This window comes from Muntiacus reevesi, chromosome 11 (genome assembly GCF_963930625.1).
Source record: "Muntiacus reevesi chromosome 11, mMunRee1.1, whole genome shotgun sequence".
Taxonomy (NCBI): domain Eukaryota; kingdom Metazoa; phylum Chordata; class Mammalia; order Artiodactyla; family Cervidae; genus Muntiacus; species Muntiacus reevesi.
In genome coordinates, this window is record NC_089259.1 from 18,024,232 (window position 1) to 18,312,589 (window position 288,358).

At 39.8% G+C, this 288,358-nt stretch overlaps 4 protein-coding genes, 1 non-coding gene and 1 pseudogene across 28 annotated transcripts; 2 read left to right on the top strand and 4 right to left on the bottom strand.

The window, feature by feature from the left end:
- Positions 1-15,734: 15,734 nt before the first annotated feature.
- SPRYD7 (SPRY domain containing 7) lies at positions 15,735-43,644 on the bottom strand. 2 transcript variants are annotated; one of them, XR_010658518.1, is made up of 7 exons: positions 43,324-43,644; positions 38,106-38,222; positions 35,495-35,661; positions 31,205-31,307; positions 27,170-27,907; positions 22,765-22,858; positions 15,735-16,134 (listed from the first exon to the last, which is right to left on the bottom strand). XR_010658518.1 is itself a non-coding variant. In XM_065902047.1 (5 exons), the coding sequence occupies exons 1-5, from the start codon at positions 43,427-43,429 to the stop codon at positions 27,810-27,812; spliced, it is 591 nt and encodes a 196-aa protein (XP_065758119.1). In that variant the 5' UTR covers positions 43,430-43,644; the 3' UTR covers positions 25,392-27,809. The 2 variants fall into 2 exon arrangements, 1 of the variants encoding a protein (XP_065758119.1); XM_065902047.1 differs by lacking the exons at positions 15,735-16,134; positions 22,765-22,858 and having other exon boundaries at positions 25,392-27,907.
- A 20,910-nt stretch (positions 43,645-64,554) lies between these two features.
- LOC136144367 (collagen alpha-2(I) chain-like) lies at positions 64,555-189,750 on the bottom strand. Of its 19 annotated transcripts, none has more exons than XR_010658530.1 (9): positions 120,499-123,078; positions 103,627-103,830; positions 101,541-101,607; positions 100,818-101,006; positions 71,410-71,601; positions 66,071-66,206; positions 65,837-65,931; positions 65,254-65,310; positions 64,555-64,747 (listed from the first exon to the last, which is right to left on the bottom strand). XR_010658530.1 is itself a non-coding variant. In XM_065902192.1 (9 exons), the coding sequence occupies exons 8-9, from the start codon at positions 100,868-100,870 to the stop codon at positions 71,103-71,105; spliced, it is 552 nt and encodes a 183-aa protein (XP_065758264.1). In that variant the 5' UTR covers positions 100,871-101,006; positions 101,541-101,607; positions 103,627-103,830; positions 120,499-120,618; positions 134,190-134,256; positions 141,388-141,478; positions 147,798-147,915; positions 189,043-189,531. The 19 variants fall into 19 exon arrangements, 15 of the variants coding, with proteins under 15 accessions (XP_065758271.1, XP_065758264.1, XP_065758261.1 ...); XR_010658529.1 differs by having other exon boundaries at positions 71,355-71,601; XM_065902192.1 differs by lacking the exons at positions 64,555-64,747; positions 65,254-65,310; positions 65,837-65,931; positions 66,071-66,206 and adding exons at positions 134,190-134,256; positions 141,388-141,478; positions 147,798-147,915; positions 189,043-189,531 and having other exon boundaries at positions 71,103-71,601; positions 120,499-120,618.
- Positions 71,201-89,759, top strand: TRIM13 (tripartite motif containing 13). Of its 5 annotated transcripts, none has more exons than XM_065902180.1 (3): positions 71,201-71,335; positions 71,892-72,005; positions 82,029-83,622. In XM_065902180.1, the coding sequence occupies exon 3, from the start codon at positions 82,037-82,039 to the stop codon at positions 83,258-83,260; it is 1,224 nt and encodes a 407-aa protein (XP_065758252.1). In that variant the 5' UTR covers positions 71,201-71,335; positions 71,892-72,005; positions 82,029-82,036; the 3' UTR covers positions 83,261-83,622. The 5 variants fall into 5 exon arrangements, 4 of the variants coding, with proteins under 4 accessions (XP_065758252.1, XP_065758251.1, XP_065758254.1 ...); XR_010658527.1 differs by lacking the exon at positions 82,029-83,622 and adding an exon at positions 89,627-89,759 and having other exon boundaries at positions 71,210-71,346; XM_065902179.1 differs by having other exon boundaries at positions 71,210-71,346.
- On the top strand, positions 83,736-90,471 carry KCNRG (potassium channel regulator). Its single transcript, XM_065902200.1, has 2 exons — positions 83,736-85,498; positions 89,627-90,471. Exons 1-2 carry the CDS (start codon positions 84,936-84,938, stop codon positions 89,850-89,852), a joined length of 789 nt encoding a protein of 262 aa, XP_065758272.1. The 5' UTR covers positions 83,736-84,935; the 3' UTR covers positions 89,853-90,471.
- On the bottom strand, positions 90,522-90,765 carry LOC136144368 (cysteine-rich protein 1 pseudogene; annotated as a pseudogene).
- A 72,285-nt stretch (positions 189,751-262,035) lies between the features above and the next one.
- TRNAG-UCC (transfer RNA glycine (anticodon UCC)) lies at positions 262,036-262,108 on the bottom strand. Its single transcript has one exon. It is a non-coding gene; the product is annotated as a tRNA-Gly (tRNA).
- Positions 262,109-288,358: the final 26,250 nt, after the last annotated feature.

Sequence of the window (288,358 nt, forward strand, 5' to 3'; positions counted from 1 at the left end):
GGCCACATTGGGTCTTAGTTGTGGCTCACGGACTTACTAGTTGTGCTGGTCCATGTGCTGAGTTGCCCACAGCATGTGGGATCTTAGTTTCCTGATAAGGGATTGAACCTGCAATTATAAGACAGATTTTTAACCACTGGACCACCTGGGAAGTCCCTAGAGGCTCTTCCATTTGACTCCTTTGTCCCTTTCACATACCTACACCATCATGCAGTTTGTTTTGTTTTGTTGTGTGTGTGTGTTGTTTTGCTCTCTTTTTAATCTTTTGGCAATGCCACATGGCATGTGGGATCTCAGTTCTCTGGCCAGGGACTGAACATGTGCCCCCTGCATTGCAAGCCCCAAGTCTTAACCACTGGACCACCAGTGAAGTCCCATGTTTATTTTAACACTTTACTTTCCAGCCCTACCAGATGCTCCAGGCTCACCTTGTATAGCTCTTGCCTGAGTCTGAGAATCAGTCATTTCTCTGAGGACTACACACTATAGACCAAGACCTAGGCACTCGATATGCTCGCCATCACTGGAGTGTTGTGGCTCCCAGGCCCCCTCAGCTGACAGCAAGAAACATATGGGAAGATTCTTTTAATCTTACAAAGCACATTAAAAAAAAAACAAACACAAAAAACAGAGCAGTTCAGGCTTCCCCGGCCATTCAGTCTCAGGCCCTTTTGCTGTCTCTCCCCGCCGGCTCCTCTGTGCCAGTTCAGATGGGTCTGCCCTGCCTCCTCTCCCTGCCTACCCCTGCCCTTGTCTGTCGCAGTGAGCTGACCCCTGAAGGCTGCATTTCCGAGGCTCCCAGCTCGGCCGGCTTCTGCCTGCAGCAGGCGGAGGGCAGCCCCTCCGGCAGCCAAGGAGCGTCCTCTGGGGCTCCAGCTCCTGCCGGACAGGCCCGCTGTGACGCTCTGTCTTCTAGACCCTGCTGCTGTCACCTCAGCCCTTTGTCCCTCCTGCCCAGAGGTGTCAGTGGCTTCAGACTACGGTCTCTCTGTCGCCCTCTCCCCGACCCCTGTGGGCATCTCGGTTTCTTCCATCACGCATCCAACCATCTCTCTGAAGAAGTTCTTTCTGTTTAGAAAAACACAGTGCTGGGACTTCTCTGGCAGCCCCGTGGCTAAGACTTCCACTGCGGGGGGCATGGATTCTATCCGTGGTTGGGGAACAAAGATCCCACATGCCCTGTAGTGCCATCCAAATAAATAAATAAATGCATTAGAATAGAATACACAGTGCTTTCTACTTAACCTATTTGGACCCTGAGACAGATACACATGTCATCTTTTTGTAAAGTGGCCCCAAGGAGGGGGCTTCCCTTCCCTGGTGGTCCAGTGGTTAGGAATCTGTCTTGCGATGCAGGGGACACTGGTTCAATCTCTGGTCCAGGAAAATCCCACATGCCATGTGGGCAACTAAGCCCACGCCCCACAAGTACTGAAGCCGGCGTGCCCTCGATCCTGTGCTCCATGGCAAAAGAAGTCATGGCAACGAGAAGCCCAAGCGCCTCATCTAGAGCGTAGCCCCCACCTGCTGCAACTAGAGAAAGCCAGGGCACAGCAACAAAGACCCAGCACAGCCAAAGATGAAAATAAATAAATATAGATATAAATAAACTCTTAAAAAAATAAAGTGGTCCCAAGGAATGAGAGTGGGGTTTGGGAGGGAGTGGCTGTAAAGCCAGTCGCTGCTGTGGACAACTGGGACTTGACCCCCTGGGGACGCCGACTTGCTAGGGAGAATGGACCTCAAAATTGTCAGGCTGCCTCCAGAGGCTCCAAGGTTGCCTACAGATGGGCAACTCCTTGTACCTCCAAGTTTTCACACAGACCTGGTTGACTCAGGGGGTCCCCACAGGCATGCCATGGGTGGTGGCAGTCCTCACCTCCATCCCCATAGAAACCCAAAGATTCATTTGGCAGCTGAGGGGAGGGGCTGTTGGGACCTACATGCCTAACTGTTTGCTGCAGAAATGACTAAAGTTTATAAGAAAGGATGGGCCACGAGGATTCGAGGCAGGCACAGAGGTCTCTAGTGGATTTTTCACAGGTTCTGTTCCTCACGCTCTGCTCAAGGCTTTCTTTTCCTCTCATTCTTCACCCTTCTTGAGCAATCTCACACAAACTATCTACACTGATGTAGATGGATCAGAGTTTGATTTGTGCTTTAACAATAATCTATTAGAACCACTGACTTACTTTACTTTTGCTGCTGCAAAATTCCCTTTGCAGATAAGAAGGATACTCTCAGATACTTTGCCTATCTAATTAAGAAAGCTTTCTGTTGAACTTACACTGGAACTAGATCAGTAAGGACTACTCAGCAGGTATTCATGATGAAATTGGTGAACAAATTCAACCTTCTAGAAAAACCATGGTGGTGATAATTTTAAGTGAAGCACATTCTTTACCACAAACATCTTAACAAATGCAGTAAATGTGCATGGTTTCAAGATTACAAGTCAACAGTCCTTAGAGGAGAATTGTTAAAATTAAGCTCTGACTATGACATGAATACTATATTAAATAATCAGAAATATTAAATAATTACACCATGGTCAGCTACAGAACGAAGAGTCCCCTGGACAGCAAGGAGATCAAACCAGCCAATCCTAAAGGAAATCCATCCTGAATATTCATTGGGAGGACTGATGCTGAAGATGAAGCTCCAATACTTTAGCTACCTGATGCGAAGAACCGACTCATTGGAAAAGACCCTGATGCTGGGAAAGATTGAGAGCAGGAGGGGAGAAGGGGGCGACAGAGGAGGAGATGATTGGATGCCATCACTGACTCAATGGTCATGAGTTTGAACAAACTCTGGGGTTCAGTGAAGGATAGGGAAGCCTGATGTCCTGCAGTTTCATGGGGTGGCAGAGAGTTGGGCATGAGACTGAGCGAATGAACACCACCACCACAAAGTATAAAGGTGTGATTCTGTGACATCAACAACCAACAGGCGGTGGGATGAAGATGGAAAGGAGCAGAGTTTTTTTTAATGTTATCGGAGTTAAGCTGGCATAAATTCAAATTAAAGTGTTATAACTTCAGGACGTCAAATGTAATCTCCATGGCAACTACAAAGCAAATAGCTGAAAAATACACACAAAAAAAATGAGAAAGGAGTTTAAATGTTTCTGTTTAGGAAAAAACTAAATACAAAAGAAAATAGTAATGCAGAAAATGAGGGACATACAAGGCATATAGAAGACAAATAGTGAAGGTAAAGAAGACAGAAGAAAGTCCACCTTTCCACAGCCCTCACCTTATAGCCACCTCACTTGTGTATGCACCTGACCAGTGGGCATTGAGTTTCTCACAAAATGAAATTACAGTGTGTCTAACGGCAGATAGGAAGGTTGGGATGAGCCCTCTGATACAACTCCAGTTCTCAGCATAGAGTCTGACACACAGGTGACTGCAAAATAGTTTGGATCAATGCTTCTTTCTTAACATTTAATTGTAAAACCTGGGAGCCATGATTTCCCTGGTGGTCCAGTGGTTGGGACTTCGCCTTCCAAGGCAGGGGGTGCAGGTTTGATTCCTGGTCTGGGAGCTAAGATCACACAGGGGCCAGAAAACAAAAACAAGAAACAGAAGTAATATTGTAACAAATTCAAGTGAAGTGTTAGTCACTCAGCCCTGTCCAACTCTTTGAGACCTCATGGACTGTAGTCCATCAGGCTCCTCTGTCCATGGAATTCTCCAGGCAAGAATACTGGAGTGGGTTGCCATGCCCTCTCCAGGGGATCTTCCCAACCCAGGGATTGAACCCAGGTCTCCCACACTGCAGGCAGATTCTTTACCATTTGAGCCACCTGGGAAGCCCCAATAAATTCAATAAAGGCTTAAAAAACATGGCAGCCATGCACATTTACAGCACTCATTCAGCCTCTGATGACTTAAGAACCAACAGCCTAAGTTTTCTGCCCCTTCTTTGCACTTTATATTCCTCTTAGCCTGATTTTCTTGGTTCTGATCCTAATTTTTTTTTTAATGAAATCTGACATGAAGTCTTCTAATATTCAACATTAAAGTTTAAGTTTAGGGAACTTCCCTGGCAGTCCAGTGGTTAAGACTCCATGTTCCCAATGCAGGTGAGCCTGAGAATTAAAATAAATAAGTTTAAGTTATAATATACTAGGTAGGTAATTTTCTATTTGGTTTGCAGTATTACAAAATGACTTATTTTTATTTTTATTTTTTATTTTTTTAAAATGACTTATTTTTAAAAAATTTTTATCAGGGACATTTCAAACATATCCAAATATTTTTTAAATTTTAAAGGGAGAGAGAATAAAGAAGTGAATTCCTCTAAACATCTATTATCTAGCTTCAACAATTATTAACTCACAGCCAGTCTTCAACTATACCTTCACCAACTTCTTTCTACCATCTGATTATTTTTAAGTCAATCCAAGATGATATGTCATTTTATCCATAAATATTTCAGCGTGTCTGCTATGGTGCTAGTGGTAAGAACTCGCCTGCCAGAGCAGGAAACCTAAGAGATGTGAGTTCGATCCCTGAGTCAGGAAGATCCCCTGGAGAAGGGCATGGTAACCCACTCCAGTATTCTTGCCTGGAGAATCCCATGGAGGGAGGAATTCCAAGGGCTACAGTCCATAGGGTCACAAAGAGTCAGACAGACTAAAGCAACTTAACACACATATACACATGTTTGCTTGTATCCGTTTATAACAAGCTACCCCCAAACATAGTTGCTTACAACAGATTATTTGCTCTTATTTTCACAATTTAGGCTGAGCTCAGCTGTGTGATTCTTCTAATGTTTCCTCCAAGTGATTCATGCAACCAAGGTCATCAAGTAGCTTGACTGTGGTGGGCAGGTCTAACCTGAGATGCCTCACTGTCAGGGGACTTGGTGCTGTCTGTCAGCTGGGACTCTCTCTCCATGTAACTGCTTACCTTTCAAAAGTCTGGCTTCCTTCTGTGGCATTGGCAGCATTTTAAGAGGGTGTAAGTGGGGATTTCCAGGTGCTGCTACTGGTAAAGAAACTGCCTGCTAATGCCAGAGACTTAAGATTTCCTCAGTCCCTGGGTTGGGGAAGATCCCCAAGAGGAGGGCATGGCAACTCATTCAAGTATTCTTGCCTCGAGAGTCCCATGGACAGGAGCCTGGTGGCTTACAGTCCATGGGGTCACACAGAGTTGGACACGACTGAAGCGACTTAGCGTAGCACTTTTCCCCCCAATTATTATTATTTTATTGAGTTCAGGACCTCGTTTATACAAGGAGAGATAACTTTTAAGGCTCTGGGGGAATGTCATCTTACTCCAGAGAAGACTTGGTGTTTTGGAATTTTTTGGTTTTTGGCCTCACCATGCAGCATGTGGGATCTTATTTACCCAACCAGGGGTCAAACTTGCGCCCCCGGCAGTAGAAGTGCACAGGACCATGGGGGAAGTCCCACCTACCACACTGTCTACAAGACAAAACCTCTAGTTTTGAAACAGAACCACAATTACATGGCCAAATCTTAAAAAAAAAAAAAAGTTAAATGATATAGTATAATTCTTTATTATTGATTTGCAGGGGTTTCCCTGATGGCTCAAGCAGTAAATAGTCCACCTGCAATTCAGGAGATGCAGGTTCGATCCCTGTGTTGGGAAGATCCCCTGGAGGAGGAAATGCAACCCACTCCAGTATTCTTGCCTGGAGAATCCCATGGACAGAGGAGCCTGGCGGGCTACAGTCCACGGGGTCACAAAGAGTCGGACACGACTGACACACACACACTGATTTGTAACTTCAGAATTATGAAACAAAAATGCTATTATTACAAATATAACAGTGTTCCGGGATATAGTTTTTTTTCTTAGTAGATATTATTAATGAGGATTTGGAACTTAAATAGAAAAACAATGATGTAAATCTCTAAGATTTAAATTCTAATATGTCTAGCTGGCTTCTTGAAAAAGCAGCTAAAAAAAAAATTTAAATGTTCCATGATTGAAAGAATAAGGGAGCCTCTTCTGGGAAATTACATATTTAGTTCACTGCAATTTGCTTTCTAATTTGCTGAAAAATCATGCAAGTAGACTATTAAAATGTCTATTCATGTTGTAATTTTTGAGAGTTTAGGGAGACAATGAGAAATGAACTGGGGCGGGATCCCCAGCCTCCTCAACAAAGCTCCTAAACGTGCCTTTGTGAGACGCCACGGCAGCTGTGGGCCACAAGGACTGCTAGTCTGTAAGTGACCCACAAATCCCACGTGCCAGAAAGTTGGCCAGGTGCAGGTTCTGCCCAGCTAACAGGGCCCCTTTCAAGTCACTTTTAACTGTAGAGTCACTCTATTAACAATTGGGGGCATGATTACATAATTGGTTTTATTAACAGCCAAAAGGATTCAAAACTAATTTGCAAAAAAAAAGAGAATTTACCAAAAAAGAAAAAAAAGTCCAAGGTGACAACGAGCTCTTCTCAGAGGGCAAGAATTCAAGGAACTTGAGAGGCAGCATTGAACAGCCCGAGTCATAATGTTTAAGAGCTCTGGCTTCTACAGTCAAGGGCAGCTTGGCTCCCCTGTTACTATATGGCCTTGAATAAGTTACTTAATGTCTCTGAGCTTTAATTTCCTCACATTTTTGCTTTGAGGGTTATAGGAAACAACGTGTATAAAGTACTTAATGGCCAATCTGGCACTTTCAAGCATGAGATACATAATAGCTCCTATTGTGGGGCATGTATCACTCATATTCCCATATCCTATCAAAGTTGCTCAGCACGATGTAGACGGTCAGTTAATGGACTGACTGAATGTGATTGTGCTAAAAAGATGCACATTATTTGCTGATCAGTACCATTTCTTTCTTAGAAGATCTGTTCCTCCCTTAACTCATCTGGTCTTACTGTTGCTATTCGGCCAAAATTGATTCACCCACAGGGGATACCAGCCTCAGGCTTAGCCCATCAGATGATATTGAGCCCTGGAACCATGATGTCCTGAAGACTGGAAGTTGGCAGCCCACGACTCTCCAGTCAAATCCAGCTCACTGCCCCTGATTTTATAAATAAAATTTATCAGCACATGGCCACACCCATTCACTTAGGTATTGCCCATGGCTGCTTGTGTGCTACAGACATGGAGTCAAGTTGAGTAGTTGTAATAGAAGCAACAGGATCTGCAAAGTCTGATTATTTACCACCGGGCCCTTCAGAGTAAAAATTGGCCTATTCGTGGTGTAGACCAACAACTGGCAACTATTTTTTTTTTTTTTTTTTTGCCATTTGTATGTTAAAAGGTAAGCAGGAAGAAGGCTCACCTGCAGAGATGACAGGGAGACTGGTATAGACATTGGGGCATTTGCCCACAGAAGGTGAGACATCAGAGAAGGGAGTGGCACAGACAGAGGCTTGGGCAGGACTGGACGGTTCACTTCCAGGGGCTGCTCTGGACGTTGTTGAGTAGCACCAGCTGTGGACAGGAGGCCTGGGTTCCTCCCCATGTGGATTGACTCTCCACCCCTCACTCCCCGGTAACTCTTGAGTGTTCTCGGGAGATGGCAGCTGGCTTCCCCTGGGGCGAGTTACCGAAAACAGTGTCTTTTATGAACTAACTTCAGAAGCCATACATAGACCGCTGTTTCCACGATCCTGTTCGTTCCTCACACATCAGGCCTGGTTGGTGTTGGAGGACCGCGCACCAGGACAGGAATACAGGGAGGGGAGAATTACTGGGACTACCTGCTGACCTTCCATCAGCTGAGGCCCCCTCTGAACTCTCCCCGGGGACTCAGTGAGACTCCGCTTATCTTATAACAACTGTCTCCCTCCTTTTCACTGGAGATTACAAGTACTTTTGTATATCCTTGCAACAAATCAGTCCTAAGAAAGCAATGAAGAGCAGAAAATGACATATTATTTGCCCCATCTCCTCTTGTCAAATGAAGCGGTCCCTAAGGTCTTGGGCTTCCAGGGCCCTTCTTGGTAGCCTCTGTCTCTTTCTGCTGTGTGACACTCCAGCCTAGCTCCTACTCATTTATGCAATACGAGTGACTGTCAGGCCCTGGGATGCGGCCACAGACAAAATAGAAAAAGACCCCATGCTCTGGAGATGAGATTCCAGTGTGGGGAGACAGACACTAAAAAAAGAGAGGACATACCTTGCGGAGATAAACATTATAAAAATAATTAAAATGTGTGTGAGAGACAGATTTTATAAAGGGTGGCTGAGCAAAGACCTAAGTGAAGAGAGCAAGTGAGCCATGAGAACTCAGCAGGAAAGGGGACCTGGGAGATTTGCTGGGAAGCTAAGAGGTGGGCGGCAGGAGCAGGATGTGGGATCATGGGAGAGTCTTTCAAGACAGGACGAGAACATGTCCAGTAGCCAAGGAGTGGGCTTCCCGGGTGGCACTAGTGGTAAAGAGCCTGCCTGCCAAAGCAGGAGATGTAAGAGATGCAGTTTCAATTCCCGGGTCAGAAAGATCCCCTGGAGGAGGAAATGGCAACCCACTCCAGTATTCTTGCCTGGAGAATCCCATGGACAGAGGAATCTGGCGGGCTACAGTCCACGGGGTTGCAAAGAGTTGAACATGACTGAAGTGACACACACACACACGCATCTCACAATTCAGGGATGCAGGAGTGAAAGGGATGAAATCTGGAGGCCTCGGCCTCCTACAGAACTGGGACCTTACAGATGGAAGCAGGTTGAGGATGTGATGGACAGCTGAATTCATAGGACTGCGTCCAGCATTCTCAGTGGACTGTGAGCTGAGTGACGGGCCACAGGGGCTCAGGAGGTTTGAGGAGAAAGAGAAAGATGATGAATTAATTTCAGAAAGCAAACCACCAGGGCAGTGCTTCTGAACATCTGATGTGGAAATGAATCACCTGTGGACATTGTTAAAGTGCAGATCATCCTGATTCAGGAGGTCTGGGTGGGGCCTGAGCTTCTGCATGTGCAAAAGTGATGTCTGTGCCATTGGTCCAGGAAGGGAAATAGATCGGACTTGTGGGCAGTGTGAAGGGACCTTTACGGTCTGTGGCCAGGAATTAAAGTGAGAACACTCACCCCAGCTAGTGTTCTCTTCTGGCTGCTTGGGTGCAGGGACCGAGCAAGGGATAGCTGAGCGTTAGTGGTATTTACGAGGAAGTGCTCTTAAAAAATATGCCATTTATCCTAAGCTGAGTCAGGAAGGAAGTGAAAAACTAAGCTATGATGGGGGATGAAAAAATGCTAAGGCCAGTGAATCACAGGCCTTAATGATGTCAGAGAATCGCTGGGATGGGAGTACTAGAACCAACAAGCTAGAAGGAGAGGAAGAGGTGCTCAAGAAGGGGGGGCTTCAAATCAAGACTTAGAGGTGACGACAACGTCCACCAGGGTGGAAAGTTATAGATCACTCGAGGCGAGGAGGTCAGGAACATAGAGACTAAAGCATTAGATGGATTGCTCCCTAAATAGTGATGGAAGGGGATGGTGAAAATGAAGATGGTGAGTTCAGTACTCAAGTTCTTAAGGAACAAGGAGGCTGAAGGTGAAGGCAACTGGAGGGCACCAGGGGGTTAGTCTCGTGGCATGGACTCTGAAGGAACTCTATGCTAGCACCCGGCCAGGGACACCAGACAGAATAGTTCCCTCTCCTAAGTGTGATGAGAACCATGAAGGGTTTTAGACCAGTTTGTTGTTGTTTGGTGGCTAACTCGCATTTGATTCTTTGTGACCCCATAGACTGCAGTGTACCAGGCTCTCTGTCCTTCACTGTCTCCCAGAGTTTGCTCAAACTCATGTCCATCGAGTCAGTGATGCCATCCAACTCTCTCATCCTCTGTTGCCCCCTTCTCCTCCTGCCCTCAATCTTTCCCAGCATCAGGGTCTTTTCCAATGAGTCAGCTCTTCACATCAGGTGGCCAAAGTACTAGAGTTTCAAGTGCTATAGACTAAATGTTTGTGTCTCCACCTAGATTCATGTGTGGAAATCCTAACCCTTAATGTGGCAGTATTGGGGGCTTGGGCCTTCAGGAGGTGATGAGGCTCCACCCTCATGAATGGGATTATTGTTGTTGTTCAGTTGCCAAGTTGTGTCTGACTTTTTGTGATCCCATGGACTGTAGCCCGCCAGATTCCTCTGTCCATGAGATTTCCCAGGCAAGAATACTGGAATGGGTTGCCATTCCATTCTCCAGGGGATCTTCCTGACCCAGGTATCGAACCCAAGTTTCCTGCATCGGAAGGCAGGTTCTTTACCACTGAGTCACCTGAAACATCCTGAGTGGGATTGGAGCCCTTATAAAAGAGCTCCCTTGGCCTTTCCACACATGAGAGTAAGAGAAAAGACAGACGGTAAGAGAAAAGAGGGTAAGAGAAAAAGGAGTAGGACTTTACTAGACACAGAATCTGTTGGCAACTTGATCTTGAATTTCTCAGTCTTGAGAACTGTCAGGAATAAATTTTTTGTTTATAAGTGACCCAGCCTATGGTATTTTGTTACTGTGGCCTGATTAGACTAACAGAGCCAAGAAAGTGACATGATCCAAATGAGATTTTGCATAGCTCAGTTTTTAAAGAATCCGCCTGCAATGCAGGAGACCCCAGTTTGATTCCTAGGTCAGGAAGATCCAACGGAGAAGGGATAGGCTACCCATTCCAGTATTCTTGGGTTTCCCTTGTGGCTCAGCTGGTAAAGAATATGCTCACATTGTGGGAGACCTGGGTTCAATCCATGGGTTGTGGGAAGATTCCCTGGAGAACGGAAAGGCTACACACTCCAGTATTCTGGCCTGGAGAATTCCATGGATGGTACAGTCCGTGAGGTCTCAAAGAGTCAGACACGACTGAGTGATTTTCACAGAAAGACCTCTTGAACTGCTATACAGAGAAAGGACGGAGGGAGGTTCACTTTGTCAGAGTGGACTCCAGGAGCTTCAGCTTCACCAAAAACTTGTGAAAATGCACATTCTTGGGCCTCTGAATCAGAAACTCTAGGGTTAGGAGCCCTGCAACCTGAGTTTTAACGAAAACTCTCCCAGGGATTAGACGTAAGTTGAAGTCAGACTAAAGAAAATGGTGATTTGCTTGGGGCAGTGGAAAGAGAGAGAGGATGGAGCTGTATTTTGGTAGAGGAAGGACCAGGACAGAGTATAGGATGTGTGGGTGAGGGGCAGGTTTCTGGGAGAAAGGAAAGCATATAGATGGAGTCTTGTGGAGGAGAAGCCAATTTGCTGGGTAAGACCAAAAGTTCAGTTCTGTCCGTGGTACAGGGCAAATGTGTGCTGGAGAAGTTCTGGTGGGAAGTGAAGCTGTGGGTGGAAACCACAGTAGTCCTCAGCAGGAAGCTGGAGACGCCTTCTCGAAGGACTGCTGCACAGGGCCCCCGGGACAGGAGCCACGTGACGTGTCACCCGTGGCTCTCCAACAATCCAACTGCTAACACTGCGGCTGCTTAGTTGTTTCACTCATGTCCAGCTCTTTGCGACTCCATGCACTGCAACCCACCAGGCTCCTCTGTCCATGGGGGTTCCCCAGGCAAGAATACTGGGGTGGGTTGCCATGCCCTCCTCCAGGGATCCTCCTGACCCAGGGATCAAACTGGGGTCTCCTGCCTTGCAGGCAGATTCTTTACCGCTGAGCCACCAGGGAAGCGCCAACGGTCTGGCTAAGTGTCAGTATTTCACACTTGTAATTGGTGGCCTGGTAGAGAAAGTGCTGCATTTGGAATCCAGAGGAGTTAGGTCCCTGGGTTCTAGTCACTTCTCAGCGAGTAACCTCACCTCTGTGAGCTCCAGCCTGTACCTCCCTTCAATCAACATTTTGGTATCTGTTCTGTCTAAACGGACTCGCTCAGAATCAAATGAGCCAAAGCAAATAAGGATTCACTGATAATTTTAAATCATTTTCTAGATGTAAGAGGGTACTATTGTAAATACTCTCATTATTGTTGTAGGATTCTAGTGTCAGGACAGGTGTCTGCGTCGTAGCTGCCCCCTTGCTGGGATATGATGACAGTGGAAACACGACCAATCCCTTCAAATACATTTTCCTTCCTGGTTACGACCTGCAGGGCACTGTACAAGGTCATTCCTTTGACCGGATTCTGTGCTCTGGCAAAATATACATATCCTGGGGGAAAGAAACACTCTTTACAAAAAAGATTATTCAGGGACTTCCTTGGTGGTCCAGTGGCTAAGACGCTGTGCTCCAAGGCAGGGGGCCCAGATTTGATCCTTGGTCAGGGAACTAGAGCCCACATGTCGCAACTAAAGATCCTGCATGCTGAAACTAAGAATCAACAAAGCCAAATAAATAAAAATAAGTATTAAAAAAGTAAATAAATAACTGGGCCTTCCTTGGTGGCTCAGTGGTAAAGAGTCTGCCTGCCAGTGCCTAGCATCCCACATGCCGCAGAGCAACGAAGCTCGTGCACCACAACGATTGAGCCTGTTCTCTAGATCCTTGCTCCACAACTACTGAAACCTTAGAGCCCGCGCTATGGAAGAGAAGCCACCTCAACGAGAAGCTTGCAGACCGTAAGAGAGTAGCCCCCAATCTCCACAACTAGAGAAAAGCCTGTGCAGCAACAAAGACCTAGTACAACCCCCAAATAAATAAAGTTATACAAAAAAACAATTCACCCCGTAGTGCACGCTGGTGTTCTATACCCATCACTTCATGTGGCCAGTAGGAATGCTGGGCGCAGGACATTGCGGTGGTGGTGGTTTAGTCGCTCAGTCGTGTTCCGGCTCTTGCGACCCCAGGGACTATAGCTCCTCTGCCCAAGGGGTTTCCCAGGCAAGAATACTAGAGTGGGCTGCCATTTCCTTCCCCAGGGGATCTTCCCGACCCAGGGATTGAACCTGGGTCTTTCGCATTGCAGGTGGATTCTTTACCAACTCAGTCACCAGGGAAGCTGCCCTGGACATCACTATCCTCATTTTATAGACAAGGACAATGGGCCTGGACTGGAGACCAGGCAACCCACCCGAATGGTCAGAGCTCTCGAGGGGCAGAGCCAGCCTCTGTCCTGCCTCGTGGACCTCTTTTCCTGCCTCCTGGACGCTGTGCTCCTCCTGCTCCTGCAGCTTTGGCTGGGCGGGTGAGGACACTGGGCACCAGACTGGGGATGGGTGCTCAGTCACATGCGGGGAGAAGGAAAGGGTGCCGATGCGTCAAGATTCCAAGGCACCAGGATTGTTCTGAAGACTTTCTGCTCTTCTGTTATGACCTTCAAACACCTTCTAAGTGTCTTTGCTCTCCATGACACCCAGTCACTTTTACTTAGATATTGATGGTGGCATGTTTGAACAAGAGTCTGGGGAGGGCCTCCGAGGCAGGTCGGCCTCCCTGAGTCCACTAACCTACAGAATAAATGCACAGCAAAGGACGGGGGGCAGGCAGGCTGTCTTGGCCCAGGAGTCTGTTTTCCAGGGGTTCACTGAGATGCAGCTCATCTTGCACACAGATAGCATTAGGCTTGTGAACTCTGCTGTGGGCAGAAGAGATACTAAAGTTGTTTGGAGGCCGAGGCAGTTGATGATGCCAGTTTGTGACATGAAAGTCTGGCAGAGTTAGAAAGGAGCCTGTGTTCCTTGCTTTACAAACGCAAAAAGCCAGGGCTTTGTCCACAAAACCACATTGGGACTGGTGAGTATAACAGAGAGAAACAGAATTCTAGCCTCCCAGCTGCTCCTCTTCACTCCTATACTTTTTTTTTTTTTTTTTTTTTTTTAATATTTGTTGATTTATTTGACTGTATTGGGTCTTAGTTGCATCGCTCGGGATCTTCCTTGCTTCATGCTAGGTCTTTCTTTGCAGTCCACAGACTCTGTAGTTATGGTACAGAGGCTTAGTTGCTCCCGAGGCACGTGGGATCTTAGTTCCACAACCAGGGATTGAACCTGTGTCCCCTGCACTGCAAGGCTGATTCTTAACCACTGAGCTACCGGGGAAGTCCCACTCCTATACTATAAAAAGAATTGATACAAGACCAGACAACAGAAAGTCCAGAAAGAACTGGCATCTTTTGCATGAGCATGGCCTTCATTAAAGAGTGTTTTCTGAATATGGGCTTGGTGTCAGTTCTCCCATGAGCACTGCTCTGCCGGATCACAATTGTCCTGTAGGCAGATACCGTCAAGGTTCAGGCTCCGTGGTGTGCGTTCTATGGACTCCCAACTGTTGGCAGGATGGATGGGTGGGTGGGTGAAGGAACAATTGCCCAAAGGAGCTGGGGAATATCACCTGGACAGACTCGGAGTACAAATTCAGTGTCAAGGAACATCATGTTACACTGGTTATTTTTTCTGGCACAGGAGATTATGTCTCAGAGGAAAAGTCCTGCTGTTGCCCAGCAGTGTAGACATCAGCCATCAATTACATGCAGTCACTACTGTTGTTTTTTAATGTGTCCCGACTCCTTCAGTGGAGGCAATAAACAGTTAAAACATTGGCTCCTACACTGTCCTGAACACTTCTTTGGAATGGCTGTGAAAATCAAACATCTGAGGAGAAAAGAAGGAAAAGGAATTAACCTCCAATGACTTCACTTTCAGAATGAGTCAGGGCAGCTTAAAAAAAAAAAAATCACCACTGGATGCAGAGAGGCAGAGACACAGGGCTGCAGAAGCAACAGCAAGTTCCAAGGAGAAAAGGACAGTATTAATAAAGGCTGTTTTGGTTTTCTTGTTCCTGGGGTCTTTTGGTGGGCCCATGATTAGGTCTGCAAGTCATCTGGCTCCCTTTGGAGAACTGAACACTTGGTGCTTCTTGAACCACAAAGATGTTTTGCTGCTTTTAGAGTCGGGAAGAGATGGATTCTAGTCCGCTAGCTGTGTGACTTCCGGTCAGTTACTTAACATCTCTGAGCCTTAACTAAGTTGTGAGAAAGGTCTGTCCAGAGTAAGTGATATAGCACATCGGGCATCAGTGCGCGCTCATCGAAGGGCTGGAAAGCGTGGGGTTTCCGGTTCCCGGAGTTACTGCGAGCAAACTAAGTGGGGAGGAAGGGGGACAGCTGAGGGTGCGTCCTCCTCGAGGCTTCAGAGCCGCCTTGCCTCCGCTCGAGGGGCGAGTCCAGGCTCGAGTTCTGAAGACAGCGCGCCCCCTAGAGGCAGCCCTCCGGAACAGGGCGGACTAGAAACCTTAGGGGCACCCCTGGCCAAAGGCAGAGGGTGAAGAGGGGCCGCCCAAAGCTGTCAATGCCTTTCCCAGTGTTTTCCCAGGGCTTCGAGCGGATTCTGTCAATGGTACCAGGTGCATCCCCAGGCTGCCGAGATGACCACAGTCGGGTAAACTGAAAGAAATACTTGTTCAAGCAGGAAAGACTCAAGTAATATTTACCGAGCATTCACTCTGTTCCAGTGTGGGAACTGGGTGCTCTTCACTTAACCTTATCTTGTTTAAACTTCTCAGCAGCCCTGCGAGGGAAAGTTTATCCTCTGTTTTTCTGGTGAGGTAATTGAAGCACCCTAAAAGAAGGTATTTGCACAGTTGAAACATGCCAAAGTTGAGATTTGTGTTAATCTGCTTGTTGTTGAGTCGCTCAGTCATGTCCAGCTCTTTGTGAAACCATGGAAAGTAGCCTACCAGGCTTCTCTGTCCATGGAATTCCCCAGAGAAGAATACTGGAGTGGGTTGCCATTTCCTCCTCCAGGGGATCTTCCCAGGGATCAAACGTGTCTCCTGCATTGGCAGCTGGATTCTTTACCACTAAGCCACCAGGGAAGCCCATTTGTTCAGACTCCTATAACAAAAAACTCCAGACTGGGTGGTTTAAACAACATAAATTTATCATCTCACAATTCTGGAGGCTAGAAGTCTGAAATAAGATGGAGTTGGTTCTTCCTGAGAGGGCCCTGAGGGAGGGATCTTTTCCAGGCCTCTTTGGCTTGTAGATGGTTGTCTTTACTCTCAGTATGCATGTCCGCTTTCGTAAAAACACCAGTCATATTGGATTAGTAGTAGTTGTAGTGTTAGTCTATCAATCATGTCTGACTCTTTGGAACCTACCAGGCTCCTCTGTCCATGGAATTCTCCAGTCAAGAATACTAGAGTGGGTTGCCACTTCATTCTCCAGGGGATCTTCCTCACCCAGGGATCGAACCTGGGTCTCTTGCATCTCAGGCAGATTCTTTACCATCTGAGCCACTGGGGAAGCCATATCCAGCAAAACTGTCCTTCAAAAGAGATAAAAGAATATATGGCAATATAAACAAAAACAAGAAAACAAACATAAGAAATCTTAGATGTGAAAAAATATCAATAATAGTTGAAAAGAACACATCAGGTGGATGAATAACAGAATGGATAGGGCTGCAGAACAAATTAGCAACTTGGGAGACCAGGTGAAGGAAATCTTTCAGAAGGAAGGAGGAAACAGATATAAAATACTTTTTATTTTATTTTACAAAGAGATATAAAATATTTTAAATTTTATTTTACAAAGAGATAGAAAATATTTTTTTAAAGCTAGGCTATTTGGAAGATAGAAGTAGAAGTACTGAATACTATCATGTGACTGATAAGAGTCCTAGAAAGAGAGGAAAAATAAAAATGAAGAGGAAGAAGTGTTCGAGGAAAAACTGAGATAATTTTCTGTAACTTATAAATGATGAAAGATTGAAAGAGTTATAGAGGGGAAATAATTAAAAAATTCCACACCAGGATATTTTACAGTAAAATTAAGAATTTCAAAGAAGCCAAGAAAATTCTAAAGTACTGTAGAGGGAAAGAGAAGATCACAAAAAGAGAAGTCAGATGGCATCAAATTTTTCAATAGCAACAACTGATTCAAGAAAATAGTGGAGGGAAGTCCCTGGCAGTCCAGTGGTAAGGACTCTGAGCTTCCATTGCAGAGGGCATGGTTTCAATCCCTGGTCAGGGAAAAATCCCACATGCCAAAAAAAAAAAGAGAGAGAGAGAGAAAAAAAAAATAGTGGAGTAGTATTTTCAAAATATTGAGGGAACAGAAATTAGAACCAGCCTCTTTCCTTCATCCAATCTGCCACCAAAAGCAGCACATGATTAAAAAATATTCTCAGGCATTAAAGTCCCCAGAAAATTTATCACACAAAGACTACACTGGAAACTGTCTTGTACAACGAGCTTAAAATAAGGGGAGAAAATCTAGTAGGTGCTGCAAGAGATACTGGTAAAATTTGTTTGACTTAAAAGAATCAGTTCAGTTCAGTCGCTCAGTCATGTCCGACTCTGCGACCCCATGAATCACGACCCCATGAATCGCCAGGCCTCCCTGTCCATCACCAACTCCCGGAGTTTACTCAAACACATGTCCATTGAGTCAGTGATGCCATCCAGCCATCTCATCCTCTATCGTCCCCTTCTCCTCCTGCTCCCAATCCCTCCCAGCATCAGGGTCTTTTCCAATGAGTCAACTCTTTGCATGAGGTGGCCAAAGAATAGCTATGACTAAAGAAAAAAAGAATATATATTTCCCATAAACTGGCATTAAAGTGTAGGTAATAACACTATGTAGGTTTCCTAGGTGGTGCTAGTGGTAAAGAACCCTTCTGCCAATGTATCAGTGTAACCTGCAGGAGACACAAGTTCGGTCCCTGGGTGGGAAAGATGCCCTGGAGAAGGAAATGGCAACTTACTCCAGTATTCTTGCCTGGGAAATCCCATGGACAGAGGAGCCTGGTGGGCTACAGTTCATGAGGTCACAAAAGAGTCCAACATAACTGAAGCAAATTAGCATGCACACACAGAGAGTAACATAATGTAGGTCTGGGGTTAGACATAAAGAGATATGACTGTATAGTAAAGCCTTGCTTTATATATTATATATTAGGGGTGTTAAAGTGTTAGTCACTCAGTTGTGTCCAACTCTGCAATCCCATGGACTGTAGCCTGCCAGGACCCTCTGTCCATGGGATTCTCTAGGCAAGAATCCTGGAGTGGGTTGCCATACCCTTCTCCAGGGGATCTTCCTGACCCAGAGATGGATCCTGGGTCTCCTGCATGGCAGGCAGATTTTCTACCATCTGAGTCACCAGGGGGAATATATACTTATTAAAGAAAGGGTTAACAGTAAGTACAGAAAAAGTGAGTCAGACTGAAATAAAATACTAAGATCACAGAAACAGGTCCAAATATAAAAATAATTATAGCAAATATACATGAACTAAATTAACCAGTTTAAGAAAAAGACTGACCATTGGATTTTTTAAAAAATCCAAGTATGATATAATGGAAAACAGACAACCTCTTTAACAAGTGGTGCTGGGAAAACTGGTCAACCACTTGTAAAAGAATGAAACTAGAACACTTTCTAACACCATACACAAAAATAAACTCAAAATGGATTAAAGATCTAAATGGAAGACCAGAAACTACAAAACTCCTAGAGGAGAACATAGGCAAAACACTCTCCGACATAAATCATAGCAAGATCCTCTGTGACACACCTCCCAGAATATTGGAAATAAAAGCAAAAATAAACAAATGGGACCTACTTAAACTTACAAGCTTTTGCACAACAAAGGAAACTACAAGCAAGGTGAAAAGACAGCCCTCAGATTAGGAGAAAATAATAGCAAATGAAGAAACAAAGGATTAATCTCAAAAATATATAAGCAACTCCTGCAGCTCAATTTCAGAAAAATAAATGACCCAATCAAAAAATGGGCCAAAGATCTAAACAGACATTTCTCCAAAGAAGACATACAGATGGCTAACAAACACATGAAAAGATGCTCAACATCACTCATTATCAGAGAAATGCAAATCAAAACCTCAATGAGGTACCATTACACGCCAGTCAGAATGGCTGCTATCCAAAAGTCTACAAGCAATAAATGCTGGAGAGGGTGTGGAGAAAGGGGAACCCTCTTACACTGTTGGTGGGAATGCAAACTAGTACAGCCACTATGGAGAACTGCGTGGAGATTCCTTTAAAAACTGGAAATAGAACTGCCATATGACCTAGCAATCCCACTGCTGGGCATACACAGCGAGGAAACCAGAGCTGAAAGAGACACATGCACCCCGATGTTCATCGCAGCACTGTTTATAATAGCCAGGGCATGGAAGCAACCTAGATGTCCATCAGCAGATGAATGGATAAGAAACTGTGGTACAGATACACAATGGAATATTACTCAGTCATTAAAAAGAATACATTTGAATCAGTTCTAATGAGATGGATAAAACTGGAGCCCATTATACAGAGTGAAATAAGCCAGAAAGATAAACACCAATACAGTATACTAACGCATATATATGGAATTTAGAAAGATGGTAACAATAACCCTACATGCAAGACAGAAAAAGAGACAGAGATGTATAGAACAGACTTTTGGACTCTATGGGAAAAGGCGAGGGTGGGATGATCTGAGAGAACAGCATTGAAACATGTATATTATCAAGTGTGAAACAGATCGCTGGTCCAGGTTGGATGCATGAGACAAGTGCTAGGGGCTGGTGCACTGGGATGACCCAGAGGGATGGGATGGGGAGGGAGGTGGGAGGGGGGTTCAGGATGGGGAACACATGTAAATCCATGGCTGATTCATGTCAATGTATGGCAAAAACCACTACAATATTGTAAAGTAATTAGCCTCCAACTAATAAAAATAAACGGAAAAAAAAAATCCACATATGTGCTGTTAACAAGAGATGAACCTAAAGCATAAGGAAAATGCAAAGGTTGTATGTAAATGAATGCAAAATGATATACCAGCAAAATACTAATCAAAATAAAGACAGTTTATCTACAGGAGTGTCTAACTGACTTTGATTTTCATAAAGGTCTGGAAGTTAGAACAGTTTTTCCAAGTTAACTCTATGACCAGTATGCAGGTCTGGCTTGCTGAGGAGTTAGTGTGCCAATTTGGTTGGAAGCTCCACTGATTGAAACAAAGGAATCCAGGGACTGAAGGATCTATGAGTTCAAGGGCAGTCAACTTAAGTCACAGTCATTCAGTGGTGTCCAACTCTTTGCAAGTCCAAGGACTGTAGCCCACCAGGCTCCTCTATGAAATTCTCTAGGCAGGAAAACTGGAGTGGGTGGCTATTTCCTTCTCCAGGGAATCTTTGAGACCAAGGGATCGAACCTGGGTCTCCTGCATTGCAGGCAGGTTCTTTACCATCCGAGCCACTTAGTAGATGAGAAAAGGAAAAAAGGAAGGGCATAAGTTGCTGGGATCCTCTTAGAGATAGCAAGTTGCTTGGGAAGAAGTGACATCCAAAAACCACGAGACCACAACCCTGAGAAAATAAGTATTAATCAGGGGGTACAACAGGGATAAGGCCCAAAATCCAAGTGGAAGAGAACAGGCAAATGGAATCCTCACTGCCCATGGATCAAAACGTAATGTTTCAGGTATGTTCTTCTCGGCAAATATTCCTACCATCTGGTTTTGAAATGACAGAGCTGGTTTAAAAACGATATATGCCAGGCACTTCAAGGACCCCACATTCTGTAGGCAAAAGTGAAGACAGAGTTAACAGAGCACAATTCTGTTTCACCTGACTGCATGAAAGAGTTTGCATTTTTCCTTTGAAGGCCTGGCTGGGATTTCCGTGGTGGTCCAGTGGCTAAGACTGCCAGTGCAGGGTTCCTGGGTTCCATCCCTGGCCAGAGAGCAGTCTGCCAGTCGAGGAACACCAAACTGTCATGGTATGAATTTGCAAAATTCGACAGCTTTAATGATATGGCCTTGATCTTGAAATTCAGTGCACAGTAATTTTATGGTAAAGAAAAGGACATGAGAAAAGAGAGGGCAGTATGTTTTTCAAATTTCTTCCCTCTTCTATGACTGAGCAAATGTTCTTTAGAAAAACCTGACGTATTCTCATGCTTAGAAATTTTGCTATAGGGATAGCCACTGCTACTGTTTACATGAGACATTCCTTTTCTGAAATCTAAACTCTGAAGTATTTACTATGCTTAGATAAATCACATATTTTTCCTTGTGAGTACAGCCTGTTCAGGTTTATACATACCACTGGGTAATTCCCCAAGCACTGTTCCCAGCTTAATGCATGATGTTGGATGCATTTGTGGAAACTGATGTGAAAGTTCTTTGCTCTTCAAAATACTTGCTAAGCAGGCCAGTTAAAAGCATGCCTTTGAATCTGAAACTGAATTGAAACTGAATTTGGCTTTGGTCAGTGGAGGCTCCAGGAAAATTGATAAAACAGAAGAGAAACTGGCTTCTTTTTCTAGAATGAGAATGGGGAGACCCAAGACTGAGGATGGGAAACATGGCATAATGATGGCAGAATCTTAAAAAGACACGGATGAAGGCAGCTGAAGAATCCAGAAAACTTTCTGGTTTCTGGCCCTTCTGAGGCTTTGATTCAAGAAATATCCTAATATCTTTCTGTAATCTTCTGCCATGCTCTAAAAAGTCTACATCTAAACAGCCCATAATTAGGGAAAAGTTATTCAACTGTGAACAGAGCCCAGAAGATGGTGCAAAATATTTCTTCACTGCTCTCATCACATTGCTGTTCAGTCCTGACCCCCAACTCTGCTCCATGACAAGGCCAGAGTGCAACTGCTTCACGAAAGCATTGAGTGAATGCTTTCATGAGTGGAGCCCCTGCCAGCTCTCTCAAAGGAGAACTCTGTGGTTGCTCCCCTTGGTAAGTCAGGCACAAGATACCACCACTGATACGGTCTCTCCAATTCTAATGGGGATACTGGATCTCAGAGTGGCAGAAGTAGTGGAAGCACTTAATCATCCAAGACAAATAGGATGCGTCTACTGTTAGGGGTGGACTTCCCAGGTGGCTCAGTGGTAAAGAACCTGCCTGCCAACGCAGTAGACGCAGGAGACGCAGGTTTGATCTCTGGGTCAGGAAGATCTCCTGGAGCAGGAAATGGCAATCCACTCCAAATTCTTGCCTGGAGAATTCCATGGACATAGGAGAGTGGAAGGTTATAATCCATGGGGGTCACAAAGAGTCGGACACGGCTGACTCAGCAACTGAGGACACAGCAGCCACCGCTTTCCAGAATTAACACGAATTTCAATGTGACGAATTCTTACATAATCCCTGGAGATTCCACATCTCCTATTTCCTTGCTTTCAGTTTAACTTGTCTGGAGACTCAGCAATAGTCTGAGTGAATCGGAATCACAGAGTTTTAGAAAGCATCTAGTTTGGTCTCTAACCCAGGAGGAGCCCTATTTATGAGGTCTCTGGGATAGTCCTCTAGCCTCTGTATTAATTATATTTTCTTATTTCTGTATTCCTGATGCTTTCCTGGAGCCTTACTGTCAGAGGAAGGACTGCTGCACCCAGCGTTAGTTAACCCCTAGAGACAGCAAACAACTCACCCCGGAACCTGCCTTTCATTTGCAAACCAACCAATCCAGAGCCCCCACTTTCTCTATCTGGTTCTTACATTCCATGTCAATTAATATTCCCTTGTCCTACTCACCCCAGGGCCAGGTACCAGACAGCTGGGACAGCCCCTATACTCTAGAGCCTGCTGAAATTCTTCACACTAGCCAATCCCCGATGGCTCAGTGGGTAAAGAATCCACCTGCAATGCAAGAGACACAGGAGATGCAGGTTCGATCCCTGGGTCGGGAAGATTCTCTGGAGAAGGAAATGGCAACCCACTCCAGTATTCTTGCCTGGAGAATCCCATGGACAGAGGAACCTGGAGAGCTACAGTCCATGGGGTCGCAGAGTTGGACATGGCTGAGTGACTGAACACACACAGCACACAATCCTGAGTGTGCTAACCCTGCCTTACCCATGGGAACCACAAGGGCTGATGCCCACACCTTCCCCTGCTGCTTCTGCCTCCTGACCCATTCTGATGCTTACCTGTGGATCCCTGTGTGGCATGGCGTTCCCTCTCCTCTTCGGAACCATAACAAACTATCTTTTTTCAATGGCAGTAGTCCCCTGCTCACCATACCTGAATAGGACAAAACTTACATTTTAAAAAACACCAGTTAAAACAATTCCGGGGACCAGAAGTTCATTTCTTTGCAAGGCAGCAGTTTCAGTAGTGAACTAAATAGGCAAGTTCTTTTCTATCTTAAACGGAAATCTACTTCCCTGTACCTTCTAAAAACTCTGCCTGCAGGACAACAGAAAATAAATCTACCCATTATTTTAAGAGATGAACCATCAGATATCTGAAACACATCTATGATTGTCTTTGCTGAAATACATGTGTGAGAATCACACACGTGAAATCTGTAGATTTTGGGGGGCTTTATTTCTAGTCTCCTTCAAATGACTAGTATTTCACAAGTCATTTGGTTTCAATAGCTCAGTGGATTAAATATAGTCTTCCAACATTCCCAACATCCACAATGACCATTCATTCATGGATGCATGGATTGATTAAGCAGCCACTCAGCAAGCAGTCTGGTGGCCTTCAGTGGCTTATCCCTGTCCTTGATTTCAAGTGCAGTGTCTGCTGGAACTGGTCTACTCCACGTGTGGCTTCCGTCTCACTTATTTCCATGGGCCTGGTGACCCGGTCTATAGTGGTGCCAGGCATGGCATCAACTAAAATTTCTGAATCTTTTAAGATGAATTGTCATGAAACACATTATATCCTGTACTTAAGTTGTGATTTTACTGCAGCCTTTTAGATTTTTTCAGTATGAATGTAAAATCCCCTGTTTTCTAGTGCACAGAGCTTCCTCCAGTTATTTTTATTTTCTCTTAAAATTATTTTCCCCCAAATAGTATGCTAATTGTAAAAAAAAAAAAATTATCAGATAAATTTGCAATGAGAGACTTAGATCCCTCTAATCTTATTCCCATTTTGGTGTACACTATATATTTTTTCCTATGCATAAGCCTTTGGGGTTTTGTTTTTGGCCATGCCACACTTGAGGAATGTATTTTTGTTCCCTGACAGGATTGAACCCCAGGCCCCAGAAGTGAAAGAGTGAGGTCCCACCTACCAGACTGTGGATCATATTATACGTACGATTGTAATTCATTCATAAATATGATACAAGAAATGATTCATTCATAAGTATGGCTCTAAGGGAAAATTTTTGCTAATATATCTTGGGTGTTGTAGAGCCATACTTATGAATGAATTACAATTAGCAGAGTTCCTTGAGGGCACAGAATATTGCGTTTAAGTATTTATGAACCACAACACAATAAATGATTCAATCTTTGAATGACTACATTGTAATGATTCCTATGGACTTACAGATTATGCATTTCAGCCAATACTGGGACAGTTTTTCCTTCAAATTTCTATAGAAGTCTTGGATGGTATGTGATTCATTTATATTGCTAATTGTATCTAACATTGCTGTGTTTATCCTGATTCTGATTATTTCAATAATTTGGTCCTGTTTTAAAAAGAACAATTTGAAGGACATTCATATCCTACTGAATGAGAATTAATTGATTCTATTTCCACTCATTCATGAGAACAGCCCGTTTCGCTCCAAAGTATTTCTCTATCAGATTGCATACATAATGGAAATTAATATAAGTGGTAGTTAATTACATTCCACTTATGAGTACTATGCCTCCCTTAAGGCTCAGCTGGTAAAGAATCTGCCTGCAAAGAAAGAGACCTAGGTTCAGTCCCTGGGTTGGGAAGATCCCCTGGAGAAGGGAAAGGCTACCCACTCCAGTATTCTGGCCTGGAGAATTCCATGGACTGTGTAGTCTGCAGGGTTGCAAAGAGTAGGATACAACTGAGCGACTTTCACTTTCACTATGAGTATAGGGAAGTTTCCACAGTTTTGATTACAAATTTTCTCCTCACAGTATCTAGTGTTTTTACATTATCAAAAGAAATTATTGATTTAATGCAGCTTATCAAGAATAGCCTAAGATTTCACTCACATTTTCAGCTATGCTTTTGCTGGTCAATACCTAGACTTACATTAAGTAAACATGCAGCTAAAAGAAAAAATAAAGGTGTGAGCAACACTATCATACACGTTTCTGTTTTTGTTAATGATTTTTAAAAGCCTTAAATTATATTTTGTATCATTCTTAAATGATAATAGCTTGTAATCCAAGTGAAAAATATATTCAAATAATCTTAATTGGTGAGCTGACAGCAGTTAAAAGCCAGTATCTTTTTCTGGTTTTTAATAATGTAAACTTATTATTTATGATATTTTCATTGTTTCACATATTTGCCATTGCAAGTCCCTTGCAATGTTTAAATCATTGAAAGAATAACATGGATAATAAGTCACTGACTAATTTTCAATGTGAGTATAAAAAGCTATATCAGTGTGAACAAGTGGATTTCTGTGAAAAACAGAATTAAGACAATGGACAGTCTCTTCAGCCAGGAACAAATGCAGGTTTTTGTGTGTTAAAATACAAGAATGTTTTATGTCCCATCTATGTCTATATTTCGCTATCACTGAATACTTATGCTACAAGTATATACCATACTAATGTTCTATTGTCTTCAAGAAAGGCTTTAATTTTCTTCTAGCTGAATGTAGGTTTTTAAAGAGACTTTATTTTTTGGAACAGTTTAGGTTCACAGAAAAATTGAGACAGTAGAACAGAGTTCCCATATGTCCCCTCTTCCAATTTCCCCTGTTAATAACATCTTACATTTTTATGGTTCATCTATTACAAGTAATAAACATATTGATACATTATTAACTAAAGTCCATGATGTATTTAGATTTCCTTAGTTTATACCTAATATCCTTTTCTGTTCCTGGTTCGCACATTACATTGACTTGTTATGTTTCCTTAGGCTCCCTGGGGTGTGAGTATCTCTAATTTTCCTTGTTTTTGATGACTATGACAGTTCAGAGTACTGCTCAAGTATTTTGTAGGATGCCCCTTTATGAATCTGATGTTTTTCTCAAGGTAAGACTGAGGTTATAGGTAATTTTCCTAGGAGAAATTAGATAGCTAGAGATTAAAAGCACATCTAGACTTCATCAAACTGTTGTCATGGACATAACTCATATACCAATTTTAGTACTGTACCTATTCAGTATGATTAGAGGTAGCAAAGACAGTCTTGAGAAAAGAACATGATCATTAAAAAAAAAGGTTAGCTCTAAAAAATAATTTGGAGGTAGGTAACATTATAAAGAACACAAGCAGTAGTTATATTAAATCTCTTTCTGAAATAACCATGTTCTTTACTAATTAAAATTACAAGGTCAGAAAGGCAAACATACATAAATAATAAAGTTAGTTCAATTCTGTGTATCTACAGAGTTAAATTTGGGATTTATGTAAATATGTTACTCAAATACATCTATGTTTTAAAAACAATTGTTATATTTTTATCAAATAAACAATAAATAAATATTGTGCAGGACTCTCCTGTCTGTGTCAACAATAGTCTTAAATCCTTGGAAAATTTATAGTAAGCAATCATTCTCAAAGAATTCTCTCCTCAGCAGTGGTTCTCAATCTTAAGCGTGGATCAGAATTATCTGAAGGGCTTGTTCCAACAGATTCCTGGGTGCGTCCCCAGCAGTTTCTGATTCCATGGGTTTGGGGTGGGGCCTGAATGTCCACGTCTAACAAGTTGTCAGGTAAGGCTGATGCTGCTGGTCTAAGGGCCACACTATGAAAATCACTGAGCGCAGTCAACAAAGACACTGCATTCATTACATGCGGATGATGATGAGGGTGTTTTGCATGTGTAATCTTAAACAGTTACAGAATCTTACCAATAAGGTATGACTATCTCTTTTATAAATGGGGAACCTGCATCCAGAAAAACTGAGGAAATTGCCTGAGGAGATGATGGGATCAGGTGGCAAAACTACAATTCAGATCTCCTTTGATTCTTAAGCCATGTTTTTTCTGGTACAACATACTGCTCCATGTTGATAAATGAGCGAAATGCATGCATCCTTGGCCTGGCCTATCTGGAAAGGAGACTGTCCCAAAGATATGGACAGTGATTTGTTCAGCTTTGTAGGGTAGTATTTAAAGGATAGCAATTCTTCCTGAAAACTAAGCAAAGGCTCAGTCAGGGTCATGGAGAGGATTCACTTATTTCTAACTTCTGAAATAATGAAGGGCAAAGTGAATTTACAGTATAATTAAACAAAACAGGAAGAGCATGTATTTAATATAGTACTGAATAGTCCTTAATTACTATTATTTTATTCCTTACAGAAAAATGCACATTTAAATTAAAATCCTTAAAAGAATAATCTCATTTCCATTTAAACTGAAGGCATCATACTATTCTACATGTCTGCTGTGTACACTATGTCACCAGTCAACCACTACTTACTCAGGTATTGAAGTAACACAGCATGATGGTCTTCAACAAAATGCTCCAACAATTACTACCACATTTATCTCCTTTCACAAAGAAAATTAAAAACAACAGCATACAAACAAAACAAGCAATTAACATTTTTAAAGTGGTACATTTTACAGTAAATAAATTGCCAAAACTGAAGTTGCCAATAATATAAATATAAATTTGTTACTGTTATACTCTATATAAAAAAGACACTGAGGCACAAAATTATTGGACTGCAGACTTAAAACAGTTAATGAGGTCTAAACATCAGAATGACCAAAAACCCACCCGACTCTGTCTCTATTAATACAAATATTTTACATTAAGAAAGACTCCCTTTTAAATATCTATATACATATTTCCATTTAATACTGTTAATTAAACCCACAGTTATATTTATTTAAATAAGAGTTAAATAAACCGCCCCAAATGCTGATTTCATATCACAAAACCTAAGTATTTTAAATCACAACTTCAGGGTGGTATAGTGTATTCACTGGTTCCTTAGACAATACTAACAAGCATATTTTTAAGAATATATTTTCATCTATACGTCAGGTAAAGCTTTATTAAATGGTAAACACTTTCAACAGTGCAGAAATACAAGTTTCAAAACCAAATACATTCAGAAGATCTGCTGTTCAAATAATATCTTTTCAAAACCAGGTGGAGGAGTATGATAAAATTCACTGAACTGGCAATCCAAAATTGCACTGTCATCAACTAGAGACAGAAAAAGAAAGAAAATAAATTAGAAGCAAACACCTTAAATTGAATGAGTACATACTTATAAACTGTTTCCACAATGCCATAAAATTAATTCGCAAGAAGAATAAACAAATCTGCTATCCAGGTTACAAAACATGATCCTATTGGGTAAAAACAGTCACAGTGAAGAATAAAATCTGTCAAGAACACTGAATGGAAATACATCAAAATATTATGATTACTTCTATATGATGTAAATACACATAATTTGAATTTTTCCTTATTTACCTACCTGTATTTTCTCAATTTTATACATTAAGATAAACTACTTCTTAAAAAATATTTTATTAAAAAAGGATAGATTCACAAAGAGTAGCAAAAACAATACAGAAGGTCCTGGGTAATCTTCATCCAGCTTCCCCCAGTGGTAACATCTCACACCACTACAGTACAATGTCCAAACCAGGAAACTAACACTGATACAATACTGTTAATTAGCCTGCAGGCCTTATGCAGCTTCTACATGTTTTTTGTCTTGCTTTTTTTTTTTAAACAGTATTTATCCAAGAGAAATGAATGCATATATCCACACAAAGACTTGCACATCAATGTTCACAGCAGCTTTATTTGTAATGGCCCAAAACTGGAAACAACCTACATATCCAACAACAGGTGAAGGTAAAAATCAATTGTGATATATCCACACAATGAACTATACTACTTGGTAACAAAAATGAATGAATTCCTGATACATGTTACAACATGGGTGAGTTTTAACTACACTGAGTAAAAGAAGCCAGATTAAAAAAATACAAATTGTATGATTCTATTTATACAATACTCTAAAAACCTAAGATAATCTGTAGTGACAGAAAGCAGATAGTGGCTACAAGCGGGGTGGGGTGGGGAGAGGTGAACAGAATGCATGGCAAGGCGGCAGAAGGAAATTTAGGGGTGACAAATATGTTCATTATCTTGACTATAGTGATGATGTGGGTTTCACTTTATAGCTATTTGTTAAGTTGCATATATATATTTAATGCACATTACTGAATAGTTTATATTTCATTATCAATGCAGGAAAAAAGTTAAGCACTGGATGTGACATTCATGAAATCACTAGTGATTTTTTAACAGAGGTGGTTTCAGTGAAGTGGTGGTAAAGGCAGCCACAGTAGTTGAAGATACAATATAAACAGAGACGGAAGCTATTTTACAGGAAATGCAGCCATATAGAGAAGGGTAAACCCAGGCCTGGTGAGGGGTACAAGTTTAAGGGAGGGTATTTTGGAATAAGAATGATTTAGAATGTTTACAGGCATTGAAGAATGAGGTGGATGACATGACATACAGATGAAATAACTGACAATAAAGTCCCAGAATTGGGAAGTTTGAAATCTAGACTGAGTTTTTGGAACATGAAGGGCATCACTTTCTCTAAGATGGGATGGGAAGGAGACAAGATTGGGAGAGAAAACCGTTAGGAGGTGGGGGAGGGAAGCTGGAGTTCACCACGATGGACTGTTTCTCTATCAAGTGGAAGATGGATCTACAGAGAATGAACAGGGAATCAAGATTGATGAGTCTGGAAGGTGTAGAGATGAAAAAAAACACGAGAACTTAGATGAAGCTGGAGGTCCTAACTGTGAACAACACTCTTCTTCACCGTTACTCAGTTTTGTCTCTCCACAGGTTGAATATAAGGACTGACAGTATGAACAACTGGAAAGAGGATTGGGGATAGGATAGAAAAGGCAAAGGGTAAGGGAATTTGAATTTTATTTTTATCTTTGATAGTATCTGGCTATTCAAATATCTGATTTAATTGGACTGATTTATCAATTTCAATTTATAAAATATATTATACATAAACTTCACTGCATTAAAAATACTGCCAAATCAAAGAACAATTTAGAATAAAAATCTCGTTTGCTATCTTCATTTGTGTAACTCAGTCTAAAATTTTACTGATATTTATTTCATTTCTCAGACTAAACTATTTCAAATATTAAGCTATATTTCCATTTATTTAAGTAAACAAAGACATTACTTTTAGGGTTACCAAATACTACAAGCAAACTAACTTGTATCAAGTTTAAAAATACACCTTTCATGCAAAGATATGCAAAGACAAAGAAGGTAGAAGCACTGAAAAGCAGTATTTAGGGGAAAAGAAGATAAATGAAAACTTTAAAGCACAGGCTTTGGTTGTTATATCAAATTATTAAATATTTATATTGGCTACTGTATACTTTTCTGCCACCCTTAACAAAGTCTGTTACTTTTCTGGTAAGTTACTATAAAAAAGTTATCAGTTTTTGCTATGGTTCAAATCCTTAATTATTTAAAGTAATTAAATGAGAAAATGTTTTTCGATCCACTAATACCACAGGCAGAAAAATCATACACTTGTTGATTTAAAGTTGATAACATAAAAAATGAAGACAGTGATAAAGGCACTATACTTATGTATGTTTCCTATAAAGAGAGACACCTTATTTTTTAGGGATACATATAAAATATTTTAGAATAAAATGGTATAATGTCTGGCATTTGCCTCAAAACAATATAAGGAGGGGAGGTGAAGAACAGAGGGCTGTAGTGAGGAGATGAAACCTGTCTGGCTATTAGCTGACAATTGTTTGAAGTTAAGTAATGGGTACATGAGGGTTCATTATTCTATTCTGGTTACTTCTACACATTTGGAATTTTCTGTAATAAAATAAAAGTAACTGAGGGCTACAGAGTCATCTCTAAGTAACCCAGTTCTTGGAGGTATACTTGTACAGAAACTATACTTACACATACATGGCTATCAAAAGCGAAACAATCAATATGAAACCATTCTAAGTCATAATTTTTCTCAGAAGAGTTTTAACATTTAGGTGATTTTGTAAAGGTAACCAATGCTCAATCTACATGGAATTCCCATCCCTACTTTCAAAATACTCTTTACAATTACATTTTCTGTTCATCTAACCCTTTCTAACAACTGGCAGGAATACCTTTTTGTAAATTCTGTAAAGTTTTTAAAACTTTCTGGAATATAAGACTATATGATCTAAAAGGGAATATGACTATTGCATATTTAAGAATAATCACTGTATTTAGCAAGTTTATTTTTTAAATACAAAGGAAATAAAAGCTTTCCTTAGTCCTGCAAAGAGGGATTGTGATAACCTACTGAGTATACTCCATATACAAAGGTCCTTATTAATTTGTCTAGCCTTCTGAATGATAGTCACAAAGTTAATGAAAATGTCAAGCAAAAGTTAACATACATTTAATAATGTTAAAAATATTTTCACTTACCATAAACAACTGGATACACTGTCCCTCGTATACCTGATGCTGGACAATGCATGTTTTTTCCATTCAAATATACATTTAATTCTACATGGTCATATGTAATACCCTAGGAAGCAAAGTAAATATTAAAAAGAGGGAAAATATATATGTTCCATAAAAACCTGAATAGTCAGAAAGCACTAACTGGGGAGCATGGAAACAAAATACTAAGCAAAAGATCATAACAGATTTTTTCTATTTGAATTGAGCTTAAGAAAAAGTAGTGATGATTATGTGGGGGGAGGGGAAAGGTAAAATCCCATGAGTCCACATTTGAGGGGTAAAACTAAATCCTAGTATTCTATTCAGATAATCTGGGTTTTATGTTTTTAATATTAAGATGATATAAGTACTATATACTGTAAACAGAGAGACCTTTTGTACTCACATAGAAAACACTGCTTTATGTAGAATTTGATTACAAAGGGGGAAAACAGTGAAATTTTCACCATTAGGGATTATTACTTATCATTGTTTTCAGTTGTGGTGAACTGTCTTTATACAATTTATTTTCAAAAAGAAATAATATATTTCTCTATCTCTTTACCTTGGCTTCAAATATGTGAAATGTATTACTAATGTAAGGTGGGTATTTACAACTGCATATAACTGGTAATTAGTATCAAGGGGAAAATAGAAAAACAACAGCTCAAAAGACTTTTAAGAAGACAGCAAAATAAAAATATATTACTTTGTATATTATTAGTGGTACAAAATTACAATTATTATTATTGACATTCTGGAAAACAATCTGTATTATGTACCAAACACTAGATACTTCATATTTACTCATTTAATCCTAAGTATTTTTATTATCTCCATTTTACAGATGAGGCAGCTAAAGCAGAGAGGTTAAATAACTTATTATTTAAGGTTGCACAGTTAGGAAGTGGCAGAGCTGGAGCTTAAACTGATGCAGTATGGCTTTGGAAAACGTATTCTTAATTGCTACACAATTCAAAGCTTGTAAGGACTTTTACACTTTTAAAACTCTCTTTAAAACTCTGTACGGGAAAAAAAAAAAAACAAAACTCTGTACGGTATTTACTAGCTGAAGACAGAAAGCTTTCCTTTGAAGAATGACAGCAGAGACCTCTCAAAAGAGAAATCATCATAGATCAAGAAGCAACCACTTGAAGGATTCCTGACTGTGGATAAATTATATAAACCTAAAAGCTTTTATAGGTAGAAAAAGACCTTACAGATGATCTAGTCTTAAATCCTTCACTTTCCAGTTAAGACAGCAAAGGCCCAGATAAGTCAACATGTTAAGTGCTATAAAAGATTCTCCTCAAATCTTAGCAAAGCCACGGTTAGACTAAACACTGAGAAAGATAAACAAAACTCCTTTTGCTTTATTTCAGTTTACGTATTTAAATATAATAATAAAGTGATCGCCAGGATTCGCTTTTTAGTGAAGAAATCTGTTTTCATTTAAAAAGCATGATTACATAAAAAGCAGCATGTAACCCTCTTTACAGGATTACTGGAGACCCAGCAGTTCAGGCTAACAGGCTATGATCTGGGGGCCCTCCCCACCTGGTGGCAGATAACCTACTGCGAGTTCTCAACCCCACCCTCCAGCAGCAACGCCCAGTGAGGGAGTGGGTGAGACTCTCTGCAACCCCATGGACTGTACAGTCCATGGAATTCTCCAGGCCAGAATACTGGAGTGGGTAGCCTTTCCCTTCTCCAGGGGAGAATACCAAATACCCAGTATCAAAGATCCCCTGGAGAAGGAGATCTCAACGTGCCCCAGTATTCTTGCCTGGAAAATCCCATGGACCGAGGAGCCTGGCAGGCTACAGTCCATGGGGTCGCAAAGAGTCAGACACAACTTAGCGACTAGACCACAAAAATACCAAAGAAAGAAGTGAGGAAGGATGTGAAAAACCACACCGCAGCATCTTAGTTCTGTGACCAGGGCTGAACCAGTGCCCTCTGCAGTGGAAGCATGGAGTTCTAACCACTGGACTGCCAGGGAATTCCCTTAATCTGTCCTTTTATCTGTTCTAGATACTAGGTTTGATTCTCATAATGATACCAAAAACCTGATATGTGCTAAGGATTTATCAATAATTATTTGCAGGTTTGGTGAACAGACTCTGAAATTAGACTGTAATCCTGGGGTCACTCTGAATAAGAAATTACTTAACTTCTGGTCTGTAAAATGGTAATAATAGTATGACCTATTTCACCTTCTCTGAAATTAAACTGAGAACTGCAATTTTAAAATGTAATCTGTACTTTTCAAAACTATATACAAAAGGAATAAGCATAAGCTGCCTCAGGTGTGCCTGCTCAGTGCTGCAGTAGGCCCTGCTGATTCTGTATGGTTATTACATAAACATAATCATTTGGTTGGATGTTGAAAGCTTCTTTTTCTTGATTTTTTTCCTCAGAGAATGGTATATGACTGAAATTCTACACATATGAGAATGTTTTTACTGTTTTACTGTCTTATATTGTTTTATATGTTTTACTTATAATGTTTTTACTTATTATGTTTACTTATAATGTTTTAATGTTTTACTGTCTTATAATTCATTCCAGTTTTCCTATGCTATTATCAGCAATTTGGTGAAATTTGTTTGCAAGTGTTTGAAATAGGAAGATACAGCTATTAGTGTGGGATAATGCTTTACTTTTCAGGATTCTGCTCATATTTCATCTTTTTTGAGCTCTTCTTTTATCAGAATGGGCATAAAAACTCAAAGTCTAATTTAGTAATGTTGACAGACTAAAAATGACATTCTTAAATCTGTCAATATGAAGTACCAATCATCTTAAGGAATGAGATAGGAGGGAAAGAATAACACACAGTACAAGTTCAGTACATCAACAAAGAAAAACTTCTGTTACTGATTATCCTTTCTTCTTCTTTTTTTGGTCTCACCATGCGGTACATGGGATCTTAGTTCCCTGACCAAGGATGGAACCCGTCCCCTCTGCAGTGGAAGCACGGAGTCCTAACCACCGGGAAGTTTCCCTGATTATCCTTTATGTTTGAATATCATTTTTTAGTATAAGCAGGCTGACAGCATCAACTTGACTTCAAGATTTTCTTTCATGAAATAACCCCTTGGATAGGGTGTTCCACATTATGGGCATCTGGCAATGATCTATAAACAGAACCAACTGTTTTAAAGGAAGAATGAGGAAAGGCAGATTTTAAAAATGGTTTATGCCTTTGGTTTCCTTGTTTTCTTTAGTTAATTTGGGGAAAAAAAACACTTTCAATAATTTACCTATATAAAAACTGTTCTTCACAATTTTTTTTTTAAACTGAAGAGAAGAAAGATCAGACCATAGTCAAAAGTTTTCATTTCCTCATCATTTTTCACCTTCTCCCAAATAGTGTATACTTCTTTAATTCAGTAACCTGGATTTACCTGGTCTGTTATCTAATTATTAGAAACTCTCATTCTTTAGATTCCTTTCAACTTGGTACAAGAGCCAGGAACCCAAGACTCTGTGTATAAGGACACTCTTGCTAAAGGAGACCCAAGAACTCTGTTCTCAACAGCTAATGGCCTGAATTCAATGTATAAGGTTCTTGGAAAACACTGTGAGAAGAAGTATCTGAAAAAGACAGAAAGGGATCTCTGGATTACATTTTCAATAGGATGACTTTGGCAAAGACTTGAATATATCTAATTGGGAATAAAAACTGAGAAGCCTTCATAATATGTAACTCCTTCTATCCCCTGCTTTCCCCAAAAAAACTTTTCCATAATCAAGCCTTAGGATTTTGAGTCAGTTCTTGACAGAGTTCTGAAAGTGAAGGAAGTTTAACCAGGCTACATTTAAGGAGGACCAACAATCCTGATAAAAATGCTGTAATTCTTTAACAGAAGTTCGTAACAAATTAAGTAATAAATGGGAGATCGCCAGCTGCAAAAATACCTAATCTTTTCTAACGTAAGGGTCAGTGTTCTTTTAAAATTGTGGGCCAAGGTTTCTTTTATGTGAGAGTGGCAGGAGATGTTGACTAGTAGCCAACCAGTCATAAACTCTCCTAAATGGAAATAAGGGCTCATGGTGATTTTCCTGGCCAGTGCAGCTCTAGAAAGAAGGCATTTAGGTAAGACAGAAGCATCAACAAGGGCTCTCTTTGGAAAATGAACGACCTCATCAGATCCAATCCCGGTGCTCTGGAATTTGGACCACAAGCTCCCAGGCAAAACTAGAAATACTAAAAGCAGTTCAAGTTGAATAATTCACAGTGGAAAACAAGTCCACAAGGACACTCACCACCACGTCTCCCTCCTGTGGAAGGCTGTTTGCCGGCAGCCTGTTTTTCTCCTCGTTGTTGTGGTATAGGGCTCCATCATTTCTCATCACCAGACTGTGTACATCTCGGCCAAGGGGGATCTGATTCAAGTTAACTTTCTGAGTTGCAACGCCAATACCCCAGATTCCTAAAAAATATAATAATTTAAATGTTCCCCAAATCTGAAGAATACAAATATGAAAGGAGTTGTTTTAAAAGAGAGTGTAAATTGTTCATAAAGAAAGTGGCATATTATCACTAAATTATTTTTTGTTAATCTTAAAAGAAATTTTTTTTAAGTAGTTTGCAAATGATGTACTACATCTCTGCAGATGTAGTACAGCCTCAGTACACTCTTATCTGAGTGGCCCCTGGATTTGTATTGCCTGGTTTAAATCCTGCTTGTGCTGTCATCTTGGGCAAGTTACATAACCTCTGTTCCTCACCTGTGAACTATGGAGTCTAACAGTATTTGCCTCTTAAAGTTATCAGAAGATACAGCAAGATCATCCAAGTAAAACAACTGGAACACTGTATTTTTTTTTTAATGGATAAGTAAAGCACAGAGGAGGTATTTTTTAAAAGACGCTAGATGTTGTCATTACTATTATTATTATTCCCCGAAAAGATTACTAAAAAGCCACACACTGAATTTAAATAGCCTGGGGTTCTATTTCAAGCACTACCTCTGAGAAGCAGGAAATTACTTCTTTAGTTTTTGCATCTGCAATATGTGACCAATAACGTATGACCTGAGCAAAACTATGGAGAGGAGAAAATTAATGATAAAATGTAAAATCATTATCTTATCTAATACCTTAAGTCCATGAGTTTAAAACCTTTTGGTGTAAGCTGACTTTTAAAGAGACCAGCTCTCTTCTTTATCAGTCTAACAGAATATGTAGAGCTCCTGATAATATCTCAAACTGTTTCCTTCTCAGTTTTTATCAAAATCAGGGGAAATTCTAAAGAATGCTTGAAGACCATGTTGTCAATCAATATTTCCTGGATTTAGTCAGGCCATCAGAAAGCTGCATGTCTGGACTTCACTGTCTTGGCTTCCTAAATAATTTGATTATATAATTTTTCCTCCAAGGTGAGACAATAGTGACAGTAGGGGATGATACTAATTTCATGTGACAACAGTTCTAGACAGGGCTACAGAGTCCCCTTCTCCTAAAGAACTGTGCACTGTGATACCCTTTGGCACACTGCCTGATGCTTTCATTGAAGGATCATTGCTACAAACTCCAACAACACACTTATTCTAGAAATATCTTTGAGGATAGCATCCTTTACAGAAAATCCAGCAAAAAATCTGTATTACATTTAAGACTCAAGGAAATATTCATTTCTCTTGAGAAAAGGTATGTTATACTTGAGAAAATTATAGTAACCAGAGACATTTTGCAGCCAGTGAGTTAACTTACAAAAGAATGGAATAGAGGACAGATTTATATTTATTTTACACACTTAAGAAAAATCAGTATTTAAAACAATTTAAAAAACAAGTCCCAGAGGGATATTTTATGTCTTTCATTTAAGAGCAGAATTAACTTACTCCTCTCTAGTTTCCCTGTTCTGCACCTATATTACTCATGCCATAATTTACTACAAGTTTCTAAGAAAGTCTTAAAAAAACTCCCCTTGTTCAAAACTGCCACAAGTTAACTAATAGTAACTATTATAATACTCATGTAGAACTGCCATACAAGTCAAGAAACTTCATAATTTAAAAAAAATTTTTTAAATTTTAATTGAAGCATAGTTCATTTACAGTATTGTGTTAGTTTCAGGTGTACATATTCAAAAAATTTTAGAGACTTTAGCCTTTACCAAAATTCTAAATCTGCCAATCGCTTCAGAAGACACTGTATCAGGGAATCTTAACAAGAGTTAAGAGAAAAACTCAGGATCATAAGATTAATTTTATCCTAAGATAAAAAAGCAAGAGACTACACCTTACACACGTGACCAAATGAAATGGTTCATCTGCTGCTGCTAAGTCACTTCAGTCATGTCCGACTCTGTGCGACCCCATAGGCGGCAGCCCACCAGGCTCCGCCGTCCCTGGGATTCTCCAGGCAAGAACACTGGAGTGGGTTGCCACTGACTCCTCCAATGCATGAAAGTGAAAGTGAAGTCGCTCAGTCATGTCTGACTCTTCAAGAGATTCCATGGACTGCAGCCTACCAGGCTCCTCCGTCCATGGGATTTTCCAGGCAAGAGTACTGGAGTGGGTTGCCATTTCCTTCTCCGGGTTCATCTGGCTCGGCTAATCATTAACCATATTAGTAACAAGGCTTGTGTGTTTAACGGAACCAGTACATCCTGTTGTTAAAACACTTTCATACATACAGCTCCTGTGAAGCGGGAAGGGTGGCTCCTGTAATCCATTTTATAGATGAGAAAACTGAACTTAACATAACTAAATTAACGAATAAAACCAGGATCTCACAAGAAGATGTGAGTGAAAAAGGTCTTTAAGTAAGAGTTCAGTGTTTTTTTTTAATTACCTCATTAATCTTTTCCATATATTGAAGATTCCTCCTCACATTCAGGGTATTAACAGTCAAGCACCATTATACCAACCTGTGGACTGGATTTTGAATTCGAAGTAGCTTTTGTTTTGATGTAAAGGTGCACTGGCTAAACAACCTCCTGTTCCACATATTCGTCTTCCATTTTTTACAATGACGACGTCAGTTCCTAAACAAAAAATACAGACACTGTGTAAAGTTCTGTGTTCTCTTACCCAACAATCAAGGTTAATTTTTAAAAAATATTTATTGATTTATTGTTTACTTATTTGGCTATGTTGAGTCTTGACTTGGTTGTGGCACAACGGATCTTCACTGCGTCACGTGGGATCTTTCACTGCAGCCACAGACTTAGTTGCTCCAAGGCATATGGGATCTTAGTTCCCTGACCAGGGATGGAACCTGTGTCCCCTGCATTGCCGGGTGGGCTGCGAACCCCTGGACTACTAAGGAAGTCCCTCAAGGTTAATTTCTATTTCACTTTAAACTCTTAGTCTCCAAAAAATAGGGAGACTATATATACTTTGAAATATGAAATAATGACAAATTATTTAAAATATTTAATTCACTTTTTTCTGGGAGAACATTTATATTTAATATTAGTTTGTGGCTAGAAATTTTGTTTAATTAGACAGTTTCAAATAAACAGTAATTTTGAATTAAACTCAATTTTATATTTTAAACACTTTTAAGGTAGAAGGAGACTTTCTTTTTGTTTTTGGCTGTGCTGTGTGGCTTGTGGGATCTTGGTTCCCTGAACCCTGGGTCCACCTCAGTGAAAGCCCACAATCCTAACCACTAGGCCACCAGGAAATTCCCTGAAGTAGACTTTCTTCCATTTTAGCCAGTGAATCAATTTGATGACTTCATAAATCTCGATTTAATAAAAACATAAACACTTAAAAGAAGCTGGGAAATTAGTACAATTTTCAGTTCAATCCAAACAAAACAACCTGGTAAAAGCTGAATGAATGTATGTACAAGGTCTTAGGCAAGTGCATTGGTCAAGTAAGAACTGGAGAGTAATGAACCGTGGAAAGGGACATACATCTATGTTCTTGAAATAGCGGACATGGAAATATGCCAATTTTGGGATCTTAAAGATATCTGTAAGATAGCTGCTGTTAATCACATTGGAAAGATGTAAACAAGGTTTCAACATCATTAAATTCATTTTATTCTCATGGAAAATCTTAGTTTAGTTCAAATAACATTTGATATATGAGAGTGAGAAAAACAATCTCTTGATCATGTGACTCCAATACCAATTCTTTTCCAAACACTGATTTAGGAAAGCATTATCAGAGAACATCAAGAAATTTAACAAAATGCTTATCTGTAAGAAATATCCCATAGCTATCCCGTGACAGACTCCCAAGATTTGTAATCAGTGTAACTTCTCTGCTAATAAGTTTGCAAACCAAGCAGACCTAGCTATGAGAACTGTACAGAACTCCTCTTTCCAGAGGGGGTAAAATAAAATTAGAAAATACTAACAAATGTACTAACAGAAAGGCAGGTCTCTCAACTCACTGTTGAATTCATACTTAAACAAAAAATTATTTGGGACAAATACATATGAGAAATACCAAATTCTCAAGATTTTACCACAATTCTAAATGGGCTGATTAAAGACACTCTTATAGAAGGTAAAACTAAGATCCTTCGTATTGCACTATGTGCGTGCTCAGTCCCAGGGACTGTAGCCCACCAAGCTCCTCTGTCCATGTAATTTTCCAGACAAGAATACAGGAATGCGTGGCTATTTCCTCCTCCAGGGGATCTTCCCAACCCAGGGATTGAACCTGCTTGTCCTGTATTTCCTGCACTGTAATTGGATTCTTTACCCACTGAGCCATCGGGGAAGCCCACAGGATCCTATTATATGATTATTAAAAATTCCTTAGCATTCTTTTTTTTAATTACAAAATGCTAAACTGCAAATTCTGGGAAAGTGTCTTAACACATAATTTACATCTAGCTGCCTCACAGATCTCCAGCAGTTGCTGGAGAGCAACCAGGGCCCAGCTCCTCCTTAATGGCAAAGACCATGGAGAGCTTGGCATCCAGCAGATGCTTGACAAATAACTGATACGGAAATGAATGAATATGCTCTGCTAAGTACTTTGTCGTGGACATGGAGCATCTGTTTTCTCTTTCCCAACAAACTTCTCTCTGGAGATCAAAACAGTTCCAAGGAAGCTGACTCAATCTCTGGCTCCAGGGGTACAGCTTTGACCTGGGGTAAGTCAATCAGTGCATTCCACATTTCTTGGCCACAGCGACCAAGTGAAAAACGGTTATGTGACCTAAGCCACTACCATCAGAGAGAGTCTCAGCACTTTTGCAGCGAGAATGAAGGGATCAAGATTCTCTCGCTCTTGCTGGATTCCATCGAGGAAGCCCATAGTACAGGGAGAGGCTGCAAGTCGTCACGGACGCCAGCCTCCAGGAGTAAGCAACAGCTGATGGGGGACACAGACAAAAGGACCCCAGTCCCTGGCAGCCCCGTCTTTTCTGAAGCTAGTGCTGCGTTTTACTTTTTAAATTTACACAAACCGATGAATTTCCTTCATTCTTCAACAATTTTTGAGTTGTAGGTTTTACTGCTTGTAACTGAAAGCACCCTAAGTGAAAAAACATTTCAAGAATTATGAAAATAAATGGTATTTTCTTAAGCCCAGCAATACTCTATGGTTCTTACATTTAACTCTGAGTTGGAGCCAAAGAACCAAATCTGAATATGCTATTATGATCTTATTTCAAAATAATTTCTTATCTCCAAGGCATTCTGTTAGGTGCTGAGATGTTTTATACAGAAAGATGGATATATTCAGAGAACATTCTAGAGTGTTTGTGAATCATTAAGGAATTATTTCAAGCCTATTCTATTTCTCTTTTTTAAGTATAAGGACATTTGAATGTGTGTGATTTCTAGTTTTATTATCAAGATTGTTTAGAAAGTCAAGGCAAATTTGAGTACAGTCAGAAAATATATAAACATAGCCAAAGAGTATTTTTTAAAAAGCATTAGACAGTTCTAAATGAATAACATCCCTTTCAAGGAAGCTACCTTGGAAGACATTCATTTCTAAAAAGTATTAGTCACTCAGTCGTGTCCAACTCTTTGTAACCCCACAGACTGTAGCCCACAAGGCTCCTCTGTCCATAGGATTCTCCGGGCAAGAATATTGGAGTGGGCTGCCATTTCCTTCTCCAGGAGATCTTCCTGACCCAGGCATCGAACACGGGTCTCCCACACTGCAGGTAGATTCTTTACCACCCGAGCCACCAAGGAAGTTCTATATTTCTAAAAAACCAAATCACAATTAAATATGGAGGTTGTGGTAAAAAAGAAGATATTTATAAAAACTACACAACAGAAAATCCCAAGAGGAACTCCAAATCACCTTAGGTGATGTAGCATTACCAATATAAGTGACAACTTTGAAAGAGGCAATACTCATTTGCATATAAACCGCATAGATTAAAAAAAAAAAGGCAATCATATTAACCTTTAACATATCCAAATACATGCATACTCACTCGGTGGGCTTCTCCTATTTCAACTTAAGAGCAATTCATGCTTGAAACCTATTCCTAACTTGATAAGCCTCTCCTTTTATATTATTTGTTTTCTAAAATCAGACTTTTCCTGTGACTGAAGAATTTGAAGTTTTTGGAAGACAGGTTAAGAAAAAGTTTCCACAAAGCAAGAAAATCAGGGGATGATATTACTCTACTGAAAGATGCGGGGCAGCTTTGGAAAAAGGAGAACATAGTGGAACAAGTACCAGTAACCAGCTCTCCATGGAGAAGAGACCAGAGAAAACAAATAATTTAAAGAGTAGATTGTAGTAATTCAGGAGTTTGGCAGTAGAGATAGAAAGAACTAAAGCTGATCATAACCTCCAGAAACTATGTGTGGTTTTCCTTTACTATGTTCCTAGCATATAAAACAATGCCTGCCATCTGACAGTCACTCAATAAATATCAGCTGAGTGAATGAATACATGAAATGGAAACATTTCCTGAGGGAAATCACAGAATTTGAACATCTGTCTATAAGTGATGACGAATAAGAAATAATTCAAGGAGATATACGTACACTTACATACATATTTATGTATTAGGGTTCTATATTACACTTGGGAGATCTAAGAATGAAAAGTAAAAACCCACATACAAAGTGGTAAACAATTATCACATTTGTTATTTAGTACATGCTATAGAAATGTGAAAAAAAGAAAAATACAATGAGCAGAGTGTTTTCAGAGTATAAAGAATCTGGGCAGGAGAGGGTTTTGCTACAAATATTTAAGAATTCCCTTTGTTATTTCAATGCACTGTCGTTTAGTCAAAAAGAGATATGGGAAAAACTAAAAGTGCAGATGTATATTTAGAAGAGAATAATTTGGCAAAAAGACAGTACTCTGAAATAATTACAGTGGGAAATGTCTCCTAGAACCACACTCCAGAAGCATGCAACTACACGGGACAAGTCTAAGAAGGAAATAATAAGGTGGCGAGAGGCTATAGAGGGGAGGAGGAGAATGTTAGAGAAGCTATAGGCTCATTTGAATAGAAAGGAAAAACCATATATGGGAAGAAGCAACACGCTATTTCTGCAATAGCCTGACCTGCTAGAAGAAGCCAGCCAGGTGAAATTACACCACCTCTAAGCATGACTCAGGAGGAGCCGCACAAGGGGAAGTTTCTGTTGAAATGACATGTCCTGAGCTAAGCTGTGACTTTAGGCTTTTGCAACTTGTCTTCAGTTTAGGAGATGAGAGGAAACAACCGATAATTGACGGGCTAATAGAAAGCTGTCAGGGTAGAGGAAGGAGAGAGGACAGCTAAGTGTTCTCAACATGTGCGTATGTGACTGAGGCTCGACGGCGGGATAGGAGCACCAAATCGCCCCCGCGCCCCTCGCCGGGGACGTCTGACGAGTCTCGGGAGGCGGCGGCCCCGAGGAGATTCCTGTGGGAACGGGAAGGTCCACACGCCTGTATCTCCCCGAGACAGGAGCGGACCGGGCTGCTTGAACACAGAACCAGGCCAAGGTGCGGTCGGCCGGAGTCCGAAGGAGATCCGCGACGCCGACCCGGTCTTTCGCAGCGTCACAGGGCGAGGGGCAGGGGACGACGCCCGGAGCCCGGCGGGGCCCGGCCGCGTGCGGGGCTCCTCGAGACGCCCCCGGCTGCCCCCCGACCCGCCGCGCCCGACCCGGGGTGGGCCGTTGGGTCTGGGGAAGGGAGGGCCCTTACCCATGTGCTGCGTGTCCAGCTGCACGGCCGGCATCTCCTTCAGAGGGATGTGGCCCGTCCCGCCATCTCTGCAGCACCGCAGGCAGCAGAACACCGAGGCGGCCATATCTCGGGGACCTCCAGCGCCGCCGCCCCCGCCACCTGCAGCTCCTGGGCTGAGGCGACACCGCCCCCGACCCCTCCGCTCCGCCTCCCGCCCGCGCCGGAGCGCCGGAGTAGGTGCGGCGAGGGTGTGGAGGGTCTGTACGCAGCGCGGAGGCGGGTACCGCGACGCCCCAGGCCGGGAGGGCGCAGCGCAGGGTGAGGAGAAGCCTGCCTGGGCGGAAGATACGGAAGACTGCGGGGCGGGGCGAGCTGGGGGCGGGGCTATGGCGGTGAGGGCGGGGCCAGAGGCGTGGCGTGGCGGCCGGGGGCGGTGCGCGCCTGCGCGTGGGAGGATTTTTCGTTTGCAAAGCCCTGCTTGTGTGTCTTGATAACTGAGGGATGCGCGAACTTGGCCGGTTTTGCTGTACGCTCAGGGGTCCTGGGGTGCTGTATCTTTAAAATTGTGCCCCCCACCACCACTTCAACATTATCTTTAGAGATGAGCTGACAGAGGCAAATATGGCTGGGGAAAGGGAGCCGATTTAGAAGAGACCCAAGCTTGTCCCCGAGCGCCCAGGACTGAGAAAACTATGCCTCCACCCGAGAGCCTCCGACGCGCCCCACCCCCCACCCCCACCCTCCTTACCGTGACTGGTTTCTGAAGTGTTCTCAAATCCTAGACAGCCGCACAGGGCCCAGGATTAATGGCTGTTAATGATTGCATTGTGAATATATATCCTGCGCTCTGCGTCTTCGATCCTGCTGCATTTTAGGTGCAGAGATGAGCTTTTCGTGGTGACCTTCGGGTGCCGCGCTGTCGCAGGCGCGCTGGAGGCCACACTGGGAGGGACCCCTTGGGCAGGGTGGGAGGGCGATCCTTGACCTGCCTCTTCCAAGCTCATCCTCCTCGTGGGCATGGAGTTCTGATGAGTGAGATGGGAACCTGGAGGTAGCGGGAAGAATGCGGGGCCTCCGAGGGAAGTACTCCATTTCTACCGCTTGTTCTTTCCTGTTTCCACACAGGAATCTCCCTTGGTGATTACCTGTCATCTTCGTGCTTACGTACATCACCCGCTCCGATCTGTTTTCCATCTTCAGATCCCACTTGGTGTCTGGAGATGGTGTGGGACGACTATCTAGAATTAACCTGAAATTAATCTGACTCAAACCTCTGTTCCCAAATAAGGTTTCCTTCCTGGAGGCTTCCCTAGGCTTCGAGTCCTGGAAACCCCGACGCAGAATGCCCTTTTACAATGTAATGGGTTCCTCTACACAACATTTTGGTGACCTGAGTACAAATATACTTTATGGAGAAATTTTTCAGGGGCCTGTGTTTCTGATGTTTATACAAATAGTGTTTTCATTATAATGCTTATGAAGGGCATTGCAACCCATTCCAGTATTCTTGCCTGGAGAATCCCGTGGACAGAGGAGCCTGGAGGGCCAGAGTCCACACAGTCGCAAAGAGTCAGACACGACTGAAGTAACTGAGCACTTTGTACTTTGAGATTTAGTTAGCGTAGGATTAATAATCAAGATGATGATTGAACCCTTCACTGCCTATATTTTCTTGGTAATCATTTTACATGTGAAATTTTCTTTTACTGAAAACAATATTCTGAGAAGTGTTAATGTTCTCGTTTTTTCCATTGGGAAGGAGTGGGGAGTTGAAAAGAATGTTGCAGAGACAAAAAATTTTCTGTCTGCGTGTAAGGTAGGCACTCTTTCACATATATATCTAATTAAATTATTGAAACCTTTGAGAGTGAATATTGCCTCTACTTTCCAGATGAAGCAATAGGCTTGGAGGGATTAAATAATTTGGGTAGACACAGATGACTAGGAAATAAACAAGGTGGGATTCATCAGTCTGACTCCTAACCCTGTATTTGCTCCACCAGATCATGCCACTTCAAATTCTGAAGTTCTGACTCTTGCAATTAAGGCTACAATCCTCTTAAATGTGCTCTCAGTTCAAAAGGCAGATGTGCACTTTATTTTCGTATGTTTCACTAATCTCTGAATTAGCCATAAGCTGCCATAACTCATGTGTTTAGACAATAAAATTAGTTGTTATAAGGTAAAATATTCAGAAATATTATTAAAAGTAGCGCGTGCGTTCACGCCTGCTCAGTCATCTCCAACTCGCTGTGATGCTGTGGACTGTAGTCCGCCAGGCTCCCCTGTCCATGGGATTCTTCAGGCAAGAATACTGGAGTGGGTAGCCATGCCCTCCTCCAGGGGATCTTCCCAGCCCAGGGCATGGAAACCACGCCTCCTGTGTCTCCAGCATTGCAGGCCGATTCTGTACCGCTGAACCACCAGGGAAGCCCTATTAATAGTAGTATATATATTGAATATATAATGAACATTCAGACCATTCAAGGTAGTCAAATCTTCAGTGAAAAGCCAGACTCTTATACAGCTGTGAATCAGCCTTCACTGTAGAGGCAGAATTGCGCTAGTCTTTCCTGGCAAGAAAAGTCATTTGCTGGGGCACTGCCCAGTGTACTTTGCTCCCGTTGCAGCTACTCAAGTGTACTCAGCAGTATGAAGCAAGCAAAACCGGTTAGCTCCCGAGACAGACTTTCCTGTCTTGGCAGATGAATGCCATCCATGAGCTCACAGACCTTATTTCTTCTTATATCTGGGATTCTATTATCCTTTCATTATTACTTTCAAAGAAATTGGCCTTTCTTTTGGAAAAGCACACTGTTAAGAGATATTTTGACAGTTTTTCACAGCTATCACTTTAAATAACCATCACAAATAAAGTCTACAAAAGGTTTCCCAATAGTTAGTTAGAAGGTCGTTTATCTAAGTCAAAAGCAATAACAGAGAATGACTACTTGAAAAAAAAAAAAAACCCAAGCCTGTCTGTTTCAGTGACACATGCCAGGAACTCAAGAAGTGATAGGATGATAATGTAAAGCATGTGTTCCCGAGTTGAGGTCAACATCGTGCTCAGGATTTTCTTTAATGGTTTTCATGTCAGCCAGACATCTCCTGTGAGTCAACTTTACTCCTTATACTGGGTCATACAAAGTGGTTTCTTTCTTAAAAACTCATTTATCAGTGTATTAAGCCACACTTTTTTTTCCCTTGGAGTAATCCAAGCCCCATTGGTGATCTTTTAAAAATCAGAAACACTACAAAAAAAAAAAAAAACCACCTCAGACTTCTAAAAACTAAAAATGTTTCTGGGGCCTTCATCTATTCATTATTATAATTTTGAGTGATAGTAACTGACATTTATGTGGTGTTTACTATTGACAGGCAATGTTCTAAGTACTTTTAATAAACTAAATTAATTATTGTAATAACCCCATGAGGTCAAACTGTCCTCCAACTTTACAGATGAGGAAGCTGAGGCAAAGAAAAGATAAGAAATGTGCCCAGAGTCACATAGTCAATAAGGGAAGTTACATTCAAATCCGGGCAAATCTGGTCTGTGTTCTTAACCACTATGCAAACTGCCTCCCTAGGGTGTCAAATTTAAGAGTCGATACCCCTGTTTTCATTTACTTCCTTCTCTTCCTTACCTCAGAAGTTGATGTTTAAATTTACCTGGCATTAGTTGCACTCATTCAATCCAGGTTTGCTGAATTATAAGGTGTATTACCTACATTTAACAACCAAAAACATGACAAATAACAGGAAGAACCTTTTACTTGCAACACACGGACATTAGTCATCTTGCAGCTTTGCTGTTAGTAGCACCACTGAATATTTTCCCACAGTGTCCTTCATAGGATGTTTCTAAATGGCCCAAAGAAAAGGATATTTAGTACTTTCAATGTCTAAGACACTTAAGCCAGGATGCAGATGGAAAACATAGAGATCTGGCGTAGGAAGGGAAAAGAATATGGGGTAAAATAAAGGTATTTGATAAAAGTGCAGGAAAATAAGAATAATAGAGGATAAAGCAGAACAATTTTTTAATATTAAAAAGGAAGAAAAAGAAGTCAATAGCAGGTGCTCTATAAATAAGATGCCAGGGAATAAAAAAATGTGATTTACCAAAAACTTTCAACCTGGATTCCCTGGTGGCTCAAATGGTAAAGAACCTGCCCGCAATGTAGTAGACAAGGGTTCAATCCCTGGATTGGGAAGATCCCCTGGAGAACAGAAGGGCAACCCACTCCAGTATTCTTGTCTGGAGAATCCCAGGGACAGAGGAGCCTGGCGGGCTACAGTCCATTGGGTCACGAAGGGTTAGACATGACTGAGCAATTAATACTTTCACTTTTTTTTCCAACCTAGAAGATGTGTACCTTAATCTCCTTCTCTTCTGTGGAAGATAAAGCAGGCTGTCTTGAGCACGAAGTGCCTACTCAAGTCTTTGCCTTTTTTAAACAACTGAATTGTTGTTTATTCATTATTGATTTGTAAGGGCTTTTAAATATATTCTGGATAAAAGTCTTCTGTCAGATATAAGATATTATGAATATCTTGAAAGCAAGCAGGACCTTTGTGAGGCCCTCCTGTGCACAAAAGCCTTTCTGTGTCCCCTGTTTTCTTATTTGCAGGAAAAGGGCTTTTGTCTCCTAGACCTTCCTGAATACCAAAGAGCAGATTTAAACAGTTGCTAACCAGGGAAGTAAGGAGATATAGAAACAAAGGAGGAACAATCAGAAAATTATAGTGCGAGACCCTGGTGCCTCCTCAAGAGGTATAGGTAACAATATCTTTGAGTTCTACCCAAACCAAAATCCCCACCCAGTAGAAGTTGGCAACTGTAGGGAGAGTACCAGATTACCAGAGCAAACCCTGTTACCTCATCACCAACCAATCAGAAGAAAGTCTCACACCCAGCAGCCCTCACCCCAAGTTTTGCCTATATAACCTTTTCCCCCCAAACCAGGGGAGTCTGGGGGGTTATAAGCATGAGCCACATATTTTTCTTGCATGGCCCTGCAATAAAACTTTCTCTGCTCCAAACTCTGACATTTTGGGTTTGTCTGGCCTCACTGTGTGCTGGGCACACAAACTTGTGAACTTGCATTCAGTAACATCTTCCAGTCTGTGGCTTTTTTTTCTGCTTTTTTAGTGGTGCCTTTTGCTGAAGTCCTTAATTATAATTAGATCCAATTTATCAATTTTTTCCTTTTTGGTGCGTGCCTTTTGTGTCTGTTCAAGAAATCTCCCAGCACTGACGGCCACATTCATTGATTTATGGACTCTTTCACTAGGATTTTTGGCTAATAAGCTTTGTTGATAAACACTGCAATGAATTACTTGAAGGAGCCAGTGTTACATTTTAGGTTAGCTATAAATCCTGTTTGGATTGCTGATCAAAGTAGCTTAGTATGTTATTTGCTGCACACACAATAACATTGCAAAAGGATATACTTTTTCTATGAAATAATTTTTAAGGGTTCCACCATTTGATATTCCCTATATATCTACTGTCAATAATTTTTAAAATGACATTTCTTTTTCTATATATAGGCAGTAAAACTTCATAATCACATAGGTTACTTTCATATGCTTATAATATAGTGAAGTAAAATGAAGTGTTAGTCAGTCTGTCGTGTCCAACTCTTCGGGACGCCATGGACTGTAGCTCGCCAGGCCCCACTGTCCCTGGGATTCTCCAGGCAAGAATACTGGAGTGGGTTGCCATTTCTTTCTTCAGGGATCTTCCCAACCCAGGGATCAAACCCGGGTCTCCTGCACTGACGGCAGATGCTTTACCATCTGAGCTACTGGAGAAGCCCCTTAAAATAATATATTAATATATTATATAATATAGTCAATATATTATTATGCTAAATATGTAATAATTGTAATTATTATATAATTACATATATAATTATATTATATGATTATATATATAATTGTATTACATGTGTAATATATGTAATAATTATGTAATATATGTATATTACATACATATATACATATTTTATGTATATATTATTATACATACATTATGTAATTATGTACCTATTATCATGTAATGATAATATATTGACTATATTGCTTATAATATATTGACTATAATTCATCACACAGGTGATTTTTGATATCTCTTACTGTCTTAATGGTTTATATCAAAACTGTATCATTGCTTAATGAAATGAGCAATGATAAAGAAATAAATTCTTCTCCAACATTATGTGGCTCAAATAATCACATTTTGTGATTGTGCCATTCTGTAAAGGACAAGACTTTTGTCCTTTTAATTAGAAGATTTATTCTAATTCCAATCAGAGTATGATGGCTTTATAACAACATTCCTTTAAATATTAGAAATATTATATAATTTGCTAACTTTATCAATATTTCTCTGTAAAATGTACATGATGGTTTTTTTGCTTCACTAGAATGGCATATTGGCACAATGGGTATTTTATTTGTGAGCAAAGTTATGAACACAACTTCAAATAATCAACTGAATATTACCATCTCTTTTATATATTGGCCATTTTGAAATAAGAGCCAAATAAGATCTTTCATATATGAATATATTTACTATACATATGCAGATATGGATGTTCATCTAAGAAATTCACATGAAAATAAAAAATGTAAACTATTCTGGCTAATGCAACTGGATGTGAGTTAATACTAATCTCCAAGACACCAATGTTTCTCACATGTTATTAAGCCTCATAACATCACTGTAAAAATTATGATCCGCATTTATAAGATCTGGAAATGGAGGTTCAGAAAGATTAAGTAACTTTAGCAAAAGCATAACTAGTCAGTGCTAGAACCAGGTATTAGGACCATTTGCTTCTAAAGTAGGTGTCTTTCCAGTGTTATCTTTCAGCATTTGAGGGTATATAGAGATTACACGGGGCTTCCTAGCTGGCACTAGTGGTAAAGAACCCACCTGCCAATGCAGGAGATGTAAAGAGACACGGGTTTGATCCCTGAGTCCGGAAGATGCTCTGGAGAAGGAAATGGCGGCCCACTCCAGTATTCTTGCCCGGGAAATCTCATTGACAGAGGAGCCTGGCAGGCTACAGTCCTTAGGGTTGCACAGAGTTGGACACAACTAAAGTGACTTAGCATGCATGTGAACCACATACAGGACTTCCCTGGTGGTCCAGTGGTTAAGGATCTGACTGTGAATGCGGGGGACATAGTTCGATCCCTGGTCTGGGAAGATCCCACATGCCAAGGGGCAACTAGACCGTGCACCATAACTATTAACCCTAAGCCCCAGAGCCCCAGCCCTGCAACAAGGGAAGCCACTGCAGTGAGAAGCCCAAGCACCTCAACTAAAGAGCATGCTCAGCAACTAGGGAAAAGCCTGTGCGCAGCAACGAAGGTCCAGCACAGCCAAAAATACAAATTCACGTCCCTGTTCTGCTGTCTTACTTTGGATGACTGTGAACAGACTGCAATGTATGTCCCTGCTAGGGACCCCAAAGAGCTCACTGCATAGGACCTACTCCAGTTTGGCTTTATATTTTCTGCATTTTTCTTCTGTTTTTGTTCAGAAAAGCTATGGCGTTAAAAACAATGTGTGTGTGTGTGTGTGTGTGTGAGAGAGAGAGAGAGAGAGAGACAGAAACCATTTCAGTTACCATGTGTATTAGTATTTAATATTATTCAAATATATTCATCTAACATTATGATCACTCTAATTGGCATATATTTTTTGTATATACTTGTGGCTGTTCAGTCACCCAGTCATGTCTGACTCTTTGCAACCCCATGGACTGCAGCATGCCAGGCTTTCCTGTCCCTCACCATCTCCCGGAGTTTGCCCAAGTTCATGTTCATTGCATTGGTGATATACATACTTATATACAGCCTAATAGCGTGCAGTTGGAGCTTATTTAGCACCTCTGATTCACATCAGAGGCACTGGGCAATCTTAAATCTCCTGTTCAACAAGTGAAGTGAAAGTGAGTGAAGTCGGTCAGCCGTGTCCAACTCTTCAAGACCCCATGGACTGCAGCCTACCAGGCTCCTCCATCCGTGGGATTTTCCAGGCAAGAGTACTGAAGGATTATTATTAAAATAACAACTAGAACTCATTTATAACTGTATAAAGGAGACTCTGTTTCTGATAAATATCTATTATTCATGATTTATTACATAAATGGTATTATTATTTCTTTAATAAGTAATATGTTAATCATTCTTCAGGAGTAACTATTTTATGTTAACACTATATGAGAAAATGCTATCTTAAACTCTCTATGGGATGTGTGCAATTCTAACATACCTGTGGAAATTTAGCATTTTCATTTATCACCAGGCATTAAGACATTACTCCACCATCTCCTCCTCTCCCGCCTCATCTTCATTCCCACTGTCACCTCCTGTAAATTAGGACAGAGGACAGAGATATAAATACGACATAACTGGACAGGTTTCACTACCACACACCACCTGACCCAGGTCCTGAGAGTGACATTTGTATATTTGTCATACATACTTTCACTCAGTTTAAGTACATAACAAAGCTTAATGCTCTCTGTTCAAATTTGCTACAGGTACATTCTTAACATTTCAGGCATGCATAAAAGTAGAGGTGTTGAGTTTGTTTGGGTTTTTTTCTGATTAAATCAAATAGGGAGGTGGCTGTTGTTTTTGGCCACACTTCTCACATTTGCTGAGAATTAGGTGAGGATTTTTAGGGGTGGGGGAAGCCTGTGTAAGGGCTTCCAGTGAAGCCATTAGCTGAAAACCTTCGGTTTAAACCACAGTGTCCAGGGCTGGCCTCTGTCTTCTGTCTCAGGGCTGCCTGGCCTCCTGCCTGTCCCAGCCCCTTGCACCTCTGCTCCAACATTAATAGCTGTTTGTTGGTGGGGGAGAGACTTTCACTTCTACATTATGTGCTTCTGCATTATCTGCATTTTCACATATTTACTCTATGTGTATGAGAACACTGAAGTTCTTCTTTCCTTGCCTGCTTTTTTTTACAAAGCCATGCATTACTTACATTAAATTATAAATGTGAGATGTTCACACTGATGCAGCCTGCCTGTAGCTACCCACACTCACCCCTTCCCTCTGCTTCCCACCTCATTCTCTCTTCTCACCTTTTTCTTCTTCTCTGCTCTCAAGAGGTTCCAGTGTTGCCTTTCTTCGTTTGCACAGATTTTTTTTCTCCACTGTACCCTTTGTGGGAACCATCTTAGAGATTCCTCCCAGATCCTCATTTGTAATTACATTCTCCTTTGGTTGCCATGATGGCTGACCTATAGGCCATAGCTCAGAAACACTTCTCCAGAGTGACTTCTGCATGGAGTGGCATATTTCTCCACTTCTTTTACTTTTTATCCTCATATGTTTTGAGAACAATTATTAAAAATGTGTTCTTCCTCTTCCTTCAAGTCCTTTTCCCTCTTGGCTAGTATAGCAGGTTTTGTTACTGGCAGAACTTTCTCTAAAGTGAAAGGCCACAGAGAGTTAACTAAAAGACACAGTGAGCTCCTGGGTGTGTCCAGAGTCTGATTTGGTTTGAGAAGAGGAACAGAAAGAATTTTTGTATTTTAGAAATGGAGGAGGCCTCTTGGCCTAGTTTGAAAAACACAAACAGATAAAATTCTGTTTTTAAAAAATCCAACAAAGTCTAGTTGGGAAGCTAAGCTAGCATCTTGTTACTAATGCATCAGAGGTCTTGGTCACATATTTTTAATGCACTTGTTACTTATTAATTTAATATCTGAATGCATAGAGCTCCTCCTGGCCCCTGTTAACCTTAATCGTGAGTTTTCTGTGCAGTCCCTCTGGAGCCCACCCTGGAGAGCTCACTGTTGGGACAGCTTTCAGGTAACCTGGGTTTTCAGCGAAGCACCAACCGATTGGTCTCGTCGCTCCTGTGTAGGCCGTGGTTTCTGCGCACACAGAAAATGATGGGGTGAGTCATAGTTCTCCTTTCCAACAAAAGGGCATTGTACTATGCTGTTTGGTTCAGGCTCTGGCGTGCCACTTGTGGTTGCAAACGTATGGGACAGGAGGCTGGCTGCAGCTGCAGTCTAATGCGCTGCTTTGGGTGTGCCCCGATAGACCGTGAGATACTTTAAGGCTGCGAGGCTTTGATTTACCTTCGATCCTCAGCGCTAAGTGCACTTGTGCTTAGCTTGGGGCAGCGCTAAGCCAGCTTGGCTTGGTTGGAAAGCTGCAAAAGAGGGGAAGGGCTAAAGTTTGCGATGTGCTGGGGGGAGCGGGAGAGGCCCTCTGATCAGGCCGGCTTGCCGGCCCAGGGCCGGCAGGGGGCGCAGTTGCACCAGTAGCTAGAACGCCCCACTTGTTTACTTGAGCGTTACATTTTGGTGAATCCGGAGGCGTGAGACCTTAGAAATTTAAACTTAAACCTGCACATAAGTATTAGAATATGAACTATTGAACAGAACAAAATCGCATTATATTTAGTCCAAAAGGCACAAGAATAGTCCGGAGTTAGCTTACCGAAGTCAGGACACCTCCCAGAGTCAGATCTAAAGAGGAAAATTACCTGGACAGTCTTCCAGGAAATTTGAATAATTTTGCATTTGGACGCTTCTTACACTCACTTGACGGACTAGTTCTTCTGATTTAGCCACCTCATTTGTCAGAGGAGAAGCCGACGTTTATGAAACCAGTCCCCTAGTCTCCTGAAGAGGATGTAGCTACAGAAAAATTATATAGAACTTTTCTGGGTTTTAGCCATGCTTTGAAAACACCCAAAAAGAGGGCCATTTGGAAAACTGCACTTACAATCCTGCTCTCATACACACACACACACACACACACACACACACATATGTACCTGTATAAAATATAACATTTATACACAAAAATATATGCATATAGTATATATTTTATGGGGCTTCCCAGGTGGTTCAGTCGTAAAGAATCTGCCTGCCAATGCAGGAGATGCAGGAGATGTGGGTTCGATCTCTGGGTCAGGAAGATCCCCTGGAGTAGGAGACGGCAACCCATTCCATTGGAAACTTCCATGAACAGAGGAGCCTGGCGGGTTACAGTCCATGGGTTTGCAAAGAGTCGGACACGACTGAGCTACCGAGCACACAGTATATATTTTATATATGATAAATATATATTAAAAATCTATCTATCTCTGCCTGCAATGCAGGAGACCTGGGTTCGATCCCCTGGAGGAGGACATGGTAACCCACTCCAGTGTTCTTGCCTGGGACATCCCCTGGACGGAGGAGCCAGGCAGGCTACAGTTTATGGGGTCACAAAGATCAGACGTGATTGAGTGACTCAGCACAGCACATCCATCTATCTGCCTGTTTTTCAGGCCCTTTATAGAGGCAGCATAGCCTAGTGACCTCAGCATACAGGGTCACTGGGTTTGAATTCTTGGTTCTGTCACTTATTAGCTGTGTGACCTTGTGCAAATTACTTAACTTCTCTGTGACTTAATTTTCTCACCTATAAATGAGGTTAATAATAGTAAATGTTTCATTAGCTTAAGGATTAAATAGGTTAATTTTATAAAGCTCTTAGGATCATCCTTGGTACATAAAAAAGTACTATAATAATTGTTAGATAAAATTCATAAAATTTTGAAAACACTATCTTAATCATGAATGTAGATCACATTTCATAGGTACTTTTTAAAAGGTTTGAAGTTGGCCTTTAATAATATCTTTTTTAGGGAAAATCTGTCATGTAATAAATGATAAAGGTGTGAGAAAGAATGTGTGAGTGGTGAACCTGTCCACCAGATCGAGTCTGAAGCTTTACATTATGATTCCAGGTGAGGCTCTGGTTTCCAGGGTGAAGAAAAGTCATCTGACAACCTTTTTTTTCTCATTTTGGAAAACTAAAAAACAACCCCAGGAATTCCCTGGTGGTTCAGTGGTTAGGACTTCGAGCTTCCACTGTCAGGGGTGCAGGTTCCATCCCTGGTCAGGGAAACTAAGATTCCACATGCTGTGTGCCGTGGCTAAAAAAGCAAACAAACAACAAAAAACCCCAAAACAGAAACCCCAAATTCAAATGCCCAAATCTTCGGAGAATCATGTGCTTGGAGCACTTTAAATGTAACTGCCCCCTTGTAGTCTGCTGTTTCGGAGGAACCACAACTTTCTTTCTGAAGCTGATTTCTTCATCAGCTTTCTCCCCTGTTCCTGAGTGTCTCCATCTGAGCCCGCCACTGTTGTATTCGGCTTGTCTGTGGGGGCTACAGGGAGTGGCTGGCAGGAAAGATGATCAAGGATAGTCTGTCCAGGCCATGTGGGACATCTGGACTCCAGGGTCAGTCACTAGAAGTAGGGTGGTCCCTGTCCCGTGAGAGGCCACTAGGATCCAGCTGAAGATCAAGTTGGGGCAGTCAGGCCCAGCTCTCAGGGGCTGTCACTAGACAGATCAAAGCAGCTCTAAGAGTGCAGAAGAGGCAGCTCCCCCTACTTGAGGAGAAGGATAGCAAGAAAACAGTTCAGTTCAGTTGCTCAGTCATGTCTGACTCTTTGCGATCCCATGGACAGCAGCATGCCAGGCTTCCCTGTCCATCACCAACTCCCCGAACTTGCTCAAACTCGAGCATCGAGTCGGTGATGACATCCAGCCATCTCATCTTCTGTCCTCCGCTTCTCCTCCTGCCTTTAATCTTCCCCAACATCACGGTCTTTTCCAATGAGTCAGTTTTTCGCTTCAGGTGGTCAAAGTATTGGAGTTCCAGCTTCAGCATCAGTCCTTCCAATGAACACCCAGGACTAATCTCCTTTAGGATGGACTGGTTGGATCTCCTTGCAGTCCAAGAGACTCTCAAGAGTCTTCTCCAGCACCACAGTTCAAAAGCATCAATTTTTCAGCACTCAGCTTTCTTTATAGTCCAACTCTCACTTCCATACACGACTACTGGAAAAACCATAGCTTGGACTAGAAGGACCTTTGTTGGCAAAGTAATGTCTCTGTTTTTTAATATGCTATTAAGAATGGTCATAACTTTCCTTCCAAGGAGCAAGCATCTTTTAATTTCATGGCTGCAGACACCATCTGCAGTGATTTTGGAATCCCAAAAATAAAGTCTGTCACTGTTTCCATTGTTTCCCCATCTATTTGCTAGGAAGTGATAGGACTGGATGTCATGATCTTAGTTTTCTGAATGCTGAGTTTTAAGCCAGCTTTTTCACTCTCCTCTTTCACCTTCAACAAGAGGCTCTTTAATTCCTCTTTGCTTTCTGCCATAAGGGTATCTGTGTATCTGAGGTTATTGGTATTTCTTTCCACAAACTTGATTGCAGCTTGTGCTTCATCCAGCCCGGCATTTCGCATGATGTACTCTGCATATAAGTTAAATAAGTAGGGTGACAATATACAGCCTTGACGTACTCCTTTCCAGATTTGGAACCAGTTTGTTGTTCCATGTCCAGTTCTAACTGTTGCTTCTTGACCTGCATACAGGTTTCAGAGGAGGCAGATAAGGTGGTCTGGTATTTCCATGTCTTTAAAAATTTGCCACAGTTCGTTGTGATTCACATGGTGAAAGGCTTTGGCGTAGTCAGTAAAGCAGGAAAACAGCCCTGGAAGAAATGTCCCAGGGTCTCACCTAAGGAGAGGACTAAGCCGAGGTCTTCAGGAAGAGAAAAGGGTCCCTAAAAGGCCTTGGCTGTGAGGGGGCAGGGCTGAGAGGCTGTCTGCGAAGAAGAAAAGCTGGCCTCTAGTTGGGTGGAGGGCTCAGATAACCAATAATCAGGGAGATCTGCTGAGGCAGAAGACGATACTAGCAGGAAAGCCCCTGAAGAGCATGAAGGAACCCCTCAGTTCCCCACAGACAGCTCTTCACGTGCTACCTGGAGGCCACCGTCGGGAGGCTCTGAAAGAAGAGACGGGGTTACCCCGCACAAGCACTTGCCAAGCCAGGTGACCCACTGAGAGAAGCTGCTAATTGTAATAGAGGCAAAATGTTATCTGTGCTAAGTTTAAAACAGTTTTCCAGGGGGAAGTAAGGACAGGCCAAGGCAGCCAAAAAGTTGGCTTTGCAGAGAGTTACAACTGACAAAGAGGTGTCCTGTGCTGAACCAGACAGTGTGGTGTTTTAGTTTCTGGTGTATTAAAATACAGCGAAAACTTGTTTTTTTTTTTTTTTTTTTTTTAATCACTATTATTTCAGATTTACTTTTTCTTACATTTCGATTGATTTTCTAATCAGCAGAGGTTTGTAATTTCACCTTTTATTTACTCCTTCTGCTAAATATTAAATGGACAGCACTACTTAAAGGAGAATTATGAGCCATTTGAGATATCTAGGTATCTGTGTGCAAGTAAACTGTTCCAACACTAATGCTAAGTATTCTGTTAAATAAATATCTATCCCTTGGGAGGGGAGGGTACACTCTACAAAACAATTTTTTTTCCCCTCAGTCTCTGTGGGGTGGATATTTTTGCAATCCTAGGAAACACTTATCTTTAGGGTAGTAGAAGAGCTAACATTTACTGAGCGTTTACCATGTGATGTGTGAGCCATCAAGGTCCTCTGCTCTTTCTCACAATAGTCCCAACAGAGAGATGCTCTAATTATCCTCATATTACAGAAGCAGAAACAGGCTCAGGAAGATTAAGTATTGAGACCAAAAACCTAGATGTTATCCTCAATTCCTCTCCCCCCACCCCCAGACCCTCATTATTAACAAGTTCTGCCATCTGTAACACCAAAATATATCTAAAAATCTGACCTTTTTTTCACCCTAACTCAAGTCCTCATTGTCTTTCTTGCTTGGATGTTGCATTAGCCTCTAACTGCCCCCAGGCCACTCTTACCCCTGATATAATCTTCCTTCCACACTACAGCCAGCGTGGTGTTTTTAATTAATTTATTTTATTTTTATTTTTTGGCCACACCCCATGGCATTCGGGATCTTAGTTCCCCAGCTCCCCAACCAGGGATCTAACCCAAGCCCCCTGCACTGGAAGCTCGAAGTCTTAACCACTGGACCGCCAGGGAAGTCCTAGTGTAATTCTTTTAAACTGTAAGTCAAAAAAATAAAAAATCAACTGTAAGTCAGACCACATACTCTCCAATGACTTTCCTTCACATTTAAGATAAAGTGGAGGATTTACAAGGCCCTACATGATCTGGTTCCTGGTTGCCGTGTGCAAAGTCTTCATTCACTTAACGAAGAATTATTGAGGGCTTCCTTGGTTGTTCAACAGTAAGGAATCAGCCTGCAATGCAGGAGCCACAGGAGACTTGGGTTCGATCCCTGGGTCAGGAAGATCCCCTGCAGAGGGGCATAGCAAACCACTCCAGTATTCTTGCCTGGAGAATCCCTTGGACAGAGGAGTCTAGCGGGTTACAGTCCATAGGGTTGCAAAGAGTCAGACATGACTGAAGCAACTTAGCACACACTATGTACATGCCAGGCACTATTCTAAATGCTGGGCGAATTGTTCCGGTCCAGAGCTTACAATAATCAAGGAAATATATAGGATGCTACGAATTATATTGTAATAACATGTAATGAAGCATAATCTGCAAAAATACCGAAACACTAGGCTGTACACCTGAAGCTAACACAATATTGTAACTCAACCAACCTTCAATTAAAAAAAAAGAAATACGTAGGCTAGCAGATAGTGGATAGAAAATAGAAGGACAAAAGCAGACCAGTAACAATGTACAATGTACAGGTCTGAAATTGGGATATTGATCGAAGTCTGTCTGTCTGTTTTTTTCCAAAGAAAATGCACCAAGTCAGTGCTTTTGCTGGGACTTCCCTGGTGGCTCAGTGGCTAAGGCTCGGGGCTCCCCATGCAGGGGGCCGGGGTTTGATCCTTGGTCTAGGAACAAGATCCCACATGTCACAGCTAAAGATCCTAGGTCCCACAACTATGACCTGGTGCAGCCACATAAATAAATATATATGTGTATATTTTAAAAGGCAGTGCTTTGGAATTAAAAATGAAAAAGAATGCCCATTTTTTTAAAAGGAAAAAAGAAAGGGAAACTGCAGACAATCTGGTAGTGAAAGCAAAGGGTGCAACTTTAAGTTGTCTTTACTGGGACAGCAACTGGGTTTAGAAGATTAAACTATGCATATGTAAAGCAAAGATTCTGAACCATTTTCTGGGTTACACTTACATCTTTAGTTTCAGGAAGGATGACTTGAAGCAGCCACATTTGTGATGTAAAGCTTATTCTTCAGTGTTATTTTCCATTTGCAAATTGGTTGGATCCACTTGAGTCAAACTGTGCTTTTGTAGATGTCATTGCTGCTTTTGGACGTGTTCTCTCAAATTAGGTTACAGAAACAAGAGCTGAATTATACACACAGCTGCAGAAATAGATTTCTACTTGCAAATGTAAGATGAAAAATAGGAAACCTGAGAGAGCTCCTTTAGTGTTGAAACCAACCGACCAGCTTTCTGGGTAAAGTGCTGTTTCTTAACACATTCAGAAATTGGTGGGTGCATGTCCCCATGGCCTGAGGAGGCAGGCAGTCCCCTTTTAGAGCATAAACTGGGGTCACACAGATGGATGTTTGAATCCAGTTCTGCTCTTCCTAGTTGGATGACCCTGGTCAAGTCATTTAACCATTACTTTCCTCATCTGCAGAAACCCCTGTGCCCAGAGCTCCCTCATGGGGTGGCTGTGAAAATTAATTGAAATGACTGAGTGCAGAGTGATTTGCTTGATAAATGGAAGTCATTGTAAACTGTTAGCAGACTCCTTCTGGCTTCCAGGCACTTGTGTTTTTGTTCTTGCTCTGTTCACAGGCAGCATGAACATGGAATTTATCATCCACACTAGGGCCCTTTTGAATATAAAAGTGGACACCAAACCTGAGAGAACTCTGGGCTCTTAGGAGTAGGTTGGGACTCTCCCAGGGAAACAAAGATGTAGGGTCACCCTCCCGGAGACTGAGAAGCCTGTAGGAGGGATGGCTGCCACCACCAGTGCCTGCTGGAGGGACAGAGAAGAAGGGGAGGAGGTAGGCAATGTTAGATGTTAGTTGCCCAGTCATGTCCAACTCTTTATGACCCCATGTCCTGTAGCCTTCTGGGCTCCTCTGTCCAAGGTATTCTCCAGGCAAGAATACCGGAGTGGGTTGCCATTCCCTTCTCCAGGGGATCTTCCCAACCCAGGGATCAAACCTGGGTCTCCTGCACTGCAGGCAGATTCTTTACCTGCTGAGCAACCAGGGAAGCCCAAGGGAGGCAAGGACGGGCCTTGTCTGGATTGGTGTGCTGGTTAGGAACTAAAAGTCACTCCCAAACAGATTAAGAAGAGAAGAAGCCCCGTTTCCCTCCTCTCCTGCCACTTTATAATTTTGGCAACGGACCTCCCTCTGTTGTGCCCAGATTGGGCTGGAGATTAAGCCAGCATGTGCCAAGATAGCATCAGACCGCAGAGGCAGGGTGAGGATCCCCAGCCTGGTTATGAGTAAGCCTTTTCTTGTGAGCCGAACCATGGGGATTTATGCTACTGTGTTTATTTCTCTTTGTTACTTGCCAGTACAGTGATATCCCAAACCGCCAGAATTTAAGGATAACTGACTTTACTTTCAGATACCCGCTCCCATCCTCTACCAACATAGACCTGAATCCAAATCTATTGACCTTCTGTATATTTAAATGAGGGTCTGGGACAGTTTCTGTGACCGGTGAGGTCAGGAAACATCGCTCTTGCCTTGAGAAAAGCCACTGAAACCTTCTGGCTTTGACTTGGTTGTGCCACGAGATGTTAAGAAATGCCTTTTGCCATCTCGCGTTTGGGCCTCAGCTGTCAAAGGAGGGATGGATCCAAGGAGGCTCTGATGGAGCAAAGACAATCAGGGTGAGATTTCCAATACAGACAAATCTCCAGGACAGGGTTTAGGGTTCTGTGGTCTGTCTGCGTCTGGCCCTGCTCTCACTGGGATCTTTTTCAATGCGACTTAGGAGGAACTGAGCCCTATGCATGCTGTGTGTGCTATGTCACTTCAGTCGTCTCCGATTCTGTGTGACCCCATGGACTGTAGCCTGCCAGGCTCCTCCATCCATGGAATTTTCCAGGCAAGAATACTGAAATAGGTTGCCATGCCCTCCTCCAAGGGATCTTCCTGACCCAGGGATCAAACCCATGTCTCTCATATCTCCTGACTTGGCAGGCAGGTTCTTTACCACTAGCACCACCTGGGAAGCCCTAGTGAGCCCTATATTTATTATTAAAAAGCAGTGATTCTGTGTCCCTATACTCTATTTAGTTATTGCTCTTTCTCTTCTTTCCCCATCCTACTTCCAGAAAGACTCGTTCATACCTCCTCTCTCCACTTCCTTAATTCTCGTTCACTCCCGACTACGGCAGAGTGAAGCCTGGCCTGGGCGATCCGCCCTGAGTGGCCCTGAGCAGGCCAGTGAACCACTCCAGCCTCAGTTTCTCCACTGTGCCTTCTACACGAGGTAAGGCACTTTACTCTCTTCCTACCCACCTCTGCCCCTCGTCCAGAGATGAACCTTCTTTTCCTGAAAGTGTTAGAAACCTAATTGTAAGATTTGATGGTTATTTTTCAGAGCTCAACTTACTTTTCTTGTCAAGAGTTATAACTATACTCAGTTGTTGAGATTCTTTTTTTTTTTTTTTTCTTCCATCTATGTTCCTTTTCCTGGTTTTTGCCTCCTGGTTCTTTTTCCTTTGATAAACTCAACAGTTAGGTGTATTAATGGAATTATGCAGCCATCAGAAGGTATCTCTAAAACTGTGGAAAGATGACAAGATGATTACCTGAATATCTTAAGTATCAATAGAAAGAGTGCAATGCAAAATACTACAAGTTAAAAATAGGTAAGGTGGGACTTCCCTGGTGAACCAGTGGTTAAGTGCACCTGTCAATGCAGGGGACATGGGTTTGATCCCTGGTCTGGGAAGATCCCATATGCCTTGGGGCAACTAAATTTGTCTGAGCCCGCACTCTAGAGCCATGCTCTTCAAGAAGAGAAGCCACTGCAATGAGAAGCCCATACACCACAACTAGAGAATAGCCCCCACTTGCCACAACTAGCAAAAGTCTTCGAGCAGCAGTGAAGACCTAGCACAGCTAAAAATAAAAGTAAATAATAAAGAAAAAAAATAGGTAAGGTGCTGATGCTCTTAAGAAGGCATTATAGTCACATGACCAAAGAAAACAGTATATTACCCTAGACTGTAGCCACACCCACACTCACACCCAAGATATCCCAGGGACAAAGGGAACCTCACAAATGAGAAACTGGCATTTGCTATGAGCACCCTGGTAAGCTGGGTCTGAGCCCTGCTTTGGGTTTCAGATCTGAAGACTTCTTCTATCTTCCAGGCATAAATAAACTCTTACCTTTGCAGGAACCCATCAGATAGGTATGTCTAGTCCTCTGCCTGAGATAGATCAGATCCTAGTTTCAGCAGTGAACAAAGAGGCAGCAGAAAAGATAAGAAATTCTCTTTGGGGTGTGTTGAAGCAGGCTCATGGGACTTGAGAGCTGATTCTGATAACTCTCCCGAACTCTTCTGATAACTCTTCCCAATTCTGATAGCTCTTCTCAATGTGAGTTCACTGAACTCACGTTGATAGCTTGAAATCAGCCATGGTGGGAGAATTTACAACATGGAAAATGGCAAACAGTACAAAGTATGACTCTCCACTCCCCACCCTTGCCCAAAGCTGTTGTTAACTGTTCATTGGCACACAACTGGGAGAGGGCAGAAAACCCGTCAGCCTCCCCTGCTCTGAGCTGGCCCTGGTTATATGTAACACTTTCATTATAGGAAGAGACAGAGATGTCTAGATTCATATCTGCAATAATAAAGATGACAACAATGATGTAGACACTAACTGAACACATCTGGCACTGCGCTTCACCGTGCTAGCCAAGTGCTTCCCAGGCATGGCCTTAATTTACACTTGAATGACTTTATGAAATAGGGACTGTGATTACCTCTGTTTTACATATGAGGAAACTGAAGACTAGAATAAGTAATTTGTTAAATGTGCCACTGCTGATGAATAGAAGATTCTGGATTCCAGGCCAGGCAAGGCCTCTCGAGCAACTCAGCTCTCACCCCTCATCATAACCCCTTCCAGGGGAAAGGAGGAAGACAGATTGGAGAGTTTCATCCCCAACTAGCAGTTGACAGCATGTATTTCTATGATTGAAATGTTACATTTAAAATATTCATCCTTGTATATTGTGATACAACTTAAAAAAAATTTTGTTTTTAAAAATTTTAACTATACCGGGTCTTCGTTCCTGCGAGGGCTTTTCTCTAGTTGTGGTGAGCAAGAGCTCCTCTAGTTGTGCTCAGGTTCTCATCGCAGTGGCTTTTCTTGTGGAGAAACCCCACTCTGCAATGGAGAGTAACCCATGCTCACCGCAACTAAGAGAAAGCCCATGCGCACCAATGAAGACCCTGTGCAACCAAAAATAAGTAAATTTGATTTTAAAAAAAGAGGGATCTGACATTGGCCTGGAAAATCTTGGAAAGCGAACCTGGGATGTGTCAGTTTTGCTGTGCTTGAAGGATGAGAACAAGGAGGAGGAATGTGGGGCCCAGCGAGGGGCGTTTGTTAGGGAGACAAGGAACTGTGGGAGCAGGAGCTGTGAATCTGGAAGAATAGGAGGAACCTTCAGCAACACAAGGGCTAACTCAAACGCTTGCAGAGAGGAAGGACTGTGGGAGAGGAAAAAGGGCCATGCCTCCCTAAAGTGTATATAAATTTAAAAAGGATGTGACTGCGGGTTATTGGTTTGTGATCTCTGCTTGGCGGGGAATGTGAGAGTCATTAGATGATAGCTCAAGTCTGGAGAGTGTCCTGAACCTGAATGTTCAAAGGATTCTAGGACTTACATTCTGGATACAAAAGGACAACCCAGCAGGAGTCCCTGAGCGGGAAAAAGAAAAACTGGTGTGAACGTGATGTTACTAAAGGCCAGGGAAAGAGGGCTTTTTAAGGAAGAGTCATGAGAACTGCCAAGAGAGCAAAACAAATGAGAACTGAAAAAACTGTCCGTTGAATTTCACAACCCAGAAGTCAGTGACCTTCCCTGAATGCCCACCCTGGGCTCATACTGTTTGACAAGTCTCATGCATCTTCTGGATTGTCTGTGTCTTTTGTCGTGACTGGGGCGAGTGTGGCTGCTTTAGATCCAACGCAAGCTCCCAGAGACCTGGCCACATTCTAGCCACAACCAGAATAGTGTTGTAAACAAGACCATTATAAGATAAATATATATATTTACAATAATTGTATTTATTTATTTTTGGCCGTGTTGGGTCTTCCTTGTTGCGTGGGGCTTCTCACTACGGTGGCTTCTCTTGTTGCAGAGCACGGGCTCTGGGCGCGCGGGCTTCTGTAGTTGCGGTTCTGGGCTCTGGAGCACCGGCCCAGTAGTTGTGGTGCACGGGCTTGGCTGTTCCACGGCGTGTGGGATCTTCCCTGATCAGGGCTCGAGCCCCTGCCTCCTGCATTGACAGGTGGATTCTTTACCACTGAGCCACTAGGGAAACTCCAATAAGATAAATACATTTTTGACAAGGCATCTATTACCACATGCTTTGACATCAGAGAGACTCAATTGGACTCATTAAAAAACAGAAGCATGTATTTCTCATGCTGTGCTGTATAGGTAGGTATCTGGTAAGTTTAGATCTTCAGAGCCAAAGTTCTATGAGATGTACTACTGCCTTTACTTGAGATAAAGAAAGTGTTTTGGAAGTATAGAAATCCATCAGTTATTTAAAACTATAATATAAAACTATTGTACCCTTATTTGTGGAAGAAATATTCTAAAAATGTCTCATAGAACAGAGTGAGAGTAGTTTCCTAAATTGAAATTATAAAATTTCCTATTATAACTGACATTTTCAAGAGAAAACTAGAGCACATGATGATTAATGAACTCAACACAAATATTCCAAACTGAACAGTTTCTACAAATCAAGTTCTCTTAAAAACTGCAAATATTTACCTGAATGAATCATTTCTTAAGGCCGCCATAAAATGACTCTTTATCAAGAAAAAAATTCTACATGTATGGGAATTAAATTTAGAAAAAATTAACATAATTGAATGTAATCATCGTTAAAATATCAAAACAGAGCATTACACTTCCAAGTAATGATTTTTAAAGCTCTAGTGTGGAACACTCTAAAGTGTAATTAATATTTAAGCAATATACTAACATTAGTCATACAATATAGTTAAGGTCATTATAGTAAGATAAATTATATAGAATTGATATATAAATAGATATATATACACATATAATTTCCCCTCAGAGGACTTTAGGAGGATATTTGTCATGGTTAATTCTTTTTCCATTTTATTTACAAATTGCAAACTTTAATATGCAATATATTTGAAATTAAATGGTTCAATGGGATTTAACCTAGACTCACATGTTGTACTTTCCTTTTTTTTTAAACATACGTTGTACTTTTATATACATTGTTGTTGTTGTTTAGTCACTCAGTTGTACCCGACTGCACTTTAAAAACATCTATAATTTTCAATAACCTCAAAAGTATTAAAATAAAGGAAACTTCTTCTACCTTAGGTCTTGGCTCCTGTTATCAGATGGGTCTTGCTACAATTCTGCTTTCATCTTGTTAGTGCCATATACTATTATCCAGTGGCTTCCCATTTCCTACAGAATGAAGTTCAACTCATAACATCAAAACATTCCACAATTTGGCCTCAGAATTTTTTTTTCCCCAAACTAAGCCATGCCCCTCACTGACTTAGTATCAGTGAAGTGCATTCTCACCCTGAACTGTGCTCCTTACCTCTAATGCTCTTCCTCTTTCTCATCTTCAAATCCTGTGATCTTTAAAGGTTCTGTTGGACTCCCACCTCCCCTGTGAAATCTTTATGATGCTTCCAGGCCTTCCTCTGATCTTGCCTTCACCACTTATATTGGCTCTTGAAAGAAAGTGAAGGTGAAGTCACTCAGTCGTGTCCGACTCTTTGGGACCCCATGGACTGTAGCCTACCAGGCTCCTCCATCCGTGGGATTCTCTAGGCAAGAATACTGGAGTGGGTTGCCATTTCCTTCTCCAGGAGATCTTCCCAACCCAGGGATCGAACCCGGGTCTCCCACATTGCAGGCAGACGCTTTACCATCTAAGCCACCAGGAAGTCTTGGCTGTTACGCAGCCACTATTACTATACATTGGCTCTTAAGCAGCCACTACACTATTTCATGCTTTTAAGAGTAGTGTCTTCAACCAATGGGAAATTCCTCATTTACTGTCTTTGGTGCCCAGCACAGTCCTGAGTATAAAATTATAAAGTGAAAGTTGCTGACTTTCTGACTCCTTGCAACCCCATGGACTATATAGTCCATGGAATTCTCCAGGCCAGAATACTGGAGTGGGTAGTCTTTCCCTTCTCCAGCGTCTTCCCAGCCAGGATCGAACCCAGGTCTCCTGCATTGCAGGCAGGTTTTTTACTAGCTGAGCCACCAGGAAAGCCCAAGAATAATGGAGTGGGTAGCCTATCACCTCTCCAGTGAATCTTCCCGACCCAGGAATCAAACTGGGGTCTCCTGCATTGCAGGCGGATTCTTTACCAACTGAGCTACCAGGGAAGCCCATAAATGTTAATATCATCTTAATTACTTCTGACATTTTCCTTTATTCTTATAAATTATCTTTCCATCTAAAGAAATGGCACACCTAAAGGCTAAGTTTACTGTTGCTTAAGTGTTACTCGTTCTCTCCCAAAGCTAACTGGTCTTGCTGTTTGCTCCATTTAATGCACGATCTTCACTGTGCAATTGAAATACATGGAGCCTGGAATTCTCTTCCAACCAAGGACTAATTCCTTTAATTTCACCCAAGTCTTGGGTAAGTTTCTGTCTTTGGTGATAAATGTATGTTTACAGGTAGATTTTTTTTTTTTCCTTTTAATGAAATGTTTTGAATGTTCCAACAATTTCACTGAAATTGTAAAGTTTTAAAAAACACTGCAGTCTTCCTTTCATTAAGTGAGATGTTTTTTTCTTTTTCTTCTCCTTCCCCTAAGCACAAGGAAGAAGATATAGCAGTGGAAGGATCTGTGACTTTAAAAGGCCATCCTGGACTGGGTGTTAAAAAGCAGAAATTATGGTGCCAGCTTCCTCAAAGAGTCGAACACAACTGAGCAACTAATGCTTTACTTTCCTCTACTGTACAGGCAGTTTACCTCTGATTAAGATTGTTGTGCTTGATGCTCACAAATCCAAAGTAACTGTTATTCAAAACTGGCATGGTTTTCTTCTTCCATACGGCAGTAGCAACTATTTATTAAGCACTTCTATGTCAGATACCATGCTGGTTGCTTTGTACATTATCTAATTTTCCCAATCAAGTGAAACGTGACCCCCATTTTACAGAAGAGAAAACTGAGGCTTAGGGATGCTTAGTAATTTGAACAACTTGTATATGCAGAGCTCGAGTTTGGAGGCAGAACTGATTCCAAAGTCACTGCTCTTTTTGCTACACCTTGCCATGTCAGTGCCTTGTATTGCCAGGAATTCTTGCTGGGGAATGTTGGGGCTTGCATTCATGACTTTGGCGGCTGTTGGGAAGTGAAGGATAGAATAGTAATGAAATGTTCCAGTATATCCAAGGAGGCTCACCAGTGCCCCTCTCCTGCACATAACTGCTCCAGTCTTAATTATTAGATGTTCCCAGCTCTTGACAGTTTACACTTCGATGTACACCAAAGTTGGTGCTGTCCCTTTTGTTATCTAACATCTGATCACGTGTCTTGATAGGTATAAGGAATGCTGGTGAATTTTAACTTTGCCAAGGCTCAGGACAAAAGCAACAGCATGAAATAAATCACAAACAATAAGAATATATATATATATATTTCAAATATATAACATTAGAAACTCTAGGGACTTCTCTGGTGGTCCAGTGGTTAAGAATCTATGTGCCAATGCAGGGGACATGGGTTTGAGCCCTGGTCCAGGAAGACCTCATGTGCTGCAGGGCACTTAGCCCCCTGTACCACAACTACTGAACCCGTGTGCCTACAGCCCCAGCTCCACAACAAGAGAAGCCACCGCAGGCCTGCACACTGCCCCCAGAGAGTAGCTCCCACTCAACTGCAACAAGAGAAAGCCCATGCAGCAACGAAGACCGAAGACAGCCAAAAGTAAATAATAAACAAAAATACTAGAAAAAAGAAAAAAAAAGCAAAAAGGAATTCTACCTGTAAAAATACTTTTTTTTTTCATGAAAGATGAACCTACATAAGACTCTATCTCACTTGCTATGCTAACATAAGAATTCCAATCTTAAGCTTAGTCTATTTATTTGAAGGACAGTCAATAGAAGGAAATTCCAGGGTGACAAACATTTTGACAATCCCTTAGTGCTATCTCCAATGAGATCTAGTTACATTGTGCTCTTCCAGGAAGGACGGAGCTTTGAATGTAGGTTTTAATCCAACAGTAATTCTCTTTTTCTAGTAGTACTATATGTGGTGATTCCCTGATTGTCTATTTACAAAATTAGGGCCATGGGAAGGAAAATAGGTTATTCTTCCTTCCCTATTTTTCTACACTTGAGAGTTTATTACACAACATTTTCATAGTAGTTAATTTTTAAAACTAGGCATTTCTATGCGGATTTAACCAATGTGTTCATTTAGTTGACCAGAAGTTTATTTATTAATATCTACCACCAACCAGAGGGATTACCTCACAGCTCAGTTGGTAAAGAATCTGCCTGTAATGCAGGAAACCCAGGTTCAATTCCTGGGTGGGAAGATCCCCTAGAGAAGGAAATGGCAATCCACTCCAATATCCTTGCCTGGAGAATCCCAAGGACAGAGGAGCTTGGCGGGCTACAGCCCATGGGGTCGCAAGAATCCGAGATTACTTAGCGACTAAATCACCACCATCACCACCACCAATCAGATACACATAAGTATCACATAATTACATAAGGCTAATTTCTGATTTATGAATTGATAACCTTTCACTCCTGTATCATTTTAATATTAGGGTAATTCAAAATGTTTATACAAACAGGTGTTTTTTAAATAACACTTATTTAGTAGGAGACTGGGATGCAGTTTTCATACTGACAGTTACCTTGCTATAGAAAGACTGTGTACCTGGAATCTGACTTCAGAGTCTGTTCTGCCTGTTTTTTGTCTTGGAAATATCACTTCATCCGTTTCCTCATCTATAGGTTGCAGATCACAATAGCCATTCCAGTGTTCTTATGCAGACAAAATGCCATAAATATAGGGACTATTTTGAGAAATGGAGTATTTCCTGCCATATCAATAAACAAGGATGTCACAGTCATCAGTGATTCCAGCCATTCAGGGCAACCAGGAAGGAAAATAATACCTGCTGCAGGGCAGCCATTAGGCTGCAGCTGTTCCCTATGGTGAGCACTGAGAAAAAAACAGGATATGGCCCCAGATAGCTGAGACGCATATGAAAAGAATGATTTCAGTGAGCCCAGACGCTTGCATCTTCTGGTACATAGAAAACACTACATTCCTTGAGGTATATCTGGTTTTCTTTAATTCACAAAAATTCTTTTGATGTTCAGACTACCTGCCCTTTGTTGCACGCTTCTATATAACTTGACCTCCCTACCCATCCCCACCCCCAGCAGCTCTCTCAGGGTCACTTGAGATGCTGTCTCCCAGGCTTGAAGTCCTAAAAATTCCCACTGAATAAATCATATTTCTCAACTTTCAGATTGTGACTATATTTGACGGCAACATATTCTTCAAAGGCAAAATTGGGTTTAACAGAGATACACACAAAACTGGGTTTTATGGGACCCAAGCACGGTCAGGAACTGGATATCTTAGAAGGGAGTGGGAAGGAGCTTTTTACAGCGATTGTGCTAAGCATTATTAGTGACTGGACCCAAGTACCAATCCTTTTCCCCAGGAATTCTACTTCCAAAGCACAGACTTCCTCAAATGGGGGTGAACTCAACCCCAGGGCATATTCTGTGATTTTTGTCCTTGGTTCACATCCCTCAAGGCTGCAAGTTTGGGAGAAACCATTCTTTCACCTTTGTAATCTTGTAATTGCTCGTTTGTAAGTGCTTAACGCCTTTGCTATTAGAGAAGGTCCCTATATAGGGGGCTGGACGTCAGAATACTGAGTCAGGCTAGCGGCTAATTGTATTTAAGTTCTTTCTCTCCAAAGGAAAGGGCAGTGGTGTTTTTCCTAAAAAGAAACCTTGAATTGGGTCCCTCGTGTTCAACCTAAAGCCTGCAAAGAAATAGATGGTGAGGGCGGGGGCGGCAATAGTTAACTATTTTGACTGTGCTCTGGCTGGAGCCCTTGGCTACAGCCCTGGCGTTGGTCCCTGCGCCAAGTGCCCATCCCACGCACCCCGGGTTGTGGGGTGCAGGCGGACAGCCGTCTCCGTCTCCCCCAAGCCGCTGAGGCCGAGCTGCTGGTCGTGAGAGATGCAGATGAAGCGGTGTGAAGGGTTGGGCTTTTTTTTTTGTTCCTAAAAATGCAACGAACAAAAAAAAAAGTACAACAATCCAAACCCAACCATCTCGTTGTGCGCCGGCTTCCTTCCCAGGCGGCTCCACCGGGGACCACGCCGCCTCCCGTCGCCCGCGCTCTGCCCGGGCCCAGCCCGCGGACCCGCGCGATCCGCGTCCCCGGCCCGGCGCCCCGGGCACGGAGCCCCGCGGGCGCGCGCAGCCCTCACGAAGCGAGCGGAGCGCGCTGCCGGGAGCCCGCGCCGCCGGGAGCCCGCCCCTCGGCCCCGCGCGCCGCGCGCGGTGGCGGTTGCAGGCGGCGGTTGGAGATACCGGAAGGACTCCCGCCTCCCCTCACCCGCGGCCTCCCTCCCCCGGGGAAAGGCGAGCCCCGGGAGGCGGAACAAAGGCGCGGCTCGGCCGGGAAGGCGGGCCGAGGTGCCGGGGGAAGGAGGGCGTCGGGGCGGGGCCCGTCGGCGCCGCGAGTCCATTTTGCAGCCGTTCCCGCCTCGTAAACGCGCGGTACCCACGGCCGGAGGACTGGCCGCTGCGCGGCTCCCGGCGACTCCCCGCCACCGGCCCCGGAGGTCCGAGATAAGTACGCGCCGGCCGGCTTCTCCTGGGGAAGCGGGGTGGGGACTTGCCCTGGCTGGGCGGGCACCTGCGTGCGTGGGGGCTGGCGGAGAGCTCGGTCTGGCTCGGGTCCCCGCGGAGAGCAGCCGGGCCCGGGAAGCGGAGGTGGGGGGAACGGCGTGCGGGTGGGCGGCCGGGGGCCGGGCCAGCGCGGCAGGGCTCCAGGAAATCTGCTCCGCTACCCTGCTCTCCTGGCTTCATCGCCGCTCCTCGGGATCGCCTACAAAAGAAGAGGCGACCGTGAACCAGAGTCTGAGCGCGCGACCACCACCCTCTGGTACTGAACGTGGGGAGGTGCCTGGTGCCGGGGGAGGGCCCCCTCGCCGTGAAGCTCCTTAGCACAAAAGATCGCCAGGCTCTCCCAGGCTCCCGGCTTTTTCACCAGGTCCTTGCCGGCTGGCCTTCTTTGGGGGCGGGGGGAGATGATTGAAAAAAACGTTGAGGGTCAAGACTAAGGATCCTGTGCAGATAAATGTATAACACTCTTCTTTCTTTGTTCTTTATTTGCAGTAACCTCGTTTTGATTACCAGTCACGACCTGAAGAAAAAAGAAACCAAAACCTGATTGCTTTGCCTTGGGAAACAGTAACCCCGACCAGTACTCCTGGCTTGTAAGTGACAGAGGTAAACTACAATACTTTTCCCTACATTAAGCAAAAAAGCACCCAATTTCTTCAGGCCCAGAACCTTTCAAAATTGAACTCTGTCGAGTGTGTGTTCCCATCCTCATAAATGGTCTTTGTTCTTTTCATATTTTGTCAAAACCCAGAAAAATAGATTCAGTACTTAGACATTCTTTATATAACAGTTATTTGAAACATAATCCAAAGATTTGTATTGCAAAGGAAAAGAGGCTACAACAACTTTTGCTTTTAAATAGGGTTTGTCTTTTTTTTTTTTTTCAATTTCCTGTGTCACTGCTGCTTGGGTTTGTACAATAGGGCTTGAGTTTTCTGACCCTAGAGATCTGTATATAATAGGTATAATAGGTATTTTAAAAGCAGAATTTCTTTTATATAGCCAGTGCCTCTGGTAGAACTTGATGGAGTTGTTGATTAACTGCTTATACGTCTGTCTTGCACAGTAAGAAGATATATTTCTTCATACTCTCCTGTCTTTCCCTAAAAATACTGTTGTCTTTTTTTTTTTTTGCACCAGCTGACATACTAGGCCTCTCTGGCAAGTCTTTCTGTAACACCAGGTTATTTTTATTCTCTGCATGTATTGGTTACCTGGCCCTACTTCTGCCACAGCTGTTCAGCTATGCCCATCTCCACCAACCGTGCTTTGCACCTGCTATGCTATGTAACACTTACTTTGCCCTCCCTTGAAATGATAGTTCAACAGAGTCCAACTGTCTTAGGACTTCTCTTGGTTAACACACTCATGCTCTAACATAACACTGTAAATGTGTAGTTACAGTTCAGTTCAGTCGCTCAGTCGTATCCGACTCTGCGACCCCATGAACTGCAGCACACCAGGCCTTCCAGTCCATCAGCAACTTCTGGAGTCCACCCAAACCCATGTCCATCGAGTCGGTGATGCCATCCAACCATACCGTATCTATACACACACATGTTAATTAAATCACCTTACACTGATATAGGTCAATAGTTTACAAGGTTGTCACACATTACTTAATCTTTCCAAGAACATTATGAGGTGGGCATTGTAAAAATCTGATTCCATGAAGGGTAGAACTGGTGCTTGGAAAGCTAGGTAGTTAGATGCAGTTTCAGTGCTCTTTACCCTTCTTCACTGGAGAAGCTGTTACAACCTACTTTGTAAAAATGATAGCATTTTAGAAGGGGTTTAGAGAACTTATGATTAAATGTCTCCATTTAATGAGCGAGGATCCTGAATTCTTGACCCACTTTTCGGACAGTGCTGAGGTCCCATAACTGGGCGGCTCAGACCTTATGCCTTGCCTGCTGTGAACAGTGCAGGGTGGGGCTCAGTGTTTTCACTGGTAAAGTTAGGTGTTTAGCTAAATGACCTCTAAGGTGTTAAACCCAGTATTTGTTTTATTCTTATCCCATAACTTTTAGCACCATATACTATATATTGGTAATATGCAGACACATACTAATATTAACTGCCTTAAACTGTTTTATACTTTAAACTTAGGTAGGTATGGTAAAGTATGCTTTTTTCTTTTACTAAGTTCTATAAAAGTATGGTTCTGTTGTAAGGTCAGGAACTACTTGGAGAGGTGGAGCACCATCGTGTATCATTGGTCAGAGTTCAGAAAGTGGTATACTCTTTTCTAGAGGGAAAGTTGGTGGTCTTTTCAAGAGCCTTGAGAATGTTTCTACTCTTTTTTTTTTTTTTTTTTAATATTTATTTATTTGGCTGTACCAGGTCCTAGCTGCAGCATGCGGGATCTTTAGTGTGAAGTCTTAGTTGTGGCACATGGGATCTGGTTCCCTGAGCAGGGATCGAACCCAGAGCCCCTGCATCGGGAGCTCGGAGTCCCAGCCACTGGGCCACCAGGGAAGTCCCTGTTTCTACTCTTTGACAATACACTTAAAGGAACCCTCTAAGGAAATAGAGTGTTGGACTAAGACTTTGCTACATTCTTCATTAAAATGTTATAACCCCCCCAAAATAAAAAGTAGGAAATAGCATATCCATAAGATAGATGATCATGTTTTGAAAAAATAGGGGAACAACAGGGGAAATGCAAGTAATAAAACAAGTGGAAAAAGTGGACAGAGTTGTGTTATGCTACCAGTCCTATTAAAATATGTGTATGCACACACACACGATTGGAAGAAATATGCCAAAATAATGTTAGAAGAAATACACCAAAGTAATAATGTTATTTCTTGGCAATGTGACCATGGGTAATTTTTTTCTCTATATTTCCTGAGTTTTCTGTAATCACAAATTATAATTGTAGAAAAACAAAATCCACTTATATGGATAACCTCTCCAACGTTAATCTGGTGTCAGCTTTCTATGTCCTTTTGTAAGGCATTTATTACACCTTGTATGATAATACCTCTGTAAATGTGCTGTATTTTGGAATTTAGGGCAGGAATTGATTTTTGACTTAGTATTTCATCTTTTAAAACAGCGTTAATTAGATCGTTGGATTATCCATCTTTGTTTTCATGAAAGACATCGCTACTGCCGTTACCTTGCCTTGAAACTCTTAGGTACTAGAGGAATGGTACCCCTAACAGTTAAGCAAAAAATAGGTGTCCTTTGACATATAGAATAGTTACACTCCAGTTAAGCCCTTAAGGGAACCCAAGCAAATTCCCTTAATGTGGATTGCTTTCTAATTCATTTGCATTATAGATGTAGATACATTTCTAAGGAAAAGTTGAACTGAAAATTTTTGCTGATAGTTTAAATCATTGTCTTTCCTGTGGAATAAGCACAAGTGTATCCTATTTGGCAATAGCCTGGCCACCCCTTTAAAATTCCCAGAGGAGCTCTTTCTTTGTTCTCCTGAATATGTGCAGATACTGAATAGGAGGGAGGACTGTCAACAGAGTGGATAGAATATAGCCAACCTGAAAATTGCTTAAAGTTTAGCATGATTAGCTTTCTGTTTGAAATATCTTCTAGATGAGTTTTACTTAGAATAAAATGTGTATGTAATTCTACACTGAACAAAGGGAACTTGGTTCAGACCAATTTTATTGGTAGGTAGTACTGATCAGTTAGCCACAAAATAACCTTTTTCTCTTGGCACAGTATTACACACTAAGTAATTTCACTTCCCAGATAGATTTAGCTTGCTGTGTACTGAATTGACAGTACTTTTCTGAAAGCTGGCATTAACCTCAAATGCAGGGCTCGATGATGAAAACGTTTAATAGATACCAATCTGTTGGGGATAATAATTTAGGCTAATGATTGCCAAGTTTATTGTTGTGAAAGAAGATTTGTTCTAGGGGTAAAATTTTGTCACCTTCATTTAAACCTGTTTACATTTATTTGGGAGAAAAGAAACCAGACATGTCTGGTTCATAAAACCTTTGTCGGTAGTTCCCATTAAAGTTAATTTTAACTCTTAACAGGTAAAGATAAATAATCTGAGTCTGGTTGGTACCAGACTAGGAGAATAATTTAGGCCATATGTTATGTTTCCTTGAAATTCAGACCCTCATTTTATTCTAATTGATTTCATCTGGGTGGGAGAGAATGGGATTCCATGCCATTAGATGTCCTCATAGATTTCTAAATAATTGTTCATAAATAGGATAGTGATACCTGATCTAGCTCATAATTCTAGAACTATTGATTTAATGCTACTGATTAACAGGATTACAGAATAATATCTTGGGTGACTATCAGGTGAGAGAGAGAAGGTGTTAGATAAGAGGAAATCAAAAAGATTATATTCCTTGAAGTAGAATGGGGAAGATGAGTTAAAAGAAGAATAAACAAAAGAGTCAAGGAAAAAGAGTGGCATAGAGAAGAGAATGAAGGAAAGGAAAAAACTAATTTTTTCCAAGTTTGTCTGGACTATGAAGGTAATGACATAGTTTTTGGTTTTTGAGATGTCATCTTAGTCCAAAAACTTGTGAAGTTTCTGACTAGGGAGGGCTTCCAAGCTGCTAGACCTTCTATACTAGGTTTATTTTGTCCTAATCAGGAATCCTATTAGAAATACTGTAGGGGAAGTTTTACTTATTATTACTGCTACTTATTCTAGGACAATGCCAGAAAAGGTAGGTTACTTATGTCTTATATGGACACAAAGGTAAATTATATAGTGTTTGCAAGGGCCATGTAACAATTAGATAAGCTATTTTAGATACTATACATGGTATAGTTTCCTATTCCTTTTTTAAGTTATTAGAAATTTTGTTTTTTTCTTAATCTCTCATTATCCTGTTTGAATCATGTTTTGGCACAGTCTCTAAAATCTAAAAGCCAGAATGAAGTGTTAGTAACACACTGATAAAGAGTACTTTAAAAAAAAACAACTTGGTAAATAGTTTTCATATATTATTATTAGATAACTTTCAAAAGTTTTTCAATGAGGAGAAAAACTAACATGTGTAAGTGGTTTGTCCAAGGTCATAGGTTGAGAGCAAAATGAGTATGTCAGTCTACTCATAGGCCTGGATTCAGAGATTTCCAATAAGATACTTTTTATTTTATAAAAGATTAAAAAATATTATAGCAGATTAAGCTCTTTATGAAGCCTTATCATAATCAGCTAGTGTTTCTGAAGTTTTACCTTTTTAGCTCAATATGATTTTCTTACAACTGGTCTCACTGTTTTTTTTCCAACTTTTGTGAAAATTTTCAAATATACTGAAAATTAAAAGTACACTACAGTAGATATCCTTACATCCTCTACTTAGATTCAATCATTGTTAATACATCTTTAGTAAGTTTCAAGAAACCATTTAGTGGATCTCATACTAAATTATCAGTATACTACTTGGAAATAAGATTAACTAGTTGGATGAGAGGACATAGTTTTTTAAAAGGTGAGCTCTTTTATTCTATACTTTGTTCCAAAATAAGGTTGATTGATGACGGGCTGATTAGTAGAGTTCACATAATTTAGTTTTGTCTGTGAAGTGAGTTTCAGTATCTAGTTACTTGTTTTCTATCTAGTTACTTGTTAGGTATTTACATACTGCTTTGAAATTTCTGAATTCAAAGATGCCTCAAATCAGGATGGAAATTAGGTTTAAATTTCTAAGATACAAGGTATAATCTTTTTATTCTCTAATGGGACTTGGGAAAAAAATCATGAATATTATTTTGAACTTTATATTGTTGTCAACTAATGAAGTGCAAAGACTTTATAGGAAAGGTTCTTTTAATGAAAAGGTTTTATTAAAATTACCTTTTAAGAGTGAATAAAATGAACACATCTTCATTTATAATCATTTTGAGTTGATCATATAAAAACAAAAAGGCTTCCAAGAGGGAGAAGTCAACTTTTACTTCTGTTTTATGACTCCTTTCCTTTGGGTTGTGTTAGTCCTCAGTCGTGTCCGACTCTTTGTGACACCATGGACTGTAGCCTGCCAGGCTCCTGTGTCCGTGGAATTCTCCAGGCAAGAGTACTGGAGTGGATAGCCATTGCCTTCTCCAGGGGATCTTCCTGACCCAGGGATCGAACCTGGGTTTCCTACATTGCAGGCAAATTCTTTACTGTCTGAGCCATCAGGGAAGCCCGTAACTGTTAGCTTTTCTATCTTTTAAAATATTCCAGTTGTTGTATTAAAGACTCTTGTTGCTAGTAATATATACGCACTCAAGGTAGTATTGATCAGTTTTTGTAGTCTTCCTTGAGTGGATATTTTGAAAGTTTGCTTAAAAATAAATCTGTGGTGGTGTTATACAACTGCATTTGTCAAAATTCATAGAATTATGTACCAAAAGGAGTTTTATTCTCCATAAATTAAAAAATATATATATATATATTTTAAAATATATTTTAAAGTATAAATGAGTAGACAAATGAAGTTGAAAACCAGAGGAGGTGGTAGGTAACTAGTTATATATTCAACTACTTTCTTTGTTGGTATAGAACTTGGGAGGTTTTTAGGGATTCCTTGGCAGTGTGATGGTTAGGACTCTGTGATTTCCTTACTGTAGGCCCAGGTTCAGTATCTGTTCAGGGAACTAAGATCCCACAAGCTGTGTGGAGCAGCCAAAATAAACGGAACTTGGGAAGTTTTTAATTCAAAAGAAGAAATGAATCTTGGAAAACTTGTTTGCCTTTATATACTTAATTTGAGATTGGTTAAATTGAAATTTTATGACTGGTGAACAGAAATTTTGTTCACATAATAAAGTTTCTTGACATCTATATTTGTACCCACACAAAGGGGGTATATATTTTAGTTTCATCAAAGACGTAAGCTCAGGTGATTTATTTAGATTTTTATGTTAGCACACTTTTTTAAAAAAAGAATCTGTAAGTTCCTTTACTGTGAAGCATACCCTTCTCTAATGCTAAAAACCTTATTGTTTTCCTTTAAAACTTCTAAGGCAGCAAACTTCCCATGGTTTCTTGGGTTGTTAGGCTAATATATCTCAGTTTTCTCTAAAAGTCAGCTAGGGACGTGGTCACAGAGTTTTGACATAAAGGTTTTGAGTATAAAGCTAAGAAAAGAAAATTTTTTTAATGTGGATTAAAATGAAAATCTTTAAATTATGAACTAAAATTTATAAGTTGTATCACTAAAAGTGGAACAACAGGATCTACTATGGTTTTGATGCAATTTTTTTAGAAAAGGGACTTTCCAAATAGTAACGTTTTTCTCTGGTTCATTTTAAGAGCTGTAAATTGATTATGGCTTTGGGATGACTGTTATTTCTAAATTTTCCTGTGTGTGACATTTTCCTTTTTTTTTAATCATACTTGATTGCCTTAAAATTCTTCTTGGCCGCTATTGCAGTATCCTCAGTTTTCTTCAAAGTTTCTTTGTCTTGGGTGCCTTTTTCTCCTTCTCATGACAAAACTTAGTATCCTTTGTTCTTCCTTTTAGTTATTTAACATGCTTAGATAGGATTCTTGGGAAATATTAACCTGGCAAGGAAGAGTAAATTAGGTTTACTTTATTGAATGCTGCCGCCACTACTTTCCTGTTTCTACTGCTTACTCCAAAATATAATTCTAGGTGAAACATGTTAGAGAGCAGGGGAGGTGATAGAACCAGGACTAGTGGTGGAGGATCATGAAAAGTTTTCTTTCTTTGCTCTAAAGAGTCAGAATGTTTTATAACTGCTTGATAACCTTTCAGCACACTAACCTCAGTCTCTGAAGCCATTCTCTTTCCAGTGTTTTTCAAAGATTGATTTGTCATGTCACAAAAGATTTTTCAGAAAAATAAGCTCATCACCATTTTTGCCATATGACACTAAATTTTGACAGAATACTCTACTTTAGTTCTACATTATTTTTGTTTAGTTGCTAAGTCGTGTCTGACTCTTTGCAACCCCATGGACTGTAGCCCACCAGGCACCTCTATCCATTGGATTTCCCAGGCAAGAATACTGCAGTCGGTTGCCATTTCCTTCTCCAGGGGATCTTTCTGACCCAGAGATCAAACCACTGAGCCACCAGGGAAGCCCCAGTTCCACGTATATATGTATTATATATTTATTATACATATATCTCTCACAACCTAAGGCCATAAACTAATTGGTCCTGCAAGTTCAGCTTATCTTTTAAGTCTTCTACATTGTAGCTCCAATTGTGATTCTTAAAATTACCGTCAAAAGTGTTTACTTACTTTTGGTTTTAAGATGACATAGAGATTAGTAGACCCTATTTTATTTATTTATTATTTATAAATTTTATTTATTACTTTGGTGGTAATGTGATAAATTATGAAGGATATGTTTATCTTAGTAAACTGAATGGCGACATATTTAATGCTCTTTTTGTTTCTAAAACTTTAGGGATAAGAGTTTTAAAATATACATTTTAAAAGAATAAACTTTAATTGAGAATTAGTATTCTCTAGTTCTCTAGAATTAGTATTCTATTTAAGGTCTCAAATATTTTGGTCTCAGGACCCCTTTAGACTTGAAAGCTGAGGCTCCCAAGAGCTTTTATTTACATGTGTATTTGAAATTATAACTGAGAAAAAAATTTAAGGTAATTCATTTAAAATGACAACGCTAAACTTATCACATGTTAACATAAATAATTTGTGAAAAATAACTTTTCAGAACAGTTGTGAGAAGGGTGGCCTTGTTTTACATATTTAGAGATCTCTCTCGAGGATCGCCATTTAGTAGACAACAACAGGAGTCTTTTATGTATCTCTGCATTACATCTGTTACAATCAGTTATTTTGGTTGAAATATACAAAGAAAATCCAATTTGGCTTGGCACAGATTCGTAGTTGGTGAAAGGAGGAATATTTTAATGGCCTTTTCGGAAAACTATCACTCTTCTTTGATACCATACCAAAACTCAACAAGTGGTAGTTTCTTAAAAGTTAGTTGAAGTATGAAATCTGAAATCATATTTTTTTTAACATATTGGTCTTTTGATCTTTTACCCAGGCATGACCTGTAACATGCATTGATGATTTGAACCAGTGAATTCGCTGTGTAATGTAGATCTCCAATGCACGCACGCACACTAAGTCTCTTTAGTCGTGTCCGACTCTGTGTGACCCTGTGGACAGCAGCCCACCAGGGTCCTCCGTGCACAGGATTCTCTAGGCAAGAATACTGGAGTGGGTTGCCATTTCCTTCTCCAGTAGATCTCCAGTGACATATTTCATTATATAAAGATCTCTGTCGTAAAACAATATGCATGTTAATATTACCACTTGTTTTATTAGAAAAGTCTTTAATTAATGGTAAGCTATCAAGTTCTTAAGTGGCAACTATGTTTGCCAAAATCCAGTTTTCACTTAAAAATTCAACTTTTTATCATTGGCAAGAAACACTGTCATTTGTTTCCCTTGAAGTGATGGGCTCATTTTGTTTGTTTTCAGAAAACTGTCTGCCAGATACCTAAGTCTCCACACCCATAGTTTGTCATTCATTGTTTCAATTATAAAAATGATGTTCACTGAAAAAAGCAGCTGATTAGCGTGTGGCTAAATTGCCTAATTGCTTTTCCTCCAGACAGTATCTGCTGGTATGCAATAGAAATACTTTGTGGTTGCTTCATATTTTGTTATATGAAGGATTTAAAAAGACACGTACACAAGGATTAAGATTTAGTAAAATGAATAATTTTTACTGTTTCACTAAGAACATTCTAAAATGAACCTGGCTGCCCTCACCTTTGCCCCAACTGTGAGTATGTGGTGTTGAAGAATACATTAGGAATCCAGTTTGGGACTACCTGTGGTCTTGTTTGGTTCCTGCTAAGGCCCCAGCCGTATCTGCTTAACTATTGCTTTCTTAACAGTGCAGTGTCAACACTGTGCCAAAGGTAAATAGCATCTCCGTATTATATGAAAATAGTATTGCCCTCACAGGTGCCCTAGAAGAGCCTTAGGGACGCCCAGGTTTCTCCCGACTGCATCTTGAGAACTGATTGCTCCAGACAGTGCAAACAGCTTTGATTACTGTCCCAGTGGTTTTAAAAAATATCCATTTAATTCTCTAGGGAAGAATGAATTGCAGCTCTCTCATTTTATGTTTTTACCCCTGATTTTAATAATTGTAATCTTGCCTTTGAAATAGGAAAATGTGCCAGTTTTTAATAAAAGTCTCCGTGAGAGAACATGCTTGGATTTATATCTCTGCTTTTTTCTTTAAATAGCATACCATTTTATAATTGTGGGCCCAGACTAAAGAGCTCATTCTGTTCAGACACTGAGTGGCTTTGTTTCTGACAGCTAGTAGTCAGCTCGGTTTTAAAACAAGCATTTGGGCCCTGCTGGCTCAACTTGCAGTTGTCCTCGTCCTCGCCCTGTCTCAGCCAATGACTGTGTTGGAAAGCCCACACAAAGGCCTTGTGTACCGGGAGCCCCACTGATAAGGAGTGTGTTCTAGTCCCAGCAGATGAAATCTGCTTCGGTGTGCATTCCCGTCCCAAATTTCTCTTATTTTCTTTGTTTGACTGGTTATTTCTGTGACAAGAGCATTTTTTAATGACTGTGAAGTTAGTTTCTTCTAATTATTTCATAGCCCAAATTGAGGGGATTCCTGGCATAGAATAAAATGTTTCTCTCTCTCTGGTAGGAGATGTGATGGAGCTGCTTGAAGAAGACCTCACGTGCCCAATCTGTTGCAGTCTGTTTGATGATCCCCGGGTTTTGCCTTGCTCGCACAACTTTTGCAAAAAGTGCTTAGAAGGGATCTTAGAGGGGAATGTGCGGAATTCCTTGTGGAGATCCTCCCCATTTAAGTGCCCCACGTGCCGGAAGGAAACTTCAGCAACCGGAGTCAACAGCCTGCAGGTTAATTACTCCCTGAAGGGTATTGTGGAAAAGTATAACAAGATTAAGATCTCTCCCAAAATGCCAGTGTGCAAAGGACACTTGGGACAGCCTCTCAACATTTTCTGCCTGACTGACATGCAGCTGATCTGTGGCATCTGTGCGACTCGGGGTGAGCACACCAAGCACGTCTTCTGTTCTATCGAAGACGCCTATGCTCAGGAAAGGGACGCCTTTGAGTCCCTCTTCCAGAGCTTTGAGACCTGGCGTCGGGGAGATGCCCTTTCTCGCTTGGATACCTTGGAAACTAGCAAAAGGAAGTCTCTGCAGTTGCTGACTAAAGATTCAGATAAAGTGAAGGAGTTTTTTGAGAAGCTACAACACACGTTAGATCAGAAGAAGAATGAAATCCTGTCTGACTTTGAGACCATGAAACTTGCAGTGATGCAGGCCTATGACCCAGAGATCAACAAACTCAACACCATCCTGCAGGAGCAGCGCATGGCCTTTAACATTGCTGAGGCTTTCAAAGATGTGTCGGAACCCATCATATTTTTGCAACAGATGCAGGAGTTCAGGGAGAAAATAAAAGTCATCAAGGAAACTCCTTTGCCTCCCTCAAATTTGCCCTCAAGCCCTCTGATGAAGAACTTTGATACCAGTCAGTGGGAAGACATAAAACTAGTGGATGTGGATAAACTGTCTTTGCCTCAAGACACTGGCTCGTTCATTAGCAAGATTCCCTGGAGACTTTATCCGTTATTTGTGGTGGTCATTCTGCTTGGCCTTCTCGTTTTCTTCAGTCCCGCCATATTCCTAGAATGGTCCGTATTTGATGAAATTGCAACTTGGAAAGATAATCTTTCAAACTTTAGTTTGTACCTGACTAGATCAGCTGATTTTGTAGAACAATCAGTTTTTTACTGGGAACAGTTGACAGATGGGCTTTTCATTTTCAGTGAAAGATTGAAGAGTTTTACTTTGGTGGTGCTGAACAATGTGGCAGAATTTGTGTGCAAATATAAACTCTTATAAAATCTGTTTCAAGTACATAGTTCTGTGTCTTTTGTTAGAAATTTGTTAGAATAGAGTGGTAGTTCAGATTTGGTTAAGATTCCAGTCAGATATTGCCCTCTAAAAGTATTCGTTTCAAAAATAATGTCTTATACATGTTGAAATTAGGTAGCATAAAGATAAAAGTGAAATTTAATAGTCTAGTCTCCAGTCCGCCTTCCTTTTTAAGGTGCTTTTGAAATTAGCATCCTATCCCCAGTACCGGTTGTGTTTGTGCTGTGAAAGGAGAGGGTAAGAGAATACATGATTTAATATTGTACTGATGAGGTAGTGTAATAATGATTGTTTTTAAGCATGTAATAAAGACTACTCTTGTAAAGCAACTGTTTTTTTGTTTTTTGAGAGTGAACATTCTTTAAAAAAGGAATAAGATGGATTGAATTTGCAGCTTTTTCTGCAGAGGGTTGATTTCCTTTTTCAATACAATGTAAATCTCATGTAAACAAAAACTGGCATTTTCTTATGCTAAGTTGACAGGTGGGTGGAGATTTATTTCAGCTTGCCTTTTATCTGCTTTTAAGTTTTGTAATTATCACCAAAGGAATTTGGCGGTAAACTGCAGAAGTGTTGGTGAATGTGCAAGCCAAGGCATGGGTTAAAAAGAACACATGGCAAAAGCAGGAAATGGGAAGGCCTCCTTTTTACTGGCAACTAAGTGTTGTTCCAAAATACAAGGGCAGTTGTACAACCAACCAATCCATTTGTTTAAAGAACTTGAGTGAGACTCATTTGACAGCAGATGAAGCAGTCTATCAGCTATTACAAAGTACAAAGTAATCAGTTAAACACGAGTGCTATCCTGTCTGCTCGCATGAGATAAAGATGCCCTATCTCCCACAGAACAAAAACACTTAATTTTTTTTCACCTTGTTTAGGCTTCAGATGAAAACAGGAAGTGACTTAGAACCTCTTTCAGTCATACTTATTTCTGTCATGGGGCAAGACATTCCTTGACAGTCCAGAGGGTGTTTACCCCAGTACATTAATTTGGTTAAGAGGAGGTAATACAAGCAGGGATGGGCAAAAAAGGTGGCAACTAAATTTCAAGTACAGAGGAACCTTTGCAGTTACGAGAAGAGTAGTCAACTTAAGCTGCTGTTTGAGGTAATGACTGCCTCATCCCCAACTGTCAATCTAGGATTTAGCCACTAAATTTCTAGAGGGGTTGTAAGAAATTAAGATGTTTCTCTAGAAATAGTGTCTCTGTCATGAGGACTCAAGAGTAGATACGAGGTGTGGAGAGGCTGAATGGTTTTCTGTTTCCAGAATATATTTTAATACATATTTACAAGAGGTTTTCATGAAGGATTTTTTTTTTTAAATGGGATACTGTAACTGTTTGCTCCCTGTTCTCAGACCTGTTGGCAGTTTCCTTAAACTATCCAGTTTCTCATCTGTTGCTTTTTCATTTTGTATACTGCACGTTCCCAAGTAACTCTCAAATTTGTAAACACAGCTATGGACACACTATTTGCTTTAACAGTAGTTACCTGGAAATCTAGGTCTCTGTTTTTGTTATTTTCCCCTCCCCTAGATTTCTTAATCATATATAACTAACATTGTGGTTAAGGTTGATTTACAGGTTCCTAAGGCTGTGTCTGATGGTTTGTGGCCTTCAGTTGGAAGCAAGAGAAGAATGAGTGGTCAGGAACTGGTCACTTTGAACGTGGGAGGGAAGGTATTCACCACAAGGTCTTCCACCTTAAAGCAGTTTCCTGGCTCTCGGTTGACGAGAATGCTAGATGGCAGAGACCAAGAATTCAAGATGGTTGGTGGCCAGATTTTTGTGGACAGAGATGGTGTTTTATTTAGTTTCATCTTAGATTTTTTGAGAACCCACCAACTTCTACTACCCACTGACTTTTCAGACCATCTTAGACTTCAGAGGGAGGCTCTGTTCTATGAACTCAATCCTCTGGTGGATCTCTTAAACCAAGAACACATGTTACAGCCAAGATCTGCTCTTGTGGAGGTACATTTCCTAAGCCGAAATACTCAGGCTTTCTTCAGGGTGTTTGGCTCTTGCAGCAAAACAATTGAGATGCTAACTGGGAGGATTGCGGTGTTTATAGAACAACCTTCTGCACCAGCCTCTCCTCAGATGACGTTACTTCCATTGCCTCCACAAAGACCATCTTACCATGACCTGGTTTTCCAATGCGGCTCTGACAGCGATACTGATAACCAAACAGGAATCAGGTATTTTGTACTTTGAAGCCTCTATTCTATTATACCAGTTCCTAATCCTTCCCCTCAAAACTGAAATTTTCTCATGCCTGAATTTTCTTAGAAAAAATGATGACTGAAAATAATTTTTTTTTGGAGTGGGGGAGGTAATCAGTAGAGTTGGGTGGAATGACCAGATAATTATTGTCCAGATTGGGGTACTTTTCAGAGTGAAAGAAAGAATTGTTATTACATGGGAAAATAGGAATAAATCAAAATAGTCCAGGGAAAACTGGGTCTATGGCCATTCAAGTTGTAGGAGGAAATAATTTCATAGATTATGTTCCACTCCTATGGAATGAGATGCCTTTTTCTACCCCAAGGGTTTCTTTTGGTTGCTGGCATATAGTAAAGGCTCAACAGTTTGTCCTGATTTCCTTACACTCTATGTATATTTGTTCTTCCAGCCCTTCTGATTTGGCTACTAATTTTTCTCCATTCCACTTTATTTCTTAAACATCATTAAGGCAGATATATCCCATGGCAAATCTGGTCTCCTGTTACATTGTTGGCACTCTTGCACAACTCAAAATATTGGGATAGGCTGTCAGTATATTAAGGATAGTTGCTTCTGAGTCAGTTATTCACTTTCTCCCCGTTATTCTTGGCTGGACCCTGAGGCTGATTTTCACTCTACTGTCACGGACACTTCTTTTCCCCCTTAAAAATGTCTTAATATGGTCCCACTATTATTTTACTAACTGTGAAAGCTGGCTTTAATTTTCAGGAGGGAAAAAAAGTCTGTATATGTTCTTTACTGATAGTATTTAAATAAAATATACTTTTTTGGGGGTAAAGGTAGACATATTTTGGGATATTAACTTTTACAGTAGACACCAGGAATGAACAGTGTTTACCTCTCCCACAACATACCCCGTGGTCCTGCATACCAGCTTAAAAACCCTGGGCAGTATGACAATTCTTAAGTATTCACAGTTTATAATCTGTCTTTCATGAAATGTCATTTTGGGGAAAGGGATCCAGTTAAATTAACATGCTGATTGTTAATGTTTTAAGATACCTCAAAATGTTTTAAGATACCTCTGTGCACAATTGGTAGGACACTAAAATAAAGAGAAGGGGAATTACCAGTTTTTATTTAAAAATCTGCATGATTAAGATCTTCAGGGATCCCTTTATAAAAAGTTAAAAACATAAGGAAAAATGGTATAATTGATTTCAAGAACAAACATGCAAGGTAAAAAGATATCCTGGAAATACTAAGTGATCTTTAAAAACTACACATTTGGAGAAAATGTAATTTTGAAAAACAGAAACTCAAGTTGGGATATTTGTGTGTATACAATGACAGTAGTTTCCCCCTTCTCGTTTACTGTTTGTGTTTTACAAATCAGATTTTTTTCATCTTAATAAGAGAATGGCATTATGATTAAATTCCAAAATAGATAACTTTAAAACTAGAAGCTATTTTTAAGATGAGATTTTTTTCCTGCATCACCAAATAGTATTCTTTTCAGTGTTTGAAGTTTATAATTTTTTCAGCGGATAAGTAGTTTGTGACCTTTTTTTTTTTCTTCTGTAATTCCAATTTCCGAGTAGAGGGAGATAACCCAAGATTGAAGGCAGGAGGAGGAGGGGACAACAGGATGAGATGGTTAAATGGCATCACTGACTCGGACGTGAGTTTGAGCAAGCTCCAGGTGGCTGGTGATGGACGGGGATGCCTGGCTGAGTGCTTTAGTCCATGGGGTCGCAAAGAGTTGGACACAACTAATTGAACTGAACTGAACTGAACCGAGATAACCCAAATCCGGTGACATTATTGGGAGTTTAGGTCATCGGATGAAAACTCTTGGTCTTAAGAGGCCCACCTTAGGTATATCCTACTTAGCTGGCAATGATTTTTATTTCCTGCTCACTCCTTGGTCTGAATCTGTCCATTCAGATTTTTTTTTTGAAGGTGAAAAGTGGAGAAGTAAGCCTGAATGACTCCTCAGAGCCTGATATATCATCCAGCTGTTCAGTTATGTTCTACTAATGTGATTTATCACTTTGAGGTCTTGGTAACCTAGCAAGTTGCTCAGTTATTATCTCTTTAAGTTCATAGTACTAAAAATATTTGGCATGCATCTTGCAGAGGGCCATTCATATGATACCACATTATCAAGCTCAAGTTATGGTCACCGGATTCTAGAGTCTTTGGTAGCATATTCTGTCTTTTCCTTTTTAAGCTAGCTCAAATGGAGACGTGTAGTTGCCTTTTAAGTTTTTAAAAAAGTTTTGATTTTCCATTTCCCATTGGTTTCTTTTCTCTTTTCCTTGTGCCTTGAAATCTTCCACTTCTCAATTTGGCATCTTAGGGAATCTGATATTTAGGCCCAGTGATTTCTTGCAAGTACATTCCACTTGGCTCAGTGATAAACCCGCCTGCCAATTCAGGGGACGTGAGTTCGATCCCTGTGTCAGGAAGATCCCCTGGAGAAGGAAATGGCAGCCCACTCCAGTCTTCTTGTCTGGGAAATCCCACGGACAGAGGAGCCTGGAAGGTTACAGTCCCTGGGGTTGCAAAGAGTTGGGCACAACTTAGAAACTGAACAACAACAATACTATTTGCATCTTAATTTTGTCAGATGTTCTGTAACATTTTTTCTTTGACAAATGTTTCTAGGCTCTACAATCAAGATCTGGGGCTTGTGGGTAGATGAAATCATTTACCAATGTTAAAAATTTGCTGTATTAAACATAATAAACATTTTTTGGGTATGTACTTTGTAGTTTCATAATTCTTACATTTTATTATTGAATTCTTTTCTTTGTCTAGAATGAGTTTCTAAATGTGAGCTACAATAACCAGCCTATCAATCATAATTAAAAGGAGGCTAGGGGTGTCCCCAAGGCTCTCTTTATCCCATAAAACCACAGACAGTTTAGGTGGCAGCCTGGAACTAATTTAAGTTAGCCTTTTATTTTTTCACATTTCATAAACAAATGGTGGGAGGACAGTTCAGTCGCTCAGTTGTGTCCTACTCTTTGTGACCCCATAGACTGCAGCATGCCAGGCTTCCCTGTCCATCACCAACTCCCGGAGCTTGCTCAAACTCATGTCATGCGGGAGGACACAAAGACATAAAAAATATCCTGGATGGTCGATAAAGAAGGGGCGATATAGCTGTATCTTTGTGGATATGTTATGTTGACATTATTAAAGCAATGTATTATTATGTTGACATTATTAAAGCAATCTTTCCTGGTGGCTTAGATGGTATAGAATCCGCCTGCAGTGCATGAGAGCCGGTTTGATTCCTGGGTTGGGAAGATCCCCTGGAGGAGGGCATGGCAACCCACTCCAGAATTCTTGCCTGGAGAATCCCCATGGACAGAGGAGCCTGGTGGGCTAAGTCCATGGGGTCGCAATGAGTCAGACATGACTGAGCGGCTAAGCACAGCACAGCACAATCTGAAAAGTTAAGGTGTATATTTTTTCTTGATTTATGTGTATCAATTCTATTGAGTTTTCTAGAAAATAGGAAGTTTTGTCATTTTGACTCTAGAGTCCTTTTAGATGCTATGTTTTACTCTTCAACTATGGATAGTTATTGAGTAAAATTGACAATAAAATCTTGACATTTAATATCTGCAAAACCTCACCTGAAAAAATGCTTTCGATAACAGAAAGTCATAGGAGAAAACTTTTAATGTCAGTGCTAATAATGAGTAAAATTAGATCTAGGGGAAACTGTAAAAGTATCAAATGTTTATCAAAATGATTGAATCAATTAGTTAAAACAATATTTAGTAAGTCAAAAAGAAAAATTGGACATAGTTAAAAATTATATAACAATCAAGCTAATTTAATTGTTTGATGAAATTGTTTGCTCCAGAAAATATTTGCTTAGTGAGACTTCATCAGTGTTAACTATATTACTAAATGTAGAATTAAAATGACTTTGGAGATTATAGTAGGGTCTCTATTTTCAGTAGCCTGAAATTATTGGCTTAGATTTATAAATGAAATCTTTAAAAAAAACTTGAGAAAAGTGGTATTATGCCTTTATTTGAAATTATAAATCAAATTTATATATTTAGTTTTGCTAGTTATTAAAGGGATGTTTTGTAATTGAACTTTTTTGTGTGTCCTAGGTATGTCTCCATAAAACCTGATAACCGAAAACTGGCCAACGGAACTAATGTTCTCGGCTTACTGATTGACACTTTACTGATGGAAGGCTTCCATCTGGTTGGCACCAGAACAGTATCCTCTGAAGACAGAACTGAATGCTATAGTTTCGAAAGGATAAAAAAGCCTGACACGCTTGCCATGAACAAAACACTGAAATCAGGGACTACCCTCGTGCCAGAGCAATAGCCATCTTCCTGTTTGGAAATTCCATATATAGGGAATATATGTTAGTCAAATATGTTACTCAGTCTATCTTTCTGGCCTTCCACCATGCCATCTTTGGGCAACCGTACCTTAATGCTCAAGCCACACCGACTACTTGCTGCTCTCTAAACAACATCGTGCAGTTGGTGCTTTGGTGTGTGTTCCTTCTACCTTCAATGCCTCTTTCCCTTTCTCTTCTTCATGAACACATACAGCATTCAAGAAGGGGCTATTGAGGGACTTCCCTGGTGGTCCAGTGGTTAAGAATTCGCCTGCCAATGAAGGGGACATGGGTTTGGTCCCTGGTTCTGGAAGATCCCATATGTCATAGAGCAACTAAGCCCACCCAGCACAACTACTGAGCCTGTATTCTGCAATGGGAAGCCTGTACACCGCAAGTAGAGAGTAGCCCTCACTCACTGCAGCTAGAGAAAGCCCATGTGCAGCAATGAAGACCCAACGTAGCAAAAAAAAAAAAAACAAAAATGGGGCTATGGAATCTGATTGCTTGATGTCTTTCTTTTCTCCCCAAGTATCTGGGTTTATTGAGGGGATGGGGGTCTGCAGGGGAGCCCCGGGTGCCTATGGGGAAGGCCTGCCATCAGCATGGAGGGCAGCAGCCCAGTGGGCAGTTGAAGATGGGATCTTCAAAACCTGGGTCTACTTGAAAGAGTGGCTCTCAGCTCCACTGTGCGTGAAGCCTTTGGGTCCAAACATGGCTGTGTAGCAGGGGTGGTTGCAAGAGGGCTTGCCTTCATGCTCTGCATGACCCCCCCCGAAGTCAGTGTCTTTCCACATTCTCACACTTCAGGCAAGGCTGATGCCAGTCCTTCCCCAGGGAGGTCACCCACTCAGCAAAGTATACCTTCATGTCACACTTGGAGCACATGGGCATGGAGGCGCTGGGTCTGGGGCAGGTGGCTGGGTGGGAACAGACTAGAGCACTGGACTAGACTGCTTGATTTCTAGTCCCAACTAAGTCACTTACTAGCTACATGGCTTGGGCAGGTCACTCTGTGCCTCAGCTTTTTTAATCTATCAAATGAGGATAATAAATAAATATCCTTTATAGGATAATAAATATATCTCCCTTATAGGATATGTGAAAATTAAAGGAGATAATGTAAAATACTCAGCACATTGCCTGGCACATGGAAGTCACTCCATAACTATCATTGATGATAATGATGGAAGATGGGTGACCCACTTTCAATTGCACCTCTTCTTGGAGGCCTGTTTTCCTCTTTTCCTAGGCATAGTAAGGAGCCCTTTCCTCTGTATAGACTTACATGCCATCATAAAAACAGATTTTTCTCACTTGAATGTGAGCTTGATCCACTCAATAGTTTTAATTCTACTATGTGTAAAAGCATTGTGCTAAACACTTGGTAAGAAATACCTTTGCTAACAATTAGCACCCACTCTGGTGAAAAGCTTTCGAATATAATTTCTATTAATACTAACATTCAATGTTCATATAGTACTTTGATTTAATGAGTCCTCTTGTAGCAATGCTCATATATATATGTCATTTAAAATATTAGGATAAACATCTAGAAAGGAAATCAGTAAATCAAAGAGCACAGAATAAAGAGGGGATTGGTTCAAGATGGCAGAGTAGAAGAACGTGCACTTATCTCCTCCTATGAGAGCACTAAAATTGTAACTAGCTGTTGAACAACCATCAACAGGAGGACACTGGAACCCACCAAAAATCATAGCCCCCATCCAAAGACAAAGGAGAAGCCACAATGAGATAGGAGGAGGGATGCAATCACAATAAAATCAAATCCCATAATCCTCTGAGTGGGCAACTCACAAACTGGGTAACAATAATACCAAATAAGCTCTCCCAATGTTGTGAAGGTTCTGAACCCTACATCAGGCTTCCCAACCTGGGGATCCACTGAAAGGCCTAGGAATCCCCAAGGAATCTGACTTTGCAGGCCAGCAGGATTTGGTCACACGATTTCCACAGGACTGTGGAAACAGACACTCCACTCTTGGAGGACACAAACAAAATCTTGCATGCACCGGGGCCCACCAGGAAAGGAGCAGTGGCCCCGCAGGAGCCTGAGCAGACCTACCTGCTAGTGTTGGAGGGTCTCCTGTGGAGGTGTGGGTTGGTAGTGGGTCACCACGGGGACGGGGGCACTGACAGCAGCAGTCCTTGGAAGTGCTGCCCCTGGCCTGAGCCCTCTTGGAGGTCACCATTAACTCTACAATAGAGCCTGTAGACTCCAGGGTTGGGTCTCCTCAGACTAAACAACAAATAGGGAGGGAGCACAGACCCTGAGACAATCAGATTACAGTTTTACTGAGCATACCCTGCCCACCAGAGCAAGACCCAGTTTTTCCCACTGCTAGTCCCTCCCATCACGAAGCTTACACAAGCCTGTTAGCCTAATCCTCTGGAGGTCAGACAAAAAAAGTAAGAACTATAATCGTGCAGTTCGCCAGAACAAAAACCATACCACAGAGGGTTAATCAAAATGAAAAGGCAGAGGGTTATGTCTCAGATGAAGAGACAAGATAAAACCCCAGAAAAACAACTAAATGAAGTAGAGACAGGCAACCTTCCAGAAAAAGAATTCAGAATAATGATGGTGAAGATGATCCAGGATCTCAGAACGGGGAAGATGCAAGAAATGTTTACCAAAGACCTAGAGGAACTTTTTTAGTTCCAAGGAACTAAAAAACAAACAAACAGAGATGAACAATATACTAGAAGGAATCAATAGCAGAATAACTTAGGCAGCAGAACAGGTAAGTGACCTGGAAGACAGAATGATGGAAATCACTGCTGCAAAATAGAATATAGAAAAAAGAATGAAAAAAAACTGAAGACAGTCTAGTAGTCCTCTGGAACCACATAAAACGTACCAACATTCACACTGTAAGAGTCCTAGAAATAGAAGATAGAGAGAAAGGACCTAAAAAAATATTTGTGAAAACGTCCCTGACACAGGAAAGGAAATAGTCAACCAAGTCCAGGAGGCACAGAGAGTCCTAGGCAGGATAAACCCAAAGAGAAACACACCGAGACACATAATAATCAAACTGACAAAAGTTAAAGACAGATAAAATATTAAAAGCAACAAGGGAAAAATGACAACATACAAGGGAAGTCCCATAAGGTTATAAGCTGATTTTTTGAAAGAAATTCTACAAGACAGAAGGAAATGGCATGATATATTTAAAGTGATGAAAGGGAAGAACCTACAACCAAGAATACTCTACCTGTCAAGATTCTTGTTCAATTTGATGGAGAAATCAAAAGCTTTCCAGATAAGCAAAAGTTAAGAAAATCCAGCACCACTGAACCAGCTTTACAACAAATGCTAAAGGGACTTCTGTAGACAGGAAACACAAAAGAAGGAAAAGACCTACAAAAAATAAACAGGACAATTAAGAAAATGGTAATAAGATCATCCATATATATAATTACCTTAATGTAAATGGAATAAATGTACCAACCGAAAGACATAGACAGGCCTAGTGGATGAAAACATGTGCATGTGTGCAGTTTCAGTTATCACATCACTCTACTTAACTCCCTAAACTGTATGTAATTATTTTATATTGTTAGGTTAATCATGCTTCCATTATGGCTCCCAGTTGTAATTATCTTTCATTTTTTGTCTGGCTATTGATTGTGAAAACTGATAAACATCTTTTACTATTGTGATTATGTAACTATTATTCATCTTAATACCACTGTATCATGATTGGTCAACAGAAAGTAGAGAATTCTATATCACTAAAACTACCATTTAATAGAAAAAGCTGTAATTATTTTTTAAAATCCAGATGCACATTAGAATTATCTCGTAATTAAAAAAAAAATACAAATGCCCAGGTATTGTTTTTTTCCCCCCAAAGCGCTAGATGTGATTCTAATGAGCAGCCACGTTTAAAAACAACTAGACTATATGATCTTTTACTTTTATCTTGTTTGTTTCACGTTTTCTATTTCAGTGCTCCCATATAATTTAGTTTATGTTTTCCAACTTCTCCATCTCTTGTTGTTGTTCTTTCTCAAGGTTTTATCAAGTATAGTATAAAAGCTCTTTTGTATATATATAAAATATTATGTACATTATGTAATATATATAATATACATATTTTAGAAAACTTATGAATTTTTGCCTGGCTAAAAAGTTTATGACTTTTGGTTCCAACTGTTTGAATAAGGATGAATAGAATGCTAGATTTCTAATTTATATTCACTCAATGGTTGGATAGTTCCATTTATTCTGGTGTCTAGTACTACTGTTAAAAGTCTAGAAAGCTTACTAATTTAGTGATTTAAAATTTTTTTTTGAATGAGGCTTGAAACTTCTAATTCAATTCTGAGCATATAAAGAAATACTATGTTGTATAAAACATCCAGGAAATTAACATATGATACAGTATTATTAACTAAAGTACAGATTTTGTTTAAATTTCACAAAATTTTATGCTAATGTTCATTATTTGTTTTCATTCTTTATTCAAGATTCCATATTGTATTTAGTTGCATTGAGCAGCTTCAGTTGCATGCAACAAATTCTCTTTTCATTTTTATTGTTACACATTTTTTCTAATGTTCCTTGTTATGACTTCTTAGATACACTCATCCTTTAAAAGTGGACATTTATTTTCCAAACACATAGAGTTATCAAAGTATCTTTGATATTAATTACTCATTTTGCTATTAATTTCTCATTTAAATGCTTTCTTCTCTGCAATCAACTAACTGTGTTTTTTCCGTCTTTTAACTTTATTGAGGCTCTCAATGGCTAAGTCAAAGATGTCTCTTGGTAAATGTTACATTACAGTTGAAAATATGTGGGTTATTTTCAAATATCTTTTGATATAGATTTCTAACATAATTCCGCAGTGGTAAGAGAACAGACTAGATGATTTCAATACTTTTAGACCATTAAATTTTTGCACCTTGTCTTATATCCCTGAATATGTTCCAGTGTCTCCTGGTTTATAGTCTATGGGAACTTGAATAGAACTTGTATCCTGCTGTTGTGTGAAAATTGTATAAATCTTAATTATGTTGACTTGGTTCATAGTATTTCTCAGGTCTACTATGTCCTTCTACTTTTCTGTCAGCTCATTCTATTAATTTTTGAGAGTTTTACACTGAAGCTCCAACTAAAAATTTTAATTATCTATTTAAAAGAATAATTATAACATATAGTGGAACTATATCTAACTTTGGAAGATTCTTAAAGAGATGGGAATACCTTACCACTCTACCTGCCTCCTGAGAAATCTTCATGCAGGTCAAGAAGCAACAGTTAGAACTGGACATGGAACAACAGACCAGTTCCAAATCGGAAAAGGGGTACGTCAAGGCTGTATATTGTCACCCTGCTTATTTAACTTATATGCAGAGTACATCATGTGAAATGCCAGGCTGGATGAAGCACAAGCTGGAATCAAGACTGCTGGGAGAAATATCAATAACCTCAGATATGCAGATGACACCACCCTTATGGCAGAAAGCAAAGAAGAACTAAAGAACCTCTTGATGAAAGTGAAAGAGGAGAGTGAAAAAGCTGGCTTAAAACTCAACATTCAAAAAACTGAAATCATGGCAACTGGTCCCATCACTTCATGGGAAATAGATGGGGAAACAATGGAAACAGTGACAGACTTTACTTTTTTGGGCTCCAAAATCACTCAGATAGTGACTGTAGCCATGAAATTAAAAGATGCTTGTTCCTTGGAAGAAAAGTTATGAGCAACCTAGACAGCATATTAAAAAGCAGAGACATTACTTTGCCAACAAAGGTCCATCTAGTCCAAGCTATGGTTTTTCCAGTAGTCATGTATGGATGTGAGAGTTGGACTATAAAGAAAGCTGAGCACTGAAGAACTGATGCTTTTGAACTGTGGTGTTGGAGAAGACTCTTTTTTTTTTTTGGAGAAGACTCTTGAGAGTCCCTTGGACAGCAAGGAGATCCAACCAGTCCATGCTCAAGGAATTCAGTCCTGAATATTCATTGGAATGACTGATGCTGAAGCTGAAACTCCAGTGCTTTGGCCACCCGATGCGAAGAACTAACTCATTGGAAAAGACCCTGATGCTGGGAAAGATTGAAGGCAGGAGGAGAAGGGGATGACAGAGGGTGAGATGGTTGGATGGCATCACCGACTCAATGGACATGAGCTTGAGCAAGCTCCAGGAGTTGGTGAAGGACAGGGAAGCCTGGCGTGCTGAAGTTCATGGGGTCGCAGAGAGTTGGACATGACTGAGCAACTGAACTGAACTGATATGTAACTTTGTTCTTTTTACAAGTCTCCTGTAGATGTGTCATACTTTCATAGTTTAAACACTGAAAAACAAAAACCAGAAAATAGAGCACCAAGTACTTTGCACATAAAAGGGTTAAAAAATGTTGAGTGGAAGCAGTTGAGTATCATTTTAAAAAGTACAAACTCTTTCATTCATTCAAAAACATCTGTTAAACATTTGCTGGACACTAAGTTTTCAGATTTAAAACAAAGGTAAAACAAAAATCCTTATTCTTAATGAACTTACATTCAAGTGAGAAACTGTATCATCATAACAGCAAAAGTTAGAAATAAATTCAAAGTTCACCAATAGAGAATGGGTCACAGTGAAATACTGTGCAGCCTTTAAAACGAATGAGACAGCAATTTATAAACTAAGAAGGAAGGACTGTCAAACATTTATAAGTTGAAAAAAAACAAAGTGTAAGACAATGTATAAAGTGAAAAAAAATATTTTTACTTTATGTGCAGTATGTAGTTTCCATTTGTAGAAAAATATATCTTATATATATATATATTCAGCAATTTTCAGCAAAGATATGGGTCACCTGTGGAGAAGGAACTAAGTGAATGCAGTTTAAATGTGGGAGGAAGACTTACATTTCACCAGACCAGGTAGGTATTTTGTAAAAAGGGAAAAGCCATGCCTGAAAGATTATGTGTGTATGTGCCAGGGTTAGGGGACTGCTTTGGCATAGGATGGCCTATTATCTCAAACTGTTCCAAATTTTACCATACCATCTTTCCTGTGAAATCCTTACGCTTAGTAAAGGAATTACATTCCAGAAATTTCTAGTAATTATTTATAGATTTGTATACTAAGCTATAGGGAAGAAAGATCCTTTCAAAAGTCTCCTAGTAGTACCTCAAGAGGTTATGTATAATGGAAAAGCGCAAAATACTTTAAGATTAGTAATGTTAAAGTTAGCAACTGAAAAATAATGACCCAAATAAGAAAAAAAAGCCCTATGAATGAGTGTTTTGTTTTTGGTAGCATTCTTCTTCTCTTTACTGCAGAAAAGTCCACTTAGTTGTTTTAGTCTGCCATCTTAGTTCTGGGGAAGCGTGTGGTCTGGTTTTCTCATCATCATATTCTAGGGTACAATATTTCCATTCTGCTAAGTTTTGGGCAGTGTGTGATTTAACTAGCTAGGTAAAGTTGGCATGGTTTTATATGTAACACTGTTTAATTCTCTATAGTGCTTTGCTGATAAGATTATTAAAGACTGATAACTGGTTAAAAGAATAGTGAAGCAAAAATACTGTAACTACAGATTGGCAAGGAATAAGACAGGGAATGTTTAAACTGCTATTGATGTGTTCTTAGTCATTCACACTTGTAGAAACTAGCTTGAGATGAGAAATGAAATGTTCTTTTAAATATGTAATAGAAACATTACCCATGGAAACATGTAATATACATACATTTAATTAATTCAGTCAGAGAATATTTATTGCTATTGTGTGCCAAATACTCTTCTAGACACTGAGGATACTGCAAGGAGCAAAATATGGTCTTCCCTTCTAGAGCTTACTACAAATAGAATTCATAACATTGACAATGGGTTTTAATTAACTTAGGCCTTTAATTAAATAGTTCCTCAAAAGACATGGGTTCACAATCCAGAGGTTTTTAGAATAAGATAAATTATCAAAATTTAAAAATTATATATTATTGACTAGGAAAAGTGTACTTTCAGAGTGGATTGTGTTTTTTTATTTTAGTAAATATTTTAATTTTAATTTTTTTTTAATTTTTTTTTCCAGTGGGTTTTGTCATACATTGATATGAATCAGTCATAGAGTTACATGTATTCCCCATCCCGATCCCCCCTCCCACCTCCCTCTCCACCCGACTCCTCTGGGTCTTCCCAGTGCACCAGGCCCGAGCACTTGACTCATGCATCCCACCTGGGCTGGTGATCTGTTTCACCATAGATAATATACATGCTGTTCTTTCGAAACATCCCACCCTCACCTTCTCCCACAGAGTTCAAAAGTCTGTTCTGTACTTCTGTGTCTCTTTTTCTGTTTTGCATATAGGGTTATCGTTACCCTCTTTTTAAATTCCATATATATGTGTTAGTATACTGTAATGTTCTTTATCTTTCTGGCTTACTTCACTCTGTATAATGGGCTCCAGTTTCATCCATCTTATTTTAGTAAATATATTAAAGGTGATATCTGGAGACACATCTGTCAAGATCATCTCAGTAAGTCTCTTGTCTTCACTCCAACAAAAAGTGGGGCATGATGAGTGAGACATCACCATGTACAAAAAACTGGGTCTTGTTTTAGAAAGGGTGGCAGGCATATGGCTGGAAGCAAACAGGGATGTGTTACATGCACCATAGACAAATTTAAACTCTTGCCTGATTTAGGGAAAATAGAAGACTTTAACATATTCATATGGGTATCACTTAACTTCTTGACTGAATTGATCATAAGAAAATCATAAGAAATTATAAGAAAATAATGGCAGAAGTTTGTGTTGGTCAACCAAACTGAAAACTCTTGTGATCAAATCACAGACTCAGTGCATCTCAGTGCATCTCAGATACATATGGAGGAATCATCACCAAGCATGGTTTGTCCATCTAGTTGGACTTCCCTTATTCTCCCACTTATATTTGTTTCAGCCTCTTTCTATCACCAAAAATTTCATTTCTGATAAGGCACTAAGGATTTTAGCTTATTCTTTTTTTTTTTTTTTTTTTTCTTTTTTTTTTTTTCTTTTTTTTTTTTTATTTTATTTTTTTTTTTTTTAATATTATTTTATTAGTTGGAGGCCAATCACTTTACAACATTTCAGTGGGTTTTGTCATACATTGACATGAATCAGCCATATAGTTACATGTATTCCCCATCCCGATCCCCCCTCCCACCTCCCTCCCCACCCGACTCCTCAGGGTCCTCCCAGTGCACCAGGCCCGAGCACCTGACTCATGTATCCCACCTGGGCTGGTGGTCCGTTTCACCATAGATAATATACATGCTGTTCTTTCAAAACATCCCACCCTCACGTTCTCCCCCAGAGTTCAAAAGTCTGTTCTGTATTTCTGTGTCTCTTTTTCTGTTTTGCATATAGGGTTATCGCCACCATCTATCTAAATTCCGTATATATGTGTTAGTATACTGTAATAGCTTATTCTTGAATCTCAACAACGTAACATTTTAAGTGGCTGGAAGTTCTTCCTAAAAAGATTTTCTGAAAAAGAGCTCTAGTGTTGAATTTTATCCTTGCATTTAACATACAAGTGATAATTGCAAAGGATTCTGAATTATGTTAAAGTTAAACTTAAGTTGAGCTGCTTCTCCAATAGCCCAGTTGGTAAAGAATTCCCCTGCAATACAGGAGACCCTGGTTAGATTCCTGGGTTGGGAAGATCCACTGGAGAAGGGTAAGCTACCCACTCCAGTATTCTTGGGCTTCCTTGTGGCTCAGCTGGTAAAGAATCGGCCTGCAATGCGGGAGACCTGGGTTCAATCCCTGAGTTGGGAAGATCCCCTGGAGAAGGGAAAGGCTACCCACTCCAATATTCTGGCCTGGAGAATTCCATGGACTGTAAAGTCCATGGCGTCGCAAAGAGTCAGACACGACTGAGTGATTTTCACTTCAAAATATATCTGAAATCAGGAGTCTGAAGTCATATAAATGACAAGGGAAAGCAGTTTGAGAAATATATGACTTAGGGAATTGTAAGCTGTTTCTAATTTGTCTTGTATGCTGTTTACATCTAACAAATGTCAGCTTAGTTATATACGTCTTTGTATTGGTTCTCTATCAAGAACAACAGAAAAGGTCACATTACCAGAGACCTTGCTGAAATAATAAAGGACTTGCTAAGAATTTTAAATATCCCATATTCTACTGTTATTTTTCTTCTGTGTTGGGGAAGTTGACTCTGTAACAGCACATTAAGCAATGTAGAAGCCACTCAGAGGAAATTTTTAAAAGGAAATCTGGGAAATTTTATTACCTTCCTGGAGCTAATGAACCCATAGAAAACACCAATGTAACATCAAACTTAGTGTTTTAAGCAAAAGTTTAAGAAGTAAAGAGATGAGATGAAAATATATTACTAAAAATACTTAATTTATGGAATATCAACATCATCATAAAAATATAATTGCTCACCAGCTTTGTCCCAGAACTATACTTCATGAATTGTTAGGCCTTCTATTGGATCTATTAGAGATGAAATGTTTTGTACAAATTTCACCAAGAGGCTCATCATCTCAAAATTATTAAGCTCAGAAAATGCGTTAATATTTATCTAAGCAATGAGGTCAATCCAACCCTCCAAATATTTTAATAGATAAAAAGCTAACCCCTTATATGGTGAATGGGAAATGAGTATTAAGCATGGGACACAAAAAATAAGCAACAAAATACAGCAGAATAAATAGGACTTTACTCCCCAAACTGAAATGTGCCTAAGACTTAATCATACAGAGTTTTCTGCACCTTCAGATTTCACACCAACACCTTAAATCCAGAAATCATTGTTTTAAAGTGGCTTTTTTTCACTCTGCCAGTTGAGTAAAACACACAAACTACCAATTGTTTCTATTTCATGTTACTTTTCTCATTTCACACTCTAGTAAGAATTTGAATATCATTGGAAGCCAAATAGGAGAGGTTTATCTTACCCTTCTTGTAAAAACGCCCCAAGAAAGTCTGGTTGCAATGTCTGTGGTTCCATGAGTTCTTTTAAGATGAGGACTGGGATTGTGCTTCATACTGGTCTTTATATTCCCCCACAGTGCCAAACAGTGGAGGTGAATATACAGTGGAGGTGATGAATAGATTCACGGGATTAGATCCAGTGAACAGAGTCCCTGAAGAACGATGGACAGAGGTTTGTAATATTGTATAGGAGGCAGCTAACAAAAGTCCATGGGGTTGCAAAGAGTTGTACACGACTTGGCAACTGAACAGCACTGGTAGACATCTAACAGTCTTACTGAACTGAAGTGAAAAATTTGGAACACTATAGTGTCAGTAAACATCCACTTGGAAAAACAAGAATTACAGTAGATTTAAAGACAAATGAGGATATTTTACATGAAGAGTCAGAATGAGTTGATTCAAGTTAAAGACTACAGAAAGAAATCCATGGTATTTGTCTATGAGAAGTTTATATGGGTAACCACACAAAAATCAAGATGAAAGCATAGATGTATAAAGAAATACTAACTAGTTGAAAGCTATGCAAAATTATACATTTAAAATAGCCAAGCCAAACTAGAATATACCATATGCTAATGAAAGTGTATTGCTACAAGAATGCTTAGTAATTAAATAAATATTAAAGGAATACAAATTCAGAATGAATGTTACATGACTACAGTCAATATTAAATCTTGACTTACCTCCATAATATAGAAGTCATGAAAAGACAGTAGAAGTCATCAGACCTGGCACGCAAGTCAGATGTAACTAGGATGGAAACACAGAAACAAATGTTTCCAGTTCTGGATAACCTGACTTGAAGACATAGGTTCACTGAATCTGGACTAATCAAATGGTTCAAAGATTTAGGTAAAAGTGTATAAAAGATTCTAGTATATTCAGAAGACATATTACTGAGTTTTTAAAAGGCTATTTTGGAAGCATAGATTAATACTTTAGGTTTCTTTACATATCATTAAAGTAGAATATATTAGAAATTCAAATGTAGAGTAATATGATATTTCTGTCTCATGATGTGCATGTAATTACTAGGTAGACCAATCAAGATACTTTGACTTTCTAAATAGGAATCCTATAAAGCAAGGTCTAACTCCTAGAAAACCAGAATGTTACTTTCAATTAATTAAGAAAATACTTTTGCTTGGTCACTTTTTAAACTTCTGGGTACAATTTAAGCAGTACTGAATCTCTATTTGATTTTTTTGGCTAACACTTTTCTTCAGAAGCAAACCCAATTTAGGGTGAAAGGAGAAAATGTTTTCGACCTCTTAGACAGCTTAATTTCCTCTTAACTGTTTTTCTCCATCAAAAACAAGTATTTAAATAAGGAATCTCAATTATCTAAACTTATTTTTGACCATCTTCTGGAATTTCTTGCTATATCTCTTTTGAAATGCCACAGTTGCTCTCTTGGAAAACTTGTCTTCCTGGTTTTCAAATTTCTGTTTATTATTACAATTCTTCAGCCAGAATGCCAGGCCTTTGTGCTGTACTGTTTCTTGAAATTGGAGACCAGCACATTTCCCACAATTTAATTACATGCTTTTCCATTTGAGAAATTAAAGTTATGTCAATTTTACAGTTTTAACTGACTGAATTGTTTGGACTTTAAGTTCTCAATTTCATTCCTTCAGTGTAACAGAGGGAAAGATTTTGTTTAGTGAATAGAAGCACAGGGAAGGTTCAAGAATATTAACACATTTTAGTTATTGACTTTCATAACTGATACAAGTGTAGGAATTTTCCTAAATGCAGAAGCTTGAGATATGACACTCTAAGAAAAAAAAAGGTTTTAGTTCCATTTTGGCAATGTTTATTTAAGACTATATACCCAAATAATTTTTTTTACATAAATGGAGGTGTTTATGTACTTCTTTCTAAAAGAAAGGGATATACTGTCTTTAATAAAGATCTTTAGTTAGCTTGTTTACCTGTATCAGCTTTGAATGGGTAACTGACACTGCCTCTCCAGCCAGACTTTTACATAGAATTCCAGTTCTGTATATGCAGTGACTTTTAATCAAAGAAATTCCAAAAGAATGCCTGGATATCATTTTAAATTCAATATTACAAAAATGGGACTCAACATCTTTCCTTCTCAAATTAGTTTCTCTTAACTCTCTTCTTTCAGTGATACTATCATTGTCTTTCAGGATAGAAAATGTTATTTCTGACACCCACTTTTATTCAACTCATTATGATGTACAATTTTTTTCTTTTGAAATATCTTAAATTTATTCTCTTATCTCCATTTTCATTGTCACTATTCTGTTCAGGTTTTCTTCACTCCTAGATCACCACAGTAGTCACATGCCCAGTTTTGTTGCCAACAGACTTTCTTAGAATCCTTCTGTACACAGTATAGCTGCATTTAATTGCCAAAAATTCCATTATTTTATGTTTTTATTATTTTGGTTTCAAGAGGCCATAATATCTCCCTATTCTCTGCTCTATCAAGACTAAAGTCCCCTAATTTGCCTAATATCTAGGCAAAGGCCCAATGACTTAGTTCTAACCTAGTTATCTAAATTCACGTGACCTTTGCCTCGGGTCTTAAGGCAAAGGTCCTAAGTTACTTTTGGGGGAATACTGCATTCTGTTTTGGCTTAGGATCTTACCCACAAACCAGAAAAGTTCAGTAGATGACAACTCAAATCATCTTAATTTACAAGCTTACAGGCCACAAATTACAAAATGAAGACATTTTTTTACTGAGTCAGCAGAGACATCTGTCTAATGCCCCTGCAATTCCCTAAAGTTACTTACAGTTTTGAACCGAGGAGATTATCCCATGTGGCGTTTATTGCCTTTCACTAGAACGAGCTGTTGTCTGGCACTTTGCTCTGTACGGTCAGGGTCTGTTTTCTGCCTCTGGTCCCAGTCCTTTCTCCACATGGTCTAGGTACACAAGATACGATTTTTTTTTTTTTTTTTTTTTGATGGGGGCAGTGGTGATGTCAAAATAAGTGCCTAGAAAACAGGTCATAAAGCACATCAGTATAGAGGGGAAACTGCTTCGCCATGGGAATAATTATTTAATTGCTGGTTGAATTCCTGACTTCTGGCTAAATATGTCTGGCAAATATGCCAACCTCCCTCAAAGCCAAATCAAACCCAACAGCAACATTAGACTTTTCAAAAAATGTAATTTATATATAGGTTCCGGAAATCAGACAAAAATGTCCTATAGATTTTATATAAAAGCTCTAAGGGTACATAAAAATAAATCCTTATCACATTATAAATAAAACTTAAATGTCCTAGCAGAAAACAGAAGTTCCATATTTGATCCACAATTTTTTCTTTTCTTTCTGAAAGTTTTTTTCAAGTGACTTGGATAGTCTTTTATAAAATTGTCCATGAAAGTTTATAAGAACACCCATTGCAGTCAATAAGGTAGCTCTAGTAAGCAAAGGGATTCAGAAGCAGACCATTAATTCTAGTCACTTTAAGGCATTGTAGCAGATGTTCAGTACAGTTATTTTTGTGATTATAGTAATGATGGCTTTTGGAAATTTTTTTTCTGAAAAGTATTTTTTAATGTAAGGACTGTTCATTCTACTTGCATCTCCCATCTCCCCAGTGTGTGCATGTGTGCTTAGCTGCTCAGGTTTGTGTCTTACTCTTTTAAGGCCCCATGGACTGTAGCCCGCCAGGCTCCTCTCTCCATGGGATTTCCCAGGCAGGTATACTGGAGTGGGTTGCCATTTCCTTCTCCAGGGGGTCTTCCTGACCCAGGGATAGAACTTGCGTCTCAGGCATTACAGGAGGATTCTTTACGGCTGAGCCACTGGGAGAGCCTCATCTCCTCAGTGAAGTGAAAGCTGCTCAGTCATGTCTGACTCTGCAACACCATGGACTAGTCCATGGAACTCTCCAGGTCAGAATACTGGAGTGGGTAGCTGTTCCCTTCTCCAGGGGATCTTCCCAACCCAGGGATGGAACCCAGGTCTCCTGCATTGCAGGCGGATTCTTTACCAGCTGAGCCACCAGGGAAGTCCATTTCCTCAGAGAGACAACAAATAAAAGCCAATAGGATATAGCTAAATTATACTTTTTTGGAAAGTTTTAGATGATCAGTTAGATCACTAATAGCCTCAAAATTTCATAGGCTTTCCAACTATTCATTCCCCTATGCACAGGTTTCTAGCTTTGATTAAAATTTTAAAAAGAAATTTCTTCAAGGTAGTTAATTAAGGCTTGAATGTTAATAGGCAGCATAGAACAGAGGTGCTCTGATAAGTGAAACAATTAAAGACGGAGAACTTCTAAATTACCAGGTAAGAGCCTGAGCATTTTCATACTTATGTAGCTGGTATTCAGCCTTTCCGGAACATATTAATTTGTCTCCAAATTACTACTGATTTTCAGCAATCAATTACCATTTATCAAGCATCTTGCAGAGTATATAATGAAAAATAAAATAGATGGACCTTCCCATGATCAGATTTCATTAGAATCACTTCTTAGGCATTTTAACTGGGTTAAGATGTTACCTGGGAGAGGTGTCAAATAAACTAATCTGTGTTAATGTGTTAAAAAAAAAAAAGCCTCTGCCCATAAAGAAGGATGTATTAATTGTTCTAGGGCAGGTATAGGAACACAAAAGAGAGAAACAATATTTCTAGATGAGGAGGAAAAGTGAACTGGGAAAATTTCATGTAGTGGCTAGAGAGCCTAAAAATATTTAGATAGCTAAAGATGAGAGAAAGCACATCCTAAGAGTAAATAATTTGAGCTAATAAGGAAGGGTGGATGAAAATTAGAGGTTTGGAAAAGGAGTAATGTTTTTACTTGGCTTAACAACAGTACTACAGTATTAATTCATAATCATTTCTGTAGTGGTAAGGTCAATCTCAACTGGGCAAAAAGTATCCCTGATAGTAGGCTTTTGGCCATGCAACTCCTTCCTCTCAAGATTTCTCATTTGATTTGCTGAGTTAAAGGCCTAGACTGCCCAAAGTCTAACTTAAGCCTAGGCTTCCTTCTACTATTTTTTACAACTCATGTTTTATTTTCCTTCAGATCATCACACTTTGATTTTTCAAAGGACTGTGGACAATCTGAATATACTCTCATTTTCTTCAATTAGAAATTAAGGCACATTATACAGAGGAAGGAAAACAATCTCAAACATGTATACTTATTTCCCTACCATCTCCCCAAGACCAATCTGTTTTAAACCTGTAACTACTCTTCCTTACCTGATCATGACTTTCTTCATGTTTTCTGCACTAAGTCTCCAGTTCTTTCATTTCACTGAATTAATCCTATCTATTTTTCAATAGATAGGAGCTTATTTTCCACCTACTCTAAGAAGTATTCTCCATTGTCTAGATCCACATTATCTTTGAGATTCTACTGCACTTCAGGTCCATAAGACAGACTTTACACTCCACTCTAGTTGTTTCTTGTAAGTCAGTATATTACCAGCTAGGCTAAAGGTTCTTTGCTGACAGTGACCATCTTTTTTAGACTATTGTGAAGTACTGGGCATAGAATAGGTCTTTAATAATAAAAGATCATCTCACTTGAAAAATGTAAACAGAAAACTTTTAAGGCATTTTAAGAATTGTTTTAATAAGCTTTTTGATGAGATGAAATTATATTAACTCTCATGTATAGACCTCAAATTATCACCATGACAGATTTTTACACTATTCAAAAATAGATTTGCATATGAATAAAACTGTCCTGCTCTGCTTTGGTAAGGCATATAACATACATAAATACGTTATGTACATAACCATGATCAAAACCAGTCGCCATTCTTGGGATTTCCCTGGTGGTCCAGTGCTTTTGACTCCGTGCTTCCACTGCAGGCGGCACGGGTTTGAGCCATGGGTTCCCTGATTGGGGAAATAAGATCCTTCACGCCACACAGCCCAGAACAAAACAAAACACCAGTAGCCATTGTTGATAATCCAATCCCTTCTGATACAACTTCTGGCAATAGGAGAGATTTACAAGTATTCATACTTGGTTGTGGCCTTGCTTGCAGCCAATAAATTATAATTGAAAGGTTTGAAATTTGAATCCTTTAGACTGTACACCTTTCAAGTGTGTTATCAAACTACGAATACAACATAATTTTGTTCAGTTTGAAATAAAGTGAAATTTTGCTTAAAGGAAACTGGAATTCTTCTAATTGAATCCACCTGAATTTGTCTCTTGCACTCTACTTCAAGAAAAAAGAAGTCAACTTTAAGAAAAATTATAATCAAACACCCTTTGGATTTTATGGCTTAAAACATGCTAAATACTACTCTTGAAGCTTCTATACCTATTATAATATTTTATATGACTTGATCCTTACATAAAATTTAATATTCAGCATACTGTTTAAGACAAGAAAATATACTGAAGTTTTTATTACTGCTTTACAAAATATTCAAACAAGGTTTAAGGTCATTGTAAACTCCAGTTGACTAAATATCCAGTACTTCATATTGTCCCATTAATTCAATTAAATGCTTTATCTGATAAAACATTTTTTTCTTATTTTTCAAAAATGAGTGCATGCCTCTCCTCCAAGTTTCCATGGAGATGTTTTTCTTTCTGTTGGCTATGTTTCATATAGTCAAGGTTACAATCTGACAAAAGGGTGGGAAAAAAAAATCTAAAATTTTTTCTAGAATGGAAAAGGTAAATATATAATATCCAAAATTCTAAGGTGATAACTGAGGTTTCCACCTAAGTCTGCAAGATTATGTAACTTTTTCTTTAATGAGTAACATGTCAGTGTACAATTTATAAAATAAATACATTGTAGACTGACTCTGTCCTAGGATTATAAAAATTTAGGACAAGACAGACCTTTTACTTACAACTTACATAATTTACACTGAGACTTGAAAAGAGTAATTTACTTAAGGTCACACAGCTTTAAGCCAAGCCAATTTTTAAGTATTTGAATATGACCACATTTAACTTCTCTAGGATAGGAACAGTTTAAGATTCTATTTACATTGTCATTCCCCTGGCAAAATAACCAAGCAGTACTAAACACTTCTTTAGGACAATATTCCCAAATATGAACTTTATTATACTAAATTATAACTTTTTGTTCTGCTTCATTTCATGATCTTCTAAACTAGTGGGAAAACTTATGTTTCTCCTACATGCTTAATTGTCATCTAAACCAAATGCATTTTGATGAGACTGAAGAGACTAGTACCAGAGGCAAATGTCTCTGAACAAAATAACTTGTTGAATGAATAAACAGGTGTACATACATTACTGAATGAGATTCAAGTGATGGAAGTTTCATTGTTTGAGACTTTAAAAATGAGGACAAAATCAGAGAAAATAACTTACAGATTCTCATGTCTAGAATCATCAAATTAATCTAATGGACATTTTCACCTCTAATTTATTTCTTGATTTTCTACATTATTTTTAATTCTTGCAGGAATCATAACCCTGAATTATTTCTTTTTGGAAAGACCTAGATTATTGCAATTTCTTTTCCTTAGGAGCCAGTAACAGAACCAAACACATAGTCTAAAAAGATTTAATCTAGAAAAATTTTGTTTCTAGAAGTTTCATACTTTCAACTATGAGAAATTAAATACAAAACTACTGGATATTAAAAGTAAACATTTTGAAAACAGAGGCTGTAAAGTTGTAAGACTGTTGATAACAGAATTCTAAAAATTCTGACTTACCACAATGTTAAATAAATCAGATTGATTCATTCAGTATTAATTTAAATGTTTATAGGAAATCTACTCCATGTCAGGTATGTTTTCAGTTCAATTTTAAAGTTCTTATATGCATAAGGAAATTGTTACTTGAAATACATCAGATATCACAAATCATAAAATTACACATTTCTACACATGAACAAATGAAAACTACAAAAATTTAAATAGCAGTTTCATATAAAAAGCTTATCATACTAAGACAGGAAACGAAACAAGATGAAAAGTAAACTTTGCCAAAATACAGAATTTCCATACAATTTTAGACCTCTCTGTGGCAAGTAACTATGCAGTCCTAGATTGAAGACAAGGTTATAGCCTGATTTCATCATTCCCATGCTTCCTTTTGCAGGTCTCTGGATAAACTCCATTGAGCAATTATCTATTTAAAGGTAACTAACTGTTGACATGTGTTGTATTTAGAATCTTGATTTCAAAATCCTAAACTAATGCAACAGTATCTTAGGCTTTTTCCTTATTTAAAAAAGAGGGTATTACTGGCAGTGAGCAATTAATTTTAGAAATCTTAAAAATAAAAACAATCTCAGAGTGTAGACCTATCAGGAATATTATCAATGAACAGGTCTGTAATTATAAAACACCCAAATATTTGGTAGGCTATGCCTGGTTTGGAAGGCATTTTAACTATGAAGAGCAAGAGAGATCATCATGTGAAATCAATCTGAGAGCAAGCAGAGTATTGTAAGGCTAGAACTTCAGTTAATTTGGGAATATATTTGGGTCCTCCAAATGAAAGTAGAGTCCAGAAGTCAGATGGTTTCCCACTTCAGGGTCAAGCAGCTGAATGCCATGAAGTTAGGCAGGCAGCATTTAGAGGCTGGGTACTGTGAGTTCAGGAAGCTGATTAAAGTTAAAAAGTCTGGGAGATCAGCAAGAAAAGAACGCAAAGACAGTGCTAGGAAAAAAGGTCACACCCTATGACCTCAGTGCCAAAGATGAAAGTTAAAACTATTTCTTGATGAGGTAGAAACAGTCATAAATAGTTGTTCTGGCTGAATTCTTAGTTCAGTTCAATCGCTCAGTAGTGTCCGACTCTTTGCAACCCCATGAAGCACAGCACGCTAGGCCTCCCTGTCCATCACCAACTCCAGGAGTTTACTCAAACTCACGCCCATCGAGTCAGTGATGCCATCCAGCCATCTCATCCTCTGTCATCCCCTTCTCCTGCCCCCAACCACTCCCAGCATCAGGGTCTTTTCCAATGAGTCAACTCTTCGCATGAGGTGGCCAAAGTTTTGGTTTCAACTTCAGCATCAGTCCTTCCAATGAACACCCAGGACTGATCTCCTTTAGGATGGACTGGTTGGATCTCCTTGCAGTCCAAGGGACTCTCAAGAGTCTTCTCCAACACCATAGTTCAAAAGCATCAATTTTTCGGCACTCAGCTTTCTTCACAGTCCAACTCTCACATCCATACATGACCACTGGAAAAACCATAGCCTTGACCAGATGGACCTTTGTTGGCAAAATAAAGTCTCTGCTTTTTAATATGCTGTCTAGGTTGGTCATAACGTTCCTTCCAAGGAGTAAGCGTCTTTTAATTTCATGGCTACAGTCACCATCTGCAGTGATTTTGGAGCCCCAAAAAATAAAGTCTGACACTGTTTCCACTGTCTCCCCATCTATTTCCCATGAAGTGATGGGACCAGATGCCATGATCTTAGTTTTCTGAATGTTAAGCTTTAGGCCAACTTTTTCACTCTCCTCTTTCACTTTCATCAAGAGGCTTTTTAGTTCCTCTTCACTCTCTGCCATAAGGGTGGTGTCATCTTCACATCTGAGGTTATTGATATTTCTCCCGGCAATCTTGATTCCAGCTTGTGCTTCTTCCAGCCCAGCGTTTCTCATGATGTACTCTGCATATAAGTTAAATAAGCAGGGTGACAATATACAGCCTTGATGTACTCCTTTTCCTATTTGGAACCAGTCTGTTGTTCCATGTCCAGTTCTAACTGTTGCTTCCTGACCTGCATATAGGTTTCTCAAGAGGCAGGTCAGGTGGTCTGGTATTCCCATCTCTTTCAGAATTTTCCACAGTTTATTGTGATCCACACACTGGAAGGCTTTGGCGTAGTCAATAAAGCAGAAATAGATGTTTTTCTGGAACATACAAACTAATATAACTTCATTGGTCTAAGCAAGGCTGATTTGGATTTGGCTGTCTTAAGCAATGGAGTGTAGGGTCAGTCAGGAGAATGATAAAGTGGGGAAAATAGCCATCAAATAATTTTAATACTTTTAAAATGACTTAATATTTTATAAAACCCCAAATCTCGAGATGGAAACAGAGCTAACTGGAATTCCTGACCTCCATAATGTTTTCTTGTAACATTTCAGGAAGAACATCTTGGAAACCACTTCAATCTACCACACACAGTTTTCGTAAGACTTACATCAGATACACTGTCAAAATTTGTCTGTTACCTAGAAGATAAAACATGCTCTGTGAAATTCTTTATGCCTTAACTAATGCATCATCTCAGTTAAGAGATAAAGAGCCTTCACAGACTTACTTTATGTATAAAATATAAAACTTGCTATTAGCTGGGAAGAACTATTTCATGTTTCTCATTTCTCTTTCCTTGTGATTCTTCAATAAAACTGTGATACTGGTGATCTGGAAATAGATTTGATCTAATCCATTTTAGCAGAATTCTACGGAAAGGCTATAACTTCTGGCTATCTAACAAACCAGCTGTTTTGAGTAGTCATCCTAATATTGGTATCAATGCATTATTGGTATCAATGCATTCAACAATAATGCAGGGAATTAACATGATATTGAGTGCTGTATGAGATTATGGGCTCACCAAACGGGCTAAGATACAGTCTGGGCTTAAGCCTATTAGGCTTACAGGATAATCATAAAGAAATAAGGAAAATAATCATAATATGATGTAACATAAGCAATAACGAAACAACTATAGGGATGACAACAGAAAAGGGAGTTGTTAACTTTTTATGTGAAGAGGCTGGGAGGAGGTTGCCCTTCTGAGATAATGCCCAAGAACATTTCTGAAGGCTCAATGAGCACCTGCTATACTGCCTAGAATTGCTCTGTAGGACAGAAGGAAGTTAATGATGATTAAGCTGGCCAGAAGCCCTTTAAATTGACATGAAATACAAAGAAAATGGTATGTTTCACAGCTTAGGGTAATCTGCAAAATAAGTTTACAATGTAAATGTATAATTTGTCTGCAGCCTTCTAGTTACAAAAGCTCTATTTTCTCTTAGATTTTGATTAGCTTCTAAAGAGACACGGAAGTGAGATAGCAATGCTGTTTGATGCTAGGATGCCTTAAAAGAAGTACAACCAAATATGACCTATTGATTTGTAGACTTACTCTGGACAGTTAGGTGGGGCAGTTTTCTCAGGGGCGGACACTGCTACTAAGAGCTGACACACAAACACACCCAAGTCCAGTGTTACCAAAACACCATTCTCAGAGTATGTCTCCTTGCAGTGATAGCACCATCATGGAATACTTCAGGAGTTAATTTGTGCTTAGTATAGTATGTGCACATACATACAAATCTACCTTAACGTTCTTCGGAAAGTGTAACTATCCTTTTGAGCATTTTAGGGCTTAATTTCAACTTTGTCTCCTCTGTCTCGTGTTCACTATAGGTCAGAGGTTGTAGCTCAGTAAGTATGAGCTCTGCAATCAAACTGAGCTTCAATTCTGACTCCCCCTTTTACTAGTTATGTGACAGTAGGCAATCTATTTCCCTGTGACTCAGTTTCCTTACAACATGGGAGTAACAATGTACCTCCTCCATTAGGTGGTTTATGAGAATTGAAAGGATTTTTAAATGTAAAGGTTTCTGGCAAAGGATAAAAACAATGTGTCAGGGGTAATTTCTGTCATTAGTAGCACCTAAAGCTTGAGTGGTTTCCATGTGCAGTTAAAAGGAAATCACATCCACAACCCAAGGGGTAGATATTTCAATGTTTTGATTTGATTGATTTCGATTACTTTTACTAAAACTACCACTCAAAATAAAAATTTACTGGCCTATTCCCAGAGGGACAAGTAAACAATAACAAGTGCGCAAGGGCTGATGTTCCTTATTGTATTAACAACTCTCTCCTATCAAGAATCTCTTTATAAATTTGGGAGAGAACCATAGTAGTCTGAAAACTAATTGAATTCTAAAAACTAAGAAGCCAACATTAAAAGATGTCATAAAAATCATCTCAGCCAATTCACAGCACTATTTACTCAAGCCTCAACTATGATGTGGGCTCAAAAGACTAGCAAATATATTACAGAATTGTTTCCTGTATATTTAATGACAGATGACAACTCAATCCAGTGCCAATTTCAGAGTGAGACTGATCTTCCTAGGAACACTTCACTTAATAACTGAGCACCTGCTGTTGTGTCTGGTAAGGTAGTAAAATCTCCAGTTGAAGCTGAATCTCCCTGTATTTAACTACATAAACAGAATTTCAAAAGCATAGATTCTAAGACCAAGTTATGGCCCTTGAAGTCTTATGAAAAATCCAAGCACCCTAGAATATAAAAATAAAAGAATGTCCCATTGACACTATCACTTAACTGCCCTCTCAAAACTCTGATTAAGAATTTCTCTAGAATTGGCCCCTTCTTGCTTATCCAACGTCTTCAACTTTATTCTCCTTTGAAGTTTTAAAAGGAAAATGCAAACTTAATGATCCAGTTCTATACTGGATTTATTCAACAGCCTTGATAAAGTAATTCTTCTTGAAAACAAATGCCAACTTATAAGTTTTTAGTATTTAAAATTTACGTTTCAACTTTAGTAGCTCATTAACATTTTCATAGTTTTAAGACAAGTGACACATATTTCTCTAAACCTTGATCTTCAATTTTTCTTATATACTCAGTTCTGTTAATAATGGTTTTCAGTAAAAACTGTCTTAAAAAGAATCCAGAAATTTCCCTAGTGTCTTTTAGTCAAAGATAGTTAGCACATGTGCTCTTAAAGGCAAGTTTGTTCAAGCTGATGTACTGATTTTCTTCTCAAATGTTATGTTTAAATCTTACTCCTCCCTCCAATTTCATCCCTCTTGGGGTCTCTGGCAAAGCAGTCCATTTCCATAATATACACTTCCACAGTTGGTAGAAATCCCTTACTTAAAGAGTTTATATTTGCACCCCCTGAAAATCTATCTCTTCAGTTCTGCCCTTCTGTATTTCGCAATACAGAAAAAAAAGGTCTCAACATTGCTTTTTCAAGCAAGCTTCTCAATACCTTCAAGAACCCCATAGGACATTTGCCATCTCTTACTTTTTCAGCTCTCTGAATGCCCTCTAATTGGTTCACATCCATAATCTGCATGTGGCCTACACAAGCCACTACACCAAGATTTTCAATCAACAGTGGTTTGGGGGAAACACATGTTTATTAGCATACATCAATAAATTATAAACCTAAGTAAATGAAAAATTTTCATGCTGGTTTTGAAACTTGTTGGACCTTTACCTAAATTTCAAATCACCTAATTTGGTTACCCAAAAAACATCTGCAATTCCCTTTATTACTGTCTTACAGGAATTTTATATATCAAGAGAAGGAAACTCATCATGAATTTTTTCTGAAGAGTATAACTATGTGGAAATTTAGTCATTAATTTTTAAAGATCCAAATTCCTTGAGTTTTATAAGTAAATACACCTCGAGTTATAATTTCAAAAAATGGTCTGAGGGCTTATGATAAACTTGAACCTTTACTTTTGGGTGCTTTCCCTATTTTTTTTTTCCCAAGGATACAATGCCAACTAAAACGGTGACAAAACTAGTGTAACAGAGGGCCTAACTTGACACCTGTACCCCCTCCTCTCAGAGTCAGATTTTTAAACTCCCAAGTTTCTTTAACCGATTAGCTAAATTGTCATATTCTAAATCTAAACTACTTTTAAGAGTTTTAAATTATAAAATACTGAAATGTGAGAAAAACAATTTTTGCTCTCTAAATGGGCTGCTGTAACAGGTCACACATTATGAATATATCATGTGTCATGTTTACGTTCTGATAACCAGTCGTTTCAATCCAAATTTCTTAGTAAATGTTTTTTGAATATTGAATGTGAATTCCATAATTTTAGAACCCTGGCTCAGCTTTTTGATAAATTTGCTGTGATTATTGGGGTACAAACAGAGCACAGGGTTTAATTACTATACTGGTCTTAGACTTTCTTCAGCAGATCTTGAACAGTACATTTTCAGTAATTATTTCTCTCTCCCAATTAAAACCCTTCAATGACCTCCCCTGCCTCAGAAAGGCTCTCAAACAATGGAAAGGTACTGGGGATAACAGGCAGGTGTGGAAGAGGAAGCCAGATATCAAACAAGATGCATTTTCTCCTGTGCTTGTTTACTCAAATATCTTGAGGGAAGTTCAAAAACTTAAACTTTTTACAGTAAAATATTACGGGACAGATGATAAAATTAGTGGTTTTTACCTATATAGTTGACTCCTGATCAACAAGGGGGTTAGGGAAACTGATCCACCTTGTAGCTGAAAATCCATGTAACTTTATGTGCTCGTGTGCTAAGCTGCTTGTCGTGTCTGACTCTTTGCGACCTCATGGACTGTAGCCCACCAAGCTCCTCTCTGTACACGAGATTTTCCAGGTAAGAATACTGGAGTGTTGCCATGCCCTTCTCCAGGAGATCTTTCTGACCCAGGGATCAAACCCACACCTCTTACGTCTCCTGCACTGGCAGGCGGTTCTTTACCACTACTGCCACCCGCGTAACTTTAGTCGGCCTCTATGCCCACAGTCCTGCATCCTCAGATTCAAACAACTGTAGATTGTGTGATACTGTAGCATGCATTTATTGAGAAAAATAAAGACTCCCACAGTTCAAACCCACATTGTTTGGGGGGTCACCTGTATTTTAGATAAACGTCAAGAAAATCTTTCTGAGCCAGCAGCATATTTCGTCTCTTCTAGAGGGTGATGTTCTTTCCAGCTCCTGGCATAGTTACAAATTAGGAAATAAATTTGCTAATTCAACTATACATTTAGAAGAAAATAACATACTGTTAATAATAGTAATTCTCACTGGATGAAAAAAATATAATTTTTAAACAGAATTTTTTGCCTTTTTCGAGGTTTCTGTGCCTATACATTATTTTTATGGTGGGAAAAAATTAAAAACTTTTTAAAAGACAAAATCCTTTTAAGATCAGAAAGTCAGTTTTGCTGTGCTATTAAATCTCTATAAACCAGATTTGTTCTTCTTTAGTTTATTAATATAGTTCTAAAATTAAAATAGATAGCCACTCCTTTTCTTATACTTACCTCTTTAGGTTTTGGGGGCTGGAAGACGGGAGAAATGACAACACTTTGCAACAAAGAATTCAAGTGACTCGAATTCCTTCTCAACCCTCCTTTAGGAAACAGACTAGACTGCTCCCCTGAGGCGGATTTTAGTTATTTGATTTTTGAAATTACCTGTTTAGTTCTTCCCAAAACAGTTAATTCTTCATTATCACTTCTAAAGTTCCTGAACCCAAAAGATCTTAGGTTTTCCATTTATGGACTTCCAAAAAGGAGGTGATTAAGTGGTGGTAACGCTGCTTCAAGTATTTTTAAAAAAAATTTTTCAAGGATCTTTTCCCAACACCATCTCCCAAATCATGTTTATTTCTAATATAAAAAATAAGATTTACCTCACACCATAGTACACCAGTAATAACATTTTAGCATATGTATTCTTCTAATGATTCATACTATGTGGTAACGTTTTCACATAACCAGGAAGTTTCTAGCTCATTAAATACTCATTATGTTAAATAGCTGCACAGTATTCCACTCAGCATGTTAATCAGTTTATTACTGGACATTTTAAAAACTCTTCAAATCCTCTAATATTATAAACAATACTATAATAAACACATAGATTACTTCTTAAATGGCTCTATTTATCAACACTTATTATCATATTAGAAAAGTGAAATAGAGAATTCATATTCTTTTAAGACTTAATTCTAGTGTTCTAAAATCCTTAAAATGACTAGTCCACACTGCATGTGGTATATATATTTTCATATAACTGAGAAAACAATCAGCTGTATCATTTGTCAGCATAAAATTAATATTAGAACTTTGGGTGTTTTGAAATTCTGGATGTCTTAGTCTACCTGCTTTTTGTTTCTTAAGTTTAAATTTTTTTCTTCATTTTGTTTCTTAAGTTTAAATTTTTTCTTTATATTGTCAATACATTTATAAAAGGTAAATATACATGAATAAATGAGGTAAAATTAATGACAAAAATGCTCTATTTCTTCGTTAAGTGAGAGAAAAAGGTTAAGAGCTACAGGGATAAATTTTTTGTAACATGGGAAGGAGGGTTAATGCCAAACTATTAAACTCATGGAACATTCAGCATAGTGCATTTAAAAACTGTACAGGAATAAATTGGGGAAGAACTGCGGTGGTGAAAGGGCATAAATAAGGGCACTGAAATTAGATAGAAAAGCAGATGGAGCAGGACTAGTTTGCTTGAAAAAAAAAAAAGGAAAAACTTCAAGAAGGTTGGGGCAAGATCATGAGGTACAAAAAGTCTGAATTTTATCCTATATGCCAAAGCAGTGCATTAGGAAGATTAAATTAGTGGGACATACCATAGGGGATGAACACTTTCAGGTAAATCAGTCTTTAGCTAAAATGCTAACAGAGTTGGAATAAGTGAGAAAAATGGCAGCAATTACTAGAATGGAGGAATCAGACAATTCTGGTTCATTTGAGTAAATTACAAATGTGTCATTTACTCATTTAGCTGGGTTTGACTAGGCTAAACTGAGCAAGTAAACAGTTCAGAGCCATCAAAACACAATTCATAAAAACCTGATCATCCCACATATACCTATTAACAAACCATTTAAACATTTTATGTTCTAAATGGTCTCAGATGGAGGTTCTAACTTAAGTCAGATCTAAAAAAAAAATACTCTTATCTACATAGGTCAAATAGGCTGAGGCTCACACAACCATCAAAGTAGTTTTAAAGAAGGAAAATTAAATTTGTATGTTAAGCTAAGAGCTTAAACAGCCGTAAAATCTGGCTCCTAGAAACTTTAATTTCTGAGCTATTATTCTCTCTTGCATATTTGATCATAGACATTCAAACTTTCTTGCTGCTCTTTTTGGTAAACGTCAAAAATGTTTCAGCCTCAAGGTCTCTGTAGGTGTTATTTCACTTCCTGAAAGGCTCTTCTCCCAGAAACCTAGTGGTTTGCTCCTTTAGTTTTTAGGTGTTTGTTCAAATGTTATCTTTGTGAGGCATTTTTTGACCACACTATTGAAAAACACATCTGCCTGCCTGCATTCCAAACCCGTTTAACCCATTCCTCCCACTTCCCTTGCTTTATTTTTCTTCATAGAACTTACCACCACCTGACATACCACATTATTAGCACCTATCAGTTTTTGGTGTATTCTATTATCCATGCCTCACTCCCAAATTTTAAGCTCTATGAGGGCTGGAGTTTATCTGCTTTGTTCAGTGCTGATCCTCAGTGCCTATGATAAAATTTGTAGTCCTCTCTATATAAATGCTTCCAATCTATTTAATGCTCTTTGTTAAACATAAGCCAGGAAACACATTTATGTAAATACAATATAAAAATCTACATAGCTATGTGAAAATGTACAAATTATCTTAAGAAATGATGTACCTACACTTTCTCCACTTCTAACTAGGGGGCAACGCTTTGTTGTTTCATGCTAAATTGGTATTTATTTTTAAGTGATCACATGAAAACTTAAAAAAATTATTCTATAGTTTACTAGCATATGTATTAAAGTCCAAAGAGAAAAAAAGTTTTAGTGGTGCTGTAAGAATTAATACCCCTGAAAATGTTACTTTCATAAATATAAGCATTTCTAAAGATTATAAAATAATGAGATGTGGAAATAAGAAAACCTTTGGAGTGATTTTAAAATTCCTACTACTTCCTAAAGATTAATTAATGTTAAGTGGTTAAATTATGAAATGATATACAGAATAACTTTAATAACAAGTTAATTAAATTCAAGAACATTTAGTGTAAAGGTGGCTTAAATTTTTTCTCAGAATAATTTCTCAAAATCTAACCCTACAGCATAAATATAAACAAGATTCTCTAGGCAGTTTACATTTTTGCAAAACATGAATGTTCAATCATAAGAATATAGTAAGTACCAGATTACTGAAGTTAAACAGAATTAAGGGGAACCTGTACTCATCAATATGTTAATATAAATGTATATTCATATATTATTATATGAATCCCATGTATTAATAATCAAGAAACAGACCCATATAGAAGTTATAAATGTTGAATTTAGTTTCAATATAATACAAACAGAAACTCATCAACTAATTTTTCACATTGCACAGTAATTTTAACATAGCGAGTTTAAACTTATTTATTTTGCCAACATTTTTTTCACTACAAATAGCCTAAAAAAAAAAAGATATCAGAAATCTCTGGGATACATTTTATAAATAAGCAAGGTAAGAACATAAATTCTTAAATTCTACTGGAGAAATTAATTCTCCATTAAAGGGGCTCAAACAAAAATAAGGAATCCCTGATAAGAGGTAAGAAAATAAAAAAATTTTAGCTGGAAATGTACTGATGACGGTCTCCCAGACATGCAAGTGTTTGGGTTGGCCAAAAAAGTTCCTTCTGTTTTAAAGTAAAAAGACACATCTTTCACTTCTCCAAGAACTTTACTGAACAATGTATTCCTCATTTTGTTCCACTACCTTCTGCCATTTTTCGGGCAACTTCATAATTTCATCTTCCCCAATTTATCTTTTCAGCAAAGATCTGTTCCAGGTGCCTTTCATAGTCTTTCAGGGAACTGACATTTTATTAAGAGAATTTTGTAAAAACTTTAAATGGAAAACAAAAAGGTGCAATGTCTGGTGAATAGAGCAGATAAATCAAAACCTTCCAGCCAAATTGCAACAGTTTTTGCCTGGTCATCAAAGAAACATGCAGCCTTGCAGTATCCTAATGAAAAATTATGCATTTGCTGTTGACTAATTCTGGACATTTTTTGTTGTGTGCTGCTTTCAGTTGGTTTAACTACCAACAGTACTTGGAATTAATTGTTTGGCTTTCTGGAAGGAGCTCATAATAGAGGATTCCCATCCAATCCCACCATATACACATAACCTCTGGATGAAGACTGGCCTTTGGTGTGGTTGGTGATGGTTCATTTCGCTTGTCCCACGATCTCTTACATTACACATTATTGTACAGTGTTTTAAATCCACTTTTTAATCACTCATCACAATTTGTTTTAAAAACAAAAAGTTTTCATTATGTTTCAGTAGAGAATTACGTATGTAGAAATACGGTGAGGTAGATTTTTCTCTCAACTTATGTGGAACTCAAATATCAAAACGATTATCACAACCAAGCTGGTGCTAATGATTTTCAACGCTCGATTTGGATATTTTCAGGATGTTGGCTATCTCCTGCATGGTATAACACTGATTGTTCTCAATTTGATCACTATCAACTTCAACTGGTCCACCTGAATGTGGAGCATCATCCAGCGAGAAAATCTACAGTGTGACACTTCACAAACTTTTGACAAATTCAATCAGTCACAGCACTTTCTCCACACACTGCACAAATCTTTGTGTTTCAGTTGCATTTTTACCTTTTTTGAAATAATAAGCATAATATGCTGAAAATGTTGCTTTTTTCTTCCATCTTCAATATTAAAATAGCTACACAAAAATTTGCCAATATAAGTTTCTTTTCAAATGCACTCTGATATGACAACTGTATACATTACAATCTAGGGAAGTTGTTTCATATGAAGTTTAAAGACAGCTAAGTGCTACTAGAGGCAGCTTATGGAAAAAACAGAATGAACTTTCTGGCCAACCCAATAATTGGTCTAAATATTACTTACTAGAGCCAAATCTAATCTCAAAAGATTAGGACATTAATTTTTCTCCTTTTTGCTAATACTCAATGAGAAACAACACTTAGCATAAAACTTTTTCCATGAATAAGGGCTAGTAATATCCACCTGCAAAAGGAAAAAAAAAAATGATTTAGAATGTCAACTTCTAAATAAATACATTCACTTACAGGTCAAAGTTTATTAAAGTATAATCCTGCTAATCCAGTTATGACTAATCAAGTATACCACTAATGATACTTGGTGGTTTAAAAACACTTCTAATTCTCTAACAATTAAAAGGACACATGACTAATTGAAGAAAATCTTTGCTGTTAAATATGATAGTCTATGACCAAATTTTCAATTCTACATTTACATATATGTGATCTTAAGATACCTGAATTTGAAAACAGTACGTGAAATGAATTGTTCACCTACTAAAATATCCCTCTGGCTATATCCTGAATACTTGCCTGTAGTCCTCTGAGTCAGCGCCAAACTCAATCCATACTCCAAGTAACTGATTTAAGATGCTCAACACTGCAATTATTTGCCATCAACTTAAACTTGAATGAAAAAGATTAGAATTCTTTTCCAAAGAAGACAGAAAAAAAGACATCTTAATATACACCCATACATAACTATTTCTTCTCTGCAAAATAAATGTCCATATTAAGACTAACATGAAAGGGTATAACTTTTATTTTACCATTTGCTCTTTGTATTTCAAAATTACACAAAGATGGAAGTATATTAACCCTTATAAATAAGATTTTAAGTCCTGTTGAGTTACCTAAATGAGTGTTTCATTAGGTATTGACAGGCTATTTCCTGTTCTCTGTTAAGAGACTGGAAAGAAGCTGCATACTGTTATAATAAATTTCAATGCAACAGCTTTTCTATACTTTCTTACTCTCCCAATATTTCAATTTTTTCTTTAATCCATTCTCATGATTCAAGTTTTTATTTAGCCCCAAGTGATCCTTTTTCACATTTTGAGCACCTAAATATAAAGGTTTACTTAGTAAAAGTAAAATGCATTTAGGAGGCAGATTAGACAAAATATAATTTTCTAAAATCTGACTTCAAATACATTAAGGAAAACAAAATCAAAATAGAAATTTAATTCCGGGGTTGTTCTGTAAAATACTGGAGAAACTCTACAACTCATTCAATAAATATTTCTAAGCATCTACATATTAGTCCCTGAAATATTTTTAATGAAACCAAAAATTGTCATATATTTGTAACAGTCTTTCATGAAATGGCTGAGATGAAATAAAGGAAACAGGTTAAAAGCTTGATGAATGATTTTTAAAAGTCGTAAGGCAGTATTACTTCCATGTAAAAGCTGGCATTTGATTCTAGCCAATATAGTGTATTACCTCTTTATTCTGGGGAAAAATTTTGCTGAAAAAAAGTGAGAGTCTTCTTAAAAATGAGAACTCTCTTATAATAAGTAATTTTCTTTACCTTGAAATTAAACAGAAAATGCTCAAACGCAACTCCTTAAGTTACATCTGAAATACTTTAAGGGTTTCCAAAATAGACAATTAAAATAGAAATGATTTTCTAAGAACTGCTTGTATTTTATAGATTTTCTGCTGGATTACAATTTAAAGGAGTGAGATATTTCTTGCAGAAAGTAAGACCAGGATTATGGTACACTACACAAACACACTCTTCTTATCCTGAACATCAACTTTTAATTTAATGACTCATTAAACATCAACAAGTAAGGAACAGAAGGTAAAGAAAACATTTTCCTTCAAATTTTAATTAAAATTTTGATTGTTTGCATCTGTAAAATTAGTAACTATCGTAATAATTTTTGTAGGTCTTATGCTAAAGTTAAATACTAGATATTAGAAAGACTAAACAAGGTGTTCATGTTTTTTATTTTACTTACACACAAGAGTTTGTGGCTAAGTATAATTTTTTTTTTAGTAAAAACAAGAAAAAAACCAGTATGACAGTATAAAGTCAGAAGACACAGGGTTAATATCTTAATCTGCAAGTGTAGCAAATTACTTGAGTTTCCATTTCTTGAGCTATCTAACAAATATACTGGTCATTTGTAAGGTCTTTCCTACCTTTAAAGTTATGATTAAGTGCATCTTTGAAATATAGGATTTCAGGAATTTAATTCACATATATTGATACTTTCCCCTTTCCCTTATAACAGAATATTTAGAAATATCACTAAAAATTATCCTCTAAGTTCTGTTCAAAATGTATTTTTTACAATATATATTTATCTGTGAGATAAGCAAATGTCTTAATTTCACTTAAGTAGAGAAAGGGAAAAGTAGTATTTCTGTTCTGAAGTAAAAATTGAATATTTAAACTGAATATAAATATACATTAAAATAAATTTATTTGATGCTGTATGAGCTTTCAATAAACTCTTGATCACATTCAACACAATTATTAAATTACAATACACTATTTTAATACACATCTAAAAGTACTAACTTATTTTTATTCAATCATATGAAATATAACAAGACTATAAATAATACTGAAAATTATCAATAAAGCTGAAAATACATTGGAAATATTAATATATGCTGAAATATGACTGCAGAGTATGGCCAACCTTACTTCAGCAGCACAGTTAATACTGGAGATAATTTTAGAATCTTAACGCCAATATTTACGTGCTGCTAAGGCACTGTTGACATTGCTATCATAAAAGCTATGAATAAAAAGAAATATATGTTCTTCAGAAGATCAGATCCTTGTATTTTTGAGGCAGCACAATATGGCCTGCACCTTTTCAAAATCCACAAACCATTATGTGCTGCTACTTTACTCCAAGGTTTTGTTTTTTTTAAACACATGAGCACCTAAAGACACGAAAAAATTTTTCTTTCAGAAAAAGAGGAATAAATACATTAAAAAAAGCCATGTTTAAAGATTCTAACATTAACGTAGCAGATATAAATAGTTATTTCTTGGACACTTTTGAGCAGCGTAATAAAACTTATTCCTACAGTGAATATTTAAGGAAAGCCTAACATGTGTGAAGCACACTGCTGTTAAGTTAGGAACACAAAGACATATAATACGAGAAATAGAAAATCATTTTTTTCCCCTGTGTCAACTTGCTAAGTAAATACAGTTAAATAGTCAAATTTTTGAATGTATTAAAATATATGAAGTTTTATTTTTCTTTTATAAACAAAAAGCGAATTCATAAAATTTGGTCTTTACCTTTGTAAAAGCATTATTTACAAACAGCATTTAACTCCTTGCAGTACACCTCTCAAATGACATCTTCATCAAGTAGGTAAGACTTCATGTCAAAGGAAAAATAAGAAATGACACACAAAAGCTAAGCTTCAATAAACTTAAGCTACTGAAATGCAAATATACTTTTAAAGAGAAAAAAGGAGATCATGTGAAATATTTTAATAATACAGTAAAAATATACAGAAGGCCTAAAACTAACTTTCTCTTAATTTGTTTGAAAAACCCCAATATTATTTTACCTTCAACAATTATCTATTAGTTATTCTGTTAGAGTTGGATAACACTTTATATAGGAAATAACTCTAATAAATGAAGTCTTTGAAAAACGAGTTCATTTTGTATCCAGAGATGAGAAATAAAACAGGAAACCTGTGGCTGTTGATTTTCCTATTCTCTGGTTCTCACTCTTCACCAGATAAGGAAGTATACTTCTAAACAGTTTCCACATACATATGAAATTACTCCTCTCAAAAAGATGCCAGAAAACTACCACCATTCTAGCTCAAATCTGGCAGCTTCTTTTACTCCAGTTTTCTGATCACTAATATGTCTATGCTAAAGCCATATACTACATCTATTCTGGAGAGGTGATATGCACTTGAAATGTGCCCATCCCTAATAATATCTAATTGTACATGCACAGCATAACCGTCACGTATTTCACTTTTTTGTGAATCTTTTCCCATTAAAAGTATATGTAGCTAATTTCTTCTTTCTGGCCTGCACATGGCTTATGGGATCTTAGTTCAGGGAGTGAACCCGGGGCCTCAGTAGTGAGAGCACAGAGTCCTAACCCCTAGACTGCCAGGGAATTCCTCTAAAACTACGTATTTGAAACTAAGCCAGGTGTGCCAAACTTGAAAAAAGTTAAGTGTGAATACTGCAAAATGTAAACAGCTTTACAAACCTTTTAAAAAACTTCAGTTAGAATGTCTTCACTTACTATTTTTAAATATAAATTCTACCATTTTACTTTTGTGGCATTAAGTACATTCACTTTGTTGTGCAACCATCACACCATCCATCTCCAGAACCTTTCCATCCAGAACCAACTGCAACTGTACCCACTAAACACTGCTCATTTCTCTATTACCTCAGCCCCTGGAAACCACCACTCTGCTTTTTGTCTCTCTGAATTTGCCTATTCTAGGTACTCTGTATAAAAGGAATCATACAGTATTTGTCCTTCAGTGGCTGACTTAACAAGGTTCATCCATATTGCATATATTAGACTTTATGTCCTTCTTAGGCTGAGTAGATTCAATTGGGTATATGCTACAGTTTATTTATCCACTAATCTATGGATATTTGCTTTGTCTGATTTTCTGGTTATGATAATAAATGTTGCTATGAGCATGGTATATAAATATCTATTTGAAATCTGATTTCAATTCTGTTGGGTATATACGCCATTATTTATTACTGGATCATATGGCAATTCTTATTTTTTAAGGACCTGCCATATTGTCTTCCATAGCGCTGTACCATTTTACACTTCCATCAGCACTGTACAAAAGTTCCAATTTCTCTACATCCCTGCCAACACATATCATGTCTCTTCAAGTCTTTTGCTCAATTTTTTAACTGAGGTTTTTGTTTTTCTTTTTGTTTGCAGAAGTTCTTGATATATTCTGGATATTTAACCCTTATCAGACACATGACTTGCAAATATTTTCTATTTTGTCAGTTGCCTTTTCACTCTACAGATAGTATCTTTTAACACACAGAAGTTCTAAATTTTGATGGAAGTCCACTTTAGCTTTTGCACCAGGCCTGTGTTTTTGGTGTCACATCCAAGAAATACAAGTCCAATGTCATGAAGCTTTCCCCCTATTTTCGTCTAAGAGTTTTATTGTTTTAGTTCTAACATTTAGTCTTTGATCCATGTTAATTTTTGTATATGGTGTGAGGTATCTAATTTTTCTTTTGGATATCCAGTTTTGTCAAAACCATTTGTTGCAAAGACTGCTCTTTTCCCATTTAGAGATCTCAGCACATTTGCTGCAAATCACTTAAACATATTATGTGCAAGGGGTCTGGGGCCCCTAGTTTATTTTCAGGGGTTTCTCTAGTTTACTCCAATTGGTCTATATGTCTGACTTTACAGCAGTACCATACTGCTTGGTTACCACAGCTTTAGATTAAGTTTTGAAATCAGGAACTCCGAGAGCTTCAACACTGTTCTTTTTTTCCAAGATTCTTTTGGCTATTTGGTGTCCCTTGAGATTCCGTATGAATTTTAGGATGTATTTTTCCCCTTCTGCAAAGAATGTCATTGAGATTTTGATATACATGGCACTGAATCTGTAGACCACTTTGGGTAGTATTTCATCTTAACAAAATTAGGACTCCCAATATATGAACATGGGATATCTTTTCATTTATTTGTATCTTTTAAATTTCTTTTAGCAATGTTATATAGTTCGCAGTACACAAGTCTTTCACCATTGGGGTTAATTTTATTCCTAAGCATTTTATTCTTTTTGATGTTACTGTAAATGGAACTGTTTTCTTAATTTCCTTTCTGGATTATTCATTGTTAGTGCATAGTAATGCAACTGATTTCTGAATGCTGATTTTGCTTATTACAACAGGTTTGTGTGTGTGTGTGTGTTATGATCAAGGTTTTTCTACATGTATCATGTCATCTGTGAACAGAAATAATTTTACTTTCTAAATCCTTTATACCCAAAATTGGTTCACAGCTATCTGGTAATCTTGGTCCCTTCATTCTTCTAGAAAAACATCAGACAGGTGTCTCTTCTCTCCCTTCAAACTTCCAACATCTCCCTTTCATCCTCACATTCACTCAGAAAACAGGAACTATCAGAAGAGAATTATTGCCAATTTCCACTACAGCAATACACATATATGTGCCTGTGCCCATGTAACTCTTTCTTCTTTGTATTATGGATGAATAATCATTGTTCACAGGACCAAATCTGCCCCTTTCATAGATTTTATCCTCTCTTGATAACTTAAAGATATTCCTGTAGCACTCTCCCTTACAACTTTAATTTTTTTCTCTATTGGATCATTCCTATCAGCAAACCAACTTTGCAATTTTCTCTCATCTTAATTTCACCCCTTAAAGATTACTACTTTTCTGTGAAAATACTGCAATTTTATCACTGAAGCTTTAATAAACACAAAGATCTTTTCCTATCTATTTTTAATTCTGAAATAATTAAAAACCACAGTTTTCTATTTGAAAGCTTGAAAAACTTAAAATACTAGAAAACAACTCTTTCCACATGCCAGAAAAATATGGAAATACTTTATTTAAACATATTAATAAAGTGAAAGAGTTCAGTGAAGCAATTCCAGCAAAGGGAGGTACATCTCTCTTTACTTGTGTTCAACAGCAACAATAATCTCCTAGGCTGATAAGCTCTGATTTTTTCCTTTCCATTTATAATCATTGCCTACTTTTGGGTGCCAAAGTAAGTTTTTTATTATGCCTTCAAGAAAGGGTTAAATTCAAAATTTCTTTGACTGTATAGACAGTTTCTATTGTCACATGTTAGAGACATTCAGATGCTAATATGTGTCATGGAAATATTTATACTACTTTGCTGTTTATATATATCCTTTATGTGTCACTAAAATACTTCAGATTTTTCAAATAGTTTTACTTTTAATCTGGCATTAACACAATTTATAACAGTAATTACTCTAAGTATGCTTCAAATTATGCATATAAACCTCTAAGAAGCTGGTGATACATAGCCCCTGGGGCACAGACTGACTCTCCTCCTAAGGACAGTGGAATACTACACAGGTGGTATGAAATATAGACATTATACCTGGAGAAAATAAAATTCACAGACAACAGATTAAAATTTGCTTTTCTTGTTTTGTTGGATACAAATGCTTAAAAAAAAGATTTTAGTAACTAGATAAGATACATTTAAAATTCAGTGTTGAGAACAGGTTTGAAATGAAGCAATATTTAGATATAATCCAGAAAGCCTGTTTTATAATCCAAAGAAAACTCAGTTTAAGTGAATATAAAGTTGTATTGTTGCCTTTTTTTCTGATGAAGAAATTAATAATTACCTAGAAACTGTGCATGAAATGGATTTCAATGTAAATAATTTATTCCAAAAAAGTCAGGAGATATATGTATTTATACAAGTACTATATATATATATAAGTATACATATATACACATAGTGCATGTACGCTAAGTTGCTTCGGTCATGTCCGACTCTTTGCAACCCCATGGACTGTAGCCCTGCAGGCTCCTCTGTCCATGGAATTCTCCAGACAAGAATACTGGGGTGGGTTGCCATACTCGCCTCCAGATCTTCCTGACCCAGGGACTGAACTTATGTCTCCTGCATCAGCAGGCAGGCTCTTTACCACTAGCGCTACCTAGGAAGCCCTATATATATAGTATTCTCAAAATGTTATCATTTTATCCTTATCCTAACAATAGTATCCTTATATACAAAATTAAATCACTTAGTTTTTAAAATAGTTTTTAATTTTTGATTGACTTCTCTCTACTCCCTAGATATGAATTATAAATATACCATGTCAGCCAAAAAATGCAATATAAAAAGTTTGATGAGAACACAAATAAATATGCTGTTTATCTTAACTTTCTTTCATTACTCTTTTACATTCAAATTATGAATACTTACCCATTACTATTTTTTTTTTTATCCTCTGTCAATCTATTCAGTTGGTCAATAAAACCAATTGGCTTTCTTTGAGATTATAGTTCATCAATTTCTTTGCCATTCATAATTTCATACCTTAAAATCAGGTCTAGGTACAAGGTATCTACAACTGCATTTCAGCCTGACTTCCTGTCTTTAGTTATCTAACCCAACTTCTTAAAACTCATACATTCAAGAATATATCTCTGGTTTCCCAAGTGGAGTGTGTACTTTTCTGCCTAGTATCAATGTATAACCAGGCCCTCTCCAGTGTTTCCTATTTTTCGCCAATGAAAACACTCCACAATTCAAGTTAAAACATCTCTCTTAAGAGCTGTGACAGCCAAATGCCTTATGTGGATCTTTTTTAAATAATCAGAAATTTTAACAGGAGCTAGGTATCATTATAGTAAGAGGTTATTAATAATTTTGTTAGTGTGTTCAAAGTATGGTGCTTATACACTTAGGGGAAAGGGGTCCCTATAAACAGAGAAGCATACGAACTATTTGAGTAGACCAAAGACCGATCAAGCCTGATGCTACTGTGGTCACCAGGTGAGTAGAAAGTGGAAAAAACACAATTACTCATCATTTGAGTAGTGACTATCTTCTGCCACTACGTGAAGGCTCTTGGAAGAACTGATGCTTGTAATAAATTATTTTCCAGTTCTTTTCCCCACTAAGAATATTCCTACCTGATCTTTGAATCTTCACCAAACCTACTACTGGAGGCTAAAATACTTATTAAGCCCCTTTCCATTTATCCCTACTTTTAAGGACAACTTAAGTCTATCTTCTCTAGTGGATTCTTACTTCAGCCTCTCTGAAGAATTGAACTATCCATTCACAATAAGTTTTGAATCCAGACAATTATTCCCAGGATTGAATACTGTGCTGAGCAGACAATTGGTTTCATTATTTCATACTTATCTTCCTTGCAAAAATTAAGACTAGCTACGTGACAATGCTTGCTGGTACAAACCATGCCGTTCCTCCACTCATATGTCCCAGTCCACTGGAAACATCATGGTGCCTACATCTTCACCAAGCAGTTATGAAAGGAACTCTGATGACTAGACTTAGAACCAAAAAAAATCTCCTAAAAAATTGAGGAAATACAACCATTCAGTTCTTGTCCTTTAATCTTTACACAATAGTTCTCAGTTCCAAGTCTGGTTGTTTGTATTTTGGCCTGCAGGCTCTTAAATATCTCTGTTGGCTTCTGAGGTATCAACTTTTCATTCTTACAATCATCTAAGAAAAAAAGTCATTTTGAAAGGTGAGGTAAAATAAATGTCTCGCTTAAGTCAATCTGAAAATGAATCTGAGTAAATGGGAATATTTACATAACTTAGATTAGCTTTCTTTTAATATCAGATAACAGACAAGAATTTCAAAAGAACAAAAATTATGCATTTTAACATAAGTTAATGATTTTTTTCCCCTCACCTCTTTGTAAGTGATATGCAACTCTAATTTTGTTTTCATTAATATTTTTGCTTAGGTACATTTACTTTCTATCTGACACTGCTCTAAATTCAATTCATATAGTTTACATAAAGCATTACTGTAATTAACAAAGATATTAAAAAGTTCTAAACATATCTCCAAAACTTTGAATCATCCTGCAGTAGAAGTCACTGGTCAGTTTCTGCATTTCTAACTTTATCAATGAAATGAGCAGTAGAAGTAATTTACTGAGGCAGCAACCACACAGAATGGTGAATTTGGAGCCAGAAGACCCAAGATGGAATTCTGGCTCTGTCCCTTATGAGTCAAGATCTTGGATAAAATATTTCAGTACACAAAGCCTCAGTTTCCTCTCTGTAAAACGGACCTATTAATGGCTACTTCATGAACCTGGTGTTAAGACTGTAAAATCTTAAACTTTTATGAGCACATCGAGAAGTGAACAAGTATTCAACAAAAACCTGCTGAATCCAAATTTACAGTAGGATTTGAAACACACTTCTGGCAGACTTAGGGATTCAGTGGTCTATGATTCAACATGAACCAACAGTACTGATGACAAAGAGAAAGTGGAAATCAGGATACATTACTGTAAGTATATTATTCATAAGACACATACTGTATTTTGTACCTCAAACCACACTGAGTATACTGGGTTCAGTTTTACATACATTATTTTAAAAGATATACTGTCAAAATGTGGCAGAGCCAAAGTGAAATATTCAGGATACTAATGGTCTAGAATTCATATTGTGAGAACCAGTGTAAGGACGTGGGAATGTTTAGCTCAAAATACAATAACTATTTTTAGAAGACAAATCTAGGGCCCAAAATTAAGTTATATGCTAAACTGAAACCTCCTCCTTTATAAGAATTTTATTTTCTATTATTACAGAGTTATTACAGATATAAATACAATTTATAACACTAAGGAAGAAGTTTATTTAATATGGTTCTAATTCTAATATTCTGAGGGCTAAAATAAGATGAATACAGATCAATTTAAAAACTGACTTATTAAAAAAATTCACTGCATTTTACTAACCTGTTTTATTAAGGATTTGGAAGACAAACTGTCAATTTTAAGTTCTGACTATAGGGCACCAAATTCCAGAGGCATAAGAAACAGCTTGCAGAACCAAATTAAGGAAAATAAAACTGAAAGCAATTTTAATAAACTTATCAGAAATAACAGGAAGAGTACAACTGACAGCCTAGGCAAAAAGTCAGGTGTGATTGCAGACAACTGGATATATGATTATGTCAATCTGTATTCAATTTATTCCTATTTTTACAGAGGGGTAATTTTGTAGACTCAAATTTCAGACAAACAGGCAAATGGCAAAACTGCAGAGAACAGTTTGGGATACTACCTACTATATTTATTGCTTAGAACTTAAAATCCCTATTATACTAATATTTTAGCTAGTATACTAATAGAGTTCATTAGATTTGTATACTTATTTCCTACTTAAATCAAGGCTTGTGCTATTCAATTCTGCCTTGCCTTCATTTCCTAAGAAAATATCCAAAGTAAGTTCATAAATAGTAAGTTTTCTATTATTCTTTGAGTCATCCATCTTGAGCTGAGAAGTTGTCCAGGGTGAGAGAACAATGAATTTACTCCCTTTCTATAGTTTTGGTGTTAAAATTCAAATTTTAGCTATAATTTTAGTGAGATAAAAAACACAGCATTGCCTTAATCATTAAAGCTCAAATTTAATCCATTCTCTTAAACATATATATGTCAAATAAACAAAATTTGAGGACAGGAACACCTGGTGTTTGGTTAAGCACCGTCTGCTTCTCAAAAAGTTATCTGAACAATGACTGGAAAATGGCTGTTAACATATTGTGAACTATCTCTGTTCACAAATTATAAAACAATATATATAGCTTTAAAAGCTTAGATTTGAAGTTTACTGAATATCAGTTGATGATATTAAGTTTGCACATCTTTGTTCACCACCAAATGCTGACAGTACCTAGCACCCTTATAACATTTTCTGCTTCAGATTATAATATCCTTTACTAATCTAAGTGCCAAAAGAGCAATTTGTTTTTTTCCTCTTTTGGCACACATCTCTCAGAAATAGTCACATTGCAAAAGTATTCAAGATAATTAAAATTTCCTCATGAGTGCTATTTGTTGTTGTTGTTTAGTTGCTAAGTTGTGTTCGACTCTTCTGTGACCCCATGGACTGTAGTCTGCCAGGCTACTCTGTCCATGGGATTTCTTCAGGCAAGATTACTGAAGTGGGTTGCCATTTCCTACTCCAGGATATCTTCCTAATTTACGAAGTCAAGGTCAAAATTTTTTGTGGCAGATTTGAGAGACAGAAGCAATAATATTAACTGCTGACAATGAACCTAAAGATGCTATTTTATTTTGCACCAAATGATATACTAAGTTATTTTAAATTCACAAAACAGAAATATCTAAAAATAAAAAACATAGCTCAAGAAAGGAAAAAAGTAGGAAGAAGTGTGACTATTTCTGAAAATTTTGTTAAACAACAAAAGTTTAAGAGTTTAAAATTGAAAACCAAACTTGAATATTTCATCTCTACTTAACTTGTAGAAATGAATCCAAAACACTATCATTTTTTACAGTATCAAACATATGAAACAATAATATTCCATAACTTCTGGAACATCTATGTTCCACAAGTAAATAGTTAAAAAAATATCTTAAAGAAACAATGGCATTAAAATAAACATGAGCGAGAATGAATACACACACAACCATGAAGAATCAATGACCGCTGTCACTACAGGCCTATTTTTCTGGGTATAGTTTAATTGGAAACATCACTATTTTAGTATCTAAGACTAAAAGGAACTCCAGGCATATTACCTAAAAGAGACAAGAGAAAGCATTCCAACTATGAAATACAGCAAATGACCTATGTTTTAAAAGAGAATGGAGAGTATCCAAGAAAGGCTGCTTGCTTAGACATTTATAAAACAGATGAAATGAGCCTAAGAATGTGACATCATCAGTACTTACAAATCTACTGGAAATTAAATGCTATCTATTTTGTTTTGAAAAGTGTACTGCCCTCCAGTCTACAGTAAGAGTGCAAAACCAATTGAAAAGATTTCTTTTTCTAAGAGTTAAGTTGAAGAAAAAGCTGAGCTGGCTTCCAAGGGACCAATTATGAAACCCAAGCCTGGATTATATAGGATTCTTTGGGGATTTGCAAAGGTTTCCATTCTAGTTTTCCAGAGACAAAAATATAAAAGAAAAAAATGTGAAAAATAAGTGATCTATGGTATTTGGCTACTCCTCTTCAACCTGGTTTATTATTATATTTTCAATATTTAATTGATTCCCACCCTAAAAACTACTTACTGAGTTCAATGGCTGATCTATGATAATAAAGTCACTCCTTGACACATACACATTATTTATTGGGTCACTAATGCAATGGTATGAGGTAATGTAAGAGAAGCATCTGAAGCACTACTTTTCATTTAAATAGGGCCATCCCTCAATATCAAGAACAAAAACAGGAGCACTTGAGTTTTTTGTTTACAAATGTAAAATTAACTGAAGGAATACATGATAACTAACCTTTCTGGTAACTGATTTCAGTGTTTCAAATTTAAGGAAATAAGTACATTGGGCATTTATCATAACCTTGTTTTCGACAGTTTTTCTAGGGATATGATATTAATTTTAGCTAATCTATTAGAATTATTCCCTTAGCATTTATAAATTTCTCAAAAGTAAAATGAATCAAGGTAAAAATGTTTCTTATTCTAAGAAGGAGGTACGCATGTGTATATATAAAAGGAAGGAAAAGGGATTGCCTTCCTGTTTTTCTCACCTCTTGAAGTTTAACAGCTAAATTTTAAGCACGTCACAAGAAGTCAGAAGTATAATCTAGTGAAATGTAAAAACAGATAAATGAAAAAACTATCAGGTGGAGAGGACATTCCAATTTCTAAAACCATAAAATAACTGTTAGCAAACCTGACTGATGATAATAAAAGAGACTACTACTTATTTGTAAGTTCCTTTGAAGGAAAAGGGTTTAAAATTATGATTCTCAGATATAGAGATGAGAGGGCCGAGTTGTAAAATCCTTTCCAAGACCGAAAACTTACCCAAGGCAATGGCATTATTTGTGCTCTAAAATGGAGTAAGTTAATATCAAACTTCAACATGCTGGGGGCCAGAAAAAGTTAGAAAGTTGTCATTCTAGGATAGTAGGAAAAAATTCAGAAATAAACCAAAGCATAATGCCAAAGAGTAACTTTTTTAAAGCAAAGGTAAGGGGACTGTCAGTTAATACTTACAAGGTAAGAACTGCAGGGCTAAGCAGGGGGCTTGTTATACTATGGTCTTCATTCTATTGTTAATAACCTAGGGAAAAAAAACAAGAAAGCCTCAAAAAATTTTGATCACATTATATAAGTTAGAAAATTTTCAACAAGTTGAAAATCGTTTTTCAGTCCTTATGCAGCACAGGACAAACACAGATCAGAAACACCTAACAGCATTTATATATTAATATTTCATTTCAGAGTACTATCACTAATTTTTAAAATCCATTTATCTATTACTACTACCCTCTTGAAGTTTAGAAGTTGAATCTGTAAGTGTAACTAAAACTTGTACTTCAATGTCTAGCTTGGAAGACACTGAGGCTTCTGGAGGACATCATATAATTGCAGATATTTTAAGATAAATTCAGTACCATACTTCCACACTTAACAATCTCTTTTTCTCACACACATACACATGAAAAATACAAATCCACATATTACCCAATTCTAAGAATTCTACTGTAATACACTATAAATACTAAGCTTAAGTTGGAGCTCAAGATGCATGAAGAAATTTCTGAAAACAGTATGCTATGATCTATGGTCAAAACCAAAGAAAACACAGTCATGAAACTGCTTGAATTAAACAGTAAATGAAAGAGTAGTGATAAAAAAAGAGAAACTGTTTCCATGGTTGTCCTTTACTTATAAGAGTAGGAAGATTAAATGCCAGCAGGCAAAGAAAGGAAACAGTAGAGCTCATCTTTAAAAATAAAAGAATTTTAAAATATCCCAGCAGCTTAAGTTGGTTAGAATGTTTGATTTCTGTGGGCCATGGTTGTAAGTTGTAGTTTATACACCAACTAACTGTTAAACACTTACAAGACACAGAATACAATAAACCCAAATCCATGTTCTTAATGGAGTATTCCAACTGTACATCTTACTATAGAGTATCTTCATCTAAAATGACAGTACATTTTTAAAACTTATTTGAAAAATAAATACTTCAAATCCACAGAAAAGTCAGCAGAATAGTAAAATGAATCCCCATATCCCACCGTTGGCCTTCCAATGAAGCTGTATTGAATTCTAATATTTGGTCACACTTACTTTATTTTCTTTAATAAAAGACTATATATATAGCTGAGTCCCTTCTGTACCATACCTTGGATCCCATTCCCTCTCAAAGACATAATCATAATCCTGAGTTTGGTATTTAATTCCTATGCATCCTTTTTACACTATTATTACCAATTCAAGTATTAGAAGACATTCATCTGTGATGATCCACATGGCTCTCATTTTAATAGCTGGATAACAAACATTTTTCATCACATGACTATGTCACAATTTGCCACTCTCTGTTGCTTAACATTTATATTGCTTTCAATTTTTTTCTATTAAAAGTAAAAATAAATAAGCCTTTACTACAAATGTCTGAGTTTATATAAAACATCTAGGAATGGAAGTGTTGAGCTAAAGCCTATGTATATTTTCATCCTTTAGCAGGGTGTTGCCAAATGCTCCTACAAGCAGCATATGAAAGGTTCCCTTTCTGAATTTTCTCCAAAACATATTTAGAAGTACATTTAAGATAAATAGCTACTACCTAAATGGAAATTTAAAAAATTCAAGTGATCAATTCCTTCTGTTTTCATCAAGTACAGGTTAAACAGAAGAAGTATACTAAATATGCCAACAAACTTAAAATTTGGCCCAAGGAACTTGAACAAAAACATAGTTTTCATGATATAAAAGAAAAAATCTAACAATGGAAGAAAATACCAAGACTTAATTTAGAGCCACCGTGTAAGAAATGATAACATTCATAATTAGTTTTTGAGCTCATAGGGAAAAATAAAAAGCAGATAATGTAAATGGCTTATTGGTGTGAAGAATCCTCCCCTAAATAATTTTGGGCAGTGTTCTCACATGTGATACTTCTGGAAAACAAAACAAAACAAAAAACCCCAACAAAACATCTCACTTAGCACTTGTAAAAAACACAGATTCCTAAGTCCAGTTCCACAGATTCTGGTTCAACATATCTGGAAAAATGCTATATTCTAGGTTATTCTGGTATAGGTGGTCCACAGACACTTTACACAGTAATTAGTAGTACTAACAAGATGTTTCCAATATAAAGCATTATGTAACTCACTGTTTTGGTTAAGGGTAGGTAACAGTAATTAATATGTTGTCTGTTAAATTACATCAGCATATTAATGAAAACACTGTAGTGTTAGGGGGAGAAAAAACCAAAAATCAACCAACCAAACAAAAAGATACTCCATGATTATCTTTCCAAAAGAAAGAATGCTATATCAATGTTGGACTTTGTAAGAACTGGGGCACTAGGCTTAAATGCTAAAAACTTCATTTATAAGTTTTCCAAGAATGTTACAAGTGAAATCTTGTAACTTTATAATAGAAATCCAATATTCACTTCCCTTTAGCTACAACCTACTGGAATTTGGAAACAAGAAGAGAAAAATATATAGACAGTATTTAGATTATGCACATTGTAAATTCAAATAATTAAAAGTAAAAACCACTCTTCTATACTACTTGAAATTACAGTCTTATTTCCAAAAGATTGAGAATAATCTGAACTTTCCAAATATTAATTTCAGATATAAGACATTATTTTACTAATACAAAAAAGTAAAGATTTATGGGCTTCCACCTGTAGCCCACTTTGTCTTTATACACAAAGCCCAAGCAGTACAGGGTGTTGTTCTTTTTAGTTACAGTGAAATAAAAAAAATTTGGCCTGGTTTAGACTGGGCTATAAAATATAGGCATGATGGGCTTAGAATATGGTCCCAAAGTGAAATAAACACTCCTATGCCACTACAGTCAACTTTTCTTTCCTCAGTGTATTACCTAACTTGGGTTATCAACAACCATTAATAATTTATTCTAGCCTACCAGCTTAAAAGTGAAAAGCATGAAACACACCATAAATACTTCAGAATCAAGACAGTTTTCCATTCAAACAGATGTAATTAACTGAATAAAAATAAAATAAAACCAGAGTAAATAGTAAAATACAATGTCTTAAGAACTATAAGCCTCTAATTGTTCTTTTTTTAGCTGTTTTGGGAAGAAAATACCTTTTTGTCCAAAAACGTACTCATTATACTATATATGGGTTACACTGATAGCTGGGCCCTTCCCACTTGGTCTGTAAAAGCTGGTGGGTGCAGGCTCCGTTGGTCACCATTATTACATATTGATGTTACTCTGTACAACAGCTGACAAGCAGCAGCAATCTCCCAGTCACTGCTCCAAACTGTAAAGAGCAAGAACAAGGGCTCTTGGTAATACTTGCTGATTCACTGTTGCTGCTACTGAAGCAGCAAGCTGAGAAAAGCACATGCAACTTAGCACACAGAGGGAAAAACTGGTTCAGCTCAACCTATCTAGCAGGTCTGCTTATATCACTACATGATAATATCAGCTAAGAAGGAAATTTTTCTTCAAAAAGTGGGATGGAGAGAGAATTAAAGACAAAATTGGTGCTTTGATTAGAAAGGAAACCTGTAAGGTATCTACATATATCATTAACTTTTTTCCTTAATGACACTTCAGTTCCTAGTTTATATTTAACTGCTCAATTAAAATTCTCAGAAGAGTTTGAACAAGGTTCAGGGTGAATTCATAAAGAATATCTTCCCTAGTCATTTTTCTAGAATATAAGAAAGTATCTAAACTTTAATCAGGAGATGAAATTACATTATGTTTATAAAAAGCTCCAGTCTCCCAGGTTCCACATATCTAATCAACAGCATATGTTTGACATCATATACTATTAGCAAGTAAGATTTTTACCCCAAAAGTTTTTACAAAAACTCCAATTATTATAAAAACTTTCCACATGTAATTAACCTCCTTTGAATGTGTAATACCAAGCCTAAAACTTAGTAAGTACATAATATCAATTGATGACAGAAATATTTGTTCTGTCAAATTATCTTTAAACTTAAAAGTGATTCTAATTTATGGACTCTTAATTTTAAATTTAAAAGAAATTTTTATTCTTTAACATCTTAAGTATTCTTGATTCTGAAAAATAAGTCAGAAAAATTAAGACATCTGTAAATTATTTTTTAAATGCAAGAATTGGCTGGTAAGTTTAAATAGCTAGTCAAGAAGGTTAGGTATGAGATTAAAATAAAAGCATAAGAAACAGTGATAGTTACAATTTGGATATTTTGTTAAAAACCTCAATCTTAATTTTTATCAAAGTTGAAAAAGTAATTTTTCTGCTTAGCAGCAGCTCAATAACAACATTAATAAAATTTTTTTTAAAATGCTGAGGATCACAGATAAAATTATTAAATGTATTTGTTTAGTATGAAAGTTTTCAATAAAAAAGAGTAACAGCAAATATTAATGATTTTTAAAAATTAAGACATTTAGAAACAGTAATAAAAAAACTATTACCCAATCAGTCTTAGTAACTACATTTGAATCAGGTGGCATTTTTCTCTTCCAAGTGACTTTAACCATGAAAGTAGGAAAGTAAAACTAAGCCAAATCACATATGTTAATGAAATATAAAAAGTGGTTTGTGGTGCTGAGAACTGAAATTTTACTTCAAAATGCTATTAAAAAAAAAAATTAAGTCCAGACATTAATACTGCTTTTTGAAAATACTCATCAGAAAATACAATTCTGATGCATTAGGTCTATATGAAGAAAACAGATTAAGTATCTATTTGCTAGTCAAAAAAGAAAACATAAAGATACACACACATACAAAGCTACTTCAAATAAACATTACAAATTTTTTCATTAAGCAATTTTATCTACTCTTTAAGAATCCTTGGCAACGTGGTAGACCTCAAAGAAAATGGTTACAGCTGACAAACTGCTTAAAATATAAGTTGTCCTTATATACCAACATTATATATCAGTAACAAATAATGAATAATTTCAAGTCCCTTCATATATAGATACATTAAATTGCTTCTAGTTTATCCAAATATTCTATTCCCCCAAGGATAACTCTTTCAATAAAACTAGAATACTGACAGTGTAACTGTATTTTATGAAAAGCTAAGAATTTTCCTGAAAATAAACGTTATTTAATTCTGAAAATGCATTTAACCAAAAATATAAATATTTCACAAATAAGACAAATCTATCACTGAAAAAATATAACATGATAAATCCTTTTCATCATATCTTGTTATAAAGAACTACATGTTAAGGCTTAGTTAGATAACCAGGTTTGTAAATTTAAAACAGCCAAAATTCTTGCAAAATGTCCTTTTAGGGGTAAAGGATAGTCAACCACATACAGCAGTAAAAGCCCTTATTAACCTGTCTCCTAAAATAACACACACTACTAATTATGTTAAAGTTTCTAACTCTAAAGAACTGACCAAATAAAACGGTTAATATCTGCACAATTCTTTTAGATATTCTTAATTAAGCAAAAATTTGGAAGTTTATAAGCTACATAGATGGGACAGTTTTCTAATTCTAAATACTTGTATCCAAACAGTAAGCTTTGACAATTTCAGAGATCACAAAACATAAACTCTCTAAATTAGGAATAACTGTGTGGATTTACATCTTTTTCACAATATAAACTCAAAAGCTGTCTCTCTTCCCCCATTTAAGGCTGTATATAAAGATATCTGGATTGAAAGTGATAAGCTGAACTTGGATTTTTTTTTCCCCTTAGATAATTATATTTTTCACTCTTCCCCAGAAATTATATTGTTTACTTTTCATTTTAATATTCTCTCACCTAGAATACACTGGTTAAGTTAAAGGGGAAAAAATTATAGCCATTTTCATTCTATCCAAAATAAGCTGCTTTTTTAAAAACAACATTCTCAAATTAAAGTTACAAAGACTTTCTGCATCTTGTATTTATCTCAAACAACCACTTTACAATACAATGACGGTAATATCTGAATTTCACTTTTATATCAAACTGATTTCTATCAAATTTTAACATTTTACTTAACGATAACTGTTAACAGATTCACATTCCTGGATTATCAAATGAAACAGAAATATCTGATTTTTTATTTTGATATGTATCTCAATGTTCAAACATTTTAAAACACACATCTGATAATATACTTAAAACTTTTTAAAAAAAACACTTCTTAAAGATAAAAACAGTTCTAGGACCACATGATAAACACACTTCACTCTTAAGACTAAATTACACTTTTCTTATGAAAACAAACCTTTGTAATTTCCTGTATCTTAAACACATAAAGTAAGCATTTTTTTAGGTGAAAAAATTTAAAGAAAAAATTAGTGTTATTTTTTTTTTAGTAAACCTCACTTTATTTAGCAAATAGAATTTTAAAAAACACTATGGTTAATGATTTTTCATGTAATACTACTCAAAAATTAACCAAAGAATACACTGTAATACTGTTCAATGAGTTCTCATTACACCAGATTACAATTCAGAAGACAGCCAAAATTTTATTAGCTAAGTATCTGAAAATTTCAAAATAAAACTATAAAATAAATCTTCTTTCAAAGCAAATAAACATGGTAGTAAAGTATAAATCATTTTATCTGTGATAAAGTATTTTGGAGGTAAAGACAACAAGCCAGTGTAAATTTTGGAATCCTACAGTGTATTTTTAAACAGTTTGCAACTTTTGATATGAACAATTTAAGTATTTTACTCAGAGTCCTATGAGTAAGAGGCTAGTTTCTGCTTAGGAAAGTGGGTTTTTCAGTTTCAACCAAATTGCCACTTTTGGTTAGGACAGTACTTGGAATATTTCAAATCTCTTAAAATATTCTCATTAATTTTATCTGATTTTGCAGGCTCCATCTACTACTATACCTGTCAAAGAGCAAAGCAAAGCACCAAATTCCATTTGATTTAAATCTACTATTTTATAATATGAAAAATCCACTATTTAAGTCTTTTACATATAACAATGTAATAATAACCTTAAGAAGAAAGATTATATATACATTCATTTTCAGAGTAAGTAAATTCACTTGGAGTTGGACCAAAGACCAAATGGTAAGAACATTAATTATATATATTAAAAAAAAATGAAGTTTTAATAAATCAAGAGAACTCAACTGTGGCCACTTCACTGGATGATTTCTATTAATAAATCTTTATTGATTTTAGCTTACCAAAAAGTTCTAGCTTTACAAACTGTCTAGCTCAATTATATTGCAAGGATATAAAATTGTATGCTTTTAAAATTCATTAGTATACCTTAATCTCCTATCATGTTCCAATGCATTACATGTTCAATCAAAGAAGTTAGCTTGTTCTCCAGAACTGGCTCTCTCCTAAAGGTCAAAACCTGCAATAAAAATGTCATGTATTATAGCATGAAGACACTCAACAGATTTCCGCCTCCTGCAGTTTCACAGTTGATCCCTGAACACAGAGGTAAGATCTTCAAAACAACCCCAATCTTGCCTATGTTCAAAGAAACCCTAACTTGAAAATAATGTTTTAAAAATAGAAATATCTTGATTAGAAACACCTGTGATATGCTTTATCATCCGAAGCCTCTTCAAACAAATCAGATTAATATGTTTCTGCTTTCATTTCTCTTTAGGGCATTCATTTTGAAAGCAGTGTAGATGAATGTGTGTTTATGTAGGTAGTTGTTAGAAGACTGGTCAAGAGGACTCCATAAGGAAAATAGAAATACAGTTTGTCTATGATTCTTAAACTCATAAAATCTACACAGTTTAAGAAGTTTTCAAGGGATAGAGACAAATTTTTAACTACTTTTCTTCCAAATTATGTTTTAATGACAGAAATTACCACTATTTTTAACTTTGGTCTTTTGTCAAGCCTGAGTGAATAATAACACTGCTATTTCCAAATGTTTTAAGATGTTACAATCTAACAGAAGAAAATTTAGAATTTACTTTTAAAACAAATTAAAATATTTCTAAGTAATAAATGGATGAATGCTGAGCTACTGTTTTATTTAATGTGTCCAAGTAGAGGTGGTGTAACTAAATGTATGTAAGGGTGTTTTCATTTGTTTTACCTGAATCTTAATAACTTAGTGATGATCAACTGTATAAAAATATTAAATAGTTAATTACCAAAGGCTTATAATACATATATGTGAACCACAATGCCCTGAGCTTTCCATTTTTATTTAAAATAAAACAATCCTTTATTCCTCTGCAAATATGATTGTTTAACGACAAAAAACACACATATATAACTCAAAAACACTAATCCTGAAACCATGACATTTAAAAATATTAGAATGATTTCTACATAGTCTTCCTCAAAAGATAGTTTTCTATATGTCAGTATATAGAAAATGAAGCGATCTTAATTTTAAAAAATCACAGAATAGAAGAAACCAATATGTATTACATGCCAAATGTTAAGATCTTAAATAGTAGGGAAAGAAAAAAATACTAAATAATAAAGTACAAAGAGGTTCAGACAGAAGACAAATATTAAACCAAATGTTTATTGATAAAAAATGTTAAAAAATCTTGAAATACTAAAATTCAAGTCTATTACAAAACATAGCTTTTTACACTTTGAACCTACAACAAGTCTTTCCAGTACAAAGAATCTTTAGTGAAATGAAACAGAATTAAACAAAAGTGTATTTAATGTCTCAGAATTTGATAAAAAATATTAAGACTAAAATTCATATATCTATTTAATACCAATTCTAATACTTTAAACTTGTCCTTCTAAAAGATGCTTTGAAGTATCTTTAATACAGGCAAAGAAAAAAAAAAAGGCAAGAGAAAATCATTTCCCTACCAGAATGCAGTATTCTTAGGTTCTAGTCATTTGTTCATGCAAATAATAAGAAAAATCCATAAACACATATTAGTAATGTGATACTCTACAACTGATTTACTTCTGTTAATATTAATAATGATTTTAAAGTTCTAGTACTGTCACTTGTAAAAAATGCAAAAGTAGCTTAATCTCATTTTTGACACTTATTTGTAAGAAAAGTGGTAGTTTATTACTGATTTCCTTTGGTCTGAAGGGATTTGGGGCTACCAAATCTCAGAAAGTCATAGTCTGAATTCTAATTACATGCCAAAATTGTTGCCTGGCACATAGTGTTTCTAAGTTTGCTGAATTAAAACAAGGTAAAACTACATGTAAGTAATACTCTGACAATTCTAAGATGGTGTTTTCTAGTTATAATCAGACCAATAATCTGTTTCTTCTAAAAAAGGGTTAAAGAGAAATCAGTGAGGATTACTCAAGCTTCATTTAACAAAAGGAAAAAAAAAGGACAGTCAATTTTAGGCCAGTACTTTAAAATAAGGCAAATTTTTCATAGAATAAAAATTCAAAATCATGTGTTAAGTTTATACTGTTTTTAACTGGAGAAAGCTTATGTATTATGTAGAAGAAATATCTAATATAGTCACTGGGCATTCTTTTTGTAAACCAAATCAACTGACTAATATTTCTGATTGAACTTATTTTGTGACATTCTGAACAGTTACTACATATTTCTTTAAAGAGATAAAAATATGTATGTCTCCACAAAACTAAAAACAAACAAAAATGCAGTACACAAAGCATGATGAAAGAAGGGCTCCAGAATATGAAAGCTATTTCGAAATTTTCATCCTTAGCTCTAGATGAACATTAAAAATTATTAATTTGATTTGGAAAAAAGCTGTGCTACACACAAACACCTGAGGCTACATTTTGTAAATGTACAACTAAGACAACTTATCAGCATTAACACAAAGTGTAAAACTGGACTTTTATAAAACAGAATGAAGGGCAAACAAATGAAGATCAATGCTACCAGGAAGACTGATACCTTGCCTTCTCTAGTTCCCTCTGCCCCACAACATGCAAACATAGCTTTAAAAAGAGCTGAGTTACAACACCTTTCCCCACCATTGTTTCCCTGTGGTAATATAAGACTTTTCTAGTTGTTACAATAAATAATAAATTAGAACTGTCCATTTTTGCAGAGAAATATAGTTAATATACTTAATATATATCTGTTGGAATTCATATCTACATGCCCACAAGCCTAAAACCAAAATCTTCCTCTTGCTAGCACCACGTAAATGGGAAAATATTGTGAATGCTGTGGATTTTATTTAGGTGCTAGTGTGTTCTCAAGCTTCAGTGCATTATTTACAATAAAGGAATCTCTTCACTTCAAGATGGCTTATTAAACCTAACAATCCCACACCTATCACCTCCTAAAACAAACAAAAACCCCATAAACCAGAACATTAAAAGAGTATGGTTAAATTTAACCAGCCTGGTGGAATTTATAAAGTCTCTCCCCACCCCACCCTCAAAATTCTACAAGTCACATAATAATTTGAATGAAAATTAAAGCTCAAAACCTAAAACAGCAAAACCTACTGACTCTGGTATTTTAGGTAAAATTACATTAAAAATAGAAATAGTTTCATACAATTTCATTAAAGCAAATTTTAGAGAGGATAATTAGCATCTCATGAAATTTTCAACAGATGATTCAAAATAAACAGCTCTGAAAAAAAGTAATGAACACAGGTTGTGTCGTTCTAATTCCTGTTTTGAAGGTAATATAAAATAGTATGATTTATAAACTCAGCTATTCCACTTATTAACATAAATTATATTTATAGATTTACAAAGATTTACAAAAAATTCCTAGGATCTTTTCATCTGAATATTTTCTAACAATGTATATTTGACCTAATGTGAGAATACAAACTCTTAAGTTTCAAAATTTCAATTACTGTTCATAAAAAGTATAAATTTCTATTAAAAAATCTTTCAAAACCCATCTATGGCTATCTTGTTTATCAGTGAGTTTACCGATTTTCTTTGTAAACCACACCCGCCTTTTATCAAGATACAATAAAACGGAATGACAAGCTTTGTAATAAACAGAAATACATAGACGGTTGTCTCAAGCAACATCAAACAAAAGCCAACTGAAAATCAACCAAATAAAACACAACACATCCAGTGTTGTATGCTATACATTTCTTCATAATGAATTTATGAATGAAATCATACACACTGCACCTGTGCTACTTACCTGTTGTGTTGTCTAAATTAAGCAACATATATTTCTTGTAAATAAGGTTTCAGGTCCATTGCAATGGCTAAATTAGAAAAACCTATATATTTTAAATTATCTGTGAAACGTTTAAAAAATATATTTCAATTTCTGTGGGAAATGTGGAAAAGCTCATTCTTAACATTAAGAAAATTGAAGTTTCTTTTCATGGAAATAAAAGAAACAATTCTTCCGTAATCTGCATCTGACAAATACATGTGGCTTAAGATGAAAATTTTCTGTCAGAGGAACAAAAAAAAAAAAAAAAAACCCACCCAAATTCAGTTTTTAACCAATAGAGAACAGGGGCAAATATATAAAAGTCTTGTAATCTCAGCCAGCAGAATTACAATTTTGCGAAAATTGTCTTCTCTAGGTTTTACTTTTAAAATACATTTCAAAATCACTCGAAAATCCTTTATGGACGAAAAAAATACTACACATCAGCTTTTAAACTCCTCGTCTTAACGTTTCATTACGTGGTTTTCTAAAAGTGTAATTTTTGGGAAAGTCAAGAATTATAATCTAGTGTTCAACATTCAAACCCCCCAGTCCCGCTTCCTTCCAGCCAATCAGGGGGTAACAAGTTCGGTATTTTGGGAGCTCCGTTAGACACCATTTGAAAAACATCACATTGCGCTCTCTTATTCTCTTCGGGGAAAGATTCTAAGTGAGGGCGGGTCCCCCAATCTTTACAGAAATAAGAACTCAATTAATCGTTACATCAATTCCAGGGGCGGGATAGCGGGGGTAGGTAAACTTTAGGCAGGCAGTCCTAAGAAGTGTGTGACTGAAAGCGTTATTCCTCTTTTTCGAACAACTGAATAGCTGCTGCAAAAATCAACTCCAGTATATTCGCAACCGAGAGTCGCGCGCCCCATACGCAATACATCACACCAGGAAAGGGTTAATCTAGGGTGCCTTCAGCGCAGAAAAGGATTTAAGATCCAGTACATTTTTAATGAGGAATTTTACAAAGGCCATTATCTACCTATAAAGTATTAAAGTTAAAGCCGTCACTGGCTCAAATCATTCAAGTGCAGTCGAGCAAAAATTGGTAGAAACTACGAGGAGGAAAAAAAAAATCACTAAAGGGAAAGGCAAATAACAGCCCTTTCCCCTCCGCCTCGAAGTCAAGAGCGCTCCCAAGAAAAGGTAGAGATTGCAAAATTACCGTTAAGTTCTCCGGGGAAAGACTTTTCGAGAGGAAAACATCAACACAGTTTCAAAGATTGCCTTTTTTTCCTTGCGACATGTTTCAAAGGCTGGAGAAGGAAAAAGTCTTCTAAGAAAAGTGCGACTCGGAGAACGAAATCGCAAGGTCGAAGCCCCATCTTTCATCTCACCCAAGAACACTCCCCCCGCCCCCCCACCCCACCAAGAAAGGACGACACCGTGAGAGCAAACGACCAAAATCCTGAGCAAAAAGCGAAAGTCCAAGTTATCTTTCCTAGGAGCCCGCTAAAACCTCAAAAGGCTGCCCCCGCCCCATCTTGCCCAAATTGGAAAAGCCAGACGCGGGTCAGTGCTACTCCTGCCGGGACCCAGGGGCGCGGAGCCGGAGGGCGGCGTGGACAGACTCACATCGCGAGGGCATCTCCCGCTTTGGCGTCAGAGACGACAATACACACGGCTGGGTCCCGCGGGGAGGACTGTCCGCGTGTCGGACCGGAGGCACCCGCTACGCCGGGTCCTCAATTTTCCGCCGACCTCAAGTTTCTTGTCACGGGAAGACGGCCGCCGCGGACCGGGGAAACTGCGATAAAACACGGCTCGGTTCGCCCACGGCGGGGGAGGGGGCGCCCGTCCCCCGCCGCCTGTCAAGGAGCGGCGGCCGGCCGAGCCCCAGCGCGCCCCGGCCCCGGCCCCGGGCGGGGGGTCCCGCTGACAGATCCGCTGGGCGGCGGCCGCTGAGCCGCAGCGCGTCCGCGTCCCGCTCAAACTGCAGCTCCCCTCCCCCCACGCCCGCGACTCTCCGCGCTCCCGCCACATCCCGCCCGCCACCGCCCACTCAGACAACCCAATTACCCCCCAACCCTATCTCCTTGCACTTTTTTTTTTTTTGCGATTAAAATGAAGGCGGACCCACTGCCCCACTCCCTGCACCCCCCACCGCCTGCCGGTCCCACCACTGCCACCTCCCGAGTCCCGCTCTGCTACTTCTTCAGGCTCTTACCCGCTGCGCCAACCCTGACGAGGCTCCGCCAAGTGCCCTTTGCTCTAAATAAATTTTTGGGATTTTTTTAGTGATTTTTCGGCCGAGTCCTAGAGGCGCTATAGTCTCGGACAGGTTACCCCGTCTCTCCCGCTAGATTGATGAGATCAGGCATCACTCGAAAATGGCGCCGAAAGCGCTGAGGCTCCTCATTCAAATTCGTTAGAGCCAACCCCGCCGCCCCGGGGCATGCCGGGAACGCGGGCTGCCTCCACAGCTGTCAATACCGCCTCCTAACCCCCACTACGCTAGCTTTCCCTACACTTCTGCGCATGCGCAAACTCCTACTCCAACCCCTCGCCTGAACATGCGCAGAATGCTCGCGTGGTCGCCGCTCTCCCTTCGCTTACTCAGCCGCGGTACTCCTACCTCTTTTCCTGCGCGTGCGTGCAGCTCCCGTTCTCAGCCGCGGGGCTAGAGGGGCCGTGGGGAACTCTGGGCCCGAGGGTCCATAGGTGACATTATCAGTCGATAGGCATTTATTCTACTGTTTGAGGAAAACAAACAGGGGTGCAGCTTAGGTGAAAAGAGAAACAGGTTATTGCCAGTGTCTAAACTAACAACGGAATGTGTCTGGGAGCGTGTGTATGAATACACGTGTACTTCAGAGCAGCCCCGCCTGTGTGCAGAGCTCTTGCTCTTAAGTCAACGCTTCACGGGAGCTATCGCACTTAAGCCTCAAAACAACTTTATGAGGTAGGTACTGCTATTATTCTCCGTTTGCAGACCAGGAAACCAAGGCCCAAAGAGTTTAAGTAATTTCCCTAAGGTAGCACAGGTAGCAAGCACATGAACGAGTCCGCATCTGTCAGATTCTGGAGGCCGGGTCATTCTCTACCTTGCTGTGCAACGTTTGATTGAATCTAGTCTCTCACTGTCTTCTCGTTCTTAAACATTCTGCCGGGGTTTGGAGAGGTGAATGGGTTATGGGCAGTTTTGGAGATCACTTAGGGGGATTAAAAAAAATGATTGGTAAGGGAGCTTAATCTAGCAAAGATGGGTTTCTATTGTGCCACGTATTGGTAAAGTAATAACAACTAGATACATTGTATTGACTGTACTCTGGGCTGCCATGGTGCTAACTAAACGCTTTACGGAATGATGTTTATTGCCCACAACAGCTCTGTGAAGTAGGCGTTATCTTTATTTTACACAAGAGGATACCTGAGACTCAGATTAAGAAACTCGCCCCAAAGTCTCAAAACTACTAAATAGAAGCACAAGACCTAGGCAGACCTATTCAGTGTCAAAAAAACCTGGGCACTGTGATAGGACGGTAAATGATGATAAGCTATCAATATTGAATGCCTTCTTTAAAAACCTTTTAAAACTATTCATTTGCTTGAGAGAATTATTTCACCTGTTGCCAGGCTAGTTAAGATTAAAAAAAACAAAGACTGCCTTTGATCTTAAATGATTACATTTTAAGATTATTTTAAAACTGGTTGCTTTTTTCCTGATCCCAAGTTATTATGAATTCTCTAAAGAATCCAACAGTTAAATATCTGGGGGCATTGTTACACTTTTTTTCTAGTTTTTATTGTAAAACAACTTGTGATGAATCATAACTGTTGGAGTATACAGACAGACATCATTGCGAGAGTTAAATGAGACGAGTGGAAAATGCCTCAAGTCCTAAGAAGGAAGGAAATGGGAGAAGGTAGCGTGGTTTGCGTTGCTTCTGCTGCTAAGTCGCTTCAGTCGTGTCCGACTCTGTACGACCCCATAGACGGCAGCCCACCAGGTCCCCTGTCCCTGGGATTCTCCAGGCAAGAACACTGCAGTGGGTTGCCATTTCCTTCTCCAGTGGTTTGTGTTACTGAGGTACAATTAGAAGAGAAATGGATTTTAATCATTTGATAATTTGATATCATCAAGTAGTATCAGCAAGTAAGTATGTGACTTACATCTCTATGGTACTTTTTGTGCACTGGTTAAGTGAATGAACTCTGGAACCAAACTGCTTGGGTTGGAGCTCATCTGTTATTCACTAGCTTTGTGACCCTACAAGAGTTACTTTTTTCTCAGTTTGATCTTTTGTAACAGGATTAATGTTAGTACTTCATCCAGTTGTTTTAAGGATGTGAATGAGCTAATAAAGATATTTGAACAGTGCATGGTATATTAGTAAATGTTAGCTATTGTTGTGGGTCAGTCATTAACACTAATCTTTGAAGATGGTTTCTTTAGAGGTTTTTTAAAGACCAGATTACAGTTAGGGCCATTAAGAATTAGCATTTGTGTTCAAGAGCCTCTTAAAATGATAAATCACAGGCAAATTATTTTTGCCAAATGGAGTGATAATTTCTGTCAGATGAATAAAGATGTTAATTTTGTTTGCCATTTCATAAGAGTAACCTATGAAAATGGGTAGTTTTACTGCTCTAATTATTAAAGGGAGAAAAGGGGAAAACTCAGGCCACTCTAAAGTATAAAAACCATCCAAATTTCTATCATCTAGAGATGAACACATATTGTTTGTAATTTAACAATATACCTGTGGAGAGAATCAGTCTGGATAAGTGGTATATTTGGGGGAACTTATTTGCAGGACTGTACTAGAATATCATGAATTAGTAAAATTTTTATCCAGTCCATCCACTTTTAAGATTTATTCTGTCAGAATTCCAAAGTGCTGATATTAATAAATAATAACATTTATTGAGTACATATTAGGTACTGTATGTCAGCTAAGCATGTATATCCATTTTCTCCTTGAATCTTCATAATAACTCATGAGGTAGGTGTAATTACTGTCTCCATTTTGCATAGACTAAAGTTTATATAGAGGTCACTTTTAGAATTAAGTCTTGTTTGTTTCAGATTCTATTTAACAAAAAAGGATTTAAAAATCCTTCATTAAAGTTTCTTGATTCACTAACATGGGAGAAAACAAAGTCAAGTTACCGGGTTCTTATGCCTGAACAAAAAAACCCAACTGGAAAAAAAAATGGTTTTGAAAATGAAGAATTTTATATTTGACCACAAGGGGGTGCAAATTCCTGAACTGAACTTGAAAGCAAAGAAAAAGCACTTTTACTTCAGATCTTCAGATTCACAGGTAAAAAAAAACTAGTAAGAACACCTTCCTTGAACTTTAATACTTCACAGAGTGATACACTTGATGAGAAGAAACAACTCAATTATTTAGGGACTCAATTGGGGCAGAAGTTTTCAGCTTTCTTTCATCTTCAATACAGTGAAGAGTTAGTCACCCTACTCCCACCCCTTTCACCCACCTAAGTTTGTTTCTCTGCATACTCTTTTTGACTTGTCATAAGAGTAAAACTGAAGTCATAATTTAAAATTTGAGGTTTTACTTTGGAAACTGCCATGCAGTCACCAACAAATGAATGGTAAATATGGATAGTGTGGAGAGCAGAGGTCTTGTAATTTCGATCCTTTTTTTTCCCCTCCTGCTGTTTCTTAAGAGTAAGCTGCAACTAATGTAATGTTGGCTTCAACATATTAGCTTTAGATAAACTGTGAAAGTTACAGGTCTGTTCATCTTTTAAGGAAGAATGAAGCCTCTTGAGAAAACACTGTGAACAGTAACCTGAAAACTCAGTATACACTGGTGAATGTTTTAAAAACAGTTTGCATAGATGCAAATTGCACAGATGTAAAAGCTACATAAATAGCTTTTATTTTCCTGTTGGTCTTGTTTTTCTGAGGTGGACTTAATTTTTTTTTAAAAAACTTTTTTTACTTGGAAATAATTTCAAATTTACAAGAAGTTGCAAAAATAGAAATAGTTCAGAGAACACTCGTATCATTTACTTGCTCTTTTGCAAATTCTCTCTCCAAATACATATGTTTCTTTATATGCAATTTTTTTCTGAACCATTTGAGGTTAAGTTACATACATCTTGGCCCTTGATCCCTAAATACTTGTGTGTATTTCCTATCAACTTCATAAATTTACATTGAAAAGATACTTCAATCTACCATTGATATAGGCGTTTTGTAGGTTGGTCCTTGTAGCACTTCCCTCTTCAGTATAGGAGCCAGTCTGGGGTCAGGTACTACATTTAGTGGGTCTTGATTCTAGCTTCTTTTACTGGAACACTTTCACAGCCTTTCTTTATCTTTTATGACTTTGACATTCTTAAAGAATATAGTTTCTCCCTCCACCCTCCTTTTAGAACATTCCTTATTTTGTTTTTGTCTGATGCATCCTCATTAAGTTAAATTGAGGTTTTGCATTCTTAACCTGACTATGGCACAGGCGTCCTTCTGAGTACCACTTCTGGAAGCATGTGATAGCCATATGTCTCTCACTGATGATGTTCATTTTGATTATCTGGTCTTTATGTGGCCAGAATTTTCCAATGTATGGTTAACTGGGTTTGTTGTTGTTGTTTTTTTTCATCCTGGCAAATAAGCAATCTGTGGGGAAATACCTAAAGATACATCCTACTCATCAAAGTTCCCATTTAAATTTAGGATATGTTACTGCCAATACAGTTTTACAATGATGGTTGTAACATGATTCAACAAATCTATTAAGTCCTTTGATATTGACCAGTCAGTTCACAGCATTCTACTGCAAACAGAGGGCCCTTTCTTCTCTGTTTATTTATCTGAAATTAACTTATGAATTCCTGTGTTTTTCCACTTCTGTATTTTGTTTACTTGTGTTCTATCTATATTTGTATGTGTATATTTTGTATATTTTTTCTGAACCATTTCAAGGTAAGTTACACACATCATGACCTTTCACCTCTATTTTAAAGTCTGTATTTGATTAGTTTTGGTGTTTGAATTGTCCTAGATTCAGCTAGTGGGAGCACCTTTAATCTGGGTCCTATGCCTTTGTGATGTGCCTACATCATTTTCTGGGAATACTTACTTGCTTTCTGGTATAGTAAGATGTTTCAAGTCTAGCTCCTGCCCTAGCCCTGGAGTTAGCTTTTTCTTTAAAGAACACTGTTTCCTCTTAATGCAAATCGTATTAGAGACCAAGGTTAGGTTCATTGCTGTTTCTTGGACCTTTTAGGAGACAGAGTTAGGAGATTATATATGTGTATATGCACATTAAAATATGCATATACTAATATATGTATCTGTTAATAACATGGGTTTAATTTTAAATTATCTTTGTTATAACTATAATTGAGAAGATATAGCAATTTATAAGTTCTGAATAAAGTCAAATCACAATTCACATTAACAACTCATGCAGTTTTCATGTTCCCTTAATAAACGTCTGTACAAATAATTTTATAAGGTCACAATGTGAACTAGTTTTGTCTTTTTCCACTTAACATTTAAGAAGCATCTGAGTTACTATGCTAGTTTTACAATCTCATTCTGAATTTCTCTGCTACATTATCATTTAGTAGATTCTACCATTCCTCTGTTGATGGATATGTAGGTTGTCTCTAATTTTTAGTTATTATAAATAATCTTGAAGTGAATATTTTTATGCTTTTCTAATTGACTTTCTTTTTTATTTATTAGATGATTTCTCAGAAGGGAGGATACTGGTTCTCAAAAGGTAGCTATGTTTTGATGAGTTTGATATGTAGTGGCACACAGATTAGTCAAACGTGTGAACAGGATATATAGAGATGAAAAATATGTAATCGCTGTCAGCAAGGAGCTGAAAATCCAATAGAGGAAAGATAAATTCTCTAAAATTATAATTTGAAGTATATAGGAAGAATATTTCATCCAGGTTAGGAATAGGTGACTCAGAAAAGCTTTCTAAGAGGTGGTGGTTGAGCTGTGTCTTGAAGGATATCTCCTTGGTGAAGACTTAAAGGATTGGAATTGTCCCGGTGTAAAAGAGAGAGCAGAAATAGGCCTTTCAAAGCATTTTGAGCAGAATCATTGGAATGTTAAGGAAACAATGTTAAGGAAACAATGTTAAGAAACATTGGAATGTCAGAAGGAACCTGGCAAGGTCAAGAAGATTCAGGTAGTTTGTGTGATTTGTGGTCTAGATGCCTTTGGAGGAGTTGGGAAATTAGCCTGATCAAGTGGATAGAGGTTTAACCATGAAGGGCCTTACATGTCACTTTTATATTGATGCAATTGAAAAATCTAAAACCAATGAGTAATATCAGATTTATATTTTAGAAATTCACTTTAACAAGGGTACTGGAGAACAGATTAGAAAGTACAAGAGCAGTGATAGAAAGTCCTGCAGAGGCTGTGGTATCAATAGTATCCAGGCAAGAGATAAAAAATACTTGAAGTGCAGATTAGAAATGATGGTGAAATGAAGTATAAACAAAATTGAATTTACTTCTTCAGTTTTAATGTGTAACTATTTACAGGTAACTGTTTGGCATCTACTCTGTGTTATGTGGAGAAGGAAACGGCAACCCACTCCAGTGTTCCTGCCTGGAGAATCCCGGGGACGGCGGAGCCTGGTTGGTGGGCTGCCGTCTACGGGGTCGCCCAGAGTCGGACACGACTGAGCGACTTAACACTGTTATGTCTTGTTTAAGGTCCTGAGCATCTAGGGGTGAGAAAAACAGCCACAGTTCCTCTCTCTGTGGTGTAGTCTACTAAGAGAAATGAGGATTAAGTTAATAATCATACAAATTGCCATTGTGATAAGTACAGGAGGCCATGAAAGCATACACAATGGGGACTCACCACTGGAGATTTAAATAAGGCCTTTCTAAGGGCGGGGGGGGGGGGGGGGGGGGTGTTCCCTGGTGGCTCAGATGGTTAAGAATCTGCCTCCAGTGCAGGAGACTGGGGTTCGATCCCTGGGTCAGGAAGATCCCCTGGAGAAGGGAATGGCAACCCACTCCAGTATTCTTGCCTGGAGAATTCCATGGACAGAGAAGCCTGGTGGGCTACAGTCCATGGGGTTGCAAAGAGTCAGACACAACTGAGCAACTAACACTTTCCAAGGAGGGACAGTTAAACTGAGACTTAGGAATTAGGTAGGCCAAAAAGACAGAAGGCCACTCTAGGCAAGAGAGGAGCATATGTTCATGTCCTGTGCCAAAAGGACCAGTAAATTCAGTGCCCATATGGTTAAAGCAGAGTAAGCTAGGATGGAGAAAGTTGAAGCTAAGATTAAAGAGGCTTAGGAGCCTTTGTATATGTAGAAGAGAGAGAAGGAAGCATGTAGTAGGACTCCTTGGTTTCTGGTGTACCATTTCCTGAGATAGGGAAACAGAACAGGTTTGATGGATTTTGATGTGAAATGTTGATTTTTATATGCCTTTGGGTTAAGTACAATCCTCCCATCCTCTGGAGAGATAACTGGATATTAGGATTGGTGCTTTGATTTGGAAGTCTGGAACTTTAGGGGAAATTCTGGTGTGTGCTGTATCTATAGATTTACTAGAATTTTATCTATTTACTACAACTTGACTAATTGTAGTTGTAGACGGTAGTTTAAACTGTGAGATTGAATGAGATCACTGCAGGAGGTATGTAGAATGATTAAGGTTCAACACAGAATCTTGGAGAACATTGTTAGCTACACAAAAAATGTATATACACAGGATAAATTTTGCTATAAATGGTAAAGAAACATGACAAATCAAAAAATATTTTTTAACATATAAAGCAGATAACGGGTTAATAAGAGGTCTATAAGAGAAACAGAAGTTAACAAATATACAGTGAAAGAAGAAAAACAAATACAGGGTTTTCTTGTTTTTCTTTTTAAAATAAGTTCTTGGAGAGGTTTTGTTTATTAATCCAACTTTAAGTACTTAAGGAAAGCAGAAGTTATAGAAGTTATAAAATTCTAAAAGCTAAATATTTAAGAGACCTTTAAAAGCCTCCTTGAAAGTGATTTCTGGTAAAATTTACAAAGACTAACCAGAGGTTCAAGATGAATTTAAAAGTCAAGGAAGAACTAAGTTTTTTAGTTCATGACTTTGATAAGAATTTAAATGACCTCTGAATATTCTTTTCAGTGCACAAAAGCCATTTAAAAAAACCCCTCACATTGATGGTATGAATGAGGAAAGGCTGGTGGGAATGTAACTTAAAGCAGGCCTTTTGAAAAGTAATTTAGCAATAATAAAAAGGGTGATAGAAATATTCATCTTTTCTGCCAGAAATTCCAATATCAGGAATCTAGTCTAGATGAAATAAATCTGAACCATGGGAAAAGATCTATATAGGAAGATGCCCAGAATATTAATTACAGTACTAAGTAGCAGAAAGGGAGGATTGGGTTGGAATGTCCAATAGTAGTAAGATTATTAAGTAAATTGTGGAAAAATCACTGGATTTACTATTAGCAGCATCACAAAATGATGCATACCAACTGGAAAGCTATTTATAATTGCAAGATGTAGAGGTATAATTAGGATGATTAGGACTACTTTTAAAAAATACATAGAGGGGAAATACAAGAAAAAACTTTCAACCCATATCAAGGTTTTTTGATCAAAGCTAAAAATATACACATTAAAAAGCCAGTCTAAAATTTGGCATTGTTGATAACTATCAAAAAATCCTTCTGTGGAACATGGATATTCTATGAGCTAGTCTAGTGATTCTTAAAACGTTCAGAATTTGTTGATAATTGCCGGCCCCCCGTCTCTGGAATTGTGTGCACATGTGAACTGTTTGCATGTAATTTTATTAGAGTTAGATGATGGTCGATGGAGTTCCTGAAGAAAAGCAAAGGAAAATGGTTCATTTATATGGTTGGCAGGATAGTGGTTCTCCAAAAGAAGTCCACATCGTAATCCCTAGAACCTGTGAACATGTTATTATGTGGCAAGGGGTATTCAAGTTGCAGACAGAATTAAGGTTGCTACTCACATGACCTAAAAATAGATTATCCTGAATTTTCCGAGTAGACCCAATATAATTTCACAGTTTTTCTAGATGTGGAAGAGGGAAGCAGTATAGTCAGTGTCAGAGTGTTGAGATGGGAGAAAGACTCAACCAGCCATTGTTGGCTTTGAAGATAGAAGCAGGCCTCAAGCCAAGAGATGAAGGCAACTTTTAGAAGCTGGAAAAGCCAAGAAAACAGATTCTTCCTTAGAGGCTCCAGAAAGGCTCCAAATTCTTCCTTAGAGGCTCTGTCTACACCTTGATTTTAGCCCATTGAGACCTGTTTGGGACTTCTGACTTCTGGTACTGTAAAATAATACATTTCTGTTGTTTTAGCTACTAAATTTATGGTAATTGTTAAGGTGGAAGTAGGAAAATACTGAATAATCTATGTAAACAGTGACTTTATGTGTGTGTTGATGTGTGGATGTGGTAGTGAATATGCATACAGAGAGATGTAATTCCTGGTTTTGAGAATTTCGTAACAGCCTAGACTCTGTCCTTGCTCTGTGTCTTCAGCACAGTTCTGCTTACTCACTCAGTTGTGTCCAACTCTTTGCAAACCCATGGACTGTAGCCCGCAAGGTTCCTCTGTCCATGGATTTTTTCATGCAGGAATACTGGAGTGGGTTGCTATTTCCAACTCCAGGGGATCTTCCTGACCCAGGGATCGAACCCAGGTCTCTTGTATCTCCTAATAAAGATTTAATGGGAATGACTGGTACTTAGTACCAGTTATTCTGCCACCTGAACAAATTTGAGAATTACCTTTTTTTTTTAAAACTGTCTTATTATGTTCTGTGTGTTCTTATAATCTGTAAATTAAAATGGTAAGAATATAAAATGTTAAATGTTTGTTCTACATTGATTATAAAAGCTGTTTTTTTAAAATCTATTTTTTAACCTTTCATTTTGTATTGGGGTATAGCCAATTAACAGTGCTGTGATATTTCAGGTGAACAGCCTGAAACATACACGAGCCATCCTTCCCCAAACTCCCCTCCCATCCAGGCTGCCATAAACATAGCAGAGTTGAGCAGAGTTCCCTGTGCCATACAGTGGGTCATCGCTGGTTATCCATTTGAAATACAGTAGTGTGCACATGTCCATCCTGAAGGCTGTTTTCTAATTGAAATAAATTGATGTTTTTTGAGTATCTCTTATGGAAAAAGTGTTCTTTTTAATACTGTTTTGTACTTGATTATCATATATTTAAAACATTGTGCTAAAAATAGCTATGCTTAGGATTTTTCCCCTAAAAAAATGTTAGGAATATTATAACTAGTAAACTGGAAGAATTATAATAAGGCAAAAAGAATTCAGGTTTATTGTATAGCAGGTAGAACTCGGCTCAATGTTATGTGGCAGCCTGGATGGGGGGCAGTGGGGGAGAATGGATACATGCCTCTGTAGGGCTGAGTCCCTTCACTGTTCACTTGAAACTGTCACAGTGTTGTTAACTGGCTGTACTTCAATACAAAATAAAAAGTTCATAAAGAAAGAAAAAAGAATAACACTTGAGAATAATGGCTGCTTTGAAGGTGTTTCTTATCTGTGTCATATATCTATCCATGGCTATTTAGTTTCTACTATGAGCTTTTAATTTTTCAAGTTTAATATTTACCTGGAAATTTTAAATTAAGCCTTTAGTCAGATGAGTGTATATATATTTGTATATATACATATATTGATAAAAATATTGTATATGTTGGTAAAAATATCAAATCTAGGTAATGTTTTGTACTTTTTGTTTAACAAATTCATTAAAAGTACTGTTTGTCTTATTTTAGGTCTGTGAAGTGTCAGACCTCAAGATGGACAACAGCTGTTTCATTAGATACAGCATCTAGTTCTCCAGTCAAAAACCTGTACAACATTCACTGAAATTTGTTGGTAATGTGATGAGTTCTTCCCACATATTCACCCATTTACATTCCCTTTTTAAAGTACAAGTGTGTCTTTTCTTTCAGATATTGATAATATCTTTGTTCTGTGAAGTAACTTTGATAGTCTTTCCTCATAACTAAATTGATAAAACAATGATACAGTCCTCCTCAGAAGGAACTTAAATGGTTCATAAGTATATGCTTTAGTTAATTAGGTATCAGTTTATAAGTAGTACTTTATTATACATAAATATTTTGGGAGGACCCTTTAAAAGTCATCAAAGGCAAAAAAAAAAAAGAAACTACTTTTAGAGTAGTTTGTTTTTATGGTATATCCATGTTAGTTATATGGGAGAAAATTTACACGTGGATCAGGAGATATACTTCTGTTTGGGGAAATTTGCTTTGCATGGTTTTGAGCCCTAGTTTCTGAAAGTGGCTTAGGACAGATGCATACATATTTTCAACTCTGATTCTGTTAGGATTTTTCTCTACATGAGAAATTGTTTTGCTTCTGTATTCTTGGCCACAGATTGTAGGATTGAATTAAAATTCATTTACAGTTATTAATGGTAATATTTACTAACGAAGTATGAATTACCCTGCTCCAATAAGGATACTTGGAAAGGCATAAACCCATTTGTTTCAGTTATCTACCTTCTAAATAATTAGTGTGAAAGTGTTGACCTTAGATGATATATTAAATATAGTGTTCTGAAATATTGTTTTAAAATAATTTAAATTTTCTTAGTAAAGGAAAGTTAGCCTATTCATGTTTGGAATCATAGACTTTATTAGTTAAAGCACACCTATTTGTAATTGCCCCCTGGAGCTGCTGAGAACAAATTCATTCCCATCTATATGTGATAGCCCTTTAAGTATGACCATTAGTATTTTCAACCATGAGGACAACTGAACTTCTACTCTCCAAATATTCATAGTTTCTTTAGTGGCTTATGATTTTAAACACTTCATACTCTTGGTTCCCTTTTCTGGTTATTCTCCAGTTTAACAGAGCCCATCTCAAAAAATGACACCCCAAATGGTAGATCATGTACCATATATGGCCTGAAATACACAGGTGTCGGTTAACTTTTTGTCTAGCCATTAAAATGTGTGTATTTAAGGAACAATTTAAATAATATAAAAGACTGGTAAATAATAAAAATGGGTATATTCTTGACTCTGTGTCAAAGGAAAATTGAAGGGATTTCATAATAAACAAACTTCCCATTGAGTGAAGTGGTAAAGAAACTCCAGGAGACACGGGAGATATGGGTTCGATCCCTGGGTCAGGAAGATCCCCTGGAGGAGGAAACAGCAACCCACCCCAGTATTCTTGTCTGGAGAGCCCCATGGACAGAGGGACCTGGTGGGCTACAGTCCACGGGGCTGCAAAGCGTCAGACACGACTGAGTAGGCACACACGATAAACAAACTTTACGACGAGTAAAAAACATTTAATGGCTTTCTCAGAGGCTTTCTTGACTTGGAAAGAACCTTTTCCTAGAAGTTGAGGAGGACAAGAATCTATTGACATTCATTTCTTACTCATTTCTAGTAAACAGAAGTCAAATTGGAACTCTCTGGGCTCTAGGAGATATGACTTGAGGCCATGTGACCAGTTCGGCTTCATGCTACATTTCTATCATTAATATGTAAAAAATTATTTCTTATAGAAGAAATAAATAGGGAAATGAGAATAAAATACCTCACGTTCTCTTTTGGCAAAGAAATGCTTACGTGTTTTAAACAAATTAACTTTTTAAGGCAGCTCTGAAGAAGTAATTTATTTTAAATAGGTGAACAGTTTATAGCTCTTATGGGAACACTTTTCCCTTACTTTTCTTCATCGTAGGATTAGGCCCTATGTTTTTAATTTAAGTCCTTTAATTTTTGCTGTTAACATTTAATTTACTTGATGACCCCATACTGTTAACTTTTGACCCAGTGAACTTAGATGGTATATGCAGACCACATAGCTAATTTTAAAGAAACCCTTAAAGAAAAATTATGTTTGAAGTGAAACAGAAGATTAAATTCACTTCAATGTTCATGTAGAGAAGTAGCACACATATACTTAACCAGAGAACTTTTTCCCCCTTTTGGAGAATGTACTTTTATAAACACAGGGTTTTTACAATTAGATGTTTATGCTGTTGGCAAAACAACCCAAAACTGGTGTGACTTAACTGCAGTACTTCTAATAAACTGCAAAGCCACTGATAGAGTATAGTAGATAGGAAGCTTTTCCTGACAAGAAATTCTTATACCATGTAGCTAAATCTAATGGTCCTTACACTATCTCTACTTACACTCAGTTTCCTTTCCTATTATATAAAATTGAGATTCCCAAAGTTTAATCCTCAGATGTGAAAAATGTTAGCACATATCAGTTTCAGTTCAGTCACTCAAGTTGTGTCTGACTCCTTGTGACCCCATGAACTGCAGCACACCAGGCCTCCCTGTCCATCACCAATTCCCGGAGCTTGCTCAAACTCATGTCCATCGAGTCGGTGATCCCATCCAACCATCTCACCCTCTGTTGTCCCCTTCTCCTCCTGCCTTCAATCTTTCCCAGCATCAGGGTCTTTTCCAATGAGCCAGTTCTTCACATCAGGTGGCCAAAGAATTGGAGCTTTAGCTTCAGCATCAGTCCTTCCAGTGAATATTCAGGACTGATTGCTTTTAGGATGGACTGGTTGGATCTCCTTGCAGTCCAAGGGACTCTCAAGAGTCTTCTCCAACACCACAGTTCAAAAGCGTCAATTCTTTGGCGCTCAGCTTTCTTTATAGTCCAACTCTCACATCCATACATGACTACTGGAAAAACCATAGCTTTGATTGGATGGACCTTTGTCGGCAAAGTAATGTGTCTCCTTTTCAATATGCTGTCTAGATTGGTCATAGCTTTACTTCCAAGGAGCAAGTGTCTTTTAATTTCATGGCTGCAGTTGCCATCTGCAGTGATTTTGGAGCCCAAAAAAATAAAGTCTCTCACTGTTTCCATTATTTCCCCATCTGTTTGCCATGAAGTGATGGGACTGGATGCCATGATCTTAGTTTTCTGAATGTTGAGTTTTAAGCCTGCTTTTTCACTCTCCTCTTTCACTTTCATCAAGAGGCTCTTTAGTTCTTCTTTGCTTTAGTTGTTAATTATAATAAAGTTCAAGGCTTCTTCTAAATTACTTGATGTAAAGATACTTTATGTATAGCTTTTATTTGCCCTTAAAAGTGGATCTGCAAACTTACTTTTGAACATTTCCTCCCTAATTATAAAATAGCATATGAGTCCTGTCATTTATTGAACTGTGTAAAATGCAGCTTAATCATTACTAGAGATAATTTCAAATATGTCACATTTATTTTATTCAAAAATGAACAGAGAGTTAAGCAATAACTGCTGTGTGCTAACCATCATTAGGTATAGGGGTATTAACAAGGCTTCTAGTATCTGGAAGTAGTGCAAGCTATATATGTTTCTATATAAACATTCATAGGGCTTCCCTGATGGGTCAGTGGTAAAGAATCTGCCTGCCAATGTAGGAGACCTGGATTTGATTCTTGGGTTGGGAAGATCCCCTGGAGAAGGAAATGGCAACCTACTCCAGTATTCTTGCCTGGGAAATCCCACGGACAGAGGAGCCTGGCGGGCTACAGTCTATGGGGTCGTAAAGAGTTGGATACGGCTTAGTGACTAAATAACAACATAAAACCTTCATGGTTTGCTAGTAAGAACATGATTGTTGTTTCACAGTGTAAATACTAGAGGGAGTGTTCGAAAATGTGCTTTTATTTTATTTTTTAAATAAATGGAAGTATTTTTGTGTAGGTTTATAGCCATGGAGGGAAATAATGAGATTTTGCCCTGGGATGTTACGCCTGAAATAGAGATAAGAGTCTTGAATGACTCCCTAGTCCCCAGTTTGGCAGTATAGTACAGTTTTACTGGAATAGAGACAAATGGAGGAGGAATGGGGCGTCTATGTATGTATGTGTAAAAGTGTGAAATGGAAAACTAGGAAGTGGGGGAATGAGAAATTTAGTGAAGCCATACTGCATATGGAAGATTAAGTGCCAGTGGGGTGTCCATGTGGAGAAGTTCACGAGGGAGCTCAGCATCTGCGTGTCTGAGGTTGAGGAGAAATGCCTGGGCTGAAGGCAGATATCATTAAATAGGTGTTAGTTAAAATCAGGGGATGCCATTGCTCATAGAGATGGAATATATGGAGAAGAAATGAGAACCAGCATTAGTAAATGGGCAAATTAGGAGGAGGAAGATAAAGAACCGATAAGAAATAACGGAGGAAGGGAAGGAGCACCAACTGAGCTGTGAGCAGCCGATGGGAGAGAAGATTCAGAACGAAAGAAGTCAGGAGGGTCAGACAGTAAACACAAGTGGAATCAATAGAAAAACATGATAGCAATTTTGTTATTAGTATTGTTTGCCAGAATGTTTGCAGTGCATGTTCAGTGTACTGATGGTAGCAGAATTCTGTTTGTGTTGAGTTGAAAAGTATATTGAAATTGAGAGAGGTTATATTAAATTTATATTATTCCAAGTCTCCTCAGCTCTCTCTCTCCTTTTTTTTTTTTGTCACGCCATGCAGCTTGAGGAATCTTAGCTTCCTGAGCAGCGATCAAACCCAGGGACCCAGCAGTGAAAGTGCTGAGTCCTAACCACTGGACTGCCACGGAATTTCCAAAACTTTTCATCTCTTATTCAAAATAGAATTGAAGAATGGTAGTTGTAGGGAGGAAGTTAAAAGATAGAGGAGGAGATTCTACAGTGAAAAGAGTTTAACATAAAATGTGGGGGAGAGACAGCAGAAAGGGGAGATTAAAAAGAGAAGGGATTTAAAAAAAAAGGAGGGATAAAGGTAAAGCAAGACCTGAAGAGATGAAGAAATATTCAATACTGATACAGGATCAACGGTGTAAGTAGAGGAACTGAGCTGGAAAAGAAAAGGAAGGACACTTCTTCCTATGAGATTAGAAAGGAGTACATGTATAACTTAAATTATGGGACTGAAATGGAGATTCATGGCTGATACTTTTGATTTTTTTTTTCTGATAAAGGAAACATAAAAGATAAATGCATAGGTGAGTTTAAGTAAAAGTATAATACATGCTATAAGGAATGGGAGAGGGAGCAAGGTCATAAGCAGGAGAGATTGATGAGCCTGGGAATCTAGGCTGGATAGGAAATGACATGAAAGTATGTGAAAGATTGTGGTTTGAAGGAAAATGGAATAGTTGAGAACTGAGGTTAAAATAAGGTAAGAAAGCAGGTGTTAAGAGAGTAAATGGAGTGAGTAAATTTCCACGCCTGTTTGTTGCTCATATGTATTTCTGAGCAAAAGGTATTCAACTATAATATACTTTAATGACTGAATAAGTTTTCTACTGTAGAATATTAGGTTGTGAAATAAACAGTTTCTTATTTGGGAGTCTTTTTATTGATTCCTGCCAATTTTTCTCTACTGGTAAAAGGAACAATAAAATAATTAAATTTTTGACTTATTTCCTTAGGGTGCAATCTTAGAACTGGATTTTCTGGTAGGTCTTCATAATGAGCCTTTTTATTTTTGGACTTCCCTGGTGGCTCAGATGGTAAAGAATCTGCCTGCAATACAGGAGACTGGGGTTCAATCCCTGAATTGGGAAGATCCCCTGGAGATGGGAATGACTATCCACTACAGTATCCTTGCCTGGAGAATTTCATGGACTGAGGAGCCTGGTGGGCTACAGTCCATGGGGTCGCAAAGAGTCAGGCGTGACTGAGCAACTAACACTTTTTCTATCTTTATTTTAGGCCTATTTCTAACAGGCTTGTTTATGTGCATTCTTACTCTATCCTGGACTGGAATCAGAAAATTGGACAATGTTGCAGGTTCTGATTGATGCAGGCACACGGACCAGCCAAAGTGAGAACTGGTAAGTAAAAGTCCTTCATGGGAATAGTGATGGGTGTTTTAAAAACCTGGAATCAAGTACATTTTTTATGAGTACAATAAGAAATGATTCATGAGCTGAATAACAGGATATAGTGGTCAATTTAGAAATACATATTCAAATTAAATAAAAATCTCTATGGATAACCTACATTTGTTGACAGCATCCAATTTTATGAAAGGTTTTAAAAAATCATGAATAATCATCAAAGCCACTGCTCCTCAGACTTTTCCACAAAAGTTTGGTTAATAGCAGAGAAGAGTGAATAACTGCCCCAAAATCTGGGTCCCAAGATAGAATTTTCTTTAGTTTTGCGTTTTGTCTTTAATTTAAAATGAAAGTGCATTATATACCATAATAGTCCTATGGTTAATATAAATATAATGCTTACAATTTTTTTCAAAATCTCTGAGTAAAATCGATATTTTAGAAGATGATCCAAGTTTATTCAGCTTTTAACACCTTGAAATACTGAAAGTTCCCATTGCCTAAAGCTGGACTTGTACAGGCAAGGTTCTAGGCTATTTCATGGTTGTACAATACATTCCTTTTCAGTTCTTTCTCCTACAGTGTAGCCAAGGCTATTTATAGTGGTATATGGCAGGGAATTGATTAATTAATGCTTACCCACATTGAAACTGAGAGTGCTACAGAAACTGAAAATTCACAGAGTGAAATTTCAACAGACTACACTACAAGAAAAGTTAAAGAAGTCCTTCAGACAGAAGGGAAATGATACCAGATGGAAATACAGATTTACACACAGGGATGATGAGCGCTGGAAAAGGTAACTATGTAAGATTTGTTTCTATTTACTTCCCTTTTAAGATAATCAACTGTTTAAAAATAATATCAATATATTATGGGGGGTTACAACATGCACAAGTAAAATATATGAAAACAATAGCATAAAGTCCAGGAAGGGAAAAATAAAAGTATGATATTTGCTGTACATATAGTAGTGTAATATCACTTGGAAGTAGACTGATAAGTTATATATACAGACTATAAACCCTAAAACAACCAGTAGAATAAAAAAAAACAATATTAGATAGTAAGCCAACAAATGAGAAAAAAATGGATCCATAAAAAATTCAATCTGAAAAAAGGCAGAAAAAGGAAAAAAGGAACAATAAACAAAGGGAACATAGGATAAGAAGAGCAAACAGAAAACAGCAAGATGATAGACAAATCTAATCATATCAATAATCACATTAAATGTAAATGATCTAAAAATCCTCATTAAAAGGCAGAGATTATCAGATTGGATAAAAGCAAAACACTTTATATACAAAACCACAACAATGTTAAGAATGAAAGGATGGAAAATTCCATGCTGATGCTGACATTAGTCAAAAGAAAACTGGTATGGCTAGATTAACATAGTGAAAAAAGTAAGATTTCAAAGTGAAAAATATTATGAGATAATGAAAGTCATTTCATGATAATAAATGGGCCAGTTAATCAGGAATACATAACAATCCTAAATGTTTATGTCCCACATAAGAGTAGGTTCACAATATATGAAGCAAAAACTGACTGAACTGTAAGGAGAAAAAGAAAAATCTATGATTATAGTCAGAGATTTCAGTACGCCTCTTTTAATAACTGCTTGAAAAAGTTGAAGCCTAGCAAGGATGTAATAAACTTAAATTATCCAGCAATATTACCTAATTGACTTCCTAGAACATTTCACTTAAAATAAGAGAATACACATTTCCTTTCAAGTATACATGAAACGTTTACCCAGAGTGAGCATATTCTAGGCCAGGGGTCAACAAACTATTGCCCTACTGCCAAATCTAGCCTGGTTTTATATTGCCCTGTGAACTAAGAATGGTTTTCATATTTTGAAAGGTTTCTTGGAAAAACAGAAAAAATTTTTGACAGGCTTTTTGTCCTGCAAAGGTTAGAATATTTACTTCCTGACCCTTTACAGAAAAAGTTTTCTGATATCTGTTTTAGGTCATAAAATATGTCCCAGTATATTTTAAAGGATCCCAATCATGCAAAGTATGTTATGGCTACAAAGGAATTAAATAAGAAATCAGTAACAGAAAGCTAACTGGAAAATCCCTAATATTTTGAAACAAATATAGTCCATTGATTAAAGGACTCAAAAGTGAAATCAGTAAGAGTTTTGAACTGAAGGAGAATAAAAACACAACATTATCGAATTCTGAATAAATGAAATGCCTGTATTAGAATATACCAAAGAAAAAACCCTCAAAGCAATGACCTCAACTTAAGAAGAGCAAATTAAACACAAAGAAGCAAAAAAAAAAAAAAAAAAAAAATCAAATAATTTAGATTGAAATGGAAAACAAAAATCAATTGAGAATATCTGTGGGATGAAAGCTTGGTTCATTAAGGTCAGTAAAACTGATAAACCTTTAGCCAGACTGGTGGCCTGGGGGGATGGGGCGGGGAGATAAGACATGTATCAGGAAGATTGGTAATCAGAAATAAGAAAGGTGACATCATTACAAATTCCACAGGTACTTAAAGGATGATAAGGGGATATTATGAACAACTTTAGGCAAACAACAATAGCGATTTAGATGAAATGGCCAAAGTCCTTGAAAGATATAAATTACCAAGCTTACTCAAGAAGAAATAGATACAATAGAAGAAATAGATAACCTGAATCGTCATTTTTCTGTTGAATTATTAGTTTAAAATACTCCTACAGGAACTTCCCTGGTGGTCCAGTGGTTAAGAATCTACCTTGCAATGCAGGGGACAGAGGTCCAGTCCCTCTTTGGGGAAGTAAGATCCCACATGCCTCAGAGCAGCTAAGCCCACACCAAAACTACGGAGCCTGACGCAGCCAAATAAATAAATACATTATATATGTATATATTGCTACAAAGAAAACGTCTGGTCCATAGGGCTTCACTGACAAATCCTTCCAAAACATTTAGGAAAAGAAAAAATATCAGTTACACATAAACTCTTACAGAAAAGTGAAGAGGAGAGAATACTTCCACACTTGTTCTTGGAGGCCAGCATTACCCTGATACCCAAACACTACAAAGACATAACAAGAAAACTCAGGCCAGTCTTCCTCATAAACATAAATGTAAAAATCCTAAACAAAATTTTATCAAATAAAATTCAACCATATATAAGAAGGATAGTATTATTATTGGGTTTATCTCAAGAATATAAGATTGGTTTTAACATTCAAAAATCAGTGAGTATAATTCACCATTTTAAACTAAAAAAGAAAAAATGATCATCTTAATAGATGCAGAAAAAACGTGTGACAAAACCCAGTATTCATTCCTGATTTTTAAAAAGCTCAGCAAACTTGGAATGCAAGGATATTTCTTCAGTCAGAAAAGGTATCTACACAAAACCTAAAATAACCTTGTATCTACTGATGAAAGATGGCATGCTTTCTCCCTGAGATCAGGAACAATATAAGGACTTCTGCTCTTACCACTTCTATTCAGTATTGGAAGTTCTGATCAGTACAATCAGGAAAGGAAAAAAAAAAAAAACTCAGATTGGAAAAGAGGAAACAAAACTGATATAATCATCCATCTAGGAGGATTCCCAGGTGGCTCAGTGGTAAAGAATCTGCCTGCAATTCAGGAGATGCAGGTTTGATCCTTGAGTTGGGAAGATCTGGAGAAGGGAATGGCAACCCACTCCAGTGTTCTTGCCTGGGAAATCCCGTGGAGAGACGAGCCTGACAGGCTACAGTCCATGGGGTCACAAAGAGTTGGACTGAGCAACTAAACAACAATAAATCATGCGTCTCTTCTACTTGGTGGAACTGATGAAGAGCTACTAGGATAACTTGAGTTTAGCAAGACAGTGGGATATAAAATCAATATATAATAATCATTTATATTTCCACATTCTAGCACCAAACAATTGAAAATGGAAATGTAAAAAATATAGAGCATTTACAGTAGCATAAAAAATAAGCAGTCCTTATGAATAAATCGGAAAAAAGGCATGACAATCCTGAGAACTGAAAACAGCAAATAGCGCTAAGAAGAATTAAAGATGACTTAAGTAACTGGAGAGATTTACCTGACTCATGGGTTTATATTAATATGTCTGTTCTCCCCAAATTGATCTAAAGGTTCAATACAATTCAAATAAAAATTCTAGTAGGCTTAAAAAAAAGTTAAGAAGCTGATTCTACAATTAATTCATATAGAAATGTAAAAGATCTAGGATAGCCAAACAATTTTTATTTATTTGTTTATGTTTTGTTTTTAGGTAACTTTTGGAGGCAAAGTAGATTATTAGTTAAGAAAAGTAGCATTGGAATCAAACAGATCTGGACTTAATCCTAGCTCTGCCTACTTACTATCTACAGATAATCCAGGGAAACAAAGTCTTTTAATTTTATTCATTAAGTTTCTTATTCTCACTCACTAAGGGGTCTGCTAAAAGGGAGAGAATGTTTAGTAAAGAGCATCATTTACCTGAAGGAAAGAGTTCCAAAGCCAGATTACTTCTTTTGAAAGTGCTACCTCATCATACACAGTCATTTGATGTTGTTTATTGCATTCCCTTTTTAGCCCATAGGGTTTCAATCTGTTTTCTATATAATAATGACTTTGACATGTATATCAACAGGCCCAATAGGTTATCAAGAAAGCTTGAATCCTCTGTCTTCTAGTGATATCCTGCTTAGATCTGATATTAGTTTCATTTTTTTCCTTCAAGCTATTTTTTCCAAATTTCTTGGCTGTTGTGGTGACAACACAAATTTTGGAACCTTCAAACTTGGAATCTTAGGTTATGTCTTTCTTTCTTTACTTCCCATAGGTAAACAGTTGCTAAACTTGTTTGTTCTTCTAGTACTTCTCTATATTGGTACTTAATACGTTCCTTTAAATTTTGAAAATTGCCCATTTAATCCAAGCTCTTGTCATTTATATTGCAGCCTCTTGGTAGTCTCCCTAGCCCCCTATCCCATCTTATCCTCTTCCCCACTAGCTTACACAAAACACGGAATACTTTCCATCAAACAGTCTGTAGAGAAGTATTGCTGGATGAATAAAGAAAACCTGATTAAGTATCAGTAGCAAAAAGGAATTTACATGGAGTCTCCTTTCAGCGATTCTACCTGAAAGGAGAGCAGAACCTTCAGGAACTGAATCACAACTCAGACAAAAACCAAGTGAGAGATGTTTCTGGCAAGAGATGGATAATATATGATAGTAACCACTGGAAAGATAAAAGGAGCCATAAAATTGAACTTCCCACTAGCCATTCTTTCCCTTTTTGCTCTCTGCACACTTCAGCTAGGAATCTTTATGCATGTAGTGTTTATTTGACTTGTGTTAGTTTGGTCATAATAAAGTTATATGTAAGAGGCTAAGAGAGCTGACCAACTGAGAAGGGAAAGCAGTTTGTTCTGACCATAATGACAAGAGGAGTTCAAGGCACACCAAACATCTTTTTCCCGTTTAGAAACATCCTGGTATTTAAGCACATAAATACTTGGGCTTCCCAGGTGGCTCAGATGGTGAAGTGTGTGCCAGCAATGCGGGAGACCCGGGTTCGATCCCTGGGTCGGGAAGACCCCCTGGAGAAGAAAATGGCGACCTACTTCAGTACTCTTGCCTGGAAAATTCCATGGACGGAGGAGCCTGGTAGGCTACAGTCCATGAGGTCACAAAGAGTCGGACATGACTGAGCGACTTCACTTTCTTTAAGCACATAGGTGGCTCAGATGGTTAAGAATCTGCCTGCAATGCCAGAGACCTGAGTTTGATCCCTGGCTTGAGGAGGACCCCTGGAGAAGGGCATGGCAACCCATTCCAGTATTCTTACCTGGAAAATTTCATGGACAGAGGAGCCTGGCCAGCCATAATCCATGGAGTTGCAAAGAGTCAGACATGACTGAGTGACTAACACTTTTTTTTACTTTAGTATTTTTTACTTTAGTGTTTAAGACCTAGTATTTAATTTCTCTCTCCTCTCATATTTGTGTTCTCTATTCCCATTATGTCTGTGAGATGACCTGCCTGGTCCTGCTCTGTAGCAGTTTTGTATAGCGTTGCATCTCTAGTGCCTGGAACAGTGCCTAACATATAACATACAGGAAGCATTTAGTAAATATGGTATTTGATGAATAAATGAATGGTTATTTTTTTCTCTCTGGGAATCCAAACCCATCAGCACTTTCAAAACATCTATGTAAAATTTTCTGATTCCACTAAACTTCTGTCCATTATCCATCTAGTTTTAAGTTACTTCATTTTCCACATCCCCATAGCAATTATTTGTAGCTTGTACTTGATTAGTGTATTCTTATTATGTTACTTTTCACATATTCCTGTGTTTACTCTACGTATGTTGTATTTTCAACTAGAAGATAATGCCTCGGGTGTTAAACACCATATATGCAGTTCAGCAGTGACTCATGCGCTGCAGAAAGGTAGACCCTCAAATAGACAGGCGGGCTACCTCCTTCTGAAACATATTCTCTGTGTCTGTGTGATCTGCCTTGAAAGGGAGTTTAGATACATAGGTTCTGGGTTTTTTTTGTTTTTTCCCCCTCATATATTGTGTGACTTTGAGTAAATTCATTCCTTCAGTGTTTTTAAGAACAAAGTCAGGAACAGTTTCCTAAAGAGAAACGTTTTAGACTTATAGCAGCATTTATATGTTGGTAACATTTCTCCAGAAATATTTAAGGTAATACACAAACTGGACTGGTCAATTTTAATCTTTTTCTTGGAATTTCCATAGAAAAGTCGAGGTAGCAGAAACACTGGAATAGTGTTAAATAGAAAATACTAACTATAGAAAGAACCATAGTTTCTTCATAGGGAAGTCAGAGATAATATCCTGAATTTTTGCACTACTTAAACAACTCCTTAGTTGTCTCACAACAGAATTAATGTAGGGAAACACATTCAAGGAGTTACTGAAGATCGGAATAAGATGGTGCAAACTGTAAAAATGCTTTCTGTAATGGGTTTTTCAAGCATTTAAAGAGTCATTCACTCTCTGGCCTCTTTCTCCATCTACACTGTCTTCTGGCAACAATAAAGTTGTGCAACCTATGCATGAAAGCAGTCTCTAACAATGCAAAATCAACAGCATTTTCTCGGTCATCTCCATTCCCTCCTCCATGAAAATGAACAACAATTAGGTTATTCCATGTATTTTTTCCATGCCCCCCAAAACTGTTAGGTTGCCAAAGAAACCCGATCAGGTAATGAATTACTGTTTGCCTTCATGTAATTGGTCTAAGTACAATACACATAAAACCAGACGTTAATGTGGTAATATAAGAGGAAGAAAAACATCAAACCATAGGATTGAAATTTAGTTTTTCTGACATTTATATATCATACTTCCTGTTGATGATTTCAGAAGTGCAGCCAGGCAGTACTTCTCTGAAAAACTAAGTAATTGGGAACAGTTTTGAGGATTAAAATGGCAACTTACTAAAAAAAAAACCCCACACTAAATTTACTATTTATAGAATTACTATCTGTGTTGTGTAAAAAGCTGAATATTCTTCAGACACCATTTATTTGTAATTAAAAGGGAACTTGATGGCCTTGTGCCTTTAAAATAAACAGCCCAGTTGTAAGTCTTAGTCCTGAATTTGAGTAGGTGATGGGATAACGAAACCAAGCCAACCTCCTTCTGATCTATATCTCATACATATATGTCTTTATACATATAGATGTATAAAAAAGGTAATTCTTGCAAACATTTGCTTTTTTCCCTCATTTTGAGATTTCAGTTGACTGTTGTTATGCATTAATTAACAATTAGTTCTACCTGAAGGAGGGACCTGCCTCTTGAGAAATGTGTATGCAGGTCAGGAAGCAACAGTTAGAACTGGACATGGAACAACAGACTGGTTCCAAATAGGAAAAGGAGTACATCAAGGTTGTATATTGTCACCCTGCTTATTTAACTTATATGCAGAGTACATCATGAGAAACGCTGGGCTGGATGAAGCACAAGCTGGAATCAAGATTGCCAGGAGAAATATCAATAACCTCAGATATGCAGATGACACCACCCTTATGGCAGAAAGTGAAGAAGAACTAAAGAGCCTCTTGAGGAGAGTGAAAGAGGAAAGTGAAAAAGTTGGCTTAATACTCATTATTCAGAAAACTAAGATCATGGCATCTGGTCCCATCACTTCAGGGCAAACAGATGGGGAAACAGTGGCTGACTTTATTTTTCTGGGTTCCCAAATCACTGCAGATGGTGACTGCAGCCATGAAATTAAAAGATGCTTGCTCCTTGGAAGTTATGACCAACCCAGATAACATATTAAAAAGCAAAGACATTACTTTGCTGACAAAGGTCCATCTAGTCAAGGCTATGGTTTTTCCAGTGGTCATGTGTGGATGTGAGAGATGGACTATAAAGAAAGCTGAGTGCCAAAGAATTGATGCTTTTGAACTGTGATGTTGGAAAAGACTCTTGAGGGTCCCTTGGACTGCAAGGAGATTCAACCAGTCCATCTTAAAGGAAATCAGTCCTGAATATTCTTTGGAAGGACTGATGTTGAAGCTGAAACTCCAATACTCTGGCCACCTAATGGGAAGTACTGACTCACTGGATAAGACCCTGATGCTGGGAAAGATTGAAGGCCAGAGGAGAAGGGGACGACAGAGGATGAGATGGTTGGATGGCATCACCGACTCAATAGACATGAGTTGTCCATTGACAACTCCTGGAGCTGGTGGTGTTGGTGATGGACAGGGAGGCCTGGCCTGTTGCAGTCTATGGGGTCGCCACCAGTTGGACAGGACTGAGTGACTGAACTGAACTGAAGGAGGGAAAGGGTAGAGATGAATCTAATTCTTAAGTAAAAGGCCTTTTCTGCCACTACTAACTTATTCTATTTGAAGCATAATTATATGAATTAATTTTGGTGATGACTTTAGAATTTGTATGTGTATGTATATATGTGGAGAGAGTGAGCACCCAAGTGGGCAGTGATGTTAACTAGGCATCAAAATCCATGCTCTCACTTCTGGGCCATACACATAAGTCTGTTTCCAGCCTCCTTTGCAGTTAGCTATGGACATGTGACCAAGTCACAGCCAGTAGAATGAGAATGGAAGTTAACATGTGCTACTTGGAGTGTGTGTGTGTGCATGTGTGTGCATGTGTGTATGCATGTGCGTGTGTGTGTGCATGTCTGTGTGTGCATGCGTGCGTGCATGTGCACTTGGTTGGGGTCCAACTCTTTGCGACCCCGTGTACTGTAGCCTTCCAGGCTCCTTGTCCATGGAATTTTCCAGGGAAGAATACTAGAGTGGGTTGCCACCTCCTACTCCAGGGGATCTTCCCGAACCAGGGATTGAACCCACGTCTCCTGTTATCTCCTGCACTGGCAGGCAGATTCTTTACCACTGGTGTCACCTGGGAAGACTCTCCCCTAAAAAACTCACTTTCCTACTGAAAAGGCTGAAAGAGAAAAGACCCTTTGGGTGATCTTAGAACTCTGGTTCTGAAGGTGGCGGTACAGAAAGACCTTGAAAACTATTTACTGCAGTGCATGTTTGTTTTAGCAAGAAATGTCCTTGAGCCGTGATATATTTTGGTGTTGATCTGTTTTGGCAATTAGCCTTCTTTAATTAATTCAGTATACAAAACTTGTATTTGCAGTGTCCATGTGTGATGTACAACTCCTGCTGGCAACTTTTATACCCATAGTGTATGTCAGTGCCATTTCCTGAAGCACAATTAAGAGGCTACAGTATGTATACATATGGACATGTATAAACGTCCTCCCCAGACACTGTGCAACACTGTAGCTCTGCCAGTCTAACTCCAGCTTCTCTCTTGGGTTTTATTTTGTAGGCGCATTAATTTGTGTGAAGACACTTCCCTTTTGTGTTTGTGGTAATAAATTAAGGTGGAATGGATCATCCAGTAAGAATCTTAAAGGGAAAATGTGTATTTAGGAACCAAAGCAGGTCTTCTTCTTACAGTTGTTCAACTGTAGCTAAATACAGACTCTTCTTACAACCTGTTACCCTCTGGCATGCATTAGGCCAAAAGAGTGTGTTAAGAGCCTTCTTCCCCTCTGCTTGCCAAGTTTACTGTTATGAGTTATAAAAACTTTTCTGGGCTTCATTTGCCTTATCTGTAAGATGACAGTTGGATTATATGACCCCAAAGATCCCTTCACCAAAATTCTACTGTCTGTAACTACAATGTCCATAGCTATTGGTAGGAATTATTGTTAATGTGAGTATTCTTTCAGATTCCAAATTGATACTATACAGGTGCTTAAAAGTAACTTGAAGTTATAAAAAAGATGTTTAACTTGCGGCAATTCACAATCCAAGAGGTACAACAGAGGTTCTACTCTTCTCCCAAACAAAAACTATTAAACTGGAAAGATTTTTAACTCACTCAGGATATTTTTTAGAGTAATTATAAAGCACTTTGTCACCTCTCTGATTCCTTTCCTCTGTGGGTGAAGTATCAAAGCAGTGCAGAATTTGACATTTATTGAAATAACACATACCATATTACCAAAAAAAAAACAAAAAAAAACCCAACCCTGAATAGCAGATTGTGCAGTTGTTTGCTGAATTTAGCAGTTAAAAATTTGAGTTTTACTTCTGATTGTATACTTACGTTCTAATGTTTCAACATAATAACAATTAATTCTTTAACAAGTTCAGGGTCATGGTAAAATCACAGTTAACTTTTGCCAGAGTTAACTAAGTCATATGTGACTTAGTGCTAAATGACATTTTTGTTATAGCTCACAAATATGAATCTTTACCTATTTGTCTGCTGGTAGGGATTTTAATCTCATGGATCTCAGCTTTGGTTAAAACTAAAAATATACATTATCCAGACTTGATGCAGGCACAGAATTGGCTTTAATTCACATTCTTTTGCTTTGGGAGAGCTGCAGAAATACGGACTTCACTCAGGGGTGATGCTGTTTTAGAAAGGAGAAAGGACAGGCTGTAGATCGTAGGTTTTTATGTTAAGAGAAAGCCATGTATAGGCTGGAGCAGATGAGAAGGAATCACAGTACTTTTTTTTCTGCAAAAGGAACAAGACAGAGTGAGAGCCTGCCATAGTCTTTTGAGTACCAGTAAAGTATGGATTTTAAATATCTTTAGATAATTGCAGAAATTAGGAAAACAATTTTTAAAACGAAGGCATACGTAAATAAATTTTGGTATATCCATATGTTGGAATGCCATGCAAATGTTAAAAACATGTTTTCAAAAAATTAAATTACATGGGGAAATGATCATTATAAACTATAGATTCTTTATTGCTATCAAGCAGGAATCAGTCTTATTCTTTCTAACCTCTGTATTCCTCATGCCATTTCCTCCCCACCCCCAGTATAAACAGGAGCATAAGGAAGAAAGGTTTTAAGACAGATGCATAGACAATGAATTTTAAAGCCAAAAGGGATTTTAGCCATCATTTAGTCAAAATTCATCATTTTGCAAAGGAAACTGACACCAGAAAATTAAACATCTTACCAAAGATCTCAGTATCAGCATTGCTACTTGCTAAAACCTGGGTTTCCTTGCTCCCCAAATTTGGCACATTTTAAAGGTGGCTCAGTGGTAAAGAATCCACCTGCCAATGCAGGAGACATGGGTTCGATCCCTGAGTTGGGAAGATCCCCTGGAGAAGGAAATGGCAGCCCACTCTAGTATTCTTGTCTAGAAAATTCCATGGACAGAGGAACCTTGCAGGCTACAGTCCATGGGGACACAACTGAGTGACTGAGCACATACACACACCTTCTACTGTAATATGGTACAACTGAGGTAGGGTCAGACCAGATACTTTTGGCAAGGGAATGAGTCATAAAATAACTAAAATATTTTAAATAAGATGAGTCATAAATAAGAGTCAAAATATCTGTAGAGATCCATTTCTTAATAATTCTAAATCTTCAATTTTTTTCTTAGTGCTGCTTTAAAATTTTTTTGGGGTAGTACTCAGATCATTTCTTTGTCTCACAGGAATAATACTGGGTAACAGAAGCGACTAGATTACAACTTATGACCTTTACTTATTCATTTGCTTTTGCCTATCTCTTCCACTAGGATATATCTTCCAGGAAGGCAGGCCTGTTATCTTTTTGCTCCCTCCTAGTAAGTGTTTGACATATAAAAGATGTTCAGTAAGTATTGAACATCTTTAATTAGTCGAGTGAATTAATAAATGGTAGTACTAAAAAGCAGTACTCCTTATTTACTTTGATTTCTTCTGGAGGTTTTTCCAAATTCTGTGATTCCTTCACCACTGTAAATTAATTTTAGAATTGGGTGAATGTGCCCCATTCATAGCTCTGCATTTCAGTCTAGTACCTTTGAACTGTTTTATAATATTAATTTTGGTACTCTTAAACTCTTGTGCCAAATTTGCTATATTTGAGAATGACCAATATCTGTAATTTTATTTAGGTTTTTATCCTCAGATGCATGTGTACACTTATACCATGAATTAGTGGTGTACATGTGAGATTAACCCGATGAGTCTGGAGGCAGCACTGTTGGGAGAGCATATTTGGAAATTAGGAAAAAAGGAAATGCTAATACTGTGAAAAATAGAAGCATTAGGCTGAAAGAAGTAAACATTTAAACTCCTATCTCAAATTATGTATAAATTTTAAATCTGATAAAAAGAAGTAAATAATTTTTTGAAGAGTGGATTTTTCCTTAAAGGTAAGATATTAAAAACAAAGCAAAACAAAAACACTGAGCCTAAATTTAAATATTAATCTCTGTTTTAAAAGGTAGGCCTCATACATTTTTCACTCAGGCTTATTTTCAATATACATGTATGTAGAGAATTAAGAGTTTTTTTTTTTTTAACAGCAAAATTTTTACAGATGAAGAAGCCTAAAAATGTTAGCCATGTAGTCTGTTTCTAAGAATTGATCCTAATTTAAGATATAATCTGAAATGCTAAAATGTACTTATGCATAAAAAGTTCACAGCAGCATTATTTATAAGTAAGGAAAATAGGGTAAGTGACCGCAGCAAGAAACCCTGCTCCACACAAGGATCTTTATGCAGCCACTGAAAATGTTTTTAAAGAGTCTTAAATGACTTGAGGAAGCATTTCTGATAAATTGTTATGAAAAAAGTCAGTGACTGAGGAAAACAGTTTAAACTTCATATGCTTAAAAAACTTCATGGAAATATGTCAACTATAAGTCAGTTACCTTTAAATAAAGGAATTATTGGTTATTTTATCTATATTTTCCTAAAATAAAAAGTATTTTTTCTTTAAACATAATTTCAAATTTTTATTTACTTGTACTACTTTTATAATCAGAAAAAGAAACCTATTACTTGGCATAGATATGTGTTTATGTCTCAGTGATATGTTTTCAGTATCATCACATGAGTATAAATATTGTTGCCAGAAGAAAAGTTTGATATTACTTAAATCCAAATAATGGAGTTTCCAAAACAAACACGGATACATATCCTATAACTTGTAAAATTATAGTGGTTTAGTATAATTTACTAGTTATTTCAACATAGCAGGCTCTCAGTATGTTTGCTGATGATATGGTTAGAGAAGGGACACCTCAATTAATTTATCAAGTTCCTTGAATCTGTTAGTTAGCAACTCTCCCACCAAGAGATTAATGATACAGTCTGGTGTCAAAAAGCTGTCCATAAAATCTCCTTTAGTTTGTGTGGTGCACTTTTGCAAAGTATTATTTTGTACTTCAAAAAGAACAGCCTCTTAAGTGCTAATTTTTACAGACACAAAGGGAGAAAAATTGGTTCTTACTTTGTTTATATTGGCTAGCTATAAGTTTCAAGTAAGATTCTGTGATCTGACAGCACCAGTAAAAAAGGTTTCTTGTGGAAATAACTGGCGACAATACCTACCTCGTAGGGTTGTTATGGTTTAGAAATCATGTATGTAAATGCCCAGTATAGTACACGGCACACAGACATTCAGTAAACAGTGGCTGTTATAATAAGACAATATGTAATATTACTATGATTTCTTATGTCATATTACTATATATAGGGTGAATTGAAAAAACATGAAGTGCAGTCTACTTAAAAACATTACAGACTTGCAGATAAAGATGGGGGAGTGAAGGCAGATCACAAAATACTCCTCCCCAAATACTTGACAAAACAGTTTGTGCAAAAGAAAGAACAATAAAAACTCCTTTAAAAGCATTACCAGAAGCAGCAAGAAAAAGAAAATGTCTGCTACCTAAGCCAGTGAAGGACGAAGTAATACTATCATTTCAAAATAAATAAATTTGGGACTGCAAGAAATGAAGTAAGCATGGTTGAAAATCAGAATCACCAAAACCAGACTGGCAGCTGCAGCACATCCCCTAGTCAGTTCATCAAGATGATGATGCCTCGTCTCCTCTCTCCTCCACCTCCCACATTTCCCTGCTCCTCACTTCACACTCTGATTTTATTGATAAATAGACGCTCTCACAAGAGAAACTCATCTTTCCCACACTCTATCAACCTGCCTTCATCTGTACTCATATAAACTCTCTCTTCTTTTGTAAAGGGTTAGCTAGCCCTGCTCTTAACTAAGGCAAGCCCCTCCACTCGTGTCCTGAAGCCCACCCGTTCTTACATAGTCAAGGACTGTGTTCTGTGATTATCCCCTCCATCTCCTGCATCCTCAGTTTCTCTCTCTTTATTGGATTCTTCCAATCAGTACTTCCCTGGTGGCTCTGTGGTAGAGAATCCACCTGCAATGCAGGAGACACAGGTTCGATCCTTGTCAGGAAGATGCCCTGGAGAAGGAAATGGCAACGCACTCCAGTGTTCCTGCCTGGGAAATCCCATGGACAGAGGAGCCTGGCGGGTCCAAGAGTCACAAGAGTCGGACATAATTTAGTGACTAAACCACCACCACTTCCAAACATACTATACTACTTCCCCTTCTAAAAATACTATCACCCTAGATCTCATATCCCCCTCTGCTTTCATGGTGAGTAGGAGCCCATTTCTTCAGCTCTGCTTTATAGTAGACTTTTAAAGGTTGTCTGTACTTGCAGTTTCCACTTCCTCACTGTATACATCTCTTCAATCCATTCAAATTAGATTATTATGTCCACAGCTCCACCTAAACTGTTCTTGTTGAGATCACCAATTACCTTCTTGCCAGATCACTTTCTTCTTCCCAAATGTTTGGGACTCCGAGGCATGCATATTCCTCATCCCCCTTTTTTTCTTCTCTATCAGTATTCATTCCCTGTCCCTCCCTGAGTCATCTTATTCAGTTTTTCTGGTTTTAAAATGTTGTCTGTCTGTGTTTTCAGGACTCCTGAAATTTGTATTCTATCCTTAATACCTTTGTTGAGCTCCAAACTTATATCCAACTGCCTTCCCATGAACTCCACTCATATATCTAATAAGGACCTCAAAATTAATTCATTCAAAACAGACATGTTAGAGGTAGAGAATGGGCTTGTGGACACGGTGGGGAAGGAGAGGGTGGGATGAATTGAGAGAGTAGCCTTGACATATATACATTACCATGTGTAAAATAGGTAGCTTGTGGGAAATATCAGCTTGGTGCTCTCTGATGACAGGGGTGCATGGGGGTGGAGGGTATGGAGGTGGGGGTGAGAGGGAGGCTCAAGAGGGCGGGGATATATGTATAATTACAGCTGAGTCATGTTATACAGCAGAAACCAACATAACACTGTAAAGCAATTATCCTCCAATCAAAAACTGAAGAAATTAAAAAACAAAAGCAAAGGAATACAAAGATTAACAAATAAGAGATCTGAGTAGTCTAGTCTGGCTAAAGGAAATAGACTTGGGAAAAAATGATAAATCTTGCATTTGTTTGTTATTTAAATAGTAAATTGGCAATAACATACCCAAACATACCGATTTTCTTCTCCCTCTCAATTTACTTCTCCCTGAGTTTTCCCCATGTCAATAAATGGCATTATTTTCATCCAATTGCTCAAGACAGAAACCTAGAGGTCATCCTGAATTCCTCTTTGTTGCAGTTATTAGACTGTTAACTTTTAGCAATAAACCCTTCCCTACTGCGCTTTGTGCTGCTGTGGCTGGGACTCTGCAAGCTACATTTTTACTTTTTTCAGCTGAATTCTTGCTACAGTCTGTAAGAGGCATTAGATAAAAGACTAAAAGAAAGAAGACAGAAAAAGAACTTGCTCCTCCTCGTTGACTTTCCATACCTGCCAGCATTGCCCATTGTATACCTTCACCCTGACAGCAGCAGTTAGCCCCAAATTTCAACGATCTTCCACTCTCCTGGAAGCAGCCTAGACGTACCTCAGAGCTGACAGCAAGTGGGCAACACCTCCTACCGCAGGCCAGGGTTCCAGCTCGAGTCCCTGCTCCTGGTTCCTGTGCATTCGTGCTCGAGCTAAGTTGCTTTAGTCATGGCTGACTCTGTGCGACCCCATGGACTGTTCCCCCTCCAGGCTCCTCTGTCCATGGGGATTCTCCAGGCAAGAATACTGGATTGAGTTGCCATGTCCTCCAGGGGCTCTTCCTGACCTAGGGATCAAATCTGCATCTCTAAAGTCTCTTGTGTTGACAGGTGGGTTCTTTACCCTAGCGCCAATTGGGAAGCTGGGTTCTAGTAACTTCAGGCCTTCCTCGGTTAATCCAGGACTAGATGACTTCCTGAAGTTATTACTCTCTTATCTTAGTGCTCCCCCTTTCCTTTTTCCGTTAGACAACACTTGATCAATTTTTTATGCTCAATTTACTGTTGTTGAAATACTTAGCAAAAGCCAGAGTGCCTCCTCTAAAGCAGTGGTCCCCAACCTTTTTGGCATCAGGGACCAGTTTTGTGGAAGAGGATTTTTCCACAGACTGGAGGTGAGGGGCGGTTTGGGGATGATTCAAACTCATTACATTTATTGTGCACTTTATTTCTATTATTACTATATCAACTCCACCTCAGGCATTAGATCCCAGAGGTTGGGGACCCCTGTCTAAAGCACATATGGTCCCCCTCTCCTTGTCACAGAACAAAATTCAGCCTCAGGCCTCCAGCCCCTTTTGTGACCTGGCCTGTCTGATTCTCTGATCTCATCTCTCACCAGTTTCTGATTTCTCATCTGGCTCTTATCATTCTGTCTTGAACACACTGCATTTCCACCATGGGGCCTTTGCACTTGCTTGTCTCTGCCTCTGCATTGCCCAGATCGTTGCCTAGCTCACTGCCTGGCTTCATTCACGTTTAGTCTGAAGTGTCATCTCAGAGAGACCTGCTCTCACTGCATTATCTAAAATGCATGATTCCTGCCCACAACTCTCCCTTTCCTTACCTGGGTTTCCTATTATGATCGTTACCTGACTTTGTTATATTTATTTCTCCCTTCCGTATTTTCAAGTAAAAGCTCCTTTGCTTCATATTAAGGAAGGGATGTGATCTCATTTACCACTGATGCTGGCACTCAATACATTCCAGTCGTCAAATGAATTTAATAGTGAATTGCAGTGAAAATGCGGAAGAAAAGTGGACCAAAGTAATTGCAAAGAAGATAGTATGCAACTGAGACAAAGACAGCACAGTATAGCTGGATCCCACTCCCTGAGTACATAATGCAACAAATGAATCAGAAAAACCACTTAAAGATTAACAGAAGGGAAAAAAAAGATTAACAGAAGAGAATTTCCACAAAATTATGAAAGAACTGAATATGCAGAATAAAATATTCAAAGAAAAAGGGACAAATATTCACTATCAAGGTATATACTGGTTAAGCTATTAACAATGAAGAATGAAGGAAGAACTCACTTCAGACCTCTAGGCTGAAAACTAAGTAACATATAAGAGGGAGGAAACCATGCTGGCCTTAGACTTCCTCTAAGCAATAGTCAAAGCAAGAATGTTTGTAGTTTTAAGGCAAAGCCAGCAAGACCCCAAACTATGATATCTACGTAAGTGTCACTCAGAAATTGACCGAGAAAGGCAAACAGCATCCGTGAATCCCTGGTAGGAAAACAAGAACAAAACTACTTAATGAAGAGCAGATAAGTGAGGAATCAAAATTAGTAAGTGGAATTAAGAATTGAGGTGTGTTGTGACCACTGGATTTTAAAATAGAGGTCATGACCAAATGACCAAAGGAAGTTAAGGTTACAAAACAGAAACATTAAAACCTTCACTTAAAATAATGACAAAAAAAATACATTTTTTTCACAGCAAATTGTGTTTCAAAATTGGAAACATACAGATAAAAAAAATCTCCAAACTCTTAATTTTTTAAACTGGATATTTTTAGGAAATAAGATCTTTTGTTGCAAAGAAACATATGTTCTGGAAGTTCAGCAATTCCTTCAGCTTATCATAGTACTACCATATTCAAATAATTTTAAATTTAATATTTAAAAAATTTAAAAATAGTGTACACATTCTCATCTTAAATAAGATTATTTGTATAAGTGCATAGAAATATGCCTGCCATGATGATCACTTAATACTGATGGTAAAATCTGGGATCTGAAGAGATTTAAAAATCTTCCTGTAACTTTCTATATTGTTTGAATTATTTATAAATGAACATGTGTTGTTTTTATGAAACCAACAGAAACACTATCCTTAAAATACTATTATATATAATACTGCACATATACTTAATACTACTGAACTGTACATTTTAAAATTGTTAAGATTGAAAATCTTACATTATGTTTTTTTAACTATTTTTTTTTTACAATTGAAAATAAAAAATATTGTTATAAAAGTTATGATATAAAATTGGTCCAGCCATTATGGCTTCCCAGATGGATTTTGACTATCCAAAGTTCTCCCCAAATCAACTTTTCCACCAAACATTACTCCTCAAGTTATACCCTTCACATAATACTCTGTATTTGCTTGTATCTTATCTGATTTAGTTTTATAAACAGAGATCATTCACTGGCAGATGTTGTTATAAATATGCAAAAAAAAGATACATGTAAAAAGTAACTATTGTATAATCTATTAAATATCTTAGTGTTATAAGAATGTAACTGTGTCATTTGATTTATATATTTGGGAAGAAATCTTTTAATGATTTTTTCTGATGGTTAAAATATATGCTCATTTTAGAAAATGCAAAAAAAAAAAAGGTAAAAATTACCATAATTACATAATATACTTTGGTATATTTTTCCCCCAGCCCTTGAGGAGAAATAGTTTTATAACCTAAAAGATTTATCTGTACATTAAACATTAGCATTTCTCTGTGGTATTCAGTATTTTTAGTGGTTACAAAAATTCCATTTGATTGATGTACCTCGGTTTATTTTATCACTCCTTTACTAGTGAATATTCAGATGGTCTCCTATCTATAGATACTGTCATAAACATATATAAATCTTTGATTTCATATCTGATTTTTTTTTTCAGGATTGGTTCCTGTAAGTGAAACTACTGTTATCAAAGATTTGGACATTTTTGACTCCAGAAAGGTAATATAGTAATAGATGGGTATGTAAATTACATTCTTAGTAACACTTAGTTATTAGCACTTATTTTCAGTCTCTGCCAATCTGATGGAAAGACCCTTTCTGTAATTTAGATAAAGTTGCATTTTGTTCATACACTCATATTAATAACTTTGCCATTTTGGGGACTTACAGTTCTTTACAGAGCCTTGCCAAGATATTGAAGAAAATATATTTTGTTATTGGCTTTGGCAGCATTTAAGATAAATTGTATTTTGAACACATAGAAAGGTGAGGAAAAAGTAACATAAAAAAGGATCCAAATTATTTTACTTAATAAAAAGTAAGATTGTATTTAATTTCCTGTTTTTTTTTAGAAACAGGAAAGTTTTATTATGATCCTTTAAGAAGCTTAATAGATATATAAATTGATTTTCCATTATAGAAATGGAGAATACTGCTTCTTTTTACATTTCCATTAAATATATATGCAATCAATTATTTCTTGGGCACAAAGGAAGTGCAACACAGTACAAGAAAGGAAAAATTGTACAGGCCATATTCTGACCACAAAACAATGCTCTGTGATGACCTAGATGGCTGGGATTGGAGGTAGGGGTGGCGTGGAGGGAGGTTCAAGAGGGAAGAGACACATGTAGTCTTCAATTCTTAATGCAGTAGTAGAGCATTATTACTATCAACCAGCAACATCGTATTTATGGAAATCATATTGAATTTATTGCTTAAGGTGCCATTTTTACTATAGAACTTTTCAGAATGCTTTGAAATACTTAGTCTATAAGGTTAAGAAAAACATTCACTGGATAACTACTTTGAAATAATTTCCACAACCCTGCCTTCATTCAAGAGGTCTAGAAACAGACTGGCTCACTTCCAACTTCCTTACTTGTTATCTTTGCTATGAAGTCATTCTATAGATAGATTAATAAGCATTCTGGCATATAGCAAAATTACATCTGTAAAACTATATGGCATAGTTTGGCTGGGGTTGTTCCTCCTTTGGAACTGCATTACGTAATTTTAAAGTGTTTACTTAAGCTCCTTTGGGCTGCCTCCATGGTAGCTATGAAGTCACTGAGAATTAGCAACAGTTTGGGGCCTGATAACAAAGTCTATTAGTTTAATGTGAACACTGTCAATTTTTTTTTTATCATTGCTGTATAAGGACGTTTAAAAACAAAGATATTGATTCATTTTATTTTTTAAAAGAGCTTGCTACTTCAAAATTATGAAATATAACACAAAGCAATCATAAATGTACATTTGCTCATTACCTAAATGTGCTTATTTTAAAACCTGTACATCATGAATTCACAGTGTGATTTTGACCCAATAGAACTATAAATAATTATGCAAAATTACCAAAATGTATATAGAGCACAGCCTTTAGGAGAGTCTGAATTACTAAAACAGCCTAAGCACTATTCCTTCTCTAAGCCATAAAGGAAGTTTTCTATGAGAACATCAAAGGTATATAAACTGTAATAATATCAGCTTTGGGAGAATTTAAAAAGATACCAGGTTATAAGAAAAGACTATTTTATCTTGATCGAGCAGAGAAAGGTATTTTCAGTTCCTTAGAGAACTCTTAAGCTCCTTTACCAACTGAATAATAATATGTCATGCAGTTCAGGCAGTAGACATTGTAAAAGTGAAAGAAGAGCTATTCAAATCTTGTATGGTAATAATCAAGTTTTATATCACTTCAAGGAAACATGCAGATTCTTATACCCAAAATCTCAACCATCACTTTAGAAGTACACTGAGTTTTATGAATCAACAACCCCAAGTAAAAAAGATCCTGATATCTAAAAACATATAACCCTTTTTAAGAACTGTCATTCTGTCTTAATTATGTAACATGAATTTATTATAAAATTACTTAATGGAATAATCTCCATAGCCTTTGTCTTTTAAACTTTGAGAAGTCACTGAGAATCTTGCCAATGATCTAGTAAAGTCCAAAGTCAGGGACAGTTTAAGGAAGCAGTGGAAAAACTTTTAGGACCTGATCATCTCTTTGAAAAGTGCAGCCACTGGGAGTGTCCTACCTAGCTTTGGAGAGACAGGAGTCTGTATATGGAGGCCTGACCTGGAGGGGAGGGAATGGTCATGAAGGAGAAAAAGGGGGGAAGATTATGAGATTGCCCACTTAGACTGGCTCAGTTAGCTTTGCTGTAATGATGAAATACTTGGGTTATTATATTCCATTCTAATATCAAAAAAGGATATTTATTTGATTTATGTTTAAACAGTTTTTATATACAACGTATTGTTTAAATCTGTTTATCTGAAGTTAAAATGTGTGGTGATTTTAAACACATGGCAAATTCTTTGACGCTCTTCCCAGTAAAAGGCAGAGTCTGATTCTCCTTCTAGAATCTGTATGGCTTAAGTGATACGCCTCAGATGAACAGAATGTGATGGACAGGACTTGTAGGATTGGGTTCTACAGCTTCACTTGGCTCTCAGTCTTGGGACCCTGGGAACCCAGAGCCATGCTGTCAGGAAGCCCAGACCACAAGGAGTGGCCATGTGCAGGTGTTCTGGCTGAAAGCCCTATATAAGATCCTAGCCATCTGTGAGCAGGGATTGCTAGATGGGGAAGTGAACACGCCTTCAGATGATGCAAGCCTTTAGCCTATGAGCTGCTCCAGCTGACTCCCTGTGGACTAGAAAGCAAGCAATCTTGCAGAGCCCTACCCATACTGCATATTCATGAGCAAGTGTTGTTTTTAAACCATTAGTTCTGGGGGTGGTTTGTTTTGTATCTGAGTCCCTGCTTCCATTAAATCTCTAGCTCAGGTTAGCTGTGACAACTGGGAAACCTTTCCCTTAACTTTTTGTTGTTTCCCTAGCCAGACTGAGATCTTAAGCACTTCTGGGTACTAATTGTATATGATTAAGTGTGGTTTTTGAAGGGCCATAAGAAACAAATACCACCCTTATGGGAATTCATTCTAGCCAGCGTCCCTTTCCTTGAAGATTTACTGGTTGAGCAGGGCAAAAGCAAAGCTTGATTCCATCTATCTCTCCTTTTCTTCTTCTCTAGCTATTCATAGTTTTTTAAAAAAGAGAGGAAAGCAAGATTTAATCCTCTCCTACCCTCATCTCCCTTCTGAATTCACATCTTTCGGTAGGTGCTTTTTTCTTCTCTGGAAGGGTACACAGCCTTTTCAGTGGATTTTCAGCCACAGCTTTTCATTCCTTTTCAAGGAAGCAAAACAGAGTTCCTCCTCCTGAACCAGAGGCCCATTTCTCCTCCCAGTCCACAGCCCAGACCAGAATGGGGATCCCTTGATCTGGCCCATCAGCCACTTTCCCATTCCACCACCTCTTTCAAATTAGCTTTCTTGAACCCCTCTCCTGTCCCCACTGCCACTAGGTATACAGCAGTGGTCCAAGTCGATTCTTAGATCACAGGCTATTTTATTTTCCATCTTCCTGTCTCCAGGACCCCAACTGGTGTAATCTTTTCAAGGACCTGTATGTATCCTTTTCATACCTGACCATGCATTTCCATTAAAAAACTGAAATCCTTTTATAGTTTTCCCTTTTCTGTAGGTTTAAATCCTGAGGCCCAACAATCACTTACACACAGAGTAAACACTTGAGATTGTATGCTGAATTGTAGTATAGGTTTTTTACTCTGGAGAGAGACCAGATTGCTTTCTCTAGGTTCTCAAAAGGGTATGCGTACCCCAGAAGCTAAAAACTTGTAGGTCTCAGGCTACATTCCAAACTCCCCAGCATGGACTACAAAGTCCTGTGTGACCTGGCCTTTCATCCAGCCTCCCTTCTCTCCCTTTTCACAGCCCACCCATTCTTACTTGGCTGTAGTTGTTCACTACAGGCCTTTGTACCTGCTACTTTGCTTGTTCAGCTTGGGAAAACTCCTTAGCTGGTCTAACTTCTGCCCATCCAGGAAACCGTCTTCTTTCTTTTAAGAAGCACCTCAGGTCAGCTACCTACAGAAAGCTGTTCAGGCTGAGCAAGCTGGGTGTGAATTCCTGCCTTCCTGAAGTCAGGCTAGCAACTGCTCTTTCTCTTAGCGTCTACCTCTTGGATTTCCAAACTGCGGTGGAGGTGGGAAGAACATAAAACCGTGAAGTAAAACCTGTAAAACAAGCAGTGACTAATAAATTGTGCAGCGCTCACACTGAAGAATCATCCCAGGCTGTAGTATACACTTTGGTAGTGCTTTCTTAGGAGGGAGAGATTGGGTAGCAAACGTGTCATTTATATTTGCCCCAGAGTTTTGATGATAAATACAAGAGACACCTTCCTGTTAAGAGAATTTCATACAGGAATTTTCAACATCATCCCATTTTCCTTTATCTTATGCTTAGCCACCAAATGGTGTTATGTATTTAACAAATACTGAAATTAATAAACATAGTTCTGATATTCTGCCATGTACTAGGATTGCTGGGTCATTTGTCTGAATTGTTTCTCCTTGGTTCATGCAACATCACCGCCCCAAAAAGGGTTTAACACATCGTGATGTGTCCTTAAAATTCTCCATCTACCTAGGAAGACGCTCCTACTTTTTGAGATAAACTGTGTACTTCTGAGATCTGCTTTGTTTCACAGCACAGGCTTTTAACTCAATCCTTTTACTCCTTCAGAAAAAGTTAAGCCTTAATTGCTGCCTCGAAACAGAGCTCTTTTCCCTTCTTGGGCGGACAGATCTGAGCGAAGTGTATTTCCCTGCTACTAACGCACCAACTTATAAATAGCGCTTACCGCGCTGAGTCACCAAAACCCGGAGTTTCCCCAAATAGCTTTATAACGACTGCTGGAATCGAGTCCTCCGGAACGGTGACAAACGCCTGTCACACACCCGCGAGGCTGGACGCTAGGCTTGCGCCGCCGAGCGGGGTCCCCAGTCACCCGGCTCCCGGATAACGCGGGCACGGCAGCCTATATCCCAGCCTGGAGTTGAGAGTCGGACCTCAAGAGCACACACAGCGCTCTCGGGACGCGGCCGAGACTTGGCCTTGACCGTCCGGGGCCGTCCCCGCCCCCTCCGGAGCTGGGAGCCGCAGGGGGCCGGCACCAGCCTCTGCGCGGTGCCGCCCGCCCGCTCACACAATGGGGCGCGTCGGGGGAGGGCGACCTCGGCCACCGCTCTGGGCCTGGGCCCGGGCCCGGGCCCGGGGCTCCGGGCAGCTGGGGACGCAGCCAGGAGCTGGGGCGGCAAAGAACACCCCCTACGCCCGTCTCCCGCCCGCCCACTCCCACACTTCGAAATGGCTGCAGCCGCCGCTTCGGGGGCTGGAGGTGGGGGGGGGAGGGAACGGAAGTGCCACCCCCTGTAGTCAGGGGATGGTGACGTCACCTCTGTCAGCCTGTAGCGGGGGCGTCTGCCCATCACGTGACGCCCCCCTCCCGCTCCCAGCCGAATCCCGCGCGCGCGCGCGCGCTCCCTCCCCCACCCGCTTCTCCCCAGCTCTCGCCCTCCCCGCTCCAGCGCGGCTGTCAACAGCGCCAGCTCCGCCCCCTCCCCCGCGCCCAGTGTAACCGCCACGGCGGCGCGGCGGGCGCTCGCGCTCGGGTCCAGGCGCCCCGGAGGAAAGCGTTGCCTTCTGTCCTCACCTCGCCCCCCACCAATCGCCGGCGCGCCGGGTCGCGTGGGCACCGAAGCCAGGGATGTGCGGTGGCGTGCGGCGACAGCGCTTCTCCGCTCAGCCCTCCCACGGTAGCTGCGCGGGACGAGGTGGGGACGCTAGGTCCGAGCTCCGAGGGGGCGAGCTGGGCTCAGCAGCCCCCTGGTCCTGGCGCGTCGCCCCTGGGGGGTCGGTACCCCAGGCGGGAGCTGCAGCAGGGAGCCCGCCGTCGACCGCTCCCTCGCTCGCTCGTCCGCGCCTCCGCGGCGCTCCCGCCTCCACTCCCCTCGCCGCCTGGGCGGCGCAAGCTAGTCCTTGCTTCGTCTCCGACCACGGCGCGGCCACCGGCTGTACGACGAGGGGGGCCAGGCGCTGACCATCTCCAGAGCCCCTCGGCCACCCCGCCGTGCACTGCTGGGCTTCCAGATTGGGTGGCTATCACTGCTGCGCCTCGCTCTATTTTTTCCCCCCTTTATTCCCTTCTAAAAGTAGAGGCTTGGGGGAGGGAAGAGAAAACCCAGTGTAGAGAGGGGCGGTGCGGACTGACCTGTCAACGGCGGAGGAGGAAGACCCCCCGATCCGGGCGAGCTCTCGAGCCCGCGCAGGGACCGGAGCCCTGGGTTCGCGCGGAGAGGCGCGGCGGCGGCAATGCCTCAGCCAGGTGTCCCCCCTCGGCGGGGCCCGCGCGGCCGCGCCCGCCCCCTCCCCCGGGCGCCGCGCTCCCCGCCCCATCGCCAGGGACCAGGGAACCCCCCAGCTCGATTTTTTTGTGCAGTTTCAGCAAAGCTCCGAGGAAGTTGGTCCTTTTGTTCCACTATTTATAGATTGCGTCAACATTGCGAAAAGGAGAAGGCGGAGCGGTGGCCCCTCCCCCCTCCCCTCCTCCAGCCGGCTCCTGGGAGAGAAAAGCCCCAGCACACGACCTAAGTACACAGCGCGCCAGCCGCCCGCCCGCCCCCGGCCTCCCGCTCGCCGCCTCCCCCTCCTCCCTGCCCGGGCCAGAGCGCTGCCAACCCCGTCACGTGCCCGCCCGGGAAAACCAGCTCCCCGGGGCTCCGCGCCGCCCGCCAGGCTCCGTGGCGGCGGCCGCCTCGCTCAGCTGTGCGCCGGGATCGTGGGCTCCAGCCAGTGGCCCAGGCGTCGCGCACAGCGTGGGCACCCGCACCCTAGTCACCCGGGGCTCGCGACTCTCGAGAGTGCTCGCCAGCCATCCGCGCTTCCGCCCTCCTCAAACCTCCCCCCACCACCACCACCCCGCCGGATCTCGGGAGCGCCACAGCCCTGGTCGCCGAGTGTGCGCGCGTTCGGGCCTCGCTGCGAGCCGGGGGCCGGACTGGGCCCTCGCGCGGCCACTTCCCCAGGCGAGGGGATGCCAGTCTCCCTCCCACCCCCCACCCCGCACGAACGGCTGTGGGCGGGGGACCGAGCGACGCAGGGGTGGCTGGCGGCCGCCCGAAGGCTGGCGGGCGGAGCGCGGGAAGTACGGTGCGGCCGTTCCGAGACGCGCGGAGACGCCCAGCCTCCTCCGCAGGTGCAGCCGGGCGTCGCGCGAGCTCACTTACTGCCTCCCGGACATCTGCGGACCGAGGAGTTTTGCAGACCTGAGCCGCCGTGGGGGTACTGGAGTTTCTGAGGAGTTACTGGAAATTAAATCTGTGACAAAAAACATTCGAACTTTTTTCTCAAACCTGATGACGAAGTGATAGGCCCCGCCATACGCCCCGAAATGAAACTGAGCTCCCATGCTGGCCTAAAGCTTCTGTTCCTGAGCTCGATGTAAACAAGGAGGGCGGTCAATACTAGAGGAAGGCCTTATTAAAAACACACACACACACACACCCAAGTGCAAGTAGCTGGTTTGAGTGTAATTTACCTTCGCAGCTTCCGGTCATTTACCATAGTGATTTATTTAGATCTTAATTTAACTTTCCAGAGTCGGAATAAAAATAATTTAGCCCTTCAGATCACGGGTGGAGTAAAGTTCGAACTGAGCTGGGACGAGTGCAGGAAACGCGTCGGACCTTTCCGGGCAGTTGGACAGTGTGGTAAACAGTCTGCAAGAGTTATTTTCTAAGGAGTTTGGAGACTGTTCCCTTGCACTCACCCTCGTGCGGGCTCAAGTGCAGGCCGCCGGGGGAGGAGGGCGGGACTCTGCCCCGGCCCTTGCCGGGGAGCGGCGTTTCCTGGCCCTGCGCTGGGCGCGTGCAAACCTAGGAGAGCTTTCGCACGGGCCACTCGGGGCAGCGACCAGTTTGCCTCTATTTGAGTAAACCTTTCCAGGTTTGGCTTTTTTTTTTTTTTTTTTTTTTAAAGGGGGAGACCTTAGGCCATGAGTTCATCAGTTTAGGATACATGTGCTTTGCTCACCATAAAGAGAGAGGCGAGATAAAGTGAAGCGAGCCTGTGCAGTGGTTGCTGGGTTTTTCCCAAGCGCAGAGCTCAGTGGACGAGCAGCAAATGGGACTGGGCGTTGGTCCCCCTCACACCTGATGGTACTCAGAGCCTGGGGTGGGAGCCGGATCCCAGCTCTCGAACCTTTTTTCTCAGTTTCCTTCCAACTTAGTGAAAGGCTCCGGCCGCCCCTCTTCCGGCCTTTCTACTCTGCCTGTTCGTCTGTATCTGCAAGACACAGCCCTCCTAAGCAGGCGAATTCGTTTCCGCGCCAACTTTGTTGCTTCAGTATCTACAAGTCACGTTTCTTTACACGAAGAAAACAAGCCAGGGCCTCCTGGCCCTTTTCGCCCATGCAAGGGACAGGGGTACCCAGGCCTCAGCCTGAGCCTCCCCCTCTCCCCGCCCAGCTTGGGACCGAACCGCGGTGCCCCCATCACTTTTGTCAGGACACGCGTTTTCCACCCCCATTTTGTTCTTCCGCAGTCGTCCCAGCTGCGGAGAGAAGGGAGCGAAAGCAAAACGAAAGCACCCGGGGCGCATCAGTCGCGGCGGCTTCCCTGAGCATGGCCGTGGGAGGTCAAGGTCTGGGGTCGGGAGGCAAGGGTGGGCGCGGGGGCTGCGTGAAAACCGGGTGGCGGGTGGTCCTCGTAGGGCCCCCGGGAGCTGTCCGGAGCGCCATCGCTCCTCCTCCCCTGGGAAAGGCGTCCGCGTGTGAGAATATACCAGCCCCAAAGGGAAAGTTTGGCCTGGGTCTTGAGTTGAAATTCGAGACTGATTGGGACGGTGCGGAGGGGACCCAGGGGCCCAGGAATGTGGCGCGGGGGCGAGCGTTGGCCCCCGGCGACTGATCCGGGGGAGAGGCCGGGGCGGGCGAAGGCGCGCGGAGGCCGCCGGGGGCCTCCGGCCCACGGAATTGTCACTCCATTCAGATTGGATAGGCAGCCTGCTTACCCGCAAAACCTAGAGTTCTTCGCCGTATAAAGACTTCAGGAAATTTTGGTGACGACCTCCGCGCCCGCCCCCCTCCCTCTCGGTAGTCTCTGCGGGGACAAAGGCGGCCTGAGCAGATTTGGACAAGGCGCGGCCTCTGTGGGCGGCCTTCGCGGCCTCAGACTTCTTCAGTTAAGAGGAGGATGAGTATCTTTACGAAGTAAAGTTAACCACCCCCCACTACCACCCCTCAAAGGTGACAGCCAGAGTCTGATCTGCTAAAAGGCGTCCTGTCCCCCCCACCTTCCCTTGCAATGAACCAACACAGGGAGACTGGCCTGCAAGATGCTCGCCCTGTCACTCGGATACATTTGTCCTTGTCACTTGGGTACACTTATGTAGCCAAAAGCGCGAAAAGCCCCACCTTGCCCTAATAAACAACTAACTTCATTCTTGCTTGCCACCTTTCTTGTCGCAATAGCTGTGGGCTTTGGCAAGTGTTAAAAATACCATTTGATCCTAAATGAGTCAAACGTGGAAAGAGTTTTCTGTGCGAGTAGTTTGGGTCTGTGCTTTCTCTCACTGGCACCTAATACTCGGCGCAGCCCACAGCCGCGACACCTCAACCCGTGCAGGGGCGCTTTGGCGCCGCACCTTTTCACTCCGTAAATAAGTAGACTTGGAATTGTGTGCTTGTGTGCATTGTTTAGGTACTGCATCGCTGGTTATTCATTTCACCAAAAGGACCCCAAAGCGGCTATAATTTTAAAAGATGAAAAAATTGAATTCTTACAAGTGAACCTCGGGAAGGCAGTCTTGATTTCCTGCTGATGTTATGCCGGTAACAGGGGGTAGTCAATCCCAGACTAATTCTGTTCGTTTTTATTCCTTCCCTGTTCACAACTGCAAATACCAGGAAGTTCTGTGAAAAACATGGCCCACTCCACCCAAATTTCTTTATGCAATAATGAGGGGAAAGCTGCAGGTGAAATAGACCCGTAGGCTATTACTTTGGGAAGGAGTCTTCTATTTCTTTAAAAAAAAAAAAAAAAAAAAGCAACCTCAGCAAAAGATACTTTTTTGACTCAACAGAGTGATTAGAATGCCTGCTTTCACCATGCTCGCCCTTTGGTTTCATATGTGGCCACTGTTCTCACTTTCTTGCAAGTCCCCCCCCCCCCCCTTTTAACTTATTTCTGTGAAACAGAGATTCCATCAGGTTATCTTGCTAAACTGGGCGTCTATAGATGAAATTGATCTTTTCTCCTCCACCTCACTTAAAAAGTACACACACAGCTTTGAAAGCCCGTAGTTGTCTTTACTTCGCAACCCCCCCCCCCCCTTTTTTAAATTAAATCTCCGCATTCGCAAATAATGCTTTGCCTGGGCTAGATTCAGACTATAGTATCTAAAACGTTACCCTCCCGGGCAGTCCCTTGAGGCATCGAAACCGCAACCTTGCGCAGGCCACTGGAACCCGCACCAGAAACCTCGATTTGGAGTCCAGTTTGGAAACAACTCTGTGCTTTTCGCGGTGAAATGGGAACTTGCCCAAGCGATGTATCTGGCTTTAGATTTTATGGGGAATATGATCTGGAAAAGGGAACGCCTGTTTCAGGCGCGGCAACGTGCCCCGCGCAGATCCCCCGGGGCTCCCTCCTGCTCAAGAGCGCGCGGGGCCTCGACCCGCAGGGCCTCAACCAACCTCTGGGCGCCCGGGTTTGGGTGAGCCCCACACTCTGGCTTTCTCCCTTTCCGGCTTCGCCTGGGGTCGCTCTCCGCGGCTGATGAAGCTGTTAGACCCGAGGAGAAAGTTAAGAGACTGAAGATCAGATGTCCTTAAAGGGGCTGGGGAAAGGGAGAGCTCCTTGCCGTTAGTGCCGAGAAACTCGGATACTCCGCGCTCGCCGCGAGGCGAAGAAAACTGTCCTGGGGGAGCACCAGTGTTCCCGAGATTTTGCCAAAGTTTGGAGAGCCCGGAGGTAGCGTGTCCCCCACCCCCGCCCGCCACCGGGTTGTTTCACAATCCCCTCCGGGCTGCCTTAGGCTAGGGCCCGCGCGGGTGGGGCGGGGGAGGGGTGAGGTGGGGAGGATGGGTCTCCTCCGTTTCCTCCCCCTCCGCAGCGGAAACGTCGAAGGGGTTAAAATGGCGCGGCGGAATGCGCGCGAGGAGAGGTGCCAGTGTTCGGCCCCGACGAGCGGGAGAAGTGGGGTGAGGGTGTGGGATCCCCGGAAAGGGCCGGGAAAGCGGGGACCAAGGGGAGGTGTGAGGCCAGAGTGTCTGCCATTGGGGGTGGGTTTCAAGGCAGTTGCCGGTCGTAGTGGGGACCCGAGCGGCAGTAGGGAAGCCAAGCAATGGTTAGTGCCCGACTTGGCCCGCCCTGGGGCCGGGTTATGTCAGGAAAGCGTCCTGGCACCGAGCTCCGGCCCGAGGAGACGATACTCCCCCTCGCGCTCACTCTGCGAGCGGGGCCGGGCGGGCGCGAAGGGGCGGGCGGTGCGCCGAGCGAGCCCAGGGCGCTGAGGTCGGCAAGTCGCCTTCGGAGCGGGCGGCGGCGCGTCTCCAGTCTACGTGGAAAAAAAAAATAAAACTAAAGAAGCACCCCTCCTCGGCAAGCGGCCCTTTAGCCCTAGAAACGAAGAAAGAAAGGGACTCAGGGAACCGGAGAAACTCAGTATAGTACTTCCCAGAGTTTCCAGGTTTGTCCAGCGACTGGGAATCCTGAGATCTCTCCAAGAGCTGAGCCCATTTCCCCTTCCAGAACAAAACTAGAGGAGTGTTACTCCGGAGGAAGGCTTCAGTTTAGGCCCCGCGGGGAAGCCGAGCAGCCCCCGCCGACTGACTTCGGGCTCGCTTCTTCCCAGGGCAGCGGGGAGCGTCCTTTCTGAACCGCCCCGGGCGGCAGGCGCGCAGCTCGGGGCGCGCTCGGCGCTGGGCCCCGCTGCGGGCTCGGACGTAACGGCAGGAAACGCCTTGTCCAGTTTTCAGTCTCCCAGTCAAAACATTTGGCTGAATCTCGAAATAACTTTTTTTGATAGTCCGGAAAAGAAGCACGACAAATAGACTCACCATCGAGCCTTGCGTCAGCGAACCGTTTCCCCTGGACTACAGTGAGATTGGTTTTTTCATTAGTTGCAGGAACTGAATTTTTGATGATTTACCTGCCTGTTCAGGCCCCTGGGTGTATTCTCCTCCCCTTCTTTCCCACTTCATCTGGTTGTCAACTCGATTCTCCCTCTCTTTTTTTTTTAAAGCTCGGGATCGTATCCTTTGTAACACACGAAGCCTCTAGTCTAACTCAGCCTCTGTCAGTGGTCAGTATAAGCCACAGTGTTTGCGTAGTCCTTACAAAAGAGTCATGTTTTCGGTTCCTTTGATCCACAGAGACGGAAAAGTGTTGGTTTGCATGTTTCCCTCCCCACTCCCCCCACCCCCCATTGCTTTCAGTGACAGCGTTCTCTTCCTAGTTACAAGTTCCCTCTCTTGCCAAACATAATAAAGATTTCTTTATTTTTACACGGACCTAAAGAGTTAGGAGAAATTCGGCGAGTGCTGACTCACCTATGCTGCCCCCGCCCCCACCACAGGATTAGCACTAAACGATGTAATCAGTTAAACCAACAGACTTTAATATCATTAAACATGGATCTCTCCATTAATCTTGGCAATAATGTCACTTCGAAGAAGGAAGTAATAAAAACGAAATTCTTGCGAATAAAATAAAATTATGGAAGCTGTTCACTTGAGGTCTTGGATGCAGAAGAAAGGGTTTGGTCTTTTTAAAAAGAGCACCTATTGACCAACAATTTTTACTATGAAATAAAATTTGTAAAGCCAGCCCTACCAGGATGTTTGCGCATAGTAGGTACTCAATGAGTATTTCGTCTTCTTTTCTTCTCCACATGCTTGGAAATTTTGGCAGGAGATACAGACTTCCCAGTGGCTAAGGAAATTATGCTCAAACTTCGCTTCTGGTTCATGTAATCTCCACTCACTCAAAAGAAGAAAAAAAACCCTCACAAAATTTATCCAGGGAACTTTAACAGCTTATTAAAACTTAATGGAAATAGCTAGACAAAATAAAAAGTATAGTGATTACATACATATAAATCCGAAACATTAAAATATTTCAAACTTTCTCAGTGGCCGTAATAGGCAAACCATTACCATTCGATTTCGTTTACCGATTTCTACAGTAAAAACGAAAATTGTGGGCTCCTGCTCATTTCTCGCGTTTCTGCTAGAGCAGCCTTCACCCACACACTGATCTATCTCGACCTCATATTTTTCATAGCGCAAATTTTACCGGACGCTACTCGGCTATCCACTTTTAAGACTTGTGCTCTCTCTCTCTTTTCAATTTAAAAAAATAAAATGAGAAAAATAGAGAAGGAGGCTGTAGCACTCACGGGCGGAGGAAACCCACCTGCCCACACGCCTCTCCCGGGTGTCGGACTCTCGGGAGGAGAGTCGCCGGGAGCGGCTGGCGTTGGGGATCTCGCCCGGTCGTCTGATCCGGGCACATTTTCTCTGGGGCCCATTCGCTCGGAGTAAACAGTCACGTCGTAGTGAGTTTCCTAGCAAGTTTGCACTACTCTTTAAACAACAGAGAATTCCCGCATGTTCGTCTCCGCTTTCAGGCTCCTCTTTCAAATTGTTAAGTATTTTTAAAAGTGTCCCGAGCAACCCTTTGGCCCTTTCTCCTACATGACGACGAGGCGGGTCACGACGGGTGACCTCGGTGTCTCCGGCAGGTCTCAGCCTCCTGGAGCCGGGCTGCCGCGTCGGCGGAGCGGGAGAACCCGGGCGCCGAATTGGTCCGTGGCTCGCGCCGAGGTGAGCGCGTGGGCATAGCGTGCGCTTCTCCAGCGCGGCGCCCAAGTTCAACGCGTCGCGCGGGAGGAAAACTTGGGGCACCAGTCTCCTCTTCAGACAAGCGCTCGGGGAGATCTGTGGAGAGACCCAGGGGCGTGGTCGTGCTTCGGGACCAGGTCTTTACTTTTGAGATCTATATATCTCGTTCTAGAAAAATACCCCGTACGGAAACCCACCATACAAATACCTCCCCGACTTGCCCTCCAGTGGTCTGCAAGCCCCTCCCCTGCACCGAGGTTCCCGCTCGTGCAGAGCCCAAGGTGGGCCGCCGAGGTCACGTTAAGTTCAGAGCCACGGATCCAGGTCAGATCGGATAAGATATAAATTTGTAGTCCGGCCCGGAGCTGCTGTCTGGGGCTCAGCCCCGCTCCCACTCAAAATCCTTCCCAGAGAGTAGCAGTTGGTGGTTACTGGACTTCGCGCAAACTGGACGCCGCGCCTGAAGGGCCGGCGGGGTCACTGGCGGGCCTTCGCTGGGGTGGACGGGTCCTTACTGTTGCAAATCGAGACGTGAATGGAGTCCCCATGCTCCACCACCCCCGCGGCCCGGAGTAACTCCAGGGCTCACTGGTTTGGAGGGTCAAGGGTCGGGCGGGCCAGGGCTCCCAGGGCCCACGGGGTCCCGGCCGGGCCTCGCACTGAGGGGCGCGGGGCAGCGGGGTCGGCGTCGCGCGCGGAGCCGGGGCCACAGAGCAGCTGCGGCCGAAGGCAGCCCACGCGGGCTCCGGCGCCGCGGCGAAGTCAGAGGCGCTTCCCAGCTCGGCCTGGAGTGAGAGGCGCGCAGGGGGAACCGCTTCTCGAGCTTTGAGGCGCAGGCCAGTCGAGGGGAGGGGAAAAAGGGGCGGGGAGGCGCTCTCTGTTCCCGCGGGTTCGGAGGGTCAGCGGAGGCGCTCGGGGTGAGGGTCGCAGGAGCCTCAGAGCTTGCAGCGGCCACGCCGGGCCTGGCCCGAGTGACCCCGAGGCGCTCCCGGCCAGGGCGACGCGGCGGCCTCCGCTTTCGGGGTGCGGGCCGCAGTCTGGCCGCAGGTCGTCCAGTCGCGGCCGACCTGGCCCTCAGGGAGGCCCCTGCAGATGGCCGGACAGCAGGGAACCCCCAGGCCCCGGCCTAGACACGGAGACTTCACAGGGGTATTTCCAGGCCCCAGCGGCCTCTGGGCAGGGGTTAGTTCAGAGTCAGGTTTCTGCTTCCACCAAAAACGAATGACCCAAGTTTCCCAGAGCTGCGGTGAGCTCCAGACCGACTGCTTTCTTAGGATCCTCTAGGTATTTTTGCCTGTAGAAGTGAATTTGAGCCGTTCCTCTTTAACCTCACGTGAGCTGGCCACCGGCCCGTTCACGCTTCGCCCCCTGTTAGGTCTGTCCTCCTCCTCGGGGCCTTGGGTCCCACACGCTGCTGGGCCTGCGGGGCAGGTCCCGCGCTGGCACTGTGCGGGGAGGTGGGCTTCCCTGCCACACTGGCCTGATGCGAGTGGGAGGCCCACCTGGAGGACATGAGGGAGGCCTGGCAAGGAGCGGGAGGGCCTGAGTTGTGTGTGGAGGGCTGGGGGTGGTAAGGGCAGCCTCCTCCCTGAGAAAAAGAGGCCTGTGGAGCCTTGCTGCTTGGACTAGGAAGACAAGGTGGACATGCCCAGTCTAAAGGTGGGTGAGGCAAGACCCCAGCTCCCAGAGACCAAACCAGGATGGCAAATCTCTGTTTTCCTGGTTGTTTCTTTTATTTTAATCCCTTCCCATTTGTTTTCTGTTTACTCTTTAGTCAAGTGTTTCTGAAAATCTTGGCAAAAGGATGTCATTCCTTTAAACAGATAGTTATTGAGAGCCTACTATTTGCCTGGAGCAAGAACGGGATAATGAATAGGACAATTCTTGTCCTCACAGGGCTTACCATCCAATTTTCTCTATATAGAGAAAAAGACAGGCAATTAAAATATGCTGTGAAAAGGGACATGTGGACGCATATATGATAAAGGGAGCAGGATGGTTTAGGGCTGTTTGTAAGAAATTCAGGAAAAGGAAATGGCAACCCACTCCAGTATTCTTGCCTGGAAAATCCCATGGACAGAGGAGCCTGACAGGCTTCACTGTCCATTGGGTCACAAAAGAGTCTTACTACAACTGAGGGACTGAACAACAGCAACAAGAAATTCAACATTTCTGGAACATAGAGAGGAGAGGACTGTGTGGGTGATTAGCCTGGACCCAAGAGAGGAGTTTAAAGGGAGAGCAGTGCACCATGGGGTCGTCCTGGTAGTGGCACAGGAAATGATGCTGAGGAGGCCTTGGTGCTGCTTTAGATCAGATACCCTCTAGATTTCCCTTCTGGTGTTAAGATTTGAAGGATTCACTTTTATTTTAATAAGGGGCCTGGTATTCTGTGCTACCATCTGCTGAGTCAAGTGAAAGTGCAGCTGTAAATTGCTGGGTCGCAGCCAACTCTTTGTGGTCCCATGGGCCGCGTAGCCTGCCAGGCTCCTCAGTCCATGGGATTCTACAGGCAAGATTGCTGGAGTGTGTTGCCATTTCCTCCTCCGGGGGATCTTCCTCACCCAGGAATTGAACCTGGGTCTCTTGCATTGCAGGCAGATTCTTTGCCATCTGAGCCACCAGGGAAGGCCAATATAGGTGCATGTATAGATCAATAAAACATATCTATGCCTACTCTACCTACATGGTAATATTTCAGACCTTGAAAAGAAAAAGCCCCTAAAAATAATTTAAAATTTTTTAAAAATTAATTTTGATCATGCCTTGAGGCTTGTGAGATCTTAGTTACCCGACCAAAGATCGAACCTGGACCTTTGAGTCTTAACCACTGGACTGCCAGGGAATTTCCCTTAAAAACTGATTTTAAGAGAACTCATCTAGAAGGAAATTTTGTGACAATATTGAAGTTAGAAAATTGATATTTGAGGTGAACCCTAATATAGTGAGGAAGACACTGTTCTAACCACATGAATTTGCAATACAATGGAAGATACAGAGAAATAAATACAAGCTGTTCTGCATCTCTGATATATAAAGGGCAGGAGACAGGGCAGGCTTTAAACTCTCAGAAACCAGGTCATGGAGTGGGGCAGTTAGCTCATAATAGTTCAGAGAAGTCCCATGGAGAAATTTGGAGCATATTCAGAGGAAAGAGAAAGCTTTCGTGGATTGACACAGTCCTTATCCTCTCAGAAAATATTGGAGCCTTCCTGACATTTGGGAGTCTCAGGACTGCTTTAAGCTAGTAACTCTGCTCTAGAGGGACAAAGGAAAAGTCTTGCAACTAACTAGATTTTAAGAAATGTTACATTAATGTCCCAGTGCTTAATTATGAAAATACCTAGATGTTGTACCTTTAATTGGAGCTACTGAATCCTTTCATAGCATTTTGTCAGGAGCAGGTTCAGTTCAGTTCAGTTCAGTTCAGTTGCTCTGTCGTGTCCGACTGTTTGTGACCCCCTGAACTGCAGCACGCCAGGCCTCCCTGTCTATCACCAACACGGGAGTTTACGCAAACTCATGTCCATTGAGTTGGTGATGCCATCCAACCATCTCACCCCCTGTCGTCCCCTTCTCCTCCTGCCCCCAATCCCTCCCAGCATCAGGGTCTTTTTGAGTGCCTGCTGTGTTTCACAGGCACGTCACATACATTGCCTTTTCTAACCCACATAACAACTCCCTGAAGTAGGTGTCTATATTTCCATTATATAGATTAGGAAACTGAGGCCTAGTGGATTTATTATGCAAGGTCCCTTGACAAATAAGTGGCAGAGCTATCTGACTTCAACTCTGTTTTCTGTTTACTCTTCTCATGAGGTCTTTTCCCAACCCAGAGGGTGATGAGCCTTGAAACGAAAATCATATTAAGAGAATTCACATCTGAGGGTTTTCAATCCCTGTGGAAAAAAATAGGGTTGGGTGAACTTATAGTGTCTATTAATTATTACAGGGTTGCTAATATAAAAATTAAGGAGCTCACAATACGTAGGAATGTTTTATACAGATTAAATTCACACATGTGATTAATTTATCTTTACCAGCTTTGCTTGCTAGAAAAATTTCAGAATAAAGAGATGCTGAGGTATTAGTTTTGTTTTATTATACAGAGAAACACACATGTATAGTGTTCTATCTTATATTTAAATGGAAACCCCCTTTTTGTTTCCCAGTTTGTAGTCTCTAGGTCACTCTCCCTGGGTTGATGTGCCCAGCATCATCCTCCTAGACACATTTACTCCTTCAGACAAGCCTGCTGTTTGTCCCTGTGCATAGTGTACCTGCACAAAAACATAGAGGCTCAGAAAAATTTAAATAATTTGTTCAAGATTACACAGCTAGTGAATGGCAGAGCTCCTGTTCAAGCACAGCAATAAAGAGTATGTATTTTCACTAAAACACACTGCATTCTTGACCATGCAAAGACTAAAAATTGTGTGTACTTGCTAGTCATTTTATCCCTCCTTGGCCTGTGTCCTCAACTAAAACAGCTGGATAACTATTCTTATCCTGTTTACTTCATGGAGCACTCTTAAAACTCAAAAGCACTGTAAGAATTTTTTTTTTCTTAAAGCTAATCCTAATTGTTTAGCTTAATTGACTCTCACAAGAGAAAAATCATATAAACTCTAATAGCAGGTTTATTACTAATAATCTATTGATGGAGGAAAAAAACCTTCTAACCCAATAGGATCAGAATCTGATGAATTATTGCTGTTCTTTGTTTTATTAATTACTGTAATGCCAAACATTTATTGGACATAGACAATTGCCTTGAGCCTGTAGACACAAACTGGCAAGTTACTTTTCAGAAAGGGTCTTCAAATCTAGTGGGTGAAAGAGAATATATAACCAGTAGATTATGAAAATGTGCTAAGAGAGAGGCCCAAGGTCTCCTTGAGATCTAGCAGTATTCTGCACCTCCCTCACCAAGGCTAGAACCTTTGTCTCCCCAACGTGTTTGTCAGTCTAGAAGACACCTGGGCTGCTCATTGAGAAGTGAAAATGAAAGTGTTTAATCGCTCAATCATGTTTAATCGCTCAATCGCTCTGTGACCCCATGGACTGTAGCCGACCAGGCTCCTTTGTTCATGGAATTCTCCAGACAAGAATACTGAAATGGCTCATTACAAACATAAAATTCCACTCACTTTTGTAGAATCAGATTTTCTGGAAGTGGGGCCTGACTCTTCATTTTAAACAAATTCTCCAATAGCTCTTATTCTAGTTCTAGACCAGAATTTGGAGAAAATAACTAGACCACTTGATTACAGTCAAAGTTGCCTAAAGGAAAACAGTCCCCCAGTGTCTAACTGGGATGTGGTTATACCCTACCATCAAAAGTTAAGAATTCAAACTCACTTAGGGAATTCAGTGTGCTAAAGTGTAGGAAAGTTCGACAGGAAATTTTCAAAACAGATAATAATGATGGCATACAATTATAACACATTATATTGGGGAACATTTTGGCTGATAGTTTGACCCGTGAGTTCATTTAAAATTTGTGAGTGGATGCCACTCAACTCCATCTAATTGATTAAATAAGAGTAGAGTAGAGAGTTCCAAATGCACCTTTATTTTTTTTAGGTCAAGGAATCTTTTATTCCAATGAAACTTTAATGGAAGGCTGACGTATAAAGAACTGCTGTGGTTGAAGAAAAGGATGGATGAGGAAGAGGTGGGTTCTCTGAAAACCACAAGTGCAGCTGTGAATTCAGGAGCTTGTAAGGGACATAATCCAAGGACTGGGCTTGTGTTCCAAGCCCTGGCCCTGTGTGGGCACGTAAGTGCACAGTGTTTGATGATTCCTGTGGACTGAATGTATCCTATCATATTCCTATGTTGAAACCTAATCCCACACCAATGTGTGGGTATTTTGGAGATGGGGTCTTTAGGAGAGGATAGATTATGAGGGTGGAGCCCTTGTGAGTGGGATTAGTGCCCTTGTAAAAGAGACCCCAGAGAGTTTCCTTGCTTCTTCCACCAGGCAAAGCTACAGTGAAAAGACTTCTGTCCATGAGCCGAAAAGCTGACCTACACCAGACACTGACTCTGCTGGCACCAAGACCTTGGACTTCCCAGTCTCCAAAACAGTGAGAAATACATTTCTTGTGTTTATAATTGCCCAGTATTTGGTATTCTGTTATATCAGTCCCAAACGGACTAAGACAATGACTGAGTGAATAAATGAGTAAAATGTCATCATTTCTGTTTCAAATGTAATTGAGAAATGCAAAACTTGTATTTTTTTTTTTAAATCAGTAAAGACTAAAGTAAATAATACATTTAGTGGCTCATTTTCATCTGCAAATTCTTTTGGCCATGTAATGGTCCTACTTGCCTTCTTTGAACATGAATTTATGAAGCATTTGGTTTTTACAGTCTAATTTCCTCTAGGACTGTTTCCACTTGACTCAGTCATGAAAAGAACCCAGGTGAAGTCAGGAAAACTGGCAAAATGCAGGCTGATTTGTATGTGAGGGGGGTAGTAGGATAGGACAGAAATGAAGAAAGGAAACCATTTCTCTGTAAGAATGTCACATGATTAATTTTAAAAATAAAATTTGTTTTTCACTTGATGATGAAAATAATATATTTTCACTATAGAAAGTTTGGAAAATACAGTAAAGTGCAAAGAAGGAAATAAAAATTGCTTTTTCCTGTCATTACCCAGAGATAATGCTATTATCATTCCAATCATATCTTTATACAGTAGTCTTTTAAACATTAAAAAAAGATTAATTTATTTATTGTTGGCCATGCTGGATCTTTGTTGCTGGGTGGGCTTTTCTCTAGTTGTGGTGCACAGTCTTCTCATTGCAGTGGCTTCTCTTGTTGCTGAGCAGGGGCTCTAGGGTGCCTGGGCTGCAGTAGTTGGGGCCCATGGGCTCAGTAGTTGGGGCTCACGGGCTCTAGAGAGCAGGTTTAGTAGTTGTGATGTATGGGCTTGACTGCTCCACGGCATGTGGGGTCTTCTTGGACCAGGATTCAAACCCGTGTCTCCTCCATTGGCAGCTGGACCCTTTACCACTGAGCCACCAGGGAAGCCCTATACAGTAGTCTTTTTTTTCTTAAATTAGGATCACATCCTAATGTGTCTTAAGCTTGCTTTTATATTAACTAATATACATGAATATTTCCTATGTCATTAAGTATTCTTCTAAAACATCATTTTAAAATTTCTGCATTATAATCTATGAAAGAAAGTACCATGTTTTGTCAAACTAATTTCTTATTGTTGAACATTTGGATTGTTTTCCATTTTTCCACTAGTCTGAAGAGCGTGACACTGAGTATCCTTTAATCTTTGTGTGTCTGTGTCTCAGTATTTAAGGAATGCATATTTTTTAAGGCTTTTGACCCCCCGGAATGGTTGGACTCCTGCTGACAATGGATGTAAGTTCTTGCTACTCACCCTGTAATGACAGTCTGGCTATTTATGGTCTGTACTGGTTATTTGATAGTGAACACACCACTTTCTTAGCTTTGGGAAGAAAGGGAGGGTATTAAAGCCCTGGATGTAGTATAGATATTTTTCAGATATTTACAGTTAAAAATCTATCTCAATATTTTGCTCTTTTCTTAAAATGCAGCATTGTCTGAGGAAGGCTGGTTAGCTGGCTCTGTGGCTGCTGCCTCATGCCTGCAGGGTGTTCTGAGTGTTTTCGTCTTGGTTTCAGAGCTTCATGCTTGGGCCTAAATGAGAAGAACCCCAGAAGAACTTCTTCCACCATGACCACCACCACTTCTGAACTGAGTCTGTCTTTGGCTGTGAATTTGCTTTGGGGACTTCTCTAGAAGTTAAATTTGTTTGTTTGGAGGTTGAAACTAGTCACTTGACCACATGTGTGATATGAGTCATGGTAGAATAAAGATCTAGGAGGGTGGTAAATTGTTCTGCCTAAATTGCATCAATAATGGCAATGGATATTATCACTTACAGCTTACAAACAATATCTTTCCCAGTCCTCTCAGTTCAGTCTGGGTTTGACTTTTTTTTTTTTTAATGATCTGTACACAAAAGTGGTGTGTGTGTGTGTGTGTGTGTGTGTGTGTGTGTGTGTGTGTGTTATTTTGGAAATTTTGAACAAGATTTCCATATGTCATTGTGGTATACTGCTGTAACCAAGTGTTAACTCAATATACACACATTACCCATTTAGGGAAAGTACACTGACTTTCTTTTTTTTTGCTTGCAAAACTGAAAAATTGGCAGAACCTTTAACTTGTAACTTGGCAGTATTGCAATTTACAGGCAAGAAAGGCAAGCTCAATTGGGTGAAAATTGTTTGAGAAAAAAATTTTTGAATCTTAGACAGTGAACATCATGTAGCTGAGTGTGCATATTTGGGCGTTTTCTGCTTAATTTTTAACCACATCCATTGGCACTGCAAGAGGTAGTTAAAGCTTCCCAGTGGAGGCATATGAGGTGCAGGGGAAGGTGTGAGGATTTATGACTGTCTTATCCATGCAGGTAATGTTAAAAGTACTGTTGGTTTACTTGTTTTGAAGTATCAATTGGGAAATATGAAATGTGACTTTATCTGAGCTTCATAAATTCACCTTAATCATGAATTATATAAACGCAGACTTGGGGATTGGTAGGTCAAAATCAGACATTTTTCAGACCTGAACTTTCTCTGTGGATTCTTCTTGGAACCTTGGTGGTGCCCGAGAGGCAGCAGGAGCTTGACAGCTCTGAGAACAGACTTTCTCTGCTGAATGCTGGGGGCTTTGAAATCATCTTCAAAATGAGAGGAGTCATGAAGTCATGAAAAGCTCTTTCCTTTTTAAAATGTTCAGACAGCAGCACAAACATCTGGGAATTTATTTAAATACTCTGGTTCCCTGAATTACCCATTTCCTTAACATATACTTTACTTATTTTTGCAAGGGGGATAAATTTCCACTTTGTGTTTTTCCCAGTTCCACCGTGTTAGACTCTTCATTTTAACATTTAGTTTCCTTCATACTTAAGAGTACAAAGGAGGTTCTATCACTTGAGCTGTGATTTGGGGGGTGAGAGGGGGTGGGATGTTGTCAGGTGTGTGAAGTAAAGTGATTTTTGTGTGGTCAAGTTTCATTACATTACAGTTTCATTTCTTATAAATCAAATAAAGAGATGGCCATAAAGAGTGTATTTTTCCCCCCATTTTTAAACACCAGCAAATTACTAATCGATACCAGACAAAAGTGAAACAAAATAGGTAAATACAAAATAGAATTAATTATAAATCTTAGAAATGAAAAATACTGTCATTGTAATAAAAAAGTAATTACTTCAGTTATCTGTTACACTGGAGTGTATCTTTTGAAAAATAATTAAACAACAGTATTTTACTCAATCCTTGAATTAAGCAAAACTGCCACTCTCTTTCTCCTTTTCAGAACTTAATTCCTCTTTCCAGTTTCAGAAGTCATGAGGCTTCTTTCTTTCTCTTTCCCTCATCCTGCAATGTCTCAAGTGGTGAAAATGTATGAGTAGTTGAGGGAGGTGGGGAGTAGTGGTCAGAATTCTCAAGAAGCTAGAATAAAAGAAACCAGCTTGATTTCTGCACTTGGAAAATAGTTTATGTCTGTTTACGGATGTGAGATCTGGACGGATGTAAAAGTCGGGACATACTTAAATATTTCAGCATGTAATATTAGATGATGAGACAGTGCAGTGAATATAGCTTCCTGGTTTGTCAGTGTGGTTTGGTCTCTTTTTCTGTTTTACTTGTCATATTCGTAGTAGGTTAAGTCAGTGTGGTTTTAAATGTTCGGGACGGGGCTATTTTAAACTAATAGGACTTTGTTATCGTATGTGGCTTGCCAGTTTATGATCAATTAAAATCTGAGAAAAAATATGAGATCTCTCGATCAGTATGACGATACTAGTAGAATTTAATCTAGTTGGTTTATTTAGTAGCCATTTTGGGACATCACAGTTATTACTGTGAACTTCAATGGGTTATAAGCAGCAGTTGCTACCGTGCAGCATCAGACATGGAAATGTGGGGACTGGGCTTGATATATACAAATTTAGTTGGTATAACCTGGCAGTTGCCTATTTTAATATCCTGTCGCCAGTTCAAATACTGTTCATTTGCCCTCATCTCATAAAAGGAGGTTGAAGGGCATATTTTTAAAAATTTTAGCTACATGTACTGGTTAGTTTATTTTTAAAAAGTTAAATAATAATTAATTGTGATTTGTGGGTCATTTCTTTTCCCCCATTGTTTTAATATCTGTTTGCTTAAATAAATGAAGGAATATTTTGGATATTTCCTCCTCTACACTAAATTTAGGAGTATTGTGAAGTGAGATTATGACTGACTATGGAAAGGTATATATTTGTACTCTATTATCTGGGTTTTCTTCTCAGTGTCTCTGGTTCAGATGGAATTATCAATTTTATATCTAGGTCTGGTGAAATAGAAACTGAGGGAGAGGGCCCTACTAGGCCCCCATTTTCTGAAATGTCATGTTGCCTGATGTGAATGAATACACAGTCATATTCTTGTACCCTGTGACTGTCAGTGAATATAGGCACAGATCCCAACTAGGAGATAAAGATAGGCCTGAAGCCCTCGAAGGATGAGGATGTGTTGCAACAAGTCCCAGAAGCAGTAGTTTATCACTGAGATCTAGAATTACTCACTTTGTGTTGTGATACACAGAACCAACGCAAGGTTTTCGCTCCCCTGGGTGAAAGTGCCCAAACCTATCTGCTTAATGAGACGGCTGATAGTTTTGGATGTTTTTGTTTGCTTTGGTGTGTGTGTATGTGTGTTTGGTGAGAGCCAGGCAGTGTGAGAACAGTTCTGCGGGTCTGATCCCTTTGGGAACAACCCCAAGTTTCTCATCTGAACCTGGTAATCTTTGACTCTCATTTAGCACAGTACTCAGCTCTTAACGAGTGGCTGTTTCCTCGCTGTGGTATAAACTGATCCCTCTGCCACGCGGTTGCCTCTTCCCTGTCTCCACCCCCTGCCCCCAAATTTGGCCTTTTCTCTTGAGATTTGGGTCACAACCTTTGTGGAAGAGTGGAAAAAAGCAGAATTGGCAGTTATCCCAGTGATCTGGATTCTAATTAATTAAAGTCTACTTTTATTCTACTTTGTTTTTGGTGGGGGGGAAATAGTGCCTGTAGGCATTTTGTGGAAAGGATGCATTTCTTAATGACTAACTCTACCTCTAACTTTTTTGGACCCAAGGGGGGATATAAAAAATAATTAGCTACAAGGGGCACAACTGAAAGTATGAGATTTACACTCAAGCCAAGAACTTTATTTGCATATCAAATAAACGACAGAGTCATGCTTGATGTCTCAGAATCTCTAGCTATCATAATCAGTAAAGAAAGTGAAACCAGATGTTTTCATTTAGGTTTTGAATTGTGTTACTATTAAAATAAAAATCAAGTTTTCTTTAAGTATTCTTCTAGGTTCGATCTAATCATTTTTTTTTTCTAGATAGAATTTTCAGAAAAGCCAATGACATTTTGAGAGTGGAACCTGGAGTTTTGCTGTATTTAACAATTCTCCATGAAGCTACGTACAAATTTTGTTCATTTGCCCTTTTGCTGTATATTTCTTAAAGTGCTATTTCTGTTGTGGTTTCAGTGATTCTCATCCAAAAACATAGCAGTCTCATGTCATGGAAAAACACTGGACTGGGAGAATCAATTCTCGTTTCAGTCCTTCCATTAAACGAAAAAATTTGAGCTTTTGGAAAACCACTTTAACTCTTTGGACCTCAGCTACGCTAGCTACATGTCGGTCTGCCACGTAAGGTCACTTTTTATGTCTAATATTTTATGTCTTTATTAGAACAAGCACATTACAGCGAGCTACAAGGATGCTTGTCTGTAGAAATTTGACATCTCAAGCTTCAGAATAGCACTGCTTAGCTTTTAAAGTGAGTGTCAGTGTTGGCAGAGTGTATACATCTTAGCATTAGAAAAGCAAATACCATTAACTTATTGAACTGACAGTTTGAAAAAAATTTAAATGTATTAAGAATAACATTTACTTTTTTCTGTTATGCAGAACATTTATGAAATTCAGAAAAATTAAAAAAAAAGAATCTTAATATCACCACTCAGAACTAACCAGTGATATTTTGATATATTTTCATTCCTTTTGGCTCTTTATATTTCTGTTACATTCTATGCCATATATGATTTATTTTTACAAAGTTTGTAAAGTATTTTTACATTGTTCATGCTGTTTTGTATTTTTTTCACTTGAGAAAACATTGTGAGTTGCTTCCCATGTCCTTATTTGAAACATAATTTTTGAAATCTGTTTATTTTCATGTTTGAACTATAAAACAGATATTTGCCAGATATAAAGATTTAAGCTATAACTAGTTTCATAAAGCAGAAAATTAAACTCTCTTTTCACATACTGCCAACTCGCTTTGTCTCAGTCATATTCCCTGGAGGTAACTTCATTTAAAGCTTGGAGTATATTCTTATATAAGGTCACTAAAAAATGTAAGTATATAAATGTATGTGTATGTGAGTTTTTTCTAAATAAGGTCATTTCACTCAAGCCACTTTACACTTTATGGGGTTTCAGGCAACATCACGGGTGCATGATTTCTTTGTTTTTTTCTTCCAGTTTTATTGAGGTATAATTGATACATAGCACTATATAAGTTTAAGGTATACAGCATAATGATTTGACTTACATGCACTGTGAAATGATCATCATAGTAAGTTTAGTGAATATCTACCATCTCATATAGATGCAAAAGTAAAGGAATAGGAAAGACTTCCTTGTGATATGAGAACTCTTAGGATTTACTCTATTAATCACTTTTGTATGTAACATAAGCAGTGTTGATTATCATGTTGTATACTACATCCCTAGTGTATATTTATGACTAGAGATTGTATGCTTGGACCACTTTCATCCAGTCTCTCCTCCCCTTATGCTCACCTCTGGTAACCACAAATCTGGTCTCTTTTTTTCTGTGAGTTTGTTTGTTTTTGGAATATTATTGGTCTCCAACACTATGCTAATTCCTATATGCAACGTAGTGATTTGATATTTCTGTACTTTTCAAAATGATCAACGGGGTGGAGATTTTCTAGAGTATGTATAGCCAGAATTACCCTACCACAGTGACTTCACAGTGATTCCATCCAGGGGGTTGACCAATTTTATTTAATCAGTCTCCTATTGAGGGACATTGTGGTTGATTTAAAATTATTTTATTTTGCTTTTAGAAGTGTTGTATAAATATCTTATACCCAAATTTTGGGGTCATCTTTGAATATTTCCCTAGAATGAATTCCTAGATGTAAAATGACTGGGTCAAATGTGAATTTTGGTACTTATTGACAGTTTTCCTGCAGAAAGGTCATTTTCATTTGTGTTAGTTACTCAGTGTATCCGACTCTTTGCCACACCATGGACTGTAGCTTGCCAGGCTCCTCTAATCATGGGATTCTTCAGGCAAGAGTACTGGAGTGGATTCCATTCCCTTCTCCAGGGAATCTTCCCAACCCACGGACTGAACCTGGGTCTCCCACATTGCAGGCACATTCTTTAATGTCTGAGCCACCAGGAAGGCCCTGTGATTTTTGGTACTTATTGACAGTTTTCCTACAGAAAGATCATTTTGGTTTATATTCCTGAAAATCATATATAAGAAGCTTTGTCCATTTCCAATTCAGAGCTTGTCAAAATTTAAAGCAAAGTTTTCATCATCACTGTACCAATTTTTACCTCAATTCTTTTCAAAGTATAGGGAAAAAAGGGACTTCCCTGGTGGTCCAGTGGTTGAGACTCTGCTTCCAATGCAGGGGGTGCTGGTTCGATCCCTGGTCGGGGGACTAAGATCCCACATGCCTTGTGGTGCAGCCAAATAAAATAAATAAAAAATGTCAGTTAACAAAAGGTATAGGAAAAAAAAAATTCAAAATCTCTGGTGTCTTGATCATGTTTGATTCTTCTGTTGAGACTTTGTAAAAGATGCTTGGGAATTTTAAGTTTTACTATGCTATATTTCTATTTTTATTTACTATGAAGGACTCATAGATTAATTTATATATTTCTTCTTTTAAATTTTGAAATTGGCTGGCTTAGGTTTCCTTTTCTATTAAAATATAAAATCCTTTGGGGATGAAACCTGTTAAAGGGCATTGTCATTCATATTCTAGTAACTAGATTCTGGTTTGATTGAGCTTCTAAAAATCTTTGTCAGTAGAAGGGAAAGAGAGTCCAAGATGGGAGGACAGGGCACTTTATCCTAGAGGAAGGGTCATTTATTGGAGGGCCAGGGGACCAATGGAGAGCCGGTGTAATGAATAGCAATTTAAATACACTGGAGTTAAAAATTACCAAGATCCAAAGCTTTTTAAAAGTATTAACAGTAAAGGTAACCATATTTTATTTGCATTGAACAACACACGTTAGCACGTCGGTTTTAGCAGGCTGTAACCATTAGTTGCAAACCACAGTTTCATTCAGTCTTTAAAGAAATGTATTATATTTTAGTTGAATATTTTCCTGGTCTTTAGGTTTTGTGGCTGGAGATACCCTGGAGTTACTGCTATGCCTTTTTCCTAGAAGAGAGAGCTCCCAAATGGGCAACGTTTTGAAACACAGCCTACAACATTTTAATATAGCACTCTTCCGTGGGGGTTCTGTTTATGACAATGGAATGCAGTAACTAGTCAGGAAGGAATTGAGGTCGTGGTGTAATGGGGAGCAGGTCCAGCCCTAAGCCAGGATACTCGTGTTTGATTCCTGGCCCTGGAGGAATTAAATAACCTGCACAGCTCTGGACGGGTAACGTGGTCACGACAGGATGCGCTGCGTTGCGCTGTGCTTGGGTGCCCAGTTGTGTAAAACTGTTTTTCACCCAGCGCACTGTACCTGCCAGGCACCTCTGTCCATGGGGATTCTTCAGTCAAGAATACTGGTGTGGGTAGCCTTTCTCTTCTCCAGGGGATCTTCCCAACCCAGGGATCGAATCCAGGTCTCCCGCATTGCAGGCGGATTCTTTACCGTCTGAGCCACCAGGGAAGCCCAAGAATACTGGAGTGGGTAGCCTATCCCTTCTCCAGGGGATCTTCCCAACCCACGAATTGAACCGGGGTCTCCTGCACTGCAGGCGGATTCTTAATCAGCTGAGCTAACAGGGAAGCCCCCGTAACAGGATAGGCAAACTAATAAGTAACAGTGTGAATGACCAATTCAGTTTAGGGCCCTAACACTCCATGGTATCTTCACTAATTTTGGTGGTCAAAATACATGTGGGAAGAAAGAACACCTAACCACCAAGTTCAGTTTCGGCCGTACAGACAGGCCTTTTCTTCTTCTTTGCCTGAGTTTCTCCGCTATAGTAAAATATATACCAGTGAGATATAACCTAGAATCTGTGACTTTATTTCTTCATTCATTTATTCACCAAAGGTTTCTTGACTCTGACTGTGTCAGGTCCTGTGCTATCCCCTTAAATTCACAGTGATAGGAGCCAGGGGAATCTGACCAGAAGGCGCGCGTTTGGGTTCTGCATGCCTTGCAGATGCTCGGCCTCTCTAGAACTTCACCGCTGGCTTCCCAGTGGGAGGTATGCACTCATCTTTGCAGTTATTGCTGTTTGATCCCTCTTCAGTATGCCGAGATTGGAAGCGGGGAGGGGGAGAAAAGCCAGATTTGAATATTATAAGTATCTCTGCCTCAAAGATTTTGAATTCCTGAATTTCATTGTTGAACTAATATCTTTAGTCACTTATTTTACAGGTGGCAACAATTTGTTTTTGATGAGTAGCTCAATACCTTCTCAACCAGTGACCAACCAACGTGTCCACATAACAGGACGGTAAATTAAAGACACATTCCAAAAACACTTTCATATACACAATTCACCGATGGATGCAGGAACGAGCATACAACTCTTAAAGTTCCCTGCCTTACTGGTTCTTGAGAACAGAATTGGACCTACAGTTGGGAAATACAAATGGAACCACGTTTATTTTGGGAAAAATTATACCTTAAGAAAAAACAGTTCTGAGGCAGAAATGTGGTATTTGAGAAACAAGAACTTGTAAAACACCACACTTTGTCAAAACTGGCATAATAGAAGCAGCACCTTGACAAAGTGTACATAATCTGTATTTCACTTTATTTTTTTAAATAATTTTATTTATTTTTATTTCTGGCTGTTCTGGGTCTTTGTTGCGGAGAGTGGGGGCTACTCTCTAGCTGCAGTGCATGAGCTTCTCATTGCAGTGGGTTTTCTTATTGCTGAGGATGGGGCTCTAGGCACACAGGCTCCAGTAGCTGCAGTGTATGGGCTCCATAGTTGCAGCTTCCGGGCTCTAGAACACAGGCTCAATAGTTGGGGTGCACAGATTTAGTTGCTCCACGGCATGTGGGATCTTCCCGGACCAGGGCTTGAACCCGTGTCCCCTGCATTGGCAGGCAAACTGTACCACTGAGCCATCAGGGAAGCTCCTGATTTCACTTTATTGAGGCCACAAAGTAAGTCAGGTTTCATCTTCAATTTTCCAAAAACTGCTTTTCTTTTTTTTAAAGTATCCTGTCATAATCAAGAATAAAAAGGTTAACTTCATATACTTGAATGCATTTATTGGATTCCTATTTAATAAAAATTGAGAAAAAGACTTGTAAAGAGAACTCTTAGGGTATTAAGTATGGCATGTTCTCTGAGGCACATCCAGGGTGCTCTAAGAAACGGTTTCACATTTTCTGCCATCTGGGATTTAGATCAAAACTGCAAGGCACATCGAACCACCTTAAGACAAGGAATGGTCGTGTCAGGCATTGATCATGCTGTCTCTCTCTTGATGAAAGATTGGGATAGCGTCAAACCATGCATTTCAGTGTGTGGTTTAACATTTGCATTCAGCATTTACTAGCTGATGAGTTACTGGAGATTGGCATTCTTTTGGACAGCTGATATTATCTAGCTGTTTAACTGCAGTCTAGCGTGGTATGGAAGGGTGCCTCAGACAGCATGTTTTCCAAGTGTTGGGCAAAACTGACATTCACAAAACTTGCAACATGAATGAAAAGTTATCCAATGCTAGTCTTGAAAATGCAGTGACTCTATAAGCAATTGTGGAACATTTATATGTTTATTTTAAAAATACTGGTGGAAAATTTAGAATGACTAAGACATTTCTAAGACTGTCTTGCTTTAGGAATTACATTTCAGTATTTTTCTCCAGTTTTCTGTCTGTCACCCCTTCTGACCATCCCCACACCTTTGTTTTACAATCCTCCAACTCACTTCTCAGTCCACTTTAATGGACTCAACATTTCAGATTTCATTTTTATTTCTTATTTACTTTTTAATTAATTTTTTATTGGAGTACTGTTTATCTGCAATGTTGTGTTGGTTTCTGCTGGGCAGCAAAGTGAATCAGCTATACATACATACATGTATATATATATATCCATTCTTTTTTAGATTCTTTTCCCATATAGATCATTATAGATAGAGCACTGAATAGAATTCCTTGGGTTATGCAGTAGGTTCTTATTAATTAACTTTTATATATTTGTTGCTGTTCAGTCATTCAGTCGTGTCTGACTGTTTGTGACCACATGGACTGTGGCACACCAGGCTTCCCTGTCCTTTATTATCTCCTGGAATTTGCTGAAACTCATGTCCATTGAGTCGATGATGCCATCCAACCATCTCATCCTCTGTCGCCTCCTTCTCCTTCTGTCCTCACTCTTTTATATGTAGTAACGTGTGACTCAGCTGGTAAAAAAGCCAACTGTAATGCAGGAGACCCCAGTTTGATTCCTGGGTCAGGAAGATCCCCTGGAAGAGGACATGGCAACCCACTTCAGTACTCTTGCCTGGAGAATCCCCATGGGCAGAGGAGCCGGTGGGCTACAGTCCATGGGGTTGCAAAGAGTCGGACACGACTGAGCGACTACGCGCAGCACACACAGTGTGTATATGTTGTCAGATTTCACTTTCTGTTTTCTAGGAATTTATTATATAAATTATAGCAGGAAGAAAATACAGATGAAAGAAAAAATTAATCAAAAGTTTGACAAAAGAGGACTATATGAGGGTTAAAGGAGCCAGGATTATTTTTGCTTAGAAGAGAGAAACTTGTGGGTAGCTTTATAAAACTTTTCGGGTATATGAAGGGTTATTGTATGGAAACTGGTGACCAGCTGTTCTCCTTGTTGCTAAGAGGAGAACAAAAGGAAATGGTCTCTAACTTCAGCAGAGGGGAGCTAGGTTGAATTCAGGGAAGCATTTCCCCAAAATGAGGTTTGCTAAGCGTTGGAATGGATTACCATGAAATCTCTTTCTGGAGATGTTTGCAAATAAGTCAGAAACTGACGTGGGAGGAATGGTTTGAAGAGGTGGAGTCTTGCCTAAGGCCCTGGAGAATCAACCAGATGATTTGCCCCTTGCTGGTCCCTACGCCAAGCCAGCTGGACCTCAGTCTGACAAGGTATGGAGGAGTGCCAGGTTAGTTCTTGCCTTCAACTGTTTTAGCTGATGCTGAGCCAGGGTTCACACTGCTTGATTTTCTTGATATCTAATTATTACTTGGTGGGAAGTAGTGATTGGGCCAGGAGTGGAAGGAGGTAAGGAATGCTGCCTCGTCACAGGCGAAAATATACATAAGCCCTCTTCAAAGAATTCTGAGTGAATAAGGGAAAAGTCTATGAAGTGTGAGGAACCCTTGTAACTTCTTTCTTTCTTTCTTTCCTTCCTTTCTTCTTTCTTTCTTTGCCTCAAATAATATTTTTTCCTCAGCAGTATAATTTCTGTGTGTTCATTAAAACTGCTTCTTCCTTAAAATTTTTGAGATACGGAAATATGTGTATGTCTCCAAAGAAGCATTGCACTTAGTTCTTGTTAATAAACTTATTAGAATTTTAGATTTTTAGGCTTGCTTGAAATCTTGGAGTGGCTCTCATTTAAAACTGCGGAAGAGTTTTTCTAAACTTATTAATACTTCCTAAATTGCATTGCCATGACAGTAGTAAATACTACACATATTACCACAAGAATTTAAGTAAAATCACATTAGCCAAAATAACTCAGTGTGCTATTTTTTAAATTCAAATTGCTAGTATAATACTTTTACTGAATTGAATTTACTGAATTTTCTACTTTTAAAAATTTAGTTTATCATTTAGACACAACTTAAGAGATTTGACAATATTTACTCAGTTTTAAGTACTAAAATTTTGCATACTGGCTAATAAAATATTCTTGGTTGCTTCAAACATAGTTATTGCTATAGAATTACAATAAGAGATTGAATCAATACTAATAACTGATTATCACCACATACACATGCACACACACACACACACAATCAAATGTAAACTGAACAGTTAAAGATACTACTGCATTTTTAGTCTAGAGATTTCTCTCTTTCAACTCTCTTTTCAACATGTTTTAAGAAGTTTTGAGATTAAAACTGTGTTTTAAACTTTCCTTCTGACATCATTTTACAAAAATGTCTTTAAAGAAAACGACAGTAATGTTTTACCGTGTAGCATCAGACTAATGAACATGGACTATTCTTTCTCTTTTAGTCATTGCCTTTAATGCCCCATTCACAAAGATTCATAAAGAAGCAACTTCAGTGAGGACGTGCTTTGGCAGGCACGGATGGATTTCTGCTCAATTTCCCATCCCACTGCCTAGCTTTGAACTATTAATATAAAATCCAGACACCTGAACTCTTACCTTTCTCTTCCCCAGTAGGGGTAACCAGACCTATTCATATTAACATGGTCAACATCCAAAAAAATTAATGGGTCAGTCTAATAGTCTTAGGGCTTGCTGAATTTTCTTTGTTTTTGCAAGATATTTAGGTCTATAAAACCTGATTTATTCGGAACACCAGCAGGATGCTTAAAGTTGGATTTTTTCATCTAAAGAATATAACAAACGAGGAAGTAAGGGCAAGAAGTCAGAGAAGGCTTGATGCTTCTGGCCCAGGTAACTTAGTCAAGTCAGCAAGTCTTTCAGCTTTGCTAACAGCGACAGCCAGAAGCCTGGGTTTGGTCAGTAGTCCCTATGTGCCCTCTCTCTAGTTGGAAAGGTCATACATTACAACGTATTTTTTCAGTTCTTCAAAACTTGCTGGCGGGTTATCCTGATTTCTTGAAGCAGTTTTTGAGCAGAGCTAGACTGTTAGATACATCTTCTGGGTTCATGGGAACATTTGACACATGTGCACACGTACACTTAAGACTTAAGACTTAAGGGCCTAAGAATGTGGTCAAGAGAGCTTGCTGTTCATAAAGCTGGCCCAGGACACCAAGCTATAGTACTTGCTTTGTTTGTTCTGTTTGAACTAAACGTCTTCAAGTTTCATTTTCAATTTTTATCATAAAAACTGTGAAGGCGGCCCCGGACGCATGCTGCTGGACAGTACACTCCTGGGGCCTCAAAAAAAAAAAAAAAAAAAAACTGTGAAGGCAAGGTATTTGCTTACTGTTGGGACTTGATCCCGTCTTAAAGACCTGGAGCAGAAGTTTTATACAGATTTCAGAAAGCTGGTGTTTTATGATGCATGTGTAGTACAAGGTATAAAAATGCAAAGTAACTCAGCAAGTGTAAAAAGCAACATGACAACAAAAAAATCCCAAGTTGAATACTTGGAACACCTCCCACAAGAGAAGCCCGGACTTTTAAGTAATTGCAATATGAATATAACATGAGATATCTGTGAATGTTGGTCCTTAGCAGTTAATAGATCTGATGGGCTCAAATGTTCCTGTCCTTTTATTCATGTTGGCCTGCTATTCATATATTCAGATGCAGCAGATCCATGGGAGAATTTCTAGCAGGAGTTCTGGTATATTATTCTGTGTTATGGTTTCTCTATCTATTTTTATGATGTATATCCTGTTGATTCAGCTCATGAAGGTAGAAAGGAATTATTTTGGAATATGGCTGCATTGTTGATATGCATCTGATACTTTGTCTAAGATACTGAAAAGGCAGGTAGGTAAAGGCAAGAATATTTTAGCTTTTTAATTAAGATATACATTTCCTACTTGCCCAGCCTAAACGCTGTTTTGGAGGATTAAAGGGAAAGGGAGCGTTCATGAGAGATCACTTTTAAAGGAAAAAAGAATGATGTATCAAGTTAAAAAACAATATTATAAACTGCTAAAGGACCATCGTTTCAACACGAATAACATGCAAGTTATATAAAAGCCCTGTGTATGATATGTTTATTGTTATTAGTTTTTAGGCTTTATAGTCTTTGGGGACTTTGCTGGCCTGGATTTCTAGTTTAGTGGAGTACATTCAGCTGCATTGTGCATTTGAGTTCTATGGACCCCTTGTGCTTCATCCCTGTTTACCTCATCCTTGTGGGCAAGCATCTGCTTTTTCATCTTACTTCTTAGGACTGCAGCTGGATTCTGGAATTCTGTGGCTGTCTGGTATTTTTTTTCTGCATATTAATATGATTAAATTGTACCAATGATTCTCTTTTGATCCCTTCAAAATGAATATACTCCTAATATTTTTAGATTATAAAAATAAGGTAGCTTTGTTAGAAGATATTCAAACAGTATAAGAATGTATGGAGGTTAACAACAAAAAAGACCCTGAGATAATGCTGGTAGTATGGTAACGCATTTGTGATCATTCTTACAGATGTTTCTCAATATGCTTATGTTCACATATAAATAGGTACTTTTACATAAATGAAATAATATCAAAAAACTGCTTTGTAATCTTTTCCTATACTAATAACTACAGATCTAATCATTATTTTACTGGATGTCTTATGTATATAATGTGTATAGAATGCTGCCTGGCATTCAGTAGGCCCTTAACCAATAGTTGTTGAATGGATGAGCAATAATTTATTTAACCTGTCTCTCGTTTTTAAAATTTTATTATTATTATTATTATTTTGGTCATGCCGCTCAGCACATGAAATCTTAGTTTTCCCCAACTAGGGACTGAACCCATGCCCCCTGCATTGGAAGCATGGAGTCTTAACCACTGGATCACCAGAGCAGTCCTAATCAATCTCCTATTAATGGACATGGTTTATTTCCAATTTTTCAGTATAGTAAATTACACTGCAATGAATATCCTTTTGTATCGTCTTTATTCCCATGCACAATGATCTGTTTAAAGAAACTTCTTAGAAGCGGGTCAAATTGCTTAGAATTGCTGGGTCAAAAGATGGAAATATTTTACAGTTTGATAGTGATAAATTGCTGAGTCACTAAATTTATGCTGAAGTTCTTCAAATTTATACCATCATCAACAGTATACAGAGGTATCTGTTTTCACACATTCTCCCCTATGCTCTGATTGCCAGTCTTTTAAAATTTGCTATCTTGATAGGAAAATTGCCCAACTGGGTTTATTTGCATTGCTTACATCACAAGCAAAACTGAATATGTCTTTGCATAATTATTGGCCATTATTCATTGTGTGTTCTTTGTCCAGTGGTTTTTCTTGAAAGAGAGAGGCCTGCTTTATTCTGCTGAAGTCATCTAGTTTTACAATCCTAAGCTATATCCCAAACAGGTGACAAAATACTTCCTTTAGCTGGGTATACTACTGGTAAGTGAACATGTGAACCCATAGTCCTCATTTGTCAGAGATAGCAAAGAAGAGAATTTGGAGATTTTACCTCTTGATGTAGTATCTTTTTGTCTGAGGACCACAGCTGAAGTTTTAAGAATTTATTAAAGAGACAGTAGTCATCTGGAGCAAAGATTATGTTGTTTAATATCTGGGTTCCAAAAAAGTGGGGAAAAATCAGTTTCTTATTTATGTGTATTAAAATAACACTTTATTTCCAACTGCTGAATAAATGTTTACCTTTCTTCTGTTTTTTTTTTTTTTTTCAGCTTTATCATCAGGGTTCTGTAATTGTGTGTGTGTGTGTGTGTATTTAATTAGAGAGAAACTCCCTCCTAACTTCATATATGGTGTTGAGACCATCACTTTTTGAGTGAGGCTATTTTTTTTTTTTTTCAGACTGAAGTTGCTGCTGAATTCCCAATATGGATAAATCACAAGTGTTTTAGTACCCTTCCACAGAGTGATAACAAAATGCTTGTTTTTAAAAACAGTAGGTAGGTTATGTCCAGTGGGGTTAGTTTAAATTCTTAATTTTCCAGACCAACATGCCAGAAAATGAAGCTCGGTTTCTTGGTAATGATAAAGTGAACTCACTTCCAGCAGAGAACTTTTTGCGGCCTGGGACATGCCCCTGTGCTTCCCCCTTTTTCAGCTCCCTTTTCCGCTTGGCACACCTTGCTCAGCCCTCTTGCCTTGCTTGCAAAAACATCCTCATCAGTGAGTACTTGTGGGTTTAGGGTGATAAGGATTAAAGGAAAGAGTGCTTTGTTTCAATTCAAATAACTGCATTAGTCACAGGGATACTTAATCCATTATACATAGTAAAATCCTCCAGCAAACTTCTTTTGTTCATCAGAATATTTTGCACTGAGTTAAGGGGGAAAAATGAACAAGTGAATGCAAACTATGGAGGAACTGTCCAGTTAACAGAGTTCCAATTTTCCTGATTCTAAACTGTATAAGCGTTTGTTGTTGTTCAGTTGCTAAGTGGTGTTCCAACTCTTTGAGACCCCATGAATTGCAGCATGCCAGGCTTCCCTGTCCTTCACTATCTTCCACAGTTTGCTCAAAATCGTGTCCATTGAGTCAGTTTTAATTTTTAATATATTTAAAAATTGTCATTAAAATATAAATAACATACAGTTTACTATTTTAACTATTTTAAGTGCGTAAGTCAGTGACATTAAATACATTGTTGTGTGGTCACCACCATCCATCTCCAGAACTCTTATCATCTTGTGAAATTGAAACCCTGTACCCATTAAACAAAAACTGCCCATTCTCCCTTTCCCCTGTCCCCTGGCAACCACCATTCTATTTCATGGAGACTTTTTTGAGGGATATTATATCTCTTTCTTTTAAAAAGAGGGTAGAAATCTATCTTTTCAGGAATGGTTTTAGGTGCATTCCTTCCTAGGCACACAGTTGGACAGTCTTATACTTTATACATCTTCCTGAAATGCATTTGGGTCATTTCTACACAAGACTTTTTAAAAAGAATACTTCATCTTGCATCTCTTATCCCACTAACTTTTTGAAGCCATAAGAATATCTTATTAAGGATTATGCAAAATAACCTCCTACAAATCCTGATATTATTACACTGCCCAAAAAACTTCAAAGCATCAGGAAAGTTTCTTTCTTTTTATTTTTTTTTAACTAAACCAGATTCAGCTGGCTACCCCACTTGGCTACAGAGTACTAAAGAAGAGACTGAACTTGATCCTGCAGCCCTTGCATACACAACACTCCCATTGACTCTAGAGAAGACTTAAGTGCATGAAAGGATTCCAGGATCAAAAGGTTAGCTCTACGGGGAGCTGTGTCTGCCTCCAGCAATCCATTTTTTTTTTCCCCTATTGACAGTCAAAACGTTTTATAGTACTTTTTCAAAGTTTTTCAAACTTTTACAAAAACAGGCTGCTTGTGAAAAAGTGAAAAGGCATCTAATTGAACTATATTCAGAGGAGATCATGGCTGAGACCAACAGGGAGGAAAACATTGCTAAATCATAGTGATATTGGCCAAATCATTTGTATTTGAAAAGTTAAGTGCTGGAGGCACTGGCTGTGGGGAGTTTTCATTATGAGACCTGGTTGGGCTATGAAGCAGACTATGAGATAAGCTAAAACACAAAACTTGTAAGTTTTTATCCTTGTCTGCTAATGACTTAACACTGGCAGGGTTATATACCTCTACATTTTAGGAAATCTGTGAAATAGGGAAAAAGTACATGCTATGCCTGAATAGTATAGATGAACAGATGCTTAACTAATATTAAATTCATTTCTGGGAAGATAAATGCCTTAAAACACTTCAAAAAGAGAAACTTTCTTAAGGAGAGTAGTTAACAAGGAAGAGTAGTAATAACATTTTTGAGGAAAGTGAGATATGGTTCCACTTGCAAATTTTCTATATCTGTTGGAACTCCTTAGAATGTGTAAAAGTCATTCATTTATCAAATATTTTTCGGTGCATTTACTCTGTGCCAAATGTTAATCTAATAGTTTTCCAAAATTTCAATTGAACAAGTATACAAAGAAATGGATTTACATTTAATAAAACAGTATGGATAGCTGGGGATACACGTGTGTGTCTCAAATATTTTGCATTCTCAAATCACTCTTCATTAGTGAATTTACCTCAAGAATTTTCTCCAGCTTCACCTGGAATGTTCCAATCTTGATTGGAAAGTGGCTTCTGTGATCTTCCTCCTAGGAGTAGCTATTAGAATGTTTATCCTAATACATGTACCAGGACAGAGAATGCTACATTGAACTGACTTGAAAAGCATGTTTTATATTCAGAAAACTGATGTAACATCATTAAAGTTTTGATCTTAAGCATCCTCCATTGTATGAGCAATGGCAAGGCTTGGTGAGGAGCTTGTCTGAACAGTTCTCTGGAGTTTTCACATAATTGGGCTTGACAGTTTTCTGCCATTGCACAGGATAACTGCAGTTGATGGTGTTCATGTTTTTACTTAAGGGCCATTGAATTGTATTAGAAACTTTATACTACTCTCTTGTAATCCTGTAAGTCAGTTTTGAGTCGCATGATTGAAAGTGAAGAATAATATACCACAAAACAAAAATTACTCATGCAGTTAAAGCTTTCTCTGTGTAGTTTTAGAAACAACCAGTCCACAGAGAATAAGGCTTATGAAGGAAATGAAAATACATGCTCATCCTTACCCACTCCTTGTGGTCTAGGCCTGTTCAGATCTGGTGAAAACATTAAGCCACTTACTCTAAGTGGTATTGGATAGCTAATTTATTCAGCTTCTGGAAGGTTGATGCTTATAGAGACAGGATTTAAAATTTGAGAGGGTGGGGGAAGGTGATAGCAAACCCTTCTAGGTAGCACATGCCCAAAGACCCATAGAAATCAAGTGCTTTTTAAAATTTCCCCAATCACTTTAAGTTTTCTTAGGAATTTTTGCATGTTTCCTGGGTTATGTTCTTAAAAATTTGTTTTTTATTGGAGTATAGTTAATTTACAGTGTTACATTAGTTCCTACTGTATAGCAAAGTGAATCAGTTATACATCAAACCACTCTTTTTAGATTCTTTTCCCATATATGTCTTTACTGAGGATAGACTATAGAGTTACCTGTAAGAACTGGGACTTCCCAGGTGGCACTAGTGGTGAAGAATCGGCCTGCAGTGCAGGAGACATAAGAGACTCGGGTTTGATCCTTGGATGGGGGAGATCCATCCCCCACCCCCCATCTCCCCTCCAGGGGAGATCCCCTGCAGGAGGGCATGGCAACCCACGCCAGTATTCTTGCCCGGAGAATCACATGGACAGAGGAGCCAAGCAGACTATAGTTCTTAGGGGCGCAAAGAGTCGGACATGACTGCTGCGATTTAGCATACACATATGTACCTGTAAGAATCATCACTTCTGCTCAGACCTCCCTGACATACTACCCTCCCTGTATCAGTTCCTCCTCTGTGCCAAAATTTTAACTAGTTAGAACATGGATCATAATCAATACTGTTTCATGGTATTTTCTTTTCATGAGTGATTGCCTCCTTGAAGGAGAGCAGTGTATTGTATCCACTTTTTTATTCCTATAATCTCACATGATAGCTGGCACATTAGTAATTTAACAAATATTTACTGTTTAAACAAATTCAGTGCTATAGCCTGCTTTTTTAATAGCTACCTAGTATTATATATCCTATCATGGTCTATGTTCTTATGCAGTGGTGAAGTTGACTTACTGAAATAGATCTAGAAAAGACGGAGGGCGGTGACTGATTGACAAACAGTTCTTGAGTGCGCTCAGAAAACCAAAGAGGAATGACAGGGAGCAGGCTCCCAAATTTCTCTTCCAGCCAGTTAACACTAAGCTCTAAAACTTGCCCCATTAGTGTCATCCCAGGGCATTATTTCCAAGAAGAACCATGCTAAAATTTGAAGATGTCCCTTAGTATTAGCACACTGATTGATGGGATTTTGTCTGACTCACTAAGCAGTTATCTGGAACTAAGAAAGGAAGGTCCGGGAGGAGTAGGATGATAGATACCCAGGTGTTAATAGAGGAGAAGTTGGAGGAAGAAAGGTCCTGAGAATATAATAACGCTTGTGGAAGGAAGGCCAGAGGTAAGCAAAGCACGGAAATTTGGCAGCTTGACTTAGCATACACGTCCTAGATGTGGGGGCTTTGTTGGGGTGGAGGATGATAGAAACAATGGAGTAAATCTGATAAGGAGGTTAAAGGTCCCTGACAACAAATGCAACCTATTTTACAACGTGAATTGGAGTTTGGTCTTTTTGTTTGTTTTTTTAATTTGTCCAGAAAAGAAAATCTTTTTTTCTAATTGAGGTTGCTTCACAATGTGTTAGTTTCTTGCTGTACAATGAAGTGAATCAGCTATGTGTATAGATATGCATCCTCTTTTTTGGATTTTCTTCCCATTTAGGTCATCACAGAACATTCTGTAGAGGTCCCTGTGCTATACAGTAGGTTCTCAATAGTTATCTACTTTGTAGATAATTGGGCTTCCCTGATAGCTCAGTTGGTAAAGTATTTTCTGGCAATGCAGGGGACCCTGGTTTGATTCCTGGGTCCGTCAGGAAGTTCTGCTGGAAAAGGGATAGGCTACCCACTCCAGTATACTTGGGCTTCCTTTGTGGCTCAGCTGGTAAAGAATCTGCCTGCAATGTGGGAGACCTGGGTTCGATCCCTGGGTTGGGAAGATCCCCTGGAGAAGGGAAAGGTTATCCACTGCAGTATTCTGGTCTGGAGAATTCCATCGAGTGTACAGTCCGTGGGGTTGCAGAGTCAGACACAACTGAGTGACTTTCACTTATTTACTTATAGATGTGGCTTAAAGCTCAACATTCAGAAAACTAAGATCATGGCATCTGGTCCCATCACTTCATGGCAAATAGATGGGGAAACAGTGGAAACAATGAGAGACTTTATTTTTTGGGGCTCCAAAATCACTGCAGATGGTGATTGCAGCCATGAAATTAAAAGACACTTACTCCTTGGAAGGAAAGTTTTGACCAACCTAGACAGCATATTAAAAAGCAGAGACATTATTTTGCCAACAAAGGTCTGTCTAGTCAAGGCTATGGTTTTTCCAGTAGTCATGTATGGATGTGAGAGTTGAACTATAAAGAAAGCTGAGCACCAAAGAATTGATGCTTTTGAACTGTGGTGTTGGAGAAGACTCTTGAGAGTCCCTTGGACTGCAAGGAGATCCAACCAGTCCATCCTAGGTCTTTATTAAACATTTCTTGCATCTTTTCAATCTTTGTCTCCAGGCTATTTATCTGTAACTCCATTTTGTTTTCAAGATTCTAAATCATTTTTATTATCATTATTCTAAATTCTTTTTCAGATAGATTCCCTATCTCCTCCTCTTTTGTTTGACTTGGTGGGCACTTGTCATGTTCCTTTACCTGTTGGGTAAAGGAACCTCTGCCTTTTCATCTTGTTTAGACTGCTGTGTCTGGAATGGGCTTTCTGTATTCTGGAGGTCTGTGGTTCCTTTTTATCGTGGAGTTTTTACCCGGTGGGTGGGGTTGGACGGTTGGCTTGTCAAGGTTTCCTGGTTAGGGAAGCTTGTGTCAGTGTTCTGGAGCATGGAACTTGATTTCCTCTCTTTGAAGAGCAATGGAGTGCCCAGTAATGAGTCTTAAGATGGGTCCATGTGTTAGGTGTGACTTTGGGCAGTCTGTATGTTGACTTTCAGGGCTATGTTCCTGCGTTGCTGGGGAATTTGCGTGATATGTCTTGCTCTAAAACTTGTTGGCTCTTGGGTGGTGGTTGGTTTCAGTGTAGGTATGGAGGCTTTTGGACGGTCTCTTATTACTTAAAGTTCCATGTAGTCAGGAGTTTTCTGGTGTTCTCAGGTTTTGGGCTTAAATCTCCTGCCTCTGGATTTCAGTTTTATTCTTCCTGTAGTCTCAGGACTTCTCCAACTATACAGCACTGATAATAAAACTTCTAGGTTAATCAACCAGTCCATCCTAAAGGAGATCAGTCCTGGGTGTTCACTGGAAGGTCTGATGTTGAAGCTGAAACTCCAGTACTTTGGCCACCTGCTGCGAAGAGTTGACTCATTGGAAAAGACCCTGATGCTGGGAAAGATTGAGGGCAGGAGGAGAAGGGGACAACAGAGGATGAGATGGTTGGATGGCATCCCCTACTCAATGGACATGAGTTTGGGTAGGTTCCGGGAGTTGGTGTTGGACAGGGAGGCCTGGCATGCTGCGGTTCTTGGGGTCGTGAAGAATCAGACACGACTGAGTGACTGAACTGAACTGAATAGTGTATATATGTCAACCCCAATATCCCCATTCATCCTATCCCCACTTGGCAGGGATTGGCTGTGATTCACTGTAGGGGCAAGGACATTGATAGTTGAAGCATCAGGAAAACATTATTAATGTTATTACTATTATTTTTTGTTACTTTTTGTTCTGTTGCTCTTTTTTCTATTATTCTTTCAATGTTTTAAGTTTGTTTTTTATGCTTTTATTTTCATTTTTCTTTGTTTTTTTAAAATCTCTTTTAAAACTATATTTTCATTTTTACTCTACTTTTTTGGAATTTGGTCTTTACAGTAGCTCTTCATGGGAGATTAGAAGGCCTTAGCCTGTGTGTAGGAAAAGTCTTCATCTCAAGTCTTTACTCTGCTTGATTGAAGTTGCTTGGGTTGGGGTGCTGGCTCAAGGAGAAGTTCTGAAGCCAAGTCCAGACTCAGGGGAAGGCATTCCATCATTTAATGATTTCTGCCACAGGTCCAAGGGGAACAAGCAGTCAGTCATTGCAGCCATAGATTCTGCTGCGTTTTTGAGAATTAAGTAGATCAGCAATGACAGTGACAACCCAGTCCAGTCCTGACAAGATTGAGAAGAGCTTGGGAGGTCTCGTTAATGAATCTACAAGAGTGAATGAATCTACAGGAGCATTGAATGCCCTAAGTCAGTATCCTCCTTGCATATTTGTAAAAACCTGGAAAATTGCTTCTTGAAGAGAAAAGGAAGTGATATTTTTAGACTTGGATCAGCATTTCCAGCACATCTATTGATGGGCTAGCTCTTCAGTGTTTACATGGCAACGGGATGAGTTATTATTAGTACTGCTCGCATCATGGGTATCAGAATGTATTATGTTGTTGTAGACCAGCCATACAGATTGTTTCTTGATTTTTTTTTCCTGGAAAAGTTGAGTGCATTGATTTATTGGAATTACTGTTGACATTTTAGCTGTGATTCTTAGTTTTTTCTCAAATGTCAGACTGTAAATTCTCATGTTCTTGAGAGAAGATTTTTGAAGACAACAGAACACTAAATGACATTTTAGTGCAATGATTTTTTTCTTGAATGTTTGCTATGTTTCTGACACTGTGTGCTGAGTGCTGTGGTGGATACTACAGAAATGAAGAGAATACCTCAAGGAACTTATAATTTATTGAGAGACAAGGCATTTTTTTTTGTAATGTGTGTATTCAAAGTTTTTCTCACTTTTTCAAAAGATGGGTTGTTTTATTTTTATTATTTAAAAACATTGAGGTATAATTGACAAACAACATTATATTAGTTTCAGGTGTACAACATAATGATTGTATATTTGTATTTATTTTGTCTTCATTGCAAATGATCATCACAGTAATTCTCATCAACATCTGTCACCATCGTGCTCAGTCACTTTTCAGTCATGTCCGACTCTTTACAACCCCATGGATGGTAGCCCATCAGGCTCCTCTGTCCATGAGATTTTTCCCAGTAGGAGTACTGGAGGGAGTTTCCATGCTCTCTTCTGGGGATCTTCCAGACCCAGGGATAAAACCTACATCTCCTGCATTGCAGGCAAATTCTTTATTGCTTAACCATCAAGGAAGCCCCTCTGTCACCATATGTAGTTACAAAATTGTTTTCTCTTATATTGAAAACTTTTATGCTCTTTGCAACTTTCAGATATGTGACACAGTGTTATTAATTATAGTCTCAATGCTATTTGTTATATTCTAATGACATTTATTTTATAACTGCAAGTTTATATTTTTTATCCTCCTTATCTATTTCATTCACCCCACCATCCTCCACCTCTGGCAACCACTAATTTGTTCTCTAAATCTGTAAGCTTGTTTTGTTTGCTTTTTTCTGTTTTCCTTAGATTCCATATTTGGGTAAGATCATTTGGTGTTAGAGACAAGGCATCCTTAAATCAGTGAAATAATAAGATAGTATATGATACATATGGGGAAACCCAGGTTTGTTCAATGGTAAAGAATCTGCCTGCAAATGCAGAAGATGCAGATTTGATCCTTGGGTTAGAAAGATCCCCTGGAGAAGGAAATAGCAACCTACTCCAGTATTCTTGCCTGGGAAATCCCCTGGACAGAGGAGCGCGGCAGCTTACAGTCCATGGAGTGGCAAAAGAGTTGGACATGACTGAGTGACTAAACAACAACATATAATACCTATATTCATAATGATTGAGTAGTTTAGAGAAAGGAAGAAACAGTGGGATTGTTTAAATAGCTAGTGTACCCATAGTCTGTTCCTCTCATCTAGTGACTCTGGAGCCCTGTGAGAGAGGGGATGAGGAGAAGGGAAGAAGGCTTACTCATCTCTTCCTTTCTTGCTCATGCAGTGTTGCTCTTGTGAAGTCAGTGTCTATGGAAATTTGGAGAGTGACAGGAAAATCATTTTCAGAAATGCACATGAAGGTAGTAGTGATGGTAGACTGTTAACCAACGGTAGCTCTTGCTCTCTGTCCACCTGCCCAGAGAACCGAGTACACATATATGCTCTTCTCGGTACTGCAGATCATTCCTGGATGGTCATAGGTCTGTCTGAGGTCACAGAGACTTACTTTAATTTCTGATTTTTCCAGTTAAGCAGCTGTTTCAGGTAGGGAGAGACAAGAGCCATATATAGCTTCCCCCTTACTTCCTCCCTTCTCTCACCTCCCTGCCCCATTCTTTATTATTTCACTGATTTCTTTTTCTCTCTTCGTCCTAGTGGTTATATCTAATTTTCCCTAGATTTCTAGTTTCTCTTTCACAGCTTTTCATGGCTCTCTACATGCCATTTTCTCTGTCTAACCTGGAAGCAACATTTAGAATCGGACATGGAACAATGGATTGGTTCCAAATTGGGAAAGGAGTAATGTCAAGGCAGTATATTGTCACCCTGCTTATTTAACTTATGTTCAGAGTACATCATGCGAAATGCTGGGCTAGATGAAGCACAAGCTGGAATCAAGATTTCCGGGAGAAATATCAGTAACCTCAGATATGCAAATGATAAACCACCCTTATGGCAGAAAGCGAAGAGGAACTAAAGAGCCTCTTGATGAAAGTGAAAGAGGAGAGTGAAAAAACTGGCTTAAAACTCAACATTCAAAAAACTAAAATCATGATATCCTGTCTCATCACTTCATGGCACATAGATGGGAAAACAATGAAAACAGTGACAGACTTTATTTTCTTGGGCTCCAAAATTACTGCAGATGGTGGCTGCAGCCATGAAATTAAAAGATACTTGCTCCTTGGAAGAAAAGCTATGACCAACCTAGGCAACATATTAAAAACCAGAGGCAACCATATTAAAAACATTACTTTGTTAACAAAGGTCCATTTAGTCAAAGCTATGGCTTTTCCAATAGTCATGTATGAATGTGAGAGTTGGACTATAAAGAAAGCTGAGTGCAGAAGAATTGATGCTTTTGAACTGTGTTGGAGAAGACTCTTGAGAGTCCCTTGGACTGCAAGGAGATCCAACCATTCCATCCTAAAGGAAATCTGTCCGGAATATTCATTGGAATGACTGATGCTGAAGCTGAAACTCCAATACTTTGGCCACCTGATGTGAAGAACTAACTCACTGGAAAAGACCCTGATGCTGGAAAAGATTGAAGGGCAGGAGGAGAAGGGGACGACAGAGGATGAGATGGTTGGATGGCATCACTGACTTAATGGCCATGAGTTTGAGCAAGCTCCAGGAGTTGGTGATGGACAGGGAAGCCTGGCATGCTGCAGTCCATGGGGTCTCAAGAAATTGGACATGACTGAGCGACTGAACTGAACCCTGAAGAAGGGAGAAGAGAATGAAATAAGTGTTGCCAAACAAGACCTTTCCCTTCTCTCCATGTTTGGACAACTACCTCCTGGAAAATTATCTCTTAAAGTGTAGGAATTGAATTATTTTTGTTGTTCTGTATATATCCCAGTGTGTTTACATCATTCCATAAAGTTTAATTGAGAGCAATGAAGTCACCTCTCATATACAAGACATTCTGAGCTTCATCCTGGATAGATGGTGCATTGCTGTATCTTATACATTCATTCATTCACTGAATAAAGAGATAAGCAGAAGTCAGATCTCATTAGGCCTTACAGGTCATAATGAAGGATTTAGTTTTCTATCATTTCTTTTTAGATTCCACATATAAGGGATGTCATTCAATATTTCTCCTTCTCTGTCTGACTTACATCACTCAGTATGACAATCTCTAGGTTCATCCATGTTGCTACAAATGACATTGTTTCATTCTTTTTAATGGCAGAGTAATATTCCATTGCATATATGTACTTCATCTTCTTTATCCACGCCTCTGTTGATGGACACTTAGGTTGCTTCCTTATCTTGGCTATTGTCAATAGGGCTGCAGTGAACATTGGGGTGCATGTATCTTTTTGGATCATGTTTTGTTTTTTTCCCTGGATATATGCCCAGAGTGTCATTACAGGGTCATATGGTAGCTTTATTTTTAGTTTTTAAAGGAACCTCCATACTGTTCTCCATAGTGACAAAGGGTTTAGTTTTGATTCTAAGAACTGTGGGAGACTTGGAGACTGACAGAGTCTGATTTGGTATTTAAAAGTTATGGCTGCAGTATGAGAATCGATGAAAGGGCAGGATGAGGAGAAGCTCCTCTGAGAAGCTACTACAGAATTCCAGGCTAGAGATAATGATAGCTTAGACTAGGGTGTTTGGAGTAGAAATGGGGAGAAGTGGACCAATTCTTGCCAAAATGTGTCTTTGCAGGCCCAATCCTATTTCTCACACTGGTGTAGCCTTTATTTATGGCTAGAGGCTCGCTTAAGCATTCATGTTCTTAGGTTACTGTCTGAGCAGCTAGCTGATTCAAAACCATAAAAGCCGGGCGGCACTGGATTTTATGTAATTCTGACTTACTAGCCATTCATGCCTATTATAGGGGCCTGATGCTGCTCAGAATGTTTGACAACTTGATTATTACATTCCTCTGGCTTAAAATATATTTTTTAATGAAAAAGAGATGCTGGGAACTTCCCTAGTAGTTCAGTGATTAACACTCAGCGTTTCCACTGCAGGGGGCTCAGGTTCATCTCTGCTGCGTTGTGGTGGCCGAAAAAGTAAAAAAACAAGTAAATTTTTTAAAAAAGTGAAAAAAGATTTTGGAACTGATAGTTTAATAAATTGCAAAATGCTTCTCTCATCCATTTCATACTTTATTTGCATTGTCGTGTGAGGTGTTTCATCCAATCAGTCTATTAAAAGGAGAGTTTTAATATTTGGAGCATAGGGATACCAGTGTGGCCTTGGAAAACACCAAAAAGCACTAGACATGACAGGAGTCATTTTCACACATAATTACTAAGGGCTGGGTGCCTGCAAGATAAGAAAAAAGGTGTTGCCTCTGCTTCCAAGAAAGTTGAGGAGAGAAAGTAGCAAAGTTGCTGGATATCTTTTAAGTTCTGGCTTTTTCCAGCCTCCACCATTCAACCTGGGTGGGTGCTATTCTTACCCCTATTTTATGACAAGCAAAGAGGCACCATCTCTGTCTCAGGTCACACTGCTGTCCTGTGCAGAGCCATGAGCTAAGCCCAGAGCCCGGGGTCTCCCCATGCTGTGGGTACCACTTCACAAGATGTCAGATGCTGGACTTCCCTAGTGGTCCAGTGGTTGAGAATCTGCCTGCTGATGCAGGAGACACAGGTTTGATCCCTGGTCTGGGAGCAACTAAGCTCGTGTGCCACAACTACTAAAGCCCACACCCTGCAATGAAGAGTAGCCCCCATTTGCCACAACTAGAGAAAGACTGTGGGCAGTGTCAAAGACCCAGTGCAGCCAAAAATCAATATATAAAAAAATCAAGAATCCCAGAAAAAAAAAAATCAAGAAAAAAAGATGTCAGATATCTTTTGTTTGAATACTGCCCCAGCTGCTTCACAGCTATAAGATCTTGGAGAGAATGTTCTAATCTCTCTGAGCCTCAGTTTCCTTATCTAAAAAGTACGGATAATAATATTTCCTCAGAAGGGTATGCATGAAGCGTGTGTGTGTGTGTGTGTGTGTGTGTGTGTGTGTGTGTGTGTGTGTGTTTCTGGTTGACAGTAGCCAGGAACTAAATTTTGTGTTCCCTTTCTTTTGTGAACCAGCATTATGGCAAGGAAGTGTGATGTGATTCTGTTGTAGAGTCCTAAGCAAGCATGGCAAGTTGTTTTTTTTTTTCCATTTCACAACTGTCAGAAAAGCTTGCATTAGGCGTTTGGGTATGGGGGTTAGGAGAAGTCTGCAAGACTGTGGGATTTGCGTGCAGAATATCTGTGTCTGGGAAGAGAGGCATTCCCAAGTTCCGTAGGCCATCGCACCAAATTCAGGTAGCAACAGGAGGGGAGGGAGGTACTGTTTATATAAGACATATAAATGAAGCCCTCAAGTCCTGTGGGGTCAGTTTTGTGTGTCATTGGGAGCTGAAATTAATGGATATTTCCCTTTGAAGGATCAGCTTTTCGGACAATATCAAATGGAATAAAGGAACCTGACACTTTTTGTGAGGGATCATGTTTGTTTTTTCAGTCTGATGGAAACCAATTTGCCTCTCCTGAAACTAGACATGTAAGCTTTGATAAGCTGACAAGAGGGGAAAAAAGACAACAACCACAAACTTTCAGTCTGTAGCAGACTCTCTGTCTCTCTCTCTCTATATATATATTTATACAAATATATGTATATATATACACACTTGTAAACAATTTAATTAATTGTTTATTTTTGGCTGCACTCGGTCTTCATTGCTGCGCGCGGGCTTTCTCTAGCTGCAAGCAGGGGCTGCTCTTCACTGGGGTGTACCAGTGCATGGGCTTCTCATTTTGGTGGATTCTCTTGTTGTGGCTGCCAGGCTCTAGAGCAGGGGCTCAGTAGTTGTGGCACATAGGCTTAGTTGTTCCATGGCATGTGGAATCTTCCCAGACTAGGGATCGAACCCATGTTTCCTGCGTTGGCAGGTGGATTATTAACCTCTGGACCACCAGGGAAGTCCTCTAGCAAACTCTTAAAAATAATGTGTGAGACAATAGTCTGCTAAGCTTTCTACAAAGTGCTCCTTACATGCATATGAGGAAGATAAGAAACTACCACTCTGGGAGAGAAAAAGGCCAAAAAGGTAATCTTAATTATTGAACTGTACCATATTGGTCTGAAGTTTTTTAAAGTGGAGTGTGGAGGCAACATTTAGGGAGGATTCTCAATCTCACTGGCTGACTATGCTTCCATTATTGACCAGAGATGTATCAGTAGGTTTTTAGAGAGTGATACAATGAATACCACCATGAGAAGTTGTTAGAGCTTAAAATTGGTCAAGAGTTCATTATACAACTTGTGATTGTCATTATCATACACATTTGGCTCTGTTAGGTTTTTGTTCCAACTCTGTGTATATTATAAACATAAAAGGTTTCAAAGATGACACATTGCAAAATTTTGAGTGAAGAATTTGGTGAATTTTATGCAAATACTTTCTCTGATTGTCAAGTGACATGTGTCAGAATGTCTCAGAAGATGATAGTTCTTCAGAATATTGTTCTGATTCAGATGATGTGAATATTAGACCAACAAAAAGATAAAAAACGCCGGTGATGAATTCTGATACAGAAGGTGAAAGTGAAATTCATGGTGCTGGAGAATGCTTCCTTGCTTCTACAGAAGAGTGGATTGAAGATGACATTTCAGAAAACTTAGAAGACTTTAGAGGTGTGTCAGGTGAAGAAAGTACTATTGAATGGAATAACCCACAAAGTGTTAGAGAAATAACATAATTAATTTTTGACTGACCAAAATAAAAATTGCCAACCACAGGTGTTACTTTTTGCAAACATTTCTCTGGTCAATGGTGAGTTAAAATCATTGAAGCATGCACGTTTGCTGGACCTTTTCTCTTCTTTCCTTACTTGTCATCTGCTTTGAACCAAGTCTTCCAGGTATACAGAGACACCCACAGGCTTTGTTAGACTCATCAATGTCCTATCTTTGGATTGCTTCTCTTCCAACTCCGTTGTCCTACAATACGGTCTATTTCACGCCAGCGGCCAGGCTCCAGCATTCAAATAATGAAAGCTCTGTAAAACGTGCTACCAGTGTGTCCACAGGATTATGTGTGTTTCTAAGTTTTGCAAAAGCAAGATTAAAAAAAATTTATTTGTTTATTTTTGGCTGTGCTGGGTCTTCGTTGCTGCTTGGGCTACTCTCTGGTTGTGGTGTGTGGGCTTCTTGTTCCAGTGGCATCTCCTGTTGCAGAGAATGGGCTCTAAGGCATAAGAGCTTCAGTATTTGTGACATGTCAATTCAATATGTCAGCTCCCAGGCTCTAGAGTATAGGCTCAGTAGCTGTGATGCATGGGCTTAGTTGCTCTGTGGCGTGTGGCATCTTCCCAGACCAGGGATTGAGCCCATGTCTCCTGCCTGTATTGACAGGTAGATTCTCTACCACTGAGCCACCAGGGAAGCCTGCAAAGCAAGGTGTTTTAAATGCAGCTACTCAATAAGATCGCCTTCTTTTTCCACTCTGACTTCCTCTCTGTCACCATTTGTCAGCTGCCATCTGAGTGATGGGTATATTTTGGATCTGGCTAAGAGGAAGTTGAATTGGGGATCCAAGTATTGATAGTTTAGTGGGATAGTTTTATGTAGTTTGCAGTCCCTTTTATAACCATCTAGGTGAGGAACTAGATGGGACTTCCCTGGTAGCTCAGGGAAAGCATCTGCCTACAATGCAGGAGACCTGGGTTCGATGCCTGGGTTGGGAAGATCCCCTGGAGAAGGAAGTGTCAACCCACTCCTGTACTCTTGCCTGGAAAATCCCAGGGTGGAGGAGCCTGGTGGGCTACAGTTCATGGGGGTCGCAAAGAGTTGGACACGACTGAGCGACCTCACTTTACTTTACTTTAGGTGAGGAATGGCTTCTATGAATACTCCTACCGCCTTGGATGCTCACCAGCATGGATGGGAAGCCAAGGTGAGTGCCAGAGGTCCTAAGGCTATGCGCCAGTCCTCTGGTAGTCATCACAGGAAGTACAGAGGGACGTGGAAGGAAAAGAAGGTTGGAAGCAAGGTTTGAGCTCAGCCGCGGAAAATTCTTGCCTTCAGCAGACATAAAGTTGTGAGAGAAGATTGATGCTCTGTTGTCTGGAAGATAGTTGATTATGTTGAGTATCCAATTATAAACTCACTGTGTGTATGAATAGTGTGGAATACATTTTGTTGGAACACTTGTGTTTGTAGGGCACAAGCTGTAGGCAGTATAGCAAGAGTGTCTGTGGGAGAAGATGCATGTTTCCAGCATCCTATTCTGGGTCTCATCTTCTTGTATCTGTTGCATCTTGTCCCAACAAAACTTGGTGGTTTCTGTGGGGAAAGATGCACAGAATTGCCACCAAAGCAAGAGAAACGCTCTGAGAAACTAGTGTTCCGGTGACAAAACTCTCACACACATTCATCACACACATCTCACACACAAGCCACAGTACGTGGCATAAGAGGAATTCAATTGTTCTGTTACATAACTCGATGCAATGTAGAAACGTTAGAATTGTTCTTGTGTCTGTCTTAATTTCAGATTAGTTTTGTATTTTTTGCCAGTATTATTGTTCATACAAAAATTCAGATGTGACCAGAAAGTTGTATGTGTCTTGAAAGCCAAAAGTGAAAATTGAAAGAAATTATTTGTGGTACTTGTCATCTTTTAAAAAAAATTGTAGGGACTTCCCTGGTGGGATGACTGGTGGTTGGCACTTTGCCTTCCAGCACCGGGGGTGTGGGTTGGATCCCTGGTTGGGGAGTTAAGATTCCATTTGCTTTGTGGCCAAAAAAATAAAACATAAAAAAGAGAAGCAATATTGTAACAAATTCAATACAGACTTTAAAAATGGTCCATGTGGTAAAAAAAAGCTTAAAAAATTATAACTTGTGTAATTACTCATTCTCCGTAATTCATTTTTGTATTGAATCTTGTGTTTTATTTTCCTTAAAGAGGGTGTCAACTTAAAAAATGCACAATGTGAGAGTTAAGTTTTATTTGAGGCAAAAGAAGGACTACAGCCTAGGAGACAGCACCTCAGATAGCTCTGAGAAACTGTTCCAAAGAGGCAGGGGAGATGGTCAGTATATATGTGATTTTGGTGAAGGGGGAGCCCATGAAATCAGGCATATTGTTTGTTTTTTTTTTTTTCAGAAGGTTTCTGCTAGTCATGAGGGAGCAGTCATCACCAAGAAGGATTTTAGTGCTTTTCTAGGAGGAGATACAAGAATTGGGCTCATAAAATCAGCTCCTGAAAATATCTAACTATCTGAAGACTTGTCCTGCCAGTCCCTCCTCCCCCTTCCCTGAGGACCGAATGCCTCATTTCTTCTCTCCACCCTGAACTCCTTTCAGGAGGTGTTGAGGATCTACAGCTGCAGCAACACATGGTTTAATCCTTGTTGAGGTAGATGGCAAGTGCCAATGTGTAGTTGACAGGGGCCACAACATTTGTGTAAACTTTAGGCCTTTTGAGCCTGGATCCGCTCTGCTCCATACCTTCACTCTCGTGTGTATGTGTTCAGTAGGGTCTGGGAGTACATGTGTGTGTGTATGGGGGGTGGGGGGCTGCATGCTGAAATAGAAGGAGAAACCTTGATTCTACCACCTATAAGCTCTGTGGCTTCAGCAAGGTTCTTAGCCTCTCTGAACTTCAGTTTCCTCAGCTGTAATGTTTGGATGATCCTTCTGCACAAGATTGTTGTAAGACTTCAAAGAATACTTAACATAGTGTGGGGCATGTGATCAGCACTCAATAAATATTATTTCCTCTTTTTCCCTCTCTCTCTCTGGAATGGTTCATGGGTTTATCTGAGGTCAGGGACTCAGGGGAGGAAATATTTTGTCTTTTCAAAATGAATTTTGATATAAGGATATTAAAAAGAGTGCTGGGGTTTCCCCTGTGATTCCTGTCTTTAACAAACTTGAGACAAAATGAATCACAATATTTTCTCTGAGTATAAGCAAAGAATGAAGTTCTTTCATCAGTTGTGAAGAGTATTGGGCTGAAAGTTCCAATTCAGTATGTCTGCACACACACGTATACACCATATACACACACACCCCCACACACGTATACACCACATAAACACACCACACACACTCTTTCTCTCATATTTGTTTGATATGGCTCAAGGATTAGATGATTCTGAATCACTGAAGTTTTTCTTAAAAACTTCATCTGTCAATCAAAAAATACTAATAAGCAAAGCCCCAAGCCATGTGTTAGGTTCTCATGAGATATAGGAATCTGGGAACTTGGATTTGCAGTCTGTGGGGTGTCCTTATGGGCAAATAGCTTTTGTTCTGGGGTGTGCCCTGGAACAGACAGCACAACCTTTCTGATAGGTTTGCTTCAGTCACATACGTGCAGACATAGTCTCTGGGTGGTGGGAGTGGGAAGTAGAAACACAAAGTTTGCTGAATCCTGACTTGCTGTCAGGGTACCAGTCAGGCTGCAGAGCAGACTGACTAATGTCTGTGCTGTTGGACCATGAACTCTTTTCTTCAAGGGCAAGATCCAAAAATACCCTTTTTTTTTTTTTTTTTGCAGTTCCTACCAGGGCTAACGTAGTAGGCGTTCGTAGTATCTATCGAATTGATTTATAGTCTATCTATATACAGTAGAATTAGAAAGAGGGACTTTTAAAGTGCCCAAAGGGTTTCCTTTTTGAAAAAAAAACTGCAGCTTTTGATTAATAAGCATGAATATTATGTCTCTTGCCATGATATTTTTGAAGACGGGGAATATTTTTCAAATGGAAAATCAAAATTGGTCTACTTCACACATTTTGCTGATAAGCTCTTCCTTCTTGGTGTGAAAGAAACCATCTTTTCTTATGTAAGCAAGTCCAGGGTCATCTGAGAAATTAGCATACTTGTAAAGACCAAAAAATTACAAGTAGACTCTCAGCTGAGTGAAGACCAGTGTGGACTCTGGTCTGATTTTCTCACTGCTGGCAGTGAGAAAGAAAACTTGTTTTCTGAGATTACCTCTGTCCCCCTGTAACTGTCACACATGACTGATTTCTAATGAAGAGGAATTGTTGGTCAAATAAGAGTCTATGTAATATATGTCCTAATGGATTATTCATTTACCCTCTGCATATTAAAGAAAACTGGGTGCGTATAGCTTATCCAAATTTGTTTGAGACTATCGTTAATTTTCCTGTTTTCTGAACTGCTGAGTGAAATAAACTCACTCAGGTGTTGTCAAAGTGAACCCACTTAATCTGGTTGACATCATAGTGTCTGGGTGAGATCTACTGGGATCTAGTCTATTTGGCTGCTAAACACACACAGACAGACACACACGCTTGTTTAAAAATATTTATCCATGCACACCTTGTGGCAAGGGTGTGCTGAGGACTGCGGGCGTGAGCAGGCATGACCCTGTCCCTGATCAGGAGAGGACCGTGCAGCCATATCTATTTTTTGGGTTTTGTAGGAGACATGGGGCTAATGCTAAGCTTCCAGCAGTGTGTCCAGAGGTGGCTGGGTTTGCTTTCTCAACGGACAAGACATGCAGGTTACCACTGAGACAAATGCCCCATTCGTTGTCTTCTGGGCCACTTAAACTTTGATCTATTAATTACTCACATAAAGCAACAGAAAAGTTTAAAAGAATGATTGTCTCAGACAACCATATTTCAAATTTAGACTATGAAACAGAAGGTAATTGATAATTTTAAGGCCCTTCATAATAACTACTCTTGATTGCAGCAGTTTTGCTTTGAGCTGAGGTTATTGGGATAACTTTTAATTCTGATTGGAAAAGAGCATGGAAATAGTACTTACCTTATATTGTCAAATTTTTAGCGCTTGAGTATTTGGAGTCACTGAGCTGTACTCTTTGTATATTCAGGAATGTTAGTTATTTCAGACTGCAGCATGACTGGCTACAGCTAGTTGAATAAAATTCCTGCAGTTCATCCGTTCTTCTGCTACCAGCAGGTGTCATTATGGAAATATGAAAATACTGTAAATTCCAAAGTTGTAGGAAATGGCTATGAGAGAGAAAAGGAGCACTTTGGATATTAAAAAACAACAAAGAGAAATCATCTGGTACTAACCAAGGGTGGCATGTTTAATTACTAATTTGGCAGTGTTCTACAATATAATGACACAGGATTTCAAGGCACATACATAATTTATTTTAATTAGATTAAGCAAGCATTTATTAAAACCTACTCTAGGCTCATAGGAGTCTGAAAAGGAAAGTAAGACATAATTCTTATCCTTAAGGAGCTGGCATGGTATCTGGGGAAAAAAGGATATAGTTATAAAATAATAGTGAGCAGAATGAGTCGGTCCTTTTTAACATGCCAATTGAAATGAATAGAAATAAAAGTTGTAACAATTCCTGCTGGAGCTGCTGTGTAGTATTGCTGATTCTTGGTTCTTCAAAGAATACTGTTTACATATTTGAGTAGAGTGGAGCTTCAAAATTATTTGGTAACTCAGTGGCTCATTTTTTCCTTTCTTGCTAACTGCTATCACCCATCTTTCACCATGCATTGAAAGTAGTAATTATAATTATTACATATGCATTGGTTAACCAAGGATATAGTAATTGGTTGCAATAGTTTGCTATTATCAACTAATAATATGACCAAATTTTTCTAAAAGCTAAAGTAGACTCTACAAGTGGACTTTTTTATCAGGAGATTTATACCAGGAGCCTTGGTAAGAGTATTAGTGTCTGGATCAGGAGCAATGCTTCATCTCTTCTATTTTTCCCCTCTAGACTCTGGGTTCTTCCAAGGCATGGGATATGTGGCATTCCTCTTTGCATTCCAACTACTGTAATTCTGTATCAGTACCGTTTGTTGAATGGCTAGATGAATAAAAATAATGCCAAAAAATAAGATATTGACAATCCTTCATACATTATGATGCTAGAATGTATGTTGTTATTAGACTAAGAAATCTCAGATGAGTAATTCAGAAAACTGGATTGAAAAGTTGAGAGTATAGATTCTAAAGTTTTATCCTTTGGTTCCATTAGTCCACCCAAGGAAATTTGTCTCAAAAATTATTTCTCAAACACCTTCTCACTTTTTTGACACCCATTTTCCCCAAACCTCCCAAAACAATCACAAGAAGAACCAAATAAACATCAAGTCTGAACCTCTCCTTGACCCAGAGGATGCCAAGTTCATGTTCCACTACCCAAAGTTTTTTCAGCATTGGCACATTCAAACTCAGACCCTCATCTTCCTTATTCTAGAAGATGTATAGACAATGGGGATGTTTCATTAAAATAACTATGAATTGTTTAAATAGTATGTGCTACCTATTTTATCCACAGTATCCCCAACCCTGACAGGACAGCCAGATGAGAACCTGAGTTTGGGTGGGGTGATAGGGGGTAGTCATTTACTTTAGCTTCTCACTGACAGTACATGGCAGAGATGCTGAACCCAGGTCAGTCTGAATACAAGGATTTCTCTCTTTCTGCTATGCCAGAAGCTTAATGCAAAGATTCCCTGCCAAAATTGATAGAGAAAGGAAACTAAATAAAATAGCTATTTCCTTCAAAGAGTTGGACACGACTTGCACAGCACAGCAATTCCTTCAAAAAATTATTTCAGCATATTACAATCTAAATAGAACGTGCTTGATTTTAGACCAGAGGATGCATGCATTGTTGTTTTTTCATCACCTTTTCAATAGCTTGTTTCTGTGGTAGTGATCAGTCTTTGGCAAAGCAGGCAGTATGTCTGCTGTACCCGTATAGGTCTTTTACTTGAAGGTCATTATTAATTCACCAGCCACTACATGGTGAGGATGATGTCCCCAGCATCCTTGGGTAGACTGAACTAGCTATCTTTTTTTGTATTACTTACTTAAATCTCTTACTGACATCTCTAACTATTTACTGGACTTCCCCATCTTGCTTTTGTTCTCTTCTCACCTCCAACTTTGCGTGTTAAGAGGGAAATAATTTTAACTTGTAAACCACTTCCTTCTGTTGGTCCTATCTTTTCTCTTAATGGTACCATCATTTTTCCAGTCCCAGGCTAAAAACTTTGACGTTTTCTTTTTGTTAAACCCTTTGTTTATAAATCAACGAGTCATTTATACTTCCTTTGTGTTGCTTTGTTAACAGTTCTTTCCTTCCTTTCTGTTTCCAATACCAGGACTGGTGCTTTAGACCATGCATTGATGAAACAGCCTCCTGGATCATCTTGTCATCAGTTTCCCCTCTTTTCTTTTTTTTAGTTTTTTTTTTTTCTCCCCTTTTTTTTTAACTCCATGAATGACTGTGAACATTTTAGTTAGACTCATTCAAACACTAGTGCCAAGACCAAACTCTTTATCAGAGTTGCCGTGTCTCCTCATCATATTCTATCTGATAACCACTCTAATTTTGTACATGTCATATGTTTTGCTCCAGTCATGTGGAAAAATGCAAGCTCCTAGTATACCCATTCTCCTTTTGTGCCTGGCTTGTTTGACTTAGTATAATGTTTTCAAGGTTCATCTATGTTGTATCATGTGTCAGAATTTCCTTCTTTATAAAGGTTTAGTAATATTCCATTGTATGTATATTGGAGAAAGAAATGGCAACCCACTCCAGGATTCTTGCCTGGAAAATTCCATGGACAGAAAAGCCTGGCGGACTATAGTCCTGGGTGGCAAAGAGTTGGACACGACTGAGCACATGTGCACGTATTTTATGTATATAACTACATTTTGTTTATCCATTCATCTATCAATGGACAGGACATTTAGATTGTTTTAACATATCCTACTAATTGCAAACAGGTTAATCTTCCTACTCCTTACTTCAGTCATGTTACTCAACTGCTCAGATGTCTTCAATGAATTCCTTCTTACAGACAGAATCAGGTGCAGTTTTCACAGCCTATATCCACTGCTCTCCCCTACCTGGGTCCTGACCTATAGATAGAATATTGGATGTAGAATATTCATCTTCAACACTTATTTATGAAGCAAATATTTTTTGAATGTTTGGTATATGTTGGTCCCTGAGATAAATGCTATCAATGCAACAGTAAACAAAATAGACCTGGTGTCTCTCCTCATGGAACTGACTTCAGAGAATGTTGCAGACACATCTTTTAAAATAAAATACATCCCTATACATTCAATTAGCCAACCTTTTAGTATAAGTTCAAGGCATTTTCTTTGAAAATGGGCCTGCTAATTATTCATATCTTCTCTCTTACATAAATCATACTGAAAATGAATTACTTATGATTTCTGGTTTCAGTTTCTTTAAATAGGATCAAGAACTTGAAGATACTTGTGATATGATGAGTGCAGAGTCCTTGTGTATTTTTATGTTCCTTCTCTGTCATTGATAGTTGTATCACTCACAGCCAATTTAAGAGTAGATTTTCTTAGAAACTCATCTTTACTGATTATTTAAAATAACTTGATTTGCTTTTTCACATGTAACTCTCTTCTCATATTTCACCAGCTCACACAATATTTAAATGAATTATGTCATTATAATAAGTACAAATGGCACAACTTTACTACCAACTGATACTTGGAAAGCCCACCATGCAATTGGTAGGAGAAGAAACCTGCAGGCTTGTGAGAACTAAAGATGCTGTGGTGTCAGCCTGTATGTTTTCCTGAGGACATAGGGAGCTCTATGTCTTTTGTATGTATAGGACTTTCATGCCTGTTAAATATATAGTCTTTAGTGCAGGTTGGCTAGAAGGACTTTTATTGTGTTTATTATGGTTTTTTTTTTTTTTTAAAGTGACCCATTTTTAACATTTTCATTGAATTTGTTACACTACTGTTTCTGCTTTATATTTTGGCTCTCTGACCTGGAGGCATGTGGGGTCTTAGCTCCCTGCCCAGGGATCGAACCTGTACCCCCTACATTGGAAGGAGAGGTCATAACCACTGGACTGCCAGGGAAGTCCCTATTTATTCTTATGGACAATGGTGTGGAGAAGGGAATGGCAATCCACTCCAGTATTCTTGCCTGGAGAATTCCATGGGCAGAGCCTGGCAGGCCATAGTCCATGGGGTTGCAAAGAGTCGGACACGACTGAGCAACTAACACACACATAGACAGTGGTGTGTGCATGCTTACTAGCGTATAATAAAGTAAGAGTTGAGGAGGGATCTGTCAGCAACTGGTAGAATTTCTGTACAGTAGAACTGCACAGAACTGGTGAATTTCCTTCCGGTTCAGACGCACAAATCCTTCCTATTCAATTATGAGGAACAGGAAACCTTTGTTGGATGTAAATGTACACAGAGACCCAGCATCCAAGGGTGGAGGGTGACGAGGAGGCAGGGTCTAAGGCTGTCACAACTGGCCACGTTATCTCTGGGCAGAGGAAATGTTTTCACCCTGACTATGTCTGCCAGGACCTCCACGCCTCCACCAAGTGCCCCGGCCCCCTCTGAGGCAGACTCGATTCATGTGTCTGCCCACCTTCTGGCTGCCCTGGCCCTCCTCAAAGGATGTGCTCATGGCATTCTGCCAGGGTCTCCTCTGCTTACTTCTGGATGTGTGTGTGGAAGTTGTGTGCTGGGGTGGGAGTCAGGGTGCAGACCTTGCCCCTTGGTCGTGTGTCCCTCAGAAATTCCTCAGCAGTTCTCACAGTGGACGCTTCGTCCCTACTTCCCAGTCCTTCCCAGTCCGATGCCGGCTGCTCTGTTTTTATATTCCCTCTGTCTTTTCCATGGAAATCCATATTTAAGGGGTTGGATTCCTCTCATCTTTTATCCCCAAACACCTTTTCTCTTTACCTCAAACTCTCTTTTTAGGCTTTTGGATTGGACTTACGATGTCTTTTTCCTCTGCTGTGATCGGATGATAAATAAACTATAGGTTCGAGTTAGATAGCTGGCAGTTCTTTGTTTCTCAGTGTTAGGACCGTTAAGTTATTCTTCCTCTTCAGATTCAAGGCCATGGAATAATAATACTGATAAGTTATTTTATGCTGTGCTTGATGGTTTTACTGTGGCTTATTGCTTCATTTAATGAGATAAATTACCAGACTAATTGAGAGGGATGGTTCTGGAACAAAACATTTACTGAGGTAAGAAGGAGTTGGATTCTGCTTTCTATTCTCTCTTTCTTTGTATAGGAAGTCCTTGTCTAGGAACTTTTAACTCATTGCTGACTGGGGGATTTTTGCAGACACTAATGCCTGTGGCCAGTGATTTTTATTTTGGCTGGCTAAAAATTAATTCTACTGTTTCAGTAACACTTTGTGAGTTGTGTGCGTGTGTACTAAGTTGCTTCAGTTGTGTCCAACTCTTTGCGACCCTATGAATTGTAGCCCCTCCAGGCTCCTCTGTTCTCCTCTCCAGGCAAGAATACTGGAGTGGGTTGCCATGCCCTCCCCCAGGGGATCTTCCTGATCCAGGGATCAAACCCATGTCTCTTACATCACCTGCATTGACAGGCAGGTTCTATACTACTAGCGCCACCTGGAAGCCCAACACTTTGAGCGTTGTCACATACAATAGTGGGTTTCCCTTATGGCTCAGATGGTAAAGAATCTGCCTGCAGTGCGGGAGACCTAGATTCAATCCCTGGGTTGGGAAGATCCCCTGGAGAAGGGAAAGGCTACCCACTCCAGTACTCTGGCCTAGAGAATTCCATGGACTGTATATTCCATGGAATCTCAAGGAGTCGGACATGATTGAGTGAATAGCAAGGAGAGATAAGAAAGCCTTCCTCAGCGATCAATGCAAAGAAATAGAGGAAAACAACAGAATGGGAAAGACTAGAGATCTCTTCAAGAAAATTAGAGATACCAAGGGAACATTTCGTGCAAAGATGGGTTCAATAAAGGACAGAAATGGTATAGACCTAACAGAAGCAGAAGATAATTAAGAAGAGGTGGCAAGAATACGCAAGGAACTGTACAAAAAAGATCTTCACGACCCATATAATCACAATGGTGTGATCACTCACCTAGAGCCAGACATCCTGGAATGTGAAGTCAAGTGGGCCTTAGAAAGCATCACTACGAACAAAGCTAGTGGATGGGTTGGAATTCCAGTTGAGCTATTTCAAATCCTGAAAGATGATGCTGTGAAAGTGCTGCATGCAATATGCCAGCAAATTTGGAAAACTCAGCCGTGGCCACAGGACTGGAAAAGGTCAGCTTTCATTCCAATCCGAAAGAAAGGCAATGCCAAAGAATGCTCAAACTACTGCACCATTGCACTCATCTCACACGCTAGTAAAGTAATGCTCAAAATTCTTCAAGCCAGGCTTCAGCAATACATGAACTGTGAACTTCCAGATGTTCAAGCTGGTTTTAGAAAAGGGAGAGGAACCAGAGATCAAATTGCCAACATCCGCTGGATCATCAAAAAAGCAAGAGAGTTCCAGAAAAACATCTATTTCTGCTTTATTGACTATGCCAAAGCCTTTGACTGTGTGGATCACAATACACTGTGGAAAATTCTGAAAGAGATGGGAATACCAGACCACCTGACCTGCCTCTTGAGAAACCTATATGCAGGTCAGGAAGCAACAGTTAGAACTGGACATGGAACAACAGACTGGTTCCAAATAGGAAAAGAAGTACATCAAGGCTGTATATGTCACCCTGCTTATTTAACTTAAATGCAGAGTATATCATGAGAAATGCTGGGCTGGAAAAAGCACAAGCTGGAATCAAGATTTCTGGAAGAAATATCAATAACCTCATATATGCAAATGACACTATCCTTGTGGCAGAAAGTGAAGAGGAACTAAAAAGCCTCTTGATGAAAGTGGAAGAGGAGAGTGGAAAAGTTGGCTTAAAGCTTAACATTCAGAAAACTAAGATCATGGCATCTGGTCCCATCACTTCATGGCAAATAGATGGGGAAACAGTGGAAGCAGTGTCAGACTTTATTTTTTTGGGCTCCAAAATCACTGCAGATGGTGACTGCAGGCATGAAATTAAAAGACACTTACTCCTTGGAAGGAAAGTGATGACCAACCTAGATAGCATATTAAAGAGCAGAGACATTACTTTGCCAACAAAGGTCCGTCTAGTCAAGGCTCTGGTTTTTCCAGTGGTCATGTATGGATGTGAGAGTTGGACTGTAAAGAAAGCTGAGCACCGAAAAATTGATGCTTTTGAACTGTGGTGTTGGAGAAGACTCTGGAGAGCCCCTTGGACTGCAAGGAGATCCAACCAGTCCATCCTAAAGGAGATCAGTCCTGGGTGTTCATTGGAAGGACTGATGCTGAAGCTGAAACTCCAATACTTTGGCCACCTCATGTGAAGAGTTGACTCATTGGAAAAGACCCTGATGCTGGGAGGGATTGGGGGCAGGAGGAGAAGGGGATGACAGAGGATGAGATGGCTGGATGGCATCACTGACTTGATGTACATGAGTTTGTGTAAACTCCGGGAGTTGGTGATGGACAGGGAGGCCTGGCGTGCTGCGATTCATGGGGTCGCAAAGAGTCGGACACGACTGAGCAACTGAACTGAACTGAACTGGACATACAATAGTTACACCTGACATACCTGTAAAGTTTTCTATTTTTGTGAAATATTGTCTTCAATCCACTCTTCTATAGAAGCAAGGAGCATTCTCCAACACTGTGATTTTCATTTTCACTTTGTGTATCAGAATCAGTCGCTAAGGTTTTTTATCTGTTTGTTGGCCTAGTATTCATATTGCCTGAATCAGAACTATATTCTGAAGAACTATTGTCTTCTGAGACACTAGTATATATGTTAGTCAGAGAAAGTATCTGCATAAAATTCACTGAAAAATTCTTCTTTACTCAAAATTTTGTGGTGCATCATTTTAAAAAATTTTACATTTATAATATATGCAAGGTTGGAATAAAAACCTAATGGAGCAAAATCTAAATGATAATGACAATTATAAATTGCATAATGAATCTTTGATCAATTTTAAACTCTAACAACTGCTTACGGTGATGTTAATTATATCACTCTCTAAAAGCGTATTGATGTATCTCTGGTCAGCAAAGAGAGAAAGAAAGATAGTGATACCTATATTCAGGTAGCAAAGAGAGAAAGAAAGAAAGATAGTGAAGTCACTCAGTCGTGGTCCGACTCTTTGCGACCACATGGACACCAGGCTTCTCCGTCCATGCTATATTCTAGGCAAGTGTACTGGATTGGGTTGCCATTTCAAAAGACATATTAATTCATCTCTAGTCAATCATGTATTTTAAATTATCTACTCTCAGTTTTGTCTCATGCAGGTACAAGTACATCAGGAAAATAGCTTATCAATGCTCACTGTTACTTTATTTTTCTTTTAATAAGTATAGTTTTTAGCAGAAAAGAAAGAAAGTTCAATAAACAATGTCAAGGAGAGCAAAGACCATGGTCTCAGTCTTGAGGAGAGTTTTCAAAAGACAGTGACTGGGATTTCCTTGCCTTTAATCTTGTTTTCTAATTGCCCAAAAGTGCATTGTCACAGATGGGCACATTTTTGCTAGATCAAGGAAAAGATGAATTCTGTGGCTTTGGAACAACAGTTTCTTCAATTCCTGAACTGCAGGCAGGATACGGTCTTTTTGAGAAATGGCAACTGGATTGCAGGCATCTTTCGTCCCTCAGAAGATGAAGTGGATCCTCTGTCAGCCTCACCACATACAACCCTTGCTTTATGTTAACTTGTGTTGCAATCTTATAGACTCCATCCTTGATCTCTGAACTTGAAAATCTCTTGTAATACTGTAAATTACCCTCATTGGCTTCCCTTTTTGAGCTCTAGTGAATAATCCAAGTGTTCTCAAATTTCTGTGCTAAATATGTTCCTCCAGGGATCTGCAGTGAAAATGAAGCGTTGTTTTACCACTGAACACTGCGTGAACCCAGTTCCTGCTTTGATTTCGAAGCTCCGACCATATTTGAGGCAATTCCCCTTGGCTTTTACAGCTGTGTCTGGCTTCTTTTCATTGCCTCTGGGGTCAGGAGCCTGACTGCATAAAGGTGGAGTGAGAACTGTGACCTGCTATATGGAAAGGAAAAGTCATTGCTTACTTACCCAGTAAACTGGGGACGTCAATAAAAAAGACCCTGAAAACAATCCCCTCTTACGACAGTCAAACATAAGAAATGCACATCAGGGAACTATGCACATGATAGATGCTCAATCAGTGTTTGTTGAATGAATGGATTGGGGCAGCTGAGGGCAGCAGTCGTGCTACTGCTGGCTCAGCCTCTCTGGTGGCAGCCTCCATTTCTGTTTATCTTCTCAGGCCCTAAGTCTTCATCCCTTGCGCCCTCATCACTGCTGTCCCATTGTTGCCCTGCCTTCTCTTCTCCAACCCAAGGGGAAAAGACAAGGACTGGTTTGGGAATCGAATTCTTAGGCTGGACTGGGCTGATGGCAATTAGGGGACATAAAATGAGGATACTTCAAAAACAGATCCCCTAGGATCGAACCCGGGCCTTTGGCAGTGAAAACACAAGTCCTAACCACTGGACAACTAGGAAATTCCTTTATCTTTCTCAATTAGTGTTTTTGTTTCTTAGGGTAAATACCCAGAGGTGGAGTTGCTGGATGATGTGGTAGTTCTACTGCAATCTCATTTTGAAAAGTGAAAATAAACTGGCAAAATTATTTTTAAGAATACATTTTATTTAATCTTAAAGATTCAAAATAATATCATTTCAACACATAATCAATATAAAATATTATTTATAAGGTATTTTGCTTTCTGTTTTCTATACTAAGTCTCCAACCTCAGATGTGTATTTTAAACTTACAGAACATTTAATTTGGACTAGACACTGTGTTAAGTGCTCAATAGCCACATATAGCTGGTGGCTATTGTATTGGACAGCAGAGTTCTAGATGAATCATAGTTAATGTGTTAACCACAGTTCTATTTGATTGACTCAGTCTACTGCATACTGGGCTTTGTGCTGGACACTGGGAATAAAGAGCTAATCAGTGGTAATTGTAATAATGATGATGATGATGATTAAGTTATTAATATAACTTAAAAAAGAATCAGATCCCTGTGCAGCTTCTCTCAAATGCAGACATAGACCCCTGCCTCTATCTTGGCCTTTCCTGCCCGGATGCTTGGGTAGGTGGGGTGGTCCTTGGTGGTCACAGGGCTCTTGTGGAAGAATGTCCGAGATGGGCTTCTCGTGCTTTGTAACACACGGGGTTTAACGTCAGCTGTGTTCACAGGACATCTGTTCCAGCACCTTTGGATGAATCACACGCCGGTGACTCTGGGACTGGGCAGTGCTCTTCTCCTGCCTCTCAGCTCTTTAGAACATGCTTTGTGTCTGTCTTGTTGTGTCACTTCTGGTTTTCATGGGGCCACAGCTCTCTGTTAAGTTAGTGGAAAACAGAGTGTGACTTCTCCTAAAGTCTTCTGGGCCTGTGTCTACTGTGGAGGTGGTTTCTCTTTTCTCCACCTTCAGGATAATTCTGAGAATTCAAAGAAACTTTGGTATCTTTTGGATTTCAAAAGAGTGTGTTTGCCGGGGAGACTAAACATTCATGCAACCTTAGTGTGAGTGACATGAGTCTTCAGTTGTAGGGTCAAATTCATTGCTTTAATTAGGGTCAAGTTCACTTTGATGTGTCTTCTTTCTCACTATGTTTTCCCTTCTGAATAGATTGGAATCACATCAACTGTATGTTCAGCTTAAACAAATACAATTATCCTTAGAAAATTTTGCTCCCCACTCCATGCAGTGCGTGCTTGCCTTGGGACGTGCAGGAGATGATAGAAAACAGCCTGCCCTGCCCTTGGGTGTCTTCATTCCCCGTGTGCTGCTGGTGCTGTGAGCTTTTCCTCCTGTTGAGTGGAGTTTTGATATTGATTGATATGGCATATTGTTGTTACAATGTAGTCTCTAAACAGAAGCCAGGTCTCTGATTTTAACCAAAACCATGGTCATCTGTTTTACCTTTGGGGGAAAATCCAGACGTGCTGGCCTGAACTGAGGGACTGTGTGTTTCCTACATGGTGCCCTCCTTAGGGATTTTCTGGGGTCACTTTGATCCCATGTAATTTTAACCCCAAGTGCTGATTTTAGAATCTGCCCCCTAAGATATTACACTATAGTAATGTCTGGTTTCTCTTTCTGGTGCCTTTTGTGACATGACTCAGACTGGTGACATGCTGTATTCCTTTTTTTTTTTTTTTTAATTATCTTTATTTATTTGTTTTTTGGCTGTGCACCGGCTTTTCTGGAGTTGTGGTGAGCAGGGGCTGCTCTCTAGTTGTGGCGAATGGGCTTCTCACTGCGGTGGCTTCGCTTGTTTGAGGGGCACGACCTCTAGGGCTGCAAGCTTCCTAGAGGGTCCTCGTACCGTGTCGTTGTGGCACAAATGCTCGGTAGCTGTGGCTCCTGGGCTCCAGCGTGCAGGTTAGTAGTCGTGGTGCTTGGTCCTAGTTGCTCTATGGCACGTGGGACCTTCCCAAATCAGGGATCAAACCTGTGTCTCCTGCATTGGCAGGTAGATTCTTTACTGCTGAGCTATCAGGGAAGCCCCTGCGTTCCCTTTGTAATGTGAAATGTTTTCTAGTCTTCCTAGGTGATGAGAATATAGTTGGAGCTGGTATTTGTTGCCTTCTCTACGTGTGCTGTATACAGCGTGTGAGCCTATAGAACCTTACTGTTGATCTGGGACATCATGGAGGAAACTCAGAGCCATGCCCGGAGTAAAATTATTGGACGAGCTCCAGGTTGCTTTTTTAGAGTTCATTGATGAATGCTTATGCCACAAGATACTAAAAGTCATAAAAATAAGCTAAGATTTCACCAGAGTTCCATCTTTCCATGTTCTTTTTATCATGGATTATCAGTTGTTATAATAAAAGGAAAGGTCTTCCCTGACAGGGGCTTGGGAAATAACGTTGAAATCTGAAGATGGACTTTGTCTAAATGAAACTCACATAAAGCCAGGCTTCCTTGTATAGCTCTAATCTCTTGTAAGTACAACTTTCAACAAAAGGTAACTTAAGAAACCTTGAACAATGATGTAAATATTTACCTTAAGGTTTATTTTAAAAATATCTCGGTATAGCATTTTCACATAATGAAATCATACAGAAAGCTTCCTAAAAATTCTTTTTGCACCCTTTTCCTTCCCACCAGCTTCTCACTCAGGACAACGGTGAAAATCTCTCTTGTTCCATGTGGAGTGCACTTTTGGGTGTGCTCTCCCACACCACACACTCATTTCCTCTAGAATGTGTACTCTAGCTCTGGTGGGTTTCCTTGTGAACATAAGCTACCTTTGCCCCAGAAAACTGGTGAATGAAAATTTCCATATCATTTTGAATGTTTTGCTCTTTTTTACTCTTCAATCTTGGCTTGAGACACATTGCTTATTCTTAAATTGATACAGTGTGTTCAGTCAAGTCTTCTAAGACCCTGCAAACCAGATCAAACTACCTTCACTCTTTCCTTAAATCAGCGGGGCCACTACAAGGGGAGGTGTACAGTTATAGTTACAGTATATGCCAGACAGTGGGCCCAAAGCAGCACTCCTCACTTCCTCTTTTGTTCTCTCTTTAGAAATTATGTTGTTTAAAACAGCCTGCCTCCCAAAGGTCATACGAAGTGGTAGCGTGCATGCATGCTCAGTCGCTTCAGCATGTCTGACTCTGCGACCCCATGGACTGTAGCCCTTCAGGCTCGTCTGTCCATGGGATTCTCCAGGCATGAATACTGGAGTGGGTTGCCATGCCCTCCTCCAGGGGATGTTCCTGACTCAGAGACTGAACCTGCGTCACACGTGTCTCCTGCATTGCAGGAGGGTTCTTTACCACTGTGCCACCAGGGAAGCCCATGAAGAAGGTTTAGATGTAAGTGGGTCTGACTGAATGTGGCAGCTCTAAATACGGTGGTGCTGGGGGGGCAGTGGCTAGTGCCTTTTAGGTCTGGGTGTGACTTGTACTCTCAATGATTCTTTGAGTTACTGCCAGAGCAGAATATATGGCTATGGGTCCAGGGGAGAGGAAAACGGCTAAGGCTACTTAATATATCTTTATTTTTTATTAAGTTTGCTATAAAATTTATAGAAGCACCTGTATTAGGGTTCTCCAAAGAAACAGGATGTGTGTGTGTTGGCTCAGCTGACTGTAGAGGCTTACAGATTCCAAGATCTGCAGGATGGGTGTGCAAACTGAAGACCCAGGAGAGCTGATAATGTAGTTTTAGTCTGAAGGCTGGCAGGCTTGAGATGATGTTTCAGTTCAAGTCTGGGGAGAGGAGAAAATTGATATCTCAGCTTGTAGGCTGTCAGGCAGAAGAAATTCTCTCCTATTCATCCCTTTTGTTCTATTCTGGCCTTCAACTGATTGGATGGGGCCCACCCATAGTAGTGAGTGCAATCTGCTTTACTCAGGCTATCTGTTCAAAGATTAATCTCATCCACAAACACCTTTACAGACACACTCAGAATAATGTTTGTTCAAATATCTGGGTACTTTGGAGCCGAGTCAAGTTGACACATAAATTTATCCATAATAGTATTTACAAGATTGTAGGAATATATAATTTACAATTCAATTTCCATTCATGTACATGGATGGGGGTCAGATGGTAAAGAATATGCCTACAATGCAGAGACCCAGTTTTGGTCCCTGGGTCATGAAGATCCCCTGGAGAAGAGCATGACAACACGATCCAGTATTCTTGCCTGGAGAATCCCATGCAACAGAGGAGCCTGGCAGGCTGCAGTCCATGGGATTGCAAAGAGCTGGGCAACGATTAAGCAACTTTCACACTTTCATGTATGGGTATCCCTTGATGGATATGATCGTGTTTTTAGAGTTCAGTAAAAGGAAAGGCATGGGAAAGTTGTAACAGAATTATTTATCTCACATGTTTTTCTCAAAGGGTTATGTTGATCCAGAGATATCTTTTCTTCCACTCAATTTAACAATTTAGCATATATAATTTATATTGCTGACCTTGACATCAGGAAATAAGATAGTTCTTTCCCTGTTCTGTGAAAAGATGATGTTCTTTATCACCATAGAAGGTGCTATATCCACTCCATAAAGTCTCTAAATGGTTTACCCACCTCAAAAGGAATAGTTAGACAAGAGTTTCTGCCTGAATGATAGCTTAAAGGAAGCCTGTGTGTTTTTTCCCCATTTGATTCATCTAACTTGTGTTGTCTCAGAGAAGCCTGCTTAAGCTGACTCACCTCAGTATGATGCCTTTTGGGTTTTGTATTGTCAGCTTTCTTCATCTGAGAATTTGACTGAGAGACAAGTCTGTCAACAGACTGGTGGAGTTATTTGGGCCACAGTGCAGAGAAATACCTTTTGGGTGGGACAGGCTTTCTGGGTGTGTGGCTCTTTCTTACCGAGGTGGCTTTAAAAGAAGGGTGGAAATATAGCTCCTAACTTTCTTAATCCAATTAACTGGGAGGCAAAATATGCTGTAATGTTATTTTCGTGGTAAATGTCAGAGATCCTTGGACCAGTAACTGGCCAGTGGGCTTTCCTGGTGGCTCAGCTGGTAAAGAATCCACCTGCAATGTGGGAGAGAGACCTGGGTTGGATCCCTGGGTTGGGAAGATCCTCTGGAGAAGGGAATGGCCACTTGCTCCAGTATTCTGGCCTGGAGAATTTCATGGACTGTATAGTCCATGGGATCATAGAGTTGACCTGGCTGAGCGACTTTCAGTTTCAACTGGCCCAAAAGAAAGACTCACGAGAAACGCTGGCTTTACTAGAAGTCTGTGTTCATTCTTACTGCTGCCCTTTGCACCTTCCAGCCAGACTGCCTGGTCACAGCCAGTCCCTTCCTCACCCGCGTGCCTCCCTCCGTGTGGCTTGTGGCTGCTGCAGGTGCGCCTCATTGCCCCAGATCCTCTCCTGGGCTGTCTCTGTACTCATCCAGAGTCACAAACTTGACCGTTGTCTTTTACTTCTAGCTCTGTGCTTGCCCCTTTCGGTTGATGAGATTTTCATCTTCTTTCTCTTCTTGACTCTTCTCTAATTCTCTTCATTTCTAAATCCTTGAAATGAACACCTCTTCCAGCTGCACTCTGGACTCTGGGGCCTCACCCTGTGCTTCCTTACCTCGGCCATGGCGGGAGGGTAAAGAAGGAGACAGCCAAGAAATAGCCGATGATGTCCAATTTTCAAAAAATCCCGTGCCTAACTCCATAGCTAACTTTAGAAGTAACTTTAGAAGCAGAATCGTTTTATAGTGATTCGGATTGACAGTGTTAGTCGCTCAGTGGTGTCCAACTCTTTGTGACCCCGTGGGCTGTATACCGCCAGGCTCCTCTGCCCATGGAGTTCTCCAGGCAAGAATATGGGAGTGGGGGCCTTGTATTCACTTTGTATTTACGTCTTGTCAAAATAAACTCTACAAATTAATTTGTTTTTAAAGTGCTTTTTTGTTTCTAAGGAGCTTCCCAGGTGGCGTGTGGAAGAATCCACCTGCCAATGCAGCAGAAACAGGTTCAATCCCTGGGTCAGGAAGATCCCCTGGAGAAGAAGATGGCAACCCACTCCAGTGTGCTTGCCTGGAAAATTCCATGGGCAGAGGAGCCTAGTGGAATACAGTACGTGGGACTGCAAAGAGTTGCACTGGACTACGTGTGCATGCACGTGCATACACACACACACATACAGAGATTTGGATTAAATTTATATATAAAACAATTATTGTATATAAAATAAATTAATTATATTTTATTATTAATTATATAAAATTATATATTTTAAATATATATAAATATATAAATTTTATATATGTAAATAACTATATAAAATTTATATAATTATATAAAATTATATTTAAAATATATAATTAATTAATTATATAAAATAAAATAATTATATATAAAATAAAATATAATTATTTCATTCCTAGATTATTTTCTTTTCCAGACTTGTGCTTGCTCAGGTCATAATTTTATTCTTCTAGAATATTAATAGTAAATCACTAAGGGAAATGTAAAATCTGCCACTAATAAGCAGCCCTTAACATGGATGGGGTAGAAGGCGAAGCCAAAGGGAGAAAATTAGGAAATTTGAGAAATATTTATTTTGGAATGGATAATTTTTAGATTATATATCTATCTAGTAAGTTCCCAGCATTTTAAGGAGCAACAGGAGTTTGATGACAAAAGAATTAGGTGACTACAACATACAGGAAACCAATCCTAGTAATTAGCCTTATTTAGGTATCACAGTGTTACTTTGCTCAGGTACTCAAGCAAAAAAGTCTGTCTTCCAAAGTTTTCTAAATAATGAAACATTGTTATAGTTGAATAAAATTTTTCTACTGCAAGAAAAGTCTTTGTCAGAAGGAATTAAGAATTAATTATGCTCATATAATTGGACTTGGTTTTGCTCATTCACAGTAAAAAATGGTGGTGGCTTGCATTGTTTTCACCCTGGGGCTTGCTGGTCATAAAGCACTCTAAAAACAAGTCAATCCGTAGAGTTTATTTTGACAAGAAGTAAATACAAAGGTAAAGCATAGTTTGTGTAGTACTATTATCATGGCACTCTTGGGCATAATTTATATATAAAGAAAATAAAAGAGCAAACATAACTTTCAAGCTGATTGCCTGTAAAGAACTTAATTGAAAACAGTTTTCTCCTTTAAAAAGTGATTTATTTTAAATGTGCTTTTAAAAACAAAGGTCTTATTGATAACGATTTTAAGTAGATTATCTCAATGTGGGGTTTAAGTAAAAGGTCAAATCTTGTCGAAGTATTTTTGGTATGACTCAGTTCTGATCACAGACACAGTTTATCAAGAAAATGAAATTAGTTAACATTTTCAGGTCTGAATATTTGTTTAAAGAGGCAGCAGCTTCTTTTTTTTTTACTTTCCTGAAATACAAATTTCAGGGAGAGAACTTTGATTGAGAAACACTGAAAATTCAAAATTCAAAATGCTGTTGTATATGTGTTCTTTTTTTTTTTTTTTTTTGTATATGTGTTCTTTAAACAAGTTAATACTATATGAGGGGGAAAGTACTGGCTATGCTACACTAGAAGAGGAACTTAATTCACATATGTAATTTTTGCAGTGTGGCTATATGAACTCAGATCTTTTTTGCTTGAAATTGGTTGCATTTTATCAGTTTGTTCAATTAAAGAGCCTACATTTTGTATCAGAAAATGTGGAACTTTTAATTTAACATAGGAGTTAATCTTTCACCTACACTAGACCCTGTCCTGAACATCTGTGACTTGCTTTTTCCCTGGATCTAGTATGATTCCTACAATTGACCAATGATGGTCATGCAGCCAGTCATGGTAGGGCAGGCTCCATTTGCTGATAGGCTGTGTGATTCAGCACCCACAGATGTTTAGTCATTTAGCTCCTTTCCCAAGGAATAAGCCCCAATCATTTGAGCAATTAACCTTTGTGAGTCTAGAGGTTTATCAGAAGAAGGGAAGAAAGGATCTTTTCACTTTCCTTCTCAGTCCTGCTGCTCTCCCCGGCTTTGTGAGTGACACCTGAAGTCCATACTCAGCAGAGAACAAGTGGGACTCAGGTCCGTAGAAGGCACTGCTTGGTAAAATCTCTGAGCATCCTAAACTATTAAGCAACAAGAGTCTATTATTCCTACTTCTCCCTGATGGGGAAGCGTCTTTAACATTGAACTTCATTGTCTTTACCCCATTTCCTGCTAAAAGGAAGTGGTTTTCCCCTAGGAATCTGAGGGGGACCAGTGCTTGGGTGGCTAAGCCCTCCAAGCCTCCCTTCTATTTGCACCGCTAATAACCTCTGATTCCCTGGTGGTTCAGATAGTAACGAATCTGCCTGTAATGCAGGAGACCCAGGTTTGATCCCTGGGTCGGGAAGATGCCCTGGAGAAGGAAATGGCAACCCACTCCAGTGTTCTTGCCTGGAGAATCCCATGGACAGAGGAGCCTGGGTCACAAAGAGTTGGACACAGCTGAGCAATTATTACTTTCACGTTTCACAGTCTCTGATTAGATGTGAGAGATACTGCCAGGCTCTTCCTGCATTTCCATCTTAAACCCTGGGGAAAAAATGCCAAATATTGGCTCCTTCCCCTTTAAAATCATTCTTCCACTTTGCGTGTGTATTGGGGTTAGAAATACTGACTAATGTTATGCCCCACTTGCTTTCAACTTGCCTGTTCTCCCTTACCCCCTTTTTCCTTACTAACAGAACCCTGATTTTTTTCCTTATTGACAGCAGCATGCCCAACCCCGGGCAGTGGATGTTGACTGGTCTAGGCTAATTAAGATATCTTTTCCAGCCTCTTTTGCAGATAGAGGTGGTTGAGTAACCTAGTTCAGAACAGCAAGACTTAAGTAACAGAAGTCCACTGAGAGGAAGTGAGTGGGGAGGGGCAAGAGAAGGCAGATTCCAGGGAAAATTTCTGTGCTCCTGATAAAAGGTACAGAAATTGCTGGGCTTTTTTGCCCCTTTATCTTGACTCGACTGGAAGTGTATTGCTTAGAGCTGGTGCAGCTATTTCTGTGACCATGAAGTACAAGCAGGCCTGACTCTATTATGTGAGAATGATCAACCTACACCCACATAAGCTACTGTCATTGCCTTCTATTACTGGGTACAAAATTTTTTAAAATTAATGATTTTAATTGGAGACTAATTACTTTACAATATTGTAGTGGTTTTTGCCATACATTGGCATGAATCAGTCATGGGTGTATATCTGTTCCCCATCCTGAACCCCTCCTCACCTCCTTCCCCATCCAATCCCTCTGGGTCATCCCAGTGCACCAGCCCTGAGCGCCCTGTCTCATGCATCAAACCTGGACTGGCGATACTTTTCACATGTGATAATATACATGTTTCAATGCCATTCTCACAAATCATCCCACTCTCGCCCTCTCCTACAGAGTCCAAAAGACTGTTCTATACATCTGTGTCTCTTTTGCTGTCTTGCATGTGGGGTTATCGTTACCACCTTTCTAAATTCCATATATATGCATTAGTTTATTGACTGTGCCAAAGCATTTGACTGTGTGGATCACAATAAACTGTGGAAAATTCGGAAAGAGATGGGAATACCAGACCACCTGACCCACCTCTTGAGAAACCTGTATGCAGGTCAGGAAGCAACAGTTAGAACTGGACATGGAACAACAGACTGGTTCCAAATAGGAAAAGGAGTACATCAAGGCTGTATATTGTCACCCTTCTTATTTAACTTCTATGCAGAGTACATCATGAGAAACGCTGGACTGGAAGAAGCACAAGCTGGAATCAAGATTGCCAGGAGAAATATCAATAACCTCAGATATGCAGATGACACCACCCTTATGGCAGACAGTGAAGAGGAACTAAAAAGCCTCTTGATGAAAGTGGAAGAGGAGAGTGGAAAAGTTGGCTTAAAGCTCAACATTCAGAAAACTAAGATCATGGCATCTGGTCCCATCACTTTATGGGAAATAGATGGGGAAACAGTGGAAGCAGTGTCAGACTTTATTTTTTTGGGCTCCAAAATCACTGCAGATGGTGACTGCAGGCATGAAATAAAAAGACACTTACTCCTTGGAAGGAAAGTTATGACCAACCTAGATAGCATATTAAAAAACAGAGACATTACTTTGCCAACAAAGGTCTGTCTAGTCAAGGCTCTGGTTTTACCAGTGGTCATGTATGGATGTGAGAGTTGGACTATGAAGAAAGCTGAGTGGTGAAAAATTGATGCTTTTGAACTGGAGAAGTTCAAAAGCTTTTGAAGTTGGAGAAGACTCTTGAGAGTCCCTTGGACTGCAAGGAGATCCAACCAGTTCATCCTAAAGGAGATCAGTCCTAGGTGTTCATTGGAAGGACTGATGCTGAAGCTGAAACTCCAATACTTTGGTCACCTCATGTGAAGAGTTGACTCATTGGAAAAGACCCTGATGCTGGGAGGGATTGGGGGCAGGAGGAGAAGGGGACGACAGAGGGTGAGATGGCTGGATGGCATCACTGACTCGATGGACATGAGTTAGAGTAAACTCCGGGAGTTAGTGATGGACAGGGAGGCCTGGCGTGCTGTGATTCATGGGGTCGCAAAGAGTGGGACATGACTGAGCGACTGAACTGAACTGAACTGATACTGTATTGGTGTTTTTCTTTCTGTCTTACTTCACTCTGTATAATGGGCTCCAGTTTCATCCACCTCATTAGAACTGATTCAAACGAATTCTTTTTAATGGCTGAGTAATATTCCATTGTGTATATGTACCACAGCTTCCTTATCCATTCATCTGCTCATGATGGGCATCTAGGTTGCTTCCATGTCCTGGCTATTATAAACAGTGCTGTGATGAACATTGGAGTACACGTGTCTCTTTCAATTCTGATTTCCTTGGTGTGTTTGCCCAGCAGTGGGATTGCTGGGTCATATGGAAGTTCTATTTCTAGTTTTTTAAGGAATCTCCACACTGTTCTCCATAGTGGCTGTACTAGTTTGGATTCCCACCAACAGTGTAAGAGGGTTCCCTTTTCTCCACACCCTCTCCAGCATTTATTGCTTGTTGACTTTTGGATAGCAGCCACCCTGACTGGCGTGTAACGGTACCTCATTGTGGTTTTGATTTGCATTTCTCTGATAATGAGTGATGTTGAACATCTTTTCATTGGGTACAAAATTTTTAATTGACACACACTTAAATGGAGATATGAGAAGAAAATAGTTTATTTAATTTTTTATAACTGATTTCATCTTCTTCCCCAGCTTTCATGTTGGAAATGATGGTGGTGGAGGTGATAGTTGGTACAGACACATTAATTAATGATAATTTAATTTATTGGGGTAGATGACCCAGTGGTTTGGTTTTTCTTCCTCTACCCGTATGTCTCTCCATTCTGGAAAAAATGGGTAGGATTTTTTAAGCAGTGGCATGCTCTAGCTGGCTTACATCAGCTTACCAGAAGTGATTATTTAATTTGGGGAATTTTGCAAGTCAGTTTTTAAATACAATATTCAATAACAAGTAAGTTGCACAAATTTACAGTGAAAGAAATAATACTGACAAGAAAAGTAATACTCAGAATTCACCACTTCCTAATTTTTTACTATATTTTGCTGTTATCTGTGCTATTGAAGTTTCATCAATTTATCTGTAAGTGGAAATACTATAGAACTGTATGCTTCTATGAACCTCATCTCCTCCCAGCTCTGTGTCCGATGGTGCAAAGACGAAATCTTCCTTGGTGGCAGTCTTTACACCAAGGATATCTCTAAATACCACAAACCAGGGCTTTTCCTCTCTGGAGAGCCTGCTGTTAAATATTTAATTTGTCAGAGCATCACTGATACTAAGTGACCTCAGGGTCTGTGCAGAGGCTCAGGCCTCTGTGCTGCCTCATTCCGTACATCAGTGTCACCTCTGCAGGTCGCTGACCACCTGCTGATAGCAGCTTCTGATGAGCCTGGGCCTCTCCCTCTGTCTGTTCGGGCCTTCGTGGCTGTTCTTTAGATGACCTGACTCACCTCATCTCTTGCTGACACCACACATGCTCCTGGGATCTGTTGGGATTCTTATTCATTCCCAGACTGGGTGGTTTGTTCTGCGGTCCTTGGTCACAGGACCTTTCCACTGCTCCCCTGGCAGCCTCCGTGGAAATTCATCAGGAAGCCCTCCATGGGGAACGTGGGAATTTCTGGATCCTTTCTGTTCATAAGGGAGCTGAGGAAGGTTTTGAGGTGCTCCCTCAGACCTTTGTCTTCTTTTTCTCCTTCTATTTTTTGGCCATGCCATGTGGCATGTGGGAGCTGAGCCCCCAGCCAGGGATCGAACCTGAGCCCCCTGCAGTGGGAGTGCAGAGTCCTCACCAGGGACTGCCAGCGAATTCCCACAGATCCCTTTCTAATCATGCCATTTCCCCTCCCCCCCCACCCATGAGACTCCTCTGTACTGATGAGGAAATTACTCTGGGATGAGGTTTCCTCTTGGAGCCCCAACAGGAAGTGGGGGCAGGAACCCCTCAACTTTGGACTTTTCTCTCAGTTTTTACCTGATGACCTCTTACTTTGAGATGTAGGCCCAAGGCAAAGGAACCAGGCCACACTCTGCTTATGTCTCTTATTTTGAAGTCACCATTTACTGGAAAGTTTAATTTCTCCTGTTAACTGGGAGGAAATATTCCTAAATCATTCCCTCCTTTCTGCGGAGTTGCTTTTTCCCCTTCTCTGAGGGCATAATGGTGGAAAGGCTGCAGAAAATCTGATTTATAGGAGAGAATGAAGTAAGAGTACAGCTTATACAAAAAATGATCCCCATCATGCTTATTCTTAGGAGTTGTCTTGCCCAAAACTTCGCTCTTCAGAACTCCATTAACTGCTCCAAGGTAATCACAAATCTGAGAATAAGGACTGAGGTGAGGAATAACTGACAGGCATTTGTCACTGAAAAAGCACCAAAAAATGTTGACTAGCTATATTACTCTTTATGTATCAGTACTTAAAAAGAGATTTTTTTTTTTGGCTGTATTGCACAGCCTGTGAGGTCTTCGTTCCCTGACCAGGAATTGAACCCTGGGCCCCTGCACTGGACATGCAGAGTCCTAACCACTGGACCACCAGGGAATTCCCAGAGATCTTTTGTAGTTAATAAAATTGTTGAATATTTTGGGTTATTATAAATAAAAGTGGGTGTAAAAAAAATAAAATGGGCTTTAAGAGGTTACAATATACTGTTGCAGGGACAAATTACGCTCTAGGCAAAGACTTGCCAATGCTTCCCAGTTGCAACAATTCTTTCAGTGCCCTGGCATCTCTGTGACTTCAACTGAGTCCCAGTCATGTGTCAATCAGTCACTTCCTTTGCTAATTTGGTTTAAGATGTCACAACCTCCTTAATTGCATTTAAAAACTTAAATGTGCCCTTGTTCATATTGGTTATAAATGACAATTCATGTTCCTTTTAAAGAATTTATTTATTTGCCTGTACTAGGTCTTAGTTTCAGCATGCAGAATATTCAATCTTTGTTGAAGCATGTGGGATCTTTTAGCTGCAGCATGCAGGATCTTTATGGAGAAGGGAAATGGCAACCCGCGCCAGTATTCTTGCCTGGAGAATCCCCTTTGACAGAAGAGTCTGGCAGACTGCAGTTTATGGGGTGCCAAAGAGTCAGACGTGGCTGGGCAACAAAGCACATGCAGGAGCTTTAGTTGTGGCACGTGGGATCTAGTTCCCTGAGCAGGGATCTAACCCTGCATTGGGAGCACAGAGTCTTAGCCACTGTGTCACCAGAGTAGTCCCTCCTGCTCATTTTACAAAATACAGATAAGCATAATAAAAGTCAGTTGCAACCACTGTCTAGAGACAACCACCACTAATACCTTGGTGTGCGTGCGAGCTAAGTCGTTTCAGTCATGTCTGACTCTGTGCAACCCCGTGGACTGTAGTGCGTCAAGCTCCGCTGTCCATGGGATTCTCTCATGGACAAGAATAGGCAAGAATGCTGGAGTGGGTTGCCATGCCCTCCTCCAGGGGATCTTCCCAATGCAGGGATCGAACCCGCCCTCCCATCTCCTGCATTGGCAGGTGCGTTTACCACTAGTGCCACCTGGGAAGCCTATCTTGGTGTACATCCTTTATTAATTACTCTTCTACAAGTTGCCTTAAGTGGTTGCAGGCTATAGGTCACATTCATTTTTATCAGTTATAAACAACAGTTTATTTGTGGTTTAACAATAGCTTCAAACCATTAACCATTAACATTCAGAACCTATCGCAGAGTTGGATATGACTGGGCAATTGAGCACACACACAGACACACACAGACATATAGACAAGTCATGGGGAAGTTATTTTTGACAGGGAGGTCTTCTTGGTGTGCCTAAAATCACTGCATAGCTTTGTTTGTTTTGCTTCTCAAACTCAGAACTTTCCCCCTCTTTTACATCAATCAAAATCCTCCCTGTCTCTTGGGGTTCACTGAAGTTTTGACCATTTAACCTTCAACTATCTTGCTCAAAGTATTCTTCCCTTTCCCTGAATCCCTTATTACATGTGTTGTTCATTTAGTACTCATTTGTACATTTTCTCAAATTATTGCCAAACTGTTTAATGTCTCGTAGAAGTGTTTAGGGCCAGAAAGCACTTTCATGATCACCCAGTTTATTTAAAAAATGAGACCCAGAGATCTTGTTATTACAAAAATTCTAGAGTTGGGATTAAATCCCTGTTCCCCTGACTCCCAATCTGGCTTTTCACTATCTCAGATTGCACCTCCTCATTGACTAAGCTAGCTAATAAGACTTAAATGCTAGGAGCTACTATTAGCACATTCTCCATTTTAGGGATGAGGAAATTGATGTGCAGATAAGTTGAATTCTTCAACTCAAGGTCAAACAGTTTGTAACCACATGGAAACTGGCTGCACCCAGACCACTGACTCCAGGATTCCTGCTATTAATTCCACTTGGTATTGCCTCACAGCCGTACTGTAACTCCAGAAAGGAGAGTTGGATGAGAACTGAAGACTGGGTTTGACAAATAGGAAATTTTTTCTTTTGTAAGGGAAACTTCAATATAGGAGTAGGACTGGGAACTAAATTACAGGAAGTAAGAAATGAATGGGAGTTGAGGCAGCTGAGGGCCCAAGGACCACAAGTAGACTTGGTGGTGAATGAAAGGGCACGCAGGGTACTGGTTTGAGGAGTAGGTGGAATTGAGGGAAGCCTGGTGTTGTTGACTGATGGGTTGGATGGAAAAAACTCAATAACTGATGAAACATCCTAGAAGAGGAAAATGAGGATGGGATCAAAATGCAGAAGTGATTGGGTGTAGAAAGGAGTAGGATACTTTTCTTTTTGGACAAGAAAGAAGTGGGGAAGATGAGTGGAAATAAAACTGGAAAGGTGAAAGGCATGGACGTTGTGGATGACTCTTTCATTTGGAAGTTATGGGCTAGGGTTAGGATAGGGGGCTCAAAGAACCTGGAAGAGTTTGGAAGTACTGCTATAGGGAAATGCAATAGAGGGGTATATTTAGGGCAGAGCTGAGCTCTTAAATTTAAAACTTAGGTAATCAACAGGGTTTTGAGTGTCTCTCTAGTAGTACCGAAAAGCTTAGAACTGGGAATCAGTTCTAAGGGGACTGTCAGCGAGAGGAAACAGGTCAGGATAACAGGGCAAGAGAACAGAAATGTTGATGAGGACATTGTTGATGTGATTGCCAAGTATTACTGTCTGTATTATTGATAACCAAGAGTTCAGGACTTGTCATGGATATGTCTCATATACTTTTACATTAAAATTTTTTTTAAATTAATTAGCTAATTAATTTTATTTTTGGCTGTGCTGGGTCTTTGGTGCTGCACGGGCTTTTCTCTAGTTGCATCAAGACAGGACAACTAGACAACTAGACAACTCTCTAGTTGATGTGTGCAGTTTCTCATTGCGGTGTCTTCTCTTGTTGAGGAGCATGGACTCTAAAGCACAGGCTCTAAAGCACAGTTGCTCCTCGGCATGTGGGATCCTCCTGGATCAGAGATCGAACCCGTGTTTCCTGCACTGACAAGTGGATTCTTTACCATTGAGCCACTAGGGAAGCCCACTTTGCATTTTTGATATGCTTAAAGACAAAGAACACACAGGCATAAATATGTTTTCACATTAAACAACCAAAGTCCACTTAATTCACTTCTCACCTTTCCCTACAAACTTTGGTCCTGGAGAAGATGGAAGGGAGGTGTTTACTCAAGAGTACATTTTATCATTCCATGTGTGTTACTCGATAAGTCATGTACAGCTCTTCGAGACCCCATGGACTGTAGCTTGCTAGGCTCTTCTGTCCATGGAATTCTCCAGGCAAGGATACTGGAGTGGGTTGACATTCCCTTCTCCAGGGGGTCTTCCTGACCCAGGGTTTGAACTTGGGTCTCCTGCTGTGCAGGCAGATTCTTTCCCATTTGAGTCAACAGTGGTGCGTATATGTTGATGGGTGGTAAGGGAAGTGAGGATCTCTTCTAGCCACAGTGGGACCCCTAGAGTGCTGAGTCACTGTCTTTAGGATGGAGAGAGATACCATGTCTTTTAGTGGATGCCAGGAGTGACTTCATGGTGACAGTGCTCTTGCTAGGCCAAGAGCCCCAGGAAGAACCACAGGTCCTTTGGTTTATGGGGCTCGCTGAGAGTAGCCATGGTTCTTATCAGTTGCCACCTGCCATCAGCTGTTTTCTCTCTACTTGGTCCCAACCAATCTAGCACACTTCTTAAAAGTTCAAACTGGCACTTATATCACTACTATAACATTGCTTACAATTGTAGGCCTAGTGGATTTTGCTAATTTAATCAGTAGTCTGGCGATCAAAGAGAGAGGGCTTATAACATGGGCACTGGGCCAAAGAAACAATCTCATGAGGGTTTTCCTTGAATTTTCTCTGGCCACAGGTATGGAGGGAGAAGTGTCAGGAAGGGCTGATTAACTGGGAGCCAAGAAAGGATTGAGGGGTTGGATGTTTGGTGAGGCAGAGAAAGAGGTTTAGTGGGAGAAGGGACAAGGGGAGAATGTATAGCAGGGAGCAGGGCTTTTAGGCTTATGTTTTAGGTGCATTCTGACGCAGAGTATAGTATGATGTCTCTCACTCTGATGCAGAGGTGAGCATGAACTTGGGAGTCTGACTAGCATGGTTTAGCATCCCAGCCACTGCTGTCTCTAAATAGGGGTGCTATAGCCTAGCTTTTGGTTTGCTGTGAGAGTTATAGATAACGATGTGAAATTACTGATAGAGTGCCTGGCACTCACCAGCTGGGAAGTCAGATTGGCCGAATCATCAAGGAGAGCACTGAAGTTACTTGGATGCTGGCAGGAGTCCAGGGGTGAGAAAGACTTGGAGCCAGATGCCAAGACCTTCAGACCCACTGGGGGAGTGGGTGGAAAAGGATGGTATTACATGATGGATAGCACATGCTTCAAAGGAAGAGTGCCTTGAGGAAAGATAGAACAGCAATGGTTTGGAAAAGACAAGGCTCTTCCATAAATGGTGCTGGGAAAACTGGACAGCTACATGTAAAAGAATGAAATTAGAACACTCCCTAACAACCATACACAAGAATAAACTCAAAATAGATGAAAGACCTAGCTGTAAGACTGGACACTATAAAAGTCCTAGAGGAAAACCTAGGAAGAAAACTCTTTGACATAAATCACAGCAACATCTTTTTTCACCCACCTCCTGGAATAACAAAAATAAAAACAAATGTAAACAAATGGGACCTAATAAAACTTAAAAGCTTTTGCACAGCAAAGAAAACTATAAATAAGATGAAAAGACAACCCTCAGAATGGGGGAAAATATTTGCAAATGAAGCAACTGACATGGGACTAATCTCTAAAATATACAAACAGCTCATGAAGTGCAATATCAAAAAAACAAACAACCCAATCAAAAAATGGACAGAAGACCTAAATAGAAATTTCTCTGAAGAAGACATACAGATGGCCAACAAATATGTGAAAAGATGCTCAACACCCCTCATTAACAGAGAAAGGCAAATCAAAACTACAATGAGGTATCACCCCACACCAGTTAGAACGGCCATCATGAAGAATATCTACAAATAATCAGTGCTCAGTCGCTTCACTTGTGGCCAACTCTTTGTGGCCCCATGGACTGTAATCTGCCAGTCTCCTCCATCCACGGGATTTCCCAGGCAAGCATACTGGAGTGGGTTGCCATTTCCTTCTCTAGGAATCTTCCTGACTCAGGGATCAAACACACATCTCCTGTGTCTCCTGCACTGCAAGCGGTTTCTTTACCACTGAGCCACGGGGGAAGTCCCTGAAGCTCAGCAAATAGCATTAATTTTTAAAACTTGTGGTAAAACGCACATAATATAAAATTTACCATTTAAAAAAGTCAGTTTTTAAAAAATATGTTTATTTTGTTGCATCAGGTCTCAGTTGCATCATGCAGGACCTTTCGTTGCAGCGAGAGGGCTTAGTTGACCTGTAGAATGTGGGATCTTAGTTCCCCAACCTCATCTTCTGCCTTGCAAGGCAGATTCTTAACCTCTGGACCACCAGAGATGTCTTTACAATTCAGCATCTTAGCCATGTTTATGTGTCCAGTCCTGGGGTATGAAGCATATTCACACTGTTGTGCTACCATCACCCACCATCATCACCAGAACTCTTTTCATCTTGCAAAACTGAAACTCTATACCCATTAAACAATTTCTCATCCCCCCTTCTCCCAGTCCTTGGCCACCACCATTCTACTTTCCATCTCTGTGAATTGGCCAATACCGATTTTGTTTTAAGGACTTCAGAGCTCTTCACTGCAGAGGAGCAGAGAGGCAAGAGAATAAACGTAGGAGTTAGCAGTGCAACTCCCAGTGGCAGGAGCCTCACCCTTCTTCTCTCTGGGTTGTTCACTTTCCACCTCTTGTAGATGGGGAAACATCCGCAAGTGCAGTCTTGCTGCCTCTTACTCCTGGGTGTGGGGTATCTTGGCTCCGCAGGACTAAAGGTTCCTCCATCGCCTGCCCCCGAAGCTAGGAGGCTGGTCTCCAGCTCTCCTCCACAGGAGGAGTCAGGTCAGTCTTTGCCATGGATGAAGGACCCTGAATGATGACACGGTGACCACTACCCCCTTTCTCTAGGACCTCCTTCCTCAGGCAGAATCCACCCAGGACAGTTATGGATTTGATAGGTTGATTTACCTGCTCAATATAGAAAAAGAGGCAAAGGCTGTGACTTGATCCAACATACTCATTAGGTCATTCCCCACGAATGTTTTTTTTGGGAGAACACACACCACTCCTCTTGACTGCCACATCCCTCCTTCCTGCTCCCCTTTCTTGCTCTCACTGGATCCTCCTCCTCCTCCCATCCTCTGGAGGAGAGTCTGCTACCTCACTCTCCGTTTTCTTTTGGTCTGCACCAGCATATGGGATTTTAGCTTCCTCCCCAGGGATGGAACCTATGCCCCATGCAGTGGAAGCATGGAGTCTTAACCACTGGACCACCCCCTCATCCTTTTTTGTATGTTACACACGTCAGCTCATCAGCTTGTTGGCAGATACTTCCTTCCTGGGGGAGGGGTAGACCTGGGTCTTTTTGTCTGCAGGAGGCTTGTGGGCTCTAGAAGTGGGCAACTCAGCAGTCCCTTCTCCCTTGGGATTTGGTGGGCTTGGCTGAGCAGAACTTGGAGAAGAACTAGGACAGCTCTCAGACTCTCCCTCAAAAGCTGAGCAGAACCTGTCCTGGCATTTGCTTCACTGTGCATGCTGTGTTTTGTTTCTCATCACTAGGATCACTCTGTAAGAGAAACATGTGTGTGCACAGGTGGGTGTGCACACACGCACATGTGTGTGAAATTCATATAGCTGCCCTGTTGGTTGAGGCATAAATTTGAAAGCTATCACAAGCTCAGATTGATATTCTGAAATCAAAACCAGTTTGATACAGCCATCCTTTGATTTGGCTACAGTTTTGTTACAGTCCAGGGTCTTCCCTGGTGGCTTAGAGGGTAAAGCGTCCGCCTGCAATGCGGGAGACCTGGGTTCAATCCCTGAGTTGGGAAGATCCCGTGGAGAAGGAAATGGCAACCCACTCCAGTACTCTTGCCTGGAAAATCCCATGGACGGAGGAGCCTGGGAAGCTGCAGTCCATGGGGTCACAAAGAGTCGGACATGACTGAGCGGCTTCACTTGTTACCTTCAGGCACTGATACACTATACTTCTCTCTTTGCACGCGTGCTAAGTCACTTCAGTCGTGTCTGATCCTGTGCCACCCTATGACTCTAGCCCACCAGGCTCCTCTGTCCATGGCATCCTCCAGGCAAGAATACTGGAATGGGTTGCCATTTCCTCCTCCAGGGGACCTTCCCAATCCAGGGATTGAACCCACATCTCTTACATCTCCTGCATTGACAGGTGAATCCTTTACCCCTAGCACCAGTCGGGAAACCCGCACTTCTTCCTTATCGCAGTGAAAAGACTGCGGGAACTTGCGGTTTGACCCTGGGAGCTCAAACGGAGTCTCTGTGACAGCCTGGAGCGGTGGGGTTGGGTGGGGTGGGAGGGAGGTTCAAGAGGGAGGGGACTTACGTATACTATGGTTGATTCATGTTGATGTATGGCAGAAACCAACACAGCATTGTAAGGCAATTATCCTTCAATTAAAAATAAATCAATTAAAAAAAAAAGAGTTTATGGTAAAATGAACTACTGGAGGCACATTTGTTATCTTTTCTTTCTTGCATCAGGCCTTTTAAATCTTGGAAGGAGAGCAGACATTTGGGATCTTCTCTTCTTTCTGTTCTGTTTGAAAATAAATTCCCTTAGTGTGACAGTTTGGACAAGCTGTTTGGACTGCCACTGTGGAATGCTCCAGAGATGGGCAGGCAGGAGGGTGGCCTCTCAGTTCCACGATTAAGGGGTGACTGCACGGGGGCTCCACTCAGCCATCTCCAGGGAAATGCAGTCAGAAGGCACAGTTGGAATCTGACCCGCAAGGAATAGCATGAGTCCTCAGGTCAAAGACATGTTTTCAGATTTGCTTAGTTACTTAAACTTGGTTCCCGGGGCAGGCCTCTGGTTGTCATTCCCAGGTATCATTCAAACAGGACCTGTGGGATTCTCAGGTGGCTCTGGAAGGCTGGCCCCATTAGAGCTACCGATGTCTGATTTGAGCATCTAAATTGAAACATTTGCAGGATCTCAAATGGCCTGGCAGATTTTTAAATTTACTACTATTCATTTCTGCTGAAATAATAATAATCCACGTCACATACATGATTTCCCTGTATAGAACAGTGGTTAGAGCAGGAGCCTGTGGGGTCAGCCTGCCTCGGTTTGGATACTAGTTTTGCCTTTTAGTGGAGAAGTAAATGGCAATCCACTCCAGTATTCTTGCCTGGAGAGTCCCATGGACAGAGGAGCCTGGTGGGCTACTGTCCATGGGGTCAATAAGGAGTCGGACGCGACTTAGTGACTAAGTTGTGACTGTCACTTTCACTTTCTTTTTGCCTTTTGGTGCCTCTGGTTTTTTATTTATGAAAGAAGGATAGAGGTACTCACTTAGGATTGTTGTAAAGACAAAATGAGTTAATGCCTAAAAAGTGCTGAGGGTAGTGAAATGGCTAGCGAAAGTGCTCGGTAAAGCCGCTGTTTCCATGACATCTTAAAGACACTTTAGGGGCAAAGCTCTTAGGAAAGTTTTTATTTCTGTGTGGGCAAGATGATGACGCAGGCATCTCTCCCCCATCTGTGACCTGGAATATTTTTTTAAAATTTATTTATTTTTTAATTGAAGGATAATTGCTTTACAGAATTTTGTTGTTTCTGACCTGGGATATTGCCACTCTTGTTCCCCGCAATCCTCAGCAGCTCTCAGGAGGGGCCAGCTGCCCTGAGTTGTACATTTCCCAGGGACCTGTGCATTTTAACAAAGTATAAACAGATGAATGGAATTGAGGAAGGACTCTGGGGGACTGGTTAATACTGTCTATATCCCTGACCGGCATTCAGACAGTTTGAGAAGGGGGTTTGGGAGGAGTAAGAGAAGTTGCCCAGAGTCATCATGTAAAACCCAAAATGCACCTTCCAGAAGTTCTTTGCCCCACTCTTTCTGCCAAATAGAGCTTCTTTGGTTTACAGGCTCCTCATGCAGGTGTACACTTTAAGTACATGCTTTATAAATTGCTTTAGATATTCAGATGGCTTTTTTTTTCTGAAAATCTAGCAGAGGTCTGATTCTGAAGGCCTAGGAGTTTTATATGGGGAGCGAGGGGGAGCAAGGAAGGTGCATTTTGGAATGCAGTTCCCTAGAGGAGGGGTGGTTTGGGTTGAGTGCAGTGCTGGCTGGGACCAGAGGCGGCATGTGGGCCTTGGGTATCTGCGGGCCAAAGAGAGGTAACAAGGAGATGGATTAGGGTTCAGAAGAGAGGTGAGAGCTTGCCCAGGACAATACAGGATGGAATGACTATTTTAGAACAGGCCTGGGTCAGACCTCAGATCTTTCACTTACTAGCTCTGAGAGTAAGTTACTTAATTCTCTAATTGGTATGGGGGGGGCAGTGCTTCTTTCTGGGACCCTAATCAGGTATCTGATGCTAATTTCTGTGATTTATTACCATATCACCAAAGAGGAATAGGATTTGAGAAATCAAATCCCTTTATTTTTTGGTGTTTCACACTTTATTCTTTCTGGTGTTAAAGATGGGTGGAGAGGTTTATTAGTTTGCTAGAAGTGCTGTACCAAAGTACCACAAACTGGGTGGTTTAGATTTTTTTGTTGCTTCCCAGTTGATGATGGATAGGGAAGCCTGGCGTGCTGCAGTTCATGGGGTTGCAAAGAGTCAGACATGACTGAGCGACTGAACTGAACTGAACTGAGGTTGTCTCAGTGGCAAAAAATCTGCCTGCCAATGCAGGAGATGAAGGAGACATGGGTTTGATTCCTGTGTCAGGAAGATCCCCTGGAGAAGGAAATGGCAACCCACTCCAGTATTCTTGCCTGGAGAATCCCCTGGATAGAGGAGCCTGATGGGTTATAGTCCATGGGGGTCACAAAAGAGTTGGATATGACTTAGTATGCACACATACATGCATGAGTAGGAGACTAATTGAATACATTATGATGGTCTGTCCATCTACTGAAATATTACGTAGTTGATGAGATGATGTAGAATCTGTTGGCATTGATACATATTTATAATATATAGTTGAGAGAACACAATAATATGTGTAAATAAGACATTTTTATAGGAAAATTTTTTTCTTAAGCCTAGTTAAAAGTATAGAAGGATATATAGCAAAATATTAATAGTGATTATCCTGAGAGATTGAGTTATTAACTGTTGTTTAGTCACTAAGTTGTGTCTGACTCTTTGCAACCCCATGGACTGTACCCTTCCAGGATCCTCTGTCCATGGGATTTCCCAGGCAAGAATATTGGAGTGGGTTGCCACTTCTGTCTCCAGGGGATCTTCCTGACCCAGAGATCGAACCCGTGTTTCCTGAATTGGCAGGCAGGTTCTTTACCACTGAGCTACCAGGGAAGCCCAAGTTATTAGTTCAGTTCAGTTCAGTCGCTCAGTTGTGTCCAACTCTGCGACCCCATGAACTGCAGCACACCAGGCCTCCCTGTCCATCACCGACTCCCAGAGCCCACCCAAACCCATGTCCATTGAGTCAGTGATGCCATCTAAGCATCTCATCCTCTGTCGTCCCCTTCTCTTCCTGCCCTCAATCATTACCTTCTATTAAAATACTATTCTATATTTTCTGAATTTTTTGCAATAAGTATGCATACTTGGGGCTTCCCTGGTGGCTCAGAGGTAAAGACTCTCCCTGTAATGCAGGAAATGTGGATTCAACCCCTTGGTCAGGAAGGTCCCCTGGAGAAGGCCATGGTAACCCTCTCCAGTATTCTTGCCTGGGAAATTCCATGGACAGAGGAGCCTGGCGGGCTACAGTCTATCGGGTCACAAAAGAGTTGGACATGACTTAGTGACTAAACAATAACAACAACAACAGTACATACTTCATAATAAAAATAACAATGAATTAATGTGAAAACTGACTTTGGAGGCTCTGGATGGCCACTTAACATCTGAAAGTTTTGCTTTTCCTAACTCCATTGTGCTTGCACAACTGGCCTTCTTTAGATTCTGACATTATAAACCTTCACACTTTTGATCAAAAGCCTTATATTTGATCAAAGCTCAATGACTGCTTATTGCTACTAAAACTATTTAAAACCCATTCTACCTGGTGAGCTCTGATCTTCCCTGGTTTGCTGACCTTGATTAACCTCATGAGTCTGAGCTCATCTGGATGAGCCCAGAGAAAAGTCTGCCCCATTTTCAAAAACATCAACACCTCACCATCTGCTTGTGAGGTTTCTGAAGCATATGGATCAGCTCAGAGAAGAGCATTCCAGGCCCTGCAGGAGCATGCCAACTCAAATTGTCTGCTCTTCATCACCTTCATCAAAGCTTGGCTGAGAAAAGTGGTATTTATGGGAGACTGTTTAGAATCCATCTTTTCCTCTAGATGCTACAAATTCTGTGCTTGAATCAAGCCAAACCAACGGAAATTTCCATTCTTGGAATATATTTTCTAAGCTTCTCATGAAATTATATTCATTAAATATTATCCTAGAAAAACAGGGAGTTTATCAAAAGGATACAATGCTGTTGTCTCACAGAACTCTCTGAAAGAATTCCTCCAGGGCTGGGACAGACATAGAGAACAGACTTGTGGACATAGTGTGGGAAGGAGAGGGTGGGATGAATTGAGTTGGTGATGCCATCCAACCATCTCATCCTCTGTCATCCCCTTCTCCTCCCGCCTTCAATCTTTCCCAGAATCGGGATCTTTTCAAATGAGTCAGTTCTTTGTATCAGGTGGCCAAAGCATTGGAGTTTCAGCTTCACCATCAGTCCTTCCAATGAATATTCAAGACTGATCTCCTTTAGGATGGACTGGTTGGATCTCCTTGCAGTCCAAGGGACTCTCAAGAGTCTTCTCCAACACCACGTTCAAAAGCATCAATTCTTCGGTGCTCATATAGGGCATAGACTATGACATAAAATCTTATTTTATTTACTTCTATTTTACCTACTTCTATCTATTCCATCACCTTTGGAGGTGGTATATACTTTGTTACCTGAAATTCCCTTTACTAGAAGTCCTTGCTTTGGGAATAACTATTTTCTTATGTTGCAGATTTTTAAAACTGAAGAATGTGGGGATTTCTGGGTGGTCAGTGGTGAGGACTCAGTGCTATCACTGCTAAGGTCAGGGGTCTAGTCCCTGGTCGAGGAACTAAGATCCTGCAAGCCGTGCAGTGTATAATAGTACTTTATAGTACTCTTTTATTACAAAAATAATAAAATTTAAGAATATGACAATAACTAGGTATAGAAATGGAGAAGGCAATGGCAACCCACTCCAGTACTCTTGCCTGGAAAATCCCATGGACGGAGGGGCCTGGTAGGCTGCAGTCCATGGGGTCGCGGAGAGTCAGACACAACTGTGCGACTTCACTTTCACTTTTCACTCTCATGCATTGGAGAAGGAAATGGCAACCCATTCCAGTGTTCTTGCCTGGAGAATCCCAGGGACGGGGAGCCTGGCGGGCTGCCGTCTATGGGGGTCTCACAGAGTCGGACACGACTGAAGCGACTTAGCAGCAGCAGCAGGTGTAGAAAATCACTTAGTACATTTTTGGGGGGTAGGAATGGTGTTGAGGTGACTGTCAGGGACATCACTGCATCACCTGAAAAAGTTTCACATGACAAAATTGCTTTAGAACATTGTGCTAAATATTAGATTAGAAAATAAAAATATAACTGATTCTTACTTTTCTTGGTTGCTCAGAGACAAATATGAAGCTCAGCTGTAGCTATTATCCTAGGCACCTATGTTGTATATTTGTGTTTTTTATTTGTTGGTCTAAAACCACTACTTTTGTTTATATTTTCCCTGGTCCTGATGCTCTTCTTTTTATTTAGTTTTATCAATTATCACATGTATTTTTATTGGAAACACCTCAAAATCTTGAGGAGGGAAGCCAGTCATAAATAAAGACCATACTGTTAATGTTCAACAAGAGTTTCTCAGCCCACTCCACATGTACCTTTCCATCTGTATACTTCAAGTTAGTTTTAAAATTGCTGGTTCTTATAACCTAAAGGGATCAGTAATGTGGATATATCGCACAGAGATATACACAACAAGAACTGTAGGGGAGCTTTTCTATCACCCTATGAAGGACATTACATAGCAGTTCCCAAGAATATTTATCCATAGGTTGATGCCCTAGATACTTCTGTTCGTGCTTTTCCCATGTATCAGCAGATAAAACTAATTTTGCATTAACAAAAGTCAGCTTGTGCATGTGATAAAATAAAAGCTATTTGTTACTGTTTGTTAATTCATATGATGACTTTTTAATCACTCTCTTTTGTTGTGCTTCATGTGCAGCTGAAGACATGTATGCACTTCAGCATACGTGTCTTCAGCTAGAGTTAAATATTTTCTATGATTTTTTTTCCTTTTTGCAATAAACTGTACATACCCACTGGAAAAGTTTTGATAAATGGATATAGCTGTGTAATCCAAATCACTACTAAAATACAGAACATTATTATCATTCCAGAAAGTTCCTTCCATGTTCCTCCCCAGTCCATCCCCATGCCCAAACCCCTAAGGCAACAATGGTCCTGATTTTTTCCTATCATAGATTGGTTTTGCCTATTCTAGAACTTACAAGTAGAATTACACAAGTACTTTTGGGAATAAAAAAGAGCGTTTCTTTTATTGTTAGCACTATTTAAGTTTCTGGGGGTGATGACATATGGCCTTCAGGATCCTAAAGTACACAAAATCATAGATTATTATCAGTGAGGTATTATCCAGGGCAGAGCAGTAGTTTACCCCTGAATATGGTGGACAAGAGAGCTTGGACTATCTTCTTGGGCAAGTGCCTGAGTGGGTGATCAGTTGTCCAACTCTTTGAAATCCCATGGACTGTAGTCGACCAGGCTCCTCTGTCCTTGGGATTTCCCAGGCGAGTGGGTTGTCATATTGGAGTGGGTAGCCATTCCCTTCTTCAGGGGGTCTTCCCTCCCAGGGACTGAACCAGTGTCTTCTACATGGGCAGGCGGATTCTTTACCACAGAGCCAGCTGGGAATCCCCTTTTGGAGCAAATAGCTTCCATTAAATTTTCTCCTTGTGGCCCTTTTGGAAGGGAGCCTAGTGAGCAATCAAATACACCCAAATAGATGGCTGGCCAAAGATTATTTGTTAAGTCAGCTCAAAGCACATAGACATTCTGCTGGCTGGCTGCCCCCAGGGACAGGGACACATCCTGCCTGGAGGCCCCCAGCTCGGGGGAGGGCCAGGAGAAGAAGAGTGAACCCAGGAAAAGGGTGGGCAGCCCATTCTTGACTGCTTGACCCCAGGCACTTCTCTTTTTTTTCTTCTCATTTTCTCCCTTGGCCTTCTCTGTCCTCTTGACCTTTAATTTCCTTTCTTTTTTTCCTCTTCCTTTTCTGTGATTCCCTGGATCAGCCCAGCATTCTGATCCCCGGGCTCCAGGTCTAGCCTGTAGCTCCCAGAGCCGGCCAGACGCTCTTCCCACAGCCCTCCACCCCTCCATCCCTCCACACCCACCCGCTCTCTGGTCCCGCCTGGCAGGGCTGGGGAAGTGAGAGCTGCTACCCCGCCGCTGAGGCTATGAGTCAGCATTTCTGCTTGCGGATGCGGGCCTGGGCAGAGACCCTGGGAGAGGATGTGCAGGAGGCTTTGCTTTCCCAGACTGGAGCTCCAGACGTCCCCAGGGGCGGGGGTGGAGAGTGGTGGGGGGGCGGGGGGGGCTGGTGAAGGGCGTCGGGGGCCAGGAGCACAATTGCCGTGGTATTCCTGTGTTCCTACACATCACTGGGTTTGTTTCTGTAAACTTGCCTCACAGTTCTGAAATCTGTGCTTAAAATCTTTAGCACTTGAAAATAAATTCTATAGAGGTCTCTGAGATTTGAGGAAATATAGCTACCAAGTGTGAGAAGGAAAAAAATACAGACTAAATTACATCTTGTAAAAAATGTATAATGTGATTTTCCAAACATGCTAAACGGTTTTTTTGTTGTTGTTGTTAAAAAAACAATTTAAAACAACTTTTTGTTACATTAAAATTTTCAGTTTGATGTTTATAAAAAGCTTTAACAAACTAGTACATAATAGGTATTCAGTAAGTTTTTGTTGGTGGCAGGAAGTGCATTAAATTAGAGATCATAAGAGATTACTCTGTATTTAAAGGACTGAGACTTTCTACTATTTTTAGCCAAAGAACAATGTGCACTTTTGAATTCAAAGATTCCTTATTACTGATTGGAAGTTTGCCAGTGTTTTGCAAAAACTGGTTACCACATAATTGATATATGATGGATCTTTCCAAGTTCAGTATTGATATATAGTGAATTATGTAGCTTTTCTCCAATTTTGAATAAACACACTTAACCCCCAGCCCCTCCCCCCACCCCCACCCTCCAGTTTATCTTCTTGTAGCTTATGTCACAGAGTTTATTTCAGTAGTCACTTAAAACTAAATTCTTGAATTCTCACGTCGTATAGAAATATCCCAGGAACACTTTATGGGTTGAACAAGATTTTTATATCAGTTCATGAGGCATAGTGTTGTATTCTTGTAGTTGATTGTTACTACAGCCAGTTTGCATTTCTGAATGTGGTGACACAATTTTTAATTAGTCACAGCCACTGGTGAGGACAGTTGACTAATTTAAAAAATGCTGGACAAACACTTGGGCATTGTATCCTGCTAACAGTCTTCACAGATTTTTCCTTTCGTCTAACCTAGATTACTTTTGATGAGGTTTAGACTCATTTCTTCTTGTTTGGCTCTGAATGGTGACTAAGGCCAGCTGTACTCCAGCCTCTGAATACTGCCCGAGCTCCGAAGCAATAGCTCTTCCAAGGCCCCTTGGAAGAAACTGTCCGATTCCTGTGTCCTCATCTCTTCTATGGGGAACATGGAATTGCTTTTCCTGGGAGTTGATTATAGCTTAAGCCATATTGCATCTCTCAGTGGTGTGGTATGTGATTCATCAGGCCTCTGGTGAGAAAGTGTTAGTCACTCAGTCGTGTCTCTTTGCTACCCCATGGACAGTATTCCACCAGGCTCCTCTGTCCATGGGATTCTCCAGGCAAGAATACTGGAGTGGGTAGACATTCCCTTCTCCAGGGGATCTTCCTGACCCCGGGATTGAACCCAAGTCTCCTGCATTGCAGGCAGATTCTTTACCATCTGAGCCACCAGGGAAGACTTCTTTCAGGAATGAGGAGCAAACATTTTGGCTCCTCTTTTGTCACTGAGCACCACCAGGTAATGGAGTATTCAAATACCCTGGAGATCCGCATGTACTCTAGATAGAGCCAAACTATTAATCGGTGCCGTATGAAGCGGATGTTTGTCAGGACAGCCTCTCTTGTCCGTGTCAGGATTTTTTTCAGTTTAACATGAGTGTAACATGTTAAGAGACATAGAAAGTGTTCCGAGATTAGAGAGTCTGTTTAAGTAACTAGGAGTTTATAACAGAATAATGACATGAACTCTGTCCTAGGCCATGAAACCAGGTATTTTTGTTCTAAACTGAAACATAGTTCAGTTACAAAGAGTCCACTTTATTTTAGAGCAATGGGAGACTGGTAAATTCTTTTTCTGAAAATCTTGTAAATCAGGATGAGGTTCAGCCTCAGTAAAGTGTTGTTCAGAGACTTTCAAAGAAAGTAAAGAAAAATTTCAGCATGGTATACAGTATTAAGAAATGTCTAGAACAGCAAAGCTATAGAGACAGAAGCTAAATTAGTGGTTGGCTGTGACTGGGGGGAGAAGGAAAAATGAGAGATAATGTCTAACGAGTGCTAGATTTTTTTTTTTAGGGTGGTGAAAATGTTTTGGGTTTAGATAGTGGTGATGGTTGTACAACTTTGTGAATGTACTAAAACCACTGAATTGTACTCTTTGAAAGAATGGATTTTATAGTTTGTGAATTATATCTCAATTTAAGAAAATGCAATTTGAAGAACAGAATACAAAATACTGTTCAGTAATCCTCAAAATTGTCAAGGTCATCAAAAACAAGGAAAATCTGAGAAACTGTCATATCAATAAGAGTCTAAGGATATCTGCTACTAAATATAATGTGTTTAGGGTTAGACAAAGGACATAACAGGAAAATTGAGGAAATTTGAGTGAAGTGTGGTCTTTGTTAATAATAATATATCAATGTTGGCTCATTAATTGTGAAAAATACCCCATTGTAGTAGAATATGCTAGTAATAGAAGAAACTGGGTGTGGGGTGTATGAGAATTCACTCTATTAATGTCACAATAATCTAAAGTATTTGAAAATAAAAAAGTAAGTCAAGGAAAAAAGTAACTAATAGGAGAAAAATATAATTCAGAGCCTCTTGGATTATTAGACATTAACTCCTAGAGATAAATAAAATCTGGAGGTCCTGCTAACTTTAGAAATTTGATTTCCTGTACAGTTTGGCCAACTGAATTTTGGGCTATAAGTTTCACCAGCCAGCTTCTCAACCAGACTTGAATTAATCGTCTGTTCGCAGACTCCAGGGAGACAGAAACCCGGAGGGAAGATTGTTCCCATCAGTGGAAAGCCCACCTTCTCAGACCCGCCCCTCCCCTGCCTTCTGTGCAACCTTGGTGGTGGTGGTGGTTTCCTGGCTGGGTCGTGTCCACCTCTTGGGACCCAATGGGCTGTAGCCCGCCAGGCTCCCCTGTCCATGGGGTTATCCAGGCAAGAATACTGGAGTGGGTTGCCATTCCCTTCTCTAGGGGATCTTCTCAACTCAGGGATTGCGCCCACGTCTTCTGCATTGCAGGCAGATTCTTTACCCCTGAGCCACCAGGGAAGTCACTCTAGTTGTTCTTTTGAGCTGTTATCATATCGTGTAAAGGTGATGAACTCACCCTGTGGCAGGTATTTGCTGAGGTATTATTTCAGGTATCTGGGGGAGACCAAAGTGAACACAGGCACAAAACCACACATTGGAAGCTAGTTGCACATGGTAATTAAATACATTGTGATTATAAGCATGATGGACAGGGTGCTTTGAGAGCAGGTAGCAGGATCTCACCCCGTTGGCAGTTATAGAGGGAGCGCATCTTAGCTACAAGGAGGGATCAGGGGAGTCCTTGGGGGTGAGGAGGTGGGAGGGGCATTTCTGGCAGAGGGAATGGCGTTGGCAGGTGTCTGAAGGGCACGAGGACTTGGGAGGAACTGAAAGGAGACCCCTGCAGTCCTGAGGTGTGGGGGCAGGTGCCGGGGTGGAGGGCGAAGATTGATGTGCGATTAAGCTGGAGAAGTAGGAAGGGGCCATTAGGAAGTCACTGAAAGTTTTTAAGCCTGGAGGTGTCTTGTTCAGAAGTGGATTCAAAAAATACTTCTCTTTGCAGTGTACAGAATGGATGGGGGAGCAACAGTGGAGTGGGGAGGCTGGGTGGGAGGCTAATACAGGGGCTTAGACAGGGAGACTGTGGTGAGGAGCAGTGAACCAAGTTGAGAAAAAACTAGGAGGTGGAATCAACAAAAAGCTTATGCAGTGATAAAGAACATAATTTATACATACAAAAAAATAAATACACAGTTTTACTAAAAAGATATCAACACCATGTATTTGTCAAAAAGCAAGAGACAAAGCAACAGACCAGTAAACACAAGGAAAAATGAAAACCACTGCTCTGATCTGAAAAACCAAAAGTCCAGATAGAATAATGAAATGCTTGTTGGTTTTTTTTTTCCTAAGGCACAGTTGTTCTTTCAAAATAGCCCTGACAGTGTTTTTCAAAAAGTTGGCTTGCTCCTTATCAAATTATAAGATTTGTCACATATGATTTGTGTCTGTTTTCCACTTTGCCAGTAGCTTGGAGAGTCGTGATGTGTCTTACGAAGTTAGACTAGAGAGAGGGCTGAGGTGAAAACAGCTTTCTGAGGCAGGCCTGGCCCAGCTGATGGGGTCAGTGCCCAGTGAGACGGCTTGGGGACCCAGCCCCAGCGAGGGTGTTCAGTGACAAGGCAGGCCCCCGGGCAGGGCCAGCTGTGACTGCAGACAGACTCACACCCACAGCGTCTACAATACCCACAGCTGCCGCCGGGCTGCATTACAAAGGTGTCTCGGCAGAAGCATTTTGGCTGTCTGAAATACAGCCTTCACACAATTCTTAGACTATATTTTACAAGTTCATTTTCTAACACACAGGCAGGCTTTTATGGCATCTGGGCCATTTTGCTGAATGACTTGGTAGTACACTGCTGACCAGACAGGGCATTTCCAGATTTAGATTATAAGAGAAAGACAGCAAGTGGTAAGTTCAGCTGCAGGTCAATGGACACTTGTACCACACAGTTCACTCCCCAAGCACTGGGCGCCTTTATCCCAGGGGGACGCATACTGTCAAGCACATTAGACAGAGATGGTCCTGGGTGGTTGCTTTTATGACTGTTGGTTCCATTTGCGCAGGGACTGTGTTGTTATCACATTGTAAGCATTGTTCTTAATATCAAAGAAAGACTGGGTGGAGTGTCAAGAAGCAGCTTGCAAAAACTGTAATAGAAGTGCCAGTGGTTGGTCTTAACTCCCTTCTTAGCATCAATGAGCCACAATAGGCAAGTGCTGCTTGTGAAAAGCAGAGATGGTGACAGAAACCGATGTTTATTCATTTTGCTTCAAATTGTGTTCATCCTACATTTTTTTTCGGTTCTCGGTGATAAGAACCGAATAATTTGGTTTGGGATAATTTGAAGGGGAATAATGATGTTCCCTGACAGATAGCTTTCTGAAAGAGCTGAGAGTTCATCTGTTATTCCACATGAATCAAAGTCTCTCAAAATTTTTCCAGTTATGATCACATTTACCATTTAAAGTTTTTGCCCAATTTGTCCAGTTTGATTTTTAAAAATGAGGGAGGATTGTATGTCAATTATTTTATATCTCCATTAGAAAGAAACGAGGGATGATTAAAAATCAGAGTAATAGTAAAGATATAAAATAATTTTATTTTTTCTATTTTATAACATTTTATATAACTCATTAAACACTGCTTGTATAAAAATTCCCACAAAGTTGCTAGAGAGTGTACAATTTCCAAAAATGTCCTGGGTTTTTAGAAACAACTTTATTTTTCATAATTTATTTAGTTATTATTAGTATTTATTTATTTGGATGTGCTGGGTCTTAGTGGCAGCTCTCGGATTCTTCAGTCTTGGTTTGAACATGGGAACTCTTAGTTGTGGCATGTCAGGTTTAGTTCCCTGACCAGGGATTGAACCAGGTCCCTTGCACTGGGAGTGTGAAGTCTTAGCCACTGGACCACCAGGGAAGTCATAGCTCATTTATCTTTTAAAATGAGTCTAAGTTTTCCTTGAGACCACCTGAATGTGGTTCAGTCTTTAGAAATTATCTTTCACAATGACATCTGCCTGTCTGGTAGGTAAATAGTGAAAACTGGCAGCATGAGGGATAAATAAATCTTACTGGGAACCGAATTTAGCTTCAAAATTTGGCTTTAAATCATAGAGTGTTTTAAAGATGGCTACTTCCTTGTTCAGTCCAGGTTACTCCGGGGCAACCATCATTACTTCCATTCATTCAACGCATACTTGCCTATATATGTTTAGTCTCGCCTTTGGTGAGGTTTCCTTTAAAAAATACTATAACTGTTATGGCTTACTCTTTGGATGTCACTAAACAAAACGCCAACTGCACAAAACCTACCTGGGTCCTCTGAGGTTGGAGTGAAACAAAGGGGGAGGTTGTGAAACCCGGCCATGTGCCTGATGACTAAGATGGAAACCATGTAGGAGTTAAGTCAGTAATAACATGCCTCTTGCTGCAGCTCAAGTTGCCTGCAAACCCCCCACGCTTTTTAGCAAATATTACTTTTAATGTCAGAGTGCACAGAGCTGTTCTCGAGGGTTTGGCTAAATTTGACTCTGTGGGAGAATAAACCTAGAATTCCAAATGTGGTGATCCCAACAGTGTATGTGATGCAAGACCAATTTTCCACTTGTGCCGGGTGGGTTTGTTCGAATCTCACACAGAAATGAGAGATGCCAGACAGAGTGTTGACTTGCCCCAAACATAAGGTAGTAATTTAGGTTTTATTTTAAATAGGCATTAGAGTCCGGGTAATCCAAAATTTTAATTTAGGAAGGAGCCTGGGAGAATAGCAGAGGACAGGAACTAGGTGGCCCTCTGATGAGGGGCGGGGAGTGGAGGAGTTGGAGGCCTCACAGGCTTCCATCCGTTTCTGGAAGGGTTATTTTGTGATACACTAGAGGCAAACTCTAAGTCTGTGTCTTAACATGAGTCTGTAGCCAGACCTAAAGGAGGTTCTGGCATTGTGATTTGGAGTGGTAGTTTTTTTCTTTAATGTGCAGATGATAGAGTAACCTTTAATGGTGAAAGCGTTGTAAGCTGACTGTGGTGTTTTGACACTGACCCAGTTTCAGCAGTGACCAAATCAGGGTGGCCAGGGAGAAGGGGACCTTGGAGAGCAGCTTGAACAAAATAGGTCAGATGGCTTTCTCCCAACTTTTCTCAGACACTCACAATGGGCTTTGCATTCTTTATGCAAAGCCCAGGGGTTGCATGAAGAATTTTTGTCCAAAATGCTGCTCTAAGCCATTTTCTCTTGGTTCAAGCTGGTGCTTGTGATGCTGGGTCATTCTCTTGGTTTGTGGAGGATGTTTGGTGTAGTCATTCAATAAATATTTATTGAGCACATGCTATATCCCAAGTACTATGGAGATGGCTGAGAATACAGCAGTGAATAAAACAGAGTGTCTGTTCTCATGAAGCTTGCTTACTAGTGCAGAAAAGCCTGAGTTCAAATCCTGACTCCATCAGTTATTAGCTTGTTGGGTTACTTGGCTTTGACTAACACATTATTGACTGGGGATGTATTAGTGTGTCTTTTGTCATCTGATAATTATTGACTGGAGACGAATCTGTGTTTCTAGAGAGTCATACAGTTAAAATCACTGTGCAGTGCTTAAAATTGGTCAAAGGTTCAGTATACAATTTATGATTGTCATTATCATTCACAGTTTGCTCCATTAGGTTTTTGTTCCAACCTTGCATATATTATATACATAAAATTTTCAAAAATGATGCATCATGAAATTTTGAGTGGAGAAGAATTTTTTGGTGAATTTTAAGCAGATACTTTCTCTGACTGCTCGAGTGACATATATACTAGTATCTCAGAAGATGGTAGTTCTTCAGAATATAGTTCTGATTCAGACAATGTGGATATTAGACCATGAAAAAGACAAAAAACGTTAGTGATGGATTCTGATATGGAAAGTGAAAATGAAATTCATGATGCTGAAGAATGCTCCTTTGCTTCTACAGAAGAGTGGACTGAAGACAATATTTCATGAAAATCAGAAGATTTTTCAGGTATTTCAGGTTTAGTTATTGAGTGTAATAATCTGCAAAGTGTTAGTGAAATAGCAGAATTGTTTTTTGGCTGGCCAAAATAAAAATCGCTGGCCACAGGTGTCACATGTGCATGCTAAGTTGTGCGTTTCCCAGGTGGTGCAGTGGTAAAGAGCCTGCCTGCCAATGCAGGAGACATAAGAGACGCAGGTTCGATCCCTGGGTCGGGAAGATCCCCTGGAGGAGGGCATGGTAACCCACTCCAGTATTCTTACCTGGAGAATCCCCATGGACACAGGGATTAGTTTCTGCCCAAATGCCCTAGTCAATAATGAGTTAACTTCTCTGTGCCTCTGGTTTCCATATTTGTAAAATGGGATGACAAAATGGTACTTAATTTGTAAGGTTGTTTTGAGGATTAAATAAGGTATTTCATGTAAAGAACTTACAACAATGGATGCACCGTAGTAAGAATTAAATCTTAACAGTTACATATCAAATGAGTTTTAGCTGCTGTCTAAGGGAAGCACAAGAAAGCATTCATGCATCTGGTTAGTACAGACAAGGGTTCAGTTGAGGCCTTCCGCTGCATGTGGCTATTGGGTGTAGAGTTCAAAACTTGTGAAAAGCAAAGGGGCTCAGAAACTCTCACTTAAGCAAACATTAATTTGAAAAAGAAGCTTAAGTGGAAAGGCAGTATAGAAATTCATGGACTGTTCTTTCCACAGGGCTTCAATGATCACAACTGTAGTTGAGAAATCTTGCTTGGAATTAGTAGGTAATAAAAATTTGGACCCCTTTAGGGGAGGAGATGCTCCCCAGCCCCAGTGAAAGACACATTCTGTGGACTTGCTGGTGGGCCACCTGGTCTTCTGAAACATTGATACCACACTTGTGCTTTGTGCAGGGGAGAGTGATTTGGTAACTCAATTTTTCTATGAAATCTTGAGAATTCTGTAATTTCGAATCCTGGTGTTAGTATAAATCAGGCTGCTTGAGCTCGCCTATCACTCCACTACCTCCTAGCTCAGTTTCTTTATCTGCAAAACAAAGTATGTTCAAAGAGAAACCTTTGGTTAAAGCGATAGAACTTAGGAAGCAGTTCTACATGAATAGATGCCCACACAGCTAGGATTTTGTTTAGCAGATGGCAAAGCACATGTATCACTATCTTGCTTCAAGGCGATACTGTTCATACCTGGAGTAGGTTCTGATGGACAATGTCAGTCTTGTTATGTTGAGAGACATGACATTCTTTAAATAGAAAGCCAGTTGTTTGCCTCAGATGCTTCTAGTTTGTTATGGTTTGCTCCTTTGAAATGTCCAAATATGGTTCTGGGGAAAATGGGTACAAGTTCTTTCTTTTTGGGAGCAAAGGCTTTTTGGGACAAGGGATGTGTTACTGATGAAAATGTTATATTGGGTCTCATGGCAATTCATTTATTGCTTTCTTGACCTTGTGTCATCCAGGGAGTGTCAAAACCACATGGTGCTTCTGAGCCCTACGATTTTTGCAGTTAAGTCTCTGATTTAGCTGACAGATGTTAAAACACAGACACAGCCAGCTAACTCCCCAGTGACAACACAGATGCAGAAACTGAAAAAAATGCAGTTATTCTAACTTGGGGAGGGATTATACTGATGCTCCAAATTTTCCTACTGATAGCCTTTACATTTTTTTCCCCCCGGTAGCCTGATACGGGTTAGGTTAGGGGAAACTGAATCTCTTTCCTTTTTGTTGATTCCGTCTCCCATTCATACACCTAAGAAACTGTGCAGATCTGAAGGACCACAGATCAGGGGAATATTAGCAATAATATTGGGCTCAAGTCTCTTTTATGGTGAGCCCAGCTCTGGCTGAGCAACCTTTGGCTTTGAAGAGAAAAACAAAAAGATCTTTGATCTGAAGGGAACTTTCCTTGCTGTCTACCCAGTTATTTTACAGATTAGCAAATGGGAAGCCCACAGTGACTTTCTCTGGGTCCCAAGTGAGACTAGTGGACCCAGAACTAGAATCAGGTCTTCTAAACTCCAGGTCAGTCGTTTCCCATCGAATCTTGCCCCCTTATACATCCTCAGCCTTTCCTCCAGCCCCCACCTCAGGTTTCCCCTTGAGATCAGTGTTGGGGACCAGGGATGCACAGTGGAGGTTGAGATAGGACCTCTGTTTCTGCCCTGCATTGGGTATGCCTCATCGCAGCCCATTTCCTTTCGGGAAATGCTAACCACAAGAATGGTTAGATTTTTTTTTTTTTTTTTTGACTGTAGAGCTAATTTAAACCTGTGAGTTGATAAATGAGGAAACTGAGACTCAAAGAGGGGGTGTAACTTACTCAGATTTCCACAGTTCTCCAGGAAGACAATTAACAAATATTTATGGAGCACTTATGATAAGCCAGTTTTGTGGAACCTGCTGGGATTTGAATGAGAAGAAGACAGATGTGGTTCTTACCCTGGAAGAACTTACTGTCTAGTAGCAAGATAGTCAGAAAACAAACAGCCACAAATGGGAAGAATTGTAGGAAGGGGATGTGCAGGGTCCTGTTGAGAACTTCATCTGGTCTTTCAGAATGTTAGTGGAGAGTTAAAAGAGAGGGAACAATACCTTTGAAGTGACCTACTTTCTTGCCCTATTGAGATATTTGAATCAATCAAAATTCTCTTTCGTGTAAGGTTGTTCTGGCACTTTTCAGATCCTTTCTATCATTACCCTGTTATTTACTACACTGAAGCATTTCTTCAGATTATGGCCTCACCACAGGTCACTCTAGGAGAAAATGAGGTAGTGGGAGTGGGTGTGCAGAGCTCATGGGGAACTGAGGCCCAGTACACTCCCGAGGGAAGCTGCTGTGTCCTTGGCATCTGGTTGCCTCTAGAGGGAAAAAAATAAAAAAAAAACACAACACAACCTGCAAGTTCATTTATAGATTTATAACCTTTGCCAATTACCTGTATTTTCCTGTATTATCATGTGCTCTGGTAAGATGGCCCCTTCTGGCTCCCAGACCTCTTTTCTCCATGTTCTTAAACTTTGGAACTTTCCTACGTGACAGCCATTTTTCTGGCACTGGCCCTCTCTCCCTGTCCCCTCACCCTCTTCTGCTCAGAGCCCACCTCTTCCTGGGCAGCCCCACCCCTTCCTCCATCAGCCGCCCACAGCCCTTGTGCACCAGCTGCAGCTGGTTTTGTATATGGTTACATATTTAAAACAATTTGTGTTCCTGTCTGTTTTCATTATGTGCATCCTTTCTTCTTCTCTGGATGACAAGTGTCCTGGGAAGAGGATTTGGGGCTCCCATTTCCTTTAGGGCTTAGATTACCAAGAGAGCAGGAGCTGGGGGAATGCATGCCAGGAGAGCCGTGGACAAGAGCAGTTGTCTCAGGCAGGACAGCAGGCTGAGACACTGACTTGTCGTGTGACTTTAGACTGGGTTTCAGCTCCCTTGTCTATAAATACGTGAGGGCACAGTGCCTCCACCCCATGGGATCTAGTGATGGGTCCCCTAAATGGTGTAAAGCATTCGGGCTGGATTGTAATGTCCTGCTCTCAGACCCTGCCGGGTATGTGGAGGGGCCAAGAAATGTGACAGAAACTTTTATTTGAGTTGGCTCTGGACCCAATCCTAGTCTTTGCCAGATGGATGGACAGTGTTGAGTGACCCAGACGACACAGTCAACATGGCTATGGGTCCTGGCAAGGAGACCCCTCAAATAAGAAGACAATGTCTTCAAATTTTAGAATTTGATATATGTGTAATAGTTGATACACACACACACACACACACACACCCCTATCTGTGTGTATGTGTCTCAGTACTGTGCATTGGTCCAGGACCCCTGAGGGTATTAAATCCTCAAGTGCTCAAGTCCCTCATATAAAATGGTG

Bases quoted from the DNA above. Each gene is read 5' to 3' on its own strand.
- SPRYD7 (XM_065902047.1), bottom strand. From the start codon at position 43,429: ATGGCCGCCTCGGTGTTCTGCTGCCTGCGGTGCTGCAGAGATGGCGGG. The intron at 35,662-38,105 runs GTTGGTATAATG...TATATTTTTTAG, and splicing joins ATTCAAAATCCAGTCCACAG to GAATCTGGGGTATTGGCGTT. The intron at 31,308-35,494 runs GTGAGTGTCCTT...TTTGCTTCCTAG, and splicing joins CACAGGAGGGAGACGTGGTG to GGTATTACATATGACCATGT.
- TRIM13 (XM_065902180.1), top strand. From the start codon at position 82,037: ATGGAGCTGCTTGAAGAAGACCTCACGTGCCCAATCTGTTGCAGTCTG.
- KCNRG (XM_065902200.1), top strand. From the start codon at position 84,936: ATGAGTGGTCAGGAACTGGTCACTTTGAACGTGGGAGGGAAGGTATTC. The intron at 85,499-89,626 runs GTATTTTGTACT...TGTGTGTCCTAG, and splicing joins GATAACCAAACAGGAATCAG to GTATGTCTCCATAAAACCTG.
- LOC136144367 (XM_065902189.1), bottom strand. From the start codon at position 100,870: ATGGAACCACAGACATTGCAACCAGACTTTCTTGGGGCGTTTTTACAA. The intron at 71,602-100,817 runs GTAAGATAAACC...CTTCTTTTGTAG, and splicing joins GGGGCGTTTTTACAAGAAGG to GCGATCCCGAGGAGCGGCGA.